Below are 257,341 nucleotides of genomic sequence, written 5' to 3'. Positions count from 1 at the left end.
ACTGGCTTGTAAGTATAGAATATTATTTGTATAGTAGATTTTGTTGAGTTCTTTCTTGAGAGTATCTTGGGGGAAGTAAACCTTATGTATTTTTATTTCTTTCCTCCATGCGATTTATGCAGGCTCAGTGGCTCAAAGCCTGCACATAAAATGGCTTTAATGTGGAGGCTCAGCACATAAAACTGATTGCCATCACGGTACAAAGAACAATACATGATGTTTTGTGATTTCATAAATCCACTGTTCACAATTGAGATGTTCGAGGGTTTGCTGGCAACACTTCCACTCAATAATGGACAACTAAACAAATCCTCTACATTTGGTGAAAAAACAGAGAATTATGGAAAAACTGAATCTGTGCAAAGTAAAGTTGATATTTGAACAGAGGATCTCTCTGACAAGAAACATGAACTCCTTTTTCCATAAATGCTGCTTGACCTAATGAATGTTTCCAGCATTTTCTGTTTTCTTTTCAGATCTCCAGCATCTTCAGTTTTTCTTCATATTCTATTCCTCTTGTGGTTATGTGGTCTGTTAATATTGAGCAAATTTTACTACCTAGAAAATCCCTTAAATGTCTCAATTTTAAGAAAATTCTCTGACACGTTTTATGATTTACAATAACTGTTGAATGACGTCTCTACCCATGACATTCAAAGGCTGGCTTCAACACAGAATCTCAAGATGTAATTCTCTCTTTTTAAAAGTTTATATTACCAACAGTGAATCTATTGTAAACATTTTACCTGCTGCCTGCTGAGTTACGTTAGCACTTCTGCTCAAGATTCCAGCCTGCAGTTCTTTGTGTCTCCATAAAGAGAACAGCGCTGAGGGAAGATTGTGGAACAGAATGAAGGGGTAGTAAGAGTGATTTCTACGATGGTGATGCGGTTATTGATTGGTATAAGGATATTGAACATGGTGTATGGGGATTGTATATTCAGATTTGTGTTACATTGTGTGATTTGGAACACACTGATGGTAGTATGGCAATAGCATTATTCAGTTATTCAGTACGGAAACAGTCTCTTCAGCTCAACATGCCCATACCAAGTAAGGTAGCCTGAGCTAGCCCCATTTTCCTGCATTTGGCCCATATCCCTCCAAATCTTTCCCATTCATGTATCTGTCCAATTGTCTTTTAAACATAATTATAGCCACCTCTGCAAATATCACTCCATAATCATAACCACCATTCTCTGTAGGAGAAAAAACATTCTCTTCGGATCCCCTTTACATTTTTATCATCTCACTTTAAACTTAAGTCCTTGTTATTGACTGTTATTGACTGCATTACCAAAAAAAGACTTTGACCATCCACCTTATCTCTGTCCCTCATGTTTTTTTAAACCTCTAATAAGGTCGCCCTTCAGTATTCCCCATTGCAGAAAACACAATGCCAGCCCATCCAGTCTCACCTCCAGCCCTGGCTGCATCCTCATGGATCTTCTCTGCACCCTCGCAAGCTTAATCACAAATCAATGGTAGATACTGCCATCACTAGATACTAATGCCCCACCTCCAAAAAGCAGGTAGCATCATCAAAGGCCTACACCACCCTGGCCATGGTCTCATTTCTCTCCATTGGGAAGAATGGCAGTCTGAAAACCGTGGCCTCCAGCTTCATGAAAAGCTTCTACCCAATAACCATCAGGCTCTTGAACACTCCAAAACACAAACTAAACGATGAACTGTCTTGGGTACACAAAAATGCTGGAGAAACTCAGCGGGTGCAGCAGCATCTATGGAGCGAAGGAAATAGGCAACGTTTCGGGCCGAAACCCTTCTTCTGACTCAGCTAAGGAAATAGGCAACGTTTCGGGCCGAAACCCTTGGTGAACTGTCTTGACCTTGGTGAACAGATGAGCTGTCTTGGTTGCGCTAAGGACTTTGGGCTTTTTGCACATATTAGTTAATTGAATTTTTGTGTTTATTATGTTTTCTATGAGTTCTGTTTACAGGCCTGTTATGCTGCCGCAAGTAAGAATTTCATTGTTCCATTGTGGGTACATATAAACACCCTTGACTATTGATATTGTTAAGGTCATATAGGGCAAATTAAGATCATACGGTGTCTGGAGGCACCTACAGGGGTGGACAAAATCTTGAGAATAGGGGCTTTGGAGGTTGTGATGGGAACATTGGGATGGTGAAGGAGATAGGTATTGAGGGTTATTTTGTGGGTGTGCTGAGCATTGTGTTTGGGGTGTTTTGGGGCTTGAATATTTTTGGAGAGTGGGTTTTGGGCTTTTTTTTGTGATGTGCTTCACTTTGGAGGATATTTAGATTCTTTTGACAGGGTTGTTGGGAATATTTCTGGGGGGGCAGGGGCTTATTGATAGTTTATTTGAGATGGGGGCATGGTGGTTGTTCTTTGTGAGTATTTCTCACTCGAAGTTCAGGCTACGATCAACCTAACTGTATGTCCATAATGATGTAGGAGGCCATTCAGCCCATTGGATCCATGTCTGGTCCCCTTTAATCTCATCCCGACCTCTATATTTTACTGGACTCCTGCAACATTCTCACCCAGAAATGCCCATCAATTCCCCTTTGGCCATTAAACTGCACAGCATGGTAACTGTACAAGAGACAAATAACCCACCAAGTCTCTGGGATCTGGGGGGGAGATATCAGGACACCCGAAGGAAACCCACGCGGACCTGCTCCATCGGGAATGCACAAAGACACAAAATGCTGGAGAAACTCCGCGGGACAGGCAGCATCTCCGGAGAGAAGGAATGGGCGGGTCAAGACCCTTCTAACCCAGACTATCTGAAAAGCAGTTTGAGCTCATTTTTCAGGACATCGCATCTCACAACCGCAGTTTGAAATCACTCATTGCAGCGTAAACGCCCGGCCAAACCTCCAGCTGTGCCGCCGGGCCCAGGGCTGCGTGTCTGGGTTGTCGCTGGCCTGAGCACCGCGCTCACCACCGGGCAGCCGCCACCTGCTGCGTGTCCCCCGGTCCCGGCTCACCGAGTATTGCGCTGGTTGCCAGGCGACGGGTCCCAGCCGGAGTGGAGTGGAGCGGAACTGGCGGCTGCGCCCTCTGGAGGCCGGGAGGAGTCACTGCGGCGCGGGGGTCCCACCATCAAGGCAGAGGCAAAGGGTCTTGTAAGTGATAGGAAAAGAATCAGGCCGTTCGGCCCATCAAATTCACTCCGCCATTCAATCATGGCTGATCTATCTTTCCCTCCTAACCCCATTCTCCTGCCTTCTCCCCATAACCCCTGACACCCATACTAATCACGAATCTATCTATCACTGCCTTAAAAATATCCATTGAGTTGGCCACCACAGCCTGCAGTGGCAAAGAATTCCACAGATTCACCACCCTCTAAAGAAATTCCTCCTCATCTCCTTCCTAAAGGAACATCCTTTAATTCTGAGGCTATGACTGGTCCTAGACTATTCCTCTAGTGAAAACATCCTCTCCACATCCACTCTATCCAAGACTTTCACTATTGTGTATGTTTCAATGAGGTTCCCTCCTCATTCTCCTATATTCTAGCGAGTACAGGCCCAGTGCCGTCAAACACTCATCATGTTATCCCACTCATTCCTGGGACCATTCATGTAAATGATCGAGAGAGACTGAGGCACATGAAACTGCAGCTGCTGATTTACCAAAGTGTTGGAGTATCTCAGCAGGTCAGGCAGCATCTCTGGAGAACATGGATAGGTGACATTTTGGGCCGCTATCCATTAGACTGATTGTGGTTGTGGGGGCGGTCGGGGAGGCGATAAGGGAAAGCTGGAAGATCGGGACCAGAGGACACATCCTCAGGATAAAAGAATGTACCTTTAGAAGGGAGATGAGGTGGGATTTCTTTAGCCAAAGGCTGGTGAATCTGTGTAATTCATTGCCACAGACGGTTGTGCAGGCCGAATCATTGGACATTTTTAAAGCTGATTGATAGGTTCTTAACTAATAAGGATATCAAAGGTTACTGGGAGAAGGCAAGACAAGGGATTGAGAGGGAAAAATAGATCAGCTATGACCAGGCTGGATGGACCAAATGGCTTAATTTTGCTCCTATGTCTTATGATGTTATGAGAGAATGGGAAGGTCAAAGCCTAGCAAGTGATATGTAGATAGACACAACATGCTGGAGTAACTCAGCAGGACAGGCAGCATCTCTGTATTTGGAGACATTTCAGGTCCAGACCTTCAGACTGGGTGTCAGGGGAGAGTGAAACTAGAAATATGGAAGGGTACAAAATGAATTTAAGATGTGAAAAGGACAGATCAAAGCAGGCGATGAAAATAAGACATCAAGGAAATGTAGAATGGTTCATTGTTGGCTGAGGGGAAGGTGACATACAAACAGTCAAATTAATCAGGAGGACAATGAAACTAGTCAGAGAACTGGGGTGGGGGAGGGACAGAGAGAGAGGATAGACACTAAAAGCTGGAGTAACAGCGGGTCAGGCAGCATCTCTGGAGAAAAGGAACAGATGACGATTCGGGTCAAGACCCTTCTTCAGAACTGATTTGTGGATACAGGCGTGCGTTTTTTTTGATAGATCGACGAAGGCAAGCGCTGAAGAGACAATAAGTGTGAGATAATAATAGACGAGGTGCAAATTGCGAGGACAGAGGAAGGAATAAGGATGGAATGGGCCGGGGGAGGGAGAAGGGAAGAAATGGATGCAAATCTAGGAAGAGCTCAAGGAAGGGTGGAAGCGCGGTTGTTGTTAGTAGGTTAGTTACCTGAAATTGTAGAATTCACTGTTCATACATTAGGTTGTAAGCTACCCACGCTGAATATGTGGTGAGGTTTGCGAGTGGCCACATTCTGGCAATGAAGGCCCATGAGAGGAAGGTCAATATGGGAATGGGAAGGGGAGTTAAAATGGATAAAAACTGGAAAATCCAGCGGGCCACGGAGGACCAATTGCAAGTGTTCAGCGATACAGTGACTAGTCTACTCTTGGTCTTCACGGTGTAAAGGAGGCCACATTGGAAGAACTGAGTGCAGCGGATGCAATTAGAGGAGGTGCACGTGAACCTCTGTCTCACCTGGAAGGATTGCTGGGGTCCCTCGATGGATGTGAAGGAGGAGGTAGAGGGACAGATGTTACATCTCTTGTAGTTGCAGGGGATGGATACCTGGGAAAGGGTTAGTTTGAGTGGGAAGGGATGAGTGAACCAAGGAGTTGCGGAGCGAGGGGTCTCTGCGGAAAGTGGAGGGAATGGGAAGATGTGACTAGTGGTGAGATCACATTGAAGGTGGCGGTAATGTAGGGGAATGATGTATTGGATGCGGTGGCTGGTGGGGTGAAAGGTAAGAACCAGGGGAACTCTATCCTCTTTCTGTCTGGGGCATGGGAGCTGAACTATGAGACACAGAAGAGACATGGCAGAGAGATCCTTGTGTGGAGGCAACTTGACATCACCAGAAGCTCATTTCTCATTGCACTCGGATATTAGGCCCCGGTCCTCTCATCTACTTCGTCTCCAGCACTGAAATAGTGTCCACACCAATTCAGGTAAAGATAAAATCATGTATATGAATTAGACCTGCGATAAAATAGTTAATATGCCAATACATTTTGATAGGTTTACAAGATTGGATAAATGATACTGCGATATCATTTCTTGGGAACGAATAATTAATATAAAATAAAGATTTTTTTTCATCCAGAGAATGCTGACAGTCGACAATCAGCCAATTTTAACCATGCATTTCTAATCGCCACTGAGAAGGTGGTGAGAATGTTCCCCAGTTCCGGCAATCCCACACCACAGTAAGGTGGTCAGCATGTGTGTTTGACTATGAAGTGAAATTGTTGCCCTTGCCTTTCTACATGATGGATGCTGTGGGTTTTCCAAGTGCTGTTGAGCAGGTCTTGATAAAATGTTATCATGCACTTACCATGTATTACCATACTTCCCCTTCAATACCATAATCCCATCCAAACAGCTCCAAACTCCTGGACCCAGGAGTCAGCACAGCCCTCTGCCACTGGATCTGCAACATTTGATTCACAGCCACCATCATTGAGAATAGGCGACAACACTTCCTCCACAGTAATTCTCAACACCCATGCCCAACAAGGTGCGTTCTCAGTCACATACTATACTCCCTGCACACTCAGTGGCCAAATTGATTCTAACTCCATCTACAATTTTCCAAATGACACCACTTGTTTTAGTTTTAGTTTAGTTTATTGTCACATGTGCCGAGGTACGGTAAAAACCATTTGTTGCGTGCTAACCAGTCAGCGGCAAGTCAATACATGATTGCAACTAAGCCCATTACAGTGTATAGATCCACGATGAGGGAATAATGCTTAGTGCAAGATAAAGTCAGTAAAGTTTGATCAAAGATAGTCTGAGGGTCACCAATGAGGTAGATAGTAGTTCAGGACGGTTCTCTAGTTCTTGGTTCTTGGTTTCTTGGTCCTCCAAAATATTCCAAATGGAATTTAAACTGGAGGTGGGGTAAGATGATTCAGTTGCCTGATAATTATAGACAATAGATGCAGGAGTAGGCCATTCGGCCCTTCGAGCCAGCACCACCATTCAATCTGATCATGGCTAATCATCCCGAATCAGTACCCCGTTCCTGCCTTCTCCCCATATTCCCTGACTCCGCTATTTTTAAGAGCCCTATCTAGCTATCTCTTCAAAGCATCCAGAGAACCTGCCTCCACCGCCGAGGCAGAGAATTCCACACTCACTACTCTCTGTGAGAAAAAGTGTTTCCTCGGCTCCGTTCTAAATGGCTTACTCCTTACTCGAAGGGCCAAATGGCCTACTCCTGCACCTATTGTCTATTGGAACTGGCAGTCAATGAAAGTAAGCATGCAGGTACAGCAGGCAGTGAAGAAAGCGAGTGGCATGTTCGCCTATATGACAAGAGGAGTTGAGTATAGGAGCAAAGAGGTCCTTCTTTAGTTGTATAGGGCCCTAGTAGACCACATCTGGAGTATTGTGTGCAGTTTTGGTCCCCTAATTTGAGGAAGGACATTCTTGCTATTGAGGGAGTGCAGCGTAGGTTTGCAAGGTTAATTCCCGGGATGGCAGGACTGTCATATACTGAGAAAATAGAACGGCTGAACTTGGATACTCTGGAGTTTAGAAGGATGAGAGGGTTCCTTATAAGATTATTAAGGGTTTGGAAATGCTAGAGGCAGGAATCATGTTCCCGAGGGAGTCCAGAACGAGGGGCCACAGTTTAAGAATAAGGGGTAAGCCATTTAGAATGGAGATGGGAAAACACTTTTTCAAACAGAGAGTTGTGATTGTGGAATTCTCTGCCTCAGAGGGCAGTGGAGGCCGGTTCTCTGGATACTTTCATGAGAGAGCAAGATAGGCTCTTAAAGATAGTGGAGTCAGGGGATATGGGGAGAAGGCAGGAACGGGGTACTGATTGGGGATGATCAGCCATGATCACATGGAATGGCGGTGCTGGCTCGAAGGGCTGAATGGCCTACTCCTGCACCTATTGTCTATTGTCAACCAGAAAAAGCACCCCAAATTACCACTCTTTGCCTTCTGCCATTCAAGCCAACCTTCTATCCATGCTAGCATCTTCCCTCTAATACCATGATAAATTGGATAGTACCCTAGCATATGGGAAACATCATTCAAAAGTCTGATAACAGATGGAAAGAAGCTGTTCTGGAATTTGGTGGTGCATGGTTTCAAGCTTTTGTAGCTTCTGCACAATGGGGGCAGGGACAAGAAAGAATGTCGGGGCAGGAATGTCTTTGATTATATTGGTTGCTTTTCTGAGTTGTATGGCACTTTGGAGTATTATGTGCAGTCCTGGTTATCACATTGCAGGAAGGGTACGAAGGCTTTAGAGAGGGTACAAAAGGATTTTATGAGGAAGCTGTCTAGATTGGAGAATATTAGACAGAAGGAGAGTTTGGAGAAATTTGGATTGTTTTCTCTGGAGTGTCAGAGGCTGAGGGCTGATCTCATGAAATTATGAGAGCCAGAGGGAGGGTAGATAAATGGAGCCCTTGCTCAGGGTGGAAATGTCAGATTCTTGAAGGCATAGCTTTAAAGTGAGAGGGGAAAAAGTCTAAAGATTTACAAGGTATTTCTTTTACAACAGAAAGTGGTGGGGCCCGAAACGTACTGCCAGGAAAGGTGGAAGTAGATACAATAGCAATGTTTAAGAGACATTTAGATAGGCACATGAACAGGCATGGACTGGAGGTATATCGACCATGTGGAGGCAGATAGGATTAGTTTAAACTGGTATCATGGTTGGCACACACGTTGTGGGCCAACGGGTCTGTTGCTGTGCTGTCCAGTATGTTCCAACTCAACATGGAAATATCACAATTTCTTCATCATTGGTGGGTGACATTTGCTACAGAACGGCATAATGAAAAAAAAGTTTGCCAGAGGATAGATGTTTTTCTACCTTGCTTATTAATTGTTTCATTGTCCACCACTGGATGAGGCAGGGCAGCAGAGGTCCGATCTGATCCATTGGCTGAGAAGACACTTATCTCAGGTATGATAGTAACAGTTGAGTGAGACAGGCCTGGCAATGAGGATACACATAGTGGTAGTGTGCATTTCAGCATCTGATGGTTTCACATATTTGAGCTGCTGTTGGTGATGGAAATGTATTTGGAGAAGTGAAGAGGTCAAGGGATTGCTGTGAAATTCTGCATAAAGTCTGAGGTTTAGTGAGGATAGATGAGGTGCCGATAAATTATTTTTTTCACTCCAAAACTAGATCAACGAACAATCTTTGTTTTATAGTCCAAAAGCATAGAACTTTTTCACTTCCATTTGTTGAAGGGCATTTAAAATTTCCATTGTGTAATGGTTGTGCAAGAACATGTATTACTTTAGCTTTCACGCTTGTATATAGTGCTTGCAGGAATGACCTGTTCATTGTGAGCAACTACATCACTAATCCATTTTGCTCACATTGGGACCAAAGAATGCTGTACCTACTTGTGTCTGCCTAAATGCCTTAAACATAATAATTATCTGATGCCCCTCCCCCCCCCCCCCCCCCACCCTCCATTGGCAGTGTGTCTCAAATATCAACCGCTCTGAGTAAAAACTTTACCCTCAAAACCCTTTTTAATAGTACATACTTTCTCCATAAAGTATGTACTCTCTATGTCCTCTTATTTTCAATACACCACCACAAGAAAATGATTCTATCCCATCTACGCCTTTCATAATCTTACATTCTTCTATCAGGTTACCCATCAGCCTCCTTTGCTCCTGGGAAAACAAGCTAAGCAAATGTTATCTCTCACCATAACTAAAGCCGTCCAGTCCATGTGAAATCCTAGTAAATCTTCTCTGATCTCTCTCTAGTACAATCATGTTCTTCCTATAGGTGGCAACCAGAGAGCACATAATACTCCCAAGTTTTTGTTAGAAGGCATGAGAACAAAAGAAAATTGGAATAACAGTAGTCCTGACCCATCAAGCCTGCTCCAAGAATCATAATGATCAGCCCTTAGCCTCAATTCCTTTTTGTGTCAATTTAAATTCTTCTCAATTCCCCAATTTTTCAAAAAACAAATTTATTTTCCATGCGCTCCTGGAGTAGAGAATTCCAAAGATACAACATTCTCTGTGAGACATTGTCCTATGCACCTTTTTTTCTGTAAAAGACTTTCCCTTATCTTGCAACTATATCTCTTTGTCTGAGACTCTTCAAGTAGTGAAAATATCTGAACATGTGCTCCTAGGCTCTTGTATGTTTTAATAAAAACATCCCCCATTCTTCCAAACTTCAAAGACAATTCTCTCATCCCAGGAATTAATCTAGTTATTCTGGACGGCCTCCAATGCTAGTTTATCCTTTCTTAAATATAGTGCCCTCCATAATGTTTGGGACATTTATTTATTTGCCTCTGTACGCCATAATTTATGATTTGTATTGGAAAAAAAAATCACATGTGGATAAGTGCATATTGTCAGATTTTAATAAAGGCCATTTTTATACATTTCAGTTTCACCATGTAGAAATTACAGCTGTGTTTATACATAGCCCCCCCCAATTTCAGTGCACCGTAATGTTTGGGACACATGGCTTCACACGTGTTTGTAATTGCTCAGATGTGTTTAATTGCCTCCTTCATGCAGGTATAAGAGAGCTCTCAGCACCTAGTCTTTCCTCCAGTCTTTCCATCACCTTTGGAAACTTTTATTGCAGTTTATCAACATGAGGACCAAAGTTACGCCAATGAGAGCCAAAGATGCCATTATGAGACTGAGAAACAAGAATAAAACTGTTAGAGACATCAGCCGAACCTTAGGCTTACCATAATCAACCGTTTGGAACATCATTAAGAAGAAAGAGAGCACTGGTGAGCTTACTAATCGCAAAGGGACTGGCAGGCCAAGGAAGATCTCCACAGCTGATGACAGATATAATAAAGAAAAATCCCCACTGTCTGACAGATCAGAAACACTCTTCAGATTCAGGTGTGGATTTGTCAATGACCACTGTAAGCAGAAGACTTCATGAACAGAAATACAGAGGCTACACTGCAAGATGCAAACCACTGGTTAGCCGCAAAAATAGGATGACCAGGTTACAGTTGCCAAAAAGTACTTAAAAGATCAACCACAGTTCTGGAAAAAGGTCTTGTGGACAGATGAGATGAAGATTAACTTATATCAGAGTGATGGCAAGAGCAAAGTATAGAGGAGAGAAGGAGCTGCTCAAGATCCAAAGTATACCACCTCATCTGTGAAACACGGTGGTGGGGATGTTATGGCCTGGGCATGTATGGCTGCTGAAGGTACTGGCTCACTTATCTTCATTGATGATACAACTGCTGATGGTAGTAACATAATGAATTCTGATGTGTATAGACAGATCCTATCCGCTCAAGTTCAAACAAATGCCTCAAAACTCATTGGCCAGCGTTTCATTCTACAGCAAGACAATGATCCCAGACATACTGCTAAAGCACCAAAGGAGTTTTTCAAAGCTAAGAAATGTTCAATTCTTGAGTGGCCAAGTCAATCACCCGATCTGAACCCAATTGAACATGCCATTTATATGCTAAAGAGAAAACTGAAGGGTGCTAGCCCCCAAAACAAGAGTAAGCTGAAGATGGTTGCAACACAGGCCGGGCAGGGCATCACCAGAGAAGACACCCAGCAACTGGTGATGTCCATGAATTGGACTTCAAGCAGTCATTGCATGCAAAGGATATGCAACAAAATACTAAACATGACTACTTTCATTTACATGACATTGCTGTGTCGCAAACATTATGGATTATGGTGCCTTGAAATGGGGGGGGGGGGGGGGGGGGGGGGGGGACTATATATAAACACTGCTGTAATTCCTGCATGGTGAAACCAAAATGTATAAAAATGGCCGTTATTAAAATCTGACCATGTGCACTTTAAACACATGTGATTTTTTTTCTATTACAAATCTCAAATTGTGGAGTACAGAGGCAAATAAATAAATGATGGGTTTTTATCACAAACATTATGGAGGGCACTGTAAGGAGACCAAAACTGTATGCAATATTCCAGGTGCAGATTTACTATATGATTGTAACAATGCTTCTCTATTTGTAAATTAGAGTCACCTAGTAATAAAGGCCAACATACCATTTGTATGCTTCACTAAGCTTCACTTGTCTTTCCTCACTTGCTAATTAATCACTGCATCATCTGTTACTCAGGGAAAAAAATGGCAAGCTGCTTTAACCCCTGTGAACTGCAGTGTTGACATATACTTAGTGCACATTAAATGCAAGAACAGAAACTAGCAAATAATACAACATTGTACATTATCCATTGAGGCAGCATGTGTAAATCAAAAATATTTGAATAACATGCAGTTTGTCATGAGCACCCCTCTAACCCAACCTTGCTGCCCCACATACCACACCTGTTAAAGTTGTCGATGTTTGCTGGTGTATTTTGCAAAAGTCGCCCTCTTCACCAGGGAGAATTGGACATTTTAACTATGTTAAATATCAAATGAGATGGGGAAATCAGACCCAAGCTTGACATACTCTTCTCTTAACAAAAACACATTCTTACACAATAATATATAGTGATCCGGATGGAAACCCACTGATGGCCGGACTGTAGCCAATTATACATCCTTAATGCTGCACAGACTAGAATATTTTTGGCTTAGTATCCCAAGATCCAATAAGAGTACATCATCAAATAATAATGAGAAAAATGTGTGATTTGCCAATGTTCGGTTGATGTTAAAATTAGTTTTGGGTCATGGCATATCCTCAGCTGGTAGACACAGACAAAATCAAACAGAATTTATAGTTAAGGTCAAAAAGGTTGACCTGGTTCCCAACCTCTCATTAAAGCCATTTCCATTTTAACTTTACACAATTTGCTTTGGTAAACACAAGATCTGATGTGATTCTTTGTTATTCAATTATATAAATGTTAAAAACAGGAATTATTTGAGGGCGCTACAGTACATCCAAAATACTATTGATCTCATCTTATGGACAATTATTTCCAAGTGGAAGATGTTGATTTGATTACTATGCAATAATGTTCATCATCGGAAGCCAGGACTATTTTCTGTAATCTTCCTGCAGCAGTGATAATGATTTACTGGTCGGCTTGATTTTATTAAATCGGCAGGCTACTGAGGGCTCCAAAGAGCAGTAATTGGAGCCAATATACCATTTTCTGTTAATGGTATATGAGCAAAGAAAACTTTGGTTCTCTCAACACCACTGTGCCAAACTAATTTGTTTAAGGTGCTTGTATAAATCAGTGAAATTTTGTGCTTAAGAGTGTAACAGGAGTTGCGAGTGTTTTTGTTCTTACCTCATTTCTCAAAAATGTTGACTCGTCACTGTAGCATACCTCTGTAAATGCTGGCTGCTGGGTATTCGTAGGTGACACTATACGGCAAATGTTGGCAGGCTATTTGATAGAAGACACCGTATCTGAGCCCAAACATGTCCTGACTTGATATTTCCACCTGAGGCCAGACACTGATCGAGGTTTGGAACAGTCCAATATGCCCTTCATTAGCCAGCTTCCAAATGGAAGCACTAATAAATTTTGTAATACATTTCAAGGCATAAATTCAGATATTTCTATACTGAATATTGCCTTTCTTCCTTTTTAAGATTTTCTGGGGCATACATCTTCCAGAGTGAATGTATTACTCTGCAGTTCTATGTTTTTTAGGCTTTAATATTTACAGGTTAAGTTTCATTGTGAATCTAACCCCAATTGATATGTTTGATCAAAACAAAGTTTCATAAGGAAGATGCATATCTATGAATGAGTTTTCTTTATTTTCCCTTGCCTTCCCCTTACATTTCCTGACAATACTACACATTGTTTTCACAGTTTTAATTCACTTATACACCCTGTAGTTAGATTTGAGTTTCTGATTTCAAAAATACATAAATAGCTAACATCTGTAGTTGTACAAAGTGAGACAAAACTTAAAATATCTCCATACTCCTGTAGCTGAGGTAGGGTCAGCTTTCATCTTCACTGTCTATGCTATATAGCAGATTGTGTCACCCACTGTTGTAGAAGCTGTATGAAACTTGTTCCATAGAGCCAATGGAATGAAATTTGAGCTGGTTCTTCCATGGTTGGGTGATTCTCTCCAACAGATTACCACACAGATGGTGACCCCTGTCTTTACTTTTCTTTCTTCCTGTCCAGACTCTTGTTCATTACTCCAGTCTCCCTCTGAAGGCTTTTTGCAGTCTTCTGTATATTTCCATTTGTTCCAAGTTTGTTTATTCAGTCTTTCTTTCTCTGGCCGTCACTCACTTATAACTTTTGCATTAGTTTGATTAGAACCGGAAACGGCAAAGATAGATGGAGAGGCAGGTAGTGCATAGAAAGCAGGGATTCTGCAGAAGGACTTCGACAGGTTAGGAGAGTGGGCTGAGATGTGGCCGATGGAATACAGCAAAGCAAAGTGTGGAGGCATGCAATTTGGTAGTTGGAATAAAAGCGTAGACGATTTTCTAAATGTGGACAGATTTCAGAAATCGGGGGTGCAAAGGGACTTTGGAGTGCTGGAGCAGGATTCCCAAAAAAATAACTTGCACGTTGAATTGTTAGTAAGGAAGGCAAATGCAATGCTAGCATTTATTTTGTGAGGTGTAGAATACAAAAACAGGGATGTATTAAAGAGACTTTACAAGGCACTGGTCAGACCACATTTGGAGTACTGTGCAATTTTGGGCCTCTTATCCGAAGATGGATGTGCTGGCGTTGGAGAGGACCACAGGAGGTTTACGAGAACGATCCCAGGAATTGTTGGGTCAACATTTGATGAGCATTTGAAGGCACTGGAGTTTAGAAGGCTGAGAGGGGACTTCATTGAAACTTCTAAATAGTTAAAGGCCTGAATAGAGCGAAGGTGGACAGGATGTTTCCACTTGTGGAAGACTCTGGGAGCAGAGACCATAGCCGCAGAATAACAGGATGTACCTTTAGAAAGGAAATGAGGAGGAATTTCTTTAGTCAGAGGGTGGTGAATCTGGAATTCATTGCCTCAGACAGTTGTGAAGGCTAAGTCAATGAATATTTTTAAGGCAGAGAGTGACAGATTCTTTATTAGGAAAGGTATCAGGGAGATGGCAGGAGAATGAGGTTGAGAGGGAAAGATAGATCAATCATGGTTGAATGGTGAACGCCAGAGCCCAGCCTGTGAATGCGGAGCAGAACCACAGACAGCCAACCATGTCATCCCTGGGTGCCCACTCTACCACCCACCAAATGGAGCTCAGGGCCTGGCAGACAATGATGCAGAGTCAACAACCTGGCTGCTCAACACCCGGCTTGAGATCTAACTATTCCTTTGGTTTATGTTTCATTCGCAAGAAGATTGAATGGTGGAGTATACATGATGGTCCGAATGGCTTAATTCCGCTCCTAGAATTTATGAATATTGCACCCAGACAAATTTGTGTAATGATCATGCCATAGGCCCTTCCTCCGCAATTGATCTTGCAAGTGCAAGTGCATTGGTAAGAAGATCGTGACTAAGGGGCTGACAGATTACTATTATAGTGAAGGCAGATAGAAGATTTTTGGGTGGCGGGGTGCAGGGAGAGGTCAGGGGAGCAACAAAAGACATTGGAATCCAATTTCAGAAGTGGATGTGATCACTGAGGATATTAAACTAAAAAGAGTAACTTACATAGAAACATAGAAAATAGGTGCAGGAGTAGGCCATTCGGCCCTTTGAGCCTGCACCGCCATTCAATATGATCATGGCTGATCATCCAACTCAGTATCACATCCCTGCCTTCTCTCCATACCCCCTGATCCCTTTAGCCACAAGGGCCACATCTTAAAGGCTACTTTAAGGAAGAACCATCCACCTGGAAAACGTACTACTTCTGAACTCCCATTAATGTCCAGGTAAGAATGATCAGGAACAGAATTTCACAGGACCAGCCTTCATCGTACAGAAGTTTCCAATTGCAGAACCCCTTTAAAAACACTTTCTGTGTGAGATCCCACTTGTGGGCTGTCTGATGACAAACTGGAGGGCACTAGGTCAGGAAGCCTCTGTCACAAGGCCAAAGCCTACGAGAGGGGGCAGATATATTGATGAAGTGAGAGAGATCTTGACAATAGTAGGTTGAAGATTGTAAAACATCCTCCTCTCAACCATAAAATCATTAAATCTTACATCACAGAATCGGGCCATTTTGTTCATCTGACTCCAAATTTAAACATCACACTCTTCCCTACTCTCCCTGTTCACGCACTGTACTCATTTCAGAATTAATGGAGCAGCCTTATTTGTGGCATAGCATTCCATACTCAAACCTGAAAGCATGGACATTTTTTCTATTCTCTGCAGACTGGTAGTTGAACCTTTGTAACTCAGTAGCGCAGAAGATGGTTCATTTATTGTCTCCTGAACCATCAAGCAAGTTCCTATTTTAAGTTTCATATTGACCAGTCTACAAGTTACAATGGGGAAGTATTCAGTGAAGCTCACAATGTCACTTATGTTAATGTAGCAGTAAAATACACCAACAATACAATGCAGGGATGTATTTGAAATTCTTCATACAAAACATTTAAAAAAAAACATCTGTGCAAAAACATTTGTGGAGAAATAAATCCTATTACAACATAACCCACATAGTGTATTAGCCATGAATGCTTGCCTTCTCATTACAAACATATTAACCAGCTTGTGTCCTAGTAAAATATACAAACAATAGATATTCAAAAATAGAAAATATAAAGCACACCTCATCACAAAATATTTGCAGGAAGTGGTTTTGTAAATGAAAATGTCTGTCAGTAGGGCAAATCAAATTCAGATCACACTGCGAGTTGTAACCGATAGTTTAGTTCATGTTTCATCATTAAAAACTTTATACAACCTCAGCAACTGCACAACATGGCAGCTCACACATCAGGCAAAAATGTGTCCAGTTGTTTGTAATGAAGTAGGTTGATGCTCATTGAGGTCATCTTTTAACCAGATCTTTCAATGCACGAGAATAAGGACAAATTGCCCTCAATGTTATCTTATGAGAATCGGCAACATTTCCTGGCATGCTCTCTTTTCAGCATCAAATTAAGTATTATTTTACTGAATAGTCATTCTCTCTATCACTTCAGTTTATTCACTAAATCAGATTCCCAAACACAAAGTAATATCCCCAATAAAAAAAGTTGATTGTCATCTCAAAGCTTGCATGTTGGACCAATTTACATTAAATAGTTGCATAGCAACAAATATAAGTGAAAATTAAACTTACTATTTATATAAATTTAAAATTTCTAATTTATAATGTGTCTCAAATCAAACATGTTATAGCTGTAGTCTTTTACTATGTCGCCATGATCATTTCCCCAAAACATATGAATTCAATAAAAATCAAATCCAACCATTCTAAGAGAAATCATAAAGAACCAGACAATTCAGAGAATTGCTTCTAGAAGGAGATATCTTCAAAATGTTGATTTTCTTTTAAAAATCAGCAGAATTATTAGTGTTTCTCTTTAAAAAAAAAGTAGATTTTTCAATGAAATATCTTATTTTCTTCTGCGTATGCAGATTTTTTTCTCCGCAAACCACGTAACCGAAGTACTTTTATGGTTATGTGCAGATTCTGTACATTGAATAATGAATATCTGAAAAAAGTCTTTGGTGCAGCCTTCCAAGGATCCAATACAATGCCCAGTGTAATACAGACATTTACAGAGGTGAAGCTCCTTGGCTCCTTCGTTGTTCCTGCTGCACACAATCTCATCCAGGCCAATACCTGGTATATACAACATGTCTCAGCATTCTATATTGGCAAAGGGAGAGTCGATGTTGATCAAATGCAGACCACAATTCAGAGACTCATGTTGAAAGGCGAGTGCGTGTCTTACCTTCAGGTAAGTCTGCATAAGGTAGAACAAATATGTCCTCCAACGTTGAACTGCCCATCTATACAGATTGCAGGCTTACCTTGGAAGAAAGGCCGTAGAGGAATAGTCTGATGCTGATTGCTGATGTCAAACATGCAACCCAGAAAATGCACTCTCAGGACACAAATGGAGGAAACAGGGTAAAAAATATACTGCAGAAGGCATCCATTGCTGTTAAGTCAGGATGAGAATGGTAGGTTGCTAACAGACTTCACGAGCTGTGTTATCATGTATATAAATCTTTGTTTTGTTCCCTATTATCTTTCTAAAATTAGATTATACATAATTATTAAAACTGTTGAAACAAATTCTAAGAATATATATTTATATATATATATATATATATGTATGTAGGCACAAAATGCTGGAGTAACACAGCGGGACAGGCAGCATCTCTGGAAAGAAGGAAAGGGTGATGTTTCGGGTCGAGACCCTTCTTCAGATGAAGGGTCTCGACCCGAAACATCACCCATTCCTTCTCTGCAGAGATGCTGCCTGTCCCGCTGAGTTACTCCAACATTGTGTGTCTACCTTTGATTTAAACCAGCATCTGCAGTTCTTTCCTGTATATGTATGTATATATTTTACAATTCAGCTCTAATAATGGATTCATTTATCAACTGTCCATCACTGTCCCCCAGTAGTGTTGCCTGTATTGGGTCCATTTGCATTGTTTTGTGGGATATGTGTGTAAAGATCGGCACACTATGTCCACCAGGATGGCTTGCCATGGATAGATGATGAGATAGCAATGGAGTGTTTGCGTCATGATTTGATCCTGAAGAAGGCAAGCTTGTCACATGACCAGTGCTCGTCGATCCACTCCCGCTGCTGGGTGATCGGCTCTTCGGTGGTGGACCATGCGGAATGATTCGTGGCGGTCCTTGCTGGTAATGAGTAGCTGGATATGCAGCATATCCTGCAGGCATAGGATAACTGTTAACTTGAATGAATCTTTGATGTTGGGCTATTTGTGGACCAATGAGGCCACCCATCTGCCCCTGGGGTATGCCCTGTGCTTGATATATATGAATTGGATACCTTGTGTTACTGAGATTACTAACTGGGCTTGCACTGAGAGATGTCGTCTGGGTTGTGGCATTCCCACCGGATGGCGTTGTGGAACTGGTATGGCTTGATAGTCCTTCCCAGGATCTAAGTCTGGCATGAACATCCTTAAATCGTGGTCTTCTAGCTGCGATCTCATTCCAGGTTTCTGTCATTAGGTCATACATTCTAGGAGGGCAATCCTCTGGGCATGGGAGTAATTGCCTCTTCCTTACCATTTCTATCACCTCTTGATTAGAAAATCCATAATATGGCTGCAGCCCAAAACTAAAGATCTCCCATAGCACCACACCGAAAGACCAAATATCTGAGTCGCTAGAGAACTTCCCAAACAATATAGCTTCAGGAGGCATCCAGCGAATTGGAAGGAGGGACTTATTTTGTACCCTGAAATAATCAGTGGCATATATCTCTCTTGAAAGACCAAGATCAGATATCTTCACTCTCAGTTGCTCACCAATAATGATGTTGCGTGCAGCAAGGTCCTTGTGAACAAAAAAATGACTGGACAGGTATTCCATCCCGGTTGCTACCTGGATGGAGATGTGCAAAAAATCTGCATGGTCCAGGCTTGATTTGACAGTTCCATCTTCATCGCTGCTGCAGCCAACATCAGAATGGGGCGATCTCATGATGAGAAATTCATGAAGGTCACCATGGTTCATGTATTCAAATAGCATGCAGACTGGTTGCTCCTGTGTCACCAGCCCAAGTAGGCAGACGACATTGGGATGATGCAGTTCTGACATCAGGGATGCCTCCTGCTGGAACTCTGCCCAAAGCTGAGAATTACCAAAGTCCTTGAGGGTCTTTATCGCAACAAGTTGCGCATGATCCATTCCTGGGAGGTAAAGATGACCTTTGTAGATTTTTCCAAAAGCACATTCTCCTAACTCTTCCATAAAACGAACGGCAGAAAGAGGCAACTCCTTTGCTTTGCTCTGCTGGATAAATAGAAAATAGAACATTTAAGTGTTTAGATTAATAACACAAAAAAAAATATTGAAATTATTTCATTGATGCAATGAAATGCAATGCATTAAGCTCCTTCACTTAAGAACTGTGATAAATTAAATTATAAGCGGTTTGTTTCAAACGATGCAGATAAATGCATAAAGTGAGACATTTAACCACCTGCAATGGGTATCTTTTTAACCCACCCTAATATTCACCTCTCCCTTGTTTAGGTTATGGCAGCAGTGATTTCCTGTGGTATCATACTTTTTATCTGTATATCATAGGATTGTGTTGAAAGGATATTGCATCACCACCAAGCCTAATACTGCCATTAAATGATGTCCAAAGCCACACTAGCAGACAAGGATATTGAATAGCGAACAGGAGTAAGCACACTGAACTCATTTCCCTCTTTCTCGATCAAAAGCATTACAAAAATTGCAGACAAACTAGATGAGAATCAGCTGGCTATGCATTGGCCAAGGATCACCCAGGATTTGCTGCTCTGTGTGACTCAGTGTAACATTAAGAAAGATGCTTAATCACCATGTCCCCGAAGGGAACTGTAATGACCTTGTTAAGTTTAATGCGAGTGATTCAAGAACAGTTGTCAAGCTTGTAACAAAAAAACACAGCCATATTCCATCTGGGACACCTCAGCCAAAAGACTTAAAACAAAAATTCAGTTTTGCATGAAAATATTGCAAGTTACATTTTTCGATTGCATGGACCCTCACTTATCAGCTGTGCACTTTGAGAAAATGTGCTAATGGCTCATAATTTGCACTTTGCACAAATTGACGTGGAAATCGTGAGCTGTGCACACAGGCCCCCCAACCTGTGTTCTCAGCAGTTCGAGAGTCTGCAGAGAGAGTGTACAGTTGGATTTTTTACCCTTTTGATGTGGACAGTTTGCTCAGAAATGCCATACCATCAAGAAAAAGAAGAGTAGCAAGCAGAAGCATTAACCTCTCTTGCAACTTTGAACAGATTTTTTTCCAAAATAGCCTGTGACTTGTAATAGGTGGCTTTTTTTTTAAAGTGAAAAACACATACTATGCTTCTAGCAGCACCTCATAACTCAGGATCTTGTTTTAGAATACTAGAGGCTCTACCACTTAATAAACACCATTATGATCCTTCCAAAGCTGCAACAGATTTGAAAAACGAACTCATGCATTGCATAGCGATGGCAGGAAATAAAGTTTCATTATAAGTACACAGATGGTCTGTATTAAAAGCAAATCCTCAAGGGCAAGGTTGTTTTAAGCTGACATACACTATATTATATACCCAGTAATAAAAGAAAATTGACCTCTCCATGACTCCTGGTGGATTTTATTTTTGTCTCTTCACACCAATACTGGATGACTATCAAAAGAGAATAGAGGAGCCATAACTTTAAAGATCCAAGAAAACCTACATCTCAACAGGAGGCTGTAAATCTGCTTGTTTTTGTTTGACAGACTGGTCTTGTATCCAGCCGATCAAACTGTACAGCAAACGAAAGATACACACTCGGTTCCCAGCCAAGATAAACTGAACTCAGTGGAAGAAAAACAACTGACTCCAGACGGGCCACATTTCTGCATTTTCTCTCCCTCTTTCTTAAAAAACCACTTATGTTAAGTACCAAGCAAGTCTGGGTTTCATTTACCATGTTTCAAAAAAGAAACAATTAAAGACACTATATCCTTTATGTTTTTTTGTTCCCTGGATCTTCACTGGATTCTCCTTTGCAAATTACTGAAATGTAAACTCCTCATGTATAACTTTATTTAAAAAAATCTTAACATCCCTTATCTTGCACACGCAAAACAAACCATGAAGCAATTAACCTGCATTGTGAAAGTGAGGATATGAATTGGAAAAAAATCCGAGACCTATAGACCAGGACCAGCTTTAGACTTTATTCACTGGGGCTGCTGAGTTAGATGATTTTCACTGCAACAGTCAAGGGTTACTCGATTGCCCTCCATGCCCCTGGGTAGGGGAAGAGAGAGAAAACAGAAATCAGCTAAGATTGCTGTACATTATTCTTCTGCAAAGTATGCTTTCTGGACACTGGGGGGAGGGGGGGAGGGTCAGGCTTTCGCTGTGATTGCAAATGCAGTCAAACAGATTGTCAACACTTATTGAAATGATTAACATGAAAAACAGCCATTTGGATGAAGTACTGGGCTACTGCTGATGGTTTTAGAAACAGTATGAATCAGGCGCAGCCATGAAGATAATAGTGGGGGGGGGAAAACTGTCAAAATAAATTATACATCAATCTCATTTCAACAGCTTTTCAGAGCAGTGGTGCCTCATTGTTATTGAGAAGGATGTAATGGTGAGAATCTCACCCAATGGATATATTAACTTAAAATATTGAAAGTGATGGGATTATGACTGGATATATAAATATACCAGGTACACAAACGCCCAAAATTCCAAATATACTGGCCAGAAAGAACCATTTGATCTTCTGTCTGCCACTGGAAAATTCAATGCTACATGAGGCCCAAGGGATGTTGGATTCTACTAAATGGACCTTATTGAAGAGTAAGGACTTTCCTTAAAGCCCTGGAGCCTCATAATACAGATGAAGAAAAATAATCACAAGATCGGAAATGTGGCTGCAGCTGATGCTGGCCCCGATGGCAGCCTGGATTATTGTGGAGGTGGAAGCGGGCAGAAGGGATAAGATCTCTTTGGAAGTTTGGGACTGGTGAGATGGAGGGAGGTTCATTCCAAAGGATCGGGGCCACCACAAAGACACTTAGAAGGTGATTATGTTGGACAAATGGAGCTTGGGGTTGTTTCATGGGATAGAGAAAATCATCTGTGGGTAGTGACAGAGTTTTATGAGATGGGTGTGGACTGGTACACTGGGGAAGGAGGTAAGGAAGGGGAAATAGCAGGCCCCAAAGACAGTAGACATATTAAACTGATGTAGTGACCTCCCCAGCAGCAGGCTGGGTCCTGGTCAGAGAAGCACTCTTGTTGCTGCAGAGAATCCATGTGATGAAAAGCATAGTTGTTCCTAGTGAGCCCAGCGACAGGCTTGCCTTAGAACCATGTGGACAGATCTCCCTGAGTCTAACTTGCCACTGCATGGGATGCAATTATAAAATGTATGATATGTAAAGCACCTCATCCACACAAGTGTTATCCACAACTGGAAATATTTGATCAAATTTCCAGTACAATTTGGTCTGGAAATCATCAGAATCTACTGCAGTTCCACCAGAATAAAATGATGGCATTGGAAAAAAAAAATACACATCCAAGTTACAGCCTTCTTTTCTAAATGAAAGTATTGAACTTATTTTCCTCTGGACTTGCCTTTGCTCTACTAACAAGCAGTTTGAATCGTTTACTTGGCATAGAATGATTCCCCTTGGTCCTGCAAATGTTCAGTCCACTATGTTATTTCTGCCAGCACAGGAATGAAAATGGCCTGATTAGAGTGCTCCACACTCCTCAGATTTTCACATCTCCATCCCATATATTCTAAACAAGTTTAATTCACAGTGCATTCATTTTCAGATGCCACAGTTTCAAAATGTAAACCACTGTAATCAGAAATCTAGCTGTTGTGCCACCGGGGTAAGATGTGGGTTTGTATTCATCGTCCTCAGCATTTCCAATCTCTCAGTCCCAAAGTCACAATGCGGCACAAAGTCGCAGAATAAACTCAATAAAGCACTTTCCATATCTGCTTCACGAGCACCACTAATAGGGAAGGATCAGAAGGAATGGAATTAGTTTTCTCATAAAGTCTTGCTTTTCCATTATAGTCTTTGTGAAATAACTGGAGAGTGTATCTGAGAAGGTCACTCAGCTGTGCTCTTAATACAAAGTCCAATAAATGGTTATTAAAGAATGGTCTACAGAGGAATAATCTCTCACAGGCTCAAGAAGATTTTGCTCGGTTTTAAACCATAATAATTTAGCTAATTGCAGTGGAACAACTCCAGCTGATCTGTGTACATCGCTTCATTGAAATATTTTTAATTGAGAAACAGAGATGCAAGTTCAAATTTTGTTTTAAGAAACCCAAAATGGTTGAAAAGAAAGAGAGCAGAAAAAGTGAATCAAAATTAGCTTCAGTTCTTAGAAGTGTGAAGATCACTGAAGATGGGGAGGTTTGAGAAAAGTAATGCACTAGATGGCTTTGGGACTTGGATAGGAAAGAGTTTTGAATCCAAGTGTAATGATGTGCAAGGGAACAAGAAAGAAATATAAGATAATATAACGATTGGAAACAAAGCATGTACTTTCAGAAGAGCACTGGCTATATCTGGGTAAATGAACAATAAAGGCAAATTTGCAACTGAGGGAAAGAGATTAATGATTTTGGTCAGAGGTACAGTCTGTCAAAAGATAAGTTTTTGTTAAATCATCTCTGTTAGTGTGTAGCAGATGCAATAACAACCTCAGATAAAGAAGCAGTATTCAACTCTCGGGACATGCCTGGACGTTATAAGAGTCAAGAGATATTGAGACAAAAAGAAGGGGCTAAAGTGAAAAATGAAACCAGACTTCCTGGAGGCAGCTTCAGTAAGAGACGAGATTGGAATTCTATTTGAACTCAGAGCAAGTGAATCTAGTAATGTTGATGGATGAAGCGTGTGGAGCTATCAGAAGGATGAGGTGACAGCTGCTGGTTAGACTGGTGAGAAAAAAATACCGAAAGGAACAGGACTTGCATTGTTTCACTTTTCGGGAACAGAGGAGATCAGAAGGTAATGAGTCAGATACTATTCTCAGAGAGGTCTGCAGATTTAAAGTAATAATGTCATGTGCCATGAAAGCACCGTGAAAACTATGCTGTAAAAGTATAAGGAATGGACAGTGAGTGTCGAAGGAGTAATGGGTAAGAGAATGAGCAGTGTGGAAACCCTGAATAATGACAGGACAAAGTCAGGGCATAAGCCATCGATTGCCCATTCAGAATGATGTGAGTACAATTCAATAAAAGATAAGATGTGTTTTGGTAGCAGGTCATGTGACAATATTGTTTCAGCATTTTAGAACCCGTGATAAATAACTCAACAAAGACTCCAAGAAAGGTTCCATGGTACATGATGCAGACAGCAAGACATTCAATGTGATGGCAATGCCAAACCCCATTCAGGCTGTGGTCATGAGGGCAGAACTCTGAAGTTATACATAGCAAGGACATATTAACAGCAGCTCCAATAACATTGGAAAATATGAGAGGGTATGAAATCAGTTAAAGGGTAAAAGAAGCATTAAACAAGAGCAAATTTCAAGCAAAGCAAGGTGGTCTGCAAGTAAAATTGATTGAAGAGAAGCTGGAGCACTTGGTTAAGTTCTAATACAAACATGCTATGGACAATGATAAAACTGCAGTAGAACTAAAGGCCCTCATAAGAATATAGACTGCGAGAAACTGACATTTCTGGTAGAGACATAGCTTGGATGGTGGCTTTTTGCCAACATTATTAAGATCAGAATTAGAGGAGAAAAGAGGGCTAATCTTTCTCTCTGATGGTTAAAAAAAAAAGTACCACAATGAAGAATGTGGATTTCAAAAGCGAATTCCCCAAAATTATGAGAGACAGATGTGCATTGTCATGAGGAGGTAGAAAGCAGATGGTTTCTTTCCAACAGAAAATTTAATTTTTCCTGACAATAAATTTGAAATTCCGGCACTTATTATTTGAAGTTCAACATGGATAGTTGATGAACTTAGTGAAGGAAGGGAAAGACATTTTTAGTTACAGTAAACTCCAATTTGGTGATGCATATCAGCAGTTGAGATGTCAAAATGAATACATTGCATGTTGGGATTGTGAGTTGAAGTGGAAACAGTAAAGGAAACTGGAAGGGGAAAGCTATTTTGTGTTAAGTACTGAGTGGTGATAACACAATTGAAAGGACTATCTAAAGATGGCGTGCTTTCGACATTATGAAGCTCAGTTGATAGACATACCAAAAAATTACTGGGCTGCTAAAGCATCCTGGTTTAAATGGTAATCTTTGCCAATCCTTGTCACTCCTACACAGTCAGCATAAGGGATCCTTCAAACCCCAGAACCTAGAATCGTGCCTTCAGAAGTTATTGTCATAAATAGCATAATAAATCAAGAGAAACTAAAAAAAACCCAATGCCTCTGTCAGGTTAATAACTTTTTGATGATTGCACATTAATTAAAATCATGCAATATTCTTGGAGCCAAAGTTGGCTTCTCTGATTTTTCCAACGGGTGCAAAGGGAAGATAAAAAAACATTTTCCAGTACAGATTATTCAGCTATTACGCGTTTCCCTAATGCTAATTAGATATAACACAATTGACAAATAATGGAACACTTGTGGGCCAAATTGTGAGAATTTGATCAGGAACGAGAGAACCCCTTGAAAGTTACTTTAGAAATTGACAAGCAATAGAAAAGCTGTCTTAATGAACAAAACAGCCTTGGCAAAAAAATACTGTTTGCAGGTGGGCAAGTAACATCCCCACAGTAATTAGCCCCCAAAGCTGCTAATTTCACCATGGGCAGGCATTGAAGTTGACAAGCATTTGTTTCTATTGATATTTGTACAATCATACTCTATTTAACGTACAGCCTTTAGTATTTTCAGCTGGCAGGAACAAAATGAACTTAAAGTTAATAAAAAAACATTTTTTTTGGATAGTCGTGCAGGAAAAGTAACGTCGTTATTGCTAGTCTCAAACTTTCTAGCCCTAACCCACCTTTTCCCCATTGGCACAGTTATTTTTATAATGCAATTTTCTACAATGCAAGATTTCTGAGGAACACAAATGTCAAATTATAGCAGAACTACCTGTGTGGTTTTATGCACAATTAATTTAGGGGAGGATTACTGAGGAATATACACTCATAAAAGATAAATTTCACAGACACATGCAGAACTTAATGTGGAACATTTGTACCATACCTTGTGATACTGATTTACAAATATTGGACTTAATGTTACAGTTTCCTGATTGTTTTGGCCATGATGCTTCCTATCATGGAAATTCATGACTACTCACTGTTTAAACTCCCATGGGTCAAGTACAGAACAAGCAGGGGCTGGATAAACCCAGGTAAACTGTGAAGATAAACATTTTGCTGGTCTGAAGAGCCAACTGGCCTGTTTCCCTTCTACAGCATTCTTTATTACCATGCCCTCGCAAGAACCAAAAGCTTTCAGGTGAAATAGGAGGAAACTTGGCCCCAATAAAAGTGCAGTGTTCCCTATCACATCTTTAGTGCTGCACTGATGAATTGTCTGCTGCAGCTTTGCATCAACAATCTGCATGAAGTTGCCAACAGCAGCTTTACTGAAAGGCCAGCAGAAAATTGTGAAAGAGACTAAACTTCCTCTGAGGTAGGACCACTCATCTTCATTTACCCTCACCTCCCATCAGTCACAAATGGTCAGCAAAATGCAAGGTCCAAGGAAAACAAGAGGTGAAAAACAAAACAAAAATATGTCCTTGGTAACTTGAGCTAAGTGAGAAATATAGTTGTGGCTGCTTGACTTTGACAGGGATAAAATTTGGATGTGAAGTATAGTGCACAGTTGGTAAAAAGATGTGTAGGTGCTAAAGCTCAAATTTCAACACTTTAACTTATAAAGGAAAAATATTTTTCTGAGCACTTAAAGCACTGTCCTTTTCAATTCATGATGGCACTGCAAAGCATGCAAAAGTAAAAGATGTCAGGATAATTTATACAGGTAGAAATTGATTAATTTATGTTGCAGTTATAATACTACAAGTGTTGATTTAAAACCACAATGCACCGGAAGTCATGTTCAATGTTCAATGGTGGAATATTCAATTATAAAGTTGAAACATAATACTTAACCATGAGGACCAGATTAATCTTTTTAAAAACTTTGTTCAGTTTACTTTCTGACTTATTTTTCTTTCGGAACATTAATATTAATCTGACACAGAATTGCTTGTAAATGAGCATTGGACCAAACAGCGAAAACGATTCGCCTCTCAAGCGAGACAGAGCTGGTGATATGAGCCTAGCCCACACAGGCAGAACAGCTCCCCCATACCTGGGAATGTATACTTCCTTCATCTTGTTTGCATTTTGAACTAATAGCACTATTGCCTGAATTGTTAATAGTACTCTGTGAAACACTGCCAAAGATATAGGAACAATACTTTTAAAAAGTTGAGTTTCATCAGGTAGTCATGTGGTTTATTTTTTTAATTTACAATATTCTTCCAGAAAGACTTAAAATGCCAATTTTGCACTGGCTATTTATGACTGGCATTGCATGGCTTTCAGATAAATTATTATTTTTTAAGTTTTTGGGATTATCAAGGCATGAGAAATCTGTGACTAGAAAGACTCTCACTTTTTCAGCACCAGTGTTAAGGGCCTGTCCCACTTACGTGTCCTCAACGTGTCACGTTGAGGCGCACGGGCATCGTATGGCCGCGCGGGGCCAGTCCCACTGAGAAGCGCGGAGGTGTATGGAGTTGTGCGTGACATCGCGCGGGGCTCCGAAATGTTTGTAGTGAACGAACTCTTCGCGCGACAACGGCCTGTCACGGAACTGATGACCAAAGTGGGACAGGCCCAAGACCCTGGCGCGACGCAACGTCTCACCTTCAACATCAGCAGAAGCAGGCAAACGATCGCCGAACTTGGCCTGGGGCTCACGGCCGTTGCGGTCCGGATCCGCCCCCACTTCTACTCCCAGAGCGGGGCCAAGAAAATTGAGGATAGTCACAAATTGTTGGAGTAACTCAACGGGACTGACAGCATCTCTGGAGAGAAGCAATGGGTGACGTTTCGGGTCAAGACCTTTCTTTCAGACTAAAGAATAGTCTCGACACAAAACATCACCCATTGCTTCTCTCCAGAGATGCTGCCGGTCCCGCTGAGTTACTCTAGCTTTGTGTCCATCTTCAAATGACATCACGCGCTCCAGACGGCTGTGCGTACGCATGTAATCGCGCCCGACCCTCGCGGGACCATTGCGGCTCAACACGACCACGAGGTTGCGTAATTTGTGTGCCAAGGACACATAAGTGGGACAGGCCCTTTGGTATTCGCAATGAAGTGGCGTGCAGGTCAGATGCTGCGGAAAACAAACTTTGACCATTCTTCAGAGTGGCTTGTTGGGTGAGGCTGGAAAACCTAGAATTCTGGGCAATTCATTCAAAGAAGTCTCAGCTGTCATTCTGATCAAACATTGCAAAATGGGGAAACAGCACCGTTATGGCGAGACGTTTAGTTGTATAAGCAGTGTTCTCCACTGTGGGCCAGCAAATGGAATTGGCGCAGTGAACAGTAAACTGTTTAGCTAACAACTGATCATTTGCCACCAGAGAACAGCTGCGTAGGATGATTATGAATTTGAAGATAGACACAAAAGGCTGGCGTAACTCAGCGGGTCAGGCAGCATCTCTGGAGAAAAGGAATAGGTAACGTTTCGGGTCGAGAACCTTCTTCAGACTGAGAGTCAGGGGAAAGGGGAACAAGAGTAGTGCTGGTGCTTTGCCCAGAATAGGAATCCCAATAAAGCCATCAAGACAGTAATTTCACAAATTTAATGAATCCATTCTATCTCAGTTATGTGTCACTAAATAAACCACATGGAAGGTGATATTATTCCATTGATTGCAAGTCTTTAATTACACATATTTTTAGATTCCAAGTAATATGACTGGTTCCCCACCAAACCCATGGGTTGTCTTTATCATTCTTTGCCCATTATTTCATGTTGGTTTGTACACTGATGGGCATCGGAAATATGGAACAAGGTGGATAATTTAGCACCGAAAGTATTATTGGGCTCAGATTTATCACCTCCTGGGGATGTTTAACTCCCAAAACTATGACACCCAGCAACCTGGGCATACTGTGCACAAGGCTCGCTTGAAGGTTCCAATAGGAATTAAGGAGCATTCTCAAATTGTGAATGGTGCACCATGCAATGGTATAGACACATATCATCAACTTCCAAAAGAGACATCTTAAAATTTAGATCCATGGGCCCCCTCCCCATTTAGGATTTTCCCAATGTTTTGAAATACTTGGAAGAGCACTTTATTTCCCATCTAATAATCTTAAAGTAAAATTGATTCTGCGCAGCGGTAGATTAGTTGAGTTTAGTTCATGGTCACATGTACCGAGGTACAGTGAAAAGCTTTAGTTGCGTGCTAACCAGTCAGCAGAAAGACAATACATGATTACACTCGAACCATCCAGTGTCCAGGTACATGGTAAAGGGAATAATGTGAATAACGTTTAGTGCAAGATAAATTCCAGTAATGTCCAATCAAAGACAATGCAAGGGTCACCTATGTTAGATAGTAACTCAGGACTGCTCTCTAGTTGTTGGTAGAATGGTTCAGTTGCTTGACAAGCTTTCACCAAGTGCTGCCATCCAGCATTCTAGTCCCCAAGCCATGTGCTGTTTCCAGTCTGCTATGCACTGTGGTCCGGCAACAATGCAAACATTAAAACAAACTAAATTTGCATCATTATGCGTTATGCCATGAATGCATTTCTGCCACATTGCAAATTTAGCACAATTGTAGAGCTTGCTACAATGCTGTACAATTTCCATCATAGCCGTTAAATTTATAACCCAATAAAATAGGCAATGCAAGGAAGAGCCCTGCACTGTCTCAGTACTTTTCCAGCTGAGGCTGGAATCTGATATCCCCTTTAAACGTCCTGTACATCTTATGTGTTTTATCCACTTATGAGATAGATTTCATTACATTGTCTGAAATGTCCCCACTGTTTTATCAATGTTCCTTACAGAATTAGTTTACTTTAGTTTAGTTTAGAGATGCAGTGCGGAAAATGGCCCTCAGGCCCACCGAGACCGCACTGACCAGTGATCCCCGCACGCAAACACTATCCAACACACACTAGGGACAATTTACAATTTTACCAAGCCAATTAGCCTACAAACCTGTACGTCCTTGGTGTGTGGGAGGAAATTCGTGCAGGGCATGGAGAGAATGTACAGACTCCATACAGACAGCACCTAAAATCAGGATCGAACCAGGGTCCCTGGTGCTGTAAGGCAGCAATTCTACCGCTGTGCCACCATGCTGCCCTGAATTATACAACATTCTTCTGTCAAAATATTAGTACAATTAGTTCAAAGTGTAACAAACCAATGACAACTGTCCAACAAGCCTCCTGCATTAAAGAATGTATGTGAAATTAATCAAATGTTGATTAAATACTGCAAAAGATCAATTGGAGTATCTGATAGATTTAGAATGAACAAAAATGTTTAATATATCAGTGCAGATATCGCCCCCTGGCGGTCTCATGATCTTATATCTTTTTTGGCAAACCTTCCTCCCTTTACCTAATACACATTGTTTTTCACAGATAAAAAATAACCCCAAGATCCCACATTATACACGAGTGCAAAAACTGTTCCTACACCATTAAAAGATGCAAAGTGCTGGTGTAACTCAGTTGGTCAGGCATCATCTCTGAAGGACATGGGTAGGTGATGTATTGGGTTGGGACCCTTCTTCAAACTCAAATATGTGACCCACTGATTTACTCCAGCATTTTGCATCTTTTTTTTGTAGAGATACTGCCTGAACTTCTGAATTACTCCAGCACTTTGAGTCCTTTTTGTGGCGAAGCTGTCTGACCCACTGAGTTACTACAGCACAGTCTATTTTTGTGTGGAGAAGCTGCCTGACCAGCTGAGTTACACCAATACTTTGTGTCTTTATTTGGAAACCAGCATCCGCAGTTCCACTAGTTGTTTTGCTGAATTGTGACAGAACCTTCTGCATGGGTGTTATAGGGATTTCCATCGATTTGCTGTGAAGTAACACTGGTGCAAAGGGGGAGGGGGTCAAAGATTTATTAGGAAAGGTTCAACCTTGGTAGCATATGTAATAAGTAGAGCACAGCATTCCCAGTAATAATTGGAACCGATAAGTAGATGGAAGTAAAATCTAAAATGGATGTAAAAAACAGGAAGGTAGAAAAATACATAAACATTTCTTACCTTTGGTTTGTACGCATTGAGCATGGACATTTCAACATTTTGGCCTCGTACGGGTTTTGGCTGCCGTTGGATGACAGGAGTGGACGACTTTTGATTGTTACGACAAATACAGATAAAGAAGAACAAAAGAGCAATTGCCAGAGGAATTGCCACACTGGGGACCAGGATATAAAGAATCTCCATCTTGGTGCTTTCTTTGGCATCTGGTTGGCAATTGAAAAGTTAATGCTTTAAAAACCAAACACGTTCAGCACATTGCAATAAGAACAAAAATCTTCCATTTGTACAGAATTTTTAATTACATCACGTAATCTCAAAAGCATTTAACAACCAAATGGAAAATAGAATGCATTTAATTATAAATGCATTAAACTGTTTTAATTTGGTGAGATGAGATCATGCTCAGTAGGGTTCCCACAAACAACTATCTGATGCATTATAATCTAGTGGCCAAGCAATTGATGTGCCCTGTAAAACAGCTGTGGTCTACCACATCAACTCTTTCAGCCCCAGTACAGTAAACCCTGTTCCTGCCGGAGGCAATGTGAGGAGGTGGTCTTGAGGATCCAAAGATGAGAGTTAAGTTAAAAATGTTAAAGGTGAGGATACTGTGGATAGACCAGGACAAGCTGAGTTTTGTCTAGCTTAAAGATACAACATGGAAACAGGTCCTTCAACCCATTGAGTCCACGCCGATCATCAACTACCCTTTCACACTAGTTCTATGTTATCCCACTCTCTCATCCACTCCCGACACATTAGGGGCAATTTATAGAGGTCAATTAACCTATAAACCCACACTTCTTTGGGATGTGGGAGTAAACCGGAGCACCTGTTTGAAACCCACGCGTTCACAGCATGCAAACTCCACACAGACAGCACCCGAGGTTGGGATTGAACCTTGGACCTTGGCACTGTGAAGCAGCAGATCTACTAGCTGTGCCGCTGTGAAACCTTTAAAGCTAGAGAAGGACTTGTCTAAATAGTGCTGCAGGTTAACTAACTCCACAAAACATGGTCATGTCATAAGTGCCCCACTGGCACAGGGCTTATTGCAACTGGAGCTAGTTGAAGTTACTAGCAATTTGGCCTCAAAATGAACGTAACCAGGTTCACCCGGGAAGTGATAAATTTTCAAACGTACAACGCTGAAAAAAATCAACTCTCTGCAAGTCAATTTGGAGGCCAATCTATTTGTAGTAATCATGATTTTGGGGTAAATGTTGGCAAGCAGATCAGGAGAAGCTCTTCAATTAGTGCCATGAGATCTTATACATTCACTTTTGTGGGCAGCCAAGCTGCAGTTGGTCTTATCTAAGTGACAACACCTACAACATTTGCACATTCCTTTTGTATTGTACTAAATTCAGATTAGTTCATGTATACATTCCTCTGAACACTATGAAACCTCAGTCATTTATTTCAAAAGTGAGATCTCTTCTGTATATCAGTAACAAAACACAACCAACAGGAGTAATTAACAAAACACAAACTTACTTTTGTTGCAGTTAGGTTACAGATATTGCTGCTTATCGAATAATGAGAACTTCAATAGATCACTTTCTGAAAAAGCTTAACAGGTGAACTTTCTTGTACCTCTGTCTATTGCATAGTCAACCTTCTATTTGTCTCTATTTCATCATTGCCTCTACTATCATTGCTCCTCCAAGCTTTCTTCTATTATTTCTCCCAGTCTTGATACTGTACATCCAGTCACGGTCCTTGGACATACCATGCATCATGTGAAACTTTGGCCCTCTTTTTAAGCGCTGTCCAATCTGTTGAACACCTTTCTTGCCTTGACTTTTCAGTCCATTTGCAATATTCAGGTTTTAAAGTCCAAACTTAGCATCACTTGATAATTTCATCGATTTATCTTGTCTCTGGTTATATCAAAATATTGTTCACATTCCTTATTAATATTCTTCAATCTCAACATTGGAAATAGAAGAAGGAATGGGCCATTCTGTACCTCAAAATCTGCCATGCTGTTCGGTAGGTTGGTGGATAATATGATCTTGACCTCAACTCCACTCTCCTGCCTGTTCCCCTAACATTTGATGCTCCTAAAAATGAAAATTTTCTCTATCCCAGCCTTATTTGTACTTAAAGACATTTTCTCCACATCTCTCTGAAGTGGATAATTCGTACATCCACAGGTATGCGAGTTAAGAAAATTCCAACTCATCTCAGTTTAAAATAGATAACCACGTATCCTGAGACAGTGCTCCTTAGTTCCAGATTCCCCTAAAAGTTATAATATTGTCCCAACACATAAAAAGAGTCAGATGCAGTGCACTGATTCATGCACCATGCACCATGTCTAGTGCCACCTTAAAAAAATTCAGTAGATGGGCCTTACCACACAGAGGAATCTCACACAACTCCAATTTCACGGACTCATCCAGAGTGAAGCACCAAGGAGCATCCTTGTGATTTCCTGGGTTCCGGCAATAGGAATGGCCACCACTGAGCTCGGGATATTTAACGGCAGTGTAAGAATGACTGTGTGGATATTGGGAGTTCCATGGCTGACACTGCTGCCCTGATTTGGTTGAGCTCACTGTGCCACGGTAATCATTACCACTGATATTGAAACATTTGTGATCTGTGGGGAAAAGCACACCAAAGTATTCCTCAGCAAAAAAGATTTCATAGAAATGCTGGATAAGATTTCTTGATCGATCAATACACTTGTTTAGGTTTATTATTGTCACATGTGCTGAGGTACAGTGAAATGCTTTGTTTGGCATGCTGTTCAATCAGATTGCCGTTCACAGAGCGCAGAAGATCATTGGGACACAGCTACCAGCCTTGGAGGGCATCTACTACACACGGTGCCTCAGGAAGGCCGTCAGCATCCACAAAGACTCCTCACACCCTTGTAATGGACTGTTCAAACTCCTTCCTTCCGGCAGACGTTACAAGGCCTTCTACGCCCGCACCTCCAGACTCAGGAACAGCTTCATCCCCAGAGCTATAGCGGCTCTGAAACGGCCCTGCTGAGTGCCCCCCACCCCCATGAACTGTCTCCCTCGGATGGTCACGTCGCACATCGACCCAGCACAGACACATTTACACTTTAGACTGTTTTACTGTTTTACTGTTCTTTATAAATCATGTTTCTCGGGGTATCTAAATCTAAATGTTATTAGTTGTTTAAGTTATGACATTGGATGGAAGCTGCATACCAAATCTCGTTGCACATATGTGCAATGACAATAAAAGATATTATTATTATTATTATTATTATTATTATTATTATTAGATAATACTATGGAAAGGCAAGCACCCAAGTCATAAACTAGAAAATTCTTAGGTTCGTTCCCTAATTTGTGTTGACTAAGTTGACCTTACCTGGTGCCCTCGGTGAAACGAGAGGAGCCTTAGGTTAACAAAGGATACAACTAGCCTTTGATAGCGTGCATCAATGCCTGCTGTAAAAGATATGGCTGGTTGCTATTACATTCCCTTGGCCCTTTTGCATCCAAACAGTTTGTTGTAGCTCATTATACGGCACATGAAAGTCACTGTCTGCAAAATGGTGTCCTCCAAAGGAACCACTGCCTCCAGGATTCCTCAACTACTCAATGCCCATGTTTGCATTGGCAGTGAACACAACAATATCTCCTGTTTTCTGTTTTGCTTGTTTGAATGCAGCCCCATTATTAACTCAGCTCTAATCCAAGTCAGTAAGTATTTGACCAGGGCACCCAAGTCTAATTCCCTAGTAACTCAGCTGAAGATGACACGTTGTGTTGTACCAAGCTACGCACATCAGGAATTGTCTCTGGCAGCTAAAGCAGTTTGTCTTGGACATTGGTAGTAACATCATTATTGATCTCCTCATTAGCTGGAGACGAGAAGGAAGCAGCCATGCTTCCCGGCACTGATTGCAATGCCACTGCTGGTACTGTATCTGATGTCCACATGTGCAGCAGGATCAGGAGCATCAATTGTGACCCTCATGATGGAATAGCTCTGCTGGCATTATACTGATCATTATCTGGTTACAAAATGGCTATTGAATTAGTTAATTTCCACATTAAGACACACAATGCTGGAGTTACTCAGCAGGTCAGGCAGCATAGACACAAAATGCTGGAGTAACTCATCCCTGGAGAACATGAATAGGTGACATTTCAGGGTCAGGACTCTTCTTCAGTGTCAGACTCAGTCTGATGAAGGGTCCTGACCCAAAACTTCACCTATCCATGTTATCCAGAGATGCTGCTTGACCTACTGAGTTACTCCAACACTTTGTTTCTTTTATTTTTTATAATTTTTTTAATAAACTAGCATCATCAGTTCCTTGTTTCTATGTTGTTTACCTAGCCTGATTCAGGTCCTGACTTAAGATGCTGCCTTCCAAACAGAAGGGCTCGACAGAAAAAAAATATTAAAGGGGCAGAACTGTACAGCTATTAAACTGATACTTCTTATATTCTCCTTTAGTCAAGGATCATTAGTTCACTTACTTTTATTGATAGGTTCTGCCATTGGAATTCCAATGCGCATGCAGTTTGCAGCCTCTGGGCTGTCTGGCATGGGGAGATCTTCACAGTTTGGTAGCTTCAGTCTCATTAGGATCAAAGGATTGGATCTGGCAAAGATATATTCGGTCTTGCACAGGTCATTTTCCAGGATCTCGCACTCATCTCTGCAAAGGTCACGAGGTTTAGGCATCGACGATGTATCATCGCAGTACGGGAATGCAAAATGACACAGCGAGGGAATGGCAAACTGCGAACAACGGTCTGTCAGATGATTCGAGGTCCCTATCATCGTGAAAGCAGCTGCAGAGTAAATGAGAAAGTTAGCTTAGTGTGTACATTTTTTAGACAAGGGGGAGCAACTCAGAGTCAAAATCAAGATCCGAGCCACAATCAACTCAATGCTCCAGACATTCTTTAGTAATATGCAGTTGAGAAATGTATGATGCTATGGTTTGTAAAAAAATTACTATAGTATATCCAATTGAGTGTAACATTTTTTTCCCCCTCAATATTCCACTGACCCCTTGATAACTCAATGGATAGAAAGCACCAAAACCTGTGAAACTAGGTCCCGCAAATCCAAAAGGTGCCAGGTACACTTTAAACCAATAGTGAGTAATCTAAGATAGACACAAAAAGCTGGAGTGACTCAGTGGATCAGGCAACATCTATGGAGAAAAGGAATACGTGATGTTTCGGGTTCAGACCCTTCTTCAGACCCGAAACATTACCTATTCCTTTTCTCCAGAAATGCTGCCAGACCCGCTGAGTTATTCCTGCTTTTTGTGTCTATCTTCGGTTTAAACCAGCATCTGCAGTTCCTTCCTACACAGTGAGTAATCTAATCTCAACTAGATTTGCAAGGGAAACCCTGAGTGTCTCCAGATTTACTAGAATAAGGAAGGTAAAAATAAACATCCAAGGTTTTCACTTATGTCAACTCTTTAATGAGACTCACAGGAAAATGTATGTCTTTGCTTTCTAATCTGATATACAAATTAGGTTTGTCTTCAGTAGACGTTCTCCTTTGATCAATGTCTAGAGCTCTGTCTTTGTAATGGCCATCTCTGGATACTGGAAGTTGACCAGTAATAATGAAACCATATGCCAGAATAAATCAGCACTTCTTTCAATTTAGCAAATCCCAGAATCTATGCCAAACTTTCTAACTTCAGTACAGTTGAAAATCAAAAATGGCAACTGTAAGTATGTATACAGTATAATACAAGAATAGTTCATTATCATCGAATATCTCTCATACCTGTGATTTGGTTCTCAATTTCTCCTTGCATTTGTAGAGAGTCCACATAAATGCTGCTGTTTGCAATGAACCTTGCACAGGCGATGCCCCTATAGGGCTGACAAAAGCCATCTTCATCAAACGTAACTCTGCAAGATGAAAGGAATGTTAGGAGTGAGTTCACAAAGTCGCAAGTTGCTGGACAATAGAGGGCACTGTTGCAAACATTTTTAACAATTTCAAATTGTGCATTCTTCCACTGCAGTGTTCAAAACTATTCAAGAACATCTTGAAAAAATTAAGTTCCTTAAAAAAAAAAGAATAAAGGCCTTCAGTGAGCTTCTAATTTTAGCTCACTTAGCGAATAGAAAAACAAAATCCTGAAGTGCTTCATACTTGCATTAATACTTTGAGGTTCTTTTCCTTTAGCAATTATTCTCCCCACTTCCCCTGACACTACTGGCATCTTAACATGACTGGTGATTCTTCATGACTCTATCCAGCTTAAACAGACTATTCACAACCAAATACAATACTGCTTAAAGCATCCGTGCAGGGGCCATCCCAAACCCTGGTCACACAACTAAACAGATGGATGGTTCCCTGCCTCCTTACACAAAGTTACACCAAGTGTGGGCATAACTCAGTGGTTCAGGCAACATCTCTGGTGGACATGGATAGACGACATTTCAGGTTGGAACCCTTCCTCAAACTGAAATGTAGTCTATCCACGTCCTCCAGAGATGCTTCCTGAACTACTGAGTTATTTCAACACTTTGTGCTCTATGCAAGGTTCCAGCATCTGCAGTTCCTGTGTCTCCAGAGGTATCATTTTTTCAATGAGGTCCTTATCTGCCTGTTCAGATACTCTGTAAAAAGCCTGTCCCACTAACGCGCCTTTTCAGCAACTGTCTTCGACCTTCAAGTTCGAGGGCACTCGCCTGAAAAACCTCGAGCTGGATCGACCGTCAGTGATGAAAACGCGAGCTGGATTGACCATCAGCGAGCGAGCGCACACACACACACACACACACACACACACACACACACACACACACACACACACACACACACACACACACACACACACACACACACACACACACATCGCAAAGGCGGGAGCCAGGGAAAGCGGGGGAGCGCTGTCTGAAATTCATACCCCGCGATGAACAGGAAGGTAAAAGACGGCTGGCACAGTTTACGTAATGTCCTTTAGAGAGCGCGGGGGAGGGGGAGAAGGGGAGAGAACGGGAGAGAATGGGAGAGAAGGGGGGGGAGACACTTTTAAGAAGCCAGACGACTTCTAATAAAGTTTAGCGGGCATTTAACATTACCGGTTGGTTTTCCTTGGTTCTGAAAACTCCAATGAGCCAATTAAAATGCCCGGTCAGCAAAGGAGATTGCCTACGGTACCTCGACTGCCTATAACTACATAGCAACCCCACTCCACTGCACTACGAGTTCAAAAGGACCATGCCAACCAATTTTTAATCGCGGAAAACTTTCCGTGTGTGTGTGTGGTCGGTCAATCCAGCTCGCGGTTTCAACGCTAGAGGCAGGAAACATGTTCCCGATGTTGGGGGAGTCCAGAACCAGGGGCCACAGTTTAAGAATAAGGGGTTGGCCATTTAGAACGGAGATGAGGATAAACTTTTTCACCCAGAGAGTTGTGAATCTGTGGAATTCTCTGCCTCAAGAAGGCAGTGGAGGCCAATTCGTTGGATGCTTTCAAGAGAGAGTTAGATAGAGCTCTTAAAGATAGCGGAGTCAAGGGATATGGGGAGAAGGCAGGTACTGATTGTGGATGATCAGCCATGATCACATTGAATGGGCCAATTCCTGTACCTATTGTCTATTGTCCAATGTCTGATTGCTTTTTTCTTTTCCCACTACTTTTTAGGCTAGTTTTGGAGATGTTGATGTCTAGTTCAGTTTAGTTTAGTTTAATTAAGAGACACAGCATGGAAACAGGCCCTTCAGCCCACGCCAAACAATGGTCACCTTTTTTCTTGTTTCTTTTGTTGCAGGACATGTTGGGGGGGGGGGGGTAAAGATATGTATCAGGCAAACTGGTCGATAATTATCTAAACCAACTACTGGGATAATAAAGCCGACACAACTGATTTGGACCTTTTTTCAATGGGTTAGTGGATGAATAATAAAAATCAGGATACATTGAGGTGCCGAGAAAAAAGAATGGCCCGCAACTTAGCCATTTAAAAATTTCAAACATGTACTGCTCACACTGCAGATCAAATATCAAGGCCTTCCTGGACTGCATAACTGTGCTGGATCAAGCAATTTCTTTAGCAGCTCAGGTTCCAAAAGTACTGGATAACCTGTCTTCTGCTTCTTCTTAGGCAATCCATCTGAATTGAGGATGACTTGCTTTCACTCCAGTTTTGTGTGATCAGGGGTAGCTAATGAAATCAAAGGTAATTGTAGAATTTTCCACGGATGCGCAGGAGGAGCGTGATTGCTTCACGGGCAGTTTGTGTGGGATGGTGTGTGAGACCTTTCTCCAGTCTAGCAAGTGCTTTAATCACCTAAAGATGTGCTTGTCAAAGAATTGGTTATCAGGGATATCAAAGTTTACAACAAGACCTAGATCAGTTGGGAAGTTAAACCAAGGAATGGCAAATTAAATTTAACATTGACAAGTGAGAGGTGTTGCGCTTTGTATGTCAAACAACAGTAGGTTTTGCACAGTAATGGTAGAGCCCTGGAGAGTGTTACTGAACAGATACAATTGTGACTTTTAAATGATACAGTGCCGCAGCAGTAGAATTGCTGCCTTACAGCGCCAGAGACCCAGGTTTGATCCTAACCCCGGGTGCTGTCTGTACTTAGTTTGTACATTCTCCCTGTGACCATGGGGATTTTCCTCGGGTGCTCCCATTTCCTCACTCATTCAAAAAATGTGCAGGATTGCTGGTTAATTAGGTTTTGTAAATTGTCCCTGGTGTGTAGGACAGTGATTGTTGATCAGCGTGGACCACCGCGGTGGGCTAAAGGTATGTTTCCACGCTGTTTCTCTAAACTAAACTGATGGGAGTAGGGGGAAACAAAGCTGGATAAGAGAGGTGAGGGCAAGCCAAAGACTGGCATATGATAGGTGGGTGCTGGTGAGGGGGAGGGTAGATAATCGATTCATGAGTGGAGATAGTGATAAAGGCTAGAGGTGAAAAAGAGATAAAATGGAGTCAGATAAGGAAAGAAGAGGAGGGGGTGAAATGTAAAGCCAGTGGGAGGAACATGGTTGGAAGGGGACAGGGGCAAGGGAACAAGGACAATAAAAGCAAATATCGGACAAGGGCATTAGAGAGGTGCATACAGTTGGGGGGGTGGGTGCGAGGGGAGGAAAGCTTGCAGATGGTGGAAAATGGTGGGAAAGAAGGATGCACTGTGGGTGGGGGGAAGGGGGGTTGAGGGGGCAGGGGAATAAGAAGGGGTTTGGGAGTATTAGTTGAAATTGGAGAATTCAATGTTCATACCATTAGATTGTAATCTACCCAAGTGGAACATGCGGTGGTGTTCATCCAGTTTGCGTGTGGTCTCATGCTGACAGTAAAAGAGGCCAAAGTCTGAAAGGCCAGTATGGCAATGGGAAGAGGCAATACACACTCCCTGTTATGTTCACCATTCCCCAACTCTTTCTCCGTTACATTGGCAACTCGTTGAGGCCATCAACTTTACAACTAACTTCCTCCCTGCCACCAAATTCACGTGGACCATCTCTGACACCTCAGTCCCCTTTCTTGATTTCTCTCATCTTCACCATGGCGACAAACTATCGCCTTACGTCAACTGGAAACCTGTTGACTCTCACAGCTAACATAATCTCCTTCCACCCTGCCTCTCGCAAGGGGGCCATCTCTTACTCTCAGTTCTTCTATTTCCACTGTATTTGCTTCCAAGATGAAGATTTCCATTCCAGGACATTCAAGATGTCCTCATTCTTCAGTAACCGTGGTTTCACCCATGCTGTTGTAGGTGAATCCGCCACCTATATTTTCTCTGTGTCCCACAGTCTGCGCTCCCCCTGCTCCCAGAGGCAACAAGGAAAGAATTCCACGTTCTTATTTTCACCCCTTCAGAACTCCACACCCAACACATAGTCTCCAACATTTCTGCCATCTTCAATGCGATACCATCAGTAGTCACATCTTCTTGACACGTTCTTGATTAGTACGGGTGTCAGCGGTTATGGGGACAGGGCAAGAAGATGTGAAAGATAGATCAGCCAGGATTGAATTTGATGGGCCGATTGGACTTATAGGAGTCAAAAGGATGTCAAATAAGGAAAGGGGAGGAGGAGTAAAATGTTTAGTTTAGGATATTATTCTCACGCCTATCGAGATATAAACTTTTTTCCCCAAACAATGAAAATGCTTTTTTCCCCCATACTATGCACTCAACTCATACACGACATGAGTGTAATCACAAGTAAAAGTGTGAAGTGTTTGTAAGTAGATCCTCTTCTGGGACAGCATGCAACAAATCGCCATCTTGCAACTTTCAAGTCTGAAGTCTAGGGAGATAAGCAGCTTCTTTTTCTCTCACTTTAAGGTCCATTGTAATGACCCATTGGATCGATGATGTAGGGTTGTGCCTGACCTAGGTTCCTGCCACTGCCACTCCATGCAGCTGCACCTGATCTGCTCACTCATCCAGCTGCGACAGAGCGTCCATCGAATACCTCCATCAACACCACCAGCTGTGACCACTGCAACCATGCTATCCACCCCCTATCGCATGTCCCACTTTAGGGCACCCTCCAAGGGCCCTTAAGGTGAGCTCGCAGGCGGTACATGGCCACTCTCCTTCCCCTATAGCCTGAGGGAGGGATATAGGTGAAGGGGTCAGGGATGAGAGGTACTGAGTGAGGGGGACTTGGAGATGGGAGGGGTGTAACATACAGGGAGGGGAAAGGATCAGGGTAGTTGTGGGAAATAGTGGGAGAAATGAGTGTGCACTGGGATAGAGTGGTGGGTGGGGGGGGGATGGGGGAGAGTGGGGATAGGGGGTAGGTATTACCTAAAAATGGAGAATCCAATGTTCATACCATTGGTTTGTAGGCGACCCATGCAGAATATGAGATGTTGTTCTCATCATCTCCTGCTCCTCTCATCTCTGAGACAACCCATCGCTCACCTGTCCCCTCTCACCCAGATCCTTCCCTCTCATTTACTTTTCCTCGTTTCGTTATCTGACATCCTTTTTAATCTTTTTTTTTAACGTGCAGCCTTTGTCACTTATTCCATGATCAACTCCATTCATCTCCCACCTCCCCTCAGCTGTATCCACCTATCACTCGCCAGGTTTATGCAGTAAATTGTCCCTAGTGTGTAGGATAAAACTAGTGTACAGGTGATCACTGGTTGGCATGGATTCAGTTGGGCTGAATGGCCTGTTTCCAAGCTGTATCTCTAAATTAAACTAAACTAAACATCCTCATCTCCAAAACTAGTTTAAAAAGTAGTGGGAAGGGAAAAAAACTAATCAGGGGACGTTGATCAGTGGTACCGTATAAAAAAAGAGAAATGGTTGCAGTTAAACAAAGTATCAAAATGCTTCGCACAAGTTACTTTTCCATCTTTCTTCTCCCAAGCTCATCAGTCAGATGAAGATCCCAATCTGAAACATCGCCTGTCCATTCCCTCCACAGATGCAGCCTGGCCCACTGAGTTCCTCCAGCTTTTTGTTTTTTGCTCAAGACTCCAGCATCTGCATGTCTCCTTGACTAATAAACAACTTGGTGCTCTATCATAAAATGACTTTGTGAAATTCGATGTAAAATTACAATATAATGTTTTCCAATTTACTTTTAAAACAGAATTGTGATGTTTTATTTCGATTCTATAACATATTGAACCCACTGTTCATGTTTATCTACTCTGGCTCCTTATACGATTATGGAGAAAGCACATGTTCATTTAAAATGACTTCCCTCTACAGTAATAGTTTTTATGACTCCTTTATTCCCCCTCAGCACACTACAAATAGCTTTTGCTATACAAATTTAAGCCGGGATCTCTAAAACCTGAAGAAATCTACTGAGAGGATTGCTCGGTCTCTTGAAATCTTTATGTTTCTTTACGTTGTGGATTTTGATTTCCAAACTGAATATAACCATATTCTACATCGTGGCACTGCTTTCTGTGGGCAGCTGACCCTGTTGCTCAGAAGGGTCGAGTCTCCTATGGAAAGGCTTTAAAAGTAAAATCATATACACATGTACAAGTAATTTTGCATCCCCGAGATTGTTCTGCACTTCCCCTCAATATCTAAACCAGCTGCTTCAGCCATGCAATTCTCATTGGCACTTCTGGTGCTCTGGAGCTGGAGAAACTTTAAGAAGAACTTTTAGTTTAGTTTAGTTTAGAGATGCAGTGCGGAAACAGGCCCTTCGACCCACCGAAACCGTGCCGACCCGCGATCCCCGTACACAAGCACCATCCTACACACACTGGGGACAATTTACAATTTTACCAAAGCCAATTAACCTACAAACCTGTACGTCTTTGGAGTGTGGGAGGAAACCAGAGCACCCGGGGAAAACAAGGGGAGAACATACAAACTCCGTACAAACGGCACCCTTAATCAGGATCGAACCCGGGTGTCTGGTGCTGTGAGGCAGCAACTCTACCGCTGCACCACCCTTTCATGTGAATATATGTGTATTCATTATGTTTATATTAATAACTCACATGCCTCGGCATGGAACCATAACATTCTAAAAACTGAACTAATTAAAAACACTTGGAAGAACCACAAAGAAACATTTTGACAGAAGAGGCAATAATTTAGGGAAGAATTAACTTATTTTCAACTAATGTAGATTCAACAGACATTCCCAAGGTCATTATTGCAATTACATCTTCTCAAAACGGAATTAAAATATATTACCCAAAACTGACATCAAATATATCTGATGAAAGGTTATTTCACTTGAAATATCACCGGAATATTGGTTCTGTACCCAGTAACAAAAGTAAAAGAGCTGCTTTGAGAATACCAAAGGGAGAATCATTAAATCTCAAAAATGGTTTCTAAAGTCATTCCTTCACAAACAGCTGCAGAAATATATATAGACTTTTTTTTCCCCAAGTTAAAAGAAACTATTAAATCATGTCATGTTTAGAATGTGTACCTCCTAAGACAAATGAATGTGCAGGGAATGGAAGGATATCGATTACGTGCAGGTAGATATGAGATGGTTTTTGCATCATATTTGCCATAAAAATGGTGGGTCAAAGGGCCTATTCTTGTGCTGTACTGTCCTCTGTTCGACGTTCTAAGTGTTCAATGTGTGTTAATCACGTATTTGCAACCATCATTCTTTCAAACAAGGTGGGAATGGATGGAAGAGAGGAGGTGAAAGATGTTAGTATCATGACAAAAATCTATGAGTTTTTTTGTTGATTTTATTAAGATTTACCACTAACTTCCACGCTGCCCTCAAATTAATTTGTACTATATCTGACGCTTCTCTTCCCTTTCTCGATCTCTCTGTCTCCATCACAGGAGACAGACTGTCGACTGACATTTATGGTTAACCCACTGACTCCCACAGTTATCTGGACTACATATGCCTCTTGCAAAGACACCCATCCTCTACTCTCACTTTCTCCATCTCTGCCACATCTGCTCCCAACATGAGGCTTTCCATTCTCGGAAGATACTTTCTTTCGTCAATGTGGTTTCCTTGCTGCGGTTGTAGATGGATCCCTCACCAGTCCCTCCCTTGTGCCCCATAGTTCTGCTCTCACTCACCCTACTCCCAGACGGAACAAGGATAGAGTTCTGCTGAGCCATTCAGCCCACCAGCTTGTGCACCCAACACTTCATTCACCAACATTTCCACCACCCTCAAAGTGATCCCGCCACCAGTCATATCTTCCCATCTCCACCCCTTTCTGCTTTCCGTATAAATCACTCGCTCTGCAACTCCCCGGTCTCGCATCCTTTCCCACCCAAACCAACCCCTCCCCCCTCAAGTATTTTCCCCTGTAATTACAGGAGATGTCATGCTTGCCCCTACACCTCCTCCCTCACATCCATCCAAAGACTCCATTGCTCTTCCAGATGAGACCGAGGTTCACATGTACCGCCTCTAACACCATCTGCTGCATTTGGTTCTGCCGATGTGGCCTCCTTTACATTTACGACAGCCACTGTTTCCCCAAACACGTGCTCAGTCGGCCTAGACCTCCGGCATTTCCTGTTTGCTAACCATTATATCTCCTCTTCCATTCGCATATTGACTTTTCTGTCCTCGGTCTCCTCCATTGCCAGGGTGCGGCCACATGCAAACTGGAGGGCCAGCACCTCATACTCCACTTGGGTAGCTTACAACCCAATGGGATGCAGACTGATTCCTCCAATTTTACTTAACCACCCCAATCGCCACCACCCCCCAGCAATCCAGTTTTTCCCTCCTTTCTCTGTAACCCAACCAGGTGACCACCCACTATCCCACCATTTCTCCCACTATCCTGCACTCCTTTTCCTCTTCTTCAGTCCCCTTCCATCTATATACCGTTTCCTGTTTTCACATTTCGTCCCTCTTCTCTCCTAATCTAGCAGCCTTTTGTCTTCTTTTCATCTCTGGGCTTTGTCTACTCATCTGCCAATCAACCCCCCCCCCCCCCCCCTCCCCTCCCTCAACCTATCACTTGCCAGGCTTTGTCGCCTATCCATGTTCTCCAGAGCTCTTGGCTGACCGACTGAGTAACACCAGCAACTTGTGTTTAAAAAATAATAATAAACCAGCATCTGCAGTTCCTTGTGTCTAAAAACCTATGAGCAATGGACATTAGTGAAATATGTAGAACCCTGGAGACCTGAACATTATTCTCTTTAAGCCTGGCCAATTTCATCAGAAAACAATTAGATTAAACAATTAATTCCCACATTGCAACCTCCAAAACTTTCAAACCACCCCCAACAATATGGAATTAGGCCATTTTGAACCTGTTGGTGTTTCAATCCGCACATCGGTCTAGTCAATGTTTCCTATTGAGGCAACATTAATTGCAAAACATTGCAGAAATTGTCAGAATTGATCAGTTTCATTAAGGGCCTGTCCCACGACCAAACCGGAAGCGGGGGCCGTGCGGAGGTCAAGTGAGTGATGTGAAGTTCAAGCGAAGTCCGTGGGAAGTTCGCGCGTGACGTACGGCGTCGAGACGCTGCGCACGCCTGTCGAGGCGGTGTGTACGGCGTCGAGGTGGCTGCGGGCCGGCAGGCCGTTGCCGCGCTGAATTTTTGAACACGGTCAGTTTTTCGGAGCCCCGCGCGATGTCGGGACCAACTCCGCACAACTCCATACGGCTCCGGCGATCGGAGTGGGACCGGCCTCGCGAGGCCTTACGGCTCAAGCGACCACGTTAGGTCGTGCTTGCCGCATGGAGTCGCATGCTCGTGGGACAGGCCCTTTAGTTGACATGGAACTTGTCAGAACCATTAAGATCTTGCTTTCCTGCACTGTTAATAATTCATGAGCTTGAGAATGGAATATTTTATTTTCCTTCATTTATTTGTTCAGGTATGTCGATATTGCTGGCAATATCAACCTTTATTGTCTATTTTTAATTGTGTTGGAATGCTGAAGGCACTTAAAGGGTCATTCAGACTTTGGGCTTTATATGTAGGACAGCATATTTTCTTCCCTGAAGGACACTAATGAAGCAACGGAGGTCAAGTGTCAGTTTATGTTTATATTGTGACCATCCCACAAACAACAAACTTAGAAGTTGTTTGTGGGAACTTTATATTTTCCAAAAACGAACACTGGAAGGAAGTCGGAGGTCGGAAGTCGGGCATTGGTGGAGGGGAGACAAACCAAACTTTAGCATTGTGGAGTATGTTAGCCTGCTATGGGTGAGTTATAACATTCTGACAATGCTCTCTGATGATTCATACATTTGATGGAGGCGTTCAAAATTACAGGGTGTTGTAACAGAAAAGGAAGGGAGGAACTCTTACTTGGGTGAATGCACAGATTTAAGTTGTTTAGCAAAAGATCAAGGAGGACAATTTTCTTCAATGCAGCAAGTTGTTTCACTGCACAATACTCCATGTGAAAGAATGAAGGAGGCAGATTCAACTGTAACCCTCATACAACAGTTACATGACAAGAAGCTCTTTGCAAGGATGGGGGAATGAGGAAACCAGGCATTGGATTTCATTGGAAGGCTTGGCTAGTACAAACACTCTAGGCTGAATGGCCTTCTATGTGATTTGTAATGTGCTCTAATCATGGGTGACATCATCTAGTCTACATAAGAAAAACCAACAACTCTCAGGAATGCCAGAATTGAAATGATTAAAAGTATATACAACAAGGTGTGAAGGTTATTGCAGAACCAGCAGTCAGATCTGCACGACTCAACAAAACTTAATTCTCGAATCTCTGATCCCACATCCAACATATTTGCACATTTAAGAATAATTATAGTTTATGGTGCTTTTAATTTCCTTGTTGACAGGCTATAAAGAGCACCAAAGGCTAGAAATTATGCTTGACAACGGGAGGGGTCGAACGTTGCACTTTTTATGGCATCCCTATGTTCAATATTTACTATTGACTCTGTTAAGTGGACAAGGGAAGTTTATAAAAACCCATCAAATGTACATCCACTACTATTAGAACAGTAAATTCTAACCTCAGGAAATATTTGATATGTACAGTGGAGTGATTAATACCCTAAACAAAATGCAAAAGGTCTTATCTAATCCTTTTGTTTTAATAATATTGAATCATGTTCATCTTACAAGAAGTTACTTATTTTTTTTCAATCCATCAAAATTGATGCATTGACACTCAGGTGATAAGACTACTCTTAAGACTTCTTACAAAATTATATTTCTTCATTTTATTCTTGTTCTGCTCTGAAGGCACTTAAATGGCACAGATGACCTCCAAAACTTTAGCTAAGTGCCTGTTCATTATGTATGTGCCTCGAGGATGAATGCCAGCTATTTCTTTCCAACAATGTGGATGTGATCTCACCATACACCCACAAAGGCAACGTTCCAACAAGGGTCACTGAATGACACTGTAAAGCAGGAGTCCTTAACTTATTTTGTTCTGCTCCTCATAGCCCAGGAGTTGACGGGACTAATTGCAACACCCTGCCTTCACCCTGGTTTAGATCAAAGGTACTGCATTCCTGCTCTGTAAAATCCAAGTCCAGAAACAGCAGCAATGTTTCAGCAAAGCTTTGTAGAGTGCACTTATTTCTTGCAGAAATGTACACTACTATCAAGAGTGTCAGATACTCAAGTCACAACACCCATTGATTGAGAGATGGTGGACACTGATTGTAATTGGAAATCATATCAAGAAGATTGTTAGTTTATTTCAGATTGCACTGGTAACATGCCATTCATTATTTTTTTTTAAAGTGAACCTGTCTCACATCAACTGCTGTCAACATTGCAATGCATAATTGCTTGTTTTAAAAAAAATAATAAGTCCAGGTGCCATTAGCAACCAAACCACTGAAACCTACTTTGACTCATTATTTTAGGGCTTTATTCTGGACTGTTGGTATAAATTGGACTCCAGTGGTGGAGCAGCAACCTAATGCCCCTGCCCCACTTAGGAAACCTGAACGGAAACCTCTGGAGACTTTGCGCCCCACCCAAGGTTTCCGTGCGGTTCCCGGAGGTTTTTGTCAGTTTCCCTAATGGTCGAAAGTGGTTTCCGCTTCTTCTATGTTCCGGCGATTATTTCAAAAAATTCAAAACCGACCGTGACTAAAAATAGGTTGCCGTTTTAAAAATCGGTAATTTTTTAGTCAAAGCCGGTTGCGATGCTATTTGAAGGTGGTTGCCGGAGGTTGCAGGTAGTGGAAGGTCTTACCTTCCACTACCTGCAACCTCCGGCAACCACCTGCAGGTAGTGGAAGGTCTTACCTTCCACTACCTGCAACCTCTGGCAACCACCTGCAACCTCCGGCCGGTCGGTTTTGAATTTTTTGAAATAATTGCCGGAACATAGAAGAAGCGGAAACCACTTTCGACCATTAAGGAAACTGACAAAAACCTCCAGGAACCGCACGGAAACCTGGGGTGGGGCACAAAGTCTCCTGAGGTTTCCGTTCAGGCTTCCTATCTACTACTTCCAAAGTGGAAAAACAATTATGAAGAACATTGATAAGTTTAAGTAATCTATACATTTTTGAATTATTTCAGTATTCTTTAAATGGTTTAATTGTTTGATTGATTGTAATAGTTTTTTTGAATGTTTTTGAATAATAGAAATAACTATTCAAATATTTTAACGAGCTTAAAAGCTAGCAAAGCCAATGTTGCAGTTTATCCAGTTGCCAAATTTGCTTTCTTATCTGTTTCACAGGCAGGTCTTGTCCTGCTTGTCCTCATCCCTGCACTTACCAGCCCATACCATGACATTACACCGTGGGCAATGCCTTGTCATTGGGGACCAAACAAATATATAGAAGCAATGGTGGTTCTTCAATATATTCACTTGAATTTAGAAGGATAAGAGGGGATCTTATCGAAACATATAAAATTCTTAAGGGATTGGACTGGCTAGATGCAAGAAAAATGTTCCCGATGTTGGGTGAGTCCAGAACCGGGGGTCACAGTTTAAGAATAAAGGGTAGGCCATTTAGGACTGAGATGAGGAAAAACCTTTTCACCCAGTTGTGAATCTGTGAAATTCTCTGCCACAGAAGGCAGTGGAGTCCAATTCACTGAATGTTTTCAACAGAGAGTTAGATATAGCTCTTAGGGCTAACGGAATCAAGAGAAAAAGGGTGTAAGCAGGAACGGGGTACTGATTAAGGATGATCAGCCATGATCATATTGAATGGTGGTGCTGGCTCGAAGGGCTGAAAGGCCTACTCCTGCACCTATTTTCTATGTTTCTATGATCCATGTTCTTAACAGTGAAGTAGGCAGCAAGTTCTAGCCCAGTCGGTGCCTTTCAAAACAGAATATGCTTGAATATGCCCAGATCTAAGAGTTCAGTGTTTTGATTATTAAAACATTAATTGGAATGCACCAGACAATCTCCAAGAACAATGTCCTTTGATGTGTGTACTGGACTCATTTATTTCAACAAAGTGTGTAGTTTATCTATCATCACCAAATATACCTGCAAATTTTCAAAGGTTCATATCAAAGATTTCAGTTAATTTAGTTACACTTATCTCAACTATAATGATTTATATGTAATACATTCAATGCTCTTTTCAAGAAGTGTTTAGTTGATTTAACAAAGTTGCCTCCTATGAAAATAATGACCTAATTATAAATAGAGATTTATTCCTCAACCACACATTACAAATGTACTCTTCCCAATTAGTATCAAAGTATCTACTTTAATATTAATATTGTACAAAACGAAGATGGTGTTACCTAAATTGCAAAGGCATGCGTATTCTTTGCCTAACCTATTTTGCAATCTACCAAATACAATGAGGAATTTGTCTTTTGCACAGTGCCAGGTCTCAACCTACTGCTGAGTGAGCAAACAACTACAAGTTGGAAGTCTGTACATGGTTGGCAGAGTGCCCTCAGTCCGTTATCCCAAATATAAAAAGATCCTGAAACGCACTCAACGAGGCTGAATCTAGCCGAAGATAGGATAAGCAAGTACAGCATTAATTTCAGCCCTTGGAAGAAGGTGGAATGCCCCTCACACTTCCCTCTGCAAAGAAATAAAAATAAACTATTTGGCGATTCTCTCTATACAAAAGCAGTTAACCTCTGAAGTATTAAATTGTGACCCATTTTTCTACCAGATGCTTTTTTGTTGATTCACACAAGCACAAATCCAAGATTCATGACGTGGGATACCACTAAATTGGAAAAGAGTGTGTAGAAAATTAGATAAATAGTGGTGGTTATGTTACATTAAAATTGAGTTTTCAAACCCTGCAGATTTAGGCAAAAGGAAAGCCCAAGGGTATAAAGAGCTGGCTAGTTTTCAGAGGTAGGGAAAGAGCGAGTTAGAATATGAGATGGCTGAACAACTCTTAATTTCAGAACACCGATAAAGAAGTTCCAAATAAAAATTCCTCAGACTACTGTTTCAGCTACTCTGCAAAACACAGAGGTTGAAATGTTTATTCCTTTTTGTGCTGCCTGCCAGTATTCTTGGTGGAAAGTTGGCTATGGTACAGTGTCTTGGCACAGTGAAGTGATGTTCACCACTTCTAGTTTGGCCAGTGGTAGCCTGCAAAAAATATTCAATGCACAGATGGAAAGCTGAGGGCAGTGGATACAAAGGCCACAGTATGCCTCGCAGATCTATTGCTTCGGGCTTGCTTGCAAGAGCAACGAACTCGCTGTAATGACAAATTCTGAGGGTCTCCAATTCCCCTTCCCTTCAAAGCAACTGAATTTAGTACCAGCTGGTATTGCAGTAAAATGGATTATTTGGCTGAAACAGCTAATTTAAGTACTGACCGTGAATACAAAGCCAACGAGGACAGGAATGACCTGTTCAGAGTATTAGGAACTCAGGGCTGGTGTGCTGTAAGCCAATGTACGTTATATGAAATGAAACCCAAGACCTTTCCATACTTATTTAATGAAACAGTATTAAATTTTTTTAAACTTGTCCCACAATGATGGAATCAACATTTGAGAGCAGGAAGGAAGCCAACTGCTGAGATTCAGCTGGAGATGAACACACTGTATGCATTATCCAATCAGTATTTTCAAACCAATAAAGCGGTCTCCTGCAGTCTGTGAGCTTCTAAAAACTCTACCCTCAAGCAGTACAAAGGCTTAATAACTTACCTTCCTTGCCAATATTCTTCCCATCCCTCCTCAAAGTACAAAAGCAGCAAATCTAAGTTCTGTAATACGAGATATGCAAGCTGATCTGACTGGAATTTTATGAGCAAGTGGACATTTTTAGCAGGTCTTGGGCATGAGCGCAAATCTTCAATAGTGTCCCTGGAAGTAGAGATTGGAGCTGAATGTGACACAAGTCACATTAACCTACCCAATAATGAAAGGCCTGGATAGAGTGGGTGTGGAGAGGATGTTTCCAGTAGTGGGAGAGTCGAGGATCAGAGGGCACAGCCTCAGATTAAAAGGACGTACCTTTGGAATGGAGATGAGGATGAGGAGGAAATCGGATGTGTCGGTATTGCAGCTGAGCAAAGGGACGACAGAGGCATGAGGGAGGAGCTGGCCAAAGTTGACTGGAAAGGAACCCTAGCAGGTGTGACAGGAGAACAGTAATGGCGGGAATTACAGGGAATAATCCGGAAGGTGCAGGATCCTTTCATTCCAAAGAGGAAGAAAGATTCTAGGGGGAGAAAGAGGCGACTGCGGCTGACAAGGGAAGTCAAGGATAGTATAAAACTAAAAGAGAAGGCGTAAGTTTTTAAAGAATAATAGAAAGTAACTAAAAAAGCATCATGGGGAGAAAAGATGATATACGAGGGTAAGCTAGCCAATAATATAAAAGAGGATAGCAAGAGTGTCTTCAGTTATATAATGTGTAAGAAAGAGGCAAGAGTGGAAGTTGGGCCATTGGAGAATGATGCAGGAGAAGTGATCATGGGGAATAAAGAAATGACAGAGGAGTTGAATAACTTTTTTGCATCAGTCTTCCATTGGAAGACACCAGCAACATGCCTGGAATTCAAGAGAGTTATGGGTTGGAAGTTAGTGGAGTGGCTGTTACTAGGGAGAAGGTGCTTGGGAAGCAGAAAGGGCTGAAGGTGGATAAGTCACCTGGAGCAGATGGACTGCACCCTAGGGTTCTGAAAGAGGTGGCTTTAGAGATTGTGGTGGCATTGATAGTGATATCTCAAGAATCACGACAGTAGAGGTCCCAGATGATTGGAAAATTGCCTATATTACCCCGCTGCACAAGAAGGGAGCAAAGCAGAATATTGGAAACTATAGGCTGGTTAGACTGACTTTGGTGGTTGGTAAGCCCAGAGCTTCCGTGGACCTTGGACAAGCAGCAACAAAGAGAAGGAGGGAGAAGAGCTGATTGGCTGAAACCCATGGGAAAGGTGAGTAACTCACAGGGAAAAAAGGTTTAAAACTGAGGGATTTGGTTTGTAAATTGGTAAATTAGACAATTTATTGTCATGTGTACTGGTTTATAGTGAAATGCTTGTTCTGCATGCTATCCAGTCAAATCATAGCATAGATAAATACAACGAATCAGCATGCAGAGAGTCGCCACATTCCACCATCATTCCACCCTCCAGTCTTGCAACCTCCTTGTTTATCCTTGCAACAGATTACCTCAGGCAAGGAGGTTCCTTGATAGGCCAATTGTTGTTGAGACGGTGTGATCCCAAGAGGAATGCATCGTTGCGAACTGTGGAACTGCTTAACCAACTACTAGTGGAGGAAAGGGGGTGGGAAGGAGGAGGGAGGTGTATGCAGAAGTTACCTAAAATTAGAGAATTCATTGCTAATACCACCGATTTGTAAGCGACCCAAGTCACGTATGAGGTGCAGTTTCTGAAATTTGCTTGTGGCCTATCAATCTCCACTACCCAATTACTTGGCCTCCACATCCGTCTGTGGCAATGAATTCACAGATTCACCACCCTCTGTCTAAAGAAATTCATACGGTCATAAGAGATAGGAGTAGAATTGGGCCATTCGGCCTATCAAGTCTACTCTGACATTCAATTATGGTTGATCTATCTCTCCCTCCTAACCCCATTCTCCTGCCTTCTCCCCATAACCTCTGAGACCTGCACTAATCAAAAATCTATCTCTGCCTTAAAAATATCCACTGACCTGGCCTCTACAGCCTGCTGTGGCAAAGAATTCCACAGATTCACCACCCTCTGACTAAATAAATTTCTCTTCATCTCCTTCCAAAAAGAACATACTTTAATTCTGAGGCTATGACCTTTAGTTCCAGACTCTCCCACTAGTGGAAACATCCTCCCCACATCCACTCTATCCAAGCCTTTCATTATTCTGTATGTTTCAATGAGTTCCCCCCTCATTCTTCTAAACTCCAGTGAGTACAGGCCCAGTGCCGACAAACGCTCATCATAGGTTAACCTACTCATTCCTGGGATCATTATTATAAACCTCCTGTGGACCCTATGCAGAGCCAGCACATCCTTCCTCACATATGGTGCCCAAAATTGCTCACAATATTCCAAATGCAGTCTTACCGCATAGAGCCTCAACATTACATCCCTGTTTTTGTATACAAGCCCTCTTGAAATAATGCTAGCATTGAGTTTGCTTTCTTTACAACCGATTCGACTTACAGATTAACTTTTTGAGAATCCAGCACCTCCGATTTTTGGATTCTCTGCCGATTTAGAAAATAGTCTACGCCTTTATTCCTACTACCAAAATGCATCTGCCACTTCTCTGCTCACTTTCCCAACCTGTCCCAGTCCTTCTGCAGAGTCCCTGCTTTCTCGATACTACCTGCCCTTCCACCTATTTCGTATCATCCACAAACTTTGCCACAAAGCCTTCAATCCCCTCGTCCAAATCATTGATATACAACGTGAAGAGTAGCGGCCCCATCACCGACCCTTGCGGAACTCCATAAGTCACTGGCAGCCAACCAGAAAAAGCCCTCTTTATTGCCACTCTTTGTCTTCTGCTATCCAGCCAACCTGCTATCCATTCTAGTCTCTGCCATTTGATACCGTGGGCTCTCATTTTCCTTAGCAGCTTCACGTGTGGCACCTTATCAAAAGCTTTCTGAAAATCTAAGTAAACAACATCTACTGACTCTCCTTTGTCTGTTCTGTTATTTACTTTTTCAAAGAATTGCAGCAAATTTGTCAAGCAAGACCTCCCCTTCACTAAGCCATGCTGACTTTGGCCTATTTTATCGTGAACTTCTCAGTACTTCATAACCTCACCTTTATAATGGACTCTAAAATCTTACAATAGACAATAGGTGCAGGAGTAGGCCATTCGGCCCTTCGAGCCATTCAATGTGATCATGGCTAATCATCCTCAATCAGTACCCCGTTTCTGCCTTCTCCCCATATCCCCTGACTCCGCTATCTTAAGAGGTCTATCTAGCTCTCTCTTGAAAATATCCATGAACCTGCCTCCACCGCTCTCTGAGACAGAGAATTCCATAGACTCGCAACTCTCTGTGAGAAAAAGTGTTTCCTCATCTCCGCTCTAAATGGCTTACCCCTTATTCTTAAACTGTGGCCCCTGGTTCTGGACTCCCCCAACATCGGGAACATGTTTTCTGCCTCTAGCGTTTCCAAACCCTTAACAATCTTATATGTTTCAATAAGAATCCCTCTCATCCTTCTAAACTTCAGAGTGTACAAGCTCAGCCGCTCCATTCTCTCAGCGTATGACAGTCCTGCCATATCAGGAATTAACCTTGTAAACCTGCGCTGCACTTCCTCAATAGCAAGAATGTCGTTCCTCAGATTAGGGGACCAAAACTGCACACAATACTCCAGGTGTGGTCTCACTAGGGCTGTGTACAACTGCAGAAGGACCTCTTTGCTCCTATACTCGACTCCTCTTGTTATAAAGGCCACCATGCCATTCGCTTTCTTCACTGCCTGCTGTACCTGCATGCTTACTTTCATTGACTGATGAACAAGGACCCCCCATATCCCGTTGTCCTTCACCTTTTCCCAATTTGACGCCATTTAGATAGTAATCTGCCTTCCTTTTTTTGATACCAAAGTGGATAACCTCACATTAATCCACATTAAACTTAATCTGCCATGCATCTGCCCATTCCCCCAACCTGTCCAAGTCAACCTGCATTCTCATAGCATCCTCTTCACAGTTCACACTGCCACCCAGCTTTGTGTCATCTGCAAATTTGCTAATGTTACTTTGAATCCCTTCATCCAAATCATTGATGTATATTGTAAATAGCTGCGGTCCCAGCACTGAGCCTTGCGGTACCCCACTAGTCACTGCCTGCCATTCTGAAAGGGACCCGTTAATCCCTACTCTTTGTTTCCTAGTCTGCCAACCAAATTTCTATCCATGTCAGCCCTCTACCCCCAATACCATGCGCCCTAATTTAGTCCACTAATCTCCTATGTGGGACCTTACCAAATGCTTTCTTAAAGTCCAGGTACACTACACCCACTGACTTTCCCTTGTCCATTTTCCTAGTTACATCCTCAAAAAATTCCAGAAGATTAGTCAAGCATGCTTTCGACTCACTGTGTGGGCTGTCTGATAAACATCTAGTCTAAGTGAACATCAAACTCTCTACCCCAAAAATGTTTTTGAAACACTATTCGCAACTCTGAAGAATAAATCACTATTCACATCCCTATACATAAGATATATGTATATACATATACATATCCCTATACATATATACAGATACATTAACATTATTGTGTCCAGAAGCTTTTGCTGTCACTTCCAAATCTGGTTTATAAATAGAAGTAATTCCTTCTACATGGGAACTGCAAATGAATCCACAATTTAGACACAGGTTAACAAGACAAAAATAGGTGGCACTGTAATGTTGTTGGCTCAGCATTTCCCAGTCTCCCTCCAGATATACACATTAATCTATGTTTGACAAAAAAAAAGGATGAATTATATTTTGAGTGACCTGTGCCCTTGACTTTGGCAGTGATGGAATTTATAAACTTTCTAATCCAGATTTAGTGCGATTCCCCAGATGGAGCCACAGCCAAACTGATACTGTAATATCTATAAATGAATCCACCGCTGGACAAAGCTTTGACTTAAACCTTTGCCCGAAAAAGGTACAATATGAAAAATGAACAAACTTTAGGTGGAAAAAGTGAAGTCTCAGTGATGTCGATTTTGGGAGTACATGCACCACAGCAGAACATGATTCAGTCCATGGTCTGACATAAACCTCCTTTAACACGGAGGCAGTGAAGGGTAGTAGGAAAGTTTTTGTGCTCTGACCAAATTTTAAAGATGGACCAAAGTCCTTTGATTTGAGCTTCAGAAATCTCACGAATGGTTGCAGAACATTACCAAGGAAACATGAGCTGCCATATTCCCTCCATTATAACAATCAGTAAAATTCAAAAGCATTTTGCTGGCTTGAATTGATTTTTGAATTCTTGGGTTTTTGAAGGCATGTTGGTTCGTTGGCTTCATATATCTGGATGATTAGCTTTGATAACATTGAATGGCTCAAAGGGCCAAATAGCCTTCTCCTGTTTCTAATTGCTACGTGACATCTTACTCTTTGGCTCAACACTTGTCTCAGTTGTACATCACTGAAGGACCCATTATTAATCACGAGTTACTTTTCTGCAGATCTTATCCCACAGCCGATGTTGTGGATCCAATGCAAAGCTCTTGCACAGCAAAGAAGCACTTGCACACAGCAGGAGGTCACCGGCTCCATTGAAACTCTGTTGCTGTACACTGATAGATGACCAATGCTGCAGAAACACTGTTATAATAACATCCATCATCCCAGTACCAAGGTCCCATCCATCTTTCCAATCCCACAGACCATTCAGCTGTATGTATAATTTTGAGCTTGGTTTCTCTTGGTGTTAACTATTTCTGAGTGTTTTTATTAGCTTTTAGTCAAAAACAAACTGATTCAACAGAGCTTGACAACATGTGTGGCAGAACCTGCCCAACATATAGGTAATTTAATGCACACAGATTCCTTGATTTTAAACTGGGCCTCATCTCCCTGCTACCTTCAGGTAGAAGGTACAGGAGCCTGAAGACTGCAACAACCAGGTTCAGGAATAGCTACTTCCCCACAGCCATCAGGCTATTAAACCTGGCTCGGACAAAACTCTGATTATTAATAACCCATTATCTGTTATTTGCACTTTATCAGTTTATTTATCCATGTGTGTATATATTTATATTATGGTATATTGACACACTTATCTGTTTTGTAGTAAATGCCTACTATGTTCTGTGTGCTGAAGTAAAGCAAGAATTTCAATGTCCTATACAGGGACACATGACAATAAGCTCACTTGAGATTTACAGTACGTGGAAGTTGATTTGAGAATAAATTACCTCATAATGGATAGCAAAAAGAAAATATTTGCTATAAAATCATTAACTCCAAGGACACAGACATGATGATTTCAGTGTGGAATCACTGCAATAATAGTGCTGTCCTACTTTGGGTCTGGGTCACAGTTGAATGGCAACCACCCTACACTTGAAGCAGCAGAACGTTGGAAGGAAAAGCATAACAAATCATGGCAGCTGGGTTCAAAGCCTGAGATTAGTAAGCAGGATGCATTTCACGCTCTCTTTGTTACAAACATTGAGGGGGAACGAATTGCAAAGAGGAAACAACAAAGTCTTTGAGGTTGTCCCAGTTCTTGAAAGTGGTTTTGTAGATAAAAGCACATTTCATGTCAGTGTGGCCATGGATGTAACCATGGGTTTGTGAGGAGCATTCCTGACTTTGATTTGGTTCATCTAGCTACTGCTAGGAAATGTGCAGATGGGCATGAGGCAAGATCCCTCTTGCCAGTTCTACCATGTTCTCTGCAGCTCACTAGTGGGGTCAGTTGGGTGGGTGGGTGGGTGGAGGCACCGGGGAATTTTGTTTTCTGCAAAATCACATCCCTGTTTATCAGTTCTTTCAAAAACAAAATAGACATCTGGAGAGAAAAAAAATTAGAGGCGATAACTACAAAAGTAGATACGTTGAGATCACCGATATTCCTCAATTTCTATCCACCCATCACTTACCAGGCTTTGTCCCACTCCTACCTCTCGTTTCCAGCTTTCTTCCCCTTACTACAGTCAGTCTGAAGAAGGCCAACCCATAACATCACCTATCCATGTTCTCCACAGATGTTGCCTGACCTGCTGAGCTACTCCAGCACTTTTATGTTTCCCACAATTTGTAAAACTCAGTGCATGCCTTCTCCAGTTACGAATCGTTAATTTACAGAGAGCCCATACATATGACCAGGTGATAGGGAGACCGGTGCGGTGGATGGGGATGTATTTTTCGGCTGCTGCATGGCTGCAGGCATCTACTGCTGGATGGGAATGGGCCACTTCTGTGTGCCTTCTCCCTCCCCCACCCCGCCCAAGCCACAACAACCAGGGGCTTGGTGGAAGCGAGCAGAACTGGGAGTGCTGAGCAGACTCGGCCGCTCACTCAATGAGTCAGTGGTGCCTGCTGACAGCCATTCAGCCCACGCCTGCTCTCTCCCCCATCACATCTGTTTCTATTCATTTCCGACTTACATGTAGATTCGGCTATGAACAGTCCTTTAGGAGATGAATCGTGTCGTAACCCGAGGACGTCCCGTAAGAAGAACAGAAAGCACTGTAAATATTCAGCAGATCAGGCAGCATCTGTGGAATGAGAAACAGAATTGGCCAAGTTCCTTTGATCTGAAACGTTAACCCTGTTTCTCTTTCCGCAGATGCTGCCCGACATGTGGAGTATTTGCATCATTTTATGTTTTCTTACAAAAAGACAGCGTCTGCATTTTGTTTTTGATTTCCATTAGTCTTCAGTGGCAGTTTTAACCTTGAGTGGAAGAAATTCACCCAGGAGTCGTAGCACTTTAAGATGATGAACAGAACATGTAGAGGTGCCACTGGCTGCCAATACTCAACCACATATTTACTGCTACTCACTCCATAGTAGTCACAAAGGTCTGATTACCGTGTTACTGAGCCCAAGCAATAAACAAAGCATTAATATTTACTTGCTGACACCAACAATTAATACTTTGAAGGACTCGACTCTGCAAGGATAATAAGAGATTTTTCTTTAAATCAGAGTTTCTCCAAAATAGGACAGATCATAAATATCATTGAAAACCGACTGCTTGCAGATAATTTTCGAAGATCATTATTTATCTGGATTATTTGTATTCTCCACAGATCCCGACGATTATGCAAGATTGATACTGTGAGCTTTCAGCATATTTTGTTATTGTGACAGATCCTTAACATCTTTTCATTTTACAGCTGGCACCCAACCAAGGACATACTCATTTTAAGTTTCAATGGGGTAATGGTATAATATATTTCATATTTTATTGTACCTTTGGATAAATTTAAATCCATCTCAGATCACCCCAAAGTGAAAATGTGATGTGTAGTCCTGTGACTGGAGTAATATACTTGATGCTAATACGTGCAACTGGAGAGGTGAATATCACAAGCCTTTCATATCCAGTGTGATTCATTGGAAAGTGGATGTGGACTTTAAATAAAGGCAAATTCAGAATGTAGCACCAGTGGTTATAATCGGGCAGACTGCAGATTTTCAATGTTTTGGGCCACATAAGACAAGCATCTCGGCAGTTATTATTTGGCAGTGGAACTCTCCTTGGAGAGGGCAGCTGGGACTTACAACAAAAGCCTGGATTGGGGCCTGTTAACATCTGTGTAGTTGTAACATCTACCAGATTGGAGATAGAGTCTCCAGTGGAGTTGCTTTATTTCCCATAGAGTTGCTGAAGCGGATACTCTGACACTGCTCAGCCCATGTTTGAATGTTGTCGTTATAGAAATTAAATGCCTCATTTCTGAACAAGTGAACTGAACACTGTACAATGCTTCAAATTCTGATTTTATGATGAAAGGAAGGCCATTGATGAAGCTGTTGAAGATGGTTAAGCCAAAGGCATTGTCATGGAACACCACCAACAACAACAACCACCGCCATTTTCCTTTATGTGAGGCATGATTGTAGGCACTATATTTCTTTTCCCTGCTACCTATTGACTTAGGTTTTGCCATGGCACGTTGATGTGTCACTTTGTCCAATGCTGCCTCGATGTCAAGGGCAGTAACTCATCCCTCATCTCTGAACTCCAGTTCCTCACTACATCAATTAACTGGATTAGATTTGTCCTATTTTTTGTGAATGGGACACACCTGGACTTTTTTACACACGGTTAGTTTGAAGGTGTAGGAAGGAACTACAGAGGCTGGTTTAAACCGAAGATAGGCACAAAATGAATGAATGAATGAATAAGTTTATTGGCCAAGTATTCACATACAAGGAATTTGCCTTGGTGCTCCGCATGCAAGTGACAGCATGACATACAGTGACAGTTAGGAAAGACACATAAAACATTAAACATAAATAATATAACATTATTGATTAAACATGTGAATTAAATAAAATACTAGAGCAAAAGGAGGCTACAGATTTTTGGTTACTGAGTAGAGCAACTACTCATGGTAAAAAGCTGTTTTTATGTCTGGCTGTGGCAGCTTTGACAATCCGGAGTCACCTTCCAGAGGGAAGTGATTCAAAGAGTTTGTGGTCAAGTCAAGTCAAGTCACATTTATTTATATAGCACATTTAAAAACAACTCTCGTTGGCCAAAGTGCTTTACATTTGTTATAAGAATAGCACAACAAAACAGACTACATACATATATACATGTAGCCCTCACTCAGAGGACGTCAGGAAAGACTTGGGAGTATAGATAAGTCTTTAGTCTTGACTTAAAAGAGTCGATGGAGGGGGCAGTTCAGATGGGAAAGGGGATGCTGTTCCACAGTCTAGGGGCTGCAACCGCAAAGGCGGGGTCGCCCCTGAGCTTATGCCTAGACCATGGGATATTCAGCAACCCCAAGTCGGCCGATCTGAGGGGCCTGGAGGTGGAGTGGTGGGTGAGAAGACTTTTTATGTAGGTGGGGGCAAGCCCATTGAGGGCTTTGTAGACATGGAGGAGTATTTTGAAGTTTATACGGAACCGCACAGGGAGCCAGTGGAGAGAGGCCAGGATCGGGGTGATGTGGTCCCTTTTTCGGGTGCCCGTCAGGAGTCTCGCTGCGGCGTTTTGGACCAGTTGCAGGCGGGACAGGGAAGATTGGCTGATGCCAGTGTAAAGGGAGTTGCAGTAATCGAGGCGGGAGGAGATGAATGTGTGGATGATCTTTTCTAGGTCATCAAACTGGAGGAATTTTTTTATTTTAGCTATCGTACGAAGCTGGAAGAAGCTAGCTTTTACCACGGCATTGATTTGTTTGTCAAATTTCAGTGCTGAGTCAAATATCACGCCAAGGTTTTTGACGTGAGGTTTGAGTAGTGGGGTAAGGCTTCCAAGGCTGCCTGCTATCATTTTGATTGAGTCCGAGGGGCCGAGAAGGATGACCTCAGACTTACTCTCGTTTAGTTGGAGGAAGTTCTGGGCCATCCAACACTTTATATCCTCAAGGCAGTGGTAAGGTTAAACAGATTAGATTGGTTTTTGGGCTTCAGGGGGAGATAGAGTTGGGTATCGTCTGCGTAGCAATGGAAGGAAATGCCGTGCCTTTCAATGACTTGGCCTAAGGGAAGCATATACAGGTAGAAGAGAATGGGGCCAAGGATGGAACCTTGTGGAACCCCGCAGCAGAGATTAGCTGGGGAGGAGAATGAGTTGCCTATGTTAGTCGAGAAACTCCTACCTTTGAGGTAGGAGATGAACCGGCTCAGGGCGGTGCCATCAATACCAACCCCATACCGGAGACGGTCAATTAGGATGGTGTGGTCGACAGTATCAAATGCTGCACTGAGGCTGAGAAGGAGCAGGATTGCACAGTCGCCGGAGTCAACGGTGAGGAGTAGGTCATTGTGTACCTTCAGCAAGGCAGACTCTGTGCTATGGTGAGCCCTGAAACCTGATTGGAAAGTTTCCAAGATAGTGTTTTGGTGAAGGTAAGGTATAAGTTGACTTAAAATTACCTTTTCGAGGACTTTTGAGAGGAAAGGCAGTTTAGAAATGTCAGGGTGAGATGGGTCAGAGATGATCTTACCCGCTCACTTCCTGGCCCTTGCAGTGTACAGTTCGTCAATGGAGGAAAGGTTGCAGCCAATAACCTTCTCAGCTGATCGGACGATTCGCTGCAGACTCAGGATGTTGTGCTTGGTGGCTGAGCCAAACCAGCCCATGATGGAGAAGGTGAGGACAGACTCTACGATGGCCGTGTAGAGTAACTCAGCAGGACAGGCAATATCTCTGGAGAGAAGGAATGGGTGACTTTTCAGATCGAGACCCTTCTTCAGGAGACGCTTCGCGTCGAGATCCGTCTTTGAAGAAGGGTCTCGACCTGAAACGTCACCCATTCCTTCTCTCCAGAGATTAGATTGGGTTCCAACTTGCTCACTGATGGTTCAACCCAAAATCCTGGAATGGGTTGGAGGGATGGGGTGGATGTAGGGGAGGAGAAGAAGGTGGAATTCCTGTCAGTGTGCCAACAATATTTCAGATAACAGATCTGATTTTTTCCGATTCAGTCACAATATGAAAGGCTGTACGGCTGGCTTCAGTAAAATCCCATTCCTTCAACTATTTCCCACAACCGATTCTCTTTCGCACACCCATTGACACCACCCTGATTATCCCAGCAGTCACCTACACTGGGGGAAATTTACAGTAGCTATTTAATCTTACAATCAGCATCTCTTTGGGATGTGGGAGGAAACTGGTGCATCTCGGGAAAGCCCTCGTTGTCACAGGAATACATGCAAACAATGTACAGGTGGCACCAGATGTCGGACTCCAGGGCAGTGGACTTGTCAGAAAGCTGCAGTAATGCGTTAAATGGAAGAGGATTTCTCAAGAGTCTACATTCCATGCACAAGCGCAACACAGTGGCACAGAAGTAGAGTTGCTGCCTTACAGTGCCAGAGACCCGGGCTCCATCCTGACTACGGGTGCTGTCTTTACAGAGTTTGTACGTTCTCCCTGTGACCTGCGTGAGTTTTCTCCGAGAGCTCTCATTTCCTCCCACACTCCAGGCATGTACAGGATTGTAGGCCAATTGGTTTTTTTTAATTGAAAATTGTCCCTAGTGTATGTAGGATAGTATTAATGTGCGGGGAACGCTGGTCATAGTGGTCTCGGGCCGAAACGAAACTAAGCTAAACCTAATGTTGGTAGACACAAAATGCTGGAGTGTTGCAGTGGGACAGGCAGCATTTCTGGGTGATGTTTTGGGTCAAGACCCTTCTCCCTAATGTTAATTTATTTCAAGATCCTAATATGTGGATTAAATGTTGAAAGTCAAAGAGAGAAGCTGCAATGGTGTTTGACGGTCAGATCAGCATCCCGTGCTGCATTTGTGTTTATATAATGTTACCGCACCGTGTCTGTCCCACTGGGTTGCTCTCAGTGAAAGCCAGATGGTCCTGGATCCAATTTGATACCGCACCCATCACCTTTGATCCCTGAATGTGTAGGAATGGACAAGCTGAGACCCCCCACTCCTATCAAACTCAAAAAAGCATCCAGCAAAAATGACGCAGGTTTAATGTGGTAAGTAGGCTTTAAAAGCAGATCCTTTAAGGGCCTGTCCCACTGGGCGTCATTTGCGCGTCATTTACGCGACATAATTTACGCGTCGTGACGAGCGCATGGCGCGTGATGGTGTAGGCAGTGACGCACGGTCGCGCGCGGTGCCCCAGGATTTTGGGATTCACAAAATCTTTGCACGCCACCTGCGTGACGGCACAAATGACACCCAAATGGGACAGGCCCTTAACATGATGCAATCAGCTGTGTCAGCGGTACAATACGCTATAGAATTGAGAAACGAGCAGAGGCAGATAAATTCAGTGTCAATTCAAGTAAAGAAATAAATAAGGAGAATGCAAGAATGGATTAAGACTGAGAAAAGAACAAACGAAAAATCATAAATATTCAATTTAAAATTAGTGAAATATTTGCAACAGCTTACATTTTGAAGGAACAACACAAAATGTACTTGATCCTTTTCTGAACAAGAATGGTGATTGGCAATGATTACCAATGATCAGCTCATTAAAAGGATACCTATAATAATAATAATGATCACCAGACTGAACTTTCCATCGCAAGTTAAATGGCCAAGTAATGTATCAGCACAGCAGACTAATGAAACTCATAGGGAGATGTTATTTTCAAAGCTAATGGCAACATGTAACAAACTGCTCAGCAACCACTGGCAATTTGCAATTCAGGGAGGCTCTTCCTCATTGAGTGGCTCATTAATATGGCAGTCATTCATTAGCAGATTCCACCCTGAATTATGCTCCCCACCCTCCATCTGTGCCTCAAAACATTTCCTGGGTAGACAAAAGAGAAATTAGGGCAATTTTGGGCCTCAATCTGTTTTAATTAGCCACGTGGGAAAACCACTACAAAGTGAATGGGTCTTGTAGAGTTAAACCTTGTCGGGTGGAGAAGGTATAGTTTTCAGGAAAAAAACAAACATGCCCGCAATATTTCCCTAATGACTAGTCTCTAAACTTCATTCTCCTAAACTCTAGGCCCAATATATTCTTCCTCACATTGGGGAGGCCATGAAGCCCATCGAGACTCTGCCAGCTCTCAGCATTCCCATTAATCCCGTTTCCCCATTTATTCTCAATCATTTGCCACAGGTGCCATCACCCCCTACACCTCTGACTCTCCGGCTATCCACCTACAGTAGGGCAATTTACAGTCACCATCTAAACCACCAACATGTCCTTGGTATGAGGGAGGAAACTAGAGCACCCAGAGGAAAACCATGTGGTCACAGGGGAACATACAAAATCTACACATACCGCGCTTGAGGTCAGGATAAGTTCAAAAGTCATAGAAGCGGAATTAGGGCATTCGGCCCATCGAGTCTATTCTGCCATTCAATCATGGCTTTGCCTCTGAACCCCATTCTCCTGCCTTCTCCCCATTACCCTTGACACCCTGATCGAACCAATGTCACTAAAGTTGTGAGGTAGCAGCTGTGAATGCTGTGCCACTCTGTTTCTGTATTCAACGGGACTCCACATTACCTATGGGGTTCATTAGTCTGCTGCGCTGAGACATTACTCCAGCATTTGTTGTCTATCTGCGGTGTAAACCAGCATCTGCAGTTCCTTCCTATACTGATTCTTTATTCCCTCCTTTCTCTGCAGTTTTAGTTTTATAATAAGTTCAACACCGTTTAACAATCTGTCAGTTTGATTCATTCTTTGCTGGAAATGAAATTACTGATCTCATTTCCCTCAGCTTTCACCTTCCAATCGCAGTCTACAGAAGGGGTTGCCAAATTGTGGATGAGGAGCCACAGCCAACTCTGTTGTGGTTGAAATGTGGCTGTCGGGGTTTCAAGGCAAACACACCCTTTAGCATCAGTCACATATCAGGGAGGCTGTGTCACCCAGCGCACATTGCCCTCTAACCTCAGCAGAACGGCCACAAAACATGCACTATGTTGCCGAGCATCAAGAGACCATGATGTCAGACGGCTTCCGTCAGACGATATTCAGCTGTTGCAGTGTGTGCACGTGTGTGCTTTTGATCTCCCTACAGAATACTTCTGCAGAATATAGCCTGTGTACTGGAGTCTGTGCTCACAACTCATAAAATGTAAGTATTTTAATAGTCCTACATTAATTTCACAGCGACAAAGGCATTGACTTGTTATAAAACTCCAAATATCGAGAAGAAAACAGAGGGTTTTATGGCAGAAAAGTGTGCAGGATTTTGCATTTGTTGTTAAATGCAAAGCTGCTTTAGCAAAAGAAGCTGAGGGAATGCTATGTGTTCTGTTTCACAGAGACATGGCTCACCCCCAGCTCCCCAGACTCAGCAGTCCAGCCTGAAGGTTTCTCCATCCATCGCATGGACTGTACACTGGCATCTGGGAAAGGGAGAGGAGGGGGCGCCTGCCTCATGGTCAACTCTGCGTGGTGCTCAGACGTGGCAGCCCTATCCAACTCCTGCTCTCCACACCTGGAACATCTGGCTGTGAAGTGCCGCCCCTTCTATCTTCCGAGGGAATTCACCTCCATCATCCTGACCGTGGTCTACATCCCACCCCAGGCTGATGTCCATCTGGCACTGGGGGAGCTGCACGCTGTGGTCAACAAGCACCGGCTTAACAAAGGCATTTACCACCATTGCTGGGGACTTCAACAAAGCCAACCTGAAGAAATCACTCCCTAACTTCCACCAACATGTCTCCTGCAGCACCAGAGGACCAAACACCCTCGACCACTGCTACATGACCATCAAGGATGCCTATCACTCTATCCCTTGCCCTCACTTCGGTAAGTCGCGCCGCCCAATTCGGTGGGCGGCGCGACTTTCGTCAGCAGCGGCCTCTGCAGTCCGTCTGCGTTTTTATTATTTTATGTCTATGTTTTTATGTAGTTTTTGTTATTTTTTGTTGGGGTATGTGTGTGGGTGGGGGTAACTTTTAAATCTCTCCCTGCACGGGAGACCCGACCTTTTCTTTGTCGGGTCTCCGTTGTCGTTGGGGCTGCAGCGTGGAGCGGCCTCCAACAGGAAGACCGGGGGCTCTGGTGCCGACTACTCACCTCACCGTCACGGGGCTGGCCGAGTCCGGAGCGGGTGGAGCTGTGGTGGACGCTGCTGCGGCCCGACCCCCGGAGATTCGGAGGCTGCAACTGCGGGTTTGGCGGACGGCGGCACCGGGAGCCCGCGGGTCCCTGGAGGGAGACCGCTTTTCAGGGCTCCCGCAACGGCGACTTCTCCCGCCCGAGTTGCGGGGTTGAAGAGCTCCTGGAGCGGGGCCTTACATCATCGCCCCGCGCGGCTTGGAATGGCCGCGGGACTTCGAGCGCACGCCGGGGGCTCTAACACCAAGAACCCGGTGCGCGACCTTGCATCACCCGGCGTGGCTTTAATGGCCACGGGACAATCGCCATCGCCCGCCGGGGGCTTTGACTTTGACTCTGACATCGGGGGGGGGGGGAGAGTGCAGTGGAGAGATAATTTTTTTTGGCCTTCCATCACAGCGATGTGATGGATGTTTATGTAAATTATGTTGTATCTTGGGTCTATTTGTTTGTAATGTATGGCTGCAGAAACGACATTTCATTTGGACCTCAAGGGGTCCAAATGACAATAAATTGAATTGTATTGTATTGTATTGTATTGTATTGTAAATCCGACTATAATGAGGTGCTGCTGCTTCCTGCAGAGAGGCAGCAATTAAAGAGCGCACCCCCGGAGGTGAGGGCTGCACAGAGCTGGTCGGGGGGGCGGGGGGGGAGGGGGGGGGAAGAGGAGCACTCCAGGACTGTTGCCGTCTGTAGGCTGAGCAATGTTCAGGGACTCGGCAATGGACCTGAACGAATACGCCACAGTCGTTACAGACTTCATAAAGAAATGTGTGGAGGACTGCATCCCAACAAAAACCTTCCGAGTGTTTCATAATCAGAAACCTTGGATGAACCATGACATCCGCATTCTTTTGAAGACCAGACACCGGGCATTCAGGTCTGGAGATACAGTGGTCTACAAGAAGTCCAGATACGACCTTGGTAAGGCCATCAAAAAGGCCAAAAGGGACCTGCTCCAAGCTGGAGGATGAGACAGATGTTTGGCAGCTGTGGTGGGGCCTGAATGCCATCACCTACCTACAAGGCGAAATCAGGAGGCAGCTCAAATGTCAGTGAAGCATCACTCCCTGACGAGCTCAATGCGTTTTACACACGCTTTGATAGGGAGAACACTGATGTGCCTTCCCGAGCCCCCATTCGCCGTGATGGTATTTCAGTCACAGTCACAGAGGTCGACGTCAGAAGATCCTTCAGGGGGGTGAACCCTCGGAAAGCACCTGAAACTGATGGTATACCCGGTCGTGTTCTAAAAGCCTGTGCAGACCAACTGGCTGGAGTTTTTACGGACATTTTCAACCACTCACTTTTGAGGTCTGAGGTTCCCACCTGCTTTAAAAGGGCATCAACAATACCGGTGCACAAGAAGAGTAAGGTGATGTGCCTCAATGACAATCGACCAGTGGCACTAACGTCTGTGGTGATGAAGTGCTTTGAGAGGTTGATTATGGCGCATATCAACTCCTACCTCGACAAGAACCCCGAGCCACTGTAGTTCGCTTACCGCCACAACAGATCAATGGTGGATGCGATCTCACTGACCCTCCACTCCGCTCTGGACTACTTGGACAACAGAAACTCATATGTCAGGCTGTTATTCATTGACTACAGCTCGGCATTTTACACCATCATCCCCTCCAAGCTGGTTACCAAGCTCTCAGATCTGGGTCTCGCCACATCCCTCTGCTATTGGATCCTCATCGACTTCCTCATCCACAGACCCCAGTCTGTCCGTATTGGTGGAAATGTGTCATCCTTGATAACAATCAGCACGGGAGCACCTCAAGGCTGCATGCTCAGCCCCCTGCTGTACTCACTCTATACTCATGACTGTGTAGTTGGACATAGTGCAGAAATTGTGACCACTGCCCAGTCCATCATCGGTTCAGACCTCCCCACCATTAAAGGCATCTATCGTAGTCGCTGCCTCAAAAAGGCAGCCAACATCATCAAGGACCCACACCATCCTGGCCACACACTCATCTCTCCGCTGCCATCAGGTAGAAGGTACAGGAGCCTGAAATCTGCAACATTCAGGTTCAGGAACAACTTGTTCCCCACAGCCATCAGGCTATTAAACTCGTCATCATACAAACTCTGAACTATAACAGCCTCTTGCATTTTATCTATTTATTTATGTGTATAGATATGGTCTATGCTATATAAACACACTGAACTCTTCTGTATTTATGCTTACAAGTTATATATGCCACTCAGGAAAGAAGACGACTATTCTCTAAAATCACTTCTGTCTTGTCTTGAGGACATTAAGTCCTGGATGGCCTTAAACTTTCTGGGACTTAATGAAAAAAAGACAGAGGTGATTTTGTTTGGTCCCAATGGCTGCCGTGAACCTCCCTTTGTTGACTTGGGTCCACTGGCATTGTCCGTAAAGCCAACAGTTTTAAACCTGGGTTTTAGGATGGACGGTGATTTTAAACTAGATAAACAAATAGGCGCGGTGGTTAAGTCCAGCTTCTTTCACCTAAGGAAGCTGGCAAAGGTGAAGCCCGTCCTCGAGCGGCAGCATTTTGAAACAGTAATCCATGCCTTTATTACATCTAGGCTGGATTACTGTAACGCACTCTACTCTGGAGTCGCACGAGCTTCATTGGCTCGTCTCCAGCTGGTTCAAAATGCTGCCGCTCGCCTTTTGACCGGAACTCGAAAGAGGGAGCACATTACGCCAATTTTGGCCTCCCTTCACTGGCTCCCAGTGCACTTTCGAGTTCATTTTAAAATTATTTTATTTGTTTTCAAATTGTTGAATGGGCTCGCCCCGCCTTACCTCTCTGAGCTGCTCCACCTATATGCTCCTGCCCGGTGCCTCAGGTCAGCTGATCAGCTGCTCCTTGAGGTACCACGGTCTAAGCGGAAGCTCAGAGGGGATAGAGCCTTTTCTGTTGCTGCTCCGGCACTTTGGAACACCTTGCCGTTGCACATCAGACAGGCCCCCTCACTGTCCATCTTCAAATCCTCCCTAAAAACTCATTTTTATTCTCTGGCTTTCGACACTGGCTGAGACATTGCTCCTGTTCTTAGTGCTTTTAATGTCTTTTAATTTTTACTGTTTTTAGTCCTTCGTTTTACGGTTTTTAATGGTTTGTAATAACTTTTTGTCCATGAGTTCTCATGTACAGCACTTTGTGGCAACTGCGGTTGTTTAAAGCGCTTTATAAATAAAGTTTATTATTATTATATTACAATACTGTGTTGTGCTGCAGCAAGCAAGAATTTTGTTGTCCTATCTGAGACATATGACAATAAACTTTCTTGACTTGACTTGACTTGAAATATAACAAATGGTTGTGCCTTAACTGCGAGGAACTATTCACCACTACAATAGAGACACAAATGACTTCAGATAATGGATTCTGAAGCAAAATGAAACAAACTGCTCAGGAACTCAGTGGGTCAGACATCATGTGTGGAGGGAAATGGGTAATCGATGTTTTGGGTTGAGAATCTTCCTCTGGACTGGGAGGTAGATAATTGAGGGGAGATAGACAATATAAAGCAGTGAGGGGGGTGGGCAAGAACAGACAGCCAATAGGTGGATCCAGGTGATTATGGCTGTATTGGAATCAGCTGAGGGAGAGGAGTGAAGGTTGCACGTTAAGCCATTTCCTGAAGAAGGTAGACATCTCCGATGCCTGGAATGGACATCTTATCTCACAAACAGATGTGGTGGAGGCAGAGAAACTGTCATTATAAGAGACAGGATGGAGGAGGTGTGGATTATGTAGCTGTGGGAGTTTGTGGGCTTGTCGTAAATGTCGGTGGATAATTTGTCTCCTGAAATGGTGACAGGGAGATCAAGGGGAGAGAGGTGTCAGAAATGGTCCAAGTGAATATGAGGGCAAGATGAAAGTTCATGGCAGCATTGATTAAATTGACATGCTCTGCATGGGTGCAGGATGCAGCACCAATGCAGTTCTCGATGTAGTGGAGAAAGGGATGGGTGTGGTATTAGAATAGGTTTGGAACCAGTGATGGGGCAGGTGGAGCTGGGGCCCATGCCCTCTGGCTCTGTGTTTAACTTGTAGAAAGTGAGAGAGGTCTATAAAGAAGTTGTTAAGCACAAGTTCTGTAAAGTGGAAGAGAATGTTAGTGGAGGTGAACTGGTTGGATCTATGGGCGAGAAGAAATGGAGAGCCCTAGGCCTTCATGTTGGTGAAAGGAAGTGTGTAGGCACAGGGCAACCCCTTGTAAAGATGAGGACAGTGGGGGCTGAGGAATTGGAAGTTGCTGAAATTGTGGAGAGCATGCAAGATGTACCCAGATGTAGTTGCAAAGAGATTGGACAACGAGGTCAAGGCAGAGCCGAGGTATGAGGAGATGAGTTATGTGCGGCAAGATATGGCAGAATTAATTGGTCCACAAGGACAGTCCTGTTTCTAAATCTTACGGAGGAGATAGAAACGAGCAGTACATATTTAGTGAGCTATAAGGTGAGAGGTAGTGGAGGGGACATCTGAAGTGATGAGATGGTGACCTGGTCTTTATTGGTGGGTCATTACTGAATCTTAAAAAACCCCCCACTGTGCTGGAGTAACTCAGGTGGCATCACTGGAGAACATGGATAGAGTCGGATCCTTCTTCAGACTGTAGGGTCCCGATCTGAAACATTGCCTATCCATGTTCTCCATACTCAAGCTAAACATCCATATTTTGATGGAGAATTTCTTGAGAAGAATATTGCAGAAGTAACTGCAGTTTAATTCAAAATAAGACAAGCGAAAAATAGACCAATTTCCAGTGTCTGGAAGACATACCACCAGGACTGAGATGCACAAACCTCAGCTCTGAGTGTCAGTAGCCCTGTTGTGGAACATATACATCCTTTATGGACATGATAAGCAATGAAAATGAGTTCTAAAAAATGGAGATTGTCTCAGACATATAAGGGCTCTGAATGCCACCCCTGATGTACAGATTTTAAAACCCTTCAGATGCAAAAGGAGCTGGTCATTTACTTCAGGAAGTGGGTTGGAATACACGCCCAAGTCTTTATATACAGTGCTGAAGTGAAGGTTGTCGAGAACTTCAAGTTCCTTGGTGTAAGAATGATTTGCCCTGGTCCAACCACATTAACACCACAGCCAAGAAATCACGGCAACACTTCTACTTCCTCAAAAGGCTAATAAAATGCAACATGTCTCCAACGACTCTTACCAATTTCTACAGATGAATCAGAGAAAGCATCTTATTGAGATACATCACAGCTTGGTATGCATTTGCCAAAACCGCATGAAATTGCAGAGAGTTTGGAACGCAGCCCAGTCCATCACACAGACCGGTCTTCCCACTAGTGAGTCCATCTGTACTTCATGCTGCTTCGGGAAAGCAGCCAACATGATCAAAGACCACTCACACCCCGGCCATTCCCTCTACACCCCCCCCCCCCCACCCCCACCCCCATCCCTCATGTTGAGCAGGAAATGGAAACATTTGAAAGCACTGTTATCAAGTTCTTGAATGGATCCCTCATATGCTAAGGTTTGAATTTCCCGATCTTCCAAACTACTTCATCGTGGCTCTTGCACTTTTTTTTTATCTGCACTCTTTCTGTAACTGTAATATGTTGCACTTTATTATTTGTGACTCGGATGCGCTCATATATAGTAGGATTTACCTGGATAACAAGCTAAGCAAAGTTGTTCACTCTATCTCAGTACACATGGTAATAATAAACCATTATCCATACCAAAAAGGATGGTATGGCCTCAGAGAGGGTGCAGCACAATTGATTGCTCCAGCAGGAAGATGGGACCATGGGTGCGTGGAGTGGAGAATCATGAGGGGATTTGATAAAAAAGCAAGTATTTCCAGTGCAGAAGACTTGCTGGTAAGAGATCACATTTTATGTGTGAATGGCAAAGGTATCAAAGATGAAAAGACATGTTGTTTTACTTAATGGATTGCTCATATGTTTTTCATTTAGTTTTATTTCAAGTCTATTACTTGATAGGGTGATGGAAGCATTTTAATCATAGTGTAAGGTTAACATTACTTACTTTCTACAACACAGGAGGCCATTCAGCCCATCAGGCCAGTGCTGGCTCCCAATAAAGTGATCCCATCAGTCCTGCACCTCGCTTCCATCCATTTACGGTCAGTTACTTCACTAAATGGTCATTTTTGGTATCTGAGTAACCCACCAACATGTCTTTAGAATATGGATGGAAAACAGAGCATCTGATGGAAAGCCACACAGACACGGGAAGATGCTGCAAACTCCACACAGAGAGCACCTCCAAATCCCTGGAGCAATGAGGCAGCACTACCACCTGCAGTACCACCGGGCACTACAGTGCCAAAGCTCCATCCATCATTTCCTTCTGGGAAAGGAGGAAATATTGAGGAATAGGAGGAGAAAATAAATTCCAGGCTAAACAAGCTTATTCTCACATGTACAGGCATGAGAAATAAAGGCACATGATTGCAGTAAGCTTTGTAGTTTAAATTCAATTTGTTAGTCACAGGCATCATCCACAGGAAAAGCTCTTTTAAAGACTTGTGACAAAGCAATATCCAAATTGTTGTAAATGCAATACAAAGGATTGTTTATTACCAGAAAAACACGTAACTATTTGAGAATAAACCTATGCCCTTTTGCAAGGTCCGTCAGAATCCAATTCTTGAGATAAAACTGTATGACCTTGAAGTAAAAATTCCCAATGAAGGTTTGCTTTGGAACTACATAACAGTAGAGAGGGTAAATACTCCAATTTTAGGTAACCTCTAACAACCCCCCACCCATCCCTTTCTCCTCCACACACCCCTTTCTCCCCCCCACTGTTGCCCACCTAGACTCGCACCTACATCTCCCCTCCCCATCCAACTACATTCCTTCCTCTGGCTTCACAATTCGCAATGTTTCAATCCTTTTCCCACAAATTTTCTTTTCATCTCTGACCTTTGTCCCACCATCTGCCTATCAAAAAACCCTCCTCACTTGTGTCCACCTATTATTATCTGCCGTGCTTTGTCGTGCCCCTCCTCTCTTCTAGCTTTCTTCCCACCTCACTTCCCTACAATCAGTCTGAAGAAGGGTTCTGACCCAAATGTGAAACGTCACCTATCCATGTACTCCAGGGATACTGCCTGACCCGCTGAGTTACTCCAGCACGTTGTGTGTTTTTTTAGTTAACAGTAGACATGAGGATACTCACTGTGTTGCCTTGCCTGAATTTGGAGTCGGTGGAGGCCCTGAAAGGAGGGAAATACAAAGAGTTAATATTCCAGAGTGCAGTCATTTCTTCCCGCTCACTATTTGCACTGGTGTTATTTATCTTCAGACATCTGTTGCTTCACACTTTGATTCATGTCAAAGCATTGAAAATCGGAGCTCAGTATAAAGGATGAAGTTTATCGCTGACAGATGTTTTATGGAAAAACAGTTCCTTAGCTATTGGACTGACAGCTAAATGTATCACCCAGTGTGGAACTGAGCCACATGGAAACAAAGATTCCAGGTTTAATCCCAAGTTCCTGTTGAGTTAATAGATCCAAATTCAGTAGGAGGATGTGATGGGTTCAGACCACCGGGCTGGGACAAACAGGGGCAGAGGAGGGGCAGAAATCAAGTTGACTGCAGATCACCGCAGAATGATAACTGGTTGAAAATGCACAGGTATACTGTACATAGGAGCCCCTGCTCTTGTAAGTTGAACAGTCTGTTGACACATATTGGGTGGCCTACCATACAAAGAGTGCTGGGATAACAGAAGCCAGAAGGTAACCAGTGGGCCTGAGGAAGGATGTTTGGGATAGTGATGTGGGAGAGAAATAATTGTACATGCAAAAGGAATTTATTCAGATGTCAAGCTCCTAAAGTTTCACCCACTTGGGATGTTGGCTGTCTCCCTGTAGATCTGGCCTTCTGTAATTTTGAACAAGGCTCACAATCATGCTTAATAGCCGAATTTAAATCAAATATCGAATGTAGGATAGAAGTTTGTGTTGACCATGGAGGATCACGAATATCTGACAATGGGACCTGTATGTCTTATTCCGTTAAAGGTTGATTTGGGAACTTCTGCTAATATACCAGTATAGATTGGAAAACTAATAATAGTTCTTCCGCTGATGTTCAGGTAAGGTGATAGAGCTATCATAAGAGGCCATTCAGCCTGTCAAGTTGGTAACATTCCCAGACTGAGTAGTTCCAGCATTTCCCCTTCGCCTTGATTATTATTCTTCATCAAATATCTACCTCGTTCTCTTCTGAAAGCCTCAAAACTAAGTGAACTCGCGATTAAAACCAATCTCTTTCATTTGCCGAATAATTTAACTAATTTAACTTGGTGCCATTTCCAATGAGAACACCTCTAAACTTACTTTACCTGAACTCATCATGGTCTATTCTCAACCTTCTATGCTCCAACGAGAACAAGCCTATTTTTTGCAGTCTAAATTTGAAGCTGAAATCCCCAATTGCTGGAACCATTCAAATAATGGCAGGATCTCTGATGCCCTCACATTCACCCTCAAATGAGATGATTCGAATTGGAAACAATACCCATTACTTAACCCACCTACTTGCAACGGCATGGAAGGAGGCCAAACCAAGCAGAGCAGGCCCATACAATGCCTCATTACCCTGTGACATAATGTCTATCTTGCACATTGCCCAGCCCTCATTGCAACCCCCCTCTGATTCTGTTTGCCATTAACATGCTGAGAGAACATTTACAATGGTCAATTCAACTACTAGCTTGCCTTTGGAATGTGTATAGAAACTGGAACATCCAGACAAAATCCAAATAGGGTCAAGGAGAATTGCTCACCCGATAATACCCAATCTCAGGAGAAAAACAGGTTTCTTGAGTAGTGGAGGCATCACTGTGAACCGCTGTTCCCCTATTTTAGTTGTAGGCTAACCAGTTTTCTTGCAGTCATTCAAAATGACTTCCTTGCTTTTGTTCTCTGTGCCCTTATTTGTGAAGCCAGGCGTGTTTAGTGGGAGGGAGGAATTGGAATTGAAAAGAGTGTTGGAATTGTAAAGAGTGTTGGAATTTAAAAAGGATTTTGTTGTAGTTGGCTGGAATAATTTCCATTTCAGAACTGAGTGACCACAGATAGCTTGCAATTTTACACACCAGCCGCCTGTACCAACTAAACACAATAATTGTGGGGGGGGGGGGAGGGAAGTTGTGGTGAAGACTACATGACCTAAAAAGGAGAGTACCAACTCCATTCTCTGATCGTAATGTCTAAATTTGACTGGGATTTGCTAAGGATTTCCATTCGCTCACCATGGAACGGTGTCAATCTTCCTCCCATCACCCACCCTCAAGGCTACAAGCACGAATGGAAATTGTAGCAATGGATGACTTGCAGATGTATTCCAGGATTTTACTACAGCACAATAATATCTCCACTTCAAAGTCAAGTGCTCCCATGGAGAGGACACATAGCACATTCCACTTCCTACATTGGGTTCTTTCGAGTTTACATTTTTAAATAAATCAATTTCTTCTCTTTTAAGTGCTGACTTTAGCTGGAATATTATGACTGTGTGGTACCAGAGCCAAGTGTCCATTCTCCACAATTAAGACGGTACAGGATGTTCAACTCTTCAATATGCCAGTCAGGCCCAAACCTGACCCCCACCACCACAGCAGCAATCATGATGTAATGGTCAGGGATGACAATTTTGACATTATTCTTCACTTTATTAATCTAGTAACAATGAGTTCACCGTCAGCTTGTCAGACCAGCTAATGCAACACAAAGCAAAGATTAAAACATTGAGACTAGTGTGGGATCAATGGCTCACAGTCACCGGATGGACTCATGGAAGAAAGTGCTTTAAACAGTAAACAGAGGAAAATACTCTGCTGTAGTACGAAGGGAGAATTGCAACCACAGTTCTATTCTTGTTTGCAATACACTAAAGGGACAATCAGCATCTGCAGTTCCCTGTAAGAAAGGTCCAGACCCAAAACATCACCTATCTATGTTCTCCAGAGATGCTGCCGAACCCGCCGAGTTACTTCAGCACTTTGTATCTTTTTTTGTACACCAGTATCTATAGTACCTTTTTTCTACCAGTGGTGGGACATGGCAGATTAGGGGACCACTGACTTTCTGACACCTTGGTTGGTGAATTGAGGGGCAGAGGGGCAGAGGGACAGGCTCCACATGTAGGACCGTGGAATTTTCATCAGTGAATAATGAAGCGGCTGTCGGAGATCATTCATGAGGGCACCAGACACGCTGAGGACATGACCACAGTGCTGTAAAGTTTGAAGCGCTCACTCACATGGTCTCCAATTAAACGTTCATAAGTTCCACACAAATGCATGCGCCCAGCATTTGTTGCAGTCACATCTTAGATCTTACATGTGGTCTTGTGACTGACGTGCGTGATATAATGTGACTGTAAACATTGTGGACGTGCAGGATTCGCTATCTTTTCAAAATGGTCCCCAATGTGTCAAATACTCCACAACGTACCTATCACATTGAATTACATACGGCTGAATGGGCCCCGTTGCGATTGGGCCAGCCATGAATGGCTTTGGGCACCAATTGAACATTGGTTTTGGAATCCATACTCCTTGTTTCATAGAAGGGTCTCGACCCGAAACCTCACCCATTCCTTCTCTCCAGAGACACTGCCTGTCCCACTGAGTTACTCCAGCATTGTGTGTGTCTATCCTTGTTTCATATCCTGATAGATGCACAGAGTATCTTGCCCAGGGTAGGGGAATTGAGGACCAGAGGACATTTATTCAAGGTGAAGGGGGAAAGATTTAATAGGAATCTGAGAGGTAACTTTTTCACACAAAGAGTGGTGGGTGTATGGAACAAGCTGCCAGATGAGGTAGTAAAGGCTGGGACTATCCCAACGTTAGACAGGTACATGGATAGGACAGGTTTGGAGGAATATCGACCAAGTGCAGGCAGGTGGATCTAGTGCAGCTGGGACATGTTGGCTGGTGTGGGAAAGTTGGGCCGAAGGGCACGTTTCCACATTGTAACACTCTATGACTCTACAACCTAAGTAATGTTTTAATGGCGCTCTTACCGAATTTGACAAAAAGCACACCGGTGGTTGACACGGACTTTTGCCCATTTGTGGCCACACACTGGAAATATCCCGTGTCGGTGGTGTCGAGGTTTCGTATTCGGAGCCGGGAGCCATAGTTCGTCAGTCGGTAGGATATCCTCCGCGGTTCCTGGACAACAGGAGCGTCGTTCTTCAACCATCGGATGGAGGGTGCCGGATTGCCGGACACTTTACAGTACAGCTCTGCCGTCTGACCAAGCGAGGTTGTGATATTATTCATTGGCTCATCAAGGATCAGGAAATAATCTGCAAAAAAATTTTATTTTTCAAAAATCAATTATTTCAACAAAAAAGAAATGTAAAATGCAGCCCGCAACTGCAAAGAGAGACACACGATGGGTTAATTTGATAATTCCGTCACAGAGCTCTGAGCCGAGCCGAGCCGAGCTATCCTGAGGACAAACATTTTTGTCTAGCTCTACAATCTGTGTTGAATTAGCTGACCTCAACTAAACGAGCCGACAATGTGACAACTTACTTCATTCTGTTGATTAGGGAAAGGAGTTAAAAAGCATCAGCGAAGTCAACTGGCCCCACTCGATTGGGCTCAGTGGCTGCATTTTCACCTCTGACTTGCGAGGTTATGGGTTCACGCTGCCAAAATGCTGCCCCATGGTGAGATGGTGCCTCGGGTGAGGTGGGAAACAGGAGGAAAATGGCGGTGAAATAATAACTCCTTTTCTAAAAAGGTAAAAATCCTGAAGGAAACGTTTTTACGCTTGGAAAGTGATTCAATGGAATTAGAACATTTCTCTCCTGTCTTAGCTTGCTCTTGTTTACAAATATTCTCAGACAATTCAGCCTGAGTTGGTATGTTGTTAAGCCAAACTCTCGTAGGCAAATCAGTGTAATTTTTTTGTTGCATTTGTCATAAAACACGTTCAACTCCTCACGCCCATTTAGCCAGTTTTTAAATGCCGTAACTTGTACTTCCCTTGGCAGCATTAACTGCTCATTACTTTGTAAATTCCAAACACTTTGTTACTTTCTTGCAAGATGACATACACCGGTGGTAATTTGACACGATACCTACTGCATTCCAGATTGTGCTGGCATTAGATGGTAATGAATCATCCGGGCTGTCTGAAAGTACAGCATCTACACAGGAACCGGCAGGCTTGCAAGAGTAAATTAGCGTGTCAAAACCCCCTCTATATGAGCCCCTGCAACCCCTCTCCACTAATACAGACTGTCTGAGTTTTAATAACACTGATTATGTATTACTAAAACAGTATTCGGCAAGCCATGTAGCCACCCACCAGTCTCTTCAAGAAATCATGTGTTTTAATTATGTGTCGAAAAACTGCTCAAGGATCAACTAAGAAATACAGCTGCTTCACGGTCCAATTCATCATTCTTTTCACAGTCTTTGAATGGTACAAATGAGCCACTGAGTGAAACACTGCATCACTAGTCTGTTGAGTTGCAAGAGCTAGAAATGGCCTGATCACCAACTAAGTTCTCATGTTGATACTGTGCCGAGTACTGGCTTTCGGACCATGATGACAAATTTCACCGCTGACATCTGAACGATGACAAATCCACACAATATCTTCACTACTACATTTCTGTCTGATATCTGTCCTTCAGCATAATAGATTGGCCAGAAATGTATCTTACTGCTGTCTGTGGCACTTCCCATGCCCTGTTTCAAACAATGCCATTAAACCTTTCTTATCCAGGTGGACGGCAGCTTAGTTTAACATCCCTTCAAACATTCCTTCCACATCACAATGAAGACTCTGCATGGTTTACATACTCAGGTTTCTTAAGTTAGATTTAAACTCACAATCTTCTGATTCAGATGTGGCTGCTAATATTGGGCCACTGCTGGCCATATTCAATTCAATTCAATTCAATTCAACTTTAATGTCATTGCACAGATACAAGTATGGGTACAACGAAATACAGTTTAGCGTCAGTCCGTAGTAATAGTGCAATATAGAAATAAAAATACAGAATAAGCAAACAATGTGGACGGAGAGACTGGAGAAATCTATCGGCGGGACTCCGAGTTCAGCAATGTGATAGTGTTGTTGTAGAAGCTGTTCCTCATCCTACTAGTACGAGACCTGAGGCTCCTGTACCGCCTCCCTGATGGGAGGAGTGCAAACAGTCCATGGTTGGGGTGGGAGGGGTCTTTGATGATCTTCCCGGCCCGTCTCAGACACCGTTTTCGGTGGAGGGCATCCATGGCAGGGAGCGGGGCACCGATGATGTACTGAGCGGTTTTCACCACCCGTTGTAGTGCCTTTCTGTCTGCTACGGTGCAACTGCTGTACCATACCGTGAAGCAGGTGGTCAGGATGCTTTCGATGGTACAGCGGTAAAAGTTGGTCAGGATCTGTGGGGACAGGTGAGCTTTCTTGAGCCTCATTGGGCATGTTCATTGAGACGTTGCCTTTCTGTCTCGTTGTTCTGCTACCATTGGTGACAGCCACAAACCCTTCATGAATAGAAATTCTTCCCTACAGCCATTAGGTTATTAAACACTATAGCCTCCAAATAAGCTCTGAACTACATAGATAGATAGATAGATAAATACTTTATTAATCCCCTTATTCAGGGGAAATTCTGATGTCCTTGCAGCACACTAATAAAAATACAACACAGTATTCATAAAGAAATTCAACACCAAAACATCCCCCCACAGTGATTCCCACTGTGGGGGAAGGCACAAAGTCCAGTCCCCATCCTCTTGTCCACCCATAGTTGGGCCTATTGAGGCCTCCACAGTTGCCGCCACGGCGCCCGATGTTCTCGCCGGGTGATGGAACTCCGGCGTCGGGAGAACATGGAGATTTGTTGTTATTATTACACTATTATTGATTGTTTTTGTGTGTACGTATGTGTGCATGGGTGTATGTATGAATATATATATATATATATATATAGAGAGAGACATATACATACACACACATACATATATATAGACACATTTATACATATGTATACATACATATGTATATATATGTATAATTTAAGTATAGGATTTGAGTATAGGAGCAGGGAGGTTCTACTGCAGTTGTACAGGGTCTTGGTGAGACCACACCTGGAGTATTGCGTACAGTTTTGTCCTCCTAATCTGAGGAAATACATTCTTGCCATAGAGGGAGTATAGAGAAGGTTCACCAGACTGATTCCTGGGATGTCAGGACTTTCATATGAAGAAAGACTGGATAGACTTGGCTTGTACTCGCTAGAATTTAGAAGATTGAGGGGGGATCTTATAGAAACTTACAAAATTCTTAAGGGGTTGGACAGGCTAGATGTAGGAAGATTGTTCCCGATGTTGGGGAAGTCCAGAACAAGGGGTCACAGTTTAAGGATAAGGGGGAAGTCATTTAGGACCGAGATGAGAAAAACATTTTTCACACTGAGAGTAGTGAATCTGTGGTATTCTCTGCCACAGAAGGTAGTTGAGGCCAGTTCATTGGCTATATTTAAGAGGGAGTTAGATGTGGCCCTTGTGGCTAAAGGGATCAGGGGGTATGGAGAGAAGGCAGGTACAGGATACTGAGTTGGATGATCAGCCATGATCATATTGAATGGCGGTGCAGGCTCGAAGGGCCGAATGGCCTACTCCTGCACCTATTTTCTATGTTTCAATGTCTATGTTTCTATATGCAATATATATGTGCAATATATAAATGCAATATATATGTGCATGAGTATGTGTTTTCTATACACACACTGAACTTTTCTTCCTTGTTTATTATATTGTTTTCAGTGTATTATGTTGTGCTGCTGCAAGTAAGAATTTCATTGTTCTATCTGGGACTTATGACAATATAAAAGTCTTGACTCTTGATAATAAGAAAACTGAAAATGGTGGAAATACTCAGCAGGTCAGGCTGCATCTGTCGTAAAAGAATCAGAGTCAATGTTTCAGATCGGAGACTCTTTGTCAAGTTAAGTCAAGAGAGTTTATTGTCATGTGCCCCAGATAGGACAGTGACATTATTTCTTGTCACAACATCATTCTGAGGAAGGGCCTGAAATGTTGACTCTGTTTCTTTTCCCACAGCTGCAACATGACCTGCTGTGTATTTCCAGCATTTTCTATTTTTGTTTTAGATTTCCAGCATCTTTAGTTTTTTTTTTTTAATTTGCATCTACCAGATAATGCCCAATTACAAAACTCCATCGCCTCTCCCATCTTGTTCCAACCTAAGAGAATTAATCCAACAACCCAAACCTAAATAATTAATGAGATTCGACCATTGAGTTGAATATCATAGATCCATTGCACAGAGATTCCTTATAGTATACAACAGTAATTTTAATTAAAATCAATTAGAAATTCTGCTCTCAATTCCTGCCCTCCTACCACCCTCTGTTACTTTCTGTTGAGAATTAACCCCAGAACAACCATTCTTTGTTTTATTCCTCAAAGAAATGCTTTATACTTTTCACAGCAACTTTATTCAGAACATAGGCTAATTCTCCGCTGGGTTTGTGTTGGCAGCCATGTGCTGCCCTCTCCTCACTTTAGACTTATCTCAGACTCTGCAGGGACCCTGGGCTTTTACAACTTTTATAATTAACAAAATACCTTCTACATTTTAGTTACCCCAGTTACTTGCTTCAGTCACATTTTTCTCCAGCTATTTTCACTTATGGGGATATCTAGTCAGTGTGGGGCATGGACATCACCCTAATGTGCATGAAATGAGCGGCAGTTTTCTCAGTACAACTCCAGTCGCTAAGCACCAGTGAACACTTAAACCATAAAGACCATTACGTCGAAGGGGAAAAAAGTGTATTTATACCCACAGGTCGTCCCAAATGGTTTTGTACCCAACCAAAGACTACTTAAATGCATGAAAAACAACAGCAGATTTTATGCACAAGGTGATACAATATAAAAGAACCAAAGCAAAATTTTGCAGAGAACATTAGGACCCTGGGGTTGGTTCCAATTTGTGAACGAGATCTTTTGAAAAAATAGGAAATAAATAGTCACTCTGGCATGGATCATAAAAGAAAATGTCTGCGAGATTAAAGAAAGGTGAAGTGGAGAGGCTTGGATGTAATAGTCTCCATCATCAAGTTGACTAATAACCTCATGCATGAGGCTCTGGGTATCTGACTTCATGCTGCAACTTTTGTACAGAAGGAAGTTAAGCAATGACCCATTGAGTCATACAGTACAGAAATAGGCCCTTCAATCCAACTTGCCTAAGATGCCCCATCTACACTCATCCCATCTCCCCGATTTTGGCCCATATCCCTCTAAACCTTTCTTATCCATGTACCTGTCCAAATGTTTTTTAAATGTTGCCAAAGTACTTGTATCAACCAGCACTTCAGCCCACAATGTTTGTGGCGAATATGAGGCCAAGTTAAACTGATCTCATCTGCCTGTACATGATCCATACCCCTTTATTTCCTGCATTTCCATCTATCTAAAATCCATTTACGCTATCTACTCCCCTCATGATCTTATAAGATCATCCTCATCCTCCTGCACTCCAAGGAATAAAGTCCTAGCCTGCCCAATCTCTCCCTGTAGCTCAAGCCCTCAAGTCCTGGCACCATCCTGCAATTCTTCTCCACACTTTTCCCAGCTTTACAATATCCTTCCTATAGCTGGATGGCCAAAACCGAACACAATATTCCAAATGTGGTTTCGCCAACATCTTGCACAAACAGATGGCGGTTATGGGGGGCGCTGCACTGGCAGCAGCCTGTCGGCAGCGTGTCCGTTTTTTCCAACTTTTTTTATTTTTTTAGTATGTTTAAAAGTCTGTTTTTAATGTTTCTTTGTGTGTTATGTGTGGGGGGTGGTGTGGGGGGGTAAGGGGGAAACTGTTTCGGCCGCCTCTTCCATGGAGAGGCGATTTTTTCAGGTCTCCTCCCCCGTGGCCTAACAGCAAGGATCGGCGCGGACTTTCCCGGAGACGCGCCCGGAGCTTCAGCAGCGGGCGCAGCGTGGACTCTCGGCGCGGAGCGGGTGAGACCTCGTTGGAGGGGAGCGCTCCGTTACGCTGGCCCGCGGCAGCCGGAAGCCGCGGTCTGCAGAACTCCAGCTGGTGCGGCGTCTACAGCCCGGGATCCCTCGTGGAGGACCCGGGGGGAAGAAGAAGCTTCCACCGCCGGCCAGCGGCCGTCTTCTATCGCGGGTGCGGCATGGACTTACCATCTCCCCTGGAGGGGAGCTTCGACCGCCGGCCCTGCAGGCTGCGGTGCTTCCGGCTGCGGCACGGCAGGTACTTTAAAACTTTGACCGCCGGCCTGCGGCCTACACCAGCCTGAAGCCGCGGTCTCTGGTTGGGAAGAGCCGATCCTGGACTCACCTTGACTTTGTCCTTTACCATCTGGACGCCCGCAGCAACGGCTGTGGAGGGTGGAGGTCCCGACCACGGGGGAAAATGGAGGAGGACTGGCCAAGCTCTGTGCCTTCCACCACAGTGATTAATGCTGTGGTGGATGTTTGTGTAAAATTTTTATTGTGGTTGTGTTCTTTATTACTGTACTGCTGCTGGCAACCCAAATACCACCGACCTTGGTTGTGTGGCAATTAAATTATATCTATCTATCTATGCTTTAAGTTAACCGTTTATAACAACAGGATAGTCAGGCTGATACTGCAGACACGAGCCAGCTGATTGGCAGCACAATATCAATCATTCCCACGCAGCCTAACATCAGTGATGGGGGGGGGGGGGTCAGGTTAACGTCTGCCACTGCCTGTTAGTTATAGGACTTTACTAAAGTTACACCCACTCTGTAACAGGGGTATGGCGGAGACTCAAGACCAGGCAATCATTAATTACTGAGTTTTCTCCTAAATTGATTTATAACTATGACTATTCAATCATGCTTTGTTATGATCATTGTGTACTGCATAACTCTTGGAATTTTTCAGTCTTGTTATTATAGATTTGTTTCACTGCACCCCATTCTCAGACAAGCGGTGAGCAAGACTGGCCAAGTTATTCCTATCACTATGCAATGGCTTCTAATAATTATTGTCAAATTAGGCAGGATAAGACATAGCTCAAGTCATAAGTTATAGGAGCAGAATTAGGCCATTCGGCCCATCAAGTCCACTCTCTCTATCTTTCTCTCTCAATTCCATTCTCCTGCCTTCTCCCCATAACCCCTGACACACTTACTAATCAAAAATCTGTCAACCGCTGTCTTAAAAATACCCATTGATCCAAGTCAAGTCGAGTTTATTGTCATTTGCACAAGTACGGTGAGGTACAGGTACAATGAAACAGGCACATGGACTCAGACTACACAAGAATTACACAAAATTCTAAAACAAAAAGATGGTGCAAAAACAAGACATTAACGCAAAACATAATGAGGAAACAACTCCATGATAACACGAGGTGGGCCTTAGTGTCAGCCAGGATAGGATTAATTATATTATTTACATTTATATATATATAAAATGACAAACAATCGAGTGATGCATTTTATTCCCAGTCTGCAAATACTGTACCAAACAATGATACATTTTATAGGAAATAATGAACATTGGAGCTGATGAATTAACACTGAAAGAATGTACATATGCATGATTTTTTTTTAAAACATATTCTGGGTGTAACTAGTTTGTGAAGGGGAAAATGTGACACGTCTGCCTATCTCTTCTGGGGTATTAAAACAGAATGGAGGGGAATTCCTGTTTAGATTTCTTATTCTCCCTTCATAAACGCTTGCGATACAGTATAAACGGAAGGTTTAGTCAATTCAAAGCATTTTTGCCATTTTCCACAAGAGAATCTCTGTTGAATTCCTTGGAAAATTGATTTGTTTTGCAGCAGCTGTTTTCTCGTTTCCTTATAAATCCTTATAAATCCTTGGAGTAAAAGTGTGCATCCATCTTTCACATCCGCAGTCTAGAAATAAAATAATCTATACTCACGTAAGAATGACACTTTGAAAAAATACACAGGAGACAAAATTTGCTTAATACCTCCTCAGTTTCATGCATCCTCACCCAAAGTTGGTCACATTAGGACAATTTGTCCATGGCTACTGCTTTATTCGTAAATGGACTGATGTTGCTTCATACCTCTGTATAAAGTATTCAAGCCAAATTTAATCCTGCTCACTCTTGAGGTTGCCACACGGATACTTTCAGCGGGGATTGACTGGACGGTTGTCTGCAGTAAGACCCATGCTAGGCTTTCCCCACCCAATGGCTGCAGTTTAGAGGAACTGAAGTATCTAAGCTGGTCTTGAGACCATTTTGCTCTCCACAGACCATGGCATGGAATGGGGAATATCTTGCCTTACGCAGTAAATGCACAGTCTTTCACCCAGATTATGGGGAATCAAGAACAAGAGGACTGAGGTTTAATTAAGGAGAGGGGGGAAATATTTATTTGGAACCTGAGGGGGCTACTTTCTGACAAAGAGTGGTAGATATCTCGAAAGAGCTGCCTGAGGAGGTAGCTGAGGCATGTACCATCACAACGTTTAAAACACTTCTGGACAGGTACATGCACAGGATAGGTTTAGAGTGAATATGGGCCAAACACAGGTAGATGGGTCTAGTGTAGATGGGGCATATTGGTTGGCATGGGAAAGATGGGCTTGTTTCCACTGTATGACTCAAAACAAAATTACAGCAACAGCCGTATTTGTTCAATGATCTATTGAACTTTTCAATTCTTATATATTCTAGCAAAAACAGTCTGAGGAATTTTCTGTACATTGATTTCTAGTGGATATGAGAGAGGTAGAAAACCTCTCAATGATTTCCTCTTCCAGTTTGCCAAATTGCAAACTATCACTTTACAAATAACTATAGCAACTTTGGCTTTTAACGGGACTTAAGTGCACAATTCTCCTCCACACCTGCAATAGCATAAGCAAAGCGTATGTACAGCATTGTACAGAATTACTTTTAATGTACATCATAGGCCACTCATCCCACCATAGTCCAGTTTATTCTCCAAATAGACCTTCTTCAATACTCTACATCTAACCCTATCGGCATAATCTTCTACTCCTTTCTTCCTTCATACATTTATTTGGACTTTCCTTCAACAAAGTTTTACTCCTTGCCTCAATTATTCGTTGAGATTGCAAATTCCTTGCTCTAACCACCCAGTGGTAAAGACAATTGTCCTGACTTCTCTTAAGGATTTATTAGCGTCTGATATTAATGGCGTCTACTTGTGACCACAAGTAGAAACACATGCTTGTCCACCATATCAAACTCATTCATAATCTTAGAAACCACAAATCTAAAGAATCTCAGACTGTTTAAACGTTCAATTGGAATAGCCACAAAAACAACAGGAAGAATAATGGCCGCTTGTGACGGGGGGGGAATCGGTGACTTTTGAGGACCACCACATTCAATAAACTGGGCAAAGCTTCAATCTGGGGATGGAAGCAGTGGTAAGCCTTTCTGTTTTCCTTAATGAAAGGAGGAAAGAGATGAATGAGAGGACACACAGTACATTATGAGATGTGCAGTCCTTTCACATACTGTTCTGTTTTTGAATGAAGATTTTTTAAATTTGAAACCATGCAATTTCACAAGGGTGACAGCTTGAGAACTTTTTAACTACCATGGGGTGATAGCATCGAAGCTCAAGGATTTCAAGAAATGATTGGAACATACATCCTGTTTGAATTACAGTATCATTTTGGTGTCCCAGTGTCTCAAGCCGGGCCCCAGCAAAACAAATACTCTGTAAAATCACTTGCAGATGTAGAACATCCCAGAAGAACATTTCTTTTTGTTTTATTAGAATCTCATCAAATGTTAATTCCACAGTACTAGCAGTGTTAATACTGTTGTATGTAGGAGTGATGTGTATGTTTTTTTTGGGGGAGCGGAGGGTGGATGAGGGTGCACTATTTTACCATCTATTGGAGCTTTATCTTAATAAAGAATTGCTTACCTGAATCGCTGGAATTGTTCCATGCTGGGGTGGCCTGCTGCAATCGTGTTCCTCCTGGTAGATCCATTCCTGAGGAATCCAAAAGGAAATACTTATTAATGTCTATAATATTAACTCTAATCATGAGTTGACCATATTTCATGCCCTTACAAATAACTTTTCTAAAGCGCTCTTATAAATGCCACAGGGTTTTCACTCCTGATGTTTGTTTTGCGAATGTGCATTGCTTGAGGTAACACATGAGGTAAGAGGCTCCGTTCTTGAGCCCAAGGTACGAATGAGGTAAGAGTCACTGTCAAGATTGAGTATTCCCCTGCTTCTTCCATTACCTTCCAAAATTATTCCTTGGCCCAGGTTCAGAGGAACAGCCACTCTACCAAAATAAATTCACATTTCCACATCAAGCATTACCCTGGCTTTTCTCAGTGAGATTGTCAATTACTGCCAAATTAGCTTCATCAGTTACTGGATGTGGAAAGTGGGTTGAGACAGCCTAAATACTCGAGATCTTACAAGGAGACTCGAGGCCACTAAGAGAGTGCAAACCAGATGCCAATAAAAATTGTGTTTAAAAGTGGAAATAAATCTCAGGTAAATTATCATTATCTCATGGTTGTTGGAAGCTATGTAAATGGGCAGGGGATGAAATGCAAAGGTTTACAAGTTTAGCAGTGCCAGTGGTCTTTCTGTCTTTGTGCTGTCATGAATCTACACTGCCAGGAACGCTGATGGTGGAGCTATCTACTAATGTAAGGGCTGGCCGATTCTATCAAGATGCTGAACTCTGGAGGATTTAGCATTTTAGCAAAGACCCTTGCAGAGTTGATGATCTGGTTAGCACACAACAAAAGCTGTATCTCGGTACACGTGACAATAATAAACTAAACTAATGATCAGGGAAATTGTTACACAGACAATTAGATCACCTATGCTTTGGTAGGTGAAGCCCTTAAGTACTGGTAGTATTCAGAGTACATTTGACAGGCTATTGAAAGCTGTGCCATCCAAATAATTATAACTGTGTGTCTTAGTTTTAAGTCCAAGTTGGGGTAGGAAGTCACTTATTTTTCCCACACCAATCTGGTAGACTGTAAATTGCAGAGTTAGAACAAGTTACTGATGCCACTTTAAAATGCAGATAGAGCCAAGCGTCAAAAGTGTGTTATTGTCATATGTCCCAAAAAGTAACACTGAAATTATTACTTGCAGCAGCACAACAGGTACGTGAACATAGTACTCTGTAAACAGCAAAATAAACAACCAATAAAGAAGTTCAGTGCGTATTATATATTTTATAAAAACAAACAAGTTCAGAGGATGCGGCTGTGGCTTCATCCGGTGGTGAAATGAGTGGTGAATCTGTGGAATTATTTGCCACTGCCACTGTGGAGGCCGTCAGTGGATATTTTTCAGGCAGAGATAGATAGATTCTGGATTAGTACAGGTATCAGAGGTTATGGGGAAAAGGCAGGAGAATGGGGTTAGGAGGGAGAGATAGATCAGCCATGATTGAATAGCACAGTAGACTCGATGGGCCGAATGGCCTAATTCTACTCCTATCCCTTATGACCTCATGATCTATCAACTTAAACTGAAATCTCAATGAGAGAGAGCAGTGGAGACATCCTCACCATAAACAAACCTGTCAGGAATAACTGCAAGGGCCTGAAGTGACTTAGCAAGCAGAAATTTTATTTTTTTACCTTCATTTTTTGATCAGGGAACAGGAATATCATTTTATCCGTCAATGCTTCTGTTAAGTATCTGGAGATGTTCTCTTAATTAAACATGATTTAAATAAAATTTACATTGTTATCACTTTTCTCCACGGTAAAATGAACACCTAAGTCTCTTACAGATTTATTTTGCTGGGTTTCATAGGAAAATAATTTAATAAATCCTCGCCTTGTTCCAGAACTAGGCCACTTGCACAGTCATTGTTGAGCTAAATGATGCCCATAATCTCAACTGGGACATCCACAGGACATGCAGAGTTTTTTTTTTAAACAAGAGATTAGAGGAGAGGGGCTTGAAGGCATATTTACCCATGCTGCACGAACTACTTGGCTGCTGCCTGCAGCATGGATCAGGACTTGAGAGTATGCCCATTGTTCTCAGCCCATTCAGTAAGTGTACATTGGAGAAACTAATTCACATAGCATAGCTCTTTGAAAAGGGGCAAAGTGGTACCATTTCCTGCTGAACTAAATCTCCATGGAGGTCAATGTCCCTGGAGACACCACTTATTGCCAACAGCTGGTTGCAGATACATAGTGGAAGCTCAACATAAGGTTTCACTTGATGAATGTAAGATAGATAGTTTCATTTAAGAAAATTAAAAATATCCATAATAAATGACAGCAAAGGGTTTGATGAGCAGTTTTGCCATTGTGTACTCTGGTTTTATGTTCTTATATTAGAGATGAGTAAGTCTAGACAAAGACAAAATTAATTAATTAACGTCCTTGCCAGTATTTATGGATCATGCTCCTATCCAGGCCAAATTCACATCCTTGCATTTCTAAAAACACCGGTTCTCATTTATAACAATTGGCCAGAGTGATGAGAATGGTAGAAATACTCTGTAAGACAGAAAGGATGCTCCAGTCCATCATCTAGCAAAATTAATAGGCAGCATGGAAGAAAAAGTGTGTGTTATGCTTATAAATTGCCCTGGGATTTGCAGTTTACTGGATTGCCTCCTTGAATTGGCACTTAGCTAAAGTACAGAGGAATATTGTAACATGATATAGTAGTCAATTTATTCTCAAATCATATCAAATCCCACAATAGTGGTTCACCCAAATCATCCTGATGAGATCACTTTACTATTACTGTCTAGTTAAGTGCAAGAATGATTTACGATGATTTTTATAAAATTACATTCTTCAAAAATTATTGCTGTTCAATTAGTCAGATGAGGAACAGTTGTTGGGAAGAGAGATCAGCCCATACGTATCTGAAAGAATCAGATATTATTGAATATTATCAAAAATTGCAGCTTCTGAATATTTGACACAAATGTTGGAAAATGTTGGAAAAATCAGCAGATCAGGCAGCATCTGTGGATAAACAGTTAAAAGTGAATATTGAAGTGAGTTTTATGTCGTAGAGAGGATGGGAGAGAAGTGGATGGGTCAAAGAGAATTTGTACTATCTATTCCCACCCATTCACCCACACTCTCTCCATATAATACAAACTTGTTTTCACTCTTTTTCCCATTCCGACAATGCCAGGTGTTAAATGTTAACTCTGTTTCATATTTCAAGGTTGCAGCCTGACCTGCTGAAATTTTCCAGCATTTTCTTTTTTTTTAAGAATCAGCAGTTGTTGGATAAACAAGATAGCCTGCATGAGCTACCACAACTTGTTGCTTAAGGTTTCATAAAAGAATAAGGCCACTCTACAACCATTGATTGGCCTGAGGTTATTTCAATGGATGGGACCACACTACAAGATTTGTGGCAGTGGTGACAATGCATTGAAGTCAGAGCATGCAGCATGCAAACAGGCCCTTTGACTCAACTTGTCCATGCTGACCATGTTGCTTAACTGAGCTAGTCCTACTTGCCAGTACCTGGACCATATCTACTCCAAATCTTTCCTGTCCATGTACCCGTCTAAGTGTTTTTTAAATGTCGTAATTTTACCTCAAGGACTGTGGAGATTGAATGGATGTGGACTTCCTGTTAATACACCCTGTTAATACACACACTGCCATTGTGGGTGACAGTGCATCTGAACACAAGCAATTTCCTGAACAACTATCCATGCTGTGTCATTAGGCCAGGGAGCCCTTACAAACAGTGGAGAGTGTAGTCTAGAGAAAGATCCTCTCAGCACCCAACTCCTACTGGCCACTCAACCCAGATGTCTTTCAAGGCCTTGGTTGAGCAAACTTGCTTTCTCTACTGCAGCAACAAAAGAAATATCTTGTGAAACACTTGACACCCTACTTAGCGTGGGGTCTGTGTGAATTGGTCTTGGTGCTGCTATTAGATAACCATGGTGAAGGTGATGTACTGCGAAGGTGATGTGTGGCAAAGTTCGGACTACAATGACTCTGATTGCAATAGTCAACAGGCAACAGGCAACAGGCCCTTGATACAAGAAATGGGAAAACGTTATCACAGTTCCTCCAGAAAAGCCTCCAGCTGCACTTCTCCCTGAGGTTGGTAGTCCCTGTTTGTTCTCCTAGATGTACTTTGGTTGATCATCTCTTGGTTCTCATTTTCTTTAGTGACATTCCTGCACGGAACATGCATGAAGCCAGAAGCTCTGACAGAGTTCACAATTTCACTGCAACGGCAAAGGCTTGGAAAACACTGGGATTTTGCCTGGGAACGATTGATGATGCCTTTATATGTAATTGGAAATGACTACCTCATGATTTGTTGTAATGGTTGAGCTTGAGAGCAGGAAACATAGAGAGCGATGTGGGCAGTGAAAAGAAATTGCCATAGAGCCGTGACTCTGTTATTTGAGTGGATTTGTATTTATTAATGAGGGCCCCAAGGCTTAGAGAAAGGTACCCATGCTGCCAAAATGGAGGCCAGCCCAAAAATCAGAGGAAACCGAGTGATAAACTTGAGCTTCAACTCAATGTGCTATTTTGATCTTGCTATTCCCCTCTCTTAAGGCCTCGAAGGCTGGCAGCAAGACAAAGTCAAGTTACTATGGCTGCACATATTAACACTGGACAAAATGAATGCATCATCAGAAACTCTTGTTATTTTTCAGAGGGAAATGAATCATGATATAATTTTCAGAAATAACATTTTTTTCTTCAATTTGTTTGTCTTGTGTTAAAGATTGTGTGATTTGGAATGGGACTTGATGAATTCACGTTGAGTATTACAGAGCTTTGGGTGGTTTTGTACATTTTTCTGCCACCGCCCCCACTGTGCACTGAATGTAGCACGACCTAAGCTGCCAAGTAAAGCACTGTCCAAACCAATCCTGACAGAAACTCAAGCTGTCCAAACACAGGAACACTGCAGTCAAGCGCTCCCTTTAATATTGGGGGAAAAAAACAAAGTGCTGCTGAAACTCAATGGGTCATGCAGCATCTGTGGAGGGAATGGACAGACCCAAAACATCATCTTTATATAAAAAGGTTGCCGTTATTGTGGTTGATGGGGCAGTACTGAGCATTGTCTCCTGCCACATATCGCTGCTTATTTTCTCAATGCATCACAAACATTTGAGCCACTCCATCTGAATATGCAACAGGATTCTACTGTGTCTGACCCAACAGAGCAGGATTTGACAGTTTTTTGTAATACATTCTATACTATTTTACAAACGTTATATTAAATATATGGTATATGGACACATTTATCTGTTTTGTAGTAAATGCCTACTATTTTCTCTGTGCTTAAGCAAAGCAAGAATTTCATTGTCCTATACAGGGACACATGACAATAAACTCACTTGAACTTGAAATGGAAGACATGTTTCTGTTTCAGTATGGTGCAATTATTCATCAAAGAAATTCAATCCACTTCAACATACACGGATGAGAGACATCCTTTACAGAGCAAATACGTGAACATTGAGAGTAAGTGGTTTTATATAACAGTTGCTCATGTGCCTTATAAACAAACGTTCAACCTTCAGGAGTATTTTAAAGATGAGTACTGGATTACTGATGACCTCATCAGGTTTTTTTTGGAAACCAAATTATCTGCGGCTAATATGGTTACACTTGAAGCATAAGAACTTCCCAAAGAATAAAGCAGCACCAGCTAAAAGACAACAACTAAAGATTCGCCTAGAAATTATTTTATTCCTCATTTGGTTTCTGAAAGAAAAATATAAGATGATGAGGTAATCTGTAATTCAGCTCAACTTTAAAATACACCCGACGGATGAACTTTTGTTTCCAAAGCACAAGAGCAACTATTATACAAAACTTCTCACTCTCAATATTCACTTATTTGCCCTGCTCTAACCTGTGTGGCCCTAAGGCCCATGTCAGGCCAGATATGGTATTTGTTTGCATTTGCCATTAAAATAACTCAAAGTGTATTTTGAGTTCCCAATAGGGTATTACGCTCTAAGTCTGGAGGACCTCAAAGCTTTACATTCCCAGCCCAATTCATAGCACACTAACATCAAGGCAGGGCTAGAAAGGTACGCTCCTTGAAGCTGCAGCACTACTGGAAGCATGTTCCCAAGTGTGATTAGGGCAACAGGGGAGATTGTGCAGGAGACGGACTGTGTTTCACATCTCCGATGCAGGGCTAAATACCTTGGTTGATGAGGTGCAGTGCAGGAACTAAGCCGTGTGCAGTAGGGTCTTTGGGGGCCTTCTGAGCTAAAAAGAAACAACAGTGGCTGCTCCAGAGAGAGATTCCTTTCATCTCACAGCTGCACCCTGACAGCTAGTTAGTCTGATGTGATTTGTCCAAGAGAGTTACAGACTTGAAATTTAACAGGATTTACCCTCAATGAGATTCACAGTGGCATTTCCATCTCTGGTGTGAAAACATAAACATGACAAATGGGCGAAGGGGTACGCCGTTCAGCCCCGCATTTCTGCTCCACAATTCAGCAAGATCATGGCTGACCTTTGAGCTCGCCTCCTGCTAACCCAGTACCTTCAACATCTACAAACCTGACGCTCTCCGTCTTGAATACACACAGATAACCATCCACAATTCGTTGTATGGAGAAATCTAAAGACTCTTCATCATCTGAATAAAGAAATGTTTTCATCACTGAGCTGAATGGCTGACGTATCCATTTGAGACTAACACTTTGTTCAGGACTCCTTGGCAATGGGAGAACATCAACTCTGTCAAGAAGTTGTACATTTCAATGAGATCTTTCTTCTAAACTTTTAGAGCTTTTGTCTTTTTCCAGAACCTGGAGGCTCATCTATTCACATTCCATTATCTCCTGGTGTGTGGTGAAGCCAATGGACTGGAGACCTCATGAGAATATCTGAGCACATTCAGGGAGGGTTTGCCTTCTGTACTGCCTTCCAAGATTCTCATCCTCTGCAACCCAATATCCTTGCTGTTCCACCCCAGATTCCTGCAGAGTCTCAGGCAGTTTCCACAGCCTGTCCCGGAGATGTGCAGACAACAGAACCCCTTCTTGACAACTCCCACAGCATTCTCCATTAGGCTCCAGGTGGTCCTGTGGCATTTGCTGTAAAGCTATTCAACTGGACTAGAAGATGCATGGAGCAGAGTCAACACCAGGGTTAAAGAGTAGCACCTATCCCTCAAGACCCATCGCTCTATATGAAGCTATGGGTGAAATCTGGTGGACAGTCCAGACTGTCTAAGTATGAACGTGTCAAATGAACTTCCCAGATACATGACATTGACTCTGAGAGATTTATTTTCATGGCTAAGCCCAGTGAACTACCACAGAATGAATGGCCTTCTGAGTGAAGAAGAGTTCTGGGGTTCGGAGGAGAGGTCAATCCTGAAAAACCCCGGGCATCCCCTCCATATAATTCTGGAGAGTCAAAAGAGCACTCGGAACAACAACCGGCTCCTCTCCCTGCCCTGTAGAACGGAGCGGTTCAGGAGATCCTTCACCCCTGCAGCCATTAGATTTTATAATTCGGACCGCTAGGCTGTAGGGGGATGCATTTTGCAATTATTAATTTTTAACTGTTAATTATTGGTCTTTTTAAGTATTTATTGCTCTCAGGTAGTGTCCACATTGTATTCTATGTATTTTCTGTCTGCGTTCGTTTTGAATCTGTGGGTTTGTTGGTTGGGAGCTTCTGGACATCTGAATTTCCCTGAGGGGATCAATAAAGTATTTATTATTATTATTATTATTAAATCACCAAAAGAGTACAATTTATCTTCCTCAATAGCTTTGGGAGCTAACAATCTGCACCGCCACAGTTTCATTCTCCCCAGCTCAATAACAAAGTTGCTTTGCCACAAGGAGAATGTGTCTGAACTTCCTAACTTGCAGCAAGCTGGGGAAAATAGCACCGATCAGCTGTCATCACCTGGAATCCGGTTGGGAGTGATACTGACTGTGACCTCTCTCGGAGAGAGCTCTTCAGGTACAGGTGTGTAGCTGTAGGATCACCAATCTCTCTCAACACTGACACAGATTATCATTCCAGGGTGCGACTGTGTCACCCAATGTTGCTATTAATTCCAATGCTTGTCAATACATAGTCTTTTGGAGAAGCATTGCAGGATTTTTCTTACATACGTATGTAAAGCATTTCTTCAAGAAATTACATCCAACTGATTTACAATAGAGAGGTTTTCTCATAATTTTGTCGTAAAAGTGGCCATTTGGCCCTTGAAATTTATGCTGGCTCTCAGAACATTCCCATGAATCCCATACCCCCATTTATTTCCCTGCAACCTGTTCTCTTCCACATTTGCCCATTAACGGCATCCTAATTCTGCTACCACCCACCATGCTATTGGCAATTTACAGTGGCCGTTTAACCTACCAATCTGGGAACCACAAGGAAACTGTTCTATCCTCTTTGTTCACAGCCTGGCCTTGCTTCTCACTGAGTTTGTGATGGTCATGGGGGTTCCTCTGCTACCAATTGCTTAATCGCATAAATTGATTAAACTGATCACACTGATCCTGGGGGTCTGTAAACCATGTTAAATAGACATCTGCATGGTCACGGGAAGAAAGAGACAAACTCCTCAAGGACAGGATTGAACCCAGATGGCTGGAGCTGCCAGGGAGCAACACTATTGCCATGTCACTGACATTCATTTTAAGTTTCATGGCATTAAGATGTGTGTTGCACATAAAATATTGCATGCAGCATTGTGTCTTCAATGCTATTATTATTGTTCATACTGTTTAAGTGTAACTGATACTGCTCCATTTAAGTTAAATTCCAACAAAATTAAAACAAATGCCATTGAACCTATGATCTTCAGGATCCCTTCTTCATCTCAGTACTTAATCTTATGAAGTTTCTATAAACTTGTTCTAGCCTCGTGTAAATCAAGCACAATTTGCACACGCGGCTATACACACCACATTAGTTGATATTCCCTGCCGGGTTACATTAATGGAGCTACTAATTCAGTTATCACAATGTTCCACATCGCATTATTATCCCTCTTTTCCACTTGGCCTGCTTCCTTTTCTCACATATTTTTGCCACTGTGTTTCCAAAGGAGTGAACAGATTGAATGACTTTTATTGTGAATTCATGAAATACACTTTTATATAATTCTCATTTCATACATTTTAACGTTAACCTTCTTCTAAATTCCCACTAGAGCTTTGCCATCACGAGTCATTGCCTTCTGCAGAGGAAGAGAGAAAACACAGGCACTAATGTTGTTAAACTGGAAGGGATCTAGAGAAGATTTACGAGGATGTTGCCAGGACTCAAGGGCCTGAGCTATAGGGAGAGGTTGAGCAGGCTAGGACTCTATTCCTTGGAGCTCAGGAGGATAAGGATGATCTTATTGAGGTGTACAATATCACAAGGGGATTAGATAGGGTAAATGCACAGTCTTTTACCCACAATAGGGGAATCAAGAACCAGAGGACGTAGGTTTACGGTGAAGGGTAGGAAGATTTAATAGAGACCTAAGGGGCAGCTTGTTTTACCCAGTGGTGGGAATAAAGAACGAGCTGCCAGAGGAGGAGATTGGGGCAGGTACTATTACAGGTACATGGATAGGATAGGTTTGGAGGGATATGAGTCAAATGCAGGCAGGTGGAACTAGTGTAGATGGACATGTTGTTCCATGCTGTGTGGCTTTATGACTAGGAAGAAGAAATATAGTTCTATCGTGGCCTTCTGAGTTTAATCCAACCATCTCCTAGAGGAGGACATCAGGTCCAATGTTAATATTGCACTTATTCCCCACCAGTCCCAGGTATTTTATCCTCCCTTATGAGGGCAGTAGCAAGAGGAGCAAAGAAAAGATTTTCTCTCTACCCCTGGGTTTTCCTTTATACCAAGATCGGTGCATCTGTGCTTAAAAATCATAATTATTGATATCCAAGTCAAGTTTTAACACCCTTATCAACAGTTCTGCTGTGATCAATGAACTCAGCAGAAACCTAAATCATATCTTCCTTCCTGGTGTCTGAGACTTAACTGCTCATTGTTGAACTGTCAGCGAGGCTGAAATTTCACTCTGAATCTCAAAGAGATGAAAGAAATAGTTTAGTTTTTAAATCTGCAGACATTTTACATAAAACATTTAGCAACATGTCAAAGTAACCTCAGCCAGAACAGATTGTAAATGTGCTGACAGTTCATGACACTCCTGACAATGAAGGGAAGAAAATATATCTCCCAACGATCCCTTGACAGGACTAAAATTAATGGTTAAAACAAACCAGCTAAAGGGGTGAAGAGTTAAATGTTAACTTTAATTTAGTTTAGAGATACAGCGCGGAAACAGGTCCTTTAGCTCACCAAGTCCGCACCGACCAGCGATTCACGCACACGAACACTATCCTAAACACACTACACACTCTAGGAACAATTTAGTATTTTACCTAAGCCAATTAGCCTATAAACCTGTACATCTTTGGAGTACGGTAGGAAACCGGAGCGCCTGGCGAAAACCCATGCAGATCACGGGGAGAATGTACAAACTCCATACAGGGAACACCCGTAATCAGGATTGAATCCGGATATCTGGCGCTGTAAGGCAGCAACTCTACCGCTGCACTACCATGCCGCCCTGTGGGAGGAAGTAATTGTAATTGTGGAAGGAAGTAATTGCCTAAGACACCGTTGCTCTGTAAATGATAGACTTGTAGTAGTATCAGATAGAATTATTTTTGGCTTGAGATCAGACCATATTCTTCATTTATAGCGATATATTAAACCTGTTGCTACCATTACTACTAGTAACTACAATTTAATAGTGAAGGGTTTGTTTGCTCAGTGTTTTGTTTGAACTATACCGTAGACCAGCATATCATTGTTTAAGATGAAGTGCGGCATACATATTTTATTCCTGAAGCATTTTTCCTTGGGAGGGCTGGTGTATGATCTCATTTGTAAACTATTTCAATGAACTTCATTATCAGTTCTCAACCAGAGATGCCTCTGAAGATGCTTTACTACAGAAAAAACTGGGAGTCACCTTATTACCTCAGAGTTAATCTTTCCATCTCCAAAACTGAAAGATCAGGAAGATTAAATGTTCAGCCTGTGCCAACATAGTGAAACTATGCCAAAATAGGAATTGGTCAGAACTCCCCCGGGCTGGTGTAAGCAAAATTGGCCGGGGAACTATAGTTTTGGAGAGACTTCCACAGCAGTAGCCTAATCTGCCACAGTTCATGCACAAGGATATCATTTATGCTTCCATTTTTAGCTACTGGATCTTATCTAAAGTCTGAGAAATGCATGCACAGGATTATGATGGATGGGCTGAGCACTCAATACTGGTGCCTCCTGGGGCAACAGGAAAAATCTCCTTAAATTGCTTTCAGATTTGTCGGGCAAACACTGCAGTCACTCTTTGGAACGGAACAGTGTGCAGACCAGGAGTGTTAAGGGCCTGTCCCACTTGGCGTCATTTGCGCGTCATGCAGATGGCGAGCGAAGATTTTGTACATTCCAAAATCCTGGGATACCGCGCGCCACTGCCTACGTCACCACGCACCATGCGCGCATCACGTGCGCGTCATGATGCACGAGTCATGCACTGTGACACGTAAATAATGTCGCATAAATGACGCGCAAATGACGCCCAAGTGGGACGGGCCCTTTAGGCATTCGCGCGTAGCATTTCATTTACACATATCCATGATTTAGTAGTAAAGGAACTTGGAAGGACTTGCAAGTGCAGATAGCAAGGTTTTATATCCATGATTCACTAGAGAAGAAACAATCCAGTCAGCAAGGGAAGGAGGAATTGAATGGAGTTTTGCCAAGTGGAGATCAGAGGCTTGTCGAGAGAATTAGGGAGGGAGGAAAGAGAGGGCAGAAATAAAGAGGAAACTTACCATAAACGACAGTATTTTTGCACAAATGTGTGAAATGTCCAAGAATGATATGTTCTAAACCACATGGTCTGTGCAACCAAATAAATCAATAAATGAAACTAGACACAAAAAGCTGGAGTAACTCAGTGGGACAGGCAGCATCTCTGGTGAGAAGGAATGGGTGACGTTTTGGGACGAGACCCTTCACAGACTGGTTAAGATAAGGGAAACTAGATATGGACGGTGATGTGGAGAGATGAAGAACAATGAATGAAAGATATGCAAAAAATAACGATGATAAAGGAAACGGGCCATTGTTAGCTGTTTGTAGCAAAGATCGTATAGCGAGCAAGAGAGTCCACTTCGACGAAAAAGATGTAGTACGGTCATGGGCAGATTCATGGGTAATTATAGGCCCCATTTCCGTAACCGGCTTCCGTCTCCGCACCAAAGATCACATAGGATAATAGTGCGGAGACGGAAGCCGGTTACGGAAACATCCAAGTAAAAATAAAAGTTATTTGGGAAAAATCTTCTCCTCATTTTCAGAATTTAAATTAACACAAACTGTTTCCCCGCAACATTGATTACACTGCGAGTCGGGTCGGGTCGGGTCAGGTTACGGAAATGGATGAAAAAAAGGCCCACGTTCCGTTCCGTTCTACACGTTAGCCCATTGCATTTAGCAGGAGTGGTCCATCTTGTTCCGTTATAGGATCTTTGGTTTGTAGGGTGAAATTGAGAAGCGAGTGCGACTTGGGTGGGGGAGGGATAGAGAGAGAGAGAGAGGGAATGCTGGGGCTACCTGAAGTGAGCTAAATCAATATTCATACCACTGGGCTGTAAGCTGCCTAAGCGAAATATGAGATGCTGTTCCTCCAATTTGCGTTTAGCCTCACTCTGACAATGGAGGAGACTGAGGACAGAAAAGTCATTGGAGGAATGTGTTCAGCAACTGGCAGATCAGGTAGGTTCAGGCGGGCTGAGCGAAGGTGTTCCGCAAAACGATCGCCCGGTCCACGTTTGGTCTCGCCGATGTATAAGAGTCCACATCCTGAACAACGGATACAGTAGATAAGTTTGGAGGAGGTGCAAGTGAATATCTGCCTAACCTGAAAGGACTGTCGGGGTCCCTGGACAGAGTCGAGGGAGGAGGTATAGGTACAGGTGTTGCATTTCCTGCTGTTGCATGGGAAGGTACCAGGGAGGGGGTGGTTTGGGTGGGTAGGGATGATAATAGACAATAAACAATAAGTGCAGGAGTAGGCCATTCGGCCCTTCGAGCACCACCATTCAATATGATCATGGCTGATCATCCCTAATCAGTACCCCGTTCCTGCCTTATGCCCATATCCCCTGACTCCGCTATCTTTAAGAGTTAACCAGGGAGTTGCGGAGGGAACGGTCTCTGCGGAACACGGATAGGGGTGGAGATGGGAAATGTGACAAGTGGTGGGATCCGCTGGAGGTGGTGGAAATTTCAGAGGATTATGTGTTGTATGCGATGGCTGATGGGGTGGAAGGTAAGAATAGGGGCACTCTGTCTCTGTTGCGACTAGGGGGAGGGGGAGCAAGGGCGGAGCAGCGAGGTACTGAGGAGATACGAGCGAGGGCCTCATCTGTGATGGGAGAGGGGACTAAGTTGTCAGCCTTGATTATGTGCTCAAGTCTCTGGAAAGGGCTGCAAACCCCTAACCTTTATCTCAGTGAGATAAACAATCTAGGTCAGGGCCACACTAAACCCTGTTATTAAACGATGTGCTTTTGTTTTCTACTTTTCAGCTAAGATCTTATCAGTCGATCTAACCACCCTGCGCCCTGAAACAAAACTTAAAGGCTTACTGCTAATGGCCTGTGTTTTATTTCAACAAAATAAGCTCTGTAAGCATCAATGAGAAGTGCTTTCTGAGTTTGCTTCCATGAAAGTACACAATTTAGTTATGGCTTCCTATGGGAGCCACAGTTTCACCATTACAGCAGCGTGCATTTATGCAGGGGCATTATGTGGCTTTAGTTGCTGTATGACAGCGGATCAACATTTCTACACTGGGGCATCTGGACTAATGAGCAAATGTCTGGTCAAAGGTACATTTTATGGTGTGCCTTAAAGGGATTTAGATTGAGGTTTAAAAGAGGAATTCCAGAACTTAGGATCTCATCACATTAAAGGCCTGTCCCACGAGCATGCGGCAAGCGCGACCTAAAGGGCCGGTCTCACCAGCATGCTCTTGCATGCGGCAAGCGTGACCTAACGTGGTCGCTTGAGCCCTACGGTCTCGCGGGGCCGGTCCCACTTCGATTGCCGGAGCCGTATGGAGTTGTGCGGAGCTGGTCCCAACATCGCGCGGGGCTCCGAAAAACTGACTGTGTTCAAAAATTCTGCGCGGCAACGCCTCGACAGCGTACGTCACGCGCGGACTTCCCACGGACTTCGCTCGCACTTCATGTCACTCACTCGACCTCCGCGCGGCCCCCGCTTCTGGTTTGGTCGCGCTTGCCGCATGCAGGCGCATGCTGGCGGGACCGGCCCTTTAGTGATGCGTCAAAAATGGAAGATCTACTACAAAAGACCACAATTGGAGGAGTCCGGACAATATAGGATGATAAGGTTTAGGAGATTATAGAAATAAGACAAGCCCAAAGTTATAGAGTTGCCTACAGCCATCTCCAGGGGTAATTGGCCTTGAATTCACTGCTGTGTTGCAAGAAGAGATGTCTCTAGTCTGTAACCTGTGTCAATCATCTAGTTCCTCCCTGAATCCAGCAGGAAGCATCCAGTGAGAGATCTCAATTCAGGCAGACTAAGGGAAAGGAACTCAAGAAGAAGAAGCCAGCAGTAATTTTCTTGGTGACAAAGCAGAAAAAGGGTACACTGGAAGGAGTAAAACTGAGAATGGTGTAAATACTCAATAGGAAGAGTGGCAGAGATCAACATTTCTGGTCAATGACCTTTCATCAGAACTTGGAAAAGTTGGATTAACACGAGAAACAGAGATAGAGAATTAAACAGCCACTGTTAGCACTGAATACTAATGAATGAACTTGCATCAGGAGCAGAAAACACATGAACAAAAGGATCATTTTATATACAGACAAAGTTTTATTAATTTTGAATTAAACTTCTGTGTCCTTTAAGTCTGAGCTGTGGCTTACTTATTAATCAAAAGCCGTGGGTTTAGGCACTGCTCCTGCAACAAAGATAAGATCTCATCTGATCCTTCATTGTAATACAGTGGTGAGCCTGCAGTCAGGGGTGCTGTCTTTCAGACATGGTGATAAACCAACTCCCTGTGCACCCTCTTGAAAAGATAAATTGTCACAATTTCAAAGAAGAGGAGAGTTGTCTTTGGTGTCTTGGCCAATATTGTCCCCGAATCATTGTCAGGAATATGACGAGCTAATCCTTATCACATTGTTGCTCGTGGAAGCTTGCTGTGCACAAATTGCCTGCCACATTTCCGACATTACTACAGTTGCTAAACTTCAAAAGTATTTTATTGGTTGTAAAATGCTTTAGGACAACTTGAGGCTGTGAAAAAAAACGATATAAATATTTCAGACTTTTTTTTAATGAATTGAGTGCCAGAAATGCCTCCAGCAAAGTGGAATGTGCATTCAACACTTGACGCACTTCAGGCATGAGTAGCCATTTTACTACCCAAATATTGGCACCAGATGCCTGCTTGCATAATTGGTCAATATCTCTGCCATCATGAAGGTGATAGATGGATGTTGGTGCCAATAAATCAAATACTTAGCAGATAAATGTCAGCAGGCATACTACTAAATTGGATGCAGCAAGGGTTAGATGGAGAGAGATCTGAAGAAGGGTTTCGGCCCGAAACGTTGCCTATTTCCTTTGCTCCATAGATGCTGCTGCACCCGCTGAGTTTCTCCAGCATTTTTGTGTAGCTTTGACCTTTTCCACATCCTGCATTCACTTGCCTCATTGATGCCCAGCCCATTGGTGTCACCAGGGTGTAAATGGTCCTTGATTATGTCGGCTGCTTCCCCGAGGCAGCATGAGTGCAGATGGAGTCGATGGGTGGGAGGCTGGTCTGTTGGTGGACTGAGCTGCATCCTCAACTCTCTGAGGTTTCTTGCAGTCTCGGGCACAGCTGTTGCCGAACTAACTTCATTGCAACCCAATAGGATGCTTTCTACGGTGCAAAATTGGTAAGAATGGTTTGATTCGGGCTGAATTTTCTTAATCTCTTAATCTTCTGAGGAAATATTTCAGAGGAAATTTAATATTTTTCCCTCAGCCAATATTGCCATAAAATATTGCCCTCAGCCAATATTGCCATGAAACTGATCTTTGGGTAATTGATGTGCTTCTGACCTTGCAATGCCACATTGCTTCTAAGATTGGAATTGGTAACTGCACTACTTTAATGTAAAGCCCTTTGGGGTGTTGTGAGGTTTTGTAAAGTATTGCTATATAAATCCAAGTATTTTTAATCCATATAAATGTGACTTGTTGCTGATGCAGTTGCTCAGGGGTTATGGGGAGAAGGCAGGGAATGGGGTTGAGAGGGAAAGATCGATCACCCATGATTGAATGGCAGAGTAGGCTTGATGGGCCGAATGGTCTAATTCTGCACCTATAACTTATGAACCTGTAATATTAGCGAAGATACCTCATGACATGAAGCTATTGAGCACTTGCTTTGAATGAAACCTCTGGGAAACCAGACATGTGTGAGAACTTGGAACAGCCATTGACACAAAATTACAGTGTGTATCTGCCAATCTCAGTGTGAAGCTGAATATCCATGCAGAATGCTCCAGCTTGTTTCACTGGTAAACTCAGAATGAATACCACAAGATTTGTTTGCTGGTGAACCATAGTCAGCAATTTTCATGGCCTGCCGGATGTAATTAATCCATCCCGTACGCCCTTGAGGCAGCTTCATTGTTTTATCATTCTCATTGCTTGCTTCAGTAGACCAACCAGTTTGTTTTCTGTAACAGTTTACTTAATATGCTTTTGGCATGAGGGATCTATTTTCCTCATGAACAAATAATCAAAAGGGACAGAACAAGGATATAATCCTTAGGAAAATAACAAAAAAGACTAACTTTGAATCATATTTTCTGCCAATATTTCCAAATCTCAGAATGCCCGTTTTGCTCTACCCTAGAGTGCAACTGCGTTTAGTTTAAGTAAAGTAAAGTAAAGTAAAGTAGCCTTTATTGTCATTCAGACCTTGCGGTCTGAACGAAATTTTGTTGCCTTGCAGTCCTACATATAGTAAAAAAATGGCAAAAACACACACAAAAAATACAAATTAACATCCACCACAGTGAGTTGAATACTCCTCACTGTAATGGAAGGCAAAAGTCTTAAGTTTTTGTCTCTTTCCTTCTTATTCTCCCTCTGCGCCGAGGCGATCCAGGCTTCCGATGTTGTGACCCCGCCGGGCGATGGTAAGTAATGTCAGTCCCGCGGCTGAATCCAAGCTCCGCGAACGGGCCAGTTCAGCTCCGCGGCCCGGGGTGGTCGAAGCCGCCGAAGTTGCGGCCCTCCAGTCCAGAGGACACAGCTGTTGTCGCGGGAGCTCCGCAGAACAGGTCACCAACCTGCGAGCTCCCGACGATGTCGTCCACCTGGCCCGCGGCCGGTCCTCCGAGGTCAGGTCAGATCGCTGCTGCCGCTGCCGCTGCCCGCTCCGAGGTCTGGTGGCTGCTGCCGCAGTCGCTGCCCGCTCCGAGGTCTGGTGGCTGCTGCCGCAGTCGCTGCCTGCTCCGGGGTCGGGTCGCCACTGCCGCTGCCCGCTCCGGGGTCGGGTCGCCACGGTCGGGTCGCCACTGCCGCAGCTCCGAGGCCGCCAGCTCCACTATTAGGCCTCGGCGCAGGCGGAGACGGAGACGGGGGATACGACAAGAGAAGTCGCATCCCCCCGAAATAAGAGACCAAAACCATGTTTACTCCCCCCAACCCACACACATACACAATAAACCAAAAATGAACTCAAACGGGAAAAAGGAACAACACAAAAAAGAAAAAAAAAAGACGGACTGCAGGCGAGCCGCAGCTGCTAAGGCAGCGCCGCCATCTTGATTTAGTTTAGAGATACAGCGTGGAAACAGGCCCTTCGGCCCACCGAGTCCGCACCGACCAACGATCACCCAAACACTAGTTCTATCCTACACGTGAGGGACAATTTACAGAATCCAATTAACCTACAAACCTGCACGTCTTTGGAATGTGGGAGGAAACCAGAGGTCCTGGAAAAACCCCACACAGTCACAAACTCCGATCCGGACTATGGGTGCTGTCTGTACGAACCTGGGTCTCTGACGCTGTGAGGCAACAACTCTACCACTGTGCCATAACCTTTCAGTAAGTTATTTACTGAGTATTGCAGTTAAGCCCAACCTTGCAAGAAGCTCACTTTAAATACTTTCTGGCTGGAGTAACAGTAACCCGACCAATGTTGCTACTTTTCCGCTAATTCAGCTTACGCCAAGGTTTGGCTGCATGGCAATTAGTGCAATTAAAAAACAAGCCATCAGAGGAGCTTTCCTTTTGGATATTCTGGCAATATCCTGCGATTCATTTATTGATGTTCAAGAAGGAACTGCAGATGCTGGAAAATCGAAGGTAGACAAAAATGCTGGAGAAACTCAGCGGGTGCGGCAGCATCTAAGGAGCGAAGGAAATAGGCAACGTTTCGGGCCGAAACACTTCTTCAGACCTTATTTGATTCATTTATTGATTTGTGTAAGAAGGGACTGCAGATGCTGGTTTAAACCGAAGATAGACACAAAAAGCTGGAGTAACTCAGCGGGACAGGCAGCATCTCCGGAGATAATGGGTGACGTTTCGGGTTGAGACCCATCTTTAGACTGGTTAAGGATAAGGGAACCGAGAGATATAAACGGTGAAGTGGAGAGATAAAGAACAATGAACGAAAGATATTCAAAAAAGTAACAATGATAAAGGAAAGAGACCATTGTTAGCTGTTTGTTGGGTGAAAATGAGAAGCTGGTGCGACTTGCGTGGGGGAGGGATAGAGAGAGAGGGAGAGAATGCCAAGGGTACCTGAAGTGAGAGAAATTAATATTCATAGCACAGGGCTGTAAGCTGCCCAAACGAAATACGAGATGCTGTTCCTCCAATTTGCATTTAGCCTCACTCTGACAATGAAGGAGACTGAGGACAGAAAGGTCTGTGTAGGAATGGGATGGAGAATTAAAGTGTCCAGCAACCGGGAGATCAGGTTGGTTCACACGGGCTGAGCGAAGGTGTTCCGCGAAATGATGGCCCAGTCTGCGTTTGGTCTCACTGATGTATAAGAGTCCACATCTTGAACAATGGATACAGTAGATGAAGTTGTAGAAGGTGCAATCTGCCTAACCTGAAAGGACAGTCGGAGGTCCCAGGACAGAGTCAAGGGAGGAGTTATAGGCACAGCTGTTGCATCTTCTGCGGTTGCAGGGGAAGGTACCTGGGGAGGGGGTGGTTTGGGTGGGGATGAGTTAACTAGGGAGTTGCGGAGGGAACAGTCTCTGTGGAAGGTGGAAAGGGGTGGAGATGGGAAAATGTGACCAGTGGTGGGATCCTGTTGGAGGTGGCGAAAATTTCAGAGGATTATGTGTTGTATGCGATGGCTGATGGGGTGGAAGGTAAGAACTAGGGGGACTCTGTCGTTGTTGCGACGAGGGAGATGGAGAGCAAGGGCGGAGCTGCAGGGTACCGAGGAGACACGAGTGAGGGCTTCATCAATGAAGCGAGAGGGGAACCCCCGTTCCCTAAAGAATGAGGATATCTTGGATGTCTTTGTATGAAACACCTCATCTTGGGAGCTTAGTGCTGTACTCAAGGCATGCTGCATTTATCAAAGATGCTATTTCTTGGACAGTACATTGGCTTGTAGTGAAATTGCTGGACTGGTATCCTTGTGTCTGCTCTTCTAGAGACATGTTTTAATCTCTCCTCGGCGCCTTGGGAATTTAAGCGTAAACAATTAAATAAATATGGTATAAAAACATTGGCATCAGTAATGGCAACCAGATTGCAATCCTACAGCAGAAAAATATCTGCAATCCTTACTTCGTCTGCCCTATGCGTGACCCTTGCACAAGTTCAGATATGGTGTAGCAAGACTTTCAGCTTTGCTAGCAATGTCTGCATCTAGTGAACAAATAAAACAAAACATCAAGCCAAGGCTCCATATGCCAAGATAGACACAAAATGCTGGAGTAACTCAGCGGGAATGGCAGCATCTTTGGAATGAAGGAATGGGTGACATTTCGGGTCGAGACCCTTCTTCATACTGATGCCAGGGGAGTGGACAGGACAGAGATAGAATGTAGTCAGAGACATTTAAGGGCCTGTCCCGCTTAGGCGACTTTTCAGCGGACTACCTGCGACCTTCAAGCTCGCGGCACTCGCCTGAAAAACCGCGAACTGGAACAGCAACCGTCAGAGCGGAACACACACACTCACGCACAAACACATCGCAAAGGCGGGGGCCAGGGAAAGTGGGGGAGCGCTGTCTGTAATTCACACGGTGCAAAGCCAAGGTGATACAGACCCACACAGCGATGAACAGGATGTTTAAAGGCGGCTAGCACAGTGTAAGTAAGGTAAGTCCTTTAAAAGAGCGGGGAGGGGAGAAGGGGAAGAAGGAGTGGAGACACTTTTAAGAAGCCAGACAACTTTTAAGTAGCCAGGGATACACAGCTGTGAAGTTCGGCGGGCATTTAACATTACCGGTTGGTTTTCCTTGGTTCTGAAAACTCGTGCTTACATTTTTTTCCCCCAATGAGCCAATGAAAATGCCCAGTCAGCAAAGGAGATTAACTAAAACTACCTACGGCTACCTCGACCACCTACAGCGACATGGCAACCCCACTACCACTGCACCTACGACTAAAAAAGTATCGATTTTCACCATGGCGACCAATTTTTGGTCACAGAAAATTTTTCAACATGTTGAAAAAATATGCTGCGACCATACTTATGCCGTGACTAGTTCCCAGAATGCGGGAACTCCTCTCGACCATGAAGGAGACTCTCCAGAGACCATCAGCGAACATGTGGCGAATGTAGGAAGATGTGTATGAGGGAGCTACACCTTATGCATGCATTAGTGACCTACGATTAATTTCCCGTCCTGTCCGTGCACCCTAGGCATCAGAATGTTGCGTATTTGCACCGTCATGGAAGCCATTTTGGCCTGGACACTTAAATTGCATGTTCACCGCTATCCTGGCATACATTAACTTTACTGAGACATCTAGTCAAAGTGGCATCAGAAGCTAGAGTCACCTCATGCAAAACACAAGTCAAAGATATCTACAGCCAAAATAAAAATCATTGCAGTCCATTCCTGCTGAGTTAATTATAAATATACCAAGGTCCTGAACTTATAGTTTTGTCACCCCTTGCTGAGCTCTAACTTGTAGAGAACTAAGACCACCTGCAGTTGACTTTACAATGGGTTGCCAAATACAATACTGAGCCATCCGGATTTCCCAGTCGGAGCACTGGATGGCGATCAGGAAAAAAATTCAATTGTGTTTTTTCTCTTATTTCCATTCTCAAACCTTGGTCTTGAAGGAGGAATGTTGCATTACTGTCCTGACTTAGATTAGATAACTATCAACCGCAGTCTGAACCTGGGACGATCCCGTTTATTTTCTGTAACATGCTTGTGATCTGCATTTATCCACCCTTATTTTAAATTGCTCGCATTCATTAGCAGAACAACAACCAAGTCTTAGCAAGTAATTCGAGTGGTGAAAGCGTACACGATGAAATGTTACGCATGTTTTCCAAGGAAATTTGAGTGCTCCAGCAGACTATGTGGTCATTTTGTACAGGACTTGTTGCTTCTCTGTTCCAACATATTTATAACTTACTGAAATGCTGGAACTATTCCAATGGATCACCTCATTGATGGGAATTTACAACGGCGACATTTGCTTCTGATGCCAAAAATCTATTATCTAATGCATCAGGGAATATCAATGATGGACAAGAAGGGAATAAACAAATCATATTTGGATAAGAGCCGCAGAGGAATTTAAAAAGGCTTTTCCACGATTCAGCGATTGCATCTGACAATGTTTTCCTGAATCAATTAAAGAGACAGCTTCAATGTTGTATTGCTCGCATGACTAGTACGGTATGCTTTCTTAACCTCCCTTATTAGCAGAATATTGCTGGGAACTTGGAGGAGTATGTCCTTTGAATTAAGTAAAACAGTCACTTCCAGAGAGAATGTAAAATATCAATGCAATGCAAATGCAATGCAAAGCAAAAGAATGCAAAATATTATTTGGTTGGTATCCATATTACTGACCGCTGCACATATGCAATTTGGATGCAGCCAGCTCTTTGTCTAAGGTATTTTATTTCTTCCTTGCAGAATACCAGCCTTACCTCTCTCCCATTTCCGAAAGTGGCTATTGTTGTATACTGGTCTCAAATACTTATGTCAGCAAACCTTCCAACCTTTTAATCAACTTTGGTGTATAATTACTTCACAAACTGTCCTAGATTTGCAAAATGCCCTTGAATTTACTTTGCCAGACTGGGAAAACTAAAATGTTAAAGTATATTTAAATTTCATAAGTACTTTCTCTATGTTAGATATGCTTGACGTCAAAAATGAATGTGCAATTGAGTATCATTTAAACACTAAGGATGTTCCAAAGTGTTCTGTAGTCAAGTGATTATTTTAGGATCTATTAGTATTACAGAGAAAGCAAATAGCAAATAAATATATTGTCATAACCTCTCTGAAGTCTCCTGTGGGAATACTGATAATGAAAGGTTTTGGATTTTGTTTGTCTATTCTATCTGCACATGAAAATCAATGTTATTATCAAACATCTACAACACCATAGTTGGTCTGCCATTTGGGCCACTGCCTGTCTGCTAGTTGAGAAGGAGCTAATCTACCAAATCCCATTTTCCTGTAGTACCCAGCTCTTCTAATATAGATTATGTTCTTCTTTGCACTGACCTTATATCGTGGATAGGTCTCTTTAATCACAGTGACCAAACATGCACACAGCATTAATGGACAGATTGGCCAGTTTCAATGTGGTTTCTGGGAATGTGAATCCAACAGCACTGGTGTCCAGAATTGGGATGGACCATGCCAAGTGGTCGGAGATATTGGTTGACATGTCATTGTTTCTAATCTGCATGGGACAGCTGTAAGAGTGTGACTTCCCACTGCAAAGCAATAACTAGCAAGCTTTTGCTTCGGATTATAATTGCCACTAACTAGCCAAAAGGTGAGCTCCTTTTATAAAATTCTTGTCATCTCAACAGAGCCCACAGTCTGCCTGCTGTTTCTCCACCTCAACCCTGAAATCTAATATTATCTGTGAATTGCACCAGTCTGTGACAAAGTTGCAATCCCTGCTAGGATATGCGCGTCAGGAATGACAGATCCATGGCATATCCTGTAATGGTACCTCTTTACTCGAGACCTCCTACGAGTTTCGATCATTGGTCTTGTCCACACAGATTCATCGGAATCCGGGGGAGCATTGTTTAGTTTAGCTTAGTTTAGTTTAGTGTCACGTGTACCAAACTACAGTGAAAAGCTTTTTGTTGCGAGCTTTCTAGTCAGCGGAAAGACTATACATGATTACAATCAAGTCGTCCACAGGATAACGGAAATAATGTTTAGTGCAAGATAAAGTCCAGTAAAGTTTGGTTAAAGATAGTCCGAGCGTCTCCAAGGTAGATGGTAGCTCAGGGCCAATGTCTAGTTGGTGACAGGATGATTCAGTTGCCTGATAACAGCAGGGAAGAAACTGTGCATTGATTGAGGTTTTCAGGATTTTCATGGGATAGGCAGAGAGGATATTTTACCTTAATGGGGAATCTTGGACAAACGTACATAACTAAAATCAGAGCTAAATTCAGAGATTAGTCAGGAAGTATTTTATCCACAAAGAAGTGTGAAATGCACCGACAGAAAACTGCAGATGCTAGATCAACATTACATAACATTAAATTTGCAATCAATAGATTTTTTTCCCCCTGAAGCCAAAATACTTCAGGTGAGGCGCACTTAGCTTTCAAACTAAGAAGCAAATTCATTGTTGGTTGAAGCAAAGTAAAACAGATGGAAGCTGCAACTGAAGCTATGATACAGTATGGGTGGTTATTGAGAAACTGCTCCATATCGGAAACTATTAAGAAAATTGGACCAAAACTGGAGGAGTAAGTTAGGATGTACAGTAGGAAAGCCAAGATCTTATTGAAAGACTGAATGCACCCAGAGGAGTTATTTGGCTGCTCTGATTCCTATGTTCCCCATTAATTTGGGATGTCAATTCGATAACATAATGTGGTGGTTATAACGAAATGTTATGTCGTGTTGACTATCATTCGGTGAGAATGTACAAACTCAGTGCAGACAGCAGCTGTGCTCAGGATCGAACCCGGGTCTTTGGAGTCGTGTGACTCCAACTCTACCGCCGCGCCACTGTGCCGCCCTCAGTCTTGTCCTTTCTCCTGAACAAGTGAGGGTCATATTCCTACTTGGATGTCTTGACCAGAATATGAAATCTTCAGCAGAATGGGTCCTAACCTTTCGCCTCACTCTTGGTTACAATTTTAGATCAGCCCTGTTTCATTGCCAACATCCCGACCACAAAAATTACCGGAACTGCTCTCATTCCACCAATTACTGCACCAGTAATATGGTGGAAAGTCTGCCAAGAATAAGCAGCTTGAAGGAAACTTGTAGTCTTAGTTCTTTTTATTTTTGGTCTCAAACCATTAATATTTGTTCTCTTACTTCATCCACCCACAGGAAAATGTCTTCAAATGCAATGTATAGGTTCAGCTAAAATATTTTTCAAATTACTAATTAACTTTTAAGTTGAATTGTTTAACCGCATTCCATTTAAAAAAAAAACACTGCTCCATATGTTCAAATGAGTTTACAATGTGGCCAAAAGTACTGATTCAAGCTCTAAACCGGAATAGTACATTATTCAAGTTAAGATTAGGGAACCTTGGTGAACAAAGGAAACTGAAGGTCTGATCAGAAAAGGGAGGAAAGTTCATGAGAGCAACGTGGAATTGTTATCAAGTAAGTCCTCTGAGGTTTATTGAGGATATAAGTGACATTTTAGGAAATCAAGAGGACATGAGATAGCTCTGGCCTACAGAATTAAACAGAATTCCAATATTTTGCAATAAACATATTGAACGTGTTGGCTGGTCACAATACAATACAATACAATTTATTTGTTGTCATTTGAACCTCATTGAGGTTCAAACAAAATTTGGTTTCTGCAGTCATACACACAAGGAAAAGAACCAAGACACAACACAATTTACACAAACATCTATCACAGCGCATCTCCTCCTCGCTGTGATGGAAGGCAAAGACTTATCTCTCCCCTGCACTCCTCGTTCTCCTCCTGATGTCAGAGTCAAAGCCCCCGGCGGGCGATGGTAAGTGTCCCGCGGTCATTAAAGCCGCGCCGGGCGATGCAAGGCTGCGCTCCGGGTCTTGGTGTTGGAGCCCCCGGCGGGCGCTAGCAAGTCCCGCAGCCATTCAAAGCCATGCCGGGCGATGATGTAAGGCCCCGCTCCAGGTACTCTTCAACCCCGGGAGAAGTCGCCGTTGCGGAAGCCCCGAAAAGCGATCTCCCAGCAGGGACCCGCGGGCTCCCGGTGTTACTGTCTACCAGACCTGCGGTTGGTAAGCCTCCGAATCTCCGGGGTCAAAGGGCCTGTTTCCACGCTGTATGAATCTTGTTCTCTATATTAGAAGCAAGAGGGTAGCTAGGGAAAGAGTAGATCCCCTCAAGGACTAAATGTGAAGTTGTGTGTGGAACCATGTAGTACATGTGGTGTACCACATGATGTCCTGTATGAATGGACACACAAGAGACTGCAGATGCTGGAATCTTGAACAAAAAACAGACTGCTGGAGGAACTCAGTGGATCAGGGAAGCAGCTGTGGAAGGAAATGGACTGACAATGTCTCAGATTGGGACCCTTCTTCACTCTCACTCCTGGGAGGATGAGACTTAGAAGAGATTTACACCGTTAGTACAGAACATCTGTGTGTCAGAAAAGAGGAAATGTCATAGAGATATTGACACACATGATGATGGACATTCCCCACGGCCTGATGAAATAGACAGCAATGGGGGAGATTGTTGGGGCTCTGACGAAGACTATTACATTATCTTTAGCCATGAGTGAGGTAACATTGGACACGAGCTAAAGTTGTTCCCATATTTAAAGGGGGTAGGCACAAGCCAGAAAACTATTGCCAAGTCAGTCTTAAGTGAGTAGTAGATAAACTATTGGAAACATTTCTTATAGGAAGGATTTATGATCACTTGGAAAGGCAGGGACCAATTAAATGGAGTCAGCGTAGTTTTGTGCATGGGGAATTCTGCCTCACAAATCAGATCGAGGTTTTTTAGGAGGTTACCAAGGAAATTGTTATGTTTCAAATAATCAGTTATGTATCAAAGGGACTGGTGCTGGAACCACTGTTGTTTGGATGAGAATGTTTGTAAAGTAAGTAAATTGATAATTAAGTTAGTTGATGACACCAATGTTTGCATAGTTGTAGATAGCAAGGATGGTTGCCCAACATGGAAAGTGCAGTGAAGCAGTAGCAGATGGAATTTAATCCACTCAAGTGTGAGGTAATGCATTTTAGATCATCTAATAGTCTCTAGACATATGCAGTAAGCGGCATCGACCACAGAAGCATTGATGTATGGAGGGAACATGGGAGGCAAGTACATAGCTCCCTGAAAATGGTGATATTGGTGGATCTAGGGCATTTAGCTTGTATGCCTTCGTAATTAGTATTGAGTAGAAGAGTTGAGATGGTCACAATCTTGTGGGTACAAGGAACTGCAGATAGTTAGTTAGTTAGTTTAGTTTATTGTCACGTGTACCAAGGTACAATGAAAAGGTTTTGTTGCATGCTGTCCAGTCAGCAGAAATACAATACATGATTACAATCGCGCCATTTACATGTTAAGGGTATAATGCTGGTTTATAAAAAAAACAATGCAACTCAGCGGGTTAGGCTGCATCACTGGAAGACATGGATATGTGACGTTATGGGTCGTGATCCTTCAGGCTAATTATTTTTGTGGAGAAAGAGTTGGGGATGGTGCCAGTGTACATTTGGAGCAAGGTTTTTTTAGGGGGAGAATCTTTCTCTCAGGGTGGGAAGCAATAAACTAGAGGATATAGGTATAATGCGAGGGGAAATATTGAAAGGTGGTCTGAGGGACTGCAAATGGAGAGAAAATAAGCAGAAAGTCAAATAAATAAAACCGAAAGGTAAATGGAGCAACGTTTAAACGTTTCCCTATTATCATGTTTATTTTTTGCTCTCCTAAAGGTATTTCTCCTGGCTAAGATACAGCATACAGTTCCAATGTTGCTGGTTACATCCAGAATTTCACCCACACACTCATCTCTCTGCTGCCATCAGGTAGAAGGTACAGGAGCCTGAAATCAGGTACATCCAGGTTCAGGAACAGCTTCTTCCCCACAGCCATCAGGCTATTAAACTCGCCAGCAAACAAACTCTGAACTATAACAGCCTATTGCACTTTATCTGTTCATTTATGTGTATATATATGGTCTATGCTATATAGACACACTGAACATTTCTGTGTTTATGCTAACTATATTCTGTGGTGCTGCAGCAAGCAAGAATTTCATTGTCCTATCTGGGACACATGACAGTAAACTCTCTTGACTTGACTTTTGACTTAATTTCCTTCTCTGTAAGGGGCGATGTGAACTCGACCATACTGCTTCACAATCTTATCACAACAGATCTCAGATCAAAACTGGGACTTTGTCTGGAATGGTCGCTAATGCACTCACAATGTCAGGGTTTTACATGTAAACATAACCTTCAAATAAAATGTTTCCCTGCAGGAATCAGCCGATGAACTGCATGTAATGCATGGGAAGTAATTACTGACTGTCATTCCTCTATTTTCTCTTTAGCATCCAGCAAAACCAAAGATGAGTCTGAAGAAGTGACTCCACCCGAAACGTCACCCATTCCTTCTCTCCAACGATGCTGCCTGTCCTGCTGAGTTACTCCAGTATTTTGTGTCTATTTTTCGGGGTAAACCAGCATCTGCAGTTCCTTCCTACACAAAGATGGGCGAGTTGGTTGATTAATTGCCGCCGTAAATAACCCCTATTGTAAGAGGCGGCACGAGAATCAGGGTGGGTGGGAAGTTGAGATGATGTGAATGTGGGAAGTCGATGCTTGTTGGCTGGCAGAGGGCCAAAGGGGCTGTTACCACATTGCATGACTTCATGTTTTCTCAATGGCCGTGAGTATACCTTCCCGAAATAGCTGAGCTAAGTTAGCCGATTTCCAAAGTGCTCACAACATACCTTTGAAAAGGAAGTGGTTGAGAAAGAAAAATCAACACATTTTGTTCCCAACTCCTAAACAGCAAGTTCCACTTAAAATGCCTGTGGGCCAAGACTGGTGGAGAACAGGAAGAGGCTGATGTGTGGTGCCCACCTTGCAGTCATATAAACACACAGCACTCTCTGGTTAGGTTGGCACCAGGCAAATGACCACCTGGAAAAGGTTGGTGGTCCCTGTAAATCTGTATCCAATTATGCACGTCGCTCTCAACATTCATGCAAAGTGCAGAGAAAGAGGCCACGCAACATTTTATCTATGACAGCTAGGCTGGTGGTGAATGGGCTCATGTACTAATGTGCATCATTAGCTGGGACATGCAACTGTGTTGCTGAGGCCTGGGTTCGATCCTGACTACGGGTGTTGTCTGTACAGAGCTTGTGCGCTCTCCCTGTGACCACGTAGCGTTTTGGCGGGTGCCCCGGTTTCATCGCACATTCCAAAGATGTGCAGGTTTGCAGGTTAATTGGCTTCAGTAAATTGCCCCTCATGTGTAGGATGCAAAACAGGGATAACATAGAACTGGTGTACAGGTGATCGTTGGTCAGCATGGACTCGGTGGGCTGAAGAGCCTGTCTCTACACTGTATCTCTAAACCAAACTAAACCAAACCAAACTAAGATCGGGGAGTGTGGTACAACTTTATAAACCATTGTGTGTAGAAAGGAACTGGAGATGTTGGTTTATAGCGAAGATAGACACAAGTTGCGGGAGTAACGTAGTGGGTCAGGCAGCATCTCTGGAGAAAAAGGATGGGTGATGTTTCGGGTCGGAGTCTGAAGAAGTGTCCTGACCTCAAACATCACCCATCCTATTTCTCCAGAGATGCTGCAGAGATCCATTGAGTTACTGCAGCACTTTGTAGCCATTTCTATATTAACCACTAAACTTCTATATATAAATTTCTATATGGAACAAGCTGCCAGAGGAGGTAGTTGAAGCAGTGACTATCCTGACGTTTAAGAAACAATTAGACAGGTACATGGATAGGGCAGGTTTTTAGGGATATGGGCCAAGCGCGGGCAGGTGGGACATGTTGGCCGGTGTGGGCAAGTTGGGCCGCGCAGCCTGTTTCCACGCTGTATCACTCTCGGACTCAAACCATTGGTTAGGCCACAGCTGGAATACTGTGTGCAGTTCTAGTCACCTCACCATAAGGATGTGATTGGATTGGAGAGGGTGCAGAGGAGATTCACCATGATGAACCTGACTGAGGTGTACAATTGAGTGGGAAAAATACCGGGTATATAATAAGAATTTTTTTCCCATAGCAAAGGCATATAAAATCAAAGGGCATAGTTTTAAAATATGGGGTAGGAGGTTTTGGATGGAATCTGAGGAAAAGATTTTCACCTATAGGTTAGTTGGAACATGGAAGAGGCTTCCTCTGTAGGTGATGGAGGCAGGCACTGTCACAACAGAGGGTCTTTGATAAGAATTTGGATTTATGATACATAGAATACTATGACCATGTGGTGGGAAATTGGATTAGTATAAATGGGCACATGGTGGTTGGCTGAAGAGCCTGTTTCATTGCTACATGGCTCAAAAACAATGATTTAACAGACCAATTTCCCTGATAGTCTATAGGTTCTTTGTGAAGCTGTGTTAGGTAGCGTCAATCCATGTTTCATTGGGCCAAGTTATGCAAAGAAATAGGTCAGATTAACCAATTACATCTCAGCAGACAGAGGGGACCACAAAATGGCTGATGTGCTAAGTGGAGTAACGTCAGTGTGATGCAGTCCAAAGCAATCTACACAATTTAAAGCAGAAGCACATTGCAACACGGATTGCTGGGCTGGAGCAGATACATTCAGATCACATATAACCAACCGTCTGTTAGTCTACTGGCTATCCACTGGTCTTCAAAGCATACAATGCTTAAATTGCAAGTTTCCCTTCACTGTCCGGATAAGCTCACCACCGTTCAACAAGCACAAAAACTCAAACAAATACAAAAAAACACAGAAAATGGAACAATTCAAAACGCTGAAGTTAAATACTAAATTTGATGATGGGATACAGACTGCTTATAATACAGCTGCTAAAGTGCTGCAGAAAGTTACTTCATGCAGAATAAGAGAATTTTAAGAGAATGATTCATGCTGACAGTGTTCTCCGTCTGACCAGCAAAGAAACAGTGCAGGCACCCCGCATAACTAACTGTAATCTTTCCAATATTCCCATTAAGCACTTTCAAAAAGTGGATTTTAAGACAAATTTCTTGGACTCCAATAGTGTGGATGGCATATTGGTAAATCCACAGGGTACGTTTTATATACTTGGTATTAACACACATCCATGAGTCACTAATGTCCTGTGACATCCTTGACAAAATGGAAATGACATCATCTTCTGCTGGCACCAGTCAGCTCTCCCGCTCATGGTGAGTGCGTCTGGCACTGATTATTTGCCATTAAGTTCACAGCCAATATTCTTCCAATAAATCTAAACCAGTTTACAGAAGAGTTCCCCCAGGTAAATTACACACATATGTTGATGCAAACACAACCTTCCACAGACAACTATATTTTACTTGTTGAATTTGAGAGAATTAATATGATGCACCATACAAATATGCATGTAAATATATAAATTTAAATGTCAGAAAATGCTAAGGTTTAGTACCGAGGAAGAGAAAGATCCAAGCTCATTAAAAATCAATATGTGGTAAGAATGCTACCATTAACCTCCCCTAATGGTTTAAATGTATGGAATTCAGCACCAGAGTTAATGCCCAGTCTGCACTGAGGGCTGATCTCAGCTGGACTCCTAAAAACTTAAACCAAGGGAGGGATCTACTTGAGACTGGTATCCAGTGACTTCTGATGCAAAATACATGTGCTGATTTAACCAAGTTTCAGGATGGGACTTGTAGTAAACTTTTGAAGTTCAAGTAATTGGAAGTCTTGGTTCACAGGGTGATTGTTGAGAGAAGCTCGCACTAAAACTAAAGGCCGTAGCTGCGCAATAAGGGATTGTCCATTGGCGGGGTTGGCCATTCTCTGACAGGAGCGGTTGTGGTTACTCAATCACAACAGTGATGAACAGACAATGGTGTGTCCAGTCCGCTCGATGTTTGAGCGCCACAGTTCTGCGGCCGCAGGTCGTAGACCACGCGTAATTGCAATGACCACACGTCTAGCATGCAGTGAGCCGTACCTCCTCGATAGGTCCCTGCTGGAAACGTCCCCATGTTTTACAAAGATGTGAGACGGACAAATGGGTTGGCCGAGAACCCAGAGCCGATGAGCATCGTTTACCCAGCAAAGAATATTGTCAAGGGGTAGCACCGCTCATTAACCCCCTGGACTGGCGTGCCGAGTGACCAGCGTCCCCACAGTTGTGCTGCTGGCTGCAGGCCTACTGTAAGCGGCGGGCTGCACAATACCTTCTTAACATCTAAGGCATGACACCATACAGATGGCTTGGCAGCGGCCATCTATGTTAGTGTGGTGGGTTTCCTGGCTTCAGATACGTGCTCCACGGCGTAGATTTGTAGACCCTCGCTAACACACTGGAACTGTCATTTCTTTCCTTAGCAAGATCTAAGGCCTGACAGGGGGGGGGGGGGGGGTTTTGATCGCTGGCATTTGTGTGTCTAAACTAAACTAAACACACGTGCATGGGGCACGTAAACACCAGGAATAACGGTGATGGTGCGGCATGTCCTTTTTAGGTCACACACTGTCACTTTTCAAACAGTGGGGAGGAGCAACTCTTCTTTGATAGTGTCCCAGCTCTTTGGAATTCTCTAGAGTAATTAAATATATTTAAAGCAAAGACTAATGATATTTAAACCATAGGAGGTGGGTGTCAGGGGTAAGGAAGAGTGATGTTGAGGTCAATATTGAATCAGCCATGACTCTGCTGAATGGTGGTGCAGGCTGGAGCGGCCAACTGGAGAGGTTAATTGGAGGGTGAATTAACCTACTCCTGCTTTTCGTGTTTGTCAGAAATGTTGGGACATCAGGGAAAGGACACAAACACAGCAGTTCCAACTTTCAGCTGTGTTTTTCCTTGTTGGTAAGCAAGGTTAGATGTTGAAGACTTGTAGACATGGAGTTGTAAGTCATCCTCTTTTGGAACTGCTTTGTGTACATTTTCAAGGAACACTGCACGTTGCTCCACAATTTGGCCGGAACTCAGGCAGTCCAGTGGTGGTCCTCAGGTCACATACGTCACTGAAGGAGGCCGTTCAGCCCTTCACGGCTTGCAGGCTGATTGAAAGACATTACACATTTCCACACAGTGTTCCATTTTGAGTATTTTCATCATCCAGTGACTAATCCATCATACAGTGACATCATCCATCATACTGCAGCAGTGTGTTCAAGTTTATCTAAACTCATTCCTTAAAATATTCCCTTCCATCGTAATGCCTGGTTCTTTTATAAATTATCTTAGACCTGAATCTTGTGGTTAACATCTCTCCAGCTAGTGGAAAAAAACTATTTCAACTTCCAACTCCATTGAAATTCCACATAATTTTGGACACCTCTGGTAAATCTCCATTAAACCTTCTCTGCTCTTAGTAAGTCTTTCCACAAGGGGAAAAAAAATTGCCCATTATTCCTGCTCCTGGAAAGGACAGGAAGAAGAAAACAGCAAAAAAACATCTCCAATGTCGGTTGTGATGTCTGGATCTCGGGGTCAAAATCTAATTACGAGGAAGGTCATCCAGGATCAAGATTTGTAGAAAGTTAGTAAATCTCTGGAATTTAGCCGTGGGGGCTGGATATATTAAAGAATTAATTGTAGATATGGAGCCTGAGGCCAGCTTCTTTTGGAGCAGCTCTCTGTCCTTTTAGAGGAACACTGCACGCTGCTCTGCAATTTGGCATGAGCTCAGGCAGTCAGGAGATCAAAAGATGTGGCATTAACCGGAAAAGCACTGGGGTAAAGGGTCAGCCGATACCTTATTGAATGGCAGAGCAGGTACAAGGGGCTGAATGGATTATTTTGACGCAATGTTTAGTCACCACTCACCTGCTGGCATACATTTCAGGAAATTTTACATGGAATACTTGGCCTTGCCCACACCTCATGCACAATATGATCATTGACCTGATATAACCACAACTACAGTCCCACATTCTGAAAGCAAAGAGTATTATTCGGTGCAGTGGGGAATCTTTTACAGGTAGAATGTACACATCCCCCCTCCCCCCACACCACGCTCTTCCCCCCTTCTATACCCTCCTTCCCACACACACCTCCCCTCCTCCCCCCCCCACCCCACACCCCCTTCCCTTCCCTCCTCTCCTCCCACACATGAAGAGGAGGGGAAGGGAGTGCTGGGGGATGAGGGGAAATGAGCCGCGCCTGCACAGTTAGGGGCTATGGGTGAGTGATGGAATATTGCGTTGGGGAATGGGTTGCGTTGGGGGACCAGACCTCCCATGTGACTGGGACCCAACCGGTCCCACGTAGTCTAGTTTAGCATTAAAAAAGAACACACATTTTCCTTCAATAAACACTCCTTCTGCACTGATGGAATAAGATCATAACTGAAACCTTGCCCCATTTGAACACACATATTCTACATGCGGGCAACCTGTCCTTGGCACATTATTCCCATCCTCTACAGAAGCTGAAAACAAACATTGTAACCCTGCATGTGACATCTTTACCCCTTCCTCCTCCCACCGTTGTCCTCATACACTACCTCTTCCCTAACTTGTTTCCCACCATGTTCCCTTCGCTGAGATATAAGCTAGGTGGACAGCTCACCAGAGTGCAGAAGGACTCCTGTACTTTGGGAGCTGTCATATTCTGGATACGATGTTAAGCCAAGCCATCTGCCATTTTAGGAGAATCCGTGGAATTCTTCAGCATTAATCATAGAGGGGTATATGTTCTCCTATACTGCAATAATACAACTGCAGAAGTACATCATTGGCTAACAGTGCTTTGAAATAAATTGGTATTTGTGTACTATATAAATGCAATTCTTTTCCCCTTAAATATTTTTGCCTTTTGTAGGTAGGTGATAACTCTCAATAGGCACCAAAATCATCTTTGACCCTTTGCAAAGCTTTGATGAAGGCAAAGCAAATGATCCATGATCATGTCTTCATCAACAGGATCGCAGTGTAGAGGGTCAAGTTCCTGGGCACGCGTAGTTCTGAAGATCTCTCCTGGGCCAGTACACTGATGCCATCACAATAAATTCAACACCTCTGAGATTAAGAAGATTTAGATGCCGCCCAATGCTTTATCAAACTTCAGTCTGAAGAAGGGTTTCGACCCGAAACTTTACCCATTCCTTCTCTTGGGAGATGCTGCCTGTCCCGCTAGGTTACTCCAGCTTTTGTGTCTATCAAATGCATACAGGTGTACAGGAGGGAGCATACTCACTGTTTGCATTGTGGTCTGGTTCAATAACTCAAATATCCAAGAACAAAAATGGCTGCAGAAGATGGTGGCCGTAGCTTGGTTCATCACGGGTACTGACCTCCCCACAATCAATCAAAGGGATCTACAGGAATCTTTGGCTCAAAATTGCAGATATCATCAAAGATCCACACCACCCTGACCATGCTCTCATCTCAATGCTGCAATCAGCAAGGTGGTACAGGAGCCTGAGAATCTTCACCTCCAGCTGTAGAACAGCTTCTTCCCATCAACCACCAGGCTCTGGAACCATGCTGCACAACCCTGTAACATCTCACCTTCTATGCACTCTGTTTAGGTTGCATTATATACTTCAGGTTGCACTATTGTGGTTTGGTTAAGTAGTTATTTGTTGTGTTGTTGCATTATTGTGCCCATTAAGCTGCATCAAGTAAGAATCTCATTGTTTCATTGTGCATATGACAATTAAATACTCTTGACACTCTTGATGAATGGTCTTCATGCTGAAACCTTCTCTTGCCATAGATACTGCCTGCCCTAATGAGAATTTACAGCTTTGCTTTTGGATATATTTCAGATTTCATGTGTTTTTGTATTTTAAAATCCCTATTAAGCAGTGAATCCACCAATTAACTGTGAACAAGGCAAGAGTAGTTTATATGTGTAGGAAGGAACTACAGATGCTGGTTTACACTGAAGATTGACACAAAATGCCAGAGTAACTCAGTGGGGAAGGCAGCATCTCTGGGGAGAAGGAATGGGTGATGTTTGGGGTCAAGACCCTTCTTCAGACTGTGATTCTGAGACCCTTCTTCAGACTTCTTACAGGCTGAAGGGTCCCGATCCAAAACGTCACCTATTCCTTCTCTCCCGAGATGCTGCCTGTCCCGCTGAGTTACTCCAACATTGTGTGTCTATCTTAAGATGAGTTTATAGATACATTGAGGATTTTTAATAATTACATGGTGTATGTGTGTGAATTCGATTATTTAAGATCACATGATATTCACATCCAAAAATTCTATTTAATGTTTTAAATTTGATTTCAACATCAGCGTGAAGGCCTTCATGTATATACCATATAGGTTAGGTCAAAGATAATGCAACTCAGAAACAGGACAAGTACAGCAAAATATTCTTTACACAATGCATTATCTGAAATTATCAAATTGGTGAAGAACTCATTTATCTAGCTGAATTTAACATCCAGGACATTACCCACATCAGGTAGCACAGTATTCATTCCAGAAACCATACTGTCATGAAGCTACCTAGAATGCTGCATATGTCGGGGCCAAACAGTCCGGACTTCTATGACCACCATTAAGTTATATGTTTAGATTTAATCTTAGATCGTGAAAGGAAAAATCATAAATCACCACAATAATGGCTACTTTTCAGCTGAATTATTTATCATAATTACAGGTTATGTCATTTAAAGGTCATGGATTACATTGTAGACCAGGCACACGACAGCTTAATTATGGTAAGGATTGAACTATTACCATGAAGTATAATATATTTACACACAACAGTGGAAGGGTCTACCATTTATTTTCTTTTACAAAGACTGCTCTTGTAGTAAAGAACAAAAGATCAATTGGCAATAAAGCCAGAAAATGCAGGGAATATGTCATAGCTCATCTGTGGTGATAAACAGGGAATCTGGAACACGTGCAGGTAGAGATTAGGTTAATTTGCCATCATATTCTACACGGACATTGTGGGCCATAGTCTATTCCTGTGCTGTACTGTTCTATGTTCTCAACAGAGTTAATATGTCAGGTCCTTCACCTTTGAGATTTGATGAAAATTCACTGAAATGTTAGCTCTTCTTTCAGCTTCTGTTAAATCTGCAGATTATTTACATAATTTTCCCTTGTCTCATCAGATTTCCAGCATCAGCTGTTTTCCCTTCTAAAGTCCACGAACCTGCATAGTATGGGGGCCACAGCACTAACCTCCTCCCCATGTCAGTTGTGGTCTCCTGCTGAAACATCGGCAGAATTTCTGACGAACCCTCCAGAGCTGACAGTAAACAGTCTGAACCTTTCATGCAAGTAAATTATAATGAGCGAGCTGGGATTTATTCTCTGAAAGCCTTAAAACTCATCTCAGTTTCCAAGAATAAAAAAGTTAAACAAGCAGCTACTCCCATGAATTGCATTGCTGAGAGTCCTGATAATTAGCCAAGACATACAAGTGACACAAAGATGTCTTTGTAGTTGTTCCCTCACTGACACCTCGACTAAAAATAGATTAAATATACAAAACTTTTAAAATACATTTTCATAATGAATGATAATTCACTAAAGAGATGTAGAGAAAAGTAACTCAGGCAAACTACTCATCACGGTTTGGTAAGCATCAGTGGCCATTTAGTGTTTCACTCAAGTGAAACTAATGTCTGAACGTGCGTTTGTGGGGCGGGAGTGGAGAGGATGAGGATGAGCAATGCTAACCCACCTGCGTTCACATGGTATTCTCACACACATTTTCCGGCAGCACAATAAATAGGGGCAGACTGGCTCCTTCAACTTGACCCTGAGACATTTGTTCCAACCCCAAGTACATCTCCACCTCCATGTGTTGCTGTAAACTGCAGCATCCCCATTAATAATCTGGCTAACCTCAGCTACTCATCACTGGCCTGGATTAAACATTAGCTCACTGAGTGAGCAGAACATTTGTAGAGTCACGTTCTCTGATTGATGCAGGCATTAAACGTTAAAGCCCAAAAGGCACTACAGAAGCTTGAAATCTTTCAACACAATATCCTCATTGTTACATTATTGGGTCAATCCCATACGTATATGAACAAAATGTGTCCCGAATAAAAAGTATATTAAATGCTGGCCATTTCTTTTTTAGCTGCAGAAGGCAGTCGAAGTTATTCATAGCACTGGGGGTCTACCTGCATTTGCCATCAAAATGAGCGAGTTCGGTATTCCGACTGCGCATGCCCGGGTCATAGTTCACAAGCGAAAAACAATCTCGGCAGCCGTGCCGCAGCATGGACACAGACCTGCGCCTCATCCGTAGCCAGGGTCGATCCCAGGTCTCCGGTGCCGCAATCGCTGCCGAACCGCCACTAGACCATCCCCGTCCCTTCTCGAGTTCCCCCCTGTCCGGGGCAGCCAGAGACGGGAGCGGCGCCCCATGCCTGGACTTACAGGAAAGACGGGCCAGGCTTGCAGCCAGCGTGGAGAAGCAGCGTTAAATCCAGCACAACTCTGCCTGTTTACCTACCAGCCTTGCATGCCCTGCCCGGCTGTGGGCCTGGGGGCGCTACTCCCGTCTGACTCCCGATGAGGTGCAGGTCTGTGTCCATGCCGCGGCATGGCTGCAGATGAGGCGCAGGTCTGTGTCCATGCCACGGCACGGCTGCAGATGAGGTGCAGGTCTGTGTCCATGCCGCGGCACGGCTGCAGATGAGGTGCAGGTCTGTGTCCATGCCGCGGCATGGCTGCAGATGAGGTGCAGGTCTGTGTCCATGCCACGGCACGGCTGCAGATGAGGTGCAGGTCTGTGTCCATGCCACGGCACGGCTGCAGATGAGGTGCAGGTCTGTGTCCATGCCGCGGCACGGCTGCAGATGAGGTGCAGGTCTGTGTCCATGCCGCGGCACGGCTGCGAGAGTTTTTATCGCTTGCGACCTTTGACAAATCCCATGAATCCTTGCGTTTTTCAGAATACCGAACTCACTCATTCTGTCTCAAATAGGCTCAGCGATTGTGTAGGAAGGAACTGCAGATAGACACAAAAAACTGGAGTAACTCAGCGGGTCAGATAGCATCTCGGGAGAAAAGGAATAGGTGATGTTTCTTCAGACAGAGTCAGGGGAAAGGGAAACGAGAGATATACACGGTGATGTAGAACAAATGAATGAAAGATATGCAAAATAGTAACGATGATAAACGAATCAGGCCATGGTTAACTGTGGATAGTTTCCTTTATCCCACAGCTAACAATCGTTACTTTTTTGCGTATCTTTCATCTGTCTGGCAAATGCCTCATCACCAGAATTCACCAACAAGCACCAAGACTTCACGTGGTGGCCGATGAGAAGAGGCCTCCCAATCAGATCCTCCCAGTACCATTGGTGATCCACTCCAAGAGTCACGACAAGGGTCAAGAGTGTTTCAATGTCAAATGTCCAGAACAGAACAATGAAATTCATACTTGCAGCAGCAAGGATATATGTGCTGCCCCCGGGTCACCTGCTATGGAGAGGAGACAGTGTCCATCATTTTGCAGAGTGCGGATTTGCTAAGAGAGTCTGACTAAAGATGCAGGGGTCCTTGCCTTGGTTCATCTCAAGTAGCTGCGTAACAGAAGACTGTCTGAAGACTGTCTGATCCAGGGACACTCTGAGACAGACAACAGGACAATAGGGGCTGCTGGAAAAAACAGCAATTTGGCGCAAGATGCTCTTTGATCTACCTGAAACCGGTTGGTCTTCCAGCACAGTGAGATGTCTAAGTGAATGCTGCTGACTGGCCCATTCCAGATTGCAGGAGTACGTGCTGAAGGATGATCTGAAGCTTCGTACTTAGTGCAACCAATGCGATGGGGAAGCAGTCTGCCACTGAGATTCAGAGGCTGAATTTTGCAGTTTCTTCTTTTGTATTTATGTTTATTACTAGTAAAGATTAATTTGGGGGAAATAAAAATGTACCTCATCAAGGTGACAACATTTGGGAGAGTTACAAAGAAACTATACGGATACTAACACAATGCCTGGTACCCTGCCAGACACTCAATGATAATGCAGAGTGAATCACCAGGAGAGTAACATAGAAACATAGAAAATAGGTGCAGGAGTAGGCCATTCGGCCCTTCGAGCCTGCAGTATCAGCCATTCAATATGATCATGGCTGATCATCCAACTCAGTATCCCGTACCTGCCTTCTCTCCGTACCCCCTGATCCCTTTAGCCACAATGGGCCACATCTAACTCCCTCTTAAATATAGCCAATGAACTGGCCCCTCAACTACCTTCTGCGGCAGAGAATTCCAGAGATTCACCACTCTCTGTGTGAAAAAAGTTTTCCTCATCTCGGTCCTAAAAGATTTCCCCCTTATCCTTAAACTGTGACCCCTTGTTCTGGACTTCCCCAACATCGGGAACAATCTTCCTGCATCTAGCCTGTCCAACCCCTCAAGAATTTTGTAAGTTTCTATAAGATCCTATAGTATTTGGATCTTAAAGTCTAGCGATGATTTGGGAGGATTTGAAAGCAAAGACTTCCACACTAACTACTCAAATGGACAAATGTATCATACCCCCTGATCCCTTTAGCCACAAGGGCCACAATGGTTCTTCATCCATACGAATACGATAATATAATCCCAGAAAGAAGAAAGCTTGATGTCTTTGGAATGACTGGTTGTAAAGAACAGGAGGTTTTTTAGCTTAATTTAGATATACAGCATGGAAGCAGAACCCATCGGCCCACTGAGTCCACTCTGACCATCGATAACCAGTTCACGCTAGTTCTTTACTATCCCATGTACCCTACACTCCAGGGGCAATTTATGGAGACTAATTAACCCATATTTTGGTGATGTGGGAAGAAGCCAAAGTACCTGGAGGAAACCCACACGGTTACACGGAGAGGGTATGAATTCCGCACACAGTGCCTGAGTCAGGATTGAACCAGGGTCCCTGCACTGTGAATCAGCTGCTCTTCCAGCTGCATCTCTGGTACCGAGTATTTCCCAGAATAGGGGTATGCTGGTCGGAGTGCAAAGCCATTTCCTGTTGATGTCGATCCCTCACATAAGCAATATCTTTTTATCTTTTTAATCAAGCTTTTAACTGATTTTACTTCCCTTGTCCTTTTGCACTCTCAATTTTATATTTTACTAGACCAAGGGGGACCCGTTGGGTCCTGTCCCCTCAATGCACGGTTGCGAGGGCGGCCTGCGGCGTCACACACACACTAACCAACCGCCCCCCCCCCCACACACACACACACACACTAACCAACCCCTCCCCCACACACACTAACCACCCCCATTCATTTTATATTAATATTATTAATTGGCTCCTTTTACCCCATCCCCGCCCTATCTCAAGGGGCAGAGAGAGTGGGGCAGAGAAAGAGAGAGAGGGAGAGTGGGGGGGAGGGAGAGGGGGCTGGATTGAGGTGGGGAGGAGAGGGGGAGGAGAGGGGGAGAGGAGGGGGGGAAGGGGAGGAGGGAGGGTGGGTTGGAGAGCAAGGGAGAGTGGGGGGAAGGGGGAGAGAGGGTGGAAGAGGGGGATGGGGGGAGGGGTGAGAGGGGGAAGGGAGGGAGGGGGGTGGGAGGAGAGGAAGGGGTAGAGGAGGGGGTAGTGGGGGAGAGGGGGAATGGGGGAGAGGAGGAAGAGGAGGGGGAGGGGGGAGAGGGAGATGGGGAGAGGAGGGGGTAGAGGGAATGTGCGGTCTTGAACTCGGCGAGTGGGCGGCGCAGACGGGGCCGACTGCGAGCGGGCGGCGGGCCTCGGCAGCTCTCGGGACCTCTGAAGCCCTCGGAAACCCAACCAAATTACTGCGTGTTCAGCAGCTTCAATCCAGAGCCTTGGGGGTGGTGAGGGGGGGGGGGGGAGGGGGAAGAGGATGGCGGCTGGACTGCGTCCGCCCGGCCGAGTGCGAGTTTACGGGGGGGGTTTCGCAGCTCATGGAAAACAGTGGCCAGCAGGCTGCCCGTTGAAAACTGCGCAACTGGCCGCGAGGAGCAGAGCCATTCTGATGTCATCAGCTCGTTAGCTTTAAAAGAATCTCAGATTTTTAAACAATTTTAATAAAAAAGCTCGGGAAATAACAAATCAAATTTTCAGATGAGGCGGTTTTCGAGATCATGAGCTAAATCTCTATTGGAATATGTAAAAATTTCCCGTTAGCATGTAGTGTTTTCGAGGAGATGTGAATCACAGAAAAACACACAAATACATCCACATCCAAGATCAGAGTTTTATAATTATATTGATATTTTTATGTAAATCTGTGCTTTTTAACTGCCTATGTTCTTACTGCTTGAAATTGGATTTCTGTTTAGACCTGTGTCTATGTGGAAAGCACTTTGGGTTGCATTCAATTGTATGAAATGTGCTACAAAAATAAAGTTATTATTATTATTATTATTATTATCCCAATCCCATTTTCCGAACCTTGTCCCATAGATTTTAATCTATTCTTTAATTAATAGACATTGTTGAAAATCAGAAAATCCGAAAACAAAACCATGACGTATCAAATTCACTTAAAAAAGAGACGATTTTTGAAAAATGGTCTGATTTTTAATCATCTCAGTGTGTTTTGGGGTAAAATTAAAACACATGGCTCCTTTAATGTTACATTTTATGGAGCTGTACTTACTTTCTTCATGTTTAGATATTAAAGGCACCATTAAACAGGCAGTAAAAATGTTTCACATTAAGAAAGTGGGGTGATAAGTTTATAGCTGAGCAGTGCTGCTAATGGCATGAACCATTACAGCCCAAAGGCAATTTAGTTTTTTTGGAAATTTGATCCCTCATTTCAGTGTCTTTTATGTGCCCTTCAATTACCCCTGGGTAACCTTACTTAATGCTCTCATTAGAAATTCTAACACAGGAAGGGTGAATAACTGGATCTGATTTCTCTGGGTCCTCCAGTAAATGTGAGACCGTAGAAACCATATCTCCCCGTTTTAAACGTTAAATCATACTGCCCCGGTGATACTCAAGTTATATTGTGTTTGCAATGATATTCCGGACATACTACAATATCATGTTCCAGATCACAGAGAGAGTTTCTTGTAATTTAGGCCGAAGACAATTTTAAACTTCATGGTACCTACTCTTAATCGGTCCAGGATGACTTGTTATTGTGAGTTCCCTTCTTGGTCAAGCAATACAGAAAACGTGCACACGCTGTGGCACGCTATCAGACGCTGGATAAAGTGGAATAAGCACTAGACCAGTCTAGGTTGTTTTTCTTGATAAGTGGAGATGAAAAATCCCAAGGTACTCTTTGAGTAGCTGGAGCGTTGGCTGATGTCATGGAAAAAAATGATCCTCTATCAACATTAGCAAATCCAATTGTTGGTATATTTATCTGGTTACTCATGGCAGCAGCTTAGTATTTTGCAATCTGGCTTTCATTTGCAGGGACCACACTTAAAAAGACTTCATTGTTTGCGGAGAGGTTTTAAGGTATCTCGGTAAACGGCACTCAGGTTTAATTTAGCTACTGAAAATCCCCTCGTGAACTACACAGAGCTACCTTTTTGTTCCTCGATGTACTACTTGAGTTGGGGTCTATTAAATGTTATCTGCAATAAGTTGGCCAACTCAAATATTTTCTTCAACTGATTGAGGGTAACTGGACTGGACAGTGCCGAGCTACCAAGATCATGAATTCCAAGTTCAATCCTTACACTGTTTGGAGTTGGTTGTTCCCTGTTCAAAAGGTGAAGCATTTACACAACTCTATCCTTTCTTTGTCAACATGCAAGATTTTTCCTTTTCAAGTATATATTCCATTCCTTCTTGATAAACCTGTTGCCACTACATTTTCACATAGCATCATACTGCATGGAAACAACTTCAGCCCACGCCGACCTACATCTACACTAGTCCCACTTCTCCGCGTTTGGCCCATATCCTTCTAAATCTTTCCTATCCATGTTCCTGCCCAAATGTCTTTCTTGGTCGGTGTGGGCAAGTTGGGCCGAAGGGAATTTTCCACGCTGTATGACTCTAAATGTTGTGATATGCTCGTTATGCCAGTCGTAGGTACTCGGGGCTTCAGGTAAGTCGGGACGTTTTTTCCAGCCTGATAAAAAATGTCCACGAGTAAAGAAATAGCACAGAATACCTACGGCTGGCATAACGAGCCGCTACGATATATCCACGGAATCCTACGGACTCGTTATGAACATTCTGCGAGTTTGAATCAAGGGTAAAACTCGGGAGAATTCATGAATAACTCGGGAGAATTCATGAATAACTCGGGAAAGTGGGACAGGCCCTTAAGGTCGCCTCCAATTCTGTGCATTTTAGGTACACTGAGATATATTTTCAAATGGCTTTGTAAAGTCTCAAGACAGAACCCACCCACTGTCCCCCACTTACTAGGATTAAATTTTAAAAAACAACTAAATTAGTTTAGCATGTGTTATTCTTCGTTTGCGCAAGCTGCCTCTGATCATTTCATATTCGTTCAAGTGTTTAGTTATTGCCCCTGATAGATTCCTCTAGCTTCCCTGCCAGGTTACTGTCGGTGTAAGGCAGCAACTCTACCGCTGCCCACCATGCCACCCTGCAGTTGTATGGGGAAGTGTCATAAGAAGGGCAATGATTGGCAATGATTGGTGAAGATGGAGTGTGAATAGGACGTTGAGAAGGGTTCATTGAAAGCAGAGGGAAGGGGTAGATGTGTTTGGGAGCGAAATCTCACTGAAAATGGTGGAACTTACAGAGAATATGGAGGCTGGTGGAGTTCAAGGTGAGAACAAAGGGAACTCTCTCTCTGTGTAGGAAAGAACTTCAGATGTTTTTTTAATAGAGGGAATGGCGGCGCTGGCTTAACAGCTGCGGCCCACCTGCAGTCCGTCTGTTTTTTTTCTTTCGTTTTGTTCATTGTCATGTTTTAGTTAATTTTGTTTTATTAAGTTGTGTATGTGTGTGGGTGGGGTGGGAGAAACATGCTTTGGTCTCTTCCTTCGGGGGATGCGACTTTTTCTTCGGTCGTATTCCCCGTCTCCGTCTGCGCCGAGGCCTAATGGCGGAGCTGGCGGCATCGGAGCTGTAGCAGCAACAGCAGCAGCAGCGGAGACCTGACTCGGCACCGAAGCTGTGGCGGCGGCAGCAGCAGCAGCGGAGACCTGACTCGGCACCGAAGCTGTAGCGGCGACAGCAGCAGCAGCGGAGACCTGACTCGGCACCGAAGCTGTAGCGGCGGCAGCAGCGGAGACCTGACTCGGCCCCGAAGCTGTAGCGGCGGCAGCAGCAGCAGCGGAGACCCGGCTCGGCACAGAAGCTGTGGCGGCGGCAGCAGCAGCAGCGGCGGAGACCTGACTCGGCCCTGGAGTTGTGGCGGAGGCAGCAACCACCCGCGGAGTTTGAACCGTCGCCTCGGCGCAGAGGGAGAACAAAGGGGGAAGAGACAGAGACTTTAAGATTTTGCCTTCCACCACAGTGAGGAGGTGTTTGGTGAACTCACTGTGGTGGATGTTAAATTTGTGTTGATTGTGTGTTTTTGCCATTTTTTAAATTATATGTATGACTGCAGGGAAACAAAATTTCGTTCAGACCGAAAGGTCTGAATGACAATAAAACAAATCTAATCTAATCTAATCTAATCTAATCTAATCTAATCTAATTCGAAGGTAGACATAAAATGGTGGAGTAACTCAGCGGGACAGGCAGCATCTCACGAGAGAAGGAATGCTGTGGCTGGGAGAAAATATTTTGAGAGCGCTGGGGTGGGGGGGGAATCGATATAATGCACTTGAGTTCCATGCCATTTTTGGTAGTGGAGGAGTTGAGGTTAAAGAAAACGGATAAACTCCCAGAGGAGGCACGACAGAGACAAAGAATATGAATGGAATCCTTACCTCAAGAGGGAAGGGAGAAGGTGTAGCCATGACAACTCTTGGCTTGTAATGGATATTGGTCATTAGCTTGCTCCCTGAGATGGAGGTGGAGAAGCCAAGAAAAGGAAGGGCCAAGAAAAAAAAGGGAAGTGTCAGAAATGGACCAGGCGAATGCGAGAGGATGCTAATTGTCAGCAAAATTAATGACATTTTCATGATCATTACAGTTGTGGTTTCAAAATCAAACGGGCTGTAATCAGACCACTCAGCAGCAATCACAGATTAAGCCACAGAGACTTTAATTTTATGGTGAGAAACCATGCATTTACCTGTGACACCACCTGCATAACTAATGCAAAGCATGTAACATGATGAGATGAAAGGCTTTTGTTTTATTTTGCTGTGGTTGGAACAGGAAAGCCATATGGGGAATACAATATCAGCATGAGGGTTGCAGTAATACAACCCAAGTCATGCCTGTCTCTCAAGATTAGAGTGGTGAAAGAAAAAAATAGACCAAATATCAACATAAACAGCAGTGAACCCAAAGTACTTTTTTCCCCCACTTGTCAAATCTTCAAGTAGGAACAAGCTAATCACAACGTTATAAAACGTGGTTATATTTCTTTGTTCACGCCTTCCAGCAACATTTGTGCAGGAAGTTTCACTGTCGAGCAAGCAGTGCCGGGTATTTTAAGAAAACAGTCGTTGGTGTCCGGTGTGACTGCTCCTTGTGATGTGTGTAAAAGGAAGGCAGGAACTAACGGAGCAGCAATTCGGGAGTGGCTGTTCAAGAGTTGGTTGTTTGGGAGGGGCTGTGTGTGGAGGTGAAGTGCAGAGGCTTTGGTTCGGGAGGCAAAGTGCTGTGTTTTAGGGTGAGTGTGGAGGCTTTGGCAAGGAGGCCGAGCTGAAGGTGCAGCCAAGATATGGTAAGGGCTTTTCTTTTGCAATTCTATGGTCTTCGTGTGGTAGGGAGGTCAGTTAGGACAGTGGTGATGCTCCTCCCACAGTGGGTGGGAAGTCAGGGAAACTTCCAGTATCCCTGAGGTTTACACCTTTGGGAAGTGCATCCAGCTGCAGCTCCTGACTGACCCTGTGAGCAAAGTGGAGCTGCAGCTGGATGGTTTCAAGTCCGCCTGGGAGACTGGCTTCATAGATAGAAGTTATAATGAGGGGGGGTCACACCAAAGTGTGGGCAGAAAGTAGATGGGTGACCACCAGGGAGGATACCAGGAGTAAGCAGAGTGTACGGGCATCCCCTGTGACCATACCCCTCAAAGATAAGCATACCGTTTTTATACTATTGAGGGGGTGGGGTTGTAGGGTGACCGTTCAGAGGAGAGCAGCAGCAGCAATCTGGTCTCTGGCACCAGGCCTGCCTCTGAGGCACAACAAGATGTTGGTGAAGTCATCCTGGACTATAGTGACAGGAGACTCGACAGTTAGGGGATCAGACTGTGGCAGCAAAGAGGAATCCAGGATGGTGTGTTGCCTCCGTGATGCCAGGGTCCAGGATGTCTTGTAGTGGCTGCACGGCATTCTCAAGGAGGAAGGTAAGCAGCCCGAAGTTATTGTGCTTGTTGGCACAAATCACATCGGGAGGAAAAGGGAAAAGAAAAGTCCTGCAGAGTGAATATAGAGATTTGGTAAAAGGTTAAAAAGCAGGACCTCACTGGATTATTCCTTGTGCCAGGGCTAGTGAGGATAGGAATATGAAGATGGGACAGGTGAACGCGTGGCTAAGGAGTTGATGCGCAGGGGGCCGGGAGTCAGATTTACAGAACATTGGAATCGCTTCTGTGACCGAGGTGACCCGTAAAGGAGAGACAGATTGCACCTGAACTGGAGGGAGACCAATAGCCTGGCAGGCAGGTTTGTTTGTTCTACTCTGAAGGGTTTAAACTAGATTGTAACGGATCCCGTTCCTCTGCCAATGGTGGGAGACTAGAAGTTGGTACAGAAGTCATTGTCAGGAAGTCCAGTAGATGGGAAGGCAGGGGCATGATAGGGAGTAAGGAAACATAGTTGGATATCATTGCAATTATTTCTCATTGCAGAAGGCCAGTTGGGTAAGATGCATGAACTCAGATGTGGATAGGTACCTGCGACTGGGATGGTATAGTCATTACAGTAACCCCGCTAACAGAGTGTCTGGGATGCCACCTTAATGTTCCAACATACAGATGCTACAGGCAAGATAGAGGTGTGGGTAAGAGGAGGGAGAATTTCTTTATTGCTTAAGGAGAATATCACTGCAGTCGTCCAAGATCACATTACGAAAGTGAGGATATATGGATGGAGCTGAGAAACTAAAAAAAATCAGATGATTACCTTGATGGGATTGTACGAATGCCCCCAAATAATCAATGGAAATTCGAGGAACAATCTTGCTGGGAGATTGTAGGCAGCTGTTAGACTAACAGGGTTGTCATAGTAGGGGATCTTAACTTTCCCAACATATACTGGGAATGCAATAGCACCATGGGCGTAGATGGATGGAATCAGAAAAGTTTCCTTAGGGAGTATTCAAAAGAGAGAGAGAGAGAGAGAGGACAAAGCTTGACTACTATTGGGCAGTTTGGGCAGGGCAAGGGACTGAAGTGTCAGTGAGTGAGCACTTTGGAACCAACAACTACAGTTCGATTAGCTTTAAAATAGTTGTGGTTCAGAAAAGGGCTTGTTCACAAGATATGGTTCTAAATTGGGGCAAGATCAACTTTGATGACATTAGGCTAGAACTTGCAAAAATTGATTAGAGTAGGATGTTCATGGGCAAAGGGACATCCGGGAAAGTGGAATGTTATTAAAAGTGTGATAGTAAGAGTTCCAGGTATGCATGTTCCTGTTTGTGTGACGGGCAAGATAGCTGGTAGTAAGGAAGCCTGGATGATGCAAGAAACCGAGGCTCTTGGTCAGGGAAAAGGAGGCATGGGTCAGGTATAGGGAGCCCAAGTTGCCCAACATGTCCCAACTACACTAGTCCCATCTGGCCGTGTTTGGTCCATATCCCTCCAAACCTGCCCTATCCGTGTACCTGTCTAACTGTTTCTTAAATGTTGGGATAGTCCCAGCCTCAACTACCTCATCTGGCAGCTTGTTCCATACACCCACCACCACCCTTGTGCGAAAAAGTTATCACTCAGATCCCTATTACATCTTTTCCCCTTCATCTTAAACCTATGTCCTCTGGTCCTCGATTCACCTACTCCGGGTAAGAGACTCTGGGCAAGAGACTCTGTGCAGCTACCCAATCTAATCCGCTCATGATTTTATGCACATCTATAAGATCACGCCTCATCCTTCTGAACTCCAGCCTATTATGGCTGTGGTGATCATAACATGAATCGTGCCCAAGTGCCTGTTCCAAGCCATTGCTGCCTACATCACAACTCAACAGTGTCATCCTCACACTGCCAGGTTCTGGTAGTGCTAGAGGTCAACTGAGCAGGTATTCAGGCAAATCCCATCCATTATTATAATGTTAGAAGTACAAATAACTCTCATTTTACTTCTATGTACTTGGTTAAAATCATCCATCTCCGAGACCTCATGATCTACATATAGCATTGAACCTTTATGATGGTTCATTTCTACCTTGGTTGAACAGTCCAATAATTATTTTGAATTAATGCCCAGTTTAGCTTTAGTAAGTCCAAGATGAACAATTTGATATGAAATGTTTACAATGAAAACATCCCTGTGTTTCCAATTAACCACAGTAATGAGGTTTGAACCATTCATTTGCTAATATGTAACTGTATGTGCCAGATTTGTTTCTCCTTTGTCAGCTTTTGTTCATGCGGAATAGTTTAACTGTGAAGTGGCTGACCAGCGCTCGCTCATATCACCATTATCCTGGAGCCAATTAAGTTTAGTTTGTTTTCCGTTTATGGTGGAAACAACATTGGTGATAAAACTTCAGCAACCTTAGCAATAAATTTGATGTTGTTCCTGAACTACTCAAATAAAGACCAAAAGCCTGACTAATTGCATTTAGATTTTACAAACATAAACTTTTGTTCTGTTGACTGTATCACAGGGAGTGGAACGTTAGTGGGACGTACACGAGGTTGTTGTGTCTTTGCACGGCTTACACAGCTCTGGTTACTATGAAGCATGCAAGGCCTGCTATAGGTGGCTGACCTAGATACTGCATGCATCTTTAGAACAAAATAAAGAATCAAACGTTCATAGAATGCAGAACATGCGCTTCAGCCACTGAGCCTGCGCCAACAATCGCCTTCCGTTCACAATAACATGTGTCTGCATAAACACGTCCAACAGAAGAAAATGTCCCAGGGTCCTTCAGAAGTGTTCAACTGTCAAAACTGAACACGGAGACAAGGAAGAAATTTGGTCAGCTGACATAAAGCGTGGCCAACAAGCGTTTTCAAGTAATGACTTAAAACAGCAATGTCACGTGATTTCTCCAATCATTTTGTTTAGTTTAGTGTAGAGATACAGCATGGAAACAGGCCCTTCAGCCCACCGAGTCGACACTGATCAGAGGAAATCAACGTCAGATGTTATCAATTGGTTATAACTAGATAATTCATGCATGGATATGTATATTTTGTGGTTTTGTTGCAAATACTTTGGTTTTTCTTCCTATTAACTTAGGTTCTGTAATTCCTCATGAATCCATTTAGTTTAGAAATATAGCGTGGAAACAGGCTCTTTGCCCCATCGAGTCCGCATTGATTAGCAATCCCCGTACAGTAACACTATCCAACACTCTAGGAACAATTTATCATTTTTACCAAAGCCAATTAATGTACAAACCTGTATGTCTTTGGAATGTGGGAGGAAACCGGAGCACCCGGAGAAAAGCCACGCGGTCACGGGGAGAACGTACAAACTCTGTACGGACAGCACCCGTAGTCAGGATCGAACCCGGGTCTCTAGCGCTGTAAGGCAGCAACTCTACCACTGCGCCACCGTGCAACCCTATTTAATTGTTCTTTTCTTGAAAATTGTTCAGATTTTGTCGCATAACCTTCGAACTCTGAATGTAATTATGAATACCCAATGTATAATGGGTGGGTTGTGGGATGAAGACAGTGGAAGAACACAACAGTCTGTTCTCAGTCAAGTGTGGTAATTTTTGCACGTGAGATGAATTGTTTCCTTTTCTGCCTCTCCCATATTCCATTTTCTGGGCAATGTCAGTAATTATTTGACTGGGGGAAGCTTTCTACATAAAATCTGGGCAATGTTCTTTCCATTTATCTCTAACCTGTGAAGCCAATTGATTGCCTCCTGTGCCCTGGCAGAGGAGGGAGCCAATTAATTCAGCTTAAGCAGGAAATGACTTCTCTGATCACACGGTTCATTTCTGTTCATTTTCGCCCCAAACCACCAAGGGAAGGAATTTGTTCTACTCCACTAGCTTTTTCCATCCCCCATTCTCAGCCATTTGCCATGGTTGGACATTTCCTGCTGGGACTTGCTGTTTAGTTAAATTTAGTTTAGAGATACAGCTCAGAAATAGGTCCTTCATCCCACCAAGTCTGCATCGACCAACAGACTAACACTATCCTACACACACTTGGGACAATTTACAATTTTACCAAGCCAAGTAGCCTACAAACCTGTATGCCTTTGGAGTGTGTGAGGAAACCGGCGCACCCCGAGAAAACCCACGCAGGTCACGGGAAGAACGTACAAACTCCGTACAGACAGCATCCGTAGTAGTCAGGATCGAACCCGGGTGTCTGGTGGTATAAGATAGCAATTCTACCACTGCACCACCGTGCCGCAGTCTGAAGCTACAACCAGTGGCTACAGGGCACTAGTTAATGCTAGTCCAGTGGCAGGTTTGATTCATAAATATAATCAATACAATAATTAATTGACGACAGCTTTATAAGACATTATCTTAACTGCCGTATCATTCCCTCATCACTGATAAGTTCCAAAAACCAGCTGATGGTTTCAGTCTGAGTTTCAATTTGAATTGCATAAAAGGAAAAAAAATGTTCACAAAGCAGTAGTGTTAATTTTGAAGCCATTAACAAGAATTGGAACATTAAGTTCAGGTTGGCAAGCAATAAGGAATCTGTTTTTTGATATGATTAATGTTTCTACTTTGTCATCAGATTTATTCATTCAGGTCTCATTCCTCACCTTCCAACAGGGCCACACACCCCTTGACTCCCAGCTATTCAGGTTGGCATATATATCCAAGACTGAGATTGAAAGATTTTTGGACAAGCGAGGAATAAGTGATATGAGGATGACGTGTAAAGGAGGCACGAGGGAGCGGGACAGCCATATTGTTCCTGATTTGTGCAGATTCAGGGGCAGCAATGGCGACTGCTGTTCCAATTACACCTGTCCTTATATTTGCACTGAGAACAATCGCAAGAGTGGTGCTGAAGGAATCGTACCTCCGTGTAGCTCATTTCACTTTGCCATCTCAAGCTGATAGAGAGTTATGCAGCACGGAAACAGGCCCATTGGCCCAACTTGTCAATGTTGACCAAGTTGCCCTATCCATTTGCCTACATTTGACCCATAACCCTCTAACCTTTCCTATCTATGTATCTGTCTCTTTGTTATTGTCCCAGCCTCATCTGCATCCTCCGACAGCTCGTTCCACATAGCCATCTTCCTCTGTGTGGATAAAAGTTGCCCCTCAGGTTCTTATTAAATTAGATCCTTAATCCTTAAAAATTTATACCCTCTCATTTTTTTATTCGAACCTTCCAGAGCAATGAAACTTGCTGAACATTATCTAAGGCCTTGCTGAAGTCCATAAAGGCTATATCTATAAACCTGCCCTCAACAAGCTTTTTCTTCAAACAACTCAATCCAGTTTGTGAGACACAATCTCCCATGCATTTAACCATGTTGACTAACTCTAATAAACCCCCGTCTTTCCAAAAGCATAACTTATCCCTCAAGATCTTCTCCAATAACTTTCCTACCATAGATGTTAGGCTTACTTCCCACGTTTTTCCTTTGCCCTTTTCAAAAAGAGACAGCATTAGCCACCTTCCAGTCTTCCGACACCTCCCCCATGTCCAACGATGATTCATGTGTCCCAGCCAAGACTACAGATTTTTTTCTATTACTTCCCACAATGTCCTTAATTATAACTGATCAGACTTGGGAGATTTATCTACCTTCATATGTCTTGAAACATTCAACACCTCCTTGACTTGTGATACAGACTGTCCTCAAGACATTGTCATGAACTTTCCCAAGTTCCCTGGACTTCATGTCTTTCTCCACAGTAAAAACGGAGCTGAAATATTCATCGAGGACCCTTGCTGATCTTCTGGGGCTCCACATGGATGACCATTTTGGATTCTGAGCGACTATTCTCTCTCTGATTACCATTTTTTCCTGAATTCTCTTGAATCTTATCTGCCAGAGCTATCTCATGCCCCCTGTTTGCCTCTTGATTTCCTTTTTAAGTATGCTCCTCAATCCCTTACACTTTTCCAGGGATACACCTGATCCTAGCTCCCTTTTCCTGACCCATTCCTCCTTCTTTTTCCTGACCAGAGCCTCAGTTTCTCGCATCAACCAGGGTTCCTTACTACCAGCTGCCTTGCCCTTCACACTAACAGAACATACATACCAGGAACTCTTACTATCACACTTTCAATATTATTCCACTTTCCAGATGTCCTTTTGCCTACAAACATCCTACAATCAATTTTTGCAAGTTTGTGTCCAATATCATGTGGGCAAGTTGGGCTGAAGGGCCTGTTTCCATACCGTATCACTCTATGACTCTAACGAGGAAGAGGAGCAGAGGATGAAAATCAAGAAAAATGGAGGGAAGATAGCCTTTGCCTACTGCGGTTTGGATGTATCGAACTGAAGGCAGACATGCACCACTAACTGTCCCAATCCCACAGTTAATCACGGCACCTTCATTTGGGTCGTTCAAGTACCACCACCAAACGAAATGTAGAAAATGCTGGAGGTTACTCAGCAGATTAGGCGGCATCTGTCGAGGAGAAAAAAAAGTTAATTTTTCAAATGAACGACTTCTGATCACAATTGGGAAAGTGAGAAAAGATGGGTGTATTAAATTCCAGAGAGCGGAGTGGTAGTGAGAACAGATAGGAAATGGGGCCAAGATGGTTCCTGTGACATGGTTGGTTTGGATGCCGTTTATGAGTGTGGTGTAAGAAGATGAAAATGAGTGTGGGTATTTCGAGAGTAAGCACAAGAACATCAATGCTGGAACTGTGAGAAGCAGAACCGCAGTTGGAGGAAATGTGAAATAAAAGAGAACTTTTCATTCCTATCTAATTTCAAAATGCTAACTAGTCTTAAAGGTACATCAAAGGCTGATATTAATTGGACATGCAAGTTGTCTGAGTACTCTGCGACCGGCTCCATGTACTGGCGCTAAATGTGGAACAATCTTACATTTGAGTCAGCAGATAAGCAAATACAAGTTTCATGAATTTAAAATCATTGCCTCTAGGCTATACCTTCAAAGCATTTAATTAGATTGTCAAGCCCTTGTACTTGGTGTTTAACAGTTTTTTTTAAATATGTTCATTGAAAACTCTGCAATCTTTTCCTTGTCCACATACCTCCAGTGAATACCAGCCAGTCCACAATTCTTGAACAAATGCACCTGCAGTCTACACATCAAGGTGAACTCGCAAGTTAAGTATTAAGAGGTTAATGTTGGATCCCAAAGGCAAGGATGCCATGCATGTTTTGAGTCATTGCCAAATAGAAATCATTTAACCTCACACAAAACATGCTGGGTAGCAACTTGTGGTTTGCTTTCATCTTCATTAATTTTATATGCTTTTCTTCTAATTCTTCCATAAAATTGCCATGGGTCCTGGCATCTGCACGTTCGTTGTGGCTTTAACTACTTCCTAGCTAAGGTCATAAATAGCCATAGTGAAAAGAATCAAAAGTGAATCTTGGAAGTCATCAGTTCTGACAAAGGGTTGCGGATTTAATACTTTGCCCGATTCTCATTTTCAGATGCCTCCAAAGCTCTCACTAGACTATATAAAACGAAAGCCCCTTTCCCCGAGAGGGACAAGTGCAGAACAGGTATGAAGCATCACCTGGTGCAAGGAACGCACCATCTTTCTTGCCAATGCTCTAACATCCCTCATGGTTTCTGGGTGAAGATCCAGGTGTCCCCTGCTTGGCCACTGCTGTGCAAGGGTGTTCTCCACAGGGGATGCTGCAGTTCCTCTCTAACTTTTCAAGTCCAGTTAGGAATGACACACATTGCAAGGAGAAAAGGCGAGAGAAAATTATGGAACAGCAATCTCCAGTAACGCAAACACACAACTAGGCTCCAAGATAGAACTGGGGTAAAGATCACCCTGTGAAGGAGAAGGATGTTCTATTTACTCTATTTAGTTGAGAGTGATGTCAGGGTCCACTTTTCATTAAAATGGGCACAGCCAGGATTTTTCAGATATTGTTCCTATTTAACTGTCCTGGGATTTCAAATGATTTTTTTTTGTTTTACACAACTCCTGGGAGAATTCATAGCTTTCGTGAGATAGAAGAATTGAGTGAACAATTATTTGGAACAGGTCCGGATATACTGGGAGGTCTACTACTCTACCTCAATTACAAGCATGTCTTGTCTTTGAAGTGCCTTAGTGTGTAGCATTATAATTAATATATAATGCATTAAACTGTGCTGACTACATTATAATGAGGGAACTCACATGTACGATACGATGCGATAGAACTTTATTTATCCCAGGAGGGCAATTGGTCTGCCAAGAGTCATAAAACACAAGAAGACACATGAAACATGAAATTAAGGTGTATTTCATTTGTGTGCATCCTGGAAAATTCTACACCTCACCCCCAAAGCACAAAAATGACAATTTCCCCCTCCCCTGCAAGCCTGCACCAACTGCAATGTGATGTGACATCCTCAGGCCAATTGTTTGCACTGTGGTGGCGAACCAATCCCTGCCCTGACTGCCGCTACCGAAGGCAGTGGGTTGAAGAGGTCAATCATTGCTGGGCTCTGTTTTCACCGGACCCTCTTCTCCGCCAAGCAAGCTGTCCATTTTTTCCTTGCTTCCCCCCCCCATGTTGGCTTTGGCTCAAGTTGGGAACACTTCTGCCTTCGAGTCAGAAGGTTGCGGGTTCAATCCTAGATAATCTGTCGAGTAATAACTATTGGCCTCGGGATATGGGGGAATCTGTAGGAAGGAACTGCAGATGCTGGTTTAAACCAAAGATAGACACAAAAAGCTGGAGTAACTCAATGGGACAGGCAGCATCTCTGGAGAGAAGGAATGGGTGACATTTCGGGTCGAGACCCTTCTTCAGCCAGGAGGAATCTCCCTGGCTCTTCTTCAGAATTGTGCTGTAGAGTCTTTACGGCTCAACTGGGAAAGAAGATGGAAAATTAGTTTAATGGTCTCACCCAAAAACAATGCAGAGTACTTACAGCGCTGCACCTAAGTTTCAGTCTATATTTTAGTGCTCCATGGTAAGAGGTGAACCTGTAGCATGTTGACTGAGAGGCACAAAACTACCAATGGAGTCAAGGAATACACTAACTGGTTAGAAATGAGGGAGGCATGATCGACTCTGTCTATGACAATCATATCTACTGACGCAGCTAACTCTTATTTTGCTGAGGAATTGGGCCGGCATGATGGCGCAGTGGTAGAGTTGCCATCTTATAGCGCCAGAGACCAGTGTTTGACGCTGACCATGGGTGCTGTCTGTACGGAGTGTGTATGCTCTGTGCGTATGCAGGTGCTCCAATTTCCTCCCACACTCCAAGGACGCACAGGTTTGTTGGTTAATTGGCTTTGGTAAAATTGTAAATTGTCCCCAGAGTGTAGGATAGTGCTAGTGTACAGGGATCGCTGGTCGGTGTGAACCCGGTGGGCCGAAGGGCCTGTTTCCACGCTGTATCTCTAAACTAAGATTCATGAGGAATTACAGAATCTAAGTGAATAGGAAGGAAAAAAGTTTTTTTAACGGAAACACAAAATGCACATATCCATTTATGAATGATGTACTTACAACCAATTGATAACATCTGCCGTTGATGCCCACAGTAAAATATGATACTGTATAAATATCTCAAATTTCTACTTTCCCAACCCTGGAGGCATGCATCTAATTGAGGCCATTATCAACTCACCACACATCTCTTCTGTATGATCTATTTTGACATTATTTTTCTTTATACAAGTACTAAATGCCATACGTCTTCTCTACCCCTCCTTTCACCTCCTGTAAGCACCAACAAACCATGCTGGAATGCATCTAATGGATGCCAGCAGCTCCCAGCATCTATGCATCTCATTATTGTATATACGTCTATCAGGTCTCCCCTTCAGTATTCAGTCATGTTGCAAGGTCTCGGCCTCAAATGTTGACTGTCCCTCCACCACCACCACAGGTGCCGCCTGACCTGCTACCATTGTTTCTGCTCCAGATTCCAGCATCTGCAGTCTCTGATTTCTCCAGACATTCAGTGTGAACAACACAAGATAGTGAGGGACTGGATTCCTCAACAGGGAGAAGCAACATTGCCAAGCTCTGTCTTAAATAAATGGAAAAGCCCCTCAAGTTGTACCTTCCAGTGCGGGTCAAGTGCTCATTCCTGGTTCAGTTCAGTTTTTAGCTTGTGGTCACCTGTACCGAGGTACAGTGAAAAGCTTCTGTTGTGTGCTAACAAGTCAGCAGAAAGACAACACATGATTACAATGCATTGTTTAAGAAGGAACTGCAGATGCTGGAAAATCGAAGGTAGACAAAAGTGCTGGAGAAACTCCGCAGGTGCAGCAGCATCTATGGAGTGAAGGAAATAGGCAACGTTTGCCTATTTGATAGGGAAGGAAGGGAATCAACGTTTGCCTATTTCCTTCGCTCCATAGATGCTGCTGCACCCGCTGAGTTTCTCCAGCACTTATGATTACAATGCATGCATTTACAGTGTATAGATATATGATAAATAGAATTAATACTCTGGTAATTCTGTTCCTCTCCTCAGTCTGTTGATGTTGAGATTTACTATAAGACTTCTGCTTCTGCGACTGAAATAAGCTCCTTCAACACAAACGATGATTGGAACTTGCAACCTGCTTGAACTATGTAGTTGAACACCAGAAGTGGGTCACATTTTCCTACTGAGCTTTAGGTTTAACCTGTCATAATAACTCAATGGCACTAAAGGTCTTGCCCAAGTTTTTTTTTAATATAAGTGAATGTCAAAGGACCAACTTGATATTATTTCAATGCAAAGCTAATGGCTTTTTTTGCCACACAAAAAAAAACCCTCCCTCCAAAATGTCAGTCTTGTCAGGCCGTTGTTAGATGTGCAAATCTCTTAATAATGCCATCATTGTGAGGCTAATTAACTGCTGTGCCCTGATGGTCAACTGCACAATTCCACAGTACTACCGGGAGCAGGGAGAGAAAGGAGTTCACTCAATGTGTGAGAAGATGCTTTGCATGGCCAATTGATTCCCTTCCTTCCCTATTTACAATATTTAATCAATTTAAGAAGCTCAAACTGCAGCCAAGGGCTTAACCATGGAAACATAAAACAAACAAACAGATGACCAATTGGGGACTGGTCCCACCTAATCCTCCCTGCATGACAGCACCTGGTTATTCTTCTCCTGCCACTGCCTATCAGCAGGTACTCCTGACTGAAATCCCACTCATTGTTTGTCCTGCTTTTTCTCTACCCTCTCCAGATTTACATTCTTTTAAAAAAAATCCTGGAGAATGTACTTTTCACCATTGAAACCAATTAACAAAAAGCCCGGCAGGTATTGCCGAGACAGGGTACCTGCAGCCCAGCAGGTTGCACAACCTAGTCCTCGCCCAGCTCCATTTTAGATAGATACTTGTGCACATTATCAAGGCTGACACTTCAATGATATGCCATTCCATTAAATCCACAAACATGACACAGAGCTTCGAAATGTATATTGTATTAGTCCTGCACCACATTCCAACTCTGACTGGTCCATCCTCAATCTCCTACAGAATTCCAACAAAGTTCAACGTAAACTCAACTTCTATCTGGCCCTAATCATCTTCCAGACATAACCCCAAGCTCAACTTATTCAGATAATGAGCATCTATGGAATTTTTATTTCAGGTTTCCGGCATACTCTACATGCCTCTAATAAGCTACATCACTTTGAGACTGGCCCATTCTGTCCCAGTGACTGCAATCATTTGCCTTGCACTGTCACTTATTTTTGTAATTTGATCGCCCCTGCAGTTACACACACCTTCCTATTTTTTCCATCCTTTCCACCCTCCTTTCTCTTCATGCTTACATTACTTTAGGGATGCAGCACGGAAACAGGCCCTTTGGCCCAACGAGACCATGCCCACCAGCGATCACATCGAATACCTACATTATCCCACACGCTCGGGACAATTTTACAACTTACCAAAGCCAATTAAGCTACAAGCCTGTACATCTTTGGAGGGTGCACCTGGAGAAACCTCACGTGGTCACAGGGAGAATGTACAAACTCCGTACAAACAGCACCCGTAGGCAGGATCAAACTCAGATCTCCGTACCACCGTGCTACTGTGCCGCTCCAGTTTAAAACTCATGTTTATTCTTGTTTTTCCCCAGTTCTGATGAAAAGTTGTTAATCAAAATCATGAACTCTCTTTCTCTCACCACAGATGCTGTTTGAGTGCTGAATATTTAGATTTTAGTTTTGATTTCCTGCAGCTTCTGTATTTTACTCCGAGTTCCTCTTCAGGGAGTCTCTCACTGAGCAAGAAGCAGTGAGATACCCCATGCTTGTGAGGGGAACTGTAACAAGACAAAGTCATTTTTCATTCTTCCTTGTCTTTTTCATTTTCCACCTTTTTAATGTAAATAGATCAGATTACATTCACCAGTAATAAAGATGAGTAAGTATTACTTGTATCTATATCAAATGACCAGTAATGCATACAATAAGTCACAGATGTGATTACCCTGTTACATACAATCCTTCCACGCTTTGCAGTAAAAAGTGCTTATTGGACAAACAAGCTTAGAATTTGAAAATAATGTTTTTTTGTTTTTCAAGTTAAATTTTCCCTCTTAAAGTATGTTAAAAAAAAGCGGTGGGTAGAAAGAGGAATGCAACGCGATGAAGGTGTGGTGCAGAATTACTGTTTTGACCTGCAAGGGTCAGAACAGCAATTATTTTCCACACTTTCATTAGCTGGGTCACATTTGGAGTATTCATGCAGTTCTGGTCGCCCCATTACAGGAAGGATGTGGAAGCTTTGGAAAGGGCACAGCAAAGGTTCACCGGAATGATGCCTGGATCACGGGGTATTGGCTACAGGGAGAGGTTGAACAGACTTGGATTATTTCTCTGGAATGCTGGAGGTTGTGGGGAGCCCTGATGGAAGCATATAAAATAATGGGAGGGTAGATAGTCAGAACACCTTTACCCAGGGTGGGAATATCAAATACTAGAGGGTTCGCTTTAAGGTGAGAGGGGCAATGTTTCAAGGAGATGTGCAGGGCAAGTTTTGTTTTTACACCTAGGGTGAGAGTGCCTGAAACGTACTGCTGGAAGTGGCGATTGAGGCAAATACAATAGTGGCATCTAAGAGACATTTGTATAGGCACACGGAGATGCAGGTAATGGAGGCATATGGATTATATGCAGGCAAATAAAAGTTGGTATTGGCATCATGTTCAGCACAGACATTGTGGGCCGAAGGGCCAGTTCTAGTGCTGTACTGTTCTATGTTCTATGTTCAGTTTGAACTCTACCACTTTCAGAACAGATAAGACAAGAAATAAATTCAAAACTTCCAGTCAGAAAAAATTATGAACCAAATGCAATTTAAAAGAAAAGCACAAAAATAATTTGCCACAGCATGAATCAGCATGTAATTAATGTGAGATAATTATTAGTCATAGGAATTCTCAACAGGATCTTAAGACCAGCCTGAAGAAGGGTCTCGACACGAAACATCACCCATTCTTTCTCTTCAGATATGATGCCTGTCCCACTAAGTTACTCCGGCATTTTGTGTCTACCTTCGATTTAAACCAGCATCTGCAGTTCTCTCCTACTAAGAATTAAACATATCTTTGGCCCGGATTTTCATCACAACAAAGGCATACTGTACTTAGCATAAAAATCCAAGTGATCATTTTCACTTGCCTTCTCCCATTTGATATAAGAAACATGACATTAGCCACACAAGGCCAACCAATCCATCAAAAAGAAGTGCTTCCAACACTTAGCTGTTGGCCTGTCAGCAGGCTTCACTTTCCACAAACAACACTGCACTATCTCTTTAATCTTTGATGTGGTTAATGCAGGAATTGGGAGTTTCCCACAAACTAATACCCTGAGACTTGCTTTACTCCAAACAGCAGAGCAACAGCAACAAGTTAAACTGTAATTGGACTGTGAATTCTGGACATGTACACTCATGCTCAGAACCTATTAATATAACTGTATTGGCAAGTGACGATGAACTTTAACACATCCTTTAACCTTTTAGTTCAGTAAAGAGGGGTGTATTTTAAATGCCTGCTGGTTTCTGGTGTGAAACCACTTACTTGAGTCAGATTCCTGTCTGTTGCCTGTGGCAGTTTGAGGCTACAACTATTTCAATGTCGTGGCCTCATTACCGCGCTGCCGGCATTGGGTGGGAAGCAGCTGTCGGCCTTGGCTAAGCGGCGGGAATGGGGTGAACCGGGCAGTTCAGAAACTAGACAAGAAAAAGCTACACTTTCCACACTAGGCATGAAGAAGCCTGGAGGTAGGCAGGTGGTGTCTCTTTTAGAGGGTCTCTTTAACAGCAGGGACCTTTGGGCACTGCTCCTCACCTGGCAGGAAATGCCCCGCAATATCTTCACTTCAGTCAAGGTTCAAATCAGATTTAGGCCCGTGATATTGTTACTAATTTGTGAATGAGGACCGGGATTGTAGTGGAGTGGAAGAATTCCCTATACGTCACAGTGTTAAAATACAATGTTTACACCTGAAATATAATCTGTGCAGATAGACACCAAATGTTGGAGTAACTCAGCAGGTCAGGGAGCATCTCTGGAGAAAAGGAATAGGTGACGTTTCGGGTCGAGACACTTCTTCAGACTGAGTCTCAGTCAGTCAGTCAGTCAGTCAGTCAGTCAGTCAGTCAGTCTGAAGAGGGGGTACACAAAAATGCTGGAGAAACTCAGCAGGTGCAGCAGCATCTATGGAGCGAAGGAAATAGGCACCGTTTCAGGCCGAAACCCTCCCAGTCTGAAGAGGGGTCTTGACCCTGAAACATCACCTATTCCTTTCTTCCAGAGATGCTGCCTGACACGCTGAATTACTCCAGCATTTTATGTCTATCTTGCTGTAAATCAGCATTTGCAGCTCCTTCCTACATATTACAATCTGAGCTGGGGTCAAGGAAAGAGCATTCACATCGCGGCCCTGTTTTTCACCAATCTTTCCACCACCACGCACAAGAAGCGCAAGAAGCACAAGACAGACACCATTGTGTGCAGATGCCAAGAAGTGTGCTCAGCTCTGGCTGAACAACTACTAATCTTGTGTGTGGACTCGATAAGAATGAGATAATCTGTGCTTTCACATGTCATGTCTTTAACTTCACTGATCACTGGGTAGGTGGGAGACAATGAAGCTACAAAAAGGGTTACCGTGGAGCTAAGGAAAAACACATTGATCTTACATCTGCCCTATAATCATGTGTCCTGATCAAATTCCATGTTGTGAGTGGTCCCATTCCTCTGAGGTGTGGGATTATCAATGAGTCAAAGGTTGCGGTACATTGCTCCCTTGCGCACTGTATAAAAGGTCAGCAATCAGTCCTGACAAATGATGTGGCTTCAGATATCCTGAGCCACAGAGAAAAAAGAAATGACGCTGCTAGATGCTTTGTGCATGAATCAACATATAAATGGAAAACCCTTGACAGATGTCTCATTGGTCACCCCATTGCAATGTGCTCCAAGTTTTTACATGACTGTTAGATGAAAGTGAACTCTGGGGTTGAAGATCTCCAGTTTATGCTAGAAAGAGAGGAAATGGTTGATGTATGATTTGCAAAGTCATTAGGTGTTCAATTTACAATGGAGAAATATTCTATGACCAAGCCAAATTGCACATGGAAGTTCCAAGGGCCACTTTTCTAATGGTTGAGATTTAATCTGAAAATAATTGGCGAGCCTTTGCATATGAAAAACAGATGCTAATCACTCTATTTTCTAGGTTACCTGCATTTAACATTTGTGAATAAACCAATATTTTTTTTTTCCTCAGCCACCTTTTCATTAAGACTGTGCCCTCTCAATCTCCTTCCATATCACAGTAAAGATCGGGCTATATCTCCTGTGTGGACTTGCAGACAGGAACCCACATCAGATATAACCAGGTATCAAACTTTTAATCGCAAAGTAGGAGGAAAAAGGTAGTTTTGTTATGATTCACCACAATCCTGGCATGCTGGGTCTGGAATAAGCCTGAAATAGCTCTCGCCAGTCGTTCTACAGTGCTGTCAGAATTAGTGAGGAAAGTGAGATTATTCAGGGCAGACATGGAGACTAATGTTTGATAGACTCTCTGAGAGCACAGTCTAATCCATTTGGCCCATTCCAAATTCCCTGCAGTTGGGAGCTTTTGCACAGACATTAAAAGAAGAGCAAACCAAGTGTGATTGACTGCTTCCCACAAGATTCACAAATGCTAAGTGACAGGAGAAAGCCATTAGCCTCATCACAGCTGTCTCCTTCGTGTGATCAATCCCACATACCGATCTTCTCATCCTACAATTTCTTCTGTTTCTCCTAAAACAGAACTTGTTGAGTCTAGAATCCACATATCGCCTGCTTTCACTCAGGCTCAAAATGCTCTGTATGGCTTCTGTTCTCACTTCCAAGTTACTTCAATTTCAGCTTGTTTCCATGTACTCCCACCTTTCTGCAGAGCAAACTATTTGCTGGGGCCAACCTGATCAATCACATTAAACTGCTCCTTGTAGAGCTGCTTCATTGCAGAGCAGCCACATCTCAGAAAAAGCAGTCTTGATTGTGTGGTAACATCGTGACAGGCCCCTTCAACTTATGTCATTAGTAGTCTGTGACCTTCCATTTACTGTCAATGTTCAGAAACGTCTGGGTCAGATGAGTGCTACCACTAATAAGCATGTTATCTATCCATTCTCACCTGCACTACAGTGGAATGCTGGTCAGAACAAATGTAATTACTCAAAAAATTGAAGAAAAGTGATTTTACATTTTTTTTTTTTAACTTGATTGATTTTGACTGGTGTAGCTGGGACATCTTGGGCAAATTTGCCCGAGGGGCCTGTTTCCACACTGTATCATCACTCTATGACTATGATTTATATTCATTACCAGATAGTGCAGACCAAGAACTGGGAGGTAGGACTGGACCAAAATGCTCTTTCTCAATGCGTGTGGCCAAGTGCTCTCTTTCTGTTACACACACTTCCATGGATCTGTTATTTGCTACTGAGTGCATACCCTCTTCCTCACCGCACGATTTAACTCAAGGAGACAAAAAATTACCGATGCTGGAAGTATGAAATAATAACAGAAATTGCTGGAGACGACATTTATGGAGAAAGAAATAGAGTTGATGCTGCAGGTTAAAGAGCCTTCTTAAGAACCCACTTCAACGCTTGTAGCTTATTGAAGTTGATCACAAACATTGAGCTCCCTACATGCCGGAGACAGTGGCCGGAGGCTGTACCGTGGCCAATTTGGGTTAGACCCGGGTGCAGCATCTGCACTACACCCTGGACAAGGCCAACAACAAAACAGACGCAATTCAGTCCGCTATTCCCATTGCTACAGTAGTTAACTATTTTTTCACCCTTTGCTAAGCAAACCAATGTCAAAATCACTAGAACACCAATGGAATAACAAAAAAATACAGTGAAAGGTATTTTGAAATCTGTCTAATTAACTTCTGTATGAATTTGAAGCTGGTAGGTGGGGGTGAGAGATAAATATCTGACATGAAGATCAGTTTCCCCATGCATCACTTGTCCTATTCACCATACAAGCTGGATCCAGTTGAATCCTCACTAAAGCCATCACACTGGATGTCACCGAGTTGGCAATCTACACAGATTGCATTAACTCAGCCCTTGGTTCCTACTTGCCAGCTTAAACACCAAGTCTAATACTGTGGTTGTTGCTCCCTCTCTCTCCATCCTCCTCCTTCTCAGTTCACCGACCCAATTTGCCTGTCCCTCTGGTCACGTTGTGTCTCTATTTGCTTTGTTGTCACCTTCTCCGACCAAACAATGGCCTATTCTACATTTTCCTTTATCTGCATCTATTTTGATCACTTACACTTCTTATCTCTGTGCTTCCCTCTCCCTCCACCCGTAACAACACCCATTCCTTCTCCAGAGATGCTGCCTGTCCCGTTGAGTTACTCCAGCATTTTGTGTCTATCTTCAGTGTAAACCAGCTTCTGCAGTTCCTTCCGATACACACTTCATTCTCATGTCATCCCCTGAGATCCCAATCCATACTAAATCTTTTAAAAACAAAGCCTTTCCGGTTTCTTTCTTTCTTGCTGACCCACTTTTCCTTAACTTGCACAAATCGAAAGGCTTGTACCTCACACTATACCAAATGAGAATTGCCACTCACTCCATTCTCACTGAGCAAACAGGCTCCCAATCTGACATAGATGCTGCTGCACCCGCTGAGTTTCTCCAGCTTTTTTGTGTACCTCCCAATCTGACAATGCTGTTTAAAATGCTCATTGTCATCTTCAAATCTCTGTATAAACTCAGCCCAGCGTCTCTTTGTCACTTCCTCCACCAATGCATTCTTTACCAAGCAGCGTGTTACGGGACTTTTGAACAACACCTAATTATATTTCTAACCTGTCTAATCTTCAACCATTTTGTATGTCTTCTCCATGAGAGAAACAAACAGAGAGAAAATATAATAGAAGACAGGATGAGTTGGGCAATGACTGGCCAGTTGGAACAGTGTCATCATGAGATTGGCTATCATATTTAGATCAATTTTCAGTTGAATGCAGTCAATGCAGAAACAGCTTCATTGTTTTTCCATAATCGTAAATCTTATGTTTTTTTTCCTCTCTTTTTCTCTTGGCTGTTCACTCTATAGGTCATTTTTGGCAGTTTCTCTTCTGTTCCAGTGTCTCTGACAACATGTTAGTTCATTCTTCCCATTTGCCAGGCCTCCACAGGACAGTTCAGTGAAAAATGCATGATTAAGAGATGAAAGCTTTCAAATCTGATCTGTGAATTCCAATATCTTTGGGAATAGATCCCCACTGGGAAAATGGAATTGACGAAAATACTTCCATATCCATCAAGACGTCAGATTATTAAAAACGGAGGGTCTCGACCCAAAACATCACCCATTCCTTCTCTCCAGAGATTAGTATGGGTGTCAGAGGTTATGGGAAAAAGGCAGGAGAATAGGGTTAGGAGGGAGAGATAGAACAGCCATGATTGAATGACGGAGTAGACTTGATGGGCCGAATGGCCTAATTCTACTCCTATAATTTATTATCTCAGTTACCTTCTGACCCTCTGAGTTACTCTAGCATTTTGTGTCTATCTTCGGTGTAAACCAGCATCTGCAGTTCCTTCTTGCATATTAAAAACCACTCACTGCGTAAACGTGAAAAATAACCTTGGTCCACTTCGATTAGTATTGTAACAATGTTCTACCCAATGGGAGTTAGAACATGCCATATAGAATTGAACGAGCCTTCATACAAAACCTCAAGATACAAGACCTAATCGACAACGACATCAGTAACGCAAGATGGAATGGCAATGGGAAGGTGTAGGAAAGAACTGCAGATGCTGGTTTAAATCGAAGGTAGACACAAAATGCTAGTGTAACTCAGTGAGACAGGCAGCATGTCCGTAGATGTCTTCCTTCTCACCGGAGATGCTGCCTGTCCCACTGAGTTACTCCAGCATTTTGTGTCTACCTTCGATGGCATCAGGAATGTTGTAATTAGACTCAGTATCTCGGATTTGGCATGAGACTATTCCCCAGGAATCGAATCACCCACAAACCTTGACAGATGGTACAATGGGCTAAGTGTTCGGCTGGCAACCGGAAGGTAGCCGGTTCGAATCCCGCTTGGAGTGCATACTGTCGTTGTGTCCTTGGGCAAGACACTTCACCCACCTTTGCCTGTGTGTGAATGTGTGTGAATGTGTGTGAGTGATTGGTGGTGGTCGGAGGGGCCGTAGGCGCAGATTGGCAGCCACGCTTCCGTCAGTCTGCCCCAGGGCAGCTGTGGCTACAGAAGTAGCTTACCACCACCGAGTGTGACTGAGGAGTGAATGAATAATGCGATGTAAAGCGCCTTGAGTATTAGAAAGGCGCTATATAAATCCCATCCATTATTATTATTATTAGTCCAACTACATAAATAAAGAATGGCCATTTAGTAAAAGGTAGTACATAACATTTGGCAGTAAGGAAACTATAACTAAGCAAAAATCCACATCTCTATATGGAGGGGAAAAAATAAAATATATTTTATTTAGTTAGTGTGGAGAAATATTTTTTAATTCTCCACATTAAAACACCAATACCGCATAGTGACACTCAATATTCAATTTAAGAAGCAAAGCCTAGTCGGTGCAACAAATGTATCCAAGAAATGGAGTGTTCTGAGGTTCAAGAATTTGACTGGCAAAATGGCTAATCAGCATCAGTCAGTCGTGGCAACTGCTGAAAGAAAGTTCAAAGAACAAAGAAATACCAGACCTCCAAGTAATCAAGGCATCAGCCTGTCATTATCCGAGATATCCCTGTCTGTCCTGTGTTCTTGAAACCTTGTCCAATAACGCATATTGGAAATGGTAACAGAGCTGCCTCACATTGCTTGCTTTGTCTCTACGTCAGTCTTAAAAAAAGGTCAGGCGTAGAAGCAAACGGACAGAATCACCTGATACTCATTTGATGCAGGCTTCACATGGTAAAGAGAATTGACCTATTATAGTCATCGATGCAACTGAATGCATTTCATGAACTATTCAGACTTTGACAAGTCCAAAAGTCGGGAGTGACTCCGAGTTCAGCAGCGTCCAGATTCAGTGTTTCAGTGATACCGTCACAACAGAAGTGATGAAGGTATATAATTGAGAAAAATAAAGCATAAACTACGATTGATATTTTTGATGTGTGCAATGGTATACTATTCACAAATACGCTGGGATAACATGGAATTATAAATTAGTTCTACTTTGGAGTTTTAGTTGGAGATTTCCTTCACCGTGAGACATTTGAATTCCTCATTTACTTTCATCTTTCTAAGCACCATCACCTGCAGCACTCCACCCCTTTCATTTTGTACCAGAGGTCGGCAGTGCAATGGTATAATTTTACTTGATTACTACAAAAAGGATCACTGGCTACTAGCCAGCCCTCTCCATCGTCCCAATCCCACCAACCTCCACATCCTCGGAGCCACCCCAGTCCTGGCTTCTATACTGTATTTCCCTTTGCACGCTCGACATAGTGTGCAGAGGAAAACATGCAACTCCCGCCCTGTGGTACGTGAGGCTTTGCACCTTGGCCCCAGGTCACCGCTGAAGATTGCTGCATGAAGACTACGTGGCACTCCAAATTTCCAGACCAAGTTTGCATTTATGTGGCATTTTAATGTAGCAAAACTGTTGTCAAGCTTATTGCAAAAAATGACGCACGAGGTGGTATTCGGACTTGATGACCATATCCTTGGTAGTTTCTACATTTATCCAGGGTGTTAAGAAAGAGAAAGGCGGGGAGGCTGACAGGTTTAGTGAGGGAATGCAAATCTTAAGGAGGGATGTGCTGGCATTTGAGAGGGTCGAGAGAAGGATTACGAGAATGATCCCGGGGATAATTAGGTTAACATATGATGAGTGTTTAATGGCTCAAGTTTAGAAGAATGAGTGGGATCTGAAAAGCCTGGATAGTGTCGATGTGGAGAGGATGTTTTCACTAGTTGGAGAGTCTAGCACCAGAGAGCACAGCCTTTGAATAAAAGGAAGTAACTTTAGAAAGAAGATGACGAGGAATTTCTTTAATCAAAGGGTGGTGAATCTGTGGAATTCATTGCCACAGATGGTTGCGGAGGCCAAGTCTTTGGGTATTTTTAAAGCAGAGATTCCTAGGTTCTTAATTAGTAAGTGTATCATAGGTTACAGGGAGAAGGTAGGAGAATAGAGTTATGAGTGAAAAATAGATCAGCCATGATTGAATGGCAGACTAGACTCGATGGGCCGAATGGGCTAATTCTGCTCCTGTGACATCAACATAAACTTAAGAGCCTGGACAGCCAATGTAAAGGCTGCCTGCGGAGAAGCAATTCAAATTGGGAATGGTCAATTGGTCAGAACTGGAGGATCGAAAATAATTCATAGGGTGTATCAGGAGAGGAGGGATTTACAGAGTTAAGCACCTGTCCCACTTTCACGACCTAATTGGCGACCTCTGCCGAGTTTGTCCTCGACATACTCGCAGCATGGTCGCCACGAGGTCCTAGGTCACTCTTCCTCATGCTCGTGAGTGGTCTCCGCGTACTCGTGGCCTCGAGTAGGTCGCAGCGTTTTTTTCCAGCCTGATAAAAAATGTCCAAGAGTAAAAAAAGGTTGGCATGGAAAAAGTGGATACTTTTTACTCGTAGGTAGGTCGTAGTAGGTCGTGATGGTAGTCGTAGTTAGTCAGTAACTGGCCCGAGAATAAAAAATGCAAACATGACATCATTTTATCATGTGATCATTTCCACTCGTAGCTAGTCATAGTTGGTCTTAGGTGTGGAAGACTGAGGTCAAGGGGGGTCTTAGGAAGTCGTAGACATAGTCATAGAAGGTCGTAGACATAGTCGTTGGAGGTTGTAGACATAGTCGTAGGAGGTCGTAGACATGGTCGTAGGAGGTCGTAGACATGGTTGTAGGGCGTCGTAAGAGGTATTTTACTTCTGCGAGTCAACACGACCTTGACATATTTTTTCAACTCGTCTAGGGTCTTCTAAACTCGTGGATTAGGTCGTCCAAGTGGGACAGCCCCTTTAAGGAGGGATCAGACCTTGGGAAGATTATATCTAAAGATGAGAGAGCTACGGTTGAGTTATTGTTTAACCGGGTGCCAGCATTGCTTAGCAGGCGCGGGGTGATGAGCTTAGAGAACTTGTGCAACGTCAAGAATCAGGAGCAGGTTCTCAAACTTGTTCTGCCATTCAATAAGATCAAGGCTCATGCTGTATCTCTCACAGTATTGAGACAAGTGGATCTTTTGGCATGAAAGGAACCAGGAGATATAAGGGATCAGGCAGTGAAGTTGTCAGGATACTGGATCTGCCAAGACCTCAGAAAACAATGGATCTGCTGCTACCTCTCAGCTGTTATCAGGCAACTGAACCATCCTACCTACGACTAGAGTGCAGTCCTGAGCTACTATTGAAGACCCACAGACTATCTTTAATTGGACTTTACTGGACATTATCTTGCAAACAAAAGTTTTTTTCACGTTATAGCCTTTATCATGTATCTGTACATTGTGGATGGCTCAATTGTAATCATATATTGACTTCCACTGACTGCTTAGCACGCAACAAAAGCCTTTCACATGTACCTCAGTATGCATGACAATAAAATAAAGGAGACTGGCTCAAGGAGATGAGCAACCACCTCCTGTTTCTGTTAAAGGTTGTCTCATGATCCAAAACTAAAGATAAACTCAACTGACAGAGATGCAGAATCATTGACAGAATTGTTAACAAAATTTGCAAACAAAAAACCGGGCTTCGTCTTCCTAATATTTAATGAGATGAAATTTCCACTCATCCAGTACTGGGCATAGGGCAAGTAGTCTGAAAACTAAAACCAGTGGAAAGGTTAATAAATTCCTACTGCTATCAGACTCCTGAAACAATCGCCCCTTTGCTAGAGGTACTGCCATGGTCTCTTAATTGGTCATTCCACTATTGTTTTTTTGTTTTTGCACTATTTCAGATTGTACTAAAATCTTGCACCATCCTCATTGTGTGTATTGGATGTATCATTGTCTAATGTATAGTGTTTATTCTGTGAGCTTGATTTGAGTAAGGGATTTCATTGCACCCTGGTGTAAACGATAAACTAATCTTAATCGGATATGGAAAAATTGCTGTCAATGGATTATGTGTGAAGGTTTGCTGCTGTGTTTTCAGATGATGCTGTTGGGGAACATGTGGGTCAGTAATGCAAGGGACTCTGGTGTAACGGGAGGATGAACCACTGTGGTTCACCAGTGTGTAATGCTGATGCAGCGGCATACTCCAATGTGCTACTTTCCAATGTGAAGCAGTTCAAACCATGAAAAGGACTGAGATTTGTTTTGTTTTTTTGCATACACCATGCGTTTGTATGCAATTCAAACCCAAGATAGGGGTCAATTTCCCCACCTCAATTTCATGCTTCTTAGGGCAGTGACTCACACTGGATTGCAGTGGGACGGGCACGAGCATTGTTTTGGTAACTTGCCCAAGTAATCATTCCTCAGGCAGACACACGCAGCACCAATGCAAGTTAATTTGCCACAGGGCCATGGCATTACAGTCTGTTTTCTCCTTGTGTCTACCTTCAATTCTCTTCCCTTACAATTCTTCTCATGATGATTAATGGGGCTGCACAGTTCCACGGGTCAGGTTAGCCCTCTGGTCATTCTTCACAGGGCTTTCCTTTCAGGAGATGTAAGGTTAAATAATTTTAAAAAAAGAGCAAAAGCTTGTTTTTTTAAACTCACTTTGTACAATGTGAAAGAAAGCTCAGTCTCGAACATCTTCTAGACCTGATGAAAGACCCAAAACATCAAACCTTGTTTCCCTTTCCACAGATGCTCTCTGAACTACTAAGTGTTTCCAAGAATTTACTTTATGTTAGTAAGAAGAGAAAATGGGATAGTGTGCTAGATGTTATCAGAGTCATTAATCCTTAACAGAAGGCTGGCTTCCCCAAATGCAAAACAACATTGTCTAAATTATTAAAACAGCATGGAAAGTTGGGTAGGAATAGGCCATTCAACTGCTCATGTCACCTGAACCAATCATCAGTTCATAATTGTTCGGATGAGAATTAGGCCATTCAGCCCATCAAGTCTACTCCACTATTCAATCAAGGCTGATCTATCTTTCTCTCCTAACCCCATTCTCCTGCCTTCTCCCCATAACTCCTGACACCCATGCTAATCAACAGTCAAAAATGCTGGAGAAACTCAGCGGGTGCGGCAGCATCTATGGAGCGAAGGAAAGAGGCAACGTTTCGGGCCGAAACGTTGCCTATTTCCTTCGCTCCATAGATGCTGTCGCACCCGCTGAGTTTCTCCAGCATTTTTGTCTGCCTTCGATTTTCCAGCATCTGCAGTTCCTTCTTGAACACTAATCAACAGTCAATGAGGTCATGGCTGGTTTTTTTCCCCGCATCACCACTTCTCCTGCATCAATCCCACATTCAGCAACCTGAGCGTCCAGGAGCAGAAAAGGATGCAGAAAGTTGTAACCGCTGCCCAGTCCATCATTGGCTCTGACCTCCCCACCATTGAAGGAATCTATCGTAGTGGCTGTCTCAAAAAGGCAGCCAACATCATCAAGGACCCACACCATCCTGATCACACACTCATCTCTCCGCTACCATCGGGCAGAAGGTACAGGAGCCTGAAATCTGTTACATCCAGGTTCAGGAACAGCTTCTGCCCCACAGCCATCAGGCTATTAAACTCGCCAACAAACAGACTCTGAAATCTAACAGCCTATTGCACTTTATCTGCTTATTTATGTGTATATTGAACTGAACTGTTCTGTATTTTTGCTTACAATATTCTGTTGTGCTGCAGCAAGCAAGAATTTCATTGTCCTATCTGGGACACATGACAATAAACTCTCTTGACTTGACTTGACATTCCTTCATTGCCTTAATATCTAATATCAGTCTCTGTTCTCAAATTACTGTGGGGTTTCATCCTTTGGGGTGAAACAATATTCGAAAGCACAATCCACACCAATGTACACACTCGACACCCACATTCACTATTTTCATCACAGAGAGATGTTATCTGTGCCCATGTTATACAATACAGCAGAAGCTTCAACAGAAACTCAGATATTCTTTGGCAAAGAGGTGAAACAATTTGGCATTCAAAAACCAATAAAAGCAACTGGAACAAGAAGTGGAAGATTTTACAGTGGTTCTGGACATGGGTTATTGCATGTTGGGAACAATAGATGAAGATTTATTCTGATCATGTCTGTCCATAGCTGACCCTGTTCGAATTGAGATTACAGAATCCTACGGTGCTCAAATGGATCAGTTAACACAAATCCTCTGGATTCATGTACTTGAGCAAACTATCCAGTCTGAAGAAGGGTCTCGACCCGAAACGTCACCCATTCCTTCTCTCCAGAGATGATGTCTGTCCCGCTGAGTTAGTCCAGCTTTGTGCGTCTATATCTATTCTTAACCACCAATTCATCCTTCCTCCTCTTTATTATCCCTCTTTTGAAAGTTTTCCTTTCCCCTGACTCTCAGTCTAAAGAGGGGTCTCGCACCAAAACGTCACCTATTCCTTTTCTCCAGAGATGCTGTCTGACTCACTGACTTGCTCCAACTTTTTGTGTTTATCTTCGGTTTAAACCAGCGTCTATAGCTCCTTCCTACACACAATGTTCAAAGTTTTCTTTTTGTCATTTTGGATACAAATCCAAGTACACCATTGATTTTTAAGGCTTTTCCCCTACTGGCATTGCCTTCTTTAAATCACCTTTCTCCCTATGTTCCAACATCCCTCTGCTTTCCTCTGATTTAAGATCATACCACTGATAAAAATGTTTTTCCCCCCCTATTCGTAATTCCAAAATGTATAACATCCCCCCCATGTCCACATTGAGCAATAATTATCTCTTCCTAGAGGATGACTGCGTATTGCTTACTGTCCTGATGTCTACTGCCATTAATCCAACTTGTAAGGAAAACTGACCATTGACTTTACCCAGAAATTAATCAAGCAAAACAAAATGTACTTAGAGAGTTTGAAGCTGCTTATTTTGAAAGTGAGTATCGGGGGTGGGGGGGACTAAGTAAGTGAAAATTTTACTCATTCATCCATGGCCTTCTTTGCCCTTTCCCTCATGACTCTAACAATGCAAAGCTTATGCAACCTTGCGCTATTTAGTCTGTGAAGTAAAATGATAAGAAACAGACCATCCATTTTGCATGTTTTCAAAAAAAAATTGTGATAATTTCCTGCAGTTATTTTAAAGTTATACAAACTGATTGCATTTTTTTTTTTTAAGACATTCTCCTCCAACACTATTGTGATATATATAATATTTGACAGGCACCAGAGAGATATAAACTTAGGTTGCTTAAGATTTCAAAATTTTTTAATGTTGAAAATGTGCAGAAGCCTTTCCATGACATTATGGCTGTATCCACCATGGAAACATCTGTAGCAGATTCTGGACAATGTTGTGGGTGATAAGTAGCTTTTAACAGCCCGATAAAGGAAAGCCATTGAAATCGAACAAAATGAATTACCCACAGACCTTTGTGGGGCTTGGTTATGAAAAATATTTGTTCGTCTCTGTGAAATATGTGAATACAATCCCTTACCTGAGCAACTATCTCAGAGACTGGACAGGAAATATCAAAAGACCCTTAAAGTGCTTTCTGTCGGTGAACTGGTCCATATACAAACACTCAGCAGCCAACCTGAAGGAGTACACCACTACTGTCAAAGTCTCAGTAATAAGTACTGGGTGCCAAAGAAATCAAACCAAATGTTTTAACTGCAGATGCTGGTTTAAACCAAAGATAGACACAAAAGGCTGGAGTAACTGGTTTAGTTTAGAGATATAGTGCGGAAACAGGCCCTTTGGCCCACCGAGTCCGTACCGACCACTGATCCCCATGCACTAACACTATCTTACAAAAATTAACAATTTTTACCAAAGCCAATTAACTGACAAACCTGTACACTTTTGGAGTGTGGGAGGAAACCAGAGCTCTCGGAGAAAACTCACGCAGTCACGGGGAGAGCGTAGAAACTCCGTACATGACGGCACCCGGAGTCGGGATCGAATCGGGATCGCTTGCGCTGTAAGACAGCAACTCTACTGCTGCACCACTGTGCCGACCAATCTTGTAACCCCATCTTGAAACCGTGAGATCCATGCGCTAGTATAGACCAAGAATGAGTGTTCAAGTCGGGCGATCCAGAAATATATAAGAAATCCAGATACCTTTGCAAAGCCATCAAAGAGCCAAGTGGCAAATCCATATAATGCCAGAGTCCCAGACTAACTACACAGACACCTGTCAATTGTGGGAGACTTGCATGCCACAATGGGCCCATAACACAAAACAGCTTCCTCCCGTCGACCCCATCTATACTTCATGCTTCCTCAGGAAAGTGGCCAATATCATCAAGGACCATTTACATCATCAAGGACCATTTACGTGCCAGTTACTCTCTCGACTCCCCTCTCCCGTCGGGCAGAAGATACAAAAGCTTGAAAGCACGCACCACCACATTCAGGAACGGCTTCTTCCCCAACTGTAATTAGATTTTAGAATGGAACTCAGATAATCCAAAGATTAATTATCATCTTCCAATCTATCTTGTTGCAACCTTAAATTTGTTTATCTGCACTTTCTCTGTTGCTTTAACATTATATTCTGCATTGTGTTTGTTTTCTCCTTTGCACAAACTGATATACTCACGGATGCTATGATTTGCCTGGAAAGCACCCAAATCAAAACATTCTCTGTACCACGGACACGTGACAAATAATAAACAAATACCAACACCAATGTATCACTGCCTTGTCCAACATCCATTTTGTTTCTGCCCAGGGGCGGCATGGCATGGTGGAGCAGCGGTAGATTTGCTGCCTTACAGTGCCAGAGACCCAGGTTCGATCCTGACTACAGGTGCTGTCTGGGCGGAGTTTTCCTGTACGTTCTCCCTGTGACTGCATGGGTTTTCTACGGGAGCTCTGATTTCCTCCCACACTCCAAAGTCATACAGGTTTGTAGGTTAATTGCCTTGATATAATTGTAAATTGTCCCTAGTGTGTGCAGGATAGTGCTAGTGTGCGGGGATCGCTGGTCAGCGCGCTCAGTGGGCGAAGGGCCTATTTCCACGCTGTATCTAAACTTTTTATGGTGAATGACAATTAATGCCTTTGCTGATTCATTTGGCTCAAGAGCACTGAATTCAACTCTTGCACCAAGTGCCACCTCGATATCAATCAGATAATTGATCTGGCTCAGATACAGATTAAGATAATTTAGTGCACAATGATTTCTAGCTTTTCTTGATTTTTACGTTCTTATCCTGGAGGTTATTACTGCTCCAGTATTTTAGCCAACACATGTCATTAATAATGCAATGGTTTGACAATGGGACTTTCATAGTGTCTGTTTTGGCAACAGGTTCATTATTAGAAAGTGTGAGGTCAGGTGGACAACAGCTTTTACTTCACTAAGTGCACAGGGACCCTGTTGTGATTTGTGAAATGCCCATCAGTCCAACATGACTAGTGCTGCATATACAACCAGAACATCGTGAAATAGCCTGACTGCCGTTTGTATGCATCTGTGTTGCAAATATAAAGAAGGGGACATGGTGTTGGGGGAGGGGTTGGAACAGCATACTCCAGGTTGATCTGAGAGGAGCATTAGGAACATCTTTGTTGCCTCAATCACCACTGCCCCTGTGTCCTTGATGCACATCCTCGTCCAGCCTTGGGTCTGGATCATGTTCTCTCCTGTACCACCTTTCTCTGTAGTCTCCTTGCCAAACCCCTGATCTTCACTGACATCCGCAAGTAAATGGCCACCTCCCGTCCTCCGATCTCCTGTTTCTCTTCTCTCCATCTCCTTTCTCCTCTTCTGAACCAGAGTCCCCTCCAATCCTTCCACCCCAATACCCACTTCCCTTGCACTTTGACCAATCTCCCAATTTGCTTGCAGAAACAAGAAACTGCAGATGCTGGTTTACACAAAAGTACATGTGCTGGAGTAACTCAGCGGGTTGGGCAGCAGCTCTGGAAAACATGGGTCAGGAGCCTTCTTCAGAAATGAAGCTTATCCATGTTCTCCAGAGATGCTGCCTGACCCACAGTTACTCCAGCACTTTGTGTCCTTTTGTCTCCCCATTTCCTTTTTCATTTCTGCCCCATAATCCCTTATTCCTCACTCCAATCACCTCACTCCTGGTATCTTCTCCTAATCTAATCACTCCCCCAATATTTCCCCCACCCCATGAAATCCTCCTCATCCCTCCTCACCCTATCAATCCACTCCATCTCCCCCGCCACTCCTCTCAGTCTACTTTCCTCCCCCTCTGATCTTTTGACCTTCTCAAAGTAAGCAGCAAGCTGATAGAAAGCAGCTGGCTGTGGGGACACAAAGTGCTTCAGGCTGCAGTCTGGGCCCAAACAGATGTGTAATCACAATATCGGGTGCACATACATGTAAGCGGGGGATGGGGAGAGCTGGGGGATGGGGAATGGTCCCAAGACATCATGCCTGCAGTCACAGTGGTGTACTTAAGGAAACACGAGATGAGTTTTATTGAAAAGGCCTTTTAGTTTTCTTCAGGATGTTTGCTATTTAACAGCCTATTAACAAGTTAAGCGTAGCAATATGTAATCAGGTAAAGATGAGGTAATTACTGGTTTGAAATACTCACTGACAGCATCCCTAATTCATCTGAATTTTATGGAGAACATGGTGGTTTTGTACTGCATTCAAACTGAAGTCATTATTCAAATGTCTGAGTGGAATTCCATAATGTACCTCCATGATCCAGATGGTAAATATTTTGCCAACTGAGTGAAGGCCTCTTTCCTGCTTGCTAAGGTTACTTTTATTGCTGGGTGACCCCGACAGAACTGAGATCAGAGGGGAAGAGAAGCCACTCCATTGCGTCACCATTCATTTAGTCACCAATTAGAATGTTTTAAATGGCTTAGCAGAAAGCTTGACTTGTGGTGCTATTAATAATTGAAGTGCTGAGTCTGGATCTGAACCCTAGAAGACACTTGGCTTAGTCCAGGGTCCACGCTGAGTTCACCAGTTTCTGGCAAGGTGGCAATTGAACCACTGCAGTCTGTCGCCTAGGGTTATCGAACAGAGCGCTTAGCCCTAGTTCCCACTCTTGTTAACAATGTAATGGCTCCTGCTGAAAAATTAATTCATGCACTTGCGAAATGGACAATCACATTTAGGCAAGAGGGCCAGTTGTCAAAGAGCCCACTGAAACTCAAAAGGAAAATAAAATGATATATTTGGATTTGTGAAGTACCAGAGGTTACTGTCTCATAATGAAAGGTTTTGGCCATTCAGGAGAGAGGTGTGAAAAAAAAAATCTTCAAAAAGATGGTGTTTTTTGGAATTCATGATCAATGCATTTTGTGGAGACTGTATTACTGAGTGTGTTGAAGATACAGATCAGTAGATTTTTGGATATAAAGGGAATCAAGGGATATGGGGAGAATGCAGGTAAATGGATTTGGATTAAAAGATCATCCATGGCCTTATTGAAATGTGGAGCAGAAGCAAAGGGTTAAATAGTGTAATCCTGTTTCCACTACTTATGTTCTTACTCAATTAATTCCCAGAGAATTATATGGTTGTATCCAACAACCATCCTGCAACTTTCTCAGCGACTGGTTGTCCTTTCTGTATTTCCAGCTGAGGATCGCGATAACACAGTAAAACGCTGCTTCCCTGGGAAGAAACATAGAACATAGAAGAATAGGTGCAGGAGTAGGCCATTCGGCCCTTCGAGACAGCACTGCCATTTAATATGATCATGGCTGATCATCTAAAATAAGTACCCCATTCCTGCATTTTCCACATATCCCTCGATTCCTTTAGCCCTAAGAGCTAAATCTGAGTGACATCTAAAGAGAGTGCAATGGCCAAACATCCAGAGCAATATTGAGGGCTGCACCCGCAACAGTGCAACATTACCTCATGACCAGAGACTGCCAGGCTAGACAACTGTGGGCCACAAGGCACAGAGATGAGAATCCCTCCTGGCTCCGCGCCCTGAAAACTGGTCATCTTTGCAACAGTTCTGCTGAATGGCTTGGTGCCTTTCCAAGAAGAGCTGGAACTGTTGATGCCATTGCACTAAAAACAACCTCCAATCTATTGCCACCTTGCCAGAAACTGGTGAACTCAGCTCATTTTCTACCAAAAATACAAACACCTTATGGATGTTTAGTCTCAAACACATGACAATAGAGTTTGTTATAAAAGGGTACTGCAAATAACAGTAAATCTACTTAAAAAAAACCTCCCATAAGAAACTTAGAAAATGATTTTGCAATTCTCTCAGCAGGCTTTCCTCAACCAACTCTACCTAACGAGTAGCTACTTGTTACTGGACCCACAACTTTAGCCACCACCTACACATAGGAAGGCAAGGTGGAAAGGAGAATAAAATCAGTCAGCGGACACGGCAGGGGAAATTATTTTTCATCACTAGATTGCAATTTATCATTTAGGAAGTGGTGGGACGAGGTAAGGGAGTGGATTTGAAATTAAAGGGTGAACATGTGGGTCGGTAGGAACAAGAAACCCTTTCAGTTTAACGTAACATTTGGAAGAATGTAATCTTCTCCACAAACAGAGTTAGCATTGTGAAACGTCCACATGAATTAGACGTGTTCTGACCCTTTGCCTTCTGACTTTGATGGAAGTTACTCCGTTCTGTAGTCAGCTTGTAGATGCAGCCCAAAGCATAAAACTTCCACTTCATTAAAAACGTAGTCAGTCTATGGGCGTAAAACAGAACTCCTATCAATCTGAATATATGTTTAGCAGAAAATTATTGTTGGGATTCTAACAGCAAGAAATATTCAGCCATGAACTATTAAATCACACAGAGATGACTGTATTAGGTACTAGCTGTTAAAGTAGGAGAAATACATTTTCTCAACAGAATATAAACAATTATAACTTGTAAAGACTGCTTTTCCTCAGCTCAGTAGTGAGTCTTGTTGAGACTACTGTCAATCACTACCACTAAAGTACAGCATAAAAGGACACTGCAGAAGTTACAAAGCTTTTATTTCAAATTGTCATCTTAAAACTCCACTAACTTCTATTTCATTCACCAATTAAAATGTTGATGTTCACTTTCTGTGTGTAAATGACAATGACTCACTCTAAACCAGGCAAGGTTATTGCATTTTACAAACGCCGTTGGGAAGTTTACTCTCACCCAGTTTCTCATCTCCACCCTCAAAGGCCCCTGACTCGTATAGGATAAAGTTCTAGGGGGCCCAGTGCACTGTTCAATAACTTGAAAAACAGCCCCATACCAGCTCCAGCTCTTTCGAACAGTGGATTTATCACAAACATCTGCTGATCCAACAATGTCGCTGAGATGTTTTGATGTGATCTGTGCTGAAATTTTTTTGGCTAAATGCTTTGCCTTTCATCCTTGCCTCCCGAAGACTTCAGACTGAGTTGCTGCACAGTCCCAGGGGTACACCAACTCTTTCCAGTCTTACCCACCAAAATTCTTTAAGCTCTGAGAGTAGACAGTGAGTTTAGGCAGACTTTGTGCCTACACTCCAGGGGTGGTTCAAGTTGTAGGTTTTGCAAAGACTTTAGCCATGTACAAAATCTTCTATTTCAATCGTGATTCTGCACTAATCATCCCACCACGAGATCTAAATTGCAGCTTTATGTATAATAACAGATTTTATGGATAATTTTCATGAGAAGGCTCAAGCAAGCAAGCCTCGTGAACAGACTGTTTTCTTCTGACCAGCTGTCAGTTTGATGTGCAATAAAGGTAGACGACACTGTGACATATCCAATTATCTTCAAAAACCAGTGCTCATGTCATAATTTTTGGGCAATAATTCAAAGGCTAATTATTTCCTCATTTCTTAACCTCCTTGCTAACCCACCTCTTTCAAACAGTGGATTTATTACAAACATCTGCGAAGAAGCAGCCCTGAAAATGTTACCGTGTTGTTTTGATGTGATCTGTGCTTGATAACTTTTCCTTCTGACTTATCCCCTTTCATCCACTTCTCCTGAAGTTGGTGAACTCTGCTTTCACGCTGTCTCATGGGCACAACCAGCTCTCCGCAATCTTATCCAAATGAAATTCTTCAAATGAGCGATTAGAAAGTGAGTGTTGGCAGTCGAGGCAGGTAACCCCAAGTTGTGTCCAATCCTGTCACTAACCAGCATTTATAATGTGTATTTTCCAGCGAGTTTCACTGCCCCAGGATGGATGAACATTGAGATCTCGGGTCATTTTCAATAGACAATAGACAATAGGTGCAGGAGTAGGCCATTCGGCCCTTCGAGCCAGCACCGCCATTCAATGTGATCATGGCTGATCATCCACAATCAGTACCCCGTTCCTGCCTTCTCCCCATACCCCCTGACTCCGCTATTTTTAAGAGCCCTATCTAACTCTCTCTTGAAAGCATCCAGAGAACCTGCCTCCACCGCCCTCTGAGGCAGAGAATTCCACAGACTCACCACTCTCTGTGAGAAAAAGTGTTTCCTTGTCTCCGTTCTAAATGGCTTACTCCTTATTCTTAAACTGTGGCCCCTGGCTCTGGACTCCCCCAACATCGGGACCATGCTTCCTGCCTCTAGTGTGTCCAAGCCCTTAACAATAGCAGTATTTTCCCCATTGCTTAGGTTGGAACTCTTAAGTCAGGAGATGCAAAGTAAATGTAACACAATTCTGATGTGTAAATCTCAGTCTAAACCCATAGATTTTATTCTATAATAATATTTTTGCATTCAAGGCAGCCATTCAGCCCATCGAACATGTGCCTTCTCTTATGTAGAGCCCAGTTCTTTCAACATAGCCCTGCAAATGCTTCCACTTCCAGTATTTATCCAATCTCCTGTCCAAAGTTATAATGGAGCCTAATTTCACCAATTGTTCACGGTCATCGGAACTCGTAGTATGATTTGTTTTCTCTCAGGTTCTTTTGCAATACCTGTGAACTGCCATAGTTGCTACACTTTCACCTTTATGCTTAGTTTAGGGATGAAACATGGAAACAGGCCCTTCAACTTGACACGTCCATCGATCACCCGTTCACACTATTTCTATGATATACTACTTTTAATCCACTCCCCATGCATCAAGGGCAATTTACAGAGGCCAATAAACCTGCAAACCTGCACGTCTTTGGGATATGTGAGGAAACCGGAGCAACGGGTAGAAATCCACACAGTCACAAGGAAAACTTACAAACTCCACACAGACAGTACCCAAGGTCAAGACTGAACCCACGTCCTTGCCACAAAAATATAGCAAAGAGTAGCGGGAAGCCAGAAGATTGGAAAACTTTCAAAGGACAACAGAAGGTAACAAAACGGGCAATACGGGGTAAAAAGATGAAGTATGAGGGTAAGCTGGCCAAGAATATAAAGAAGGATAGTAAAAGCTTCTTCAGGGAAAGTTAAGAGAAAAAATTAGTAAAGACAAATGTGGGTCCCTTGAAGGCAGAAACAGGTGAAATTATTATGGAGGACAAGGAAATGGCAGAAGAGTTGAACAGGTACTTTGGTTCTGTCTTCACGAAGGAAGATCCAAACAATCTCCCAGATGTACCAGAGGACAGAGGATCCAGGGAGACAGAGGAACTGAAAGAAATTTGCATTAGGCGAGAAATAGTATTGGGTGGATTGATGGGACTAAACGCTGATAAATCCCCAGGGCTACATGGTCTGCATCCCAGGGTAGTCAAGGAGGTGGCTGTAGAAATCGTGGACTCATTGGTGATCATTATCCAATGTTCTATAGATTCAGGTTCACTTCCTGTGGATTGGAGGATAGCTAATCTTATCCCTCTTTTCAAGAAAGGAGCGAGAGAGAAATCGGGGAATAATAGACCAGTTCGCCTGACATCGGTGGTGGGGAAGATGCTGGAGTCAATTATTAAAGTAGTAATAACGGCGCATTTGGTTAGCAGTAAAAGGATTGGTTCAAGTCAGCATGGATTTATGAAGGGGAAATCATGCTTGACTAATCTTCTGGAATTTTTTGAGGATGTGAAATGAAAAATGGATGAAGGAGAGCCAGTGGATGTAGTGTATCTAGACTTTCAGAAAACCTTTGATAAAGTTCCACACAGGAGATTAGTGGGCAAAATTAGAGCACATGGTATTGGGGCTAGGGTATTGACATGGATAGAGAATTGGTTGGCAGACAGGAAACAAAGAGTAGGAATAAATGGGTCCCTGTGAGAATGGCAGGCAGTGGCTAGTGGAGTGCCGCAAGGCTCGGTGCTGGGGCCGCAACTATTTACAATATATATTAACGATTTAGATGATGGGATTAAATGTAATACTAGCAAGTTTGCAGATGACACAAAGCTGGTTGGCAGTGTGAACTGCAAAGGGGATGCCAGGAGGTTCCATGGTGACCTGGACAGGTTGAGTGAGTGGGCAGATGCATGGCAATGCAGTATATAATAGATAAATGTGAGGTCATCCACTTTGGCAGCAAGAACAAGGAGGCAGATTATTATCAAATTGTGTCAGATTAGGAAAAAGGGAAGTGCAACGAGATCTGGATGTCCTTGTACACCAGTCACTGAAAGTAAACATGCAGGTGCAGCAGGCAGTGAAGAAAGCTAATGGCAACGAGAGGATTTGAGTATAGGAGTAAAGAGGTCCTTCTGCAGTTGTACAGGGCCCTGGTGAGATCACATCTGGAGTATTGTGTGCAGTTTTCCTCTCCTAATTTGAGGAAGGACATCCTTGCTATTGAGGCAGTGCAGCGTAGGTTGACAAGGTCAATCCTCGGGATGGCGGGACTGTCATATTAAGAAAGATTGGAAAAACTGGTCTTTTAGTCACTGGAATTTAGAAGGATGAGAGGATATCTTATAGTAACATATAAAATTATAAAAGGACTTGACAAGCTAGATGCAGGAAAAATGTTCCCAATGTTGGGGGAGTCCAGAACCAGAGGCCACAGTCTAAGAATAAAGGCCATTTAAAACTGAGATGAGAAAAAAAGTTTTCACTCAGAGAGTTGTGAATTTGTGGAATTCTCTGCCACAGAAGGCAGTAGAGGCCAATTCACTGGATGAATTTAAAAGAGAGTTAGATACAGCTCTAGGGGCTAGCGGAATCAAGGGATATGGGGAGAAGGCAGGCACGGGTTACTGATTGTGGATGATCAGCCATGATCACAATGAATGGCGTTGCTGGCTCGAAGGGCCATATGACCTCCTCCTGCACCTATTTTCTATGTTTTGATCACCGTCTATATCTCTTGTTTCCCTTTCCCCTGACTCTCAGTCTGGAGAAGGGACTCAACCCAAAATGTCACTTATTCCTTTTCTCCAGAGATGCTGCCTGTCCCGCTGAGTTGTGCCCCTGTCCCACTTAGGAAACCTGAACGGAAACCTCTGGAGACTTTGTGCCCAACCCAAGGTTTTCGTGCGGTTCCCGGAGGTTGCAGGTGGTTGCCGGAGGTTGCAGGTAATGGAAGCAGGTAGGGAGACTGACAAAAACCTCCGGGAACCGCACGGAACCCTTGGGTGGGGCGCAAAGTCTCCAGAGGTTTCCGTTCCGGTTTCCTAAGTGGGACAGGGGCATCACTCCAGCTTTTTTCTGTCTAAATACATGTCAGTGCTGTGCAAACCAACCTCTGGCTGGTGGGGTCACGGTGGGAGCACAGCAGGTCACATTGCCCTCAGGGCAGAACATTCGGCAAAGACTTTGCCTCATGTGAAGTCTCAAACAGTGGAACGAAGGGGATGATGCTACAAGGAGGGGGTGGGAACTGAATGCTAAGTTCCATTGAAAAATAAGCAGCAATTCCGAATGAGGAACTGGCTCATTTGCAGCAAACAACGTCGAGATAAGAGTCCCGAGTCCAATTCTCAGACGATGATGAATTAGCTTCTTTCAATGAGGATGGCAGCTGGGATGCCAATGCCCTGGGCTACGGTGCCTCAGTGACAACACTGAAAAACTACTTCAGTGGCTGTGAAGTGCTTTGGGGCACGCAGACTTCATGAAAAGAACTAAATAAATGCAAGCCTTTTATTCTCAGCCAGGCAGACATGATACCCAAATGGGCCGCACACTTGTGAGCATCAGTTACAAACAAACAAAAATCAGGTTTGATTGTGGTTCCTTCTACAACTTAATAACCTGCCAGTACCCACTTTTCGTGAAGAATAGCTGGCTTGAAGGAAACAGAGGACCTGTCAATGTCCACGAATCCTTGCCACAGTAAATGTTGTTCTTTTAAGAGAATGGGAGAAAACTGCATCAAGCAGATGTGCACTTACATAACTCGAGAGCACAGATGTAACAAAGACCCCTCCGGGCAACAACAAGTCTTTGGGCAAGATATAGTTTAAAAAGGGTTTGAGCTTCTATGGAATGCATGGACAGAAATGATCCTCTGCTGCTGATATGGGTCAGGATATAAGAAGAGTAATGTCAGAGTTGAACAAGGGAGATAGGACATTTGATACCTTTGAGCTTTCATTAATTAATTTCTAATTGGATTATAAATGAGTTGAGTAAGATCTGAAAGGGTGGACTCTAAAAGGTTTTTGAAGAAAGGAGCTTGCCAGATTGAAAGGAAAATTTTCCACTTTGTAACTCTTATGTTAATGTATATGTACGGGCTTACTCCTAACCCAATCATGTGTATAACAGTGCATTAAGGAACCAAGGTTAAATACATCAAGATAGGTCCTATTTACAGCCACCATTCTGGGACAACGTTAAATCCAGTTTCAATCCAGGAAATTAATGACAATTCAGCAGCAGAGGCTGAGGGTTCACTCATTTACCTCTGGTATGTGCCATCTTATCACATTCACTGCAGCCGAGATACATCACAGAACAATCAGCCTGCCATAATTACTCTGCTCCAGTGCTGGGAGATTAAACAGAACCCTCGACTGTGTTAAATTCTCTGATAATACATCCAGTCTACAATCTATACACCCAGGCAGATAATCAATCCGTCACGCAGAGTTTATACCAGCCTTGTGCATCCGCTGCACTTACAGTAAATGCCCTAAATCAATGGAAATTAAAAAAGCAGCCAGCCTCTTCAATTGATTTACCAAATTGAAAATCTACCACATTATCTCAAGGATATAACATTTCATGTTTTGTGTTTAAAATAATGAAGATCGGCTGAATCCAATATTAAACTCAACACAAGGCTCAGCTGAGAGCAATTTTCGGACTAACAATATGGGTAGTCCATTCCAGAGGAGCTCAGCTGTCGTCCGTAGAGATGAGCAGCGACAGACAACAGGGGATGCTGTTATAATGCAAAAAAAATGGCGCCATTTCAAAAGGACATTTTTCCTCGCCTCCTGTGTTTGTGGCCTGTCACTTTTGCCAAGGGTTACAACAACCAACCTCTGCTTTTGAATAAAGCCACAGAGTGCCTACATCAAATTCCTTTGCCACTGAATTCTGTTATTTTAAACCAGCTGAATTGGAAAATATTCCCACTGAGCCAAGAATAAAGGGGAATACACTCCACTTGTGTCTTCTGGTGGGTTTCTGACAATCCAAACAGCTGTTGGATAGAGTCATAGAGTGATACAGTGTGGAAACAGGCCCTTCGGCCCAACTTCCCCATCTGCACTAGTCCCACCTGCCTACGTTTGGTCCATGTCCCTCCAAACCTATCCTATCACTGTACCTGTCTAACTGTTTGTTAAACATTGGGACAGTCCCAGCCTCAACTACCTCCTCTGGCAGTTTGTTCCACCCACCCACCACCCTTGGTGTGAAAAAGTTACCCCTCAGATTCCTATTAAATCTTTTCCCCTTCACCTTAAACCTATGTCCTCTGGTCCTCGATTCACTTACTAATGAGTACTATTCCCCTCATGTACAAGCTGTTCAGGTTGTACAGTTGGCTTCAGATTCAACAGATCCCCCTCTATCAGGGATGATGGCAATGAAAGTACGAGGATGAACAAGCGAAAAGGAGATATAATAACATACAAATTAGGAGCAAGAGATGGCGCTCAGTTCCTCAAATCTGCTCCACCATTCAATATGATCAATGCTGATCTAACTGTAACTTCCACATTTCCGCCTACCCAGGGAGAACTTGCAACCCCTTTCTTATCAAGTATTTATCTATCGCCATCTGAAAAATATTCAAAGACTTTGCTTCCACTGATCTTTGTGAAAGAAAGATTTCCAAAGACATGCAACCCATTGACAGAAATAATTTTGCTTTATCTCCCTTTTCCTTTTATTACTAAACAGTGGTCCTCGATTCTGGATCCTACACACTGGGGGCAATTTACAGAAGCCAATAAACCTACAAACCTGAGCGTCTTTGGAATGTGGGAGGAAACCGGAGCACCCGGAGCAAACCCACGTGGTCACAGGGAGAGTGTACAGACAGCACTCATAGTCAGCATTGAACCAGGGTCTCTGGCACTGTGAGGCAGCAGCTTTACCACTACTGTGCTGCCCTTCGTTGTCCAACCACTCCCGATCTATCTGAAGTCTGAATAAGGGCCTCGACCCGAAACGTCACCCATTCCTTCTCTCCAGAGATGTTGCCTGTCCCAGCTAAGTTACTCCTTCATTTTGTGTCTACCTTTGATTTAAACCACTTCTGCAGTTCTTTCCTCACACTCCCTGTCTATCTGTGCCTCCTTTACAGTTACAATGAGGCCTGACAAAAAATTGAGGAACAGCATCCCATCTTTGATTTGACCATGTCATAGCCTCAATACCAAACTCTACAACTTTGGATAACCAACCTTCTCTGTCTGCATCAGAATTGGCCAGTTCTGCTTTAGGTCTCCCATTTGCAATATTGGCTCAATTTCCCCCCCTCACGCGACAAGCCTTTCACATTTCTGAAAGGGAGCTTTGCCTTTTGGCATTGGGAGTATATTTAAAAACAAACCTGTACTTTTGTTTCTTACTGGGAGGTTATTATGAAGAAGAAAACTCATTCAACCCTGCCAGAGTACTTTTTCATTTGAGATTCCATTGCCCAATTTTGGATGGAAGGGTATATGGGGGAGAGCAGCGGCAAAGTGCTACTTGGACGTCTGGGTTTTAAAAAGTGGATTTGCACAAGTTTGAAGAGGAAAGATAGATCAATGGCATTCGGAGAATGTGTATTAATGCCAGACATAGCTATTTAGCTGGAACAACAGCAAGGAATCCAGGAGTCACTCTCTAATCCCAGGAGGACCCAGTAAAAACTCTGGAGGTTTGGAATGTTCTTTCCTGTTGAGCTGTGTCTGATGTAAATTTCAAAGGGAAATGGGTATTAATCTCAGCACTAGGGCAATCTCTGGCCAGGGGAAAGGGGCGAGAAGCCAAGCTCCAACTTTCCATAAGGAGAGGAAGGATCTGCTAAAGTCCAGTACAAGAAGTCAGCTTTTTTTTTTTGCTTAGGAAAGTTTATATTACCTTTGAAAGTCAGAAACACTAGTGAAAGTGTTAGAAGAGATATTATTCAAGTCAGGCAAGATATTCTTTTGATGTGGAAGAAGGTGGTGTGTTTGAGAAGGGAAAATAGATAAAATGGGGGGGGGGGGGGGGGGGGGGGGGACTGAAGGCTGGGATAGTTTTGGATTGCAAGGACCTGTGGCATGGACGTGCAGGGTTCCACGTTGTACATTCTTTTTTAATCAATCCTTGAAGATAACTTGAAAGCAATATTGTTAATGCAGATGCTCCCTTTGTTCACTTGGAATGAAATGGGCAGATTAAGGACTAGGGTCATGCCTAGTTTCGTTTGAGCCTCACTGAGGTTCAAATGACATGTAATAAAATATTGTATAATTAATATTGTGTTTTCTTGGCCCTAGTAGCCAAATGTTCAGGCCATAAAAGATATAGGGCATTAAAGACGAATTGTTTATCCCCTGTTTTGTGTACTAAAGGCATTTTTTATCAACATTTTTTTAAAAACCTCTTTACTTTCAGCATTCGTGTGTTGCTAGACAAGGCCAGCATTTATTGTCCATCTATCATTGCCCTTAGTGATAAGGTGCCTCCTTGAACATCTAAATAGCAGCAGAGCAGTAACCCATTAGGATGAGTGACTCATTAGGCCATGTCAAAGGGCAGTTAAGAGTAAACAAATTGCTACTAGCCTGGCAGACCATGCAGGGATATTAGATTTCGTTCCCTGAATGGGCATCTGACACCTCTGTTCAGACCGGTGTTCTTTTTTTGTATTCTCAATTATCGAGTTGAGTGAATTTAGATGATGCGGTGGGATTTGATGTAGACCATGATAGTTCTTCCTGGTCTCTGGATCACCAGACTGAAAACGTATCCAGAGCACTACCTCTGCCCCCTATATGCACTGAATTCCACTTCAGAGTTTTGGCTCTATTTACCAAATGTCAGCAATGGAGTTGAATGCACAGGTATCGCTAAATGTCCTACTTGCTAAATCTATGACAAACTTTGCATTTCAACGCCAGAGTGGTCCAGCTTCCTTGAAATGACTCTTAGTCCAATTCTGAGAGCAACCTGTGCCACTGAACTATAGTTGCAATGATTGATTCAAACTAGTAATACTGACAACCTCCTAGTCCGACATAAGCAACGCCCTGCCATGATAGGTAGACAAAAATGCTGGAGAAACTCAGCGGGTGAGGCAGCATCTATGGAGCAAAGGAAATAGGCGACGTTTTGGGTCGAGACCCTTCTTCAGACTTCACCCTTCTGCCATGACGTGTGTTACTTACACAAACGTATAGGTGGATACTTGGATCTAAGTCATTTTGTACTGGAGAGTTCCCTTCAGAGCATTTCTTAGCCTAATCCTTTAAGACTACCAAAAAAAAAACGTTTTGGCATTCCAGCACTTAGAGGTCTAGAGTTTTGTCCCTCTTCATACTTGCAGATTTAACAAAAATAATGTTGAAGGACTGGACAGACATGAAAGTAATCAGCTCTCTAAGACAATAAGTGAATAGTCATTTTTGTTTAATGACATATGTAAATAATTAAATCTCAGTCGTATCCTCAAAGCAATCATAGATAAGATAAAGTATCGCTCATGATGAATGTTAGAATCTCTGTCTAACTGAACAAAGCTGTTGAAATAAACAGCAACAGCACACAATGTCTTTTCTTTATATAACAAAAATAAATTAAATGACTTATTGAAATAACATATACAATGCCAAACAATACCATACAACACCAACACCATAAAGAAGGGTCTCGACCCGAAACGTCACCCATTTCTTCTCTCCAGAGATACTGCCTGTCCCGCTGAGTTACCCCAGCATTTTGTGATCTACCATAATATAAAATCACCCAACTAACTAAACAAATATTCTTAACTCTGCCACACACTTAAACAACTACATTACAATCCTTGTCAAGGATGCATTATCTTTCTATAAGCACCGCGGTCGGCAGAAGCCGGTCCCCCGCAGCTGAACACAAGATGCGGTGGACAGCGGCCTGCAGGGGGTATCCGCCAAGCTGGCCCATGCTCGGAGAAACCGGCGGACTGCACGGCCTGGAAAGGGGAACCCGCCGAGCTATTCCATGCTCGTCTCCTGAAGACCAGAGTCCGGGAGAAAGTAGTCGGCGTCAACGACGGACCCAATCATCGAAGAGCGGGGCCGGTGGGAGGGGAGAGGAGAGGGAACCAGGGTCTGATCTACCGCGTCTGGGGGCCTGCAACAGCCTGGGGCTCACCTGGAACGGGCACCACTCATAATACCTAGAGCTTGAACTGGAATTTAAAACTGATGCCAAAACATGGCACCGTTTGCATGCAGGCTCAGTAGGACTATTTCTGTGCAATTTGCTAATTGGGGATGTGCTTAGGTATGGCAATACTCTACTGGTCTGTTTGGAGGAAGGGAATTGCACTGTGCATTTGCACTTTGCAAATGTGACAATGAAAACACTTTTGAACCATTCTATTACAGTGCTTCTTATAGTAGCCATCCTGAGTGAATGGTTCCCAAAATCCAGGGATGTCCCTCTCTACCCAGAGGTCATTGGTACAGACAAACCCCCAGATTGTCCTTGAATTTTCCCCAAGTATTTACAAATACAATACATTTATGTTATGTCACTCACAGTGCATGACATATCATTCAATTTACTTACATTATGATCACGTTATCAATTTGTCTAAATGGTTTTCCAAACAAATTTTGCAAGTATTATGATCCCTCTGGGGAAACCTACACTGATAGTAATACTACAGCAGATTGAGTGCACTTCAATACAACATCAGCCAGCTTTGAAATCCAATAAAATTCCAATAATGCTACAGGTGGGATTGTTTCCCAATGGATTCACATTGGTGCAGTAGGTCTTTGACCCCCAGAGGTCCTGCTGAAAATGTGCCGCCTAGGCCGGTTGAGGTGGCCGATCTCCTCCTCATTGGTGGCTGATCGGCAGGTCGAATTGTCCCCCTGTGTCCGGGGCTCTGGAATGACTCCCAGAGCCTAATTCTGCGGCCAACTTTGTAGGCCAGTATCTCGGCTCCTTGGCTTCCTAGGTAGACCATTCTGGTACCGTTTGACTCCTCTCGGAGGCTGTGACCTCTGTTAGTCCGGCAAGACTGAGGTGAGAAAAAACTATTTCACCCAGAGAGTTGTGAATTTGTGGAATTCCCTGCCACAGAGGACAGTGGAGGCCAAGTCACTGGATGGATTTAAGAGATAGATAGATAGAGCTCTAGGGGCTAGTGGAATCAAGGGATATGGGGAGAAGGCAGGCACGGGTTATTGATTGGGGACGATCAGCCATGATCACAATGATTGGCGGTGCTGGCTCGAAGGGCCAAATGGCCTCCTCCTGAACCTATTTTCTATGTTTCTAATTTTCTATAAAACAGATAATCCAGAAAGGCTCTGGAACCAAAGGTGCAGGAAAATCGATGGTGGAATTGCATGTGTCTGGGCTGTGCAGACTGATGTTCCTTTCTAATTGTGAGTGGCCCCTTGGTTAATGTTTTCAGACTAAAAAATGGGCTTCCCAAACACTTGACAACAACTGTGTAAATTTAGTGCCAATGTCAAGAATTTGCAGTGCTGCCTCATTTCATTGACACGAGGGCCCTGGTGGGTCCTGGCATTCCAGCTGGAAAGTGAGTTTGTTTTATGAATGCAATCTAAATCAACATATGAGAAAGATAACCCGAGCTCTGGCTCAGAAATTCTAAACTGGAATTTTTGAGGAAAAAAATAGCAATTTCAGTTTCAATCGTTGGCTTCCAACACACACTGACTGTAAATGAATTCAAAGATAGGGAGTTCACAATGAAGACTTGCCCATAAGTGTTTGTAGCTGACAGCTGGTAATAAATCACATGAACAAGCCTATAAATTCAATAATAATCCATCTTTTACACCAACTTGTGAATAATTTGACTTTTCAAATATTTCCCGCCACTTTTCCCTTATTCTCTCCTTTATCTCCGGTACATCAGGATCTCTCCTGCACTACATCGGAGGGTTAATGTACATTATTAACACCAGCTGTCTGCAGACCATTCTGTCATGTTGAGGGCGAAAGTGGGAGTGATAGCATTATTAGTTTGAATGAATCTGTGCTTATGCAAAGTTCACATCCCCATCTATTCCAGCACAAGCCACTCTCCAGATCAGTATACTGAAGCCAACTGCAGTATTAAAGCCAGCTGAGTCTGAAGAAGGATCGTGACCCAAAACTTTACCTATCTATGTCCTCCAGAGATGCTCCCTCTGAACTTTTCCAGCACTTTGTGGTATATGCAATACTTCAGGCACTGCTCTAGTTAACTCACAGGCTTTGGGGTTCCCTGACCCATTCCACACTGGGAACATTTACCAACTGAGCCAGGAGTGTGGATAAAATACTTTCATGTGTCATTTAACAGTTGATTTACTTCATTCCGTTGTCAGCACATGTGCCTTATTTTATATATTGTACAGATTAACTGCATCTGGTAAGGCAGCCCTCTGACATTAATACTTCTTTTGCAAGGAGCAGATGTTCCGACATTCTCAGTAAATCCAAAGAAAATTTCCCGAGAAAGCCTCTGTTGCCTGGATCTTCCTCCGTGATTCCGAAAGCAAAACACAGGTGTCCACTGGCTTATTCAAAAGGAAATAGCTCGCTGATTAAAACGAGAATCTTAGCAAGAGTGGAATCTCAAAGTGTAACTAGATCGGTTTGTGATATAACCTGTACCCGGTGCTTACAGACCCTGCATTGATTAGTCAAATTTCTCATGTAATCTTATGCAACTTTAGCTTAGCACAGGAAGCAACTCATTCCCTACGGGAAAAGCGCAGGAGACTAAATCTACACAAATCTACCACAGAGTTGTTATAAATATGACATTTATATTCAGAAAATAAATGGCCAGAGTTTTGCAAAGAAAAAAGTTTGTTCCTTATCCATGTAACTGTTTTCTTCAGAGACACGCGTGGAGAAAATCTCTTTGTTGTTCAAGGTTACAGATCCTGTCACTGTCGGTATTGTCACTTGCCAGCCACACAGTTGGAACTGGCTACACCAGTAATTTCCTAATTTGTGTTGAAAATTTATCAGACATAAATTATTGCTATGCAGTTATCAAAACTGGACATAATATTTCAGGACAAAGGGGAAGAAGTAGTTTGGTTCCCTTGGTCTGAGGGCAATTTACTATCTTTAGACATTAAACTTTAGCGGGACAGTGCGGAAACATGCCCATCGGCCCATCGAGTCTGCGCCGACCAGCAATCACCCCACACACTAGCACCATCCTACACGCCAGGGACAATTAAACATTTTACCCATGCCAATTAACCTACAAACCTGCCCTTCTTTGGAATGTGGGAGGAAACCGGAGCACCCGGAGAAAAATCACACAGTCACAGGGAGAACGTACAAACTCCATACAGACAGCACCTGCAGGTGGGATCGAACCCAAGTGTCTGGTGCTGTAAGGCAACAAGTCTATTGCTGCGCCACTGTGCCTCCTCTTGCAAGAGAGGAGAGGTTAGGAATCGAAAAGAAAAAGAGTCATTTAAATTATTTTTGTGTCCATTGCACTGTTGCAATGAAGGAAATGCAACAACCTATTTGTGCACAGCAAGCTCCCAAAAGCTGGCCCGAGGTAGTGAGTGCGTAATGTTTTTGTGTCGTTGATTCATGGTTCATTGTTGGTCGAATACCAAAGAGAAGATTTGTGCTCTTCGTTAAAATGGTGCCAGCTAATCCATTACAGCCACTACCAAGCACTACACCTCAAGATCCCACTGTGTTCAAGTCTCTAGAAAGACATTTCAACTGCAGACGTCTGATTTTGAGGGATTTGTGCCATCAACTAAGTTGCATCTGACAACTTTAAGGTAGAGCAAAATGGATAGACAAGTCAAGAGGTGTCAGAGAGAGGGAGACATGTAAAATTATGATAATTTTAGTCATCACCTCCCCTAAAACTGCTTTGCATGTCCGTGGGTGGGGGATGGGATGAAAGATTGGGGCAGTGTAGTAAATGTATCCTCTCCAGGCTCCAGGTTGTATGTGTTCAAAAAGGAACTGCAGATGCTGGAATATCGAAGGTACACAAAATTGCTGGAGAAACTCAGCGGGTGCAGCAGCATCTATGGAGCGAAGGAAATAGGCGACGTTTCGGGCCGAAACAGTCTGAAGAAGGGTTTCGGCCCGAAACGTCGCCTATTTCCTTCGCTCCATAGATGCTGCTGCACCCGCTGAGTTTCTCCAGCAATTTTGTGTACCTTCCAGGTTGTATGTGCCTGGTTGGGTAATTGAGAAGGGTCTGCTGACTTTAGCTATATAGCAGAGAGAGATAAGGTGCAATAGCCACCAGCTCAATTTATGTTTTCAATACTTAGTGACCAGGCTTAAACATAACAAACGGGCTTTGCGGAAGGATACTTAAAGTTAGGCAATGTATTGTAAATTGTCTCTAGTGTGTAGGATAGTGCTAGTATAATGCCCCTGTCTAACTTAGGAAACCCGAATGGAAACCTCTGGAGACTTTGCGCCCCACTCAAGGTTTCCATGCGGTTCCCGGAGGTTGCAGGTGGTTGCCGGAGGTTACAGGTAGTGGAAGCAGGTAGGGAGACTGACAAAAACCCCTGGGAACCGCACGGAAACCTTGGGTGGGGCGCAAAGTCTCCAGAGGTTTCCGTTCAGATTTCCTAAGTGGGACAGGGGCATAAGGGGTGATCGCTGGTCAACGTGGACTCGGTGGGTTAAAGGGCCTGTTTCCATGCTGTATCTCTTTAAACTAAACTAAAAACTAACAACTCGATAACCAGAACAAAAGTATTACACCCCATTTCATAGCTATTGGTTAAAATCATCTCACGGTAAAGCCAGTATAATCTTCATCTTCACGCTACAGCTTTAACAGAGGAAGGTCACCCACTTTAAAACTTTCAGATGATCTTTCCAACAATCCCAATAATGCCTGTGTACATTTGCGTCATATCAAACCACTCTGTTGTATGCAAAAGTGTTCATTATCAATACATTACATGTGCTCTGTCAGTGGATCTCATTCCATACAGTGAAGATTCCTTTTTAAATTCTCTGATGTAAGTTCTTACAATAGAAACCACATTTGTTTCAATACTGGACCACATTCCTGTCTCTTAGCAGCCACAGAATATTATTTATAACAATACCATGATTTATTTTTCATGGCTGTTCGAACTGCCAACAGGATTCATTAAACAAATTGAGGGTCAAATTTGAGAAATAAAACCTGTTACACCTTCGTTTGGCAAACTTTTCCTGTTCCTCCTTCTCATTATCATCCTCAAAAGGAGATGGTCTCTTCTCGTGCTCATAAGTTCTAGGAGCAGAATTAGGCCATTTGGCCCATCAGGCCTACTCTGTCGTTCAATCGTGGCTGATCTATCATTTCCTCTCATTGCCATTCTCCTGCCTTCAATAGACAATAGTGCAGGAGTAGGCCAGTCAGCCCTTTGAGCCAGCACTGCCATTCAATGTGATCATGGCTGATCATCCACAATCAGTACCCCATTCCTGCCTTCTCCCTATATCCCTTGACTCTGCTATCTTTAAGAGCTCTATCTAACTCTCTCTTGAAAGCATCCAGAGAACCGGCCTCTACCGCCTTCTGAGGCAGAGAATTCCACAGACTCACAAATCTCTGTGTGGATAAATTTTTCCTCATCTCCGTTCTAAATGGCTTACTCCTTATTCTTAAACTGTGGCCCCTGGTTCTGGATTACCCCAACATCGGGAACATGTTTCCTGCCTCTAGCATGTCCAAATCCCTTAATAATCTTATATGTTTCAATAAGATCTTCTCTCATCCTTCTAAACTCCAAAGTATATTCAACAATGGAAGGCATCATGTTTAAGAAAGAACTGCAGATGGTGGAAAAATCGTAGATAAAAATGCTGGAGAAACTCAGCGGGTGAGGCAGCATCTATGGAGCGAAGGAATAGGTGACGTTTCGGGTCGAGACCCTTCTTCAGGTTCATGGAAGGCATCATAATCAAGCTCAAGTCTTTCTTATCGTGCATATCATTTTTTTCAGCTAAGTCACTGAACAGTGATTGGGAACATTGGCCTTGCGTCTGCAGGTACTGAGGGAACATGCTTCTTCCCACCTAAGGCAGTTGCTCAGCCATAGAACATTACATTCTCTCTTGCAGACAAAGTATATAATTTTGCTGCCTTTAGGACAGAGAAAGTTGTTCCAGGCAGCCAGCTGCAGCAGCCTGACCAAAGCTGGATTATATTTCCATGTTGAGCGTTATTACTGCAGTTTCCCGTGCCCTGGATTTCTCAAAGGAATATTATTAAAATATTCACAATTCCCAACATTTCCCACCTAGATACGACCACCCAAATCGAAAGGAATTAGATGAACTCTCAATTCTTTCATGTTTCCCCCTTTGCCAATCAACTATTGTAGACTGATGCTGACCCTTCAATGAAAGGGAACAACAATTTCCTACAGATAAAACAAACAAGAATGCCTTACAAATGGGAAAAAAATCACTCCACATCATAAAGGGTTTAAACCATGTACTGCAATAGTATGTAATTGCAAACAGATTGTACAAAGTATTATCTCATTGTTCGAAAATGTTACTCGGTTCATGTAAAGCTCTTAAATTCAGTTTAATTTTATTTAAAAAAACATACCCTCTTTTAATATTTTTTCTTCAAGTTTTTTTCTTTGGATTCTTGGGAATACGGTCAACATAATGCTACATTCAACAATGTCCAAACACAGAGCACTGTGGTGCCTCACTCACTGCAACAAACCAGGATTAACTTTCCATTCTGCTGCCTTGAGATAAGAAACGGCTCACAGTCCATCAGTTAGCACTGCACCCTTTCTCCATATTATTTACATTATCCGAACATCATATGGTTTGCATCAGAACTGAAGAGTTGCAAATCTACATCAGAAATGCTTTGGTGCTGTACTTGTTGAATACCTGCATTACGAGAGAGATTGCCTTCAGTAGTGGACACAAAATGCTGGAGTAACTCAGAGAGACAGGCAGCATCTCTGGAGAGAAAGAATGCGAGAAGGATTGCCTTCAGTGATCCCCTTATCCTCCCAAACGGGGTCAAACTCCAGGGGCCTCTACATCATGTGATCCTTCATTTGAACTCTGGGCACCAGTCTTGCATATGAAAGGCAACAGGCTGCTTGACAATATAGGCATCAGAAGCTAACACTATCCTTTTCTATGCATTTCAACCATACACACATTCCAACTTTGCTCAATGCATAAGCAATCTTCTTGGCTTGGTCACAGGTTAATGGTGGAGAGGTTTTAGTCTGACTGGAGATCTGTGGTCCACAACGATCAATGCTGGGACCTCTTTGGTCATAAATGATCTGGATGCAAATGTAGGTGGCCTGATTAGTAATTACAGATCAGACGGAAATTAGCTGAGTTGTGGATGATGAGGGAGATTGTCAAAGGATATAGGAGGATATAGATCAGTTGGGAATGTGGATGGAGAAATAGCAAATGCAGTTTAAGCCGGACAGGTGTGAAATGCATGTGGAAATTATACAGCAAATGGCAGAGCATGAGGAGCATTGATATATGGATGGATCATGGGGCGGAGGTCCATAATTCCCTGAAAGTAGCAACACAATTTGATAGGGTGATAACGAAGGCATACAGAATTCTTGCTTTTATTGGACGCAGCATTGAGTATGAGCTGAGAGGTCATGTTGCATTTGCAAGAATCTTAGTTTAGGCTGCATATAGAGTATTGCGTGCAGTTCTGGTCACCACATCACAGGAAGGATGAAGGTGCAATAGAGGTTCACCAGGATGTTGTCTAGATTAGAACATATTAGCTGATGGGAGAGGTTAATGTGCAGGATAGTGTAAATGTGCGGGGATCGCTGGTCGACACGGACTCGATGGGTCGAAGGGCCTGTTGCTGCGCTGTATCTCTGAACTAAACTAAATTAAAAAAAGAGAAAGTATTAGCTGATGGGAAAGGCACAGTTTAGTTTCACATCACATTGTCAGTACATCCAGTCTCGTTTGAAATTAATTAACCAGAGGGCACAGCAGGATTAATTACTGCACTGCCCAATATATCTGATACCAGTGTTCAAAACTAATTTTCAAACCAAGTTGCTGACCACAAGGGGATCATGCAAAACAAGTCTGGTCAGTTTTAGTCTGTTTCCTATTACATGTATATCCACTGCCAAAGCTAAATTACCTATTTTATAGAGTGCAGATTCCACAAATGGGAGCAATATCCACACGTTATAAATTTAAACTAAAATTAATTGGTTCTGATGTTCAGTATACATACAAAATCTCACCATAGCGTTGAAAATCAACAACGAACGATGTGTTATCTTAACATGTCATACAGATTTCAGGATGTCTGCTATTCATTCAGTCATTTGGAATGTCATTGGAACAAACTACACTTTAAAGACTAAGATTTTATAGCACCTTGGATCAGGAGAGGTATGCAATGTTATATTGGGATGCTCCAGTGAGTATCACAGCCATAGATCATCAACTAACTGCCAGTGAAGAGGGGAACTTGGGGAAAGTGACAGAATATAGAACATAAAAAAGTACAGCACATGAACAGGCCCTTCAGCCCTCGATGTGTGTGCTGGAGCTCCCGCAACGCGACTTCTCCAGCCCGTGTCGCGGGGTTGGAACGACCCAGAGCGGGGCCGTACATCGCCCGGCGCGGCTTCAATGGCCACGGGACATTCCAGCACCCGCCGGGGGCTCCAACTTGTGACTTTTGGGCCTGGAGCGTGGCCGTACATCGCCCGGCGCGGCCTAAAATGGCCGTGGGACTTACCATCGCCCGCCTGGGGCTTCAACATCGGGAGAGAAATGGTGCAGGGGAGAGATAAGACTTTGCCTTCCATCACAGTGAGGAGGAGATTCACTGTGATGGATGTTTGTGTAACTTGAATTGTGTGTGTGTCTTGTAGGAATTGTCTCTGTTTGTATGGCTGTGGAAACTAAGTTTCGTTTGAGCCTCACTGAGGTTCAAATGACATGTAATAAATATTCAATTCAATTCAATATTCACTCAAATATAATGTCTAAACAAACTCATATCCTCCTCTATATCCCACCATTCCACGCACATATCCAGAAGTCAAACACCACTATCGTATCCACCTCCACCACCACCCCAGCAGCGAGTTCCAGGCCCTCACCATCCTCTGTGCCCTGCACATCCTGGAAAACAAGTTCTGACTGTCTATCCTATAATTTTATATAGTTCTATCTGGTTTCCCCTCAACCTCCTGCGTTCCAGCAAAAACAATACGATTATGCCTTACCTCTCCCTGCAGCGAATACCTCTTAATCCAGGCAGTACGCTGGTAAACCTCCTTTCCAAAGTCAACACATCATCCCGTAATGGGGTGACCAGAGCTGCATGCAATACTTCAACTTAACTAAAGTCCTATAGAGCTGCAGCAGAACATCCTGACTTTTATACTCAATGCCCTGAACAATGAACACACCCATATCATGCACCCTCTTTGCCACTCTACCTGTGTTGCCACTTTCAGAGTGCTATTGGTTAGGACCCCAAGATCCCTCTGAACATTGCTATCAAGGGTTATGTCATTTATTGTATATTTTATTTTATCCTTACATTTTCCCTTTGTATGATGCAGCCATTGACCAAGCAAAGCTACCTTAAATCAAGGGATTTTGTGGCAGTGGATGCCATTACCTCGAAAGAACACAACGGCATTGTATATATGCCTTTGGGCTTGCTAAATACTGCGATGCAACCAACAGATTGAAGATACCATAAAAGGAGATTGCTGTCTAATAATTATTCCAATTGTATCTGCTTATTCCATTGGTTATGGCCATCTGACAGTTCAATAGCAGTAAGGTTCCTTCTAGAAATGAAATCCCTCAAAATAATCTCCACCCACCTCTCCTGTTTTCACTCCTCTCCTCGATTGACAAATCCTCCAAGCAGATAATTAGTGATCAACAAAATCACCAACCAATCTCACCAGGCACCATAACCATGATGATCAGCCATGACCATATTTAATGACGGTGCAGGCTCGAAGGGCCAAATGGCCTACTCCTGCACCTATTTTCTATGTTTCTATGTTTCTAACCACTTGAATCGCTTAGACTTTCTTGGCCTCCATCTATCACAGACATCTCTTTCTCCACCCATGGTCTCTACAACTTAAAATGCTTTATTTTCAACTTTTCTTAGCTTTGATATCAGGGTATTTAATTTTGTTTCTCTCCCTCTTGACTTTCTAACTTGACTTCCTGTCTTGCTGAGTACGTGCAGTGTTTTTGCTTTTATTTCTTTTAACATTTCCAGAACCTGTAGTGTTTGCTTTTTGACTGCTGCATATCTAATTAAGATTACAAAATCCATTGAAAAACGTATCTGGAAATGTATTACAGCATCCAAGGAAAATTCTAAGGACAATCTAGTGTGACTTTCAAAAATCTGAGACTTTAGAATTTAGCCTGTAAAGATACAGTACGGGAACAGGCCCTTCGGCCCACCTAGTCCATGCCGATCAGCGAACACCCTGTACACTAGCATATCCTACACACTAAGGACAACTCACAATTATAACCAAAGCCAATTAACCCACAAACCTGCACATCTTTGGGATGTGGGAGGAAACCCACGTGGTCACAGGGAGAATGTACAAAGTCCGTATAGACAGCACCCATAGACAGGATCGAACACGGGTCTCTGGCGCTGTAAGGCAGCAACTCTACCGCTGAGCCGCCTCTGTGCAAATTATATCTTTTATTAATTCAACTGCAGCAACCGTGACGCAAACAGCAGAGAATACGACACTTGGTTAGAGGAAATAAAGTCAGGTTATCACTGCACACCTTAGACCTTAATAAGTTGCATGTGGCTACAATATCACTTGCTTTTCTTTGTTGATCAAACTTGGGTCAACTCTCCTGGTATTAATCAAGATGCCCAACAAACGACTTCAAAAGTAAACTTTAGAACTCATTGATAAAGGAAGATTTAAGAACAAAAGATCCCATCAGTAAATTCCACAAGTTGTGTTGAACTTTACCAGCTACTTAGAGCCACAGAATAAATCTGATCATCTTCTCTACTAACATATCATTATTTGGTCGCTTCCTTCAACGGGTACATTTGCATTTTTCTATGACAAAGTGAACTTTCGAGCTTTATCGACCTCCATCCTGTTTTCTTAGCGGATGTAGCCAAGCATGAAGCACAAGTCAACAACAATTTTATACACGCTCTGACTGGGATTGTGCAATGCACCAAGCCGAGGTGAAGCCATTGTGTCTTCCCCTATACACTCATTAAAATAAAAGCAATTCAATCATTCAATACTGACAAGGATTACCTCATTTAACCCCATATACTCATCTTTGCCAACAAAAGCTGCAGCAGGTTACTTTATGGAACAGGAATTAGGACCAGAGGTCATAAACTACCTAATGCTCACAACAGCAGCTTATCAATGCATCTGAAGATCAACATTTCCGAAATTCATTGCCTTCTGCCACACTATCCAGATCTGAAGCAGGGGGGAAGGAATATGCCACTCCAAACAATAGCGAGCAATATATCCATGAGATGTTCTTTGTTCACTGAAGCTAAAACATTGCTACATTGAGCAGGAATCCCAATAGACAAGCAGTCTTTGTGTGGTGGGCTTGAAAAGATTTCAGCTGAACCGGCTGCCGTGCTCACAATGAGAAAAGATTGGTCATTTTGCCGGGCCACTGTTTGTTTTAAAAATCATTTGTTGCCGCATCAAGCATTTTCCCTTTGCGTTGTTCAAGAAAGCATTTGTACAAGTGCCAGACATCTAAGCGCGAGCACTCGATGCAAAAGGTCAAAGGCAGCAACGTGAAAGAATTGAAAATGGAGTCACGTTAAGAAAAGGGTTAGTTAGGCAAAGTAAGCTCTCCACGCACCATCAAAGCACACTTGGCTCCTTCTCAGGGGCACAAGATGACAGACCTTTACATAAGCCACTCCCAAAACAGGCAATTACAACTGCTTCTCCAGTAAATTACTGATTGTTCATTCATGCACAGTATGACTGTTGTATTGATTTGCCACATTTACTCTTCTTAGCTTCTGCCATTTATGCCCAGATGCAGCGGACCTCCATATATCAAAAAGCAAAACACTATAGATGTAATTCCGATGAAAGGCACCAACACAAAATATTAATTTCTCTCCCCATGGATACCGCCAATACCTTCAGCATTTTCTGCTTTTCTTTTCGGAACTCCAATTGGTGGGAATATCGTACATGTGATTAAAGTGACACCAGAGAATTTAATGGCAGCATGCTTTCTCTTAATTTAAAACCACCCACACAATAACATAAAGCTGTAGCATTAGCTCAAAATCCAAAATATACAGCCATGGATGAAGTCTAAAAAAATTCCAGGAATGGTCACATTGTCCCAACATCATAGAAATGGAGAAAGTGGCCAAACTATTTAAATATGTATTTAAATAATACTTCTGCAGCATAGGCTGCACTCAGATAGCAAGTGAGTGCCCACATTCTGACTGTGTTGAGATTCTGGTGCAAACTCGGACTCCGTATCAAAACGCCTGTTATGGGAGCAGCAACCATAGGTAATGCTCATCCACTCAGATACATTGATGATGCAGAGTGTCCAACTAAGCAATAATTCAGTAAGAATCATGGATTAGAGTGCGGGTAGATTTCATCTATTGGATGAGGAAGGAAAAAACGTCTACTTCACCATCTACTTGTCCAGTTTCCCATTGATCGCCACAGTTAAATCTACCTCTACTATTATCCTTGGTGGTGTAGGCCGAACTTGAACCACTCACTGTGTAAGAAAATTTTTCTTTATGTCTTCTTTTGGGCTTTTTCTGCCATTCTCCTATATTCCTTGTCTCTCGTTTCAGTCTCTCTATCAAATTTGGCAAAACCCTTCATGATTTTAACTACCTCCACCAGGTCTCCTCCCACAATAGCCAAGGAAAATTCCCAAGGAAAATATCCTCATCTTCACCACTGTATCCATGTATGTGAACCCTGGAACAATTTTTGCTAAAATCTCTGCTGTACCCTCTAAAGACTTTACATCAATCCTCAATTGTGTCGCCATGAATCAGACCCAACACCCCAGCTGTGACTGATCAAATGCCTTATAATATTAATTGTGACTTCTTTGCTCTTGCATTCTCAGTCTGTGCACAGTTCCCAGGCTTAACCATCAACGTAAGGTTAGTTTGCCACAAATAACACATCAACAAATGCCATTCACTTCATTACTCAAGCTCGAAATGGCTTCTCCGTTTAAAAAAAACCTCAGAATGGTCTTTGCTCATTTCATTAGGTCAACGTTTTCAATGCTAAATTAAATGAGGTTACAACATTATTAGGAATTTTGCCATTTTTCTTCAAAAGAAAAACAATTATATGGCAAGACTTTCCCCCACCACACCCCTACTAGACATTAACTCATATTGGCGTCAGATTCATGGTCATTGGTATCCCTTCTATATTTCATCTACAGTCTAGCTTTATGCATTAAAACAAAGTTCAGTGCTCCTGTAACTGATGAATCATTGCACAGCAGTTTCACAATTCCTTCTAAATTCTAGAATGCGAAAAATGTTACTTTCTCATCATTACGTCTGATGTGTTAAGATATCTTCCTGCCTCGAACAAAAGGGCGAAGATCATGCATGTGGGGGAAGGTTAGCATTCATCAATATCTCCCTGCACACATTTCTTAACCTGGGCACTGACACTGCATGTCATGATTTTAAACTCAGGTTATTAATGATGATATTTAACAGTGAATATTATGATTAAACATTGCCATTCGCCAACATTACTAACATCTTTGCTCTCCCTGGCTTTCGACTCTCCTGTACAAAGCCATTAAAAGACTTGTTAGAGTAGAAGCAGGAAACACACAGGGGTGACTAGAACCAGGGACTCACTGGCTCAAATTAAGGCATTGGTCAATCAGGAAGTAGGAGGAAGAGAAAGATATTCGGCCAGAGAACAGCAACTCTCTGGAATTCTCTATCCTAGAGGACTGTGGAGCCCGGTTGCCAAATATATTCATGGCAGAGACGGATGGATTTTTACATGTTAAAATCAAGGGATGTGGTGGCTAGTATCGGAAATTGGAGCAGAAGTTTGTCAGCCACATTTGTACTGAATGACAGAGCAGACATGGGGAGCCAAATGGCCTCATCTGCTTTATTTGTTCTAGAAACAGGCCCTTCAGCCCACCTTGCCCACACCGACCAACATGCCCCCTCTACACTAATCTTTTGGCCCACATCCCTCTAAACCTATCCTAGCCATGTGCTCGTCTAAATGTTTCTTAAACATTGTGAAAGTACATGCCTCATGTTGTCCCTTTCTGTTTCAGAGAAAGGGCAGAGAAAACAGATTGAAAGATTACCATTGATGATGGTGCAGGAAAACCACTAGTAAATAAAAACATTGGAGACAGACAGACAGACAGAGAGAGAGAGAGAGAGAGAGAGAGAGAAAGCAGGGAGCGCTGCATGATGTTCAAGACGGCTGGCACAAGTCCTTTAGAAGGGGGGGGGAGTAGGGGGAGAGAAGGGGGAGAGAAGGGGGGGAGAAGGGGGGGAGACACTTTTAGGAAGCCAGACAACGTTTAATAAAGTTTAGCGGGCATTTAACATTACCGGTCATTTCCTTGGTTCTGAAAACTCCAATACAATACCATACAATACCATTTATTTGTCATTTGAACCTCACATGAGGTTCAAACGAAATTTGGTTTCTGCAGCCATACAAGAAAAGAACCAAGACACACACCAACACAATTTACACAAACATCCATCACAGTGAATCTCCTCCTCACTGTGATGGAAGGCAAAGTCTTGTCTCTCCCCTGCTCTCCATTCCTCTCCCGAAGTCAAAGTCAAAGCCCCCGGCAGGCGCTAGCAAGTCCCACGGCCATTTAAAGCCGTGCCGGGCAATGTAAGGCCCTGCCCCGGGTCTTGATGTTGGAGGCCCCGGCGGGCGCTAGCAAGTCCGTGGCAATTTAAAGCCGCGCCGGGCGATGTAAGGCCCCGCTCCAGGTCACTTTCAACCCCACAATTCGGGCGGGAGAAGTCGCCGTTGCCGGTGCCCCGCAAAGCAGTCTCCCACCGGGGACCCGCGAGCTCCCGGTGTCACCATCCACCGGAGTCGGGTCGCAGCAGGCGCCACCGCAGCTCTCCACGCTCCGAAGCCGGCCAGCTCCACAATGGTAGGTCCGCAGCTCCGCCGACTCCGTTACTTGTGCCCCCAGGTCGTTTCGGTTGGAGGCCGCTCCACGGTGCTAGGCCCCAACGGCAACGGAGACCCAACAGGGAAAAGGTAGAGTCTCCGTGCAGGGAAGAGATTTAAAAGTTTCCCCCACCCACCCCCCGCCCCCCACACATACACATTTAAAAGCCCACTACAAACTATACCCTCAACGGGACAAAAAAAGAAAAAACCAGACAGATGGACTGCAGAGGCCGCTGCGACGTCGGTCGCGCCGCCCACCCGACGATCAAACAGATGAAGCAAGTATTGAAGCAATGAGCCAATTAAAATGCCTATGGCTACCCTCGACTGCCTATAACTACATAGCGACCCCACTCCACTGCACTACGAGTTCAAAAGAACCATGCCGACCAATTTTTACTCGTGGAAAATTTTTCAGCACGTTGAAAAATTTTCCTCGACCAAACTGAGGCCGCGAGTATGCGGGAACTTCTCTCGCGCATGAAGGAGAGTTACCGTGACCTCCTAGGACCACGTGTCGACCATGCTGTGAGTTTGTGGCGAGCGCAAACTCTTCCAAACTCGCAAATTAGGTCGCCACAGTGGGACAGGCCCTTAACTCAGCCAGGGCCCATGCTGCTGACCGCTATGCTGTGGGGTTTGCTGGATAGTGCAGGTGTGTGTAGATGGAGGCCGAGGAAAGGTTCAGATTTGGCTGGGATGCCAGTCACACTCGACACTCTCGTAAAACATGGCCACCTGGACAAGTTTTGGAATGCGAGAACAAAGAGAAACAAAGACCGTGTGTGCATTTCTGATGTGTTCCGTGCCCTAAGATGCCTAATCACATTACAGCCTGTTCCGCGATAATAAATACTGAAGCCTAACAGGGCCGAGGAGCGAGATCAGTGAGATAAGAGTGTATTTACTCTTATCAACCCTAATCCTGGTTAAATCTGAGTGACATTCTTGATTTAATAAACCATTTTTGCAGTATAACAAGGGGCCTTTTGTGATTCTGATATCTATTTCAGACCATTGCAAAAACAGAAGCAATTCCCATCAGTTTTAATATTGCAGCCTTGTCAGGGCAATTTTGTTGGAAATCAGTAATTCTTAAGTGCAAACAGCAAGCAGTATCAATGAACAAAGCTGGTGGTGAAAATGTGCGCCCGTAATATATTTTTACAAAAAGTACACTTTTAGACTGTGCAAGAGATCTGGTGGATGAGAATGCCATCTGGAAGTAGCGCAGGAATGTAACTGTGGCTAAAATAAATGCAAGTCCCTTGAGTCCAAGTGTCCAAATGAAAAAAAAGATTTAGAATGGGTTCAACCTAATTCCTATTAATTCACATAACTAAAGCTCTCAGAGGTTTGCTCTAAATTTGGTAATCTGATTTAGATCTCCGTTGATTACAAAAAGATGTGGAACATGGAATAAGAAGAGGTCCCACTGACACAGTCCAGGGATGGTCTTTAACTTGAGAGGCTGATGTAAACCGACTTCCCTTCGTATCAGCCTCTGGTGTCGGAATGGAAAAAATTACGGCTTCAGGACACAATGTCATAAGTGATAAGAGTAGAATTAGGCCATTCGGCCCGTCAAGTCTACTCTGCCATTCAATCATGGCTGATCTATCACACCCTCCTAACCCCATTCTCCTCCTTCTCCCTATAACCTCCGACACCTGAACTAATCATCGACATGTTTCAATACAGTGCAATACAGAGGGCGTTCACTGAAACCGTGTGCCCACTTAGCCTCAGAATACTATTCCAACAGTGGAAATCTGTTGGTGTTTTGGGACATTTCACCGTCTTCAAAAGTGGAAACATTTTAAAAATAGGTCACTTGCCCGGAAACACTAAGGATTTCCTGAAATGCTCTACATAAGGCAGGCTTCCTTTCTTTGCACTAATAACAATCTACACCCAAGCGCAGACTGCTTGATACTTCCACTTGTCAATGATGGAAATCTCTTCTGTTCCCCAATTCACACCCTTCACTTCCATGATCATAAACTCAACCAGAGACTGTCCTGCTCTCAGCGGACTGCTGCCAATTCTTCACCTCTCTTAGTATGTGAATGCACAGAACTGAGAGGAGAGATTGATTGCAGACAAAAAGGCTGGAGAAACTCAGCGGGTGAGGCAGCATCTATGGAGCGAAGGAATAGGCGATGTTTCAGGTCAAGAGCTTCTTCAGACTGATGTCGGGGAGGGGGGGGGGGGAGGGGCAGGAAAAAGAAAGGAAGAGATGGAGACAGTAGGGTGTGGGAGAGCTGGGAAGGGGAGGGGAAGGAGGGAGAAAGCAAGGACTACCTGAAATTGGAGAAGTCAATGTTCATACCGCTGGGGTGTATCCTCCAAATTGTGGTGGGCCTCACTCTGGCCATGGAGGAGGCCCAGGACAGAAAGGGAATGGGAGGGGGAGATGAACTGCTGAGCCACCGGGAGATCAGGTTGGTTATTGCAAACTGAGCGGAGGGGTTGGGCGAAGCGATCATCAAGCCTGCACTTGGTCTCACCGATGTAGAGCAGCTGACACCTAGAGCAGCGGATGCAGTAGATGAGGTTAGAGGAGGTGCAGGTGAACCTCTGCCTCACCTGAAAAGCCTGCTTGGGTCCTTGGATGGAGTCGAGGGGGGAGGTAAAGCAATAAGTGTAGCATTTCCTGCAGTTGCAAGGGAAAGTGCCAGGGGAGGGGGTGGTTTGGGTGGGAAGGGACAAATTGACCAGGGAGTGGAGCGGAGAATAGAGGGAGCGGTCTCTGCGGAAAGCAGAAAGGGGAGAAGTTGGACTGATGTGGTCAGTGGTGGGATCCCGTTGATTTCTCTCTAACCAAGCTGACCTCTGTGCACAAGAAGTATAGTTCATCCGTGCACATCTAGTGAACTTCAGTTCAGTTCAGTTTGTTGTCACGTGCCCTTCCCTCACCCTACACACACCGACACGCACACCCTGACACACACAGACACACTGACACACGCGCACCCTGACCCACAAGCCCGTAAAACTCACATAGCACAAGACAAACCATTCAGCCCCATCAGCCTACCACTATATTTATCTTCTGTAGGAGCCTTCTCCTAGCTTAGTCACCTTCTTCCACTGAGTTTCCCTTCTGCCACCAACAGAGCGGGGTTTTGACATTTACCCATTTTAATGGGAGCACTGGAAGACACAGTGTAAACTTTAGTTTCCCCTTTGAATGCGCCACGTCCATGACAAAAAGTCCCCTTGCCCTGACTGAGTGGCAGATTGCTGGGGGAAGAGAGGGGGAATGGGATGTGGAGGTGCTATCAATGAGCCCCACTGGCATGTAGCTGTATGGATAAGATGGGCCTTTGAATCAGTCACGCGTGCTTGGTGGGGGTAAGGCAGCGAGACACATGGTGAAATGGACAGAGGGGCAAGCAGCAGCTCAGGAAACACAATCCCTGCCTGGGACACAGCCGTTCACTGGAGAGGTTTCTGGGAAGAGGAAAAATTCGTAAAATTCCTGGAAAATTGAATTAAAACAAAAAAAAACAAAAAAAAGAGGCTTTTATTTCCTGGAGGTGACTTTCTGCCTGAGCTTTCTCAGTCGGCTCGGCAGGAAGCTGTGGCAGAAACCAGTCTTTCTTCAATCAACCTTTTTGTTCTGCATTAAAATGGCATCCAGCATTTGTCTTGACCCCAAGAAATGTTTCAGACCCGGTTAGACACAAAGCAGACATGCCGAGTCCTCTGTCAGCTTCAATTGAAGTCTGCTTGCCGGGTAGTTCTGTCTTGCCATGGAATCGTTTTTGTGGGAGGGGGCGGGGGTCGGGACAGGGGAGACTGCCACCCCCACCTCATAGGACCGGCTTTCCCATCATCTACTGACACATGGATTTTAACTTAATGAGCAGAACTGCTAACCTTTGACCTGAAACCCTCCCCCATTCCAGGGAAAAAACAAATTTGCTCGGACTCTAGTGATTTGCAGCTTGTGTACTGGTTTGAGAACCTTGGCATTACTCTGCAAGGCTAAAAGGCACTGATTTTTTTCTTTCAGGCTTGCCACAAAATAATAGTTGGTGTTCCGACCTGCCAGCGGAGGAACTCTGTGTTCCAAAATCCCTCGCAATAAAAGACCTTTCTTTGGGAGTCCCACATGTTTCAAAGCAGGGGCACCAAAATAGTGTCAAACAGTCGGTCTATATATTGCAGACCAGGTATGAAGAAGAGTCTCGATCCGAAACATCAACCTATTCTCCAGAGATGCTGCCTGAGGCGCTGAGTTGCTCCAGCATTTTGAGTCTGTCTTCGGTTTGTATTGCAGCCTTTCCCGTCTCTCTGCCCTTCACAATGAGATTTGTGGTAGGCTGCTGTACCAAAGGCACATGTGGCCATTCCTTTGTCAACTTGGAAGGTGACTGCAGCAGAGAGCATCAGAGGTAACCCAAACACCCAGAGATTAGCATCTTGAGGTTGAAGTCCATGGTTCTGGTCAGGAGCTCAGATAATTAGTTTCCTTGGAGGCTAAGGACCATAGGAAACCATCATACCCTCAGCTACTGGCTGTTTCTTAACATGACATTAATGATGGTGATGGTGAGGTGGGGTTGTGGCAGGGAAGAAGAATCTTCATCATTAAATCCTTGCCAGTTACTCCCGCCTTTCCACCAAAAGTGTAGGATGTTGCCTGTGATCATTTGCATGGGCACATGGTACTCGGCCTAAGCGGAAGACAGTGGATCCACCCAGTAGGCCCGGCTCATCTTCCACATGGACTGATGATGGAGAACCCACGCCTCGCACCGGGAACCTACCTGGAAGGCCTAACCTGGCCCGCCCGCCCAAATCGTAAGGAGTCGGGCAGAGAGTCGGTAAGCAGAACCGGCTGCGGGAGGGAGTGCACTGCCTTGACGATGGAGCCTGGGGCTCAACTGGACTGGTCGCCTGTCCAAGAGGCCGAGCAGGTGGACCGGACACAGCCTAATCAGTGGGGCAGCAGTGAAGTAAACCAACGGCTACGCTCGGCCAGCCCAACCCCGCAACGCCTCCATGGCAACGGGCCTTCATGGTCCGGTCAAAAACCCTGCACTTACAACAACTGGGACTTAAAAATGGCACCAAAACTGGCGAGTCCGTATACTGTCAGTGTATTATTAAAGCTAAAATATTGTACTGTATTGAGATGCTTTATCTAAGCTGTATCTACTGTAAGTGCTTATGTATAGTGATACTCATACTGAAGTATAAATTAATTTCACTGTACCTCAGTACATGTGACAAATAAAGTGCCATTGAACCATTGAACCTAAAGACAAGCGAGTTAATCACAGACACAACGTGCTCCTGTCAGGCCAGCAGACATCGTACTATCAGTGAAGAGTGAACCTGGGTGCACTTAATGAATGATGTCGGCCCGCTCACGGTCTGCAAAGATGATTGCGCCTTGGTTTAAACCAGTGACTCTGACAATTTGTAAAGCAGCCGTATAACTGGGATTAATAGTCATCCAAACAAATCAAAAACAACTCTCCCTTTGAGCAAGTAAGCGGAGCTGAGAGAATTCTGCACTCAAATCAGGCGACAGTATTCTCTCTTTTGTGCATGTAAATAGAGCCGCAGCAGGCGTCTCCCTCATGATCACTGCTGTTAGGTGGTCAATTACTCTTTAAGTGTCGCTCCTCCTTCGGTTATGAAAGCTGTCGAAGGAGCCATGGCAAATGAAGTCGGGTCTCTCTCCCACGCCTCATTTCCACTGTACAGAACCAATTCTCTTAAATAAACACTGCCCTGCCCCGGCTCCACCAATCCCCAATTGTTGATTAAACGCTTCGTGAAACCATTAACTAGAAGTCACAAATGACAGTCTTTACTTGCTGGCTACATATCTCCGATCATGTTTGTAGGCGCAGTGAGCATCATGGCGGGGGGGATAAGCCCATCACTGGCACTCCAGCAGCCAGTGCCAGAGAGCCAGTGGCAACTCCAGTGTCAAGGAGAGTGTGTGAAGTGCACAGATCACTCAACACCAACACAAAGCTGCTGGTGACTACACCATCATGTAAATGCACCATCAGATTACTGCTCTGCACAATCATTTTCAACAACTGAACAACTACACAAATGGGCCCCAACTCTATAAACAGCCACTTGCAATTAGGCTCACAGGGAGCCAGGCGAGTATTTATGGAAGGTGTATTTCCCATGCAAGGTGAATATACTGACTACCATGACCTGTCTCTGCGGCAGGCTGAAGTGTTGCCCGCGCTGGCTTTATAATCGATGTTGATCAGCTGCACCTAGCCTGTGATTCAACTGCAAGAACCTTGTGCAATTATCCCCCTTCTGGTTGCCCTCTCAGCAAGGGCACCATGAAAGACCAGTGAAAGACAGACATGAAATAATGTGGAACATAAATCAGGAACAAAGCTGAGCCTGATTCTGTCTGCACCCGGCATAACAATTGCCACTGGCACTTACTCCCTCCTTAAACCTTGTAGAACACCCGAGCATTGAGGGATAACGGCACAACCCCTTCACTCTCGCTGGCCGACCCAGCCCAACACCAGCAGGTCAGCATAGGTCAGTTAGGTCTGAAACACGGAGCTCATTATTTAAGGCCATGTACTCCACATGTCTCATTTTACATATTTAAAGTTTCTAAATTTCCTCAGACAATGATGAAACTGCCCATCCGCAAACTGCAAATCACAATTTATTTAATTGGTCAATTGTTTTGCTAACATTGGACTATTCTGTGTGTAAAACCCAAGGTCCAGTGAGCTTTCCCAGAACCTGATGATTCTAATAATTGGCCAGGCCATGCAGATGGTTGGGTCATATTGCAGTACGTTGCCAAGCCAAGGGTAGAAACAAGGAATTGCAGATGCAGGTTTATAATGGTCCCTGTAGAAATCAAGGGCCTGCAGATGCTAGTTAATACACAAAAGGACGCAAAGTGCTGGAGTAACTCAGGGGGCCAGAAAGCACCTCCGGACAACATGAATTATCGATGTCTCGGGTCGAGACTGGATGGGTCCCGACTCGAAACATTACCTATCCATGTTCTCCAGGGATGCTGCTTGACCCGCTGAGTTACTCCAGCACTTTGTGTCTTTTTTATGTTTCCAATCCAGTTCAGTTCGAGGACGCATGGCCAATGGGTCATTTCTAGATGTTGTGGAGTCTTGCAGCAGAAACAGGTATTTTTTAGCCCCCCATGCCGTCACCATCAAACATTCCAACACATTAAGCCTGCATTCATCTTATTTATTATCCACCTCGCATTCCTATCAACCTACCCCAGATTCTGCTATTCGCCCACAAGCCTGGGGCAATTTATAGTTAACCTGGCTACCTATGCATCCTTTCAATGTGGAGAAAATCACAGCACACTGCAGAAGGTCACAGGGAGAACGTGCAGACTCCACCAGAGGTCAGGTCTGAAACTGGGTCAACAGTTCTATTGGCTAAGCCACTTTCAAGGGCCCATGATTATTATACCTTATCAAGAGATGCAAACCCCTTGTAAGAAAGGTCCTCGATGGACTTCAGGCACCTTCATGGCAATTGGAGATGCATTGGATGCGCCCGCCATTAGCGAGCCTGCATGATACCTGAATACAGGGAACCTGATAGCTGAGCTAAATCTATTCTCAGTGGACGGACGGACACATGCATGCACAGAGGTCACCTGAGAAGGAATAGCACTGTGTCTTTCCCATTCTATCTCAAGAGATCAGTTATATGGATAATTTATAAAAATCTTCAACCTGTTTGAGCTTGAGTTTAGTTTATGGTCTTGTGTACCAAGGTACAGTAAAAAAAGACTGTCCTGGATGTTAATAACTCGGACGGCCTGTCCTGGGCCAAGCATATAAATGCAATCATGAAGAAGGCTCGCCAATGACTATTCTCTCAGAAGTTGGGGGAATTTGTCATGTCACTGAATATTCTTACAAACTTCAACAGATATACTGTGGAATGTATGCTGACCAGTTGCAGCGAGGCCCGATATGTCATCTCCAAAGCAAAGGAACACAACAGGCTGCAGAAAGTGGTGGACTCAAGCCCAGTCTATCACAAGCACAGCCCTCCCCACCCCCAAAAGCATCTGCATGAGGCACTGACCCAAGACGGTGGCATCTACCATCAAGGATCTCCATTATCCAGATGCCCGTCTCTCACTGCTGGCATTGGGCAGGAGGTACAGAGCATGAGCGTGCATTTCATTCAGCTTATCATACCGATATGCGTTCAGCTGCTTTTCTACAACTATCAAGTTCTTGAATCAACCCATACAACCCATAAGCAGCACAACAGAACGAACGATAGGCCTCTTCTTGCACCATCATGGAATATTTGTTTGAATTTTCTACTTGAGTTTGTCACTAATTTCTTGTTTTATTGCAGTTCCTTTTAGTTGTTACTGTCTTGCAGAAGTTTGTGTATCATGTATGTATTCTTTATACTTCGATGTGATTGTGCCTGTAATGCTGCTGCAAGCAAGATTCTAATTGTTGCTGTGTTTCACCAAACTTGTGCATGTGCCAATAAACTCGACTTGACATGTCCAAAGAAGCAGGATGCAAACGACATTCACAAGTCATATCTGCTCATGTTCATCATTGAAGGAGATTATAGGGCTAAGAAAAAAAAAGTCCAGTTTAAGATATTAATATTAGACATATACAGTATAGTGTTGCAATTACATAGCATCACTCGCATCCCTTTCACGTCATCTCAGTCCTCTATAGTCAGTGAAATTCTTTAGTATTATCTGCACGGTTGTAATGTCAATACAGAAAATACAATGCACAATTAAAGGAAATCATGTATCACAAATTCTGAAGTAATTTTCAGGATTGATTAAGTACTGTTATACTCCCCTTGCCTGTGCTCTGTGATTCAAGGTCTACTGATTAGAACAGCGCGGCCTCTCATTAACAGATCTGCAGATATAACAATACTTGCTTATCTTAAAGGGGCACAGTTCGCTCTGAAAGTTGTTAGGCAGGCTGCTCACAAGCATCCAACCTCATTAAGCTGAAAGCAGCACTGCTTCCTTAAAATGTAGAATGTCTTGAAGAAAACGAGATGGACATGCTCTCTTTTAATAACACTTTTTAAAAATCAACCGGTCCAAACATGGGAATTGTGACTTTTAGACTAATCAAGGGAACAGAAATATGCTGCATGTTGTTCAAAAGGCACGATATTTGTGTTGGCATTTACAAAAACTAAGCCAGAGGCCCATTTACCAACTGCTATCCCCATGACCCCTCTGTTCCCCTGGTGTGGGGAGATCAACTAAAGGCCCAGTCAGACCATAAGGAGAACAGGAAACACAAGCTCCACACCAAAACACATTTGCAGAGATCAAGAACCCAAGGTTAGACACAAAATGCTGGAGTACCTCAGCGGGCCAGGCACCTTCGATTTAAACCAGCATCTGCAGCTCTATCCGACACAAGAACCCAAAGTTAGCTTAAGAGAAAGTTAGGGTTATGATGCAAAGGAAAGAGAAGCGAGAGGGAGCAGAAAGAACAAAGGTGAATAAGGAAGAACATTAAACTTTTGATAGTAAATCAGTGGAGAACCCTGGTACCAATTCATTAACCCATTACAGTTTATTCCATGACATAATTTCTCACAGAATACCCATTACTTTAATGGAGCTCCAGAAGTTAATTTGATGCATGTTCTAAAGTCAATTCATTCCATGTCAGAGGTCTCCAAGAGCCAGTGAGGGCAGGGTTAATGATAAGCACAAATGCTGCTTGTTCAGTGAGCTGTGGGAGGTGTGGCATGAGCTTAGCTGCAACAGCGGGAGCCCTGATGGAACTCCACATCAATGCTCAATGCTGTCTAGTCGGGCATCTTAACTTCCCACCGTGACTGAGTCTCTGTTCTCTTTTGTGCCGCCTATCCCCAGAATTCACGGTCACAGAGAAATCATACTTCCAGCAGGGAGCAGGAATGGAAAAACTTATCCGAGTTTACTTGGCCGTACAAACTTGATCCATAATGTAATTGCATTTATTCAACGGGGGGAGTTATATAAAATAGAAATAAAAAGGTTGAATGCAAGAATGAAAGAAAGACTTACATTTATGCAGCACCTTTCATAATCTCATGTGTTGCAAAGCCGTTTACAGCCAAATGAATATATTTGGAGTGTAGTTACGGTTCTAATTTAGGAGAATATAATATGGGAATTGGTAATTGCCCAGACTGTTTGTTTCGGTAATATTAGTTACTCATATCAAAATTCTGCTACATGAACTTTTGTCTTCCATTTAGACAACAAAAGGGTTTTGGTTTAATATCTTATCCTCGGATAGTATAGCAATCACCCGGTGGTGCCATGGAATTCCAAACTGGTCCCGTGGCCTGATGCAAGATGTCGGCTGAAACATCCCGTTGCATCTAAGAGTCAAGTCAAGAGTGTTTAATTGTCATATGCACCAGCAAAGTAACAATGAAATTCTTACTTGCAGCAGGCTGGTAAGCTCAATACCAAGATAGTGCATAATAAACAAAACATCAATAAATTAATAATGCCAAGACTAGTGCATTATAAAAAAAACAGATCCTTAGTACAACCAAAGACAGTCCATAGCTCGCAGTTGGTTAGTTGTGGTATTCGAGACCCTGATGAACCTGGTTATCACGGTTTTCAGGTGCTGTTCGACCCACCAAGTTCTTCTGGCAGTTTATTGTTGCTCTGGATTCTGTGTTCTATTTCTGGAGTGAATCCCAAACCTTCTGACTCAAGGTGAGGGAAAGATTAATGTGGACTTAGTCAGAACAGGTTCCGTTGAATAAACAAAACACTAAGCCTTTTCTTTAGAAAATGACAGCGAGTTGGACGGGGGGGGGAAATCTTTGGCTCCCACCCCTTGCATGAAGTTTTCAATTATTTGCCTGTTTTTTGTGTGTCTGGAGTACATGTGGATAGCTTCATCCCCATTGCAGCCCCTCTATGTCATGCACTCGAGGAAGGGCTGCTGCTTATCAAACCCCAAAGCCCCATGACCAAGGTACTACTTGAGATGGAAGAAATGTCACTGTCGGATTATTCAGACATTTGGAGTGGGGCACAACATCTTACAGACGAGACACTTTGAGCTGACGTAAATGATCCCTTGGCACTAGTTTGAAGAAGAGCAGAACAGCTCTCCCTGGTGTGCTGGTTATTATTCAAACCTCCACCAACATCACCGCAGCAAACTCTGCACATTATCACTCTACTGTTTATAGATGCCTGTCATGTACAAAATTGGCTGCGGTGATTCCTACATTACAGCAGCGACTACAAAAATGTTTCATTTGCTTTGAGGTGCAGGGTGGTAAAAGGCAGTAGAAAAATATACCTGGTCTTTTTGATCGCCTGGCATCCCACAAGTTAACGCTCAAAGCACATTATCAACTATTCAAGTGTTTAGACATTCATTTTTTATAAACCACTCCGATGAGGAGAGAATAATAGCACGACGAGTCAGTTGAATCACAAGGTAGATAAATTGAGGTGAAAGTTCCCCTCAGGTTTCTGCTACCACTGAAACCCAGCCCACCACAGGCCAGTCTCCATGTGGAATGTAGACACAGCCTGTTTTGAACATAGCCACCTCCTATGTCACTGATAATTGACTCTCAGGTCAAGAGGTACTGAGCGGCAGAACTCACTGCTGTACGACCGAACCCAGGAAAATAAACCGTCTCATCTCAGATTTCCACAAATCCTCAGAAGTTTGCTTGCCTGCTTTTCACTGGGGAAATAAAACGAGGACTAGAAAAAAACCCCATAAACCCACAGCTTGGTGGGTAACAAACAGTGAAGAAGTTAATGTTTCCAGAAAAATGCCCGAGGGCCCTTGTTGATATTCTGACCCAAGCAAAAAGACTAACTGGAGCAGAAAGCTCCAACAGGGAGAAGTGGAGGCAGGTATTGCATGGTTGGACATCATATACCATCTTCAGAACCACAGATCTCCAGATTATCCCCCTCAAAAAAACAGTTCAACAGTATTCCCTCCACTCTGAACTACATATAATATGGATAGCACTGCATACATGGATAATATTCATGATAATATAAATTGTTGTGAGGAGATTCTTCAGCAAAACTAGTGGTTCCTCACAGTAAATTGCATCAAAGATGCAATTCTCCAACACTGTTGTGGAGAAGTGATCCTAAGTTTGCTTTCCATGTTTATTTTCTCTTTTGCACACATCAAACCTTTGGAAAGGTCCATGTTCCATGGGGGGGTGCTCATTATTTCCAATCTAAGTATAATTTGTGAACACATAAAAAGTACTATCATGATTACTCAGCCATGAAAATGTAAGATGGTGCCAGACTTGTGGCGATTCTTTGCATGCTCTTCCCAGAGAAGCATCTACTACCATCTGATACAATCACTTCTAAATCTCTTTTCAACTTGTAAGTATAGCATCATTTCTTTTTAATTTTTTTTAATTTCTTTTATAATATTTTTATTAGTAGCATATACATATCGTAATCAAAGCACAATTTGTTTATCAATTACATATTGTTAATAGCTGGATCCTAGCTATCAAAATAGCTGGGTCCTCATTTGTCAATTACATATTAACACTGCTTCTATTTGTTTGTTATTTTTATAGATAGAAAAGAAAGGGAAAAAAGATGAAAAAATAGGATAAATTACCAAAAATACAGTTTTGGAGTTGGGTCCGTAGATTATAAAATGTAACTATTCATCTAATCCTGGATTCAAGTTTCAGTCAAGCTTCCGTGCTGGACTAATTTACCCTTTCAGAAAATCAATAAATGGAGACCATATTCTAGCAAATAATTCTGGTTTGTCAATTAAGACATGTCTAATTATTTCCAAATGTAAGATCTCCGACATCTCCATAATCCACATTTTAATTGTGGAGGTTGTTGGGATTTTCCAAATGTTTAAGATTAATTTTTCCCCAATTATTATATTAGTATAGCACCATTTCTAAATGTTGCATTACCGTGCACTGCTATGTTGGGATCTACATTCTTTATGCTGTATCTTCCCCATTGCCCTATTTATTGTACTTGAGTTTGAACAGATTATATCTATGCAAGGTATATCTGATCTTTTTGAACAGCATGCAAAACCAAGCTTTGACAATAATAAACCTCAACTCTAAAGGTATGAGTGAACTGCAAGAACACTGCCATTTTCTGTATCAACCAGGCATTCATTTAAAATGATAAGCAATAACATTGAAATTTTCACATGGTACCAAAGTGGAGCAGCTTCTTTTATAAAGTTAAAAGATAGAACCAAACTATTAATTGTAAACAGTTTTACAAAATGCATGAATTGAAATTAAATTAAACTTCTCAAAATTTGGTTTTGATATCGATCAAGCGAGTGAGAAGGCCATTTCTTAGAACGTAGAGATCTAGAGAGTGCAGATTATAGAGAGCTCGGAATAAAAGTACCTCTAGATATTCAGCATTCCCTCAGTCCTGCATCAGTTCAAACATAAACCTTGCAGTATGTAACCCTCAACATTTGAACAAAGTGACACAATTCAGAAATGACTATTTGTTAGAAGCCGAATTGGTGGCACTGTAGAACTGTGTTTTTTTTTTACAAACCCAGCGGAAAAAAAATTGCAAAATGTTAATTCTGACTATGACCAAAGCAACAAAGCATATTATTCAGATTATTTCTGTGCGCAGTGTGAAGGATCTCCCAGTCATAATAGAAATTAACAAAGTGGCACAACTTGAAAATCTGCGTCTTTAATCCAGCAACCTGGATTCCATCCTAACCTCGGCGCTGAATGTGTCGAGTTTGCACATTCTGCATGTGTCTGTGTGGAATGTCTTTGGACTATCCCACACCTCAAAAATGTGCGGGTCGGTAGGTTAATTAGCCACTGTAAACTGCCCCTAGTGCAGCTGGATGGTAACATCTAGGTTGAGTTGTTGGGAACAAATTATTGGGAAAATTAGCAGGGCAATGGGATTGATACCAATGGCTCAATGAGCAGAATAGCCTCCTATTTTTTTGTAAGGAAATATCAAAATATGGAAAGTCCAGGGACTTTGAAAATGATATATTTACAGATGTTACTATCCACATCACAGGATTATGAAGCAAAAATACTTAATGACCAGAACTTCAATAACTCCCTTCAAATTGGCAACAGCATGCATGCTGACTTCTGTGCCAAGTTACCTGCTCAGTCAGGACAGTGTGGATGCAGGGATTTCTCGACCCGAAACGTCACCTATTCCTTTTCTCCAGAGATGTTGCCTGACCCGCTGAGTTATTCCAGCTTTTTGTGTCCATCTAAGGATTCTAGAGTTGACCAGGTCTCTGGCCCCAAGAGAGGAGGATAATATCCATTCTCCACCATTCTCTGCTGACTCACCATTCAAGCATATATGTGCTGATGACAGGATGGACAATGGGCATGGCTGGGAAATGTCACAGAAAAATAGTTTGCCGACTCATCCTGCCCATACCCAAATCATGAAGAGGGGCTATTTGAGGCATTATATGACAGTGTCTTTGGAGCTCAGCAAGTGTTAATGGTTTCAGGGCGTGGAAGAGAAGTTTGACCAATACAAAAACAGGCTTTAATACCAAGTTGCACCTAAGCCGTATTTTTGTCATTACAGAGATTGCAATGTACTTCTCCAGCACAAAGTAAACTTTTATGTTTCCTCATTGGATTGAGGGCTATTCTCTTAATCAAGTTTCATAACAAGCTATTGTTTGTTCCACCGGACATTGTCGGAAATAATTTGTCCCTGCATCACAAAGGAATCTTTACTTTGTTTTCTTCAGTAAGAGTTATTGCTGAAAAAAAAAGACAAGAATGTTTTTTTTGCAGATGAATGCCCCGCTAATGGAAATTTGCATAACTTGTGAAGAAGAACAAAGGGCACCTCAAACCCATACTCTGAGACCTGGTGCACTCATTAAAACACAAGCCCTCAGGCTTCAAGGGTGATGATGAGGGATGGATTATTGGAAACGACAGCCATAATGATAAGGGCGAACATATAAACAGCCCAAAGGGAGCAGGGGAGGGGAGGCCCATAACAGAAGGAGATTCACATGTGGTACTTCAAAGTCCGTTGCTGTCCCCAAGGACAAACTAAAAACAGCAGTGTGTTTAGAGGATAGGCAGAGGGAAATACGATAAGAGTCGGGAATGCAAGGTGAAAAGCAGCAGGTTTTAAGGAGCATAAAAAGCTTAGTGGTAAAACGTGATGAAAGAATGGATCTGCAGTGGCATTATCAAAAGCTTTCACTTTTTTAGTGGACTTTATCCTCTTTAGGCTTTCTCCTTCTCCATAATTGGTTTAGTCTAATCTGGTCGACAGTTCCACCCGATTAGAAATCTTGTCAGGTTCATTTTGGGGTCTACTGCTGAAATATATCACATATCACAACCTTATTGCAATTATTACTCTTCTCCAGTAGCACAATGTACCACTAAGAATATACTTGACTTTAAACAGAGCCCCGCATGTCCCCTGGCAATTCTAAATTATTTTAATCAACAAATAATCATTTTTGAAATGGACACACACTGTAGTACAGAAAGTTGGCAACCAGATTCCCATCCAGTTAAGCCCCACAATAGGTAGTGATTTGGCACTGCTGGTGGTGGGATTAATTTCCTCTCTGGTGCTGGAAGCAAACTCCTGGTTTTCTTCAAATAGCATTGTGGGTCTGATAGCTCTGCTTGAGGCTCTATTCAAGGGGACAATAGGAATCTTGGTCCAATCTCTCCTTTAGCAGTGCAGTAGCCCTTCACAACTGCACTGGTGCCTCACTGGGAACATTGCAATAAAGTCACGGAGATTGCTATCAGTCTGTTGCCAGTGAACCTTGACTTGACGAAAAATTCAACTCAAAAGGTGAACTAAGCGCAAACTGTTACAAATCTGAAGCCTTCCATTTCACGGCACGGTGGGTCAACGTTAGAGTTGCTGCCTTACAGCGCCAGAGACCCAGGTTCCATCCTGGCCACGGGTGCTGTCTGTGTAGGGTTTGTACATTCTCCCTGTGAACGGGTGGGTTTTCACCTGGTGCCCCCAACACTCCAAACACGTACAGGTTTGTAGCTTAATTGGCTTTGGTTGAAGAAATTGCAAATGATCCCCAGTGTGTAGGATAGTGCTAGTGAGCGGGGTGATCACTGCACGGCGGGGACTTGGTGGCCGAAGGGCCTGTTTCTGTGCTGCATATCTAAAGTCTGAAAATAAAGTCTAAAGACTTCCATTCAATTCTCAACAGCAGGATATTGGATAAAAGGTATATTGGAGGTTGGGAGCTCGTGGGGAAGAGGTGGTGCAGAAATCAACATATTCTGGAGGTAGAAAGTCTATTGGGACACAAAATTTAATTGATACATTTATGAGCTCCTTCTATCATCCCAGATGTATGCAAATGCCACAATGTCTACATTTCCAGACATCTACATTCTCCTGACTCAATCACCCTGAATTAACCCACTACTCCCTGCGTGGCTCCACCTTCAGCTGCCCAGCCTTCCTTCCTTCAACTTTTCTGCCCATCCTGCTCTTCTAGGTCACTCTTGAAAGATCTACTAGAATTTTGCTTTTCTCCCTTTTTCCCCTCAAAAAAGCTCATTAAAGACAGTCAAGAGTCAAGAGCGTTTTATTGTCATATGTCCCAGATAGAACAATGAAATTTTTACTTGCTGCAGCACAACAGAATATGTAAACATAGTACATAAACGAGAGAAAAAAAAAGTTAAAAAAAAAATATATATATATATATATATATATATATACACACACACACATACATCTTGCTTCAATGAATGCTATATCCCTTAGAAAAAAAGGCTCTTTCAAAAGTTCAAGTTACATTTATTGTCACACGCACCAATTGGTAGTGAGATTTGAATGACCATACAGCCATACGAATAAAAAGAACACAATACACGATAGAATTTAACATGAACATTCCCACACAGCAGAATCAACGTTTCCCACTGTGAGGGAAGGCAATAAAGTTCAGTCATCTTCCTCTTCGTTCACACGTGGTCGGGGCCTTTGAGCCCGCTGCAGTCGCCGCTACGGGCGGCCTGATATTCAGGCACTCTCGCCGGGATGATCGGAACCCCGACTCCGACGAAGAACACTCTCAGCGGCTTGGAGTTTCCGAATCTGCCACTTCTTACCGGAGACCGCAGCTCCCGAAGTCTACAGGCCGAGCTGGGCGCAAATTCAACACTGGCAAACCTAATTCAACACTGGCGACCCTCGGCAAAAGATCCTAGGACTCCGCGATGTTAAAGTCAGCGCCGCCCGCGGCTGGAAGCTCCTTAAACCACAGCTTCAAGGTGTTAAACAGCAGGCCCAACACTCCAGAGCTTCAACACGGCAATCCCCGGTAAGGTATCGACCCTCTCCGCGATGGTAATTCAGTGCTGCGCCGCTGCTGAAGCTCTGGTCCGTCTCTGGCAGAAAGGCCGCACCAATCCAGATGGTAGGCTGCGAGGGGGAGGGGGGGCGAAGATGCGACTCGGAAAATAGAGGCATCCTCAACCAAGAAGTGACTGGGAAACGGTTTCCCTTTCCCCTTCCCCTTCCCCCCCCCCCCAGCCCCCCACCTCCCCCACGTAAAAAAGACTAAGAAACCTCCAAAAACAGACTAAAAATAACAAAAAGGGTGAAAGGACAAACAGACCGCTGGCGAGGCTGCCGTGCACAGCGCCACCCGATGGAGAAAGTACTAGGATAGGAAATTTGATGAGGATATCTCATACCTTGATTAAAAGCACACAGGGACTAGCACTGCTTTAACTAAAAGTATAAGTCACCATCTATAACCAAAACACAAAAAATGCAGTTAATGTGTAGCGGTCGATTCAGTAATAAATATTTTAAATACTTATATTATCCGGAGCAATGAAGGAAGAAACAGAGTGCATATGTGTAAATTTAAAAGGTAGGAAATAGTTACAGTATAATCTAATCTCACGCATTACATTTTAGATCCATCTGGTAGAGACGTAGATTAGCATAATCCTCTATATTATGTTTGCTTCTCTATTCTCAAAGACAGTGTCTCAATGTAGGGGGCACTTCCTTTGCCACCACCATTCCATCACAACAGTCATCCAAATGCCCGTTATTTATATTGGGCTAAAAAACATAGCAGCAGGATAATTATGGACAGAGGTGTCTGGCTGTGCCTGATCCTCTTCCCACATGCTGTTATCAGCTGTCAGCACTCAACGGGGACCTTCAAGGGAGCAGCTAGCTCCAGGACTGTATGATTTGTCTCACAAGAAACCATGGCCAGTGGTGCTGTCCTCACATCTGCCCTCCCTGAAGTCATGATTCTCAATGCAGAACAATGAGAAGGGTTTGAAGAAGGGTTTCGGCCCGAAACGTCGCCTATTTCCTTCGCTCCATAGATGCTGCTGCACCCGCTGAGTTTCCCCAGCAATTTTGTGTACCTAATGAGACCTTCTTGTCTGCTTCACTTAAGCCGCAGAACCAGGACTCCTCATGCGATCAGCTGAATGCTCTCGAAAGCTCACCTTTCGCCACAAGTTACATTTTTGATAATGGATACTTGTAGGCCTGTTCAATTTGTGGCACAGTGGCAGTGTGGTAGAGTTGCTGCCTTACAGCGCCAGAGGCCCGGGTTCGACCCTAACTATGGGTGCCGTCCCCAATGTTTGCACATCACCAATCCTCTCCACTTGTCACTTTAATTTCTCGTTTCATGTATCTTGCGTTTTATGACTGTTGGCAGATCAATTTCCCTCCTGGGATAAATAAAGTTCTATCGTATTGTATCGTCTGTATGGAGGTTTTAACATTAGCCCTATGACCTCATGGGTGTTCTCCGGGTGCTCAGGTTTCCTCCCACATTCCAAAGATATGCAGGTTTGCAGGTTAATTGGCCTCTGTAAATTGTCCCTAGTGTGTAGGATAGAACTAGTACATGAGTGAATTTTGGTTAGCACAGCCTCAGTGGGCTGAAGGGCCTGTTTCCATGTTGTATCTCTGAACTAAACTATTCATCCCTTTAGTTTTAGCCTATTGTTCTTTGATCTAATTAAATCAGTGAGGTCCAGACATCAATGTTTTTGCAGAGGTGTTAAGCTTCTCTCCTATATTTCATTCAACCTCAAGTCTTCAATCAAAAATTAGAATATTTGGGAATGATAATTGCAAACAATAACTGAACTAACTTTAAAAACAATTACTTGGTTAAGATCCTGGACAGAAGCACCAGTTTTTGGAAATAAGGGTTTAAAGATTTAAACATTTGAATAATTCATGAAAGGGGAAGCTTTATGAATGCTCACTCCACCCAGGCACAAGGTGATGTATTTAAGAAGGAACTGCAGATGCTGGAAAATCGAAGGTACACAAAAATGCTGGAGAAACTCAGCGGGTGCAGCAGCATCTATGGAGCGAAGGAAATAGGCAACGTTTCGGGCTGAAGAAGGGTTTCGGCCCGAAACGTTGCCTATTTCCTTCGCTCCATAGATGCTGCTGCACCCGCTGAGTTTCTCCAGCATTTTGTGTACCCACAAGGTGATGTACCTGCTTTGTACACTTTTATCTCTTCTTCCCCATTCAGAGTTCTTCCCCATTCAGACATCCAGAGTTTTTGGCCCTTGGTAACTGATGACATGGACAGAGGTAGAGCAATTAAATTTGCAACAAATGCCCAAACTTGAGGAGCACAGACATCTCAGAGGCCTACATGGCTGAAGGTGATTGCTGAAGATAGGGAGAGGCAACACCATGGAGATGGTTGAAAATAAAGGTAAGATTATTTAAATGATATAATGCCTAACGAGGTAACATAGATTGGTGAGCGCAGGCTGGATGAGCAAATGGAATGGCATAAGCACAGGCAGAGTTCTGGATGACCACTGATTCATAAAGAATAGATGAAGGGTGGCTAGATTAATCGCCTGGAGGTAACTATAGGCCTGGGTGAAGGTTTACCAGGCAGGGCAGAACAGGCAATGTTGCAGTTGGAAAAGGATGGTCTTCATAATGGCATGGAAGCTCAGTTCAGGGTCAAGTATTACAGTGGGTTGCTTTCATAGAGTTGCCAATGAGAGGAATGACTTCAGTTGAACAGCTGAACTGTTTGTGACAGGGGCCTTTCTCCTGCATTTTCTGGGTTTTAACATCAAGTACAGCAGAGCTACAATGCCAAACGCAACCTCTAACATGGGATGAACAAAAAAAGTGCCATGACATAGTAGTCAAGAGATTGGAACATGTGGAGGTGGGGAGCTTACAGAGATGGAGAAGAAATCATGAGAGAAAGCAAAGCCAGTGACTGTGGCGACACCCACCCCACGACAATGTCCACCACAAGTTACCACCTAGTCGACGTCAAGCTACGACAACTGGCGACACAATTCCTTGCGACTCGGGACTTCCACCTACGATCCCACCTACGACACCCTGCGACCACACAGGCGACAACCTACAACACCCGGTCAACCTACCTCCACTCGCAACAAGCTAAGACCCTGTCAGCGACAAATGAAGACAACTGAAGACTTCTCTTAACGCCGGAACTGTCGCCGGTTGACGTTGGATGGCGTAGGTTGTCGCCAATGGAATTCACTGAGGTCATGACCCGGCGACAACCAACATTACCTGGCGTCATCCTGGCGACAACCTACGACAGGAGAAGACAGGCAACGTCAGGCAACGTCAAGCCCACTGTCGCCGAGAGGTTTTGAACATTTCAAAATCCAGCGGCGACAAGAAATAAGTAACGACACTTGAGGAGACCGCTCACGACAATACAGGTGCAAGGACATCCTGTTGGACAGGGAGCTTAATTTACAAGTAATATCTTCTTTATACTTAAAGTACAATTATTTCCTTCCACAATTCAAAACGTTTCATTCAAGTTAGTTTTGCATCGTTAGTGGGGTTGCTGTGTCAATTTTTCTTTAAGTTACTAACTCAGTTTTGGGTGTTTTTTTGTTAAGTTTGACGTGTACAGATCCAATTTCAGCCACATGGTCCATTATTTATTACCACCTCAATCACACCAAATAAATCAATTCTGGTCCAAAATAAGTCATTCCTAATTGCTATCTTGCAGCTTCCAGAAAAACTGCAGGTTTGGATGTTTAGCTTCTAAAATAGTAACGCTCAAAGCCAACATTTGCTGGCCTGAATTACACTCATCTCTGCCCGCCGGCTTCATTGTAAGACTGCCAGAAACATGCACTTTGCAAAGTCTCCAACATCTAACTGCACCAATGCATTACCTGCATCAGGCCTAAAATGCCACTGCAGGCTTTAGAGTTCTGGGTGGAGTACAAATGGATGAGCTAAGGGGACAGCAGTGTACAGGATGCACCCCCAAATGCTGATGTATGTAGTGGGACCCTATTCATCTGAATTCATTCGCCAACCTTAACTAAAAAGTGCAGGTAAGCAGTTCATCTTTTTTTTTTTTATTTTACATCCTCTGTGTGGCTTTTTGTTTAATTTCCAATATATTAAGGTGTGTTAATAAATCTGTTTCTTATAAATCCTCTTTAAATAGTTTACATCTATTTGAGCTGTTAATATCAGACATTTAAAATGTGTTCAAAGTCCTTTGACATAAGAGTGAAGTGTCAATAGCCCTTTGGGGTGGTCCAGGGGGTGTGGACTCAGGTTCCAACTGATGTTGCTGGATGGCTGCAACATGGCATCCAGGTTGTTTTGGGTTGAGTTGCATGGCTGCAAAACATCAGTGCAGACACTGGCCTGTTAGACCATGACCTGGCCCACAATGTGCACTATCTAGATGTTCACAAAGAAGCAGAACAATAACAGATGAATAGACTGGGTATGTCAGGTCCCGAAACGTCACCCATTCTTTCTCTCCAGAGATGCTGCCTGTCCCGCTGAGTTACTCCAACATTTCGTGTCCACCTTTGATAAAAACCAGCACCTGCAGTTCTTTCCTACACATAAATAACAGAAGAGTATTGCTCGATTCTTAGAACAATAGGAACATCCATTATGGGCCGAATGGCCTCTACTCCTGTACTGTTCTATGTTCAAATTTAAAAAAATCTCTATGCAATGATTGGTTTTCATATGGAACTCAATGCATGTCAGAAACAGAGTCAGAGGCAGGGAAACAGGATAGGCATTTACTGCAAAGTGATTAGAGAGTCCTATAGCATGGAAACAGGCCCTTCGCCGACCAACATGCCCTGTCTACACTAACCCCACCTTCCTGCGTTTGGTCCATGTGTCTCCAAATCTATCCTGTCCATGTACCTACCCATATATTTATAAACATTGTGATAATACCTGCCTCAACTTCCTCCTCTGGCAGCTTACTACATACTTACCACTTACCTACTACCCTTTGTGTAAAAAGGTTGCCCCTCAGGTTCCTATTAAATCTTTCCTCCTCATCTTAAATCTATGTCCTCTGGTTCTTGATTGCAATACTTTGGTTAAAATGCTGTACTATATATTCTAAATTGGCAGTGCAGGGCAATGGGACTGACTGGATTACTCAACATACAGCCTGCATGTACTGGAAAACGACCTCGGCTGATAAGACGCCATGATTCTCATTCCATGGACTATTTGCCAGTTCCTTCACGTTGCTGAGGGAAAGGGCTGTAACAATATTTTTTGAGTCCTAAAAGATCAGGAAAGCTTGTAGTCTATCCTGTGAGTGGGGCACAGGAGGGCAGTGGATTAAGCCCAAAATGTTTCAGATTTCATTCAGAGCCTTCAACCTCAAAGAGCCAATGCTCAGCTTGTTTGCATGAGCCAAGTTTCGCAAAAGAATCACAGTGCAATAAGCCAGCTCAAACTCTCGCTTTAGAAATCCTCTGTTTATTTTGGATCAAGGTGCTTCTGTGCCTCTGAGTTCTGTTCTATCTCAAATCACTTCAGCAAATAAACTTGTCAGTTAAATACATCTGTATTATACTCAATCGTGTGTGTGTGCGTGCGTGTGTGTGCGTGCGTGTGTGTGCGTGTGTGTGCGTGTGCGTGTGTGTGTGTGTGTCTGCATGCATGTGTGCGTGTGTGTGTGTGCGTGCGTGTGTGTGCGTGTGCGTGTGTGTGTGTTATTTTTATTCAGAACTGATGCAATAAAACCTCGAGCAGATTGCCATTGCAAAATGCTGCATTTCCCCCCCCCATCTGATATAAAGGCCTCCCCAAGTGGTTGTGGGGGAATGTTTCCCTCAATTAACTTAGCTAAGTGGCCAATTTTACGCAAGTCAAGATGTTAAGTTTTTTTGGGCACGGAGGCCTGAATCTGAGCCTCCATTCACCTCAGGCAGGGATCACCATGTAGAAACTCACAACGCAAAGTTAAGCTTGATTTTGTTTCCCTCAGGCTACTGGAAGTAGCTGAAGTGCCTCTATTTCAATTCCTGCCAACCATACGAACTGGGCGTACATATGCCTCTCCCATTGTGGCTCTTGTAAACCTGTGGCTCTTATAAACCTCTTGTAAACCTATGTAGAATGTAACATCGCAGCCAGTTTCCTCACAGTAAAACCCAGCAAACAGCAGGGAGATGAGAAACCAGTTGAATTAGTGGTTCTTGCCAAAGATCCTTATGCGAAGCAAGATAGACCACTCCTTCTAAATGCAATGGGCTGATGTATAGTACGCAACGGAGCGGAACGTGGGCCTTTTTTTCATCCATTTCAGTAACCCGACCCGACCCGACTCGCAGTGTAATCAACGTTGCGGGGGAATAGTTTGTGTTAATAAATTATAATTCTGAAAATGTGGAGAAGATTTTTACCAAAAAACGTTTATTTTTATGAGGATGTTTGCGGAGACGGAAGCCGGTTACGGAAATGGGGCTGAAAATTACCCATGAATCTGCCCATGACCGTACTACGTCTTTTTCGTCAAGTGATCTATCTTGCTTGCTATAGGATCTTTGGTTCTTGCTATGGATTAAATACTGCCTCTGACATCAGAAATCTCTTTAAGAGAAAGGCATCATGATGATGTCTTCTGAAAGGCATCATATCAGGACTGTCCTAGATTGGATTTGGACTCTTCAGACACTTCACATACATTTTTCTTCGAATACCATTCTATTTTCCTGCCCACCCTCTCTCATAACCACATGCTCAAGATGCTCCCAAATAGTGCTAAACCAGTCCTCCTTTACCAGCTTGGGTAGCTTACAACCAACAATATGAACATTGAATTCCCCAATTTAAGGTAACTACTGCTTGATCTCCCCCCCCCCACCCTCCTTTCTTTCTCCATAGATTCCCTAATAGCATCTCTTAGAACATGGGATGCTCCACAGAGATAATCAATGATCCATGTTCTACACAGATACTCCCGAAACGTCACCTATCCAAGTTCTACAGAGATGCTGCCTGACCTGCTGAGCTACTCCAGCACTTAATGTCTTCTATACCAGTTCACTGGCTCAAAGGCCACTTATAACCACCCCTTCTATCATTACATCAGAGATTAGCTGTGTACAAAGCACTGAGCTAAACCAACAGGGATGATACAGCTAAAATAGACCCTTGAATATCATATATATTGCAGATATTACATAGTTTCACACTCACTGAATTCCAGCTTGTGTATGTTTGCAACATATATTCTCTGAATATGTTTCAGCATCTTCTATAATTTATGAAAACTATCAAAGTCGGAGAACAGTGGGACTGCCAGCTCACTGTGGATGGAATGGTCAGATTCCACATCCTCTTTACCTGCATCCCTTAGGTCACAGGGTCAGTCGACAAACATTCTGTGAATTCCGTGAATGGTGAGCTGCACGCTGGGAACTGCAGTTCTCTCCCCCCCCCCCCCCCCCCCCCCCCCCCACCACCACCACCACCACCTTGCCCCCATCACTAACCCTCAGATTTATTTGAGAGTTAAATTTAATTTTTTTAAATTTAAATATTTTTATTTTTATTCAACTAGAATTTTTTTAATGGAAAAAATACTCAAGGAACACCAGTATAGGAACAGGTCAATATATATATATTTCTTTAAATACAATCACTAAAGAACAAAAGTGAACCACTATTGTGAAATTTTGCATGTTAAAAGACATTATATTTTTTTTTTGACGCAAAGTGTTCACCTGCAAAGTATTTTACAAACAAAACATTGAAATGTAACTTTAATTACTCACCTCTTATTTTCTGAGAATACTTTGCAAAGCTGAAATCCAAAAAGGTCAAAATGCCAAACAACTTTCTGCACACTGAACAGTAGTCACTTTATCGTAGAAGTTAAGTAAACAGAAGCTGGTGTCTGATTGTGAGCCACAATTTGTAACACCAGGCAAAAGCCTGGGCCTAAACAAACCGTACTTTGCTATTGCAGCAACCAGGGCTCCAATATCATTATCATATTGTTATCCCAAGTCAGCGTTATAAATGGATGTGTTGGAACTGTGCCTAATTGCTTGTTACTAACATTTTTTTGCTGGGAGATAAGTCTGCGTTATCTGTGTGATAAGGGCGAAGATAAAACTAGACTACAAACTCACTGGTGAAGATCCAATTCTTTTCTCTGAGCAGGTCTCAGCTTGAAAACAGGTCCGCACTGAGTCAGTGGACTGAGTTCCTGTTGAGCTGTTACACGGTGCACATCTACCGGGGTAATAAATTATCCAGGATTCCTACTCCTACCCACTGCTGAAACATGCGGAATGCATGGGTATCCAAAACAGGCCACATCGAGCTCAACTGTAATGCCACTACAGTCAGCAATTATCTGGATTCACCTATGAAGGACATAGACAATAGACAATAGGTGCAGGAGTTGGCCATTTGGCCCTTCGAGCCAGCACCGCCATTCAATGTGATCTTGGCTGATCATCCCCAATCAGTACCTTGTTCCTGCCTTCTCACCATATCCCCTGACTCCGCTATCTTTAAGAGCCCTATCTAGCTCTCTCTTGAAAGTATCCAGAGAACGGGCCTCCACCATCGAGGCAGAGATTTCCACAGAATCACAACTCTCTATGAGAAAAAGTGTTTCCTCGTCTCCGTTCTAAATGAATTATAGGAGTACCAAAGAGTGTCTGATGCCATAGAATCTTATCCTCACCTTAACTTTGAAAGAGAAATGAAAACAGGAAGGAGTATGTGCCTGCTGTGGAATATTTATGTGATGGAGCCCCATCCATGGATTCTTCTCCATATAAGTCATGCGTCGGCTGCTCGGCAAGACTTGGGAGCCCAATTATATCGCATGGAGATTCCTCCACCTCCATAGAATTTTCAGCTGCCACTGAATGTAGTGTTGACTCACTGTTGAGTGAGAGAGGGCAGAGCTCTGTGCAACAGCACCGGCCGTTTCTGAGCTCTATTCCCGACTGCTGCTGCTACTGAGTGACGCATAGACGAAGTGGGCCGAAGGGTCTGTTTACACACTGTATCTCTAAAGTCGAAAGACTTGCCTTTCCACAATCATGCCCCCTCACCAGTATCCACCTATCACTTGCCAGACTTTGTCACCTCCACCCCCCCACCTCTCCTTTCCACCCACACAGCTTTCTCCCCCCCAACTCAAACCAGTTTAAAGACGGGACTCAATGTGAAATGTCTTCTGGGCATTCCCTCCACAGATGCTGCCGTAACCACTGAGTTCTTCCAGCAGGTTGTATTTGGCTCGTTATAATCCAGCTGTTTACCTTTTGCTGAATATTCCAGGATAAGGACACTGCATGCATCAGGTGGATTTCCTAATTCTATATCCAGAATCCTGCAATAGAAATATTATGATTCATCTACTCTGGGAGAAAATCACCCCCCCCCCCCCTCTCCCTTCCCTTTAACACACAAGGGCCCTTACCCTCACAGTGTGCCACAGCTCAAGAAGGCAGATCACTGCGATTTCCTCAAGGTGAGAAGGGCAACCTTGGTGGCAGACATAGAGAAGGATACCAAGCAATCATGGTGGCTAGACCAAAATGCTGGAGTGACTCAGTTGGACAAGCAGCATCACCGGAGAGAAGGAATAGGTGACGTTTCAGGTCGAGACTCTTCTGCAGTCTGAAGAAGGGTCTCGATCTGAAAGGTCATCCATTCCTTCACTCCAGAGATGCAGCTTGTCGCACTGAGTTACTCCAACAGTTTGTGTCTATCTTCGGTGTAAACCAGCATCTGCAGTTCCTTCCTACACAATCATGGTTGCTCTCTATATTTTATTACAACAAACTGCTGATCTTATTGTCAGAAACGCAGGAAGAGTTGCTTGAGAGTTTGCAAAAGGGGAGCCTCGACATCACACAGAACATTTGGGGAGGGAGTGGGCAGCCACGTGTGCGAGAAGGGCTTAAAGAAAGTAAATAGTTGATACAAGGAGAAAAGGGTAGCAGGATAGCAATAGCCTCGGAAGGGTCGTATGATCAGAATCATGAAATACAGCAATGGGCTTCTTCAGTGGGAGTAGATGGAAGGGAAATAGACCCACAATTGACCCAAAAGTGGTGCAAACTCAACAGGTGAGAATCACGAGAGTAATTCACACTGCTATCCATCACAATGCTGCTTGATTAATACAACACACCTACTTCATCCAAAGCACAATCTAAATTTCCCACACTATTGTCTCGTTTCAAAGGAAATTATAAGCATTAAATAATGGAAAGTAAATGAAAGTAGATGACGTTAAACGTGGCTGGAAGTGCACGATCACAACTGACACTGTGCTCTCCACCTGGAGTGCAGATGTGGCTCTGACGGGGCAGAGACAAATATAGACCGTGCAGTGGACACTGTTATTCAAGAGCTATTTATACTGAAAACAGAAGTTACTACCAAATCCTTGTGACTCTGCGGTCTGTTAAAGGTGCCCACAGATCCAAATGAACCACAGGTGGCACAGCGGTGGAGTTGCTGCCTTTGGGTTCGATCCTCACTATGAGTGCTGTCTGTACGGAGTTTACACGTTCTTCCTGTGACCATGTAGGTTTTCTCCGGGTGCTCCATTTTCCTCTCTCACTTCAAAGACGTACAAGTTTGTAGGTTAATTGCCTTCTGTAAATTGTAAATTGTCCCTAGAGCGTAGGATAGTGCTAGTGTATAGGGTGATCGCTGGTCGGCACAGACTCAGTGGGCCGAAGGGCCCGTTTCCACGCTGTATCTCTCTCAAGTCTGAAGGCGATTTCCACACTTAGTTTGCTAAATGAACAGTAAGTCTGGGATTTATCCAACACAAAGAATGAAGGCAGCATTTCATTTAATAAATGCCCTTTTGCTCTGCTGTCTGTAAAGGTGCTTTCAGCCAAGACAAGGAATAACCCACGCAAATATGGTTTTAAAATGTTTCTAATGGAATGATTTTTTTTAACATTGTTGACTATTCCTCTTTGCTTGGAATGGCCATCTCAAATGTTCTTCCTAACTGTGATCAAATAATTCAGTAAGACTTCACTTCTCGCAGCTGATTGTCGACATTTTCTCCCACCACATCTATTGAAGGTAATGACTCCATCCTGCCTTACTTCTCGACAAGCATCAGGCTCTCTTCATCACTTCTGCCATGTGGTTCATTGACTGTTCTGATAAATAGCGACACCAGGCTATTCAATGTGATAGCAAGCACGGTGATGAGATGGGAGTAGTGGAGGGGCCCCGATCTTACATTCATGCAGGAATACTTTCCACGATAAATAGCTCACAACTTTCAGTCAGTAAAAAGGGATTCTGTCTTCCTTTCCCAATTCAGCCTTCTGCAACCTTCAAAGCCCCAGCCACTCCAGCTGAGATCACTAATTCAGCACAGATCAGGGATCAAACCACAGCCTTTCCAGTCTGCAAGAGCCAGCTACAATACTCACTGGATAAACTTGTTGAGCCATCAGAGAGCCCCTGACACAAATGTTCTTTGCTTCTTCCTTTTAGTAAAGTGAACTATGATCAGAAGCCAACTCGCTCATTACTGAGTGAAAACAAGTTGTCTACATTGCACAGGATTAGCAAATTAGCCAATCACATTCTTAACATTCTGCTTCGATACCCAGGCCAATGTTTATTAAACCACTGATCTCCCACTAAACCCTCTTCAAGGCAGAATAATCTTCAAAGGGGAAGGAATCCTTAAAACTCTGACTGGTAAAGGGATTACAATCTCTATGGATACTGATGTCAATTATAGGACAAATACCCATCCGCAATAGAATAAATTAAAAATTAATAAAACTTTTGCAACTGGCAATTCATTCCGATGTACACATTTTGTTTTAAAAGAGATATTGTATTCATGAGCAAGTATCCCAGTAGATCCTTTTCTTTGTCAAGGGCATAATAGTTGCAGGGCAATCTTTTGTCATTGGTCATGCACATGTGATGCAGTGGGGCATGGAGATGATTTCCACAAGTGTATGGAACTGCATGCAATGAAGGAAATCCTGCTGTCTTATGGTCGGGGTAGGAGGTGGTTTGATCTAACATTGTTCATCGTCTGTTCCCACTGAGAAAAGCTATTTACATGAAGCACTGGAACCCAGAGGTTCAGTCAGTTCAGTTTAGGCGTTGACTGAAGGCATTGATCTGTTGTCCATCTGGTCAGATCCTCAATATAACGTGGGTTAGCAGTGAGGGGGAAGCTGTGGATAAACTGTACAATCCGCTGGAGGAGCTCAGCAAATCAGGCAGCATTTGTGGGGACAGAGGGACAATAGGGGTTTGAGGTTGACACCCCTGCATCAGGACTGATAGAGCAGAGGAGAGGGAGGTAGCCAGTGTAAAGAGGTGATTGGGAGGGTGTGGCAGGAACGGGGGGGGCAAGTGGGGGAAAATAGGTTTAATGAGAAGGGGGATGGTAGGAAGATGGAGGCAGGTGGGTCGGAGTGAAGGAGAAGGGTGGAAACAGAGGTTGGAAGGTAATGAACGGTGAGAACAAAGGGCTGCAGCCTGATAGGTAAGGAAGGTGGTGTGGAACCAGGCACGGGTGGGATGTAGGAAGGTGGGGAATGAGACAGGAATCCTAGTGGGTTGTGTGTGTAGGTGATGGGCAGCTGGAACCAATGGGTGAGAGGAAAGGAACTGGGGGGGGATGAGGAATGTTAGAAAGAAGACAGTGTGAAATAACCACCTGCTTAATTTGACCATGGACTTTATTTTTCTAATTATGTTTTACACTAATGTATTTTTGTTTCCAGAGTCTTTTTATTTGCAAATTTGTGAATAATGTTTGTTTGTGAGTCTATGTGCATGTGATGCTGCAGCAAGCGGGATTTTCATTCATAGGACATCCGTTGGCGCTGTTGATGGCTGCCTCTGCCTACAGTCCGTTTGTCTTTTTATCTTTTTTATTTTTATTTGTTTAAAATATGTTTTTGGAGTTTTTTTTTTAGTACTTTATGTGGGGGAGGGGGGTAGGGTAAGGGGGAAACCGTCTTTCAGTCACTTCCTGGCGAGGATGCAACTATTATCCGAGTCGCGCCCTCGCCCCCCCTCCTCGCGGCCTACCAACTGGATTGGAGCGGCCTTTCCTGCTGGGGACGGGACCAGAGCTTCAGCAGCGGCGGTGCAGCGCTGGACACATCGCGGAGCGGGCGATGTTTCATCTGGGATCGCCGTTTGAGGCTCCGGAGTGTTGGGCCTGCTGCATCGACATCGCGGAGCTGTGGTTTGCGGAGCTCCCAGTGCGGGCGGCGCTGACCAACATCGCGGAGTCCTGGGACCCTTTGCCGGGGGCCGCCAGCGTTGAATCTTTGCCCAGCTCGACTTGTGGACTTCGGGAGCCGCGGACTCCGGTGGGAGATGGCCGATTCAGAGGTCCAGGCCACTGAGGATGTTCTTCCGCCCGACGTCGGGGTTCCATCGTTCTCGGTGAGAGGGCCTGAACATCGTGCCGCCCATAGCGGCGACTGCGGGGGCTCGGGAGGCCACGACCACGGTGAGCATCAGGGAACATCGACGAGGAGGTTGACTGAACTTTGGTGCCTTCCCTCACAGTGGGGAACTTTGGTGCCGCTGTGGGGATGTTTGTGTTGTGGACTATTGTGTTCTGTGTTTTTGTTTTTTTTATTCGTATGACTGTATGGGAAATAGGATTTTGTTGTCTCTTACTTGAAGACAATGACAATAAAGTTGAATCAAATCAATCAAATCAAATCAAATCAGACAAGAGACCGCAGATGCTGCAATCTTGAGCAGATTGTAAAGTGATGGACAAACTCAGTGGGCCAGGCAGCATCCGTGGAGGGAATGATGGGATTTAAGGTCGGGATCCACCTCCAGACTGATGGAAGGAGAAAGCTGGAGACCAGCCTGGCCAGAGAGGGTGGCCAGGGGTGGATATTGCTGAGGGCAGATGGGTGGAGATAGTGGCAAAGGTTAGAGGTAAAAGGAGACAAAGGGGAGTCAGATAATGAAAGAAGAGGAGTTAAATCTAAAGTCGGAGTGTGGGATACGGGTGGAAGGGGACAGAGGGAGGTGAAAGAGGGAGAACAAAAGGGGAATGGAGGACTCAGAGATGGAGGGCCGGGAGATCAGTGCAAGCAGTAGGGGTGACAGAGGTAGTCGGTAAAATGTGTGTGCACCGGGTGTGTAGGGGCGGGGGCGGGGTGGGGGGGTCAAGATGGTATTTTACTTTGAATTGGAGAATTCAGTCTTCATACCTTTGGGTTGTGGGTTACCCATGCAGAATACGAGTTTGCGTGTGGCCTCCCTCCACTAACCACTGGAAGAGGCCAAGGACATAGGTCAGTATGGGAATGGGAAGGAGAGTAAGTAACCCACCATTCTGGCAGGCATTGGCACACACAGCGCAAGTGTTCAGCGAAATGGTGGCCTAATCTACGCTTGGTCTCACTGATGTTAGGGAAAGTCACATCGTGAGTACAAATGCAATACACAGGATTGGTGGCAGTTTCTTCCCAGCTGTTATCAGACAACTGAATCATCCTAACACAACCAGAGAGCAATGCTGAACCGCTAATTACCTCAGTGGTGACCCTCGGACTATCCTTAATCGGACTTTACTCGCTTAATCTTGCACTAAATGTTACTCCCTTATCATAGAAACATAGATGGGAGTGAGAGAGGGGGTTTAGGAACAGGCAGGGGTGGAAATCGCTATCAAAACATGGGAGGGACAATTTCTTGGTGGCCGCATGCACGCACACATACGCGAGGCCTCGGTCATGGGCCCTGTGGACGGTAACATCGGGAGCTGACCAGGCTGGTGACCGACTCCGAACTCCAACAACAGCAACTTTCATTGCCCGGCGCGGCTTTAAACCTGCCGGCGGGGGCTTCAACATCGGGAGCCTCGATGGCCTCGAAGCAGCAGTTTGATTTTAAACCGCGCCTGGCGATGAAAGGCCCCGCGAACGGGCCGATTCAAGCTCTACTCTATGATCTTTGCTCTACCAGGACATCTCCTTCCTCCAATCACCGCGCTCTATCCTCAGTCTTACCCCCCTACTTCCGCCTCTGACCGACATCTCCATCCTCCAATCATCGCACCAAAGCATCAGGCCCCCCCCCCCCCAGCTGACCGACGTCTCTCTCGTCCAATCGGCGCCCTCGATCATCAGTCCCACCCCCACTGTCTCGCAGAAAGCGGAGATTTTTAATAGATTTTTTTCACCGTATTTCAAAATCCTGATTACAAAACATGGGGGGGTGGGGAGAATTGTCCCCCCACCACTCAAAACATGGAGGGGCGTGTCCCCTGTCGTCGTCCCCACCCCCTCCCCCCCGCGGATTTCCACCCATGGGAACAGGTGTTACACCAATTGCGGTTGCAGGGGAGAGTACCTGCAGTAGGTACTCTGAGTCAAGTAGTTGTGGAGAGAATGGTCTCTGTGTAATGGTGAGGACGGGGAGATGTGTGTGGTGGTGGGATCATGTTGAAGATGGTAAAAATGTCAGAGAGAACATGTGTTGGTTGTGGGGACTGGTGGGGTGAAAGGTGAGGTCCTAGGGAGCTTTCACCTTGTTCTGTCTCGGGGGGGGGGGGGGGGGGAAGGGGCAGGGGTGAGAAGGGGGAGCAAGAGCAGAGTTGTGGGTCATGGTGGAGACATGCTTAAGGGTTCCACTGATACATGCCTGATCAAATGAGATGTAGAAAGCTGGATGGTGAATTGGCTTGTTGGGTTGGATGACACCAGATTGACTTTCCTGGCCTGGAGCATGAACCCACTCACTTATCACTAAAGCAGCTGCCCACAACTCCCCCCTCCCCCCACCCCCTGGGGGATGCTGCGGACATCTGGACAGGGACATCTGTGGAGGTCGCTGTCTGATGCTGCTGAATGATGCCGCAAGAACCTTCAGTAACCTTTTTGTTAAAAAAAAACTTTATATCAAAATCCCTTCCTCTGGAATAAAAAGGCCAAAAAATGGACAAATCCACCACATATTGGGAGGGAAGGTGGAAAGTTAAAACTGCAAGAGCTTATCACATAATTTGCAAAATATTTTTTTGAGAACATAATCAACAAATGTAACCTTGAAGCTTCAACCCATGTTGAGGATGGCTGCTGGTCTTTCTGTTCTGCTTGAAACATAGAAACATAGAAATTAGGTGCAGGAGTAGGCCATTTGGCCCTTCGAGCCTGCACCGCCATTCAATATGATCATGGCTGATCATCTAACTCAGTGTCCCGTACCTGCCTTCTCTCCATACCCCCTGATCCCCTTAGCCACAAGGGCCACATCTAACTCCCAATGAACTGGCCTCAACTACCCTCTGTGGCAGAGAGTTCCAGAGATTCACCACTCTCTGTGTGAAAAAAGTTTTTCTCATCTCGGTTTTAAAGGATTTCCCCCTTATCCTTAAGCTGTGACCCCTTGTCCTGGACTTCCCCAACATCGGGAACAATCTTCCTGCATCTAGCCTGTCCAACCCCTTAAGAATTTTGTAAGTTTCTACAAGATCCCCTCTCAATCTCCTAAATTCTAGAGAGTATAAACCAAGTCTATCCAGTCTTTCTTCATAAGACAGTCCTGACATCCCAGGAATCAGTCTGGTGAACCTTCTCTGCACTCCCTCTATGGCAATAATGTCCTTCCTCAGATTTGGAGACCAAAACTGTACGCAATACTCCAGGTGTGGTCTCACCAAGACCCTGTACAACGGCAGTAGAACCTCCCTGCTCCTATACTCAAATCCCTTGAAGTGCTGTTAGTCTCACTGAAGCCACCACCCATGTAAGAATCACACTTGCAGCTCAAATAATGTAGTTATGGCTCTGCTCAGTGTCTTTAGAGCCATACAGCATAGAAACAGGCCATTTGGACCATTGAGTACACGCCAAGCATCAATTACCCATCCACAGAATTCTATGTCACCCCCATTTTCTCATCCACTCACTGCACATTGGGAGTAATTTACAGATGCCATTTAACCCACATTTCTTGGGATGCAAGAAGAAACCAGAGCACCCGGACAAAACCCACACAGTCACAGGGTGGACGTGCAAACTATTGAGAGACAGCACCCGAGATCAGGATTGAACCGGGGTCTCTGGCGCAGTGACTCTACCCGCTGCGCCATTATGCCACTGGGTCGGGGAGGGGACTGAAGCCATGCTCAGCGGTAGTGTTGTTCTTACTGGTGGCAGCTTAAATGTTCAGCAGAACATGGCATTGATTATAAGTCTATGCCCTCCTTCAGATTGAAGAAGGATCTCGACCCGAAACATCGCCAATTCCTTCTCTCTATAGATGCTGCCTCACCCACTGAGTTTCTCCAGCATTTTGTGTCTACCTTTGATTTTACCAGCATCTACAGTTCTTTCATAAACATTATAAGTCTATGCACTGTGTTATGGGGTCATACTCGGTCCATCCATGATCAGTATCGTCACCATCTATACTCAGCGCCACCCGATTGAATTCAATGGTACTTTATTGTCACATGTCCCTAGGATCAGTGAAGTGCTTTGTTTTGTATACAACCTGGTAAAATCATACAGCAGGCCTCACCTAAGCAGTACGCAAAGATTGCCATGTTTCTAGCGCCGACAAAGTTATAAAAAGTTCATCGTACAGTTTTATCTTCTGCTCGCAGCGGCAAACCAGGCCTGCGCCGCATGTGGCAGTAGGCGGCACCTTGTCGGGTCCCCCCTTCGTTCTCAGGCGGTCCCCCACCAGGTAGCTCTCGGCGGCACAGGTCCACTCTTCGCACTCGGCAGCCCACTTCGCTGTCGACGGCCCCCCCCTTCGCTCTCAACTTGGTGTCCGATGCTTCCACAGGTTCCTGCAGCAGTGCTGTTTATATTACCATGTCATTTCCAAAAATACATTAGTGTTGTGTGAGATTAGCTCTCTTGCAAAGACAAATAATTCTGCCCTTGTAGCTTCCAGGCGAGAGGCATCAGATGGCACGTCTGGCTATTCATGTGTTAGAAGCAGTTATCAAAGTGCCAGGGTCTAGAGGCCAATGAATGCTTGTGTGTGAAATCATCAGATGTGACATTTCTGACAGGCAATGAATTGTCACCATGATCCTGCTGTTTGGGGAAACAGGCGATCAGATATCAAATTACCTAGTATTTTCAGCAAAGAGGATTCTTTTTTAAAAAAACAGCTATTACCGCTCCTTCTATCGTTACTCAAAAGCCTTTCTTTGGGGTCCCAGGTGGCTGTTAAAGAGAGATCTCCTGTGTGCCACTTTTAAGAAGAGCTCGTGGCCCTCTGAGGTTAAAAGGTAGACAATCTGTGAATTGTGCCTCAGCCGTAACTATTAACGATGGCCGTATTACATTTCCACAGGCTGCTCTATCCACTTCCTTCAAAACAAAGTAGAGGAAAGAATATAAAATGTGCGGGGTTTTGAAAGGGCTGCCCACTTGCTTGCAAAAGTACTCCAATCCAATCTACCCGCCTTCTTGCACGAAATGGTGATCAAAGTTCAACATTTCTTGAGGAGACATCCTGTATTTTGTGGAAGAATGATTACAGAACACCTTCAGCGTTTCCTCTTTCCCAAATTCTTTCAGCAATCCGCCCGCTGGATTATCTTTGCATAACATCTCCCACTTTGTCCAAATATTTCAAGTCAACATCACGTCATCAAAACAAGAAATGAAAGATTAACAGATTCTGGTGAAAGGTCATTTGCCTTTAGCGTTAATGATGGCCTTCACTCTTCACAGGTGCTGCCTGACTTGCTGAGTATTTCCAGTGAAAACACAAGAGATGGCAGATTCTGGAACGGTGTACGTTCAAGGGCATATTGACTGATTGCATCACGCCAGGTTCGGCAACTCGAACAAAGGAGATTACAAAAAGTGGTGAACACTGCCGGGTCCATCACTGGTACTGACCTCGCCACCACTGAAGGGATCTTTGGGAGATGTTGCGTCAAAAAGGCAGGCAGCATCATCAAGGACCTATACTGCCCTGGCCACGCTCTCATTTCACTCCTGCCATCGGGAAGAAGGTATAGGAGCCTGAAAACTAAAACGTACAGATTCAGGAACAGCTGTTACCCAATTAGGCTATTGAACGGGACAAACCTCTACTAAACCCTGACCTACCAACTGCCTTGATTGCACTAAGGACTTAGGGCTTTGTTTTTGTGCTATAAGTTCTTTTTTTAATTTATTGAATTTCATTTTGTTGTTTATTATGCTATCTATTGAGTACTAATGTTTACATACCTGTTGTGCTGCTACAAATAAGAACTTAATTGTTCCATTTCGGGACATATGACAATAAAACACTCTTGACTCTTGGAATCTTGAACAAAAAGCAAACTGTTCGTGGAACTCAGCAGATCGGACGGCATCTGTGGAGGGAATGGTCCTGACCCAAAATATTGTCTGTCCAACCCATCCACAGATGTTGCCTGCCTGACCCGCTGAGTTCCTCCAGTGGGTTGTTATTTCTCAAGTATCTCCAATGTTTCCTGTTTTTATGTCAGAAATAGTATCTGCAGTTAATTTTGTTTTTCTTCTATAATATCCTATTTTAATCCTTCTTTACTTGTTAGTCTGATATCTTGGCAGTCAGGAAGAGCAGAGATTCTGTTTGCCAAAAGGCAATTTGAACAGAAATTTTCACCCAGAGAGTTGTGAATCTGTGAAATTATCTGCCACCAAAGGCAGTGGAGACCAATTCACTGGATGCATGCAAGAGAGAGTTGGATATAGCCCTTAGGGCTAATGGAATCAAGCGATATCGGGAGAATGCAGGAACGTGCTAGAGATTCTGAATGATCAGTTATGATCATATTGAATTGCGGTGCTGGCTCAAAGGGCCGAATAGCCTACTCCTGCACCTAATTTCTATGTTTCTATGTATGGTTCACGAGGCTCTTCCATTCTAGGCATTCCCTCCTTTTGCCACATGCATTTCCACTGAACCCGTCTAATGAACTGAATTCAACTCTGCCAGTTGCTGCTCGAAGCATTGACTCAGAGCTAACCTTCAACGCTACCCATACGGAAACTGCCCATGCACCAATATAACTGATATTACCTGCTCTATTGTAGAATTCACTTGGCAGCATTCCCGCAAACTTCAAAATAAATGTTCTGGCAAGGACGCACCTGATGACTTGGTTGGGGAATGCAGCTTTCTAAAGACTGTGGGGCGGCACGGTGGCGCAGTGGTAGAACTGCTGCCTTACAGTGCTACAGAGAATACATAACACCTGGGATTGATCCTGACTATGGGTGCTGTCCGTACGGAGTTTGTACGTTCTCCCCGTGACTGCGTGGGTTTCCTCCCACATTCCAAAGACGTATAGGTTTATAGGTTATGCGCAGGAAGGAACTTCAGATTCTGGCTTAAACCGAAGATAAACACAAAAAGCTGGAGTAACTCCTTGGTACAAGCAGTATCTCTGGGGAGCAGGATTGGTTGATGTTTCGGATCGAGAAGGATCTTGTACGGCAATCAGAGGTCAGTGCAGACTCAGTGGGCCGAAAGACCTGTTTCTGCACTATATCTCCAAATTAAATATAGTATGAGGCTGTAAAATGGTGGGACTTTTAGAGACCAAAGAAGATGATCCTGTGTAATCAGACAGCACGGTTGAGTATTGCATCCTTCCAATGTCACAATAAATTATGTGGTCAGAGAAAAATTGGCTGAGATGAAAAGAGACCCCTGAAAGATATACAGCATTAGAGGCTGAAACAAAATGACCTGCACCTGATGGGATCTGGGTTATTCTGCAAATTTGGATTGAAACTGCAGAAACCACAGCCATTATCTTCCAATTCATTTTAGAGAGGTCAGTGGATAAGAGAATTGCAGATCTCATATCCTTGTTCAAACTGGCAACTGCCTCATACAAACATTGACAAAACCATTCGAAATGTTAACTGAGGACAAAATGTTCAAAAATATGGGTTAATAAACGAGTCATGGCCACGCTGACCGCTGGTGTACTATTGATGTAGTGATCACTTTCCTCCACACATTCCACTCTTTTACCACCCTGACAATCAGCTTCAATCTTGTCCAGTCTTTGATGTTGGTAACCTTGAATAAGCTTGGCCCACTAACATCAAAGACAGGATGGCAATAACAATTTAAAGTCAACAAAAATTTGTTAAAGACAAATCATGAATGACTGACCTGACTAAGCGGCATGTTGCAGCGAGCCTTTGTCAAAGGGCATTTTTCAAAGGGGACTCATTAACAAAATTAAAACCCATGGGATGAAAGGGATGGATATAAAATTGAGCAAGGGACAGGAAGCAGAGTGCAGTGGTGAATGTTTGCTGTTGACACTGGAGTGAAGCGTGCATTGGTATCACCCACTGATCACTGTGGTGTTCCATGCATAGATCGAAGAGATTGAAGGGAGGCTGGAGTAACTCAGCGGGTCAGGCAGCATCTCTGGGGAACACGGATAGGTGATGGTTTCGGATCGGAAACCCCCTTCAAACATATGAAGGTTTTTCAGTCAGTCAGGCTCAATTGCCAAAGTAGCCTCTTCCTGCAGGGCAGCATTCTAAAATACATTGGATTACATGGAAAAGGTTCCAAATTGGAGCTGGACCTCGGCTGATTTCACTGCTCTCGACCAATCCCCACATCCCCAGTCAGAAAGAGAGGTTCAAGGGAAGCCAGAGTTTCTGCTCATGGTCGCCATCTAGTGTCTACGCTGGCAATGGCAATTGTGTGCTTGTGGAGGAAGGCAACGTCCACTTGTGTTGAGATGAGCAAAGCGCTGTCAGACTCACCAAGTAGGCAAGGATGATATGCAAGGGTAAAAGTAACTTAATTCTATTAGTAGTGAGGCTGTAGCACTAATGGCACCTATTTTGCCTTTAATCATTGATTGCTTCTGCCACCAGTTTATCGGTGTGTTGTGCCAGCCCAAATCAATTTAGTTGCATTTCTGAAAATAAGACAACAAACGTATAATTTCTAGCCTAATTCTGCCCATATTTACTCGCCCACTTGGGAGTCACATTAAAATATGTTGAGTACTATTTCAATACTGGAATTTATCTTGCACTAAACGCATTCCTTTTATCATGTATCTATCCACTGTGGATGGCTCGATTGTAATCATATATTGTCTTCCTCCTGGCTGGTTAGCACCCAACAAAAGCTTTTCACCTCAGTACACGTGACAAAAAACTCAACTCAACTCAACCTGTGGTATGGGATTGGGGCATTACTACCCACCAATAGAGTTAAAACAAAACTCTTGCTAAGATTTGAAGAAAAAATGATTTGAATATTGATAGGAACGTTAGTTTTGATTGGAAATATAAAGGTATGTCCAGTTAAGTGGAAAACACCACTAAAGTTGTGTGATACTGAAATTAGATGTACGAGATGAGATACACCAAATAATAATGGTTGGGAAACATTATTCTTCGGCTAAAGATGTGTAGAATGCTAGGTTAAGGATGTATGGGATACAATAGGTGACTGGTGTCCATCTGTTCTGTTATTTTCCCTGATGCTATGTCCTAGAGCTGACAGTTTTGAGGATCTGGTAGATAGTTGAAGTTCAGCAGTGGTGGCAAGGCTAGAATGGAAATAACAATTATTAAATCAACAAATTCAGCTGTCAGAACCAAAACCACTGTGAAACCACTACATCAAGAGCAAAAATATACCAGCACAAGGTTGAAGGTCTGAAGCAGAGAAGTAATGGTTATCAGAGTAGCTTTTTATTTGTACCTGTCCAGTTGAGGATGATAAATGAACAAGGCATGTTTCAAATGAGAAGATAGCTGATTTAATGACTTGTTTCTGCTGAAGGTAATTCTACTCCCTTACAGCAAAGGTCTCTGGAACTGCTCCAAGCCAGTTTCCCCGCAAATTCAAACATCGTTAAGAAAGACATTTATTGAAATGGAAACAGGAAAAAAAACCCCACAAAATGAAGGTAAAGTTTAATCCAAATCTCTTTAACAATTTCTTTGGTTGAATGCATTTGAAATGCTACAAACCGTCTTCAAAAACGTCTTTGAGAATGCACTCATTACCTATGCTCTCCTAAAGGCTCTGCAGTGAATGCATTGCTCTGCCTAATTCTGAACAGGAAGGATTGAGTCCGAGGCCAAGATAATCAACCATTTTGCCCCTGGGATAAGGAAGGGAATTGAAAACGGAATCAAGCAATGAACCTGATTGGTCCCACCAAGCCTCCTGTCAGAAAGTACACGTGGACAGAGGGCTATGGCAGACTCGGAATGATCCTACATTCCTTTCCACAGGATCTTAAACACATTGATTCCTTGCTAGGTTGCACCTCTGAATGCCTGCTGCCCTGGCCAAATAGATTCTTATCATAGTATGATTCACAGTAATTAGAGTCATTCCACCATGAAAGGAATCCTTCATAGCTCACCTCAACCTGTTGTCGCTTAGAATCTGTCAGTGGATAGATTCCAGTAGGGATCATCCGGATAGTGCGATCAGGTCACTGAGAGCTAATCCACATGCGGGTTCAAACACATCCTCTAAGTTGGCATATGTAAAGACTATTGTGTTAGTCCCCTTCCTAAATTCATAATTTAAAAAATGCTCAGGAGTTTGAGTGCAGTTCAAATCAGTGTTGTCTTTCCAAATGAAGTTATCATGCTGCCATGATCATGTTACTGAAATAATAACCCAGAGGCCTTATCTAATAAATCATGGTTTCAGATCGCACCAGGATAGTCTGAGAAGAACTTAGATAGTGCACATCTAGACATTCCCTTCCCTGATAGGGAGTTATTGGGCAATTATAAACTCTAAACACTAGTACAATTGACATTCGAGTTCCAACCAGCTCCATCTATTTACATACTGCAACAAGTCTGTTCCATTGATGAATTTGGAATTGAATCAACTAAATTAAGTTTTCTTTAAATAACCTCTTTGGGTAAAAACCACTGGAGAGATAGCTTCTAAATCACCAATTATGTTTTTTTTTAAAATTCATATAGATAATTCTAATTTTTGAAATAATTGACTAGTATAACTAATTAAAGACAGACATTATCTGTACATATCAAGATATCCTCAATAACCCTACTGCAGCACGAGTAGCTCAGAGACAGAACTCTCGCTTCTGGTCTCGAGTGTTTGGCCTTCAATCCCCAGTCCAGAATCTTGAGCAGAACATGGGGGGAATGCCACAATCTATTTAATGAGACAGTAAGGTCACTCAGGAGGCACAATGGGTCTTGTGGCAACACATAAAGGTAGCCATGAGGTTTTCTGGACCAACATGTCACAGGTTCAAAGTGGTAGACTGACTGTCTCACAGCTGGTAGAGTTGCTATCTCACAGCACCTGAGACCAGTGTTCAATCCTGACGTCAGGTGCTGTCTGTGCGATGTCTGCATGTTCCCCCTGTGACCATGTGGGTTTCCTCTGGGTGCCCTGATTTTTTCCCACATCCCAAAGGTGTGCGGGGTTTGTAGGCTTATTGGCCTCTGGTAATTGTCCCGAGTGTGTTGGGAATGGATGAGAAAGTGGGATAACATAGAACGAGTGTGAATGGGTGGTCGATGGTTGGTATGGACTTGGTGGGCTGAAGGGCCTGTTTTCATGCTGTATCTTTCAATCTTAAAATTATTTTTTTTAAATCATTCAGGGAGGGGAAGATCACATACTCTGCAGTGCACTACATTGGATTAGGAGATGCAGCCTTGCTCAACCTTATGGAGTGGTTGTCAGCAGTCATACCCACATCCTTAAAACAAGCAATCAAAATAAAATGCCCAAACATTTTCCACATGGAAGGAAGTTAACGAGAATCCTGGCCAAAATCACTTCCTCAATAATTTAGAATGAAACTGCATGCACAGGTTATCTGAAGTAAAAATAGAAAACGCTGCAAATACTGACCATGTCAACAAGAATCAGCAGAGGAAGAAACAGTTAAAATGTCATTTTGCCAACCTTTAATCATAATGGGTACAGGTATAAACAGAAGGAAATTAGTGAGAGAAAAGTAGAGAGACTTTGCAGGGACTGTGTGATTCAGAACACGATAGTCATTGGAGATCTGAAATGAAGGAGAATGCAAGAAATACTCAGCAGGGAAATTGGTCCCTCAGCCAACATAATCAAAAACTGATCATCTTATCATTTTCACGTTGGTGCTTCTGGGAGCTAGCTGGGGGTGAATAGGCTGCCAGGTTTCATGCATTACAAGAACAACTCGGCCTCAAAGCCACTTAACTGGCTGCAATGCACTTTGGACATACCACGACTGAGAGAGGTTACAAACATACACACGGTTCAGAAATAGAAGGAAATGCCTCTGTGTCCCGGTCAGGAAGTCCCCAAGTCATTTGCAGCCAATTTCAATGATGCAGTCACATTGTAATGTTACAGTCCATTTGTGTACAGTAACGTTACACAAATCTGTTTATGAGCTGTAGCCAGAGGGATTAATATTGACCCGCAACCTCTGTCTCAAACGCAAGAATGCAATCAACATCCGGCACAGATACAAGTGGCTCAATGCTCTGCCTTTGCATTAAGATTGGTCCAGGAATATTGAAAAGGAGATGCATCTCTAAAAGTCATTCAAATGTTGTCTATGAAATAGACAGATTTGTTGGCAATAATTACTCGTATACGGCCATGTCCACCACATGGAGGATGGCCGTATTCCAAAAGACATCCTCTATGGAGAGCTGACATCTGGAAGGAGAACCATCGGCCACCCCCAGCTACATTACAAGGATGTCTGCAAGAGAGAAATGAAGGCACTCGACTTCGACGAGGGGTCCTGGGAGAGCGTTGCAGCTGACCACACAAGGTGGAGAGGTACCCTGAACCAACATCTCAAAACGGGGGAAGAGAAACTGATGAAAGCAGCGGCAGACAAGCAGGCGAGCAGAAAGGAGCGCAGTAACTTCAACAAACCAGAGACCACACACAAATGTGAGGCAGAGACTGTCACTCCCGCATTGGTCTCTTCAGCCACAGGCGACGCTGCTGTAGCCGAGGTTTGGAGCAAGCAGCCAACAAATAGGATGCATCACCCATGGTCAGTCATGACCGAGGGGGGCCTACTATCAATTACTCAGAAGAGTTAACTAGTTTTTAGGCTGAGATCCTTTTTCAAAACATTTCTGCTAATCTATTTATTTGCGATTCATTTTCCACTGAGAGAGAGAGAGACACACACACGCACACACACACACACTTCGAAGTCAAATCTTATTTTAAATGTCGAGCTGTTGCTGGGTAAACATTCAACTAAGCACAGCTATGTTGCAAGTTTCAATTGCCCAGGGACCCAACTCGTTCATTCTGTTTATGTACAAATCTGCATCCAAGTATAACAGTATTTTCTAAATCAGGTGTTTATCAGGATTTAAACAGTGGTGCATTGCTTTGCTCACACTACTCCAGTTTTCAGCCACATGTATTCACTCTGATTTTTCCCTCTTCAGGTTTTCTTTTCCTTTAGATTGGATTATGTTTCCTCTCCAGAAAATGGCCCTTTCAAAATCAGGCACTTTCATTGCGTAGTGTCCCGTCAGCCAGGGTATCTGTAAGTCATATCAAAACACCAGACCAATGCCATCCTTAAATGAGATCCAAATAAACACAGCGATCAACAGTGGCTCTGTGGTTCGTGCTTATGCCTCAAAAATGGAAGGTTATTATTTCAAATCCCACAGCAGAGAGACTTGAGCACAAACTCTGGGCAGAGATTCCAGAGAGGTAGAGCGCTATCAGATGCGGCGCCATTTGGATGAAACGTTTAAACCAAGGCTCTTCCTGCCAAGTTAGCTGATTGAGCAGTGAAGAGCATTGGTCAATATTTACTCAAGTAATAAGACTGAGAATACATGCCTGGGACCTACTTTTGTGCAAAATTGGCTGCTGAGTTTTCTACATCCACACTTCAACAACATCTCACTGACTGCAGAACCGATATATGCCCTATGATTTAAGTCATTCTTCATAAAGAATGGCTGGCCGGGGCAGACCGGGGATAAAGATCAGGAGACCCAGGTCCACTGATACCCTGATTGAATTAGTTATACGTAACACAGGCTGAGGATGAAAGCCTCACAGCCTCTGGTTCCATTTAGCTCAGCTCACCAATTTGACAGATAAGCTTGCCTGAGCTAACAAGGGAGGCCTATTCTGGTTGGAATTTAAGGAAGAGACCACAAAAATGAGAGAATGCAAAAGCCATCCTAATATATCCTGTACTGCAGGGAAGCTGGAACTAATATTGCAGGCTTAGTACATTGAAAGTGGCTGCATAACTTGGGACTTGGTGTGATCAAAGGAGAGTGGAGCACCACAAGTTTTTTCAGATTACCTTTCCAATAATAGTTGTGATTACATGTTTTTGATATTTTAAATTGTGTTGCTATTTTAAGTTAGAAGACAAAGCAAATGATTCAGAATGCCATGGTTTGGGTATAGTGGAATCATCTCTGTTAGAAGAAACTACTAACAGTGGCCTGTTTCCTTTCACATTGTTTCATTCATTTGTTCTATAACTCTCTACATCACTGTCTGTATCTCTTGTCTCCCTTCCCCTGACTGGTCTGAAGCAGGATCTCGACCCAAAACGTCACCCATTCCTTCTCTCCAGAGATGCTGGCTGTCCCGCTGAGTTAATCCAGTATTTTGTGTTTCTCTTTGGTGGAATCATCTTTGTTCATATTGCTGACCCAGGGACAGTGGCAACTGTGACTTCTGCTTCCCTTGACGTCGATGCTCATGTTGATGAGAAACGCCTGTCTTTTGTGGGGAGCTCGACGTAGCTTATCCAGGGCCAGAAAATACAGTCACCCTCATTGCTGAGAAGCCACACCTTCTAAGGTATGTGCACTTCTCCGGAAAAGTGCGAACCAGATCACCTCGATTATTCCCCTGTCCCACTTAGGAAACCTGAACGGAAACCTCTGGAGTCTTTGCGCCCCACCCAAAGTTTCCGTGCGGTTCCCAGAGGTTGAGGGTGGTTGCAGGTAGTGGAAGCAGGTAGGGAGACTGACAAAAACCTCTGGGAACGTCTGGGAACCGCACGGAAACCTTGGGTGGGGCACAAAGTCTCCAGAGGTTTCCTAAGTGGGACAGGGGCATAAGCGTGTAGTCGTGCAGTCGTGTAGCCTAGCCTGGTTAAGCTTCCTGGCATTACCTGGGACAAAAGGCTTAGTTAATATAAATTTGTGCAAATGAAGATGGCCAGAAATGAAAATTTACATTTTAAAGAGAATGGAATGCCAAAGTCAAATGGAAATTTGATGGGAAAAATCACATCGGTTATAATAGTATCAATTAATCGGCGATAATTTTAATGTATTATCACATAATGTGGGTCTAAAAAAAGCAAGGAATACCATGTGGATCAATGAGAAAGAATGTGTTAAAATATTAACTTTAGGGGCGTGAGAAGAAACGGGGATCCCAAGCCAGGAACAATGGTGGCCTTTGCTTTAAAGATGCATCTTTACAACTGACTATGGGCAACTGTCAATAACACTATCTCCAGCATTACTTGTTCATCTTTTCTGAAAGTTGCCTGAGGAACAACATTAACCCATAGTTGTGAGTCAGATAGCAAGATCTCAAATTATACCATGGTCTGATAACAAGGAGAATAAAGATAGCCTTGACCTCATGCAAGTGCATGATTGAAACCTTCATTGGCATCATTAATAAATTATACGGACTGTAATGCCCACCATTAAATACCAAAGTAGACCATTTACCCAGCTCAATCTGATGACTAACTTCTTAAGCACAGGCAATCCTCAAACCAGTGACAGATGCTCTTGTAGCTGCTTTCCTTGACATCCATGAATAAAATGGGACCAAACGTGTACATCAAGGAACACACCAGTGTGTGAAACAAAGCTGTGAGTCCATCTTGCAAATGCTGTTTTATTTTGAACGAGCTGTCCTTTGGTACTGATTTCTTATGGTCCCTTTTGGCCTGCAAAGTTTTCCCTCACATAATAAAATAAAATGAAAAAAAATCAAAGGAAATTAGAACAATGCAAATATAATTTAAAAATGAGTCTAATACATGGTGATAGGCTGTTAGGCTGAGATGTTACTCAAACGTAATGTTTATGTGATACTGGGTGATTGCCCATTATGGCTTAATCTAAACACAAACATGCCATTTAGGAAATTGTCTTGATTTATATGTTTTAAAAAAAAAACTAGCACCAGACAAATCTTACTGAAAATTTGAACTAAACTTTGACCAAGTTGCTGTCTGATTTCTTCTGACCCCTCCACGATGAGCAAGATAATCTGGGCTGGGGTCGATTTAAAAGAGTGTGATTTTGAAAGTAAATCTCCAACGGATGGTCTGTTGGCTTGTGCAATCCACACACATAATTCACACTAATGCATGGAATGTTAAAGAGCAGGAATGCAAGCAGTTTGCTGTCCTAACTAAGGATTAGCATTCAGGCACAATACACTGCACTTAGAGGGGGGGAAAAAACACCACTTATCCCAGGGACACACTATATCTCAAGAGGTTGGATTGCACACAAAAGAAAATTACAAAATATATAATGACATGAAGAAACCTTTATAAAGGTGTGTACAATATGAATCCAAGCTGTGGAAAGGGTGGTAAATGAACTTTTTAAGACATTAAATAGGAAGCCTGTCGGCACACTTTCTGTTCACCTTCTGGCCTCTGAGCTTAATGGCCACAGAATTATCTCATTCAGCACAAAGCAACTTTGATCTTTTAGCCAGCTCCAATCAATATTAAGATAAGGTAGTTCACGAACTGACCACTTTAACAATTGCAAATCATTCTCTTTTGCTGACTCAGTTCTTTGGCTAAGGACACCGAAAACGTGTCAGAATTTGAAGCTCCTGACTTCTTCGGCCCCATTCCACAGCCTCAGGGGCCAATTGATAAATCCTTACAAGTGTTACAGCCTGTCACTAATGGACAAAAAACAGCAATGACCGATCTCCATTATTCACCTGTCAACTCTGTTCACCCACAAGGTTGTCTCCAATTACAATGTCTGCCTGAGGGGGTGGTTCCCTATCAATCTGCTCTTATGAGCGTGTAGGTGAGCATATCAAAAAGCTCTTCAGTAAGAGTGGAATGAGTGGAGACGGTGCAAGGCAGAGATTTACTCAATCATGGGGCATCTATCTTGCGAATAACAGCAACCATGCCTGCTTCCCCCAATACCTCCATGACCAACCTGGGGCTGCTAGGACCTACCGTAACATCCTTTGGATCTAGCTAGTTTGCTCAACACAAGGCCACAAATGCTGATACATTTATTAATTGTATCTTTGTCAATAGCTTGGACAGTCAAACAGTCAGAGAACCAACCGTACAGCATGGAAAGAGCCCAACTTGTCCAACTTGACCAAGTTGCCTAACCAATCTAGTCCCACTTGCCTGCACCTGCCCATATCTCTCCAAACCTTTCCTATCCCCGTACCTGTCCAAGTGTCTTTTAAATGTTGTAATTGTACTCACCTCTATCACTTCCATTGGCAGATTGTTTCATACACACATCACCCTTAGAGCATTGTATTCAGTTTGGCGCACCGTGTTATAGGAAACATGTTGTCAAGCTGGATAGGGTGCGGAGAAGATTGACAAGAATGTTGCCAGGACTCAAGGGCCTGAGTTACAGGGAAAAGGTTGAGCAGGCTAGGACTCTATTCCTTGGAGCGCAAGAGGATGATCTTATAGAGATGTACAAAAATCATGAGACCCGCAGATCTGGTAGATGCACAGGTTTAAGGTGAGGTCGGGGGGGGAATTTAATAAGAACCAGAGGTAACTTTTTCCACACAAATGGTGGTGGGTGTATGGATTGAGCTGCCAGAGGAGGTAGTTGAAGAAGGTACTAACACAACGTTTAAGAAACAGTTAGACAGATACATGGATAACTACAATGAGGGATATTGACCACACACAGGCAGATTGGACATGTTGATCAATGTGGGCAAGGGCCTGTTTCCACGCTGTATGACTAAGTGCTGGAGTATCTCAGCAAGTCAGGCAGCATCTCTGGAGAACATGGATAGGCCATGTTTCCGGTTGGGATCCTTCTTCTGGAAAAGCTGGAAGAGAGATTGGTGTGGGACAAATTAAGCCATGTGATAGGTGGCATCTATCACTTGCTGGACTTTGTCCCACACCCATCTATCTTCGCGCTTTCCTCCTCCACTACTACAATCAGCCTGAGGAAGGGACCCGACCAGAAACGTTGCCCCTCCACGCTCTGCATAGATGCTGCCTGATCTGCTGAGTTACTCCAGCACTTTTTGTGTTTCTTTTTGCCAGGAACGTTCTGTTGGGAAAAACCACAGTCAGACTCCCACGGCCATAACCCGTGCGATAGCTTCTCAAATGTGCGTTTAAAGGTGAAACATAACTAGCATTGGTATAGTGTAAATTAATATGTTGAATTGTTTGGTAGAATAAATGAAGATAATGGCATGAGTGAATTGCCTTACAATTGATCATATGAATACAGTACACTGGCATAAAAATAATATGCAGAACCAGACAGCACATCAACAGGTCAGTAAACCTGTCAAGTCGGGACTAGTATTTTCCTCCGAATTCTTTAAAATTCCTCTGTTTTTAAACAACAATCCTGTTACCCTTTAAATCAACTCGTCAGCTGTGCCTGTGTGTGTGTGTGTGAGTGTGTTGGACAATGTGCAAGAGTGTGTGTCAGCACATGCAGGAACGCTGACTGTGGGCAGGAGACAGACTGAAACTCTGTGTGTGGTCAGTGGAATGAAGGTGTGCAGGTGACTGAGCCTGTGCAGGCGTGCACCTGGGCATGCGACACTTGGCCATGCTGGTATTTGTGCGCGGACAAGTCCTCGTGGTGCACGGGTGAATGCGCACGTGGCAGGGAAAAGATCGAACCGATTCCAATGCTGCTTGCGTTTGGCCCATGACTTCAGTCTGGCTGCACGTCAGCTCCCAAAGTTACGACTTCAAACTTTCACCTAATCCAGCTGCAACAAGATCCAGCTTCTTATTTTTACTGAGAATGGCTGGAGAAACATGCTGCCTCAAACTATGTTGTGTTATATTGAGGCATGCAGAGTAGGCAAATCTAATCTGCCATTTTGAAGGTTACTTTATCATATCCAGTTCCTTTACTCAGAGCAATAGATGTATGCAGCAGGGAAACAGGCTCTTCAGCTCAACTTGTCCATGCTGACCAAGTTGCCTATCTGAGTTTCTGCCATTTTCCTGCAATTGGCCCAGATCCCTGAACTTTTCCTATCAACGTACTTGTCTAAATGTCTTTTAAACATGGTAATTGTCTTTTAAATGTTTTAATTGTCTGACTTCTTCATCCTGCAAAGTGAATTCAATGCCTATGCATCCAATGTTTTACATGTATAAACAGCTGCTTACTTTCATCATGTCAACCGTTAGACAAGTGGCAAAAGCATTGGTCTGGCCCAGTGTGAAAAGGAAGAAGAGCAAGAGCAAGAGAGAAAGCAAAAGGAGGCTGAGCACGTGTGTCAATGTAGTTCAGGTGAATAAAGGAGGTGAGTTGAGTAAATGATTCACCTCTGATGGCAGACCTTGCAGATTTACTAGCTTCTGCTGGCATCATCTAGGAACACATGTCGTGTCACAAGGCCACTATTACCGGTGAGACTTCATTCCAGCAACACTTAATAATTGGGAGAGAAAGGAGAAAAGCTCAAAGGTCTCATTAATGAAAGGAGGCCAAATTCTGTCTCCTCCCATTCTCAGCATCTGTAAGTAAATTGGGATCTACCCAACTATAAATTGAGAAGAATCCACAAAGTAGTGCAATAACTGCAGAACACCCACTCGCTCCATTCCTGCCCTCGCTTTGTGTCTGTTATTTTTCCTGTGGTCAACTCAACTTTGTTTTGTTTGCTTGCCTGAGCCTTAAACTTGAAGTGTCTCAAATTCCAACCGAATGAAACAATTTAAAAAATGTTTTTGTGGTCGCTACCACTATCATTATGAATTGTCAATTCTAATTCTACCAAATCACAGCATAGACTGAAACACTATCGCTGCTTCATAGACCAAAGAAAATGAACCCCTACTTTGCTGAATAAATTGAAGGTACATTGAGAGTTTAAACAAAGAACAGATGACAAGGAATGTTCTGCAGTGCACATCAATCAGGTTACCTCACAAATCTCTCTATATTTTTATTCAGATGAAAGAAAATCTATCGTCTAGAGAACAGGACAGCAGCATTTTTTTTTAAATACTAGGGCAGAAGATGAAGCAAAATACAGGGCTTGAATGATGGCAGAGGAAGAGGAAATAGCAACGTAAGATGCATTTGGAGATAAGAGAAAAGAATAATGTCAGAATAAGTAATGTGCTTCAAAGAGTCGTGACTTCAACAGTGAGGATGCTGTTAGATGTATAGGACAGTTTTACTGGAGTTCAGAAGCTCAAGAAAAATAAAAGTTCATAGAAGCAATGACCCTTGCAGAATGATCAGACAAGAGATGGACTGCTTTGTACAAAAGATAAGAAAGCTTCACAGATAAAGAACCGAATTTGCTGCCAAAATAACGATGTTACAAATCTGCATGCCGTCATTCATGTGTAAGTTGTCCAGCACCGCACGACCAGGAGGTACAGCCCGAAGAAGCAGGAAGCAGCACAAGCTGCTAGTTGATTCGACCCACTCTGTCTTGCAAAAATGTCAGCATACTTACAACCGCCCCAGTCTTGTGAAGTTGCTACATTTGTGCAGTCATTGCTAATTAATGAGACCACCATGGTTAGGGCTGGTACAATGTGTTGGTAATTAAAAACAAAATCAGGACATTCATACTCTAACTATTCATTTCAGCATCTTTGGCCCAGCAAAGGTACAATTCAAACTGCAGAGCCACATTACAACAGGCAGTGATTTCAGAAATTTAAGAACAAACCTTTATTTCCTCTCTGTTTTCATAAGATCATAAGTGATAGGAGCAGAATTAGGCCATCATGTCTACTCCGCCATTCAATTATGGCTGATCTATCTCTCGCTCCTAACCCCATTCTCCTGCCTTCTCCCCGCAACCTCTGAAATCCATCACTCTGTATTTCCCTCAAATTCCCTTTCCGTAATTGATTTGATTTAAATTTATTTTATTTGATTCTCCATTGCTAATATCTTACCTTTCTCAATCATGAAATCTCATAGTCTGGGGAAAGTTCCAATTTTCGAAAGGATTAATCTCAAATGACACAGCAAAGTGAATAAATAGGATAGATGGATAGACAGGAACAGATTAGATAGGCTAGATGCATAAAGTACTTTAACCAGATTAGAGGAAACAAGAACCAGAGGACATAGGTTTATGGCAAGAGGGGAAAGACTTAATAGAAACCTGAGTGGTAACTCAGGGTGATAATAATATGGAATGATTTGCCAGAGGAAGTATTTGAGGCAGGTACAATAACAACAGGTAAAATACATTTGGGCAAATTCATGGATAGGTAAGGTTTGAAGGGATATGGGCCAAAGGCGAGCAGGTGGGACTATCGTAGATGGAGAATTTTGGTCAGCATGGGCAAGCTGGGCCGAAGGGCCTGTTTCCATGCTCTTTGACTATGAAACAGCAATTCTCAGGCAGTCTGCCTGGATGCTGCCTGACTTACTGAAAGTTTCCAGCATTTTGATATTTTTATTCACATTTCCAGAACCCCTAATGTGTAACCCGGGAAGTCAGAAACTTTCCAAGAATGCTTGTTCCAGAATTCCAAGGTCTGACATGGAATTATATTCCAATGCAAACTGGTTACTTGATGATCAAGATGCTGCCTAACCATACCCTAATAATCATATCAGGATTAAACGTTTTGCATCTGTTAATACCCCGTTAGAGTGTGTCCTGTTCTTCCCCCAGTTTTTGAGAGACATTTAACAAGCAAAAGGAAAAAAAAAAGAACAATGCTTTACCATATAATTTTATGATGCATCTTGTATTGAAAGAACGAAGGCCTTTATATCTAGATTAACTTTCCCATGCAGATCAATTAGATCAACAGTAACAGCAGTGACCCTCCATTCAATCTCTCTCATTTGCAAAGCCACAGCACAGTGGTCTATTGTCTCCATAACATCATCATGACTTAAATTCCCTTTAACCTGTTCTTCACTGCATGTTGTTTTGCAACCATAATGTTACCACAGGTTAAAAATCCACCACTTTTGTTCTCAGTGGCCTTTTAAAGTAAGTACCAAACCACATTCAATGTATCGTACTCTCTCTCTAAGTACCATAAGAAACGGTGTTACCTAAAATATGGACTATATCTGCGCTGTGGATTGAAATGGAATACGTGAAAGGGAGGGGAGGGGGGAGGGAGTAGAAACTTGGCAAAATTAAAGGAAAAACTCAGCACTGTTTAAATTTCAGTTATAGTTAAAAGAAGATTATTTTTCTTATGTCCCAAGTCTTGATGTGATGGTTAATTCGCAAATGTCACCCATTCTACATGAAAGTAGCGTGCCAGAGTTTTTCTTTTGGCGACTCCACACTGGCTGTCGACTTACAGTTTGAGGAGGGCTGAGGGGGAGAGGTCTCAAGCTGGGATCTCACTCATCTCCCACACAAGAGTGAGATCGCATTGTTTATCGCCACGGACAGAGGCTTCCACTGGCACCCCACCGGGACAGCGAGGGGGTGAAGTGCCTGATCGTTCTGCATTTTACACACTTATTGTTCACTAACTGAAGCTATGCAAAGTACTGCTTGGCATGGCATCTCGCAAAAATTGAAAAAGAGAACTTCACTTCACACTTGAAAGGTTGAATGTTTACACAGCGAATGTTTACAAGTCTTCACTTCAGCCTAAAGAGTTACTGACTCCTGATTGAAAACACCTCAAATAACATTTCGTAGTATAGAACATTTTAAACCAGATTTCGAAAACAAACAGAGTCTTAAAGCTTCAAGTGATATTGACAAGGGTTTCAAGACATAAACACACCCAAGACATTCAGACCAAAAAAAAGATAAGGACGGGAGAAGAGGAGATTGTAATTTCAAGTAGACACAAAATGCGGGAGTAACTATTTCAAGATATGCTTTTATTATTTTCCATGTTTTCACCATTTATATTTAAATATACTCGAATCCCGAATTCCGCACTTCTACTTACACACACACATGTTGCACCTTATTGAAACATCTCTTTAAATGCGAAGTAATCCTGAATTTGCTTTTGCCCCATCAGGTTATCGAGAGGGGGGGAGTGGGGTACAGCGAGGTGGCGGAATGAAAACAAAACAAGGTACAGTGCTTTCTGCAATCTTACCGTAGGCGAAGTGCTGAAGTCCCGGGTTGGATCCCAGAAGCAGGAGGGCAGTTTGAAAGAAGACAGCCCAGCCGCGCTCCCCGCACGCCGCTCCGTGTTGGTCCATTGCCCGGTTGCCTTGAGTTCACCGCCGCTGCTCTCTGTCGCATCCACACTCGCCTCGGGGTTGCTGCTGAACGAGAGGGCGTCTTTAATATTGAGATATATATATATATATTATATATATTTATTCCTCCGCTGCCTCTTCAAGCTACGTTCTGCTTTAGCCTCTGCGAGCGCTCCAGCATCACTTCTGCCTGCCTGCCTGCTGGCGGACGAGCGAGCGGGTGGGCGGCTTGCTGTCCGCTCTCTGTGGGGATGCACTGACTGTGCAGCCCGGGGACAGCGAGCTGCTCCACAACGTCACCCCGTGGGGGCAGAGGGAAGTGTGGAGCCCGCCCGCCTGCCTGCAGCAGAGCGGCGAGGGGACGGAGAGCCAGCGCCACCCTGCGGGGAAGAGGCCAGTACAGAACTGCCCCTGGAGAGGAGGAGGTGGCACCATCCAGTATAGGCAGCTGGGGTACTACACAGAGAGAGAGAGAGAGAGAGAGAGAATACTACCATGAGGATGGAAGTTAGGGGGGCATTACCGAACTGCTCCTAAAGGGGAATTAGTAGGGCTGGTACAGTTCATGTTCATAAACTGTGGTGTATGTGGTGGTTGTATTGTACTGTATTGTATTTGTCTGAGAGCGAACCAAGACACATTCCTATCAACTTGTTGACATGGCAATAAACTTCTTGAATCTTGAATCATGTTCTAGGTGCAGAATTACGCCATTCAGCCCATCAAGTCTACTCTGCCATTCAATCATGGCTAATCTATCTATCTATCTTTCCCTCTTAACCCAATTTAGCCTGCCCCATAACCCCTGACACTCATACTAATCAAGAATATATTTATCTTTGCCTTAAAAAGATTCATTGAAGTCCTCCACAGCTGTCTGTGGCAATGTGCTGTCTGTGGCGTTAGTACCTCTACCAATGTAAAGCACTTTGGTCAACGAGAGTTGTTTTTTAAATGTGCTATAGAAATAAAAGTGACTTGACTTGAATGAATTCCACAGACTCACCACCCTCTGACTAAATACATTCTTCCTCATCTCCTTCCTAAAGAATTGCCCAGTGAGAAGGAATGAGACAATACCAGCCTTTTATTCTAAAATCCCTGTCCCACTGTACGAGTTCATTCAAGAGTTCTCCCCGAGTTTGCCCTGATTTGAACTCGGAGATTTACGGTAATGGCCGCTCGTCGGTACTCGTGGCTCTCGTGGACATTTTTCAACATGTTGAAAAATCTTCACGAGTCTTCCCGAGTTTACCTGTCGTTAGCGAGTCTTCCCGAGTACCTGCCGTTAGTGTTACGAGCCGCTATGAGACGTCCCCGAGCTCCAACGTACCCACTACGTTCATTCTCCGTGCTTACCATGAGTTTGATTTTTTTTTAAACTCGGGAGAGCTCTTGAATGAACTCGCATCGTGGGACAGGGCCATGAGACGATGGCCTCTGGTCCTAGACTCTCCCATCAGTGGAAAAATCCTCTCCACATCCACTTTATCCAGGACTTTCACTATTCGGTAAGTCTCAATGGGGTTCCCCTCATCCTTCTAAACTCCAGCGAGTACAGACCCAGTACTGTCAAACACTCGTCATATGTTAACCCAATCACACCATGGGGTGAAGGTATTATAGAAATGCCCCTGGAAGGGGGTGTAGGAAGCACCACCCTGGAGGGGCAGCTGGGGAAGTAGCGAGAGAGTGCCCACCATGGGTAGATATTACAGAACTGAGGGGGGTAGTTGGTCGAGTGGGACTGCATGTCAGCATGTGGGGATATAGAATTGCCCAGTGAGACGGAATAAGAGAATACCAGCCTACTGAGGAGAATACCACTGAATTACCCTGTGAAGGAGTGGGAGGGGGGTAAAGAGTGAGGTCACACCAGGCAAGGGGCCAAGGTACAGAATTCTCCTATAAGGACATGGGGGTTGAGAATGGAGAGAGTGTGGCATTGTGGAATAGAATTTCCAGGATATGACAGCATGGATAAAGTGAACGACTTCTACCCTGTGGGGGATGGGAGGAAGATAGAATTACCCCTCGGGTGAAAGGAGGGAGAGCGGGAAGGACTGGCATAACTCTGGGAGCTTAGGGAAGCTGGGAGGACCATGAAACTGTTGTGGAAAGGGGCGGTAATCAAAGCCGGCATCAAGTGAGGAAGGACCAGAAGGTTTGGTGCAGTTGTTTGCTCAGCAGGGTGTAGATGAGGAAAGTGATTGGTGCAGTGCAGCGGGCACGGAGGACCAAGATATGTAGCTGAGTCATTTACTTTCTCATGGACCTGCCAGGTTGATGCTGCGGTGTGAAGAACGGTCTTGACACAAAATACCGCCTATCCATGCTCTCCAGGGATGCTACCCGACCCGTTAAGTTACTCCAGTATTGTGTGTCTTCCCTTGGAAGACCAGCATCTGCAGTTCCTTGCATCTATAGTGTGAAGAACAGGTTGCCCTGGGAGTGCTTAACAAGGGGGAGCCCAGAACATGGTGGACCTCCAATGCTCTGAGAGGAATGCTACATAGAGCATGACATCATGGTGCACATCCAACAACAGGGTCACAGAAAGGTTACAGTACAGAAATTAGACCATTTGCTCCATTAAGTCCATGCCAGTTTTTTGTAAGAGCAATCAAGCCAGTCCTACTCTTTAACCCTGCAATATTTATTTTTTCAGCCATTTATCCAGTTCCCTTCTGAATGCTTAGCTGAATCATTCTCCATTACCTCCAACCCAGCTTGACCTCTCCACCTCTTCTATCATGAGCCCACCAGAGCCTTTCACTGTATCTCTGTACACATGAGAAAAATAAGCTGAAACCTCAACCTAAACCCACAGTACATTCCAGATCCTGACCAGTGGCGATATAAAACAAAAGATTTCATCATTTCACTTTTGTTCTTTTGCCAATCACATCCCTGACGTGGGAACCTGGTCAGAAGTCCATGGTCCCATTTCAGAGAAAAAAATGACTCAGGAATTTCAATGTTGTGTTCTGCTCCAGATTCAATTTTTTTTCTTTCACATTTCTGAAAAAAAACTGTGCTTCACAAAGTCATGTACAGATAAATAGCATAAAACAGACCCTTATGCCCAACTTGTCCATGCAGGCCAAGATACCTTACTGAGTTGGTCACATTTGATAACATTTGTCACACTTCCCTCTCAACCTTTCCTACCTATGTACCTTGTGGCACCAGCAATGACTGCCTCGCCTCCAGTCTGTCTGTCCCTTCCTTCTTTGTGTTTTAATAGCATGTGTTAAATGTATGTTTTTAGCATTCATTAGTTTGTTTTATGTGGGGGGGTTGGGGGAAACTTTTTCTAATCTCTTACCTCGACGGAGATGCGACTTTTTTCCAGATCGTATCTCCGTCCACACTGCGGTCTAACATCGAGGAGTTGGTGGCCTTTGCTGAAGACCGACTTTTGAGAGCGCCACCGCGGGGAACCTGCGGACTTTAACATCGCGGAGCCCGCGATCCCTTTGCCAGGGATCGACCTCGGAGCTCCAACCGTGGGTGCTTGTGGACTTAACATCACAGAGCTTGCAGTCTCTGGACAGATACTGACTTTGGGAACCTCAAGCCACAGGAGCTTTGACCGCCCCAACGAGGGAGTTTCAACCGCTGGCTGCGGGAGCTTTGATTGCCCCGACAGATGTTTCAACTGCCCGGACCGCGGGAGAATAAAGAGGAAGAAGCTTGCCTTCCATCACAGTGAGGAATGTGGGGAATCTGCTGTGGTGGATGTTTATGTTAACATTTATGTAGTTGTGTGTCTTGTTTTTTTTTGTGGGGGGGGGGAGGTTCGTATGGCTGTATGGTAATTCGCGTATTATTGTACCTTAATTGGTACATAGAATCATAGAATCATAGAAAGTAGGTGCGAGAGTAGACCACCAGGTCCTACATGTGACAATAAAAGACCTTTGAAACCTGTCCAAAGGTCTTTTAAACATTATCATGTACCAGGGTCTACCATCTTCACTGGCAATTTGTTCCATATACCTACCAGCCTCAATGTGAAAAACCTGCCTCCCACGTACCCTTTAAATCCTTCCCCTCTGACATTAAATCTTTGCCCTTGGGTTTTTACTCAACTGTGGGGGGAAATAACTGTGACCGTCCACTTCTGAATACCCCTCATGATATTATAAACTCTAGAAAGTTACCCCTCAGCTACATTTGCTTGAAGGGGAAAAGTCACAGCCTATCCACTTTCTACTCATCACTCAAGGCCTCCATTCCCAGCAACATCTTGTGGAATCTTTTCTGCACTCTTCTTAATCCCATCCTCCCTATAGTATGGCAACCAGATCTCCCAATTCTTGTACTTACTGCCCCGTCTGATGAAGGAAAGCATATCATATGCCATTCTTCACCACTTTAGTCTGCAGGTGTTGCCACTTTCAGGGAACTATATACTTGCACCCTTAAGTTTCTGTGGTCTAGAATTATTCACCAAAGTCGTGTCATTTACTGTGTAAGTCCTGCCCTTGTTTAACTTCCTAAAATACATCACATCACACTTGTCATTTTTAAATGTCATCCACCATTCCCTTGCCCACTTTCCCAGTTGATTCTTGTTGTAACCTTAACTGTGGGGGGGAAAAAACCCCACAGACAATCTTCTTGTGTGTCGACAACACCACCAATTTTGATGACATCCATACTAATTGTTCCTATCCAATAATTTATAAATTTTTACTTTTCATCTGTTGTTTCTTTCTCATGAAATCTTTCTTACATAGGAAATGTTGTAACAAGCTGCAGTCAGCTTTTGGTCACTTGTGCCTGCTCTGGCATTCAATAAGATCACGACTGATCTTCCACCTTGCTGGCATTTCCCTCCACATATCCCTTGAAACCTCTAATATCCAAAAGTCCAACAAACTCAGTTTTGAATGACTGATCCCCTCCAGCCCTTCAGGGGAAGAGAATTCCAAATAAATGTATTCTCATTTCAATCCTAGATGGCATACTTTATATTTTGAAAGCATGACCCCTAGGTCTGAACTCTTCTGTTGGGGAATCATCCTCCCTGTTTTCACTCTGTCAAGCCCTCTAAGGATTTAGTAAGTAACACTGAGGTCACCTTTCATTCCACTGAACTCTGAAGACTCTCATCCTTCACGTATATCACTTTTCAAGTGAAGAAACTAAAATGTATGCAGTACTCCTAGCATGGACTGTTCAGAGTATCTTAAACTCCAGCCTCTGTGGATTTGTTCTGCACTGGATTTAAACTTTACTTTAAAGATACTTTAGAGAGGATGTTTAACATTGTTTCCTAACCTTTCTACTTTTTGCTTAGATCATTTCACCATGTTGACTTAACACTGAAAATTTCTTGCAGAACTCTTTCCAAGTCTCCCTGTTATTCCCTTTATTTTGTTGTTTGCGTAAAATGCAATATTTTTAAATATTCAGGATTTTAATTGTGTCAGTTCACTTGCTTTCCAAGTCAAAATCTTACTGCCTTTCATTGGCTGCTACCCGTTCCAGCATATCTCACAACTACAATACTGAAATTTAACAAGCTCCCAATTTGATTCTGTGCCTAGGACGTTAAATAAGGTAAAAAATTGCTTTCTAAATTTATTACACTTAGTACTATCTCCAATCTCACTATAAAATCACGATGAACATTCTGGGTTGCTGGCAAGAAGCCTCATTTGTTGCCTATGCAAACTGTAGATCTGAAAGCAGTATTTTTGATCTGTGTGGATTTCGAACAGGATCCTATCAGTAGCATAAAACAACACTATTAAACTAACTCATTGTTTTCTGCAGTGGCTTGGTGACCAGTTTCTGCACCTCTGAGTCAAGAACTTGCAGGCACAAAACAGTAGATGCTAGAATCTTGAGCAGAACACAAAGTGCTGGTGGAACTCAACGGGCCAGGTAGTATCTGTAGAGAGAAATGGACATACGACGACCCAGGTCAGGGCTGAATGGAGTAGAGGGAGAAAGCTAGAAAAGAGGGCGGAATAAAGCCGAGCAAGTGATAGGCGGATGGAAACACAAGAGGGGTGCCTCACAGGCATCGAAGGAGGTCCTGGACAGAAAGATTATTATGGGAATGGGAAGGGAAGTAAAAAAAGTTAAACAAATAGGAGATCCAGCAGGCAAGGCAGACAGAGCACAATTATTTAGCAAAACAGTCGTTTAGTTCACGCTTGGTCTCGCCGATGTAAAGGAGGCCACTTCGGGAGCATTAAATGTAGTAGACAAGGCTTGAGTAGGTGCATGTAAACTTCTGTCTCATCTGGAAGAGGTGCTGGGATCCCGGGATGGGAGTAAGAGAGGTGTAGGGTCAGGTTTTACATCACCATCAGTTGCTTGGGGGGGGGGGGGGGGAAGTACCCCACTTGGGCGAGGTCAGGTTGGATGAGAAGGGATGTATCAACCAAGGTGTTGGGGAGGGAATGGTCTCTACGGAAGGCAGAAGAGGTGTGGACAGGAAGATGTGACTGGTGGTGAATGAGATCACGTTGGAAGTGGGGGAAATGTCTGAGAATGTCAATCCAATGTCTGGGAATTGAGCACCACAATCTAGCTCACAATGCAGTACTTTAGGATTGCTCACACTGTTGGACATACCATTACTCACATTTGAATGTTAAACTGAGACCCTGTTTTAGGTGACAATAAAATATCCTGTGGCACTATTTAGAAGAAAATTGTCTGCTCAGAGTTTTTACAGTACGCCAGTAACCACACCTCCAAAGTATTTCATTGGCTATGAAGCACTTGAGAAGTACTGATGCTGTTGCTGTTTTTTTATTTTTTGTTTTATTCTCACATCTTACTTCTATTTGTATTATGGAGTACCAGAAGGGCATCAAAGATCCCATGGCAACAATTCAGAAACAGATTTGTCCCTGGTATCCTGGTCAATGTTCATGTCTCAATGAACTTTGCGAATAAGATTGAAGCAAAAGTCTGCAGCTGCAGGAAATCCAAAAACAAAAGCAGTAAATACTGGAAGCCTTCAGCAGGCCAGGTAGTATAGGTGTGGAGAGACACAGTCAACATTTTGCCCTTCATCAGAACTGGGAAAGTGAGGATAAAAGCATATTAAGTTGCACGGAGAGGTAGAACAAATAGAGAGAATATCTGTGAGTGTCAACTTTGTCAAGGTAATAATTATTTTTAAAACCGTCAGTTAGAGACAGAAAAGAAAATAGAAACAAATTGAAACAAAGAAGTACGAACAAAGTGGTTACCTGAAGTATGACCCTGAAGCAGGGTCTCGACCCGAAACGTCACCCATTCCTTCTACCCAGAGATGCTGCCTGTCCTGCTGAGTTACTCCAGTATTCTGTGTCTATCTCCCTTCTATTGACTCCATTTTTACCGAACGCTGCCAGTGCAAGGCCAGCAGCATAATCAAGGATCAGTCACACCCTGATCACTCCCTCTTCTACCCTCTCCCATCAGGCAAAATGTATAGAAGTGTGAAAAAGCACACCACCAGATTCTGGGACAGTTTCGTCCCAGCTGTTATCAGGCAACTGCATCATTCTACCACAACCAGAGAGCAGTGGTGAACTACTATCTACATCTTTGATGACCCTCAGACTATCCTTGATCGGACTTTGCTGGCTTTACCTTGCACTGAACGTTATTCCCATTATCATGTATCTATGCACTGTAAATGGATCGATTGTAATCATGTATTGTCTTTCTGCTGACTGGTTAGCACGCAACAAAAGCTTTTCACTGTACCTCGGTCGGTACATGTGACAATAAACTAAACTGAAACTGAAACTGATGTGTAGACAAAATGAGATGTTGTGCCTTGAGCTAATGCATCAATGGAGCCATTTAGGAGGCCAAAGATCGGGAGATCAGAATAAGTGTGGCGGAGAATTTAAACTGGAAACTCAAGGTCACCCTTGTGGACTAAATGCAGGTGCTCGGCAAAGCAGTCACTTAATTTGCATTTAGTTTCCCCATTATAGAAGAAACCACATTGTGAGCAATGCACTAATTTGAAGGAATGCAACACATTAAATTGGAAGCAGAGCATGTGAATCGTTGCTTCATTTGCAAGCAGTGTTTGGGTCCCTGGATGGTGGGAAGGGAATGTGTTGCATCTCCTGCGGTTGCATGTGAATGAGTTGTGTAATTTATGTGACATTACCCAAGGGTTGATTATCAATCACTGTGAATGGCTCGATTGTAACCATGTATTGTCTTTCCGCTGACTGGTTAGCACGCAACAAAGGCTTTTCACTGTACCTCGGTACACATGACAATAAACTAAACTGAAGTGAGACCCAGGGCAGGTGGAATGAATTATGCTTTCTAAAAAAAGTAACAAGATATTGTTGGCTATAAAAGATCATGATTGAACAAAATATCACACATTAAAACATTTTTGACATAACATTGAAACATAAAACAAGTAGACACAAATTATCTTTTTTTTACAGATATGTTCTAAATTTCCCACATTTTCTGTTTTTAGCTCAGGCTTCCAGTGAATGAAACTCATTCTATCCGTTTAGCAGAGTGCAACATGGATATCATGCTGCTTGACAATTCTTGACTTCCAACATGGCAAGGCCTGGAAATGGCAATCAGCTACGGAGACCTCAAGTGCTGCACATGCAGTATCCCCTTTCAGCCTTCCAGAGAACCTGTTCCCTTCACAACCTGTTCTCTGGTCCATCTCTGCCAACCACTCCCTTTCACACAACACTTTCCCATGCAACAGCAAGAGTTGCATCAGATTCATCTTTTACATCTTCCCTAACACCATCTACTGATTCAATCAGTCCTTGTGTGATATATTTGCAGAGCACCTCCATTCAGTCCACAAGGATGATGCATATGCAGAGAATGGAGGGATATCGTTCATACACAGGCAGATGAGATTAGTGTACCATCATATTTGGCACAGACATTCCAGCCCAAGGGTCTGTTCCTGTGCTGTATATACATGTATATGCACATTATAAATTTGTCCATCCTACCCACATACTGTTTTTAGACTTCTACATTGCTCCAATGATGATTGAGGAACTGAACCTTATCTTCCATCTGGGAATGTTGAAGCATTTGGGACTTTATTATTGAATTTAACAATTTCAGGGAAAGTCTCTGTTTCTTTTCTCTCTCTCTCCACAGATGTGGCTGTAGTTCTGTTTCACTGTGGGATTTTCTGCTCTCACCTGCTGGCTTTTAATAAAATTGTTACCTTGGCAACTTTGTTCTGTATCTCACCACAGTCATATCTCCTGCTTTCCCCCCTCTCTGCTATTTTCTCACATTTCCAGTTCTGATGAAGGGTCCTGGATTCAAAATGTTGACTCTGTTTCTCTCCTCTCTACTGCCTGACCTATTGTGTGCTTCCAGCATTTTATTTGTTTTTGATAACAAGGTTATCCGAATTGAATCAGTCTATTGGAGCATTCCTATCCACATTCTCCAGGGACGTTGCCTGACTCATTGAGTTACTCCAGCACTTTGTGTCTTTTCTTTTATTGTATATCAGCATCTGCAGTTCTTTGTTTCTTCAAGGTTTTCTGGTAACAATTTTACTGCTAAATTTGAATTATTATTCTTTTGAAACTGGTTGCTGTGTTTCCAACCAATTACAGTTTGAAATAGTTAATTATGTGGAAATTCCTGAGCCTGTGAAAGATGCAACATAAAAGCAAACTTTCCATATCTAAACATTTAGATCTGGTTTGTGTCAGATTAGTCATGAAACAACATAGTCTGGTTTGGGACTGGGTTTGAAATATGTTACAGTTCCTGCTCCTGATCACTATTCTTCAGGAAAAAAAAACTGGACAGGCATGTGATGAGGTTAGATTATATTGCCTACCGCTGTGAAAAGATTTCCAACCATCACTGGTTACATTCACATGCAAAGCATGGCAAGCTGAGCGAGGCATTAATTGACAGATACTGCAGCACAGCAGGAGTTAGCTGCCTCAGGAGGAGATTGGATTATTGGAAAAGAAACAAATGTGACTAATGTATTATTTTATAATGATGATAAATATGAAATCTCATTTGATTTTGATCATCAATCTCAATTTGTCTAATTTAAATCCAAAATTTACCATTATGTCGTATTCTGCACTGTAGATTAAGCTAATTCAATAGATATAGTCCAACATGGGATGTAATTGTA

At 43.3% G+C, this 257,341-nt stretch overlaps 1 protein-coding gene and 1 long non-coding RNA gene across 3 annotated transcripts; both read right to left on the bottom strand.

Moving 5' to 3' along the window:
* Window positions 1-17,865: 17,865 nt before the first annotated feature.
* Window positions 17,866-247,458, bottom strand: ror1 (receptor tyrosine kinase like orphan receptor 1). 2 transcript variants are annotated; one of them, XM_033028286.1, is made up of 9 exons: window positions 247,089-247,458; window positions 88,367-88,435; window positions 78,447-78,734; window positions 74,584-74,620; window positions 37,153-37,280; window positions 35,874-36,191; window positions 33,758-34,003; window positions 31,396-31,598; window positions 17,866-19,389 (listed from the first exon to the last, which is right to left on the bottom strand). In XM_033028286.1, the coding sequence occupies exons 1-9, from the start codon at window positions 247,192-247,194 to the stop codon at window positions 17,965-17,967; spliced, it is 2,820 nt and encodes a 939-aa protein (XP_032884177.1). In that variant the 5' UTR covers window positions 247,195-247,458; the 3' UTR covers window positions 17,866-17,964. The 2 variants fall into 2 exon arrangements, with proteins under 2 accessions (XP_032884177.1, XP_032884176.1); XM_033028285.1 differs by having other exon boundaries at window positions 17,866-19,392; window positions 247,089-247,457.
* LOC116977648 lies at window positions 37,864-43,693 on the bottom strand. The gene is made up of 3 exons (XR_004413268.1): window positions 43,683-43,693; window positions 40,783-40,787; window positions 37,864-37,912 (listed from the first exon to the last, which is right to left on the bottom strand). It is a non-coding gene; the product is annotated as an uncharacterized LOC116977648 (long non-coding RNA).
* Window positions 247,459-257,341: the final 9,883 nt, after the last annotated feature.

The sequence above is a fragment of the Amblyraja radiata genome, chromosome 10 (genome assembly GCF_010909765.2).
Source record: "Amblyraja radiata isolate CabotCenter1 chromosome 10, sAmbRad1.1.pri, whole genome shotgun sequence".
NCBI classification, from domain to species: Eukaryota; Metazoa; Chordata; class Chondrichthyes; order Rajiformes; family Rajidae; genus Amblyraja; species Amblyraja radiata.
Note: the sequence above shows the minus strand (reverse complement) of the source record. Positions and strands in the feature narration are given on the sequence as shown.

Excerpts from the sequence above, each read along its gene's own strand:
- ror1 (XM_033028285.1), bottom strand. The coding sequence starts at position 247,194 with ATGGACCAACACGGAGCGGCGTGCGGGGAGCGCGGCTGGGCTGTCTTC. Across the intron at positions 37,281-74,583 it reads AATTCAGGCAAGGCAACACA|AGTTACGTTTGATGAAGATG; the intron begins GTGAGTATCCTC and ends TTCATCTTGCAG. Across the intron at positions 36,192-37,152 it reads AATTGAGAACCAAATCACAG|CTGCTTTCACGATGATAGGG; the intron begins GTATGAGAGATA and ends TTTACTCTGCAG.